The 250,427-nt window shown below is 45.1% G+C and overlaps 3 protein-coding genes and 1 long non-coding RNA gene across 7 annotated transcripts; 2 read left to right on the forward strand and 2 right to left on the reverse strand.

Annotated features, from left to right (window-relative positions):
• Positions 1–12,194: 12,194 nt before the first annotated feature.
• On the reverse strand, positions 12,195–40,645 carry ube2m (ubiquitin conjugating enzyme E2 M). Its single transcript, XM_052042922.1, is given in 8 exon segments — positions 12,195–14,732; positions 14,735–14,831; positions 16,646–16,662; positions 16,665–16,708; positions 26,108–26,211; positions 30,942–30,980; positions 35,536–35,630; positions 40,457–40,645. Coding segments are annotated over 8 exon segments (546 nt in total). The 5' UTR covers positions 40,566–40,645; the 3' UTR covers positions 12,195–14,691.
• A 6,434-nt stretch (positions 40,646–47,079) lies between these two features.
• On the reverse strand, positions 47,080–167,258 carry LOC127585451 (transcription intermediary factor 1-beta-like). 4 transcript variants are annotated; one of them, XM_052042901.1, is made up of 20 exons: positions 166,867–167,258; positions 118,464–118,570; positions 104,877–105,024; positions 91,554–91,683; positions 81,110–81,226; positions 79,789–79,903; positions 73,630–73,776; positions 72,823–72,940; positions 71,831–72,351; positions 66,670–67,020; positions 62,239–62,406; positions 60,375–60,566; positions 59,344–59,416; positions 58,112–58,160; positions 56,994–57,180; positions 52,665–52,996; positions 50,717–50,840; positions 49,945–50,022; positions 49,260–49,394; positions 47,080–47,645 (listed from the first exon to the last, which is right to left on the reverse strand). In XM_052042901.1, exons 1-20 carry the CDS (start codon positions 167,138–167,140, stop codon positions 47,415–47,417), a joined length of 3,597 nt encoding a protein of 1,198 aa, XP_051898861.1. In that variant the 5' UTR covers positions 167,141–167,258; the 3' UTR covers positions 47,080–47,414. The 4 variants fall into 4 exon arrangements, with proteins under 4 accessions (XP_051898861.1, XP_051898859.1, XP_051898862.1 ...); XM_052042899.1 differs by having other exon boundaries at positions 118,455–118,570; XM_052042902.1 differs by lacking the exon at positions 62,239–62,406 and having other exon boundaries at positions 118,455–118,570.
• A 109-nt stretch (positions 167,259–167,367) lies between these two features.
• LOC127585458 (uncharacterized) lies at positions 167,368–189,534 on the forward strand. Its single transcript, XR_007958508.1, has 3 exons — positions 167,368–167,705; positions 175,395–175,473; positions 189,132–189,534. It is a non-coding gene; the product is annotated as an uncharacterized LOC127585458 (long non-coding RNA).
• Positions 189,535–227,453: 37,919 nt separating this feature from the next.
• LOC127585400 (G1/S-specific cyclin-D1-like) lies at positions 227,454–239,957 on the forward strand. Its single transcript, XM_052042824.1, has 5 exons — positions 227,454–227,660; positions 233,058–233,273; positions 237,050–237,209; positions 238,037–238,185; positions 239,269–239,957. The coding sequence occupies exons 1-5, from the start codon at positions 227,454–227,456 to the stop codon at positions 239,413–239,415; spliced, it is 879 nt and encodes a 292-aa protein (XP_051898784.1). The 3' UTR covers positions 239,416–239,957.
• Positions 239,958–250,427: the final 10,470 nt, after the last annotated feature.

Consider the following 250,427-nt stretch of genomic DNA (forward strand, 5'->3'; position numbering starts at 1 on the left):
TTTCATTCCCATCCCCTACCTGGTTCCATCACCCACACACACCTGCTGGTTCTTCTATTCCCTTCCCCAATTGGCTCCATCTACCCCTCATTCCTCCCTCATGTGGTCCCACTTATTCCCTTCCTTACTTATTAGGTTCCAGCATCTGCAACCTTTTGCATCTCCACTCATCAACTTCTAACCTTTGCCTCGACCTCCACCTTCCCCTCCCCCGGCCACCATGTTCTCCCTCTTTTCTCTCTCCTTACCTGCCTCTACCCATCACCACCAGGCACTGTCTGACTCCACCCCACCCACTCACTGCTGCATCTGCCCATCACACCCCCTTACCTGGCTTTCATTTATTGCCTGCCAGCCTATGCCTCACCCCTCCCTCTCTCCTCTTTATACCGGATGTCTCTCCTCTACACTCTCAGTCCTGATGCAGGGTCTCAACCCAAAATGGCATCTATCCCTTTGCCTCCACAGATGCTGCCTAGCCCACTGAATTCCTCCAGCAGTTTGTTTTTTGCTTGTAGGGAAAAATTGGAGCTGGCCTGGACTATTCAGAATCAGGATCAACTTTATTATTATCTGTTGTGAAACTTGTTTTGTGGCAGCAGTAAAATTACTATAAATTGCAAAATAAATAAATTGTGCAAAGAAAAAAGGAACAACAAGGTCGTGTTCATGGACCATTCAGTAATCTGATGGCGGAGGGGAAGAAGCTGTTCCTGAATTGATGTGTGTCTGTCTTTAGGCTCCTGTACCTCCTCCCTGATGGTAGTAACGAGAAGAGGGCATGTCCTGAATGGTGAGGGCCTTTAGTGATGGATGCCGCATTCTTGAGGCACCACTTCTAGAAGATGTCCTTCTGGTGGGAAGAGTAGTGTCCTTGATGGAGCTGGTTCACATTTGCTTGATAAGCCATCCAGCCCATGGAGTCTTTGTTGGTCGTCAGATTGATCCCATCCCCTCACTAATTTCATGTTACCCATTCTCTGTCACCTGCTCATCAACTCTCCCCGATCCTTTTAGCATCCACCTGCACTAGGGACAATGGACCAGTTAACATTCCATTTGGAGCACCCAGGGGAAACCCATGTGGACACAGGGAGAAAGTACACACTCTACACAAGCAGCAACTGAGATCAAGATCGAATCCAGAACACGGGATCTGTGAGAACTGATCTACCAGCAGTGCCACTCTGTTGCCCATTCAATAAGATCATGGCTGATCTTCAACCTCAGCCCAACTTTCCCATGCTAACCCTATGTCTATTGATTCCTCAGTTTCCAAAGATTTGGCCTGATGCCCACAAATCCTGATTCACCTGCAGCTGAAAAATCTATCTCAGCCTTAAATACTAGTGAAAATTCCTAATACGGACACAAGAGAGATTGTAGATGCTGGAAATCTGGACCAACACACAAGATATTGGAGGAACTCAACGGGTCAGGCAGCATCTATGGAGGGAAATGAACAGTTGACATTTATCAGGACTGGAAAGAAAGAGGGGAGACAGCTAGAATAAAGGAGGTGGAGCAAGAGCTGGCAGGTGATAGGTGGATCCAGGTGAAAGGGGGATGATGGGCCAGTGGGGGACGGTGAGGAGTGGGATTGATGTTAGAAGCTTGGAGGTGATGGGTGGAAGTGACAAAAGGCTGAAGAAGATGGAATCTGAAAGGAGAGGACAGTGGACGATGGAACAAAGGGAAGGTGAGATGGGGAACCAGAGGGAAGAAGGTATGGGTGATAGGGCCAGTGGGATAAGGGAAAACAAAGAGTGGCGACAGCAGGGAGAGGTTACCAGAAGTTGGAGAAATCAATGTTCATGCCATCAGGTTGGACACTACCAAGGCGGAATATAAGGAGCCATTCCTCGAATCTGCGTTTAGCCTCAACTTGGCAGGACAGGAGGCTGTGGATAGACTTTTTTTTAAGAACAGTGCAACACGGTACGGGCCTTTCAGCCCATGATGTTTTGCTGACCTATATAAACCTTATCGATATTCAATCTATCCCCCTCTCTACTTCACCTCCCAAAACCCTCTATTTTTCTTTCATCCATGTGCCTATCCAAGAGTCTCTTAAATGACCCTATCACATCAGCGTCTACCACCATCGCCGGCAGTGCATTCCAGGCACCCACCACTCTCTTGTGTAAAAAAAAACCTACCTCTGACATCTCCCCTGAACTTTCCTCCACGCACTTTAAAACGGGTGACCTCTAGTATTGCCCATTTCACCCTGGCTGTCCACTCTGTCTATGCCTCTCATCATCTTATAGAGCTCTCTCATTGCCTCTTACTCTCCATTGCTCCAAATACAAAAGCCTGAACTCGCTCAAACCTCTCCTCATAAGACGTGTTCTCCAATCCAGGCAGCATCCTTGTAAATCTCCTCCGCACCCTCTCCAAAGCTTCCACATCAGTTCCTCCTCACTGTTCCTCCATCCTGCCATTAACCAAGTACTCTGCCTTCAAGTTCCATAGAACGTAGAACACTACAGCACAGTACAGGTCCTTTGGCCCACAATGTTGTGCCAACACTTTATCCTGCTCTAAGATCTACCTAACCCTTCCCTCCCACACAGACACATGAATGATAGAAAAATAGGGGGGGTATCTAAGAGTCTCTTAAATGTCCCGAATGTACTGTATCTGCCCCCACAACCTCTGCCGGCAGTGCATTCCACACACCCACCACTCTCCGTATAAAAAAACTTACCCCTGACATCACCCTTATATCTTCCTCCAGTCACCTTAAAATTATGTCCCCTCGTATTAGCCATTGTTGCACTGTGAAAAAGTCTCTGACTGTCCACTCGATCTATGCCTCTTATCATCTTGTACACCTCTATCAAGTCACATCTCGTCTCCTTCTCTCCAAGAGAAAAGCCCCAGCTCACTCAACCTATCCTCATAAGAACGTGCTCTCCGATCCAGGCAACATCCTGGTAAATCTTCTCTGCACCCTCTCTAAAGCTTCCACATCCTTCCTATAATGAGGCGACCAGAACTGTACAACAATACTCCAAGTGTGGTCTGACCAGAGTTCTATAGAGCTGCAACATCATCTCGCGGCTCTTGAACTCAATACTCCGACTAATGAAGGCCAACACTCCATACGCCTTCTTTACGATCCTATTGACCTGCATGGCAACCTTGAGGGATCTATAGAAGTGGACCCCAAGATCCCTCTGTTTCTCCACACTGCTAAGAGTCCTGCCATTTACCTTGTAGTCTGCATTCAAATTCGATCTCCCGAGTGTATCACTTCACACTTTTCCGGGTGAAATCCATCTGCCACTTCTCAGCCCAGCTCTGCATTCTATCAATATCCTGTTGTAATCGACAGCAACCTCCTACACTATCCACAACACCAACAACCTTCGTGTCATCAGCAAACTTATGAACCCATCCTTTCACATCCTCATCCAAGTCATTTATAAATATCACAAAGAGCAGGGGTCCGGGAAACAGATCCCTGTGGAACACCACTGGTCATCGACCTCCAGGCAGACCACGCTCCACCTACAACCACCCTCTGTCTTCTATGGGTGAGCCAATTCTGAATCCACACAGCCAAGTTTCCCTGGATCCCATGCCTCCTGACTTCCTGAATGAGCCTTCCATGAGGAACCTTATCAAACGCCTTACTATAATCCATGCACACCACATCCACCGCTCTACCTTCATCAATCTGTTTTGTCTCATCCTCAAAGAATTCAATCGGAGTCGTGTGGTACGACCCGCCCCTCACAAAGCCATGCTGACTGTCCCTAATCAGCCTATGCTTCTCCAAATGCCCACAAATCCTGTCTCTGAGAATCCTCTCCAGTAATTTGCCCACCAGTGAAGTAAGACTCACTGGTCTGTAATTCCCAGGGTTATCCCTACTCCCTTTCTTAAACAAAGAACAACATTTGCCACCCTCCAATAGTCTGGCACTACTCCTGTGGCCAGTGAGGACGCAAAGATCGTCGCCAAAGGTGCAGCAATCTCTTTCCTTGCTTCCTGATAACAACCTTGGATATATCCCGTCCAGCCCTGGTGACTTATCTATCCTAACGTTTTTCAGAAGTTCCAGCACATCCTCTTTCCTCACATCACCCTGCCCTGGCGTATCAGCCTGTCGTACGCCATCCTCACAAACAAAGTCTCTCTCACTGGTGAATACCGAAGCAAAGTATTCATTAAGGACCTCCCCTACCTCTTCCGACTCCAGGCACATGTTTCTTCTTTTATCATTGATCAGTCCTACCCTCACTCTTGTCATCCTCCTATTCTTCACATTTGTGTAGAAAGTCTTGGGGTTTTCCTTGACCCTACTCGCCGAGGACCTCTCATGCCCCCTTCTAGCTCTCCCAAGTCCATTCTTAAGCTCCCTCCTGGCTACCTTGTAACTCTCCAGAGCCCTGTCTGATCCATGCTTTCTTTCTTTTCAATCTTTTTATTAATTTTCAAATTAGTGCAAAATAATATATAACATGAGTAATTATACACATGGTGCAAAGAGATCAGGATAGCAATCATGACAGTTAATATATAATCACAAGGAGTAAAAAAAGTAATCTAGACCTCCTGCTCGCTTATTAAGTGAACATAATACGAAAGGAAAAATTGAAAAGAGATTAATTATATGAGAAAAGAACCCCCAAGTCAAAAAAAATAGATAGTAAACCAAAAGAAACCAAAAACTTGAAAAAAACTGGACTGATATTTCTTCAATTAAAAAAACATTCTTATGGTGTCAACTCGCTCCTCTGTATTCAAGGGTTATTGAAAGGGATCTGAGAAAGGTCAGCTTATATCATATGGAAGTATTGAATAAATGGACTCCAAACTTCCTCAAATTTAAGCGAAGGGTCAACGGTAGCACTCCTAATTTTTTCTAAGTTTAAATATGCTATAGTTTGAGAAAACCACTGAAAAGTGGTGGGAGGCATTGGATCCTTCCATTTGAACAAAATGGATCGCTTGGCCATTAAGGTGACAAAGGCGATCATACAACGAGCAGAAGCAGATAAATGGCGAGATTCCATCATTGGTAACCCAAAATTGCAGTAATAGGATGAGGTTGTAAATCAATATTCGATACAGATGAAATAATGTTAAAAATGTCTTTCCAATATTTTTCCAAAAGGGGACAGGACCAAAACTAATGTGTCAGGGAAGCCACCTTCAAATTACATCTGTCACGTAAAGGATTTATACGATGATAAAAATGGGCTAACTTGTCCTTGGACATATGGGTCCTGTGAACCACCTTAAACTGTATCAAAGAGTGCCTGGCACACATTGAAGATGTATTAACTAATTGAAGAATTTTCTTCCATGTCTCTGTAGGTAAAAGTATCTGGAGTTCTCTTTCCCATTCATTCTTAATTTTATCAAGTTCCTCTGGACGTATTTTCATAATCTGATCATAAATTATTGCTATCAGGCCCTTCGGAGGAAGAAATAAAGAAAGTAATTTCTTAGAACCATAGAACAATACTGCACAATACAGGCCCTTCGGCCCACCATGTTGTGCCGCCCTTCAAACCACACCTATGACTATATAACCCCTTCCTCCCACATATCCCTCCAACTTAAATTCCTCCATATGCTTATCTAACAATCTCTTGAACTTGTCCAATGTATCGGCCTCCACCACCATCCAAGACAGCGCATTCCATGCACCAAACACTCTCTGGGTGAAAAACCTCCCTCTGACATCACCCTTGAACTTCCCACCCAATACCTTAAAGCCACGTCCTCTTGTTTTGAGCATTGGCGCCCTGGGAAAGAGGCACTGGCTGTCCACTCTATCTATTCCTCTCAATATCTTGTATACCTCCATCATGTCTCCCCTCATCCTCCTTCTCTCCAATGAGAACAGCCCCAGCTCCTTTAGTCTCTCCTCATAATCCATACTCTCCAATCCAGGCAGCATCCTGGTAAATCTCCTCTGCACCCTTTCCAACACCTCCACATCCTTCATATAATGTGACCAGAACTGGACACAGTACTCCAAGTGTGGCCTAACCAGAGTTTTGTAAAGCTGCATCATCACTTTGCGGCTCTTAAACTCGATCCCCCGACTTATGAAAGCTAACATCCCATAAGCTTTCTTAACTACCCTATCCACCTGCGAGGCAACTTTCAGTGATCTGTGGATATGAACCCCCAGATCCCTCTGCTCCTCTACACTGTCCAGAATCCTGCCATTTACCTTGTACTCCGCCTTGGAGTTTGTCCTTCCAAAGTGTACCACCTCACACTTCTCTGGATTGAACGCCATCTGCCACTTGTCAGCCCAGCTCTGCATCCTATCAATATCCCTCTGCAAGCTTCTACAGCCCTCCACACTATCCACAACACCACCGATCTTTGTGGCATCTGCAAACTTGCTAACCCACCCTTCCACCCCCTCATCTAAGTCATTAATAAATATCACAAAAAGCAGAGGTCCCAGAACCGATCCCTGCGGGACACCACTAGTCACAGCCCTCCAATCCGAATGCACTCCCTCCACCACAACCCTCTGTTTTCTACAGGCTAGCCAATTTTGAATCCACACGGCCAAGCTTCCCAGGATCCCTTGGCCTCTGACCTTCTGAAGAAGCCTACCATGCTGAACCTTGTCAAACGCCTTACTAAAATCCATGTAGACCACATCCACTGCACTACCCTCATCAATCTTCCTGGTCACCTCCTCAAAGAACCCTATCAGGCTTGTGAGGCAAGGTCTTCCCTTCACAAAACCTTCACAAAATTCTTCAATGAATTCAGGTAAGACATCCGGTCCTGATGGTATACAGTTGAGTTTTTTAAAATCCTTTTCTGCCCTTCACTCTCCCTGGTTAGCTATTTTTAAAAAAAACGCCCTATCAGTGGGTAAATTACCACAATCCTTTTATGAAGCCACTATTTCTTTAATTCTTAAAAAGGGTAAAGATCCCACTGAATGTGATTCTTATGGACCCATTTCTTTATTGAATGTGGATTCTAAAATTTTTTCCAAAATATTGACTTCTAGACTGGAAAAGGTACTTCCACAAATTATTTCTGATGACCAGACGGGATTCATTAAGAATCATTATTTGCATTTTAATATTAGGAGGTTAATGAATATTATATATACCCCTTCATCTGTAATTCCAGAATGTGTTATTTCGCTAGGTGCTGAGAAGGCGTTCGATAGAGTCGAATGGGAATATTTATTTAACATGCTTGAGAAATTTAATTTTAGCTCAGGTTTCATATCCATGATCAAATTGATTTACCACACACCCATGGCTTCAATACTTACTAATAATCAGAGATCCCCCTTGTTCAGGGCTTTTTGAGGCACTAGACAGGGTTGCCCTCACATCTAACAACTCCATCCCATCTATCCCCTTTACACTACGGAGGTGCCAATCAATATTAGGGAAGTTGAAATCACCCATGACAACAACCCTGTTATTTTTGCACCTCTCCAAAATCTGCCTCTTGATCTGCTCCTCACTGTCTCTGCTGCTACTGGGGGGGGGGGGGGGGGGGGGGGGGGGGGGGGGGAGGGTTCTGTAGAATACTCCCAATATCACTCCCTTCCTGTTTCTGACTTCCACCCACACTGACTCAGTAGATGATCCCAACAGGACATCCTCCTTTTCTACAGTTGTGACACTGTTCCTGATCAGCAAAGCCACTCCCCCACCTCTTTTACTTCCGTCCCTGTCCCTTTTGAAACATACTAAACACCAGGAATATCCAGCAGCCGTTCCTGCCCTTGAGACAGCCAATTCTCTGTAATGGCCACCACATCATAGTTCCACATACGTACCCATGCTCCAAGTTCATCAACCTTGTTCCTGATACTTCTTGCATTGAAGTAGACACACTTCAAGCCCACCCAACTGACTGCAATTTTGCCCTTTCAACTGCCTATCCTGCCTCACAGTCTTTCTACACTCTGCATCTACTTGTGCCACAAAATGAACCAACCTCTGACCTGTCACTCTGGTTCCCATTCCCCTGCCAAATTAATTTAAAACCTTCCCCAACAGTTCCAGCAAACCTGCCCACAAGAATATTGGTCCCCCTCTGGTTCAGGTGTAACCCATCCCTTTTGTACAGGTCGTATCTTCCCGAGAAGAGATCCCAATGATCAATACTCTGAAACCCATGCCCCTGCACCAATTCCTCAGCCACGCATTCATCTACCAAATCATCCTATTCTTACCATCACTGCATGTTTGCATGGACAGCAATCCAGAGATTATGACCCTTGAGGTCCTGCTTTTCAGCTTCCTACCTAACTCCCTATTTTTCCTCTTCAGGACCCTCACCTCTTTTCCTACCTATGTCATTGGTACCAATATGTACCACGACCTATAGCTGTTCTCCCTCCCCCTTCAGAATGCTGTGAACCCGATCCGAGATGTCCCTGACCCTGGCACCGGGGAGGCAACATACCATCTGTGGAGTCTCTTCATGTCTACGGAATCTCCTGTCCGACCCCCTTACTACGGAATCCCCCTAATGCTAACCGCTCTCCTCTTCTGCCCCCTTCCTTCTGTACCACACAACCAGGCTCAGTGCCAGAGACCCTGGTCACTGCTGCTTTTCCCTGGTAGGTCCCCCCACCCACCCACCCACCCACCCACCCAACGGTATCTGAAGCCGTATATCTGTTATTGAGGAAAAATGGCCACAGGGGTACTCTGTACTACCTGCCTATTCTCTGTCCTTCTCCTGACAGTCACCCAGCTACCCGCCTCCTGCAGCTTCGGAGTGACTGCATCCCTGTAGCTCTTGTCTAAATACTGCTCGTTATCCCGTAGGAGCCGAAGGTCATCCGCTGCAGCTCCAGTTCCCTGACACGGTCTGTAAGGAGCTGCAGCTGGAGGCACCTCATGCAGATATAGTTATCAGGGAGACTGAATGTCTCCCAGAACTCCCACATCTCACAAGCTGAACACACAACTGACCCTGGAGCTATTCTCACTACTCTGCACTAAAGGGAACACCAAATCAAAGAAAGGAAGAAACTTACCAGAGACTTACCTTCGCCTCTTCTCACCGAAGCCTCAGCTCCCCACTCTAACAATTGCCCACTCACACCATGGCCGCTCTGCTTATACTTGCCTTACCTTTATTTGCTGCTGTTAATAAGCCAATCAGCAGGTAACAATTTGCAACTGTGCTCAATTTAGACTCTTGCAAGGTGAAACTCACAAGCTCAGGCACAGAGACTCACCTCTCTTCAAAGGTCCTGCTACAAATCTCGCTCCAACTCCTGACTCTGCAAGATGAAACTCACTTTCGATCTTCCAAAGTGTATCACTTCACACTTCTCCACCCAGCTCTGCATCCTGTCTATATTCTGTTGCAAGCTATGACAACCTTCTGCATTATCTACTACACCATCAACCTTTATGTCATCTGCAAACTTGCCAACCCACCCTTCCACTTCTTCATCCAAGTCATTTATGAAGATCACAAAGAGCAGGGGGTCCATCACTCCCTGCCTTCTGTGGCCAACGCCAATTCCAAATCCACACAGCCAATTTTCCAGGGATCCCATACCTTGTGACTTTCTGGATGAGCCCATCATGGGGAACCTTGTTGGTGTTGGTGTGGAATAGGAAGTGGAATTAAAATGGCTGGCCGCTGCAAGATCCTGGCTGTTATGGTAGACAGATCGAAGGTGCTCAGCGAAGCAATTCCCCAATCTGCGTTGGGTCTCCCCAATGTAAAGGAGGCCACACCAGATGCAATAAATTACACTGATGGATTCACAGGTGAAGGGACTACCTCACCTGGAATATCTGTTTAGGGGCCTGGAGGTGGTGTAGGGGCAGGTGTAACACTCAACGTGATTGCAGGGATAAGTGCCTGGAGTGGGATTGGTGTCATGGAGAGAGCAATCCCTATAGAAAATGGAGAGGGGAGGGCAAGATGTGCCTGGTGGTGGGATCCTGTTGGAGATGTGGACGTTTCAGAGAATGATATGTTAGATGCGTAGGCTCATCGTGTGGTAGGTGAGCACAAGGGTGACCCGATCCGGTTGTGTCTGGAGATGAGGGCAGATGTATGGGAAATAGAAGAGATGAGGGTGAGGGTTGCATTTTGGGGGGGGGGGGGGTGGGGTGGTTGGGGAAAGAAGCCTATTTCTGAAAGGAGAACATCTCAGATATCCTGGGATGGAAAGCCTCAAAACGAGAACAGATGCGGCAGAGACAGAGGGAATTGTGTCCTTGCAAGTGACAGGGTGAGAAAGAGCTGTAGCTGAGGTAACTGTGGGAGTCAGTAGGTTTGTTCACCACCCTCCCAGAAAGAAACTCCACCTTGTTAACATCTTACATGGGTAAACCCTTATTCTGAAATTATGCTCCCTCCTGCACCTCCCCAAGGGAAAATGTCCTCCGGAATTTCATCTGTCTCCGTCTGCTCTCCTCTCGTTCTTCTAAACTCCAGTGGAGTAGAGCCCACCCTAATCAACCGCTCTCAAAAGACATGATAAAATGAATTGTTTTCTTAATTGGGGACCTTTATTACATGTCCTGCTGATGGACTGGGGCCGTCTCCTCCCAGTTTTCAAAGATAATTACGCATACACAAAGGCCACATCCAGCCTTCCACAAAACCTTGGAGTTCCTCCTCTAATGCCTCAGTCATGGGTTTTATTTCAGTCCTCCTTCTACCATGTGGAATGATGATGGTAATAGTTGAGCAGTCTGAAAGCAAATCTGTTGCCTCAGACCGCAAACTTCTCCCCACCCCTTCCAGCTGTGCATCCTCAGGGCTCAAAGTCCCTTGTCCCCGTCCTCTCTGTGCTCTACAACAAAAAGTGGCCCTCATTTTTCACACCTACTATCTGGACTCCAGACCCACACAGCAGAGTCTTAAATGCCCTCTGAAATGGGTTATCATGCCAGTTATGTTAAGCACAGTGTTTAAATAACAATCACACCAGACAATCTGCTTGTTATCAGCCTTGGTACTAGATTTCAGCAGAGCAAAATCACTTTGAGCAGTTTCTCCCCACAAGTATTCAGATACTGCTCCCTTGTCGGAAGAACTGTCCCACAGGCTAATCAAACAGCCTGAGTGTTCTCACAGAATATTACCTTAAAGCCAACATTGCAGTCTCCTCCCATCATGGTTCATGAACACAAACACCATGACAGGGTGGTCTGGAACTTTACTGGGACTCATTTCTTCTTATAGATTTTGCTAATTAACTGAATTCAAATTACCCTCTCCCCTCCCCACAAGCCACCAAGTGAAACAATGCTCCTCTCAAATACTTCAACCAATTATTTTAATCTAGACCAATTATTTTACAGAAGTGAACCGAGCAGATACTTGACAATATCCTGATTACTTCTGCATTTCCCTGGGCCTATTATTTCCTTCCTGTAATATGTGGACCAGAATTGTACGCTGTAGTGGCTGTGGCCTTATCTGGATTTTCTGGAGGTCGAGACTGACCTTCTAGATGCTCCAAGCCTCAGTAATGTTTCATAAGCCTTCCTAGCTACCTTGTTCTCTGTGGGGTGTGTGCTGCAAGATGCCTCTGTTCCTCTACACTTCTCATATCTTAACCTTTATTGGTTTTCCTTTGCTTTGTTTCTCTAAACCGCAACCCCCCCCCCCCAAAAAAAAGAACTATTCACTCTCTCCTGCCTACCCAAGCAGTCCATTGATACCTTAATCACAAGAGGAGCTTGAGACCATTTCTCCACTGACACCACCAATACAAACAGGCAACTCTAGCAACCTGAGCTAGTGCCACATTGCAGAACCTGGGTTTTACACCGTGTATTTCCGACCTCTCCCTCCGTGAAATCACTGCATCACTTTCCTTCTTTAAGCCACTCTGCTTTGACCAAGCTTCTGGTTATCTGCTCTAACATCTATGTACATGTATTGTTGCCAAACAATTGTTTGCTGAAGCACTTTGGGTTATTTTCCTACTTGATGCAAGTTAGACAGGGGTGGTGGAGGTTTGGTGACTTCACAAGTCGGAGGTAACAAAGACGGTCTCGACAGATTCGTACCTTAAACAAAGGCAATATTTTAAATACCCCTAACCTTTGTCTGAGAGACGTGGATCAAACTGACAAGCAAAGCAGCACTTTTGTTAACAAGTCGTTCTTTTGTAAATCTACCTTGCATTGGCCTCAAATTGAGAAAAATCCTTAAGAATTGCAACAGTGAACCTGGAATAAGTCAACTGCAAATTTTTTTTTAATTGAAATACAGTACATTCTCCTCAAGCATGAACATATTGTGCCAATGTGCAGGTGGTGTGACTAAAACATACAAGTCAAAGAGGTACAATTCTTACCAAATAAAAAAATCATACATCTGAACTTTTTTTTTGTTTGGAGAACGTGTGTGTTGTTCTCGTATTCAGAAGATAAGCCACACAGAATCCCTCTGTGGCATAGTTGCAACAGAATGTCCTCTCTCCCTCAGTATAAACATATAACCACATGCATTACACATGAAAGGAGAGATGATCACAGGCTTGAACTTCATAAGAAAACCAAGGTTCCTTCAGGAAGAGAGAAGCAATGGGGTGAATTCCTTTGGTGTTGATCAATGGGGATTTTAGATCGGTCCAGATCTCTAACATTCAGATTGAGTGATAACCATCAGATGTTCAACAGAATTAGATTCGTAACCACAGAATTACAAGATCGGTCACATGCACAGCAACAGGCATCAATGTCTTCCTTGACATTTGTCAGCAACACTCAAAATACTGGACAGAAAGGGGTTCTGCTGAGCAATTGAAAGAATGAAGCATTCCTGCAACAGCACACTGAGAAATAGTGCAAAGCCCAAATGCACAAAGTAAATGAAAGCCAAAGAGGAAGATTTGGCATCAAGTGGGTCTCGGGCGAAAGGCAAAAAGAACTCAGGGCTATTGCGATGTGACATGGATTCCAGATTCAGGCAGTACCCAGAATTGGAACCAAGAGTCAGAAATTTTTGATTAAAGCCACACCATGGAAATGTAACAACACAAGTGGAGGGAGACATTGTGCAAAGTATAAAGCTGTTTTAATCTGGCTCCCTGCCTCACGTCACTGTCATACTGTTCCGTGGGAAGCATTGTTCAGCAGATTCCGTGTAAAACTGACGTTGGAACACTCTGCTGTTCCCCGCGAGGTTTTGCTTTTCTTGCTGCAGCACAGTCGCAACTGCACTACTTCAGCATTGCCTTTCACCTGGATATTCAACCTGGTGGCCGAATTACCCCTCCCCTGTGTCCTGTGAGAAGCCTGGCTGATCTCCCTCCTCCTCCACTTGCACCTTAACCCTCCAAACAGAAACCACGGCATTCATTCCAACTGCAGTGACTTTCTTCCCAACTGCTTTCACAGCTGGGCCAGAGCTAAGCGGGATGTCCCTGGTCCAGTTATGGCACTGTGCCAGACAACCTGAGGAGGGGAGCGGGAGGGGGTGGTAAATGGGGGGTAAGAGGCAAGTTGGTCAATGATTAGGTTGAAGTTAAATTGCCAAGCAGAATAATAGGCAGGAGCAATTACATTTAACGGGATAGTTAGATGTAACTGAGATTATTTTTATTACTTTCAAGATAAGACTGTGGTCAGTAAAAATTAAACATCACAGACCGGGCAAGAATCTTTTAAATTAAAACTGAACCATGAGCTCGTTTAAAACAAATCAGATGCACACACCAACATCAGAATAACTCGGTGATATGAAAACAGGTGCATTCACGACCAGCATGACTAAAATATCCAGCTACATCAGCACTCGTTATTAATGAGCAGCCCCTGTTTTGCAATCATGCTGCACAGACATGCACCCTACGGAGAGAGTTGGCTCAACGCTGGTTTTATTTACAGAAGAATGCAATGGCTTGAGCACTGCATGAGCTGCAATGGCAAGACAACACATTGGACCGAGCTAAGCAAGGCTCTCACGTTGGCTGGGAAGAATGGGAGCCCGTAGCCTGTGGTCACATAGATATGGAGAGGAATCTATACCTTAACAACAATGTACTACACAGTCAAGGAAATAACCTACTGCACAAATAAAAATGGGAGGGAACGTTTCATTTTAAAAATAACTATACAACTTAATGAACAGGCAAAACATTCAAAACAGGCTGGACGCAGCATTAGAGTAAATGTCTCTCTCTCTCTCTCCAGATCCATCTGGCACCTTCCTCCTCTGTTAGAGCGAAGCAACGGCATCCTGCTTGTTTCACCTACAGAAAAGTCAGTAGGCAGCAGAGCAATGCAAAGGTAGGGGGGGGGGGGAGAAAAGGGGTGTGAGGAGCGGTGACGGTGGGGGGGGGGGGTCAATGGGGCAAAAGGTATTCTAGAGCCATTTGAGAAACTTTATTAACATAAAGACGGCAGCACTCCTCATGAAATACATTTACAATTAGTTTAATTTGGGGGGGGGGGGGCGGGGGGTGGTGAGGAGTGGGCAGGGAGAGGGGGCCAAAAACTAGTTCGAACTTCCTGGCATGCTCTAGAGCTATGACAACAATCAAGCAGTCCTCTTTTTTTAAAATAAAAATTCCAATTCCATTTCTTCCTGTGACATTATGCTGAGGGGTGCTGAGAAATGCCTCCTCATCCACTCTAGCCCTCCTGGTTTCGGTCGAGTTTATTTTAAAGTTTTTATATGTTTAAGTATGTCAGATTCTCTCCTCTCTCTCTGGCTTCAGTTTGTGTGCTCTGGGCCCTATTTAAGGCATCGTTCGAAGTAAGTGGAACCAATGTAGCGCCCCGCATGGACCGCTGCACATTCTGTTCAAAGAGGCGTCTGTTGTTCTGAAGGACCTCTGCTGCTTCCTTATTCAGGGGGTCCTCAGGGTTAGGTTCCTGAGAGTGAGAGAGAGAGGGAAAGGGAAGAAAAGAGACATTTAAATTTATGCCCACGAAGTGCCAAGGGCATGGAAACAGGGTCTCCCTCCCCCTCTCCTCCCACTCACCTAGCCTGATAGGCCATTCAACAAAATCAGGCATGAAATAACCACAAGAGATGCTGGAAACACTGGTCAGGTCAGGCAGTGGCCACAGAGTTAAATAGCATGGAAATATGCCCTTTGCCCAACTTGTCCATGCTGACCAAGGTTGCTTCCCGAGCTAGTCCTATTTGCCTGGTCTGTGTTCTTTGTTCCATTTCCAGCATCAGTAGTTGTTTACTGATTTTATTTACTGAGATCATCTATGATCTGTGACATTAAAAATCTCCACTCTGCTTCATATCCTTAATATCTTTGGGTAAAAACAGTTTCAAGTTAACAACTAAGCATCTATTGGGACTTGATGCCATCTATTGGCATCTATGAGCTGCACTCATCCAGGCAAGTGGAGTACATTTAATCATACTTCTGACATGCCTTGTAGATGATGGAAAGGCTTGGGAAATCGAGTGAATAACTGTCTGCAAAATAACCAAGCCTCTGACCTGCTCTCGTAGCTAAAGTAAAACATACTGAAGTGTTTCACAGGAGCATCACTGAATAAAAGCTCACACATGACTGTAAAAGTCTACTGGGTTACAGCTGAAACACATTAGCTATTTCAGTTCGAGAGCAGAGGATTTAATATGCAGTAACCAGCAAATCTGAAACAGACGTAAAAGCAAATAGTCACAGCTCGATACAAGTGAGTGCCTTGTATCGGGACAACAACTTGAGAGCTCGGGAAGCTCCATCTACCATTGCAAGCCCTCAGCTAGTGTGATCCTGTTACATGAGCAGCTAAGCTGACATGTGTGGCAAATTTAATACCACAGATTGCAGGGAAAAGAGGGGGCAATAGCTGTGGCCAAGATCAGCAGACTACAGCCAGTGACCAGACTCAACCCCAACTATATGTAACAAATTTGAGTCAGGCCAGGCTTGAAAAGCTGCTGCAAGTGCTGTGGCTTGGGCAAGTCAAACAGACTCAATCCTGTGCTGACCTGAAATGAACTAAAACACTTCAAGCCAGTGTTGTTCCCTACCTGCCTGGGACAGGATTCTTCAGACACAGTGCTCATAGCAGTGGTGGGGCAGGTCAGATACAGAAAGTCTTTGGCCATGGGTTAGGTTATATTGCCCTTGGTTAATTTAGCCCCAAAGTCACTAAGCAGGATCAAAGCTCATGCACACCAAGGGGAATAGCTATCCAATCCATGAAAGCCCAACACCATTCCATTTGCACTCATTTTTTCTTACTTGCTGATTATCTTGTTCAATGCTCATAGTCCCGGAGGTTTGGAGGGAGTTTGGTGCTTTTTCTGCACTGATGGATAAGTCCCAAATCAGACTACAAAGACTTGCTCCAATTCAGTGCTCCATACATGCAATTAATGGGAATATATGGATCATATAAACAGAAGGAGGGCATTCAGCTCTGGTCTGTCCCTCCATTCCATGAGATCATGGCCAATATTTGAGCTTTCTCCATACATCTGCCTTTTCTCCACGTGACTTAATGTCCTTGGTTAACAAAAGACTCTTCAGTTTTGAATTGTACGGGCATCAAGTGCCATTCTCAGGGTGTTCCAGCCCCTAGCGATTTTGATACATGGCCTTGAGACTGCCTAACAAATCTTGTTTGTTACTGATGTAGAACATTCTTTAAAATGATACTTAAAAGTTGCTTCCCACTCTTAAAAATGAGCCTGTGATACTTTGCCCACTTACCAAAAACAGGTATTGCAGCCATAAATTATAGAGTTTATCGTTAATACAGGTTTCCAGTCCTCTCTGTGCAAGAAAACAGGAGAATTAAAGAGTCAGATAGTGTTTACACAATCACACAGCAAGTAACCCATCTCTATTGGACAGAGTAATTCTATTGTAAAGCACCTTACAATTACTGTATAAATGACAACTCTCTCAGCAACATGCAAAACTCACTGTTCAATAGAAGCAAAGTGATACAGCAACTAGCCCTTACCTTGCCAAGTATCAACTTACGTCAGGCGAACAGCACAAACTGATGACTTTGTAGCATTGTCAATTTTGCCATTTAATTTCTCCTGCCCTCCACTCTACCTCAGGCCTTCCTTTTTCTTTCTCCCCCATCTCTGCCCCTTCCCTTTGTCTTCAATGTGAATTCTAATCAACTGTGAAATCTCCAATTACTTCCTGTTTTGATGAAAGATCATAACAATGATACTGTATGGAAACAGGCCACTTGGCCATACTGATTGGTGGGCATCCTTCTGTAATAATCCAATTAGCCCATAGGCTACTATGCTGAGGTGATTAAAGTGCCCATCTGATACTTCTTAAATGTTGTCAGTGACCCAGCTACAACCATTGTGTTCGAGGTACTTACTGTTCTCTGGTTGAAGACTGCCCCCTTATATCCTTTCTGAATTTCTCCACCCTTGCAACCCTAAACCTAATTTTTGATGCTGACTGACCCAATAACAGCCACTCCCAATCTAATCTCCATAGATCCTGTCTACTACTGTTGCAATTCACCTTCCCCCAATGTAGCACTTTCCCCCGTGGTCCAGTCTTATCTTTATCCATAACTATCTGAAAATTTACAGAGAAAAAAATCACTGTTCCCAAAATGCTCTCTCACTGAAACTCCAATCACCCAGCCAAGCTCATTTCCCAATACAAGATCTAGTATGGCTCCTTCCCTGATTGGACTATACATACTGCTTCAAGAAACCCTCCTGGGTGCACCTGACAAATTCTGCCCATCTAAGCCTTGACACCAAGGAAGCCCCAGTCAATATTGGGGAAATCAAAGTCACCGATACAACAACCCTGGGTAAAACTTTCCTGGAGTTTCTATGATCCATACCCCTCAATTTCACATGCCTCAACCATCCCCTCCTAATCTCAAAGGAAAACAGACCTAGCATTAACCTGGTGAGTCTCTGCTGAACTCTCTCAAGCGCCGTCACATCTTTCTTATAATATGGTGAGCAGAACTGCACACAGAATTCCAGCTGAGGTCTGACCAATGTTTTATTACATTGAATACAGGACCGGTGAGATTATGTTCCAACGTCCTGACCAATAAAGACCAATATCCCATATTAACCATGTTATCTACCTGTGCTTCCACCTTCAAGGTTATTTTTGCTGGACTGGCAGCAAGGTCTGAACTGTTGATCTAGAGACACAAATATAAATCCCACTGTGGCAGCTGGAGAATTTAAATTTAAGCAATTAAATAGATCTGCAGTTTAGGAAACAAAAATGTGTCAGTAACAGTAGGCACAAAACAACTGGATTGTTGTAAAAACTCATATGGTTCACTAATGTCCCTTCGTGAATGAAATTTGTCTCCAGACCCATCAATTGGGTTGACTCTTAACTGCCTCCTGAGTTCAAGGTAATTAGGGAAACAGTGACATCTACATCCGGTGAGTGTGTAAATTAAACACTTCTTTTATTGCAGATTTCCAGCATGTTGCATGAGCTTTTACAGATTATGACTTCTAGAATGCAAATCTTAAACACTAAGATCAGGCTTGAGAAAAATTCAGAATTGTACTCGTATGTTTTTATAAAAGAAATTAATGCCTTGAGCTGTGTTTGTAATTGCATATTGCAGCATTTCATAGCAGGCTGTCCCTAGTAACCATCACTCAGTTACAGCTGCCAAATGAAAGGAGCTTGCAAACAGACAGCAGTGATATTGAAGGAGCTGGTTCATAAGTAGCATGGACATCTTGAGAGGCGCAAGTAAGCTCAAGCGAATTATGCAGGCAGAAAATAAATTCAGGCAGAATGGAGAAAATTGAGGCAGTTCTCCAACAAACTCTCACATGCAGACACAAGTTAATGCTCTGCACAGCTTGGCACCAAATGCTAATTCCATGGTGTCCTTCCCCACTGTTCACTGGCTGTGAACCAATGTTCACCAGGCTGCCTTGGCCTAGTGCGTGTCAAAGAATCAACAGGAGCCAAATCTAGACATTACAACCCAGGGCGAGAGAACAAAGTCAGCCCATTTTATGACCTATCCTTACCACTCTAAGCCCAAGGCTCAGTCAATGATGTTTACCAGAATTAGGACTTGTAATTTTCACATTTAATTCTTTACCACTTTATTAAATTGTTTCAAACACCAAAAAGGTAATGCTGTCCAAACAAGTTCATTTTAATAAAGAAGAATGAACTGGCCTTTATACAATGCTTACAAATCTCCCCTCCTGGGGCATTTTAATATTGTTTTATTATTTTTCATTTTACTCACCATTATTATGCCTCACTATAGTTTCAGCACAAGTCCTCAGCTCCATAGAGCCCATATTTCCTTCCATTCGGTCCATTGAGTGTGTGCTGGCTCACAGAGCAATCCCATTCCCCCACCAATTCTGCCTACATTACCTTCAATTCCCCTCAGATTCTATCATTCACTACACTCAAGCAGGGGGCAATTAACTTACCTGCACATCTGTGGGATGTGGGAGGAAATGGGCGCACCCGGAGGAAACACAGGCAGTCACAGAGAGATGGTGTAAACTCCACACGGTGCCAGAGGTCAGGATTGAACACGGGTCTCTGGCGCTGTGAGGCAGTGGCTCTACCTACTGTGCTTCACTATATCATTACTTTGGGCCTTTTGGGTGCATTTGTCCGGGATCCCATTCTGGGAGTTTGGGAATACTCAGTCCCTTCAGCCTATCCCAGCATTTGATTAACTCACTGCTGATGTGTGTTTCTGTTACAACTTTAAATCTTTTGGTCACCTTAATTGTATTCATAGCATATTTATAGAGACAAATGAAAAAAACTAAATTAAATTCACTTCTAACTTTATTAATGTTTTGGCTCTTTCCGAGATGATTGAGATCCCACCCCAGTGACTGGAGCAGACAGTCCTCAGTACTTCATCCTGGGTACAATAGTAAGCTGGTTAAATTACTGGACAGGTCCAGATGCCAGAACTGTATTGATCCAGGGACCAAGAGTTCAAATCCCACCACAGCCAGAAGGGAATTTCAACTCAACTAATATCTCACATCTGGAATAAAGATCAGCCCCATACTCCTCACCCTGCAGCTGTCCCAGTCTTCGGCTTTCAACGTTCTACACGCGCACACAGATCTTACTGTTGTTATCCTCCATTTAAAAATGTGTCATCTATTTTAAAATTTATCCAAATGCATGTTTTTCCAGTAAACACAAGCCAATGGAATTTCCATACATAAAACTCTCCTTTAAAATGAAGCCCTTTTCCCCCCCCGGTGGATAATGAATTCTGACTCAATAACAGGTGTGATCCTATACCACAAGAGGAATGAAACACAAACCCTGTGAAATTTCCACCCACCTTCATCCACAGTCCACCAAAGATGTCTGGTTGAGTTCTAACTGTGCAACTGACGGCGGGCAAAAGTGACCCAAGTTTGAATTGAAATAGAGAGAGTCCAGCTAATCTGCCCATTCCGCTGCCTTGTGTGCTATAACATGCTGTGCACACACACTTCTACACCATTCTATAAGGTGTTTCTATAGCCCTCAAGACTCCAATTCAGCCATTTCATGGAACAAAGAATGCTACAGCACAGTACAGGCCCTTCGGCCCACAATGTTGTGCCGACATTTTATCCTGCCCTAAGATCTATCTAACCCTTCCCTCCCACGTAGCCCTCTATTTTTCTATCATTCATGTGTCTATCTAAGAGTCTCTTAAATGTCCCTAATGTATCTGCCCCCACAACCTCTGCCGGCAGAGCGTTCCATGCACCCACCGTTCTGTGTTAAAAAAACTTATCCCTGACGTCCCCCTTATACCTTCCTCCAATCACCTTAAAATTATGTCCCCTCGTGTTAGCCATTGTCGCCCTGGGAAAAAATCTCTGACTGTCCACTCGGTCTATGCCTCCTATCATCTTGTGCACCTCTATCAAGTCACCTCTCATCCTCCTCCTCTCCAAAGAGGAAAGCCCTAGCTCGCTCAACCTATCAGATAACCGTAGAGTCATAGAGTACTACAGTACAGAAACAGGTGCTTCAGCCCATCTAGTCCATGCTTGACCTGGTCTTCTGCCTCGTCCCATCTACCTGCACCCGGACCATATCCCTCCAAACCCCTCCCATCCATGTACCTATCCAAACTTCTCTTAAATGTTACAATTGAACCTGCATCCACCACTTCCACTGGCAGCTCGTTCCACACTCGCACCACCCTCTGAGTGAAGAAGTTTCCCCTCAGATTCCCCTTATATATTTCACCTTTCACCCTAAACATAGGACCTCTAGTTCTAACCTCACCCAACCTTAGGGGAAAAAGCCTGCATGCATTCACCCTATCTATACCACTCATAATTTTGCATACTTCCGTATGATCTCCCCTCATTCTCCTGTGCTTCAGGGAATAAAGTCCTAAACTAGTCAACCTTTCCCTAAAACGCGCCGTCCAGGCAACATCCTTGTAAATTTCCTCTGCACTCTTTCAAGCTTATTGATAACTTTCCTGTAGGTAGGTGACCAGAACTGCACACAATACTCTAAATTCGGCCTCACCAACGTCTTGTACAACTTCAACATAACATCCCAACTCCTGTACTCAATGCCCTGTTTTATGAAGGCCAAAGTGCCAAAAGCTCTCTTTACGACCCCATCTGTGATGCCACTTTCAAGGAACTGTGGATCTGTATTCCCAGGTTCCTTTGTTCTACTGCACACCTCAGAGCCCTACCATTCATTGTGCAAGTCTTACTCTGGTTTGTCCTCGCAAAGTGCAACACCTCACACTTATCTGCCTTAAATTCCATCTGTCATTTTTCAGTCCATTTTCCTAGCTGGTCAAGATCACCCTGCAAGCTTTGATAGCCTTCCTCGTTGTCCACAACGCCCCCCCCCAAATCTTGGTGTCATCCGCAGATTTGCTGATCCAGTTTACCACGGCGGATAAACAACAACGGACCCAGCACCAATCCCTGCAGCACACCACTAGTCGCAGGCCTCCAGTCAGAGAGACAACCATCCACTACCACTCTCTAGCTTCTCCCGCTAAGCCAATGTTGAATCCAATTGGCTACTTCATCCCAAATACCAAGCGACTTAACCTTCTGGAGCAGCCTCGCATGTGGGACTTTGTCAAAGGCCTTACTAAAGTCCACGCAGACAACGTCTACCACCTTTCCCTCATTGACCTTCTTGGTAACCTCCTCGAAGAACTTTTCAAAATTGATAAGCCATGGCATATCACACACAAAGCAAAGTCGACTATCCCTATTCAGGCCCTGTCTATCCAAATATTTATATATTCTGTCCAATAGAATACCTTCCAATAATTTACCCATGACTGATGTCAGGCTCACCGGCCTCTAATTTCCTGGCTTATTCTTAGAGCCTTTCTTGAACCACAGAACAACATTAGCTATCCTCCAGTCCTCCGGCACCTCACCCGTGGCTAAGGATGTTTTAAATATCTCTGCCAGTGCCCCAGCAATTTCTGCACGACCCTCCCACAAGGTCCAGGGGACACCTTGTCAGGCCCTGGGAATTTATCCACCTTTATTTGCCTCAAGACAGCCAACACCACCTCTGCCATAATCCAGATACGGTCCATGACCTCACTACTCCTTTTTTCCTCAGTTCTATAGTTTCTGTGTCTGTCTCCAGAGTAAATATGGATGCAAACAATTCATTCAAGATATCCCCTATCTCTTTCGACTCCATGCACAGATGACCACACCGATTTTCGAGAGGACCAAGTTTGTCCCTTGCTACCCTTTTGCTCTTAATATAGCTATGGAAACCCTTGGGATTCTCTTCCACCCTGTCTGCCAGAGCAACCTCATTTTCTCTTTTTGCTCTCCCGATTTCTCTCGAGTGTTCTCTTGCATTTCTTATACTCCTCAAGCGCCTCATTTGATCTTAACTGCCGATACCTGATATGTGCCTCCTTTTTCTTTACCAGGCGCTCAACATCCCTCGATAATCAAGGTTCCCTAAACCTGCTAGCCTTGCCTTTTATTCTAACAGGAACATACAGATTCTGTACTCTCAATATTTCACTTTTGAAAGCCTCCCAAACATCTCTTTGCCAGAAAACAACAGATGCCAACCCACACCTGCCAGATTCCTTCTGATGCCACCAAAATTGGCCTGACTCCAATTTAGAATCTCAACCTGAGGACCAGTCCTATTCTTTTCCATAATTATCTTGAAACTAATGGAATTATGATCACTAGATTCAAAGTATTTCCCTACACACACTTTTGTCAGCTGCCCTGTCTTGTTCCCTAAGAGGAGATCCGGTATCGCACTCTCTCTAGTTGGGACCTCCACATATTGAAACTTTCCTGAACACATTCAACAAACCATCCCATCCAATCTCTTTACAGTATGGGAGTCCCAGTCAATATGTGGAAAATTAAAATCACTTACCATCACAACCTTATTTTTCTTGCAACTGTCTGCTATCTCTCTTCAAATTTGTTCCTCTAAATCCTGCTGACTATTTGGAGGTCTGTAAATATAATCCCATTAATGTGGTCATCCCTTTCTTATTACTCAGTTCTACCCATATTGCTTCAGTAGACAGGCCCTCCAGCATGCCCTCTCTGAGCATTGCCATGACATTTCCCCTAATGAGTAATGCCACCCCTCCCCCTTTAATACCTCCCTCTCTATCATGTCTAAAACATCGGATTCTCAGAATAATGAGCTGCTAGTCCTTCCCCTCCTGCAACCAAGTCTCACTAACGGCTACATCATCATAATTCCACGTGCCGATCCATGCTCTAAGTTCATCTGCCTTACCTACAATACTCCCTGAAATAGACGCATCTCAGAACATAAGTCCCACCGTGCTCATCAACCAGTCGATTTCTGTCTTTGCTTGTAGGCTTAACATCTACTTTCCCCACAGCCACTCCACTCGCTGCCCTGCCACTCTGGTTCCCACCCCCCGGCAACTCTAATTTAAATGCCCACCCCACCCCCAAGTTTAGACAAGCAGAACTAGCAAACCTTCCAGCAAGGATATTGGTCCCTCTCCAGTTCAAATGCAAACTGTTCTGTTTGTACAAGCCCCACCTGTCCTGGAAGAGAGCCTAATGATCCAAAAACCTGAAGCCCTCCGTCCCGCACCATCTCATTAGCCACGTGTTAAACTGCACTATCATCCTATTTCTTGCCTCACTAGCACATGCCACAGGTAGCAATCCTGAGATCACCACCCTGGAGGTCCTGTCTTTTAACTTAGCACCTAACTTCCTGAACTCACTTTGCAGGATTTCATCACCCTTCCTGCCTATATCATTGGTACTGACGTGGACCACGGCTTCTGGCTGCTCACCCTCCCCCTTAAGAATTCCATGGACTCGAAACCATTTCTCTCTTTCCACACATACTGCCTGATCTGCTGGGTATTTCCTTTACTTCCTTTATTTACATCTCACAGCTTCAGCAATGTTTACCCCTCTTCTGTTTGCATTCATCTCCTTCCATTCACACCTCCTCCAATTAGACCAGCTGTAATTATCAAGCTTCATCGACCTTGCTCAGCCTGCACCACTTGAACCATTCAGTTTCTCACTGCCTCCACCATATCACAGACACTCCTTTCGTCCTGTCCTCCTGCTTCTCTGCGACGTAAAACATGTTTAATTTCTAATCTTTCCTCGTTCCACTTAAAGATCATCGACCTGCAACATTAGCTCTCTCTCCTCACAGACGCTACCTGACCTGTTGAGTATTTCACACATTTTCTGTTTCTAGTTCAGATTGGCAGCATCTGTAGTTTTTTGGCTTTCCACCTCTGTACCATCATCTGATCAAAAGCCAAATATACTTGGCCCTATATGATGCCTTCCCTTGTCCCTTTCAGAACACCTCAAGGTACTTTACAGCTAATGAAATACTAAAAAGTACAGACACTGTTGCGAAGTTCCATATGAAAGCAAACATGCATAAAGCAATCTCTCATGCAATAAAAACCCTGTAATGGTTCCATATTAATGTTCCTAGGAGTGAACATCACCAACAGCCTGTTCTGGTCAAATCACGTAGATGCCACAGCCAAGAAAGCTCACCGGCACCTCTACTTCCTCAGGAGGCTAAAGAAATTCAGTTTGTCCCCTTTGACCCTCACCAACTTTTATCGATGCACCATAGAAAGCATCCTATCTGGATGTATCACGGCTTGGTACGGCAACTGCTCTGCCCTGGACCGCAAGAAACTGCAGAGAGTTGTGGACACAGCCCAGAGCATCACGGACACCAGCCTCCCCTCCTTGGACTCTGTCTTTACCTCTCGTTATCTTGGTGAAGCAGCCAGCATAATCAAAGATCCCACCCACCTGGGACATTCTCTCTTCTCTCCTCTTCCATCGGGTACATACAGGAGCCTGAGGGCACGTACCGCTGGACTTAAGGTCAGCTTCTACCCCACGGTTCCCTTATACGATAAGATGGACTATGACCTCACGATTTACCTTGTTGTGACCTCGCACCTTATCGCACTGCACTTTCTCTGTAGCTGTGACACTTTATTCTGTACTGTTATTGCTTTTACCTGTACTACATCAATGCACTCTGTACTAACTCAATGTAACTGCACTGTGTTATGAATTGACCTGTACGACCGGTACGCAAGACAAGTTTTTCACTGTACCTCTGTACAAGTGACAATAATAAACCAATACCATATTAAATCACACAGATTGAAAGGCAAATGACCAGGTCACCATGGATAATTCAAGTTCTTCTTCAAAATAGTACCATGGGATCATTTACATTCACCCAAGAGAGTAGACGGCCTTCAATTAACACTTCAACTAAAATCAGCTCTTGCAAAAGTGCAGCAATCGGAGATACAGCACAGAGAAAGGTCCTTCAGCTCACACCAACCATCAATAACCCAGAGGAAACTATGCAGTAGCAGAGAACATGCAAACTCCACGTATGCAGGTCAGGAGTGAGCCCAAGTCTTTGGCATTGAGAGGCAACAGTCCTACTAGCTGCACCACTGTACTGCTTTCTCCGATCTGGAATGGAACGTCCACCTCAAGTCCTTCTGACTCAGAGGCCAGAGTGCTGCTCAGCCACCCATGGCTGAGACTCAGCCGAAAGGATGGCAAGCTTGCAGCTGAGGGATACAACAGTTATCAATCACTACAAGATAAGACAAGACAATGAAACAATCAAAATTCCAACCTGATCTCAGCTTACCTGAGGATGTTTAGACAAACGTTGCCTTCTAAGTCGATATTTGGATGATATACCATGGTTTCACATTTCACCTTCGGAGGATCATGAGGATACCCTTGTCCAACCTAAAAACAAACAGATATGCACACACAAGAGTCTCCAAACTGTTATCCAACATGGTTTCACATTTCACCTTCAGAGGATCATGAGGATACCCTTGTCCAACCTAAAAACAAACAGATATGCACACACAAGAGTCTCCAAACTGTTATCCAACATATCCAGGAACAGTGAGAACTCATCATTTCGATGCTAAAGGTCAAAATCGCACAATTACCCAAAGACAATGGAAGGAGATTATCAGCCTGCATTTAAAAGGTAGAGAGGCTGACTTTAAGCACACTTTGAACAAAACGGTACTCTCAAAACTCAGCTAAGAGCAAAGGAACACCAAATACTAAGAGCAAAGGGAGATTCTCGAAAGCTGGCCTCAATCATAGCCAACATATCAATGCAGTTTGAAAACTCAATTACATAGCTAAAGTTTTGCAGCCATGTGTTCTCACATGTTACTTCCTCATGTGACAAATACAGTGATGCACTATTGTCCTTGAAGAAGACAGCCTCCTTCTGTGCAATTTCAATTTAAAATATCTCCTACAGTTCTTTCCTCTTCCTTATCCCAGATTTGCATCGAACGATGCTAGCCAACATTCCAGCTGCTCAAGTTGCCTCCCTAAACTCCCTGCCTTATAGAGTCATCTAGTCCTACAGCACAAAATCAGGCACCTTCTGCCCAATTCATCCATGTCAATCATGATGCCTATCTATGTTAATCCCATTTGCCTGCTTTAGGCCCATATCCCTCTCGTTTCCTATCTAAGCACCCAACCAAACACCTTTTAAATGCTGTAACTGTATCTACTCCGCCACATCCTCTGGCTGCCTGTCCCAGATATTCACCACCCTCCGTGAAAAAAAACTTACCCCTCAGATCTCCTTTAAATTTCTCCCTTCTCATCTTAAACCTGTACCCTCTAGTTTTAGACTCCTGTGCATGGGGAAGAGACACTATCAATTTAATTGATGCCTCTCATTACCTTCTAAACTTCCACGAGGTCACCTCTCAGCTTCCTATGTTTCAGCAAGAATAAACCAAGCCTATCCAATCTCTCCTTTAACTACAGCCCTCTGTTCCATGCAACATCCTGATGAATCTCTTCTGCACTCTCTCTATTGCTATCACATCCTTCCTGTGGTGTGGAAACAAAAACTGTACACTGTTCTTTAAGTGCACTCTAACCAATGTTTGCTTCTTCTCATTACCTCTCTTACTGCAAGTTAGTCATTTAAACCTACTCCTTTCACTGGGTTTTTGATTACCTTTCCTAATATCTTATGTAGTCAGCCTCAAATTCAAGCTATTGACATGCCTGTCAAGTACCTTGCGTGTTTTGTTTTATATATTATCTTTTAAGACATATAATAATGTGAGTTAGGATATTTAAAATCTATTAATTGCTGTTTGTTGCAACTTAAATTTTAACCGAAACTTGGTTTACTTTTGAACTATCTCAGCTGGGACTTCAAAGAACTTTTATAAATGGGTCCTGTGCCTTTGGCTGGAGGAAAGAAAGGAGGAAACCATCAACGACTGATTTACACTTATCCTACATTAATCCCATTTTATTTTATTCTTCCCACATTCTCCCAGATCCTGCAACTTACCTACACAGTAGGAGCAATTTAAAGCAGCTAATTAACACACCAACCCACACATCTTTGGGATGTGGAAAGAAACGGGGGCACCCAGGGAAAACTCACACAGTCAGAGGGAGAACGTGCAAACTCCACACAGACAGCACCAGAGGTCAGGATTGAACCTGGGTCATCGGAGCTGCAAGGCAGAGGGTCTACTAGCTGCATCATTATATAGCTGAGTTATACCAAGAAACTAATTATAGCATATGTGCCAATGATGTTGCTATAAATCAAGCTTGTGTGGATTATAAATACCAGCAAAGACCAATCTGTACTATAAAATTCTGGGCGTGAAAAGTGGGGAACCTCAAGATATCACGCAGTTATAGAAGTATACAAAATTATGAGGGGCACAGATAGAGTGGATAGTGAGAAACCTTTCCCAAGAATGGAGATGTCCAAAACCAGAGGGCATAAGTTTAAGGTGAGGAGTAAGAGGGTTAGTGGGTTGTGAGCAAAATTTTTGCACACAGAGAGTGGATGCAAGCTGCAATGTGCTGCCTGAGGCGGTGATGGAGGCAGGTACTCTCACATTTTAGAAGTATCTAGATGAGCACTTGAATCACCAGGACATACAAGGCAATGGACCAAGTGCTGGTAAATGGGATTAGTGTAAATGGCTACTCAATGGTTGGCATGGCCATGGTGGCCCAAATGGCTTGTTTCTGTGCTGTATGATGCTATGAGGAACTGCAGAGATACAAATCAAAGTCAGGATGGTGTGCGACTTGGAGGTGATGCTGCTTCCACAGTAATGATATGTCATGCCCAGGAAAGGGGAGTTGCTGTTGAACTGAGTTTCAGCAATAACTTCTCCATCATATGCCAACTGTGCGATGAAAGCAGAGGTGAGATTGACAGAAAAAACACTCAGAAGTGGGACATGGTTCAACATAGCACTAACAATCCACCTGGTTCATAAACACAGACCGACCAAACCAACGAGATACCGACACACTTCTTGGAGCTGGCGGTGACGTAGCCCGACTGCTTGGCAGTGATGGAGACGAGGGTAAACTGCAAAGCAAGTTGGGTGCCAAACTGGATAGATAACAAGTTCCAGGCAGATTTGCCAGAATGGCAATGTACATGTAGTGGGTCCAGGACTAGAGGGCACAGCCTCAGAATGAAAGGACATCCCTTTAGAACAGAGATGAGGAGGAATTTCTTTAACCAGAAGGTGGTGAATCTGTGGAGGCCAAGTCACTGGGTATGAAAGGTTGACGGGTTCTTAATTAGTAAGGATGTCAAAGGTTAAGGGCAGAAGGCAGGAGAATGGGGTTGAGAGGAAATAATAAATCAGCCACGATCGAATGCCACAGCAGTCTCAATAGGCTGAATGGTCTAATTCTGCTTCTGTGGTCTTATGGTCTTACATAGAATGCTGGTTTATGGTGGGACTGGAAAATATGGGATCTTCCTCCTTGGCGTAGCAGACACTAAGGTGAGATTTGGCAGAGATACTCAGAAACATAAATGTATGAATGGTTTGGATAAAACAAGCAAATGAGGTGAAAGGTAGACAAACAGAATTATTATACAGCAGGCTAATATGGTCTACAAAGGGCAGTGAAGCAGATTCAATAGGAATCTTCTAAGGGGAAAGGGATAAATTACTACAAAAGAAGAATGTTTATTGCCATGGGGACACAACGGGAGAGTGCATTTAACTGTAACTAAAAATTTCCTCCAAGAGCTGGCACAAGTACACTGAGCTATTTGCCTCCTGTGCTCTATCCTTCTTGGTGTTACATCCGAAAACTCTTGACAAACATCTCAATCACACAAAGTCGCAGCATCAATGTTTACCAACATCTGAGATAGAAGGTAAGCTGTTTACAAGCATCTTTAGCTTCAACAAGCTGCTGAATGAGCTGTGGATTTCCTCCCTCACCAAGCAGCAAAACACTTTGAACTTCCCATACCCACATGATCAAGAATTAAGAGTAAGATTACAAACCTTACAGGTTATAACAAGTTTATTAAGTTCAAATTTACTGTTATAGGCATATGGACATACATACCCAAGGTATAAATGGCATGAAAATTAACTTTTTGCAGCAGCAGCACGGTGCATTACAAACATAAATTACATAAACAAATCAATTATACATAACTTGCACGTCACAATAAACAAACATAAAAGTTGTAAACTCCAGGAAGCTATCAACAGGCTGGTTGGGTAGCAGGCCGGTACAATAAATGGTAAGATACTAAAGAGTACAGAGGAACAGAAGGAGAGGATGTTCACAGATCATAAAGGCAGCCGGACAGGTAGGCTCATGTTCAAGGCATACAGGGCTCTTGCCTTTATTAGCCAAGACACAGATTATGGATAGAACACTATAAAACATGAGATAGCTACACCAAAGTAGTGCATACAGACCGTGCCATCACATTACCGGAAGGTTTTAACATCACCCCAGAGCGAGAGAAGATTTGGAAGGAGAATTATGTTTGAGGGGAGATTAATGGCGCTAGAATTGTTTCTCTTAGAAAAGATGAGGGGTGATTTATTGAAGTGTGAAAAATTATGAAAGGCCTAGATAAAATGAGCATAGGCCTACAACTAAGAAATATAGATTTAAGGATACTGCTAATGAACGGAGGAGAATTATCGACAAAAAGAGTGGTAAGGGTCTGCAATTCACTGCCTAAAAGGGTGGAAACCTGCATCACATTTAACTACCTTGATGAACTACAGTCAGATGGCTAAAGATCAAGGGATGAAGAGTGGGATTATATTGAACTGGTCGTTTGGCTGACATCGACACAATGAGCAAAAGGCCCAATTCTTTACTGTAAAGGGGAGGGGTGTCGTGCATTGAAAGCAAGGGTCAGGAACAAACGATACTGTGCTGAAATCACACTTGCATCCTGAGCTTTGCTGGATCAGTCGATAGTAATCAGGCAAGGGCACAGTTCCCCGGTTTCCTATGGGTCAAGGTATGAATACCACGGCAGCTTTCAGAACAGGGAAACCAGACCCAGCACACAGCAGGAGCTGACAGCCACTACAATGTCAATGCTAGTTTTTGTACACAATGTAAACATACCAAAATATCATTGATTACTAAGGTTAGGGCTCACTTACCTTAAAACTAAACACAAATTTGCCTCCTTTATAGAATCCCTAAAAGCAAAGAGGAGAAAATATTTAAGCCAGAAATTACTAATTTCATTCATAAGCAGAGAGTTGTGGACACAGCCCAGCGCATCATGGACACCAGCCTCCCCTCCTTGGACTCTGTCTTTACCTCTCGTTGTCTTGATGTAGCAGCCAGCGTAATCAAAGACACCACCCACCCGGGATATCCTCTCTTCTCTCCTCTTCCATCGGGTAGAAGATACAGGAGCCTGAGGGTACGTACCACCAGACTTAAGGACAGCTTCAACCCCACTGTGACCAGACTATTGAACGGTTCCCTTATACAATGAGATGGACTATGACCTCACGATCTACCTTGTCGTGACCTTGCACCTTATCGCACTGCACTTTCTCTGTAGCTGTGACACTTTGTACTGTTATTGTTTTTACCTGTACTACATCAATGCACTCTGTACTGACTCAATGTAACTGCACTGTGTAATGAATTGACCTGTACGATCGGTTTGTAAGACAAGCTTTTCACTGTACCTTGGTGCAGGTGACAATAATAAACCAATATCAATAAGCATCATGCCTTGCAAATAAACCAGATTATTAAGGGTCATAATAAATTCTATGCTAATCACATGGACCGTCAATGAAGTGAACATTTTTGCATTCACTCTTAACACTCAGCAGGCCACACCTCTCCCTTCTCCAAAGACGCAGAATCCAAAACATCTTTTACATTCACCATTGGACAAAGTAGCAGTGATCCACTTGTCACAGGAAAACACTGGCACTCCAGGGAAGAATTGGTTTACCAGGGACGTCTCAATGTATGAAGCATGCTTCTCTTTGGCATGTGGTATTGAAAATTACTAGCTGTATTTTGCCGGAATTCTATTTTGGGTTCAACTTTTTATATACACACACACATAAACACAAGTTGTGCTATTTATTAGAAAACGAAATCAGGAATGAATAAGATTCCTTTAGACAAAATTAAAAATGCTTGGGAACATGATTTGCAGATTTCAATTTCTGAGAAAGCTTGGAATCAAATTTTTAAATTGGTTAATAATTCATCATTATGTGTGCGTCACTCCCTCCTTCAATTTAAAGTGGTCCATAGGCCTATCAAGTGCAGAAGTGGGAAAGTGTGTATGGATCCGGAGGAAGAGTGGAGGTACTTAATGAATACTTTACGTCAGTATTCACTACGGAAAAAGATCTGGGTGATCGTAGTGAGGACTTGCAGCCGGCTGAAAAGCTTGAGCGTGTAGATATTAAGAAAGAGGAGGTGCTGAAACTTTTGGAAAGCATCAAGTTGGATAAGTCGCCGGGACTGGATGAGATGTACCCCAGGCTGCTGTGGGAGGTGAGGGAGGAGATTGTGGAGCCTCTGACGATGATCTCTGCATCATCGATGGAGACGGGAGAGGTTCCGGAAGATTGGAGGGTTGCGGATGTTGTTCCCTTATTCATGAAAGGGAGTAGAGATAGCCCAGGAAATTATAGACCGGTGAGTCTTACTTCAGTGGTTGGTAAGCTGATGGAGAAGATCCCGAGAGGCAGGATTTATGAACATTTGGAGAGGTATAATATGATTAGGAATAGTCAGCATGGCTTTGTCAAGGGGAGGTCCTGCCTTACCAGCCTGATTGAATTTTTTGAGGATGTGACTAAACACATCGATGAAGGGAGAGCAGTAGATGTAGTGTATATGGATTTCAGCAAGGCATTTGATAAGGTACCCCACGCAAGGCTTATTGAGAAAGTAAGGAGGCATGAGATCCAAGGGGGTCATTGCATTGTGGATCCAGAACTGGCTGGCCCACAGAAGGCAAAGAGTGGTTGTTGAAGGGTCATGTTCTGCATGGAGGTCAGTGACCAGTGGCGTACCTCAGGGACCCTTACTCTTTGTGATTTTTATAAATGACCTGGATCAGGATTAGTAAGTTTGCGGATCTCACAAAGATTGGGGGTGTTGTGCATAGTATGGAGGGCTGTCAAAGATTACGGTGGGACATAGATAGGATGCAAAGCTGGGCTGAGAAGTGGCAGATGGAATTCAACCAAAGATAAGTGTGAAGTGGTTCATTTTGGTAGGTCAAATATGATGGCAGAACATAGTATTAATGGTAAGACTCTTGGCAGTGTGGAGGATCAGAGGGATCTTGGGGTCCGAGTCCATAGGACGCTCAAAGCAGCTGCACAGGTTGACTCTGTGGTTAAGAAGGCATATGGTGTATTGTCCTTCATCAATCGTGGAATAGGATTTAGGAGCCGGGAGATATTGTTGCAGCTTTTTAGGACCATGGTCAGACCCCACTTGAGTACTGTGCTCAGTTCTGATCACCTCACTACAGAATGGATGTGGAAGCCAAAGAAAGGGTACAGAGGAGATTTACAAGGATGCTGCCTGGATTGCCTTATGAAAGCAGGTTGAAGGAACTCGGCCTTTTCTCCTTGGAGAGACGGAGGATGAGGGGGGACCTGATAGAGGTATATAAGATGATGAGAGGCATTGATTGGGTAGATAGTCAGCGGCTTTTCCCCAGGGCTGAAATAGTGGCCACAAGAGGACATATGTTTAAGGTGCTGGGGAGTAAGTATAGAGGAGATGTCAGGGGTAAGTTTTTTTTTTACTCAGAGAGTGGTGATTGTGTGGAATAGGCTGCCAGCAATGGTGGTGGAGGTGGATACGATAGGGTCTTTTAAGAGACTTTTGGATAGGTACATGGAGCTGAGAAAGATAGAGGGCTATGGGTAAGCCAAGTAATTTCTAAGGTAGGGACATGTTCAGCCCAGCTTTGTGGGCCGAAGGGCCTGAATTGGGCTGTAGGTTTTCTATGTTCTAATACCTCATGTCAACAGAACCACAGAACACTGCAGTACAGAAAACAGGCCATTTGGGCCTTCTCGTCTGTGCCGAAACTTTATTCCGCTAGTCCCATTGATCTGAACCCAGTCCATAACCCTCCAGACCTCTCCCATCCATGTATGTATCCAATTTATTCTTAAAACTTCAGAGTGAGCCCGCATTTACCACATCAGATGGCAGCCCGTTCCACACTCCCACGACTCTCCGAGTAAAGAAGTTCCCCCAAATATTCCCCCTAAACCTTTCCCCTTTCACCCTAAAGCCATGTCCTCTCGTACTTATCTCTCCTAATCTAGGTGGAAAGAGCCTGCTTGCATTTACTCTGCCTATACCCTGCATAATTTTGTAAACCTTGATCAAATCTCCCCTCATTCTTCTACGCTCCAAGGAACAAAGTCTTAACCTGTTCAATCTTTCCCTGTAACTCAACTCCTGAAGACCCGGCAACATTCTAGTAAATCTCCTCTGCACTCTTTCAATCTTACTGATATCCTTCCTATAGTTAGGTGACCAGAACTGCACACAATACTCCAAATTTGGCCTCACCAATGTCTTATACAACCTCATCATAACATTCCAACTCCTATACTCAATACTTTGATTTATGAATGCCAGGATGTCAAAAGCCTTCTTTACAACCCTGTCTACCTGTGACGCCACTTTCAGGGAATTATGTATCTGAACTTCCAGATCTCTTTGTTACACAACACTCCTCAGTGCCCTACCATTTACTGTGTATGTCCTACCTCGATTTGTCCTTCCAAAATGCAACACCTCACACTTGTCTGCATTAAATTCCATCTGCCATTTCTGGCCTATTTTTCCATTTGGTCCAGACCCCTCTGCAAACTTTGAAAGCCTTCCTCGCTGTCCACGACACCTCCAATCTTAGTGTCATCAGCAAACTTGCTGATCCAATTTACCACATTGTCATCTAGATCATTGGTATAGACAACAAACAACAATGGTCCCAGCACCGATCCCAGAGGCACACCACTCATCACAGGCCTCCAGTCTGAGAAACAATCATCCACTACCACTCTGTCTTCTCCCACACAGCCAATTTCAAATGAAGTAATGCAGTGGTTGAAGACTATTTGTTTACTTGTTCATAGGGTTTGAATCTCACCGGCGGCAAGGTCAGAACTTAATGCCAATCCTTAATCACCCTTGAGGAGGTGGTGGTGAGCTGCCTTCTCATAGTACTCTAGTCCATGTGATGAAGTGTTGATACAGTGTTGCTTGGTGATGATTTAGTCTCAATAACGACAAAGGAACAGCAATGAATTCCCAACTCAGGATCATCTGCGATTTTGGGGTGGGGGGGGGCGCAGGTGGAAGAGGAGGGAACCTGCAAATGGTGGTGGTTCCCATCCATCTGCTGACCTTGTCTTTCTTGGTGGTACATAGATTTACAGATGCCGTAAAGGTAGCAGCAGCAAGTTACTGCAGTGAATCTTGTAGTTTGGACACTCTGCTGCCGCAGTGCATCAGCTGTCAAGGGAGTGACAATCAAGCTGACTTTACTGCCCTGAATGGTGTCAAGCCTCAATATCAGCTGTGATCATTTGGTGCAATCCTCTGATACATCAAGCCATACCATGAGAGATTAAACTAATATACCCTTCCTCTGATCACCCCTGCTTCATCCCACCAAACTCCTCTGTAACAGTCCCACACACAGGCCGAGAACAAGATCTGCTCATCACTCACCTCATCTGGGCAGATAATAAGTTTGAAGTTGAGGAGGTCGTCGGGATCCGGGAAAACTATCTCACAGGTTTTAGGTAAATTCAATTCATTTATATCTGAAGGAAACAAAAAGGCAGTAAGGACCTTAATATGAACAACGGGGGGGGGTAGAAGGAGCTAGTGGGTTTAGACACGGGAAATGTAATATCAAAACATAGAAATTTACTGATCTTTTGAGTCTAATTCCACATCCCATCTTTTGGTCTAATGACCTTGTAGTTACAGAAATATATAGGTAATTTTTAAAGGCGGTGTGTTCCGGAACACCACAACCCTACACTCCTGTGAAACATTAGGAATGTAACAATTCTCCATTAGCCTTCAGAAGGCGCTGTCATCAAAGGGTCTTGACCCGAAACATCAACTGTCCATTTCCCTCTACAGATGCTGCCTGACCCGCTGAGTTCCTCCAGTGGATTTTTCTGCTCCAGATTCTAGCTACTACAGTCTGTTGTGTCTCCACTGTCATTGAAGAGTTAGCAATACACAGGGCTTGGTGATGAAGAACCAGTTTTGAAACTTATTATATAAATGAGCACTCTTTCTGCAACCACACTTAGCATACAAATTCCATACTTCACATCACATGGAGGTGTAATCCTCCCTTGTTTCTTATTTTGTGTTAATGCAGCTTAAAATACTGGAAGAAAAATACCCAGATGTAATCAGACATGGGAATCCTCTGTGAAATCATCACCCAACATTATATTTTACTGAAGGAAGCAGATGGGAAACTGGGCGATTGTGATACCCTGCCAGAAATGTTATTCTGTGCTGGTTGCATGACTGGATAATCAACATGGCCCAGTGAAAGGTCTGTAACTGTTCGATAATTTAAGACTGCCCTCAAGTGGTTTGTACGAACATTTGGATGTTGAGCAGAGGCTGACAGGGCCTGAATTACCCACACAGGAACAGCAGAGCATCTCTTTTTAAAGTTCCCTTACAAAATGCTTGAAAAGCGATCATTTAAAGGGGCGCAATGCAAAAACAAGAGAATGGGAACAAATGGACTGAAATATATTCTCACTCAGTCATGAGTGATCAGTGAATTAAAAACCTTCTGCCCAAGGCACTGGTCACACACCACGGTGACTGCGAGCTCCACCTCCAAACGCAAGGTGGTCTGACTAAAACAACGGATGTTTTACTCTCCCCATGCAGAGTACAGCCAAGCTGTGTACTAAAACACCTGCAGCATCACTTATTGGATGAGTTATTCCATCAATGAGCGTGACTCTGAGGATATCAGCCTCCACGTACGGGGATAGACCCCAACTCCTGGTTTTGGAGACATACGAAGATCCGAAACGTTGACAATTCCTTTCCTCCCACAGATGCCGGTCTTCCCGCTGACTTCCTCCAGCAGACTGTTTGTTGCTCAACTCTCAGTTTAACCTGCCATGTGTAATAATACACAAGGTACAGTGCTGGTTCCTGCTGATATGAGACTACAGCATTTCTGCAACAATGTGTGCAGCTTGGCTATACGTTGTTTAGTGGGACGAATAAAACAGGAACTGTGAGTTTGTATCACACCATGGATCTTAATTCAGTTCTAATGAATTTAGAATTAAAAGTTTGATCTTGATAAAAGTGACAATGAAACTGTCCAACTCTATCTGCTCTCAGGTAGAGATACAACTGTGTGGAAGAGTACAGGAGTTGTCCTGATCTGTTGAAAGGTCCAGACCTGCAATGTTAACCATTTCTCTTTCCACAGATGCTGCCCGCCTGTGAATATTTCCAGTATTTTTATTACAGGAGATGTCCCAGTGTCTTGGCTGATGTTTATGCCTCGACCAACATCAATTAAACAGATAATGTGATAAAGATCACAGTGCAGTTCATGGGAGCTTTCACTACTCAAATTCAGTGCCATGATTACTATGACCTTGACTACATCCCCATAAAATCACTTAAGCTGCAGATCATTTTGAGTCATACTGACAGGACATGAAAGATGTCACAAAACCACAAGTCAACTAGTTTCCTAATGTCTCTTAGGGAAAGAAAACCTGCCATCCTTAACTCATCTAACCCATGTGACTCTAGTCTCATGCTAAGTTGACATGTTTGAGGTTTATCTCTCCATTCTAGCAAATGCCTTGTGTTTCCTGCTTTCCTCCATCCCAATGGCTATTGTGCATTGTGATTTTTCAGAACCAGTCATAATAAACTTAGTACACTGGGAAATGGACAACAATTGCTGGCCTTGACAGCAAAGCCCACTTCACAATAACAACTTTCTCGATATATTGTGGAGAACTGGCATAGGATGGATCCAGATGTCTGACCCTTCAAATGGATATGACAAAACCACAAACTGTTTCAGTTTTACCCAGTAACCAATTCATTACATGCCCAAAGTCATTGCTATTGCTCCATGCTGGGTTTGTGAAATTTTGGGCTCTCTCCATTGAATTTAAGATGTATTTAGATTATTGATTCCAGGACCTATGCCTGGAGAATGCACTGAGTGCTCGAAGTTGCTTTGTTGAGTTACTTCATGTCATGTTGCAGGCAACTTGAGATGAATTAAGTGCACTAATTGAATAAATCCATTGTTCCCAGAACACACAGTAACACAAAAACAATGCCATGCACTGGCAGCTTAGTCGAGATATATGAACCAATGAGGGGGGGGGGAGGGGGGGAGGGTGGGTGGGGTAGACGGGGGGAGGGAGGGGGGAGGGTGGGTGGGGGGGAGACGGGGTAGGGAGGGGGGAGGGTGGGTGGGGGGGAGACGGGGTAGGGAGGGGGGGGGAGACGGGGTAGGGAGGGTGGGGGAGACGGGGTAGGGAGGGGGGAGGGTGGGTGGGGGGAGACGGGGTAGGGAGGGGGGAGGGTGGGTGGGGGGAGACGGGGTAGGGAGGGGGGAGGGTGGGTGGGGGGAGACGGGGTAGGGAGGGGGGAGGGTGGGTGGGGGGAGACGGGGAGGGAGGGGGGAGGGTGGGTGGGGGAGACGGGGGAGGGAGGGGGGAGCCGGGGAGGGAGGGTGGGTGGGGGAGACAGGGGGAGGGAGGGGGAGACGGGGGGGAGGGAGAGGGAGGGCGGGAGGGGGAGACGGGGGGAGGGCGGGAGGGGGAGACGGGGGGAGGGAGGGGGGGGGAGGGGGGGGAGGGAGGGTGGGGGAGGGGGGGGAGACGGGGGAGGGAGGGGGGGTGGGGGAGACGGGGGAGGGAGAGTGGGGAGGGAGGGGGAGGGAGGGGGAGGGGGGGTGGGGGAGACGGGGAGGGAGGGGGGGTGGGGGAGGGGGAGGGCGGGAGGGGGAGACGGGGGGAGGGCGGGGGAGACGGGGGGAGGGAGGGGGAGGGCGGGAGGGGGAGACGGGGGGAGGGAGGGGGAGGGCGGGAGGGGGAGACGGGGGGAGGGAGGGGGAGGGCGGGAGGGGGAGACGGGGGGAGGGAGAGGGAGGGCGGGAGGGGGAGACGGGGGAGGGCGGGAGGGGGAGACGGGGGGAGGGCGGGGGGGGTGGGGGAGACGGGGGAGGGAGGGGGGAGGGCGGGTGGGGGAGACGGGGGAGGGAGGGGGGAGCCGGGGAGGGAGGGTGGGTGGGGGAGACGGGGGAGGGAGGGGGAGGGCGGGAGGGAGGGGGGAGCCGGGGAGGGAGGGCGGGAGGGGGAGACGGGGGGAGGGAGGGGGAGGGCGGGAGGGGGAGACGGGGGGAGGGAGGGGGAGGGCGGGAGGGGGAGACGGGGGGAGGGAGGGGGAAGGCGGGGGGGGAGACGGGGGGAGGGCGGGAGGGGGAGATGGGGGGAGGGAGGGAGGGAGGGGGGAGGGCGGGTGGGGGAGACGGGGGGAGGGGAGACGGGGGGAGGGAGGGGGGAGGGGAGACGGGGGGAGGGGAGACGGGGGGAGGGCGGGTGGGGGGGAGGGCGAGACTGGGGAGGGGGGGAGGGCGTGTGGGGGAGACAGGGGAGGGGGAGGGCGTGTGGGGGAGACAGGGGAGGGGGGAGGGCGGGAGGGGGAGACTGGGGAGGGAGGGGGAGGGTGGGAGGGGGAGACGGGGGAGGGGGAGACGGGGGAGGGCGGGAGGGGGAGACGGGGGCGAGGGCGGGGGGAGGGCGGGAGGGGGAGACGGGGGCGAGGGCGGGGGGAGGGTGGGTGGGGGAGACGGGGGGGAGGGAGGGGGGGAGACGGGGGGGAGGGAGGGAGGGGGAGGGAGGGGGGAGGGCGGGTGGGAGAGACGGGGGGAAGGAGGGGGAGGGCGGGGGGGAGGGCGGAGGGCGGGTGGGGGAGACGGGGGAGGGAGGGCGGGTGGGGGAGACGGGGGAGGGCGGGTGGGGGAGAGGGACGGGGGGAGACGGGGGAGAGGGACGGGGGGAGACTGGGGAGGGCGGGAGGGCGAGACTGGGGAGGGGGGGAGGGCGGGAGGGCGAGACTGGGGAGGGGGGGAGGGCGTGTGGGGGAGACAGGTGAGGGGGAGACAGGGGGGAGGAGACGGGGGGAGGGAGGGGGGAGGGCGGGTGGGGGAGACGGGGGGGAGGGAGGGGGGAGGGCGGGTGGGGGAGACGGGGGGGAGGGAGGGGGGAGGGCGGGTGGGGGAGATGGGGGGGAGGGAGGGGGGAGGGCGGGTGGGGGAGACGGGGGGGAGGGAGGGGGGAGGGCGGGTGGGGGAGATGGGGGGGAGGGCGGGGGGAGGGAGACGGGGGGAGGGAGGGGGGGTTGTGGGGGGATGAATCCTCCCCCTCCGTCCCCACCCTGGGGGAGGCTGTGGATGGTGGGGATGGGAGGGGTTGGGTGGGGAGCGGAGGGGAGGGGTTGGGTGGGGAGGGGAGGTTTTCCCCGGGACCGCCCCCCCACTGGAGCTGCCGCCGCCCCAGCGCCGTCACTCGAGGCCGAGGCTGCCGGCGCGGCCTCCCCGGGCCTCGGCCTTTACCTTTCTGGATGCGGAGCTGCGCGGCCGACGCCTTCTTGGTGCCGCTCTTGGCGGCTCCGGCGGCGTCTTCTTCCTTCTTCTGCTGCTTGAGCGAGAAGAGCTTGATCATGGTGCGGGGCAGCGGGGCCGGGAACCGGGAGCCGAGAGTCGGAGCCGCCGCTCGGGCCGGGGGACATGCGCAGAGCAGCATGGGAGCGGGGTCAGGGGTCAGGCACGGGTGGGGGAGGGGCCTGGGTTCTGGGGCTGGGGGTCCGGTGTCTGGGACGGGCTGGGGCTGGGGGTCCGGTGTCTGGGACGGGCTGGGGCTGGGGGTCTGTTTGGGTGACTGAGTGTCTGGGTTAGAAATCAAACTCTCAGGCAGCCCCTGTCCAAGTTTGTCTCGCCGGAGGCTGGGAGCACCCTTGGGAGCCGGCGACCCGGGTTCAATTCCCGCCGCTGTCTGTAAGGAGTTTGTACGTTCTCCCCGTGTCTGCGCGGGTTTCCTCCGGGGGGGCTCCGGTTTCCTCCCACATTCCAAAGACATACGGGTTAGGAAGTTGTGGGCATGCTATGTTGGCACCGGAAGCGCGGCGACACTTGCGGGCTGCCCCCAGAACACTACGCAAAAAATGCATTTCACTGTGTGTTTCGATGTACATGTGACTAATAAAGATCATATGTGTCTGTGATATGGGAGCCACACGGGTTTCAGAGCCGCGCTGGAAGTTGGAGACAGTTGGCTTGGGCCAGACATGAGGTCTGGGTGGGGCACTCGAGGAACCTTGAATATGATCTGGGGAAGTCAGAGGATGGGCAGTTGTTCAGAATAGGAGGACACAGACAGTGGAGAGGCAGATGGCGTATTGGAGCCACAGGGTATGGGAAACAGTAGGAATTTTGAGTACAGCACAGAAACAGGCCCTTCGGCCCACCACATCCATGCCGACGTTTTTGCCCATCTACACTAATCCCATTTGCTTCCAACCTTCTACGCCTTGCCTATTTAAGTCCCAGTCTAAGTAGTCTTATCAACCTTGTGATTGTATGTTTCCACCACCTCCCATGGTTGCGTGTTCCAGATATCAACCACTCTCTGTGTGAGAAACCTTCCCCTCAAATTCCCTTGAATGCTCCTTCCTCTCACCTGAAATCTATGCCCTCTTCTACTTGATACCCCTACAATGGCAAAAAAATTCTGACTAACCTGTCTATGTTACTTCTAATTTTACATACTATCAGATCACCCCTCAGCTTCCTTTGCTCCAGGGAAAACAAACCCAGCCCGTCTAATCTCTCCTCATAGCGAAAGTCCTCCAATCGAGGCAACATCCTGGAGAGTCTTCTCTGCACGCTCCAGCGCACATTCTTCTCATAGTGTGACAACCAGAACTGCACACAATATCCAAGTGCAGACTAACCAGTATTTTGTACAACTGTGTCCCAATTTTTATATTCTATGCCATGATCTTTAAGGCCAAAATGCCATTTGCCTTCTTCTACCTACCTGTGTTATCACTTTCCAGGAACTCTGGACTCGACCTCTTTCAGCTTAGGTGCGACCTGTCCTTCTTGTACAGGTTCCACTTGCCCCAGAAATGATCCCAATGATTCAAGTGCCTAAAGCCTGCCCTCTTAGCCACATACTCATCTGTCCTAGTCTCAGTAGCACAATATGGAAGACGCACTTGGGCCAGTTCAAGTTCCTAGGTGTACGCATCACCAATAGCTTGACCAGGTCCAACCACAAAGACGCCATGTCCACAAAAGCACACCAGCATCTCTACTTCCTCGGAAGGCTAAGGAAATTCATCTTGTCCCCATTTGACCCTCACCAATTTTTTTGATGCACCATAGAAAGCATCCTATCCAGATGCATCGCAGCTTGGTATAGCAACTGCTCTGCCCCAGACCTCAAGAAACTGCAGAGTTGTGTACACAGCTCAGCACATCACGGAAACCAGCCTCCCCTCCAAAGACACTATCTATACTTCTCGCCGCCTTGGAAAAGCAGCCAACATAATCAAAGACTCCCCCTTACCTGGCATTCTCTCTTCTCCCCACCACCACCACCCCCCCCCCCCAATATTCCAATTGGTAATTAGGCAGAAGATACAAAGCCTGAAGGCACATATCACAAGGCTCAAGGACAGCTTCTATCTCACTGTTAAAAGACTATTGAACGGACCTCTTGTACGATAAGGTGGACACTTGACCTTACTATTTACCTCGTTATGGCCTTGCACATTGTCTACTTGCACCGCACTTTCTCTGTAACTGTAACAATTATTCTGCATTCTGTAATTGCTTTTCCCTTGTACTACCTAAATGTACTGATGTTGTGAAATGATCTGTAATGGATTGCACGTAAAACAGTTTTTCACTGTACCTCGGTACAGACAATCATAAACCAATACCAACTGAAATACAGGAGACACCAAGTTTGGGGGAAGGACAAAGTGGTAGATACATTCTTAGAATATGGGAGACACAACTGAACAGTAGAATATATTCAGAATAGGGTAGGCGCACTCAGAACATGAAAAAAAAGCACTGAGGAAAAGGGAGACACATTTGAAAGTGTTTGATAGCCTCTTGGTAGATGAGAGACACATTATACTCATTGTATAAAGGGCCCCCTCACAGGGGTGAGAGGCAATTCGATGCATCTCCTCTTCCCAGTTTTCACTAGGAGTGTAGAGAACACATCTACCAATTCCCTCCCAGTCATGTTCACATTTTGGTTTTGGGAGGCACACCCAGGTTTGGGAGAATGCTTGGGATATGGAAAACCAGGAGGTTAGGGTGAGTAGAAGCCTCAGGGTAGCGAATTGCATTGTGAGGCAACATGTGCATTTGTCCATCTCAGACATCTCAGCTCTGTACATCAACTATAAATGCTCCCAAAGAGTCAGCATTAGAATCCCTGCTGTATGTTGTATACTTTAATTATGTTGCTATTTCAGGACACACTTTGAAATCTGCAGAAGGCACAAAACTTGGAAAAATAGTGAACCGTGATGAGGATAGCAAAAGAACAGGTCGATGCAATGAACTGACATGCGGCCAGTGAAATTTAATACAGGAAAATGCAGTGTTTCATTTTGGTAGGATCACCAAGGAGAGGCACTACAGTAGCACAACTTGCGGAGTTCCTCTAGCATTGTGTGTTGTACCGGTGTCCTAGGTTTGATCCTGACCTCCAGTGCCGTGTGGTTTGCACATTCTCCGTGACTGCGAGTGTTTCCTCCTATATCCCAAAAACGTGTGAATGGTAGAGTAATTGGTCACTGTAAATTGCCCCCGGTGTGAAGGTGAGGGGAAGAGTCTAGGGGAATTGATGGAAACATGGGGAAAATAAAATAGGATCAGTGTAGGATTGATGTAAATAGTTGCTTGATGGTTGGCACAGTGTCATTGGCTAATGGAGCTATTTTCATGCTGTATGAATCTCAGTCCTATTCCAAAGGGAATAACAAAAAACAAGATCTCACAATATATCTGCAGAGTTAAGTGAAAGTGCCAGAGCATGTTGAGAAAGTAGTTCAAAATGCACACAGTATCTTAGGCTGTGTACATAGAGGCATAGATACAAAGGCAAAGAAGTCATGATGTTTAAAAAAAACTGGATCAGCCTCAACTGATTGTGTCTATTTCTCAGAACAACTCTTTAGGAAAGATGTGAAGACCTTAGTGAGGATACAGAAAAGAGAATAATTCCAGGAATGAAAAAATGTAGATTGGCTGAGGGTGTTCTCCTTGGAAATGGGGACAAAGATTGGGAGAGAGTTAATGGAAATATGTAAAATGAAAAGTCTGGACAAAGTAGGTAAACATGAACTATTCCCACCCGTAACAGGGTCAAGATTCCACAAGATAGAATGAAAGTCATTGGCAAAAGAACCAAAAGTTGCACATTTAGTGATTAGGATTGTTTTTATTATTATTCATTTAGTGTGTGGGCATTTTTCGCCCACCTCTCTCTGCCCCTCTGCGGGATGACATTTTAAATTCAGCTACAGGGTCTGGAATGGCATATTGGCAAGGAGGGCAAGTTCCCTCCCCAAATGACATCAATGAACCACGTGTGTTTTTAATGACAATCCATTACATTTTGTGCTCATCATTATCAAGGTTTTTTTTGATGTTTTAATACCAGAATATCAATTTGAATTTCAATTCTACAGCTGCAGTAGTGGGATTTGAACACAGGTTTGAGGATTGGAAAGATGGCGGAGGCAAATTCACTCACAGCATTCAAAAAGGAACTGGATAGGTACAGGAAAGGGCGTAAAATCGCAGGTCCAGGAGAAGGCAGGAAGTAGGACGCTGGATTGGTCAAACATTGACCCAGCACAGACACTTTGGGACTGAACCTTTTCTGTGATTTTTTAGGATATTTTGGTGCCATTACTAATGAGGAAATACTATTGACATAAGATTTGGTAGCCATGTTTCATTCCATGGTTTCTCTCTACTTCTGTGGTTTCCTCCTGCTTTGCATGTTGTATGAAAAGGCAATCACCACTATTACATGTTTATCAAATGATCACAAATTTATAGCCTTCTGACAATTAATAAAGCTTTGGTTTAGTTATCAATTTCAGTGCGTTTATTGCTCACCACATTCTCCCCAACAACTACATACACAACTTGCAAATGCCGATACTTACAGTCATAGTCATCCAGCACAGAAACAGGTCCTTCAGCTCAGCCGACCTCACCCACCATCAAGCAGCCATTTACACTGATACCATTTTATTCTCCTCACATTCCCATTAACTCCTCTCAGATTCTACCCTTCACAGAAACAATTAAGGGCAATTTACAGCGGCCAATTAACTTACTGGCCCACACATCTTTAGAATGTAGGAGGAAACCGGAGCACCTCGAGGAAACCCACACTGTCACAGGGAGAACATGCAGACTCCACAGAGAGAGCACCCGAGGTCAGGATGGAACCCAAGTTGCTGGAGCTGTGAGATGGCAGCTCTACTAGAGTGGGAAATTATCTGGGAAATCATCACAAAAGAGTTGAGTGTTATTTGGAAACGAATACAAAGATTCAAAGGAGGTGGACCCGATAAACATGCCAAGTTTCATGAAGTAAGAATCTGGTCCAAATGAACCGAGCTGAAAAGTAAGTAAGTAGATCGACAAATCATCAGTAGGAAATCCTCAAACAAGAGGTGGAGAGGGAGTCCATAATAAATGTTATCAGGCCACAGGAGTTTCTTTGCAGAAGCATTCTACAAATACACATGTTAAAATTAAGTTGAAACTTAAAAAAAATATTGAGAAAAGTAGTAGATAAGCTTCCAATTCATCCAGAGCCTCAAGATTTCCCAAACTGCTTCACAGCCCATGAAAGTGCAGCCACTGATGTGATATCAGAAACACGGAGAAAATGTGTGCGCAGTTAACATCTCTAAACAGCAAAGTAACAAGATAACCTCTGACAAGGATGCCTTAGGGTTTGGGTTAGGGTTAACATTTAAGAGGTTATTAATCTCTTTGTTTTCCTGTATTGCCTTTCTTTCCACCATTTCCTCCCCCTGTAGTTCATCAGCTGGGACTCAATGTGTCATGCACCTGCTTCTGAGCCACGAGGTCAAATGTTAAAATACAACTCCAGACTTGAGCATGAAAATCTCAGCCTGTAACTTTCCATCTCAAGTGGTTTTGGTCAAACCTGGTGAATTGTTAAAGGCTGACAATTACATTGTATTTTCCCCAAACATTTTGGAAGTCTTGCAAGATTTCCACGGGGTTACCTGTTGAATTACTACAATCCCAAAGCTTGTTTGGCCTTTTGCACAAATGTCAATAAAACAGGTATTCCATAAGTATGATTACACTTGCTTTTTATACATCTTGTTTTAACAGAGATCCTGTCTGCCTATACAGCAGGTCTTAAAATCTGATCTGACTGAAGTACGTTAAAGTACCAGCATATTGTCCCTTTGTTCTGGCCTATATTCCCCTCTCAAAAACCCAAAACACTTACCTGATTATTAATCACATTGCAGTCTGAGTAATCATGGCTGCCAAGTGAGATTTCCTTTCTAAACTTAAAATATTGGATAAAAATCTACCAAATAGATGGGTAGACAAGAGGATGCTGTTTGAGGAAAGGTTTGCAATTTCAATGTGAGAAGCAGTGAGGTTGGGCTGAGAATTCTTTTTCTCCCCTGAAGTGAGGGATCTGGAAAGAACTACAGCAATCTCTTAGCATTCTTATTGAAGATAACAAAAGAAACTGTTGAGTGGTTTAATGTACTCCTAGGGTCAGGTGGGCAGATGTTCCAAGATCAGTCTAATCTTTAACACTCCTGTGCCAACCCTCAATGTCAGGATTCCTGGGAGTACCCAACTTCAGCACAGTACAAAAAGCAGGCAGGTTATCGTGGAATCCCACTCCACAACACGGAGCACAAACAGCAGTTAGAATCAGAGAGATTAACAGGAGGCCGAGAATGGACGGCCTCACTTCAGCAAAGAAAAGTTCAGCAATCCCAATATTGGTGGACGTCTTAGTTTTATTACTGAGTGATGTAGGATTACCCCTCAGAGAAAATGAGTTTATTTGCTCTTTTGTTTTACTATGATCCAGTATGAATTTCAACATGAAATACAGACAATGTATATTACACATTATTGAATTCTTTAATACATACAGTTTACACATTAAAAAAACAACTCTGGTGCTGGCCTCTGCAGATAAACCCAGGATCAAAACAAAATATTTCTGTGCTACTTCTCCAGCTGGATTTAAACTCAGCACTGGAGGTTTTCAAAACTGGGAAAGTCCTTTACATGGACTTTCCTGGGCCTAGGTTTGTACATAAGTCTCTTCAGCACCACTGAGCAGTCAAAGACTGCTGATGCTCGCCTTATCCCAACAAGATCGTTCTGAGGGACAGCTCTCAAGTCTGTTGTCAACCAACCAAAGTCACCAGCTCAACGTTCCCATTCGAGGCTGTTAGTCGCTATCAAGCCGGCGCCTCTTAGCCTGCATGGGGCTACTGTCAGCATCGTCTGAGGGACAGGTGGGGTCCCTCCAGTCAGTTTGGTCACAGTGTTTGCTGTCTGACTCCATCGCCTGCTGCTTTGTTGGGGTGCCGGCGAAAGTTTTGCCGCTGAAGATGTCTGCCAATTTTTCTTCGAAGAATGACTCGAGCATCAGTACAGACTCAGCCACCTCCTTTTTCTCCTTCAAAAGAATCCAGTTTTCCTTTGTTAGATCAGTTAAATTACAAAAGAAACAGATGAGCATAAAGTATCATAAACAATTCCCCATTTGACAAAAATTTCATAGGTAGTCCAATAGGCATTAATAAGTGCATTCGTTTAATACCCATTAAATATCCCGAGACACTTCACATGGCATCAGACAAAATGACACCAAATCACATAAGGAGATATGCAAGAGGTAACCAAGAGTCTAATCACAAAGGTACTTTTTGCGGAGTTTGAGAGTAGGACGTTAGGGAAGGAATTGCAGTGGTTTGAAGAAGCAGACTGCACCAATGTCAGTGTAGAGGGGCGATTACAATTCCTTTTATACGAATAAGGATGAGTAGCCGAGGGGGTTAATTTCTGAATGAATAAAGACAGTGAAAGCACGCGTTCACTGCCTTTGGATTCGTTAGCAGTCAGTCTTGGAGAGTCTGTACGTAAACGAACAGTGTAGCAAGCAGAAATAAGTAGGGGACAATGTAAACTCTCTCCTAGACCATCCGGTAAGTTTGGACTGTTGCACACCACAGAACGAATATAAAACAAGGAACAAGGAGTGTGACAGGAATTAGTGGCATGACAGTAGGTAATGAAGATTACCCCCCCACCCAACCCAACTCCCATTGACAACAAACGTAGCACACGCCGCTGAGGTCTCTCTGTGAGAATGCAGAAGTAGAGACGGTTAGTTTGTTCCGGTATAGCGCTCAATCCTGGCAGTACAACATCTTCCCTTCTCACATTATAGATCCTGGTGGGAGTAGGGCCAACAAACCACAGAAGTCAATAGTGACTGATCACGAATCCACTTTTATCTGATTGGCTCTGTGGAGAATGTCTGCACCATGCCTCTGATTATGTATGAAAATGCCATTCACTGATTGCAAGTGCAAGAGTGATCGAAATAAGTACATTTCACCACAATAGGTAGAATGAATAAAATGAAGGATGTGCAAATGGAGCAGTGCAGTGACCTCAGTCAACGAAAGATCTAGAGAGATCGAGGGATACAGAATGTGGAAGGATTTAAAAATGAGCATGAAAATTTTGAAACTCAAGATGCTGTTGGACTAGGAGTCAATGCATAATTAGGGTGGAGCTGAGCCATCGAGGAAAGTTCACAGGCTTCGCTGAGGTGTTGGAGTGTCTTTGGCCATTAGAACGAGCCTCAATCCTCTGCACCGAGGAAGGATTTAGAATGAGTAAACATATTTCCACAAGTATTAATGCAGTAGGAAAAATCTGCAGAGAATAACCATAGTGATAAACAATTGAGAGACATACAGAATGCACCAAGATTGGCACATAAAAAATGTCTTTTGTGAATTTGCGTGAAGAAATGTTCCTGAACCGTCTTCAAATTAGTCTAAAGTCATGACAAAATGCAGCAAATGGAAAGTAATGTGGCATCTGAAACACTGGAACTAAGCTTCTTCAGCTCAGATTACTTCTACATGTCAAGTGCAGAAATGTTCCCCGATCACTAATTGTACTTCAAATTAGAAAATGGCTTTATTTCAGAGAAAGGAATGGAACTTTAAGAAGCTGTTGAAGGGGGATTGCTTCAGAACGTGTTGTCCTTGCTTACCTGACTCAGTTTGCTGAATGCCTTAAACATCAATCGGGCCTCGAGCACGAACTCATCGGGTGAGGAGTAATGGGCCGCGCTGGTCCTCTCCAGTTTTGCTCTTATGGAAGACAAATCTAATTGCTGACTTTTCAACTGCGAAAGAGATGACAAAAACAAAATTAGTGTTTAATCCAAAATAGGCAGAGGGTGGAGCAATGACCTTGCAAAGTGGAGAATTGATGAGAGAGTTGGGAGAATTTGGATGATGCTCTGAATTTCAAAATGGAAAAACCTGAAAGGAAACATTTGCACTCATACAGAAAAATTAACAGGTTGCTTTCATGTAAGACTTTTCACTTCAATATCCCAGAGCTCTCTGCAGCTACTTAAATATTTATAAAAATTGTGATGTAGAAATTGACGCACAGCAAAGGTTGCAAAAACAGCAGAGTTAAGTAATGAGATAAGTATCAGTCAGACTAGTGGGAGACCTTAGTTATCCTTTCCAATATGGTGGTATGGTATTCTGTATGGGCAGACAGATTTGCAAATTAACATCTCATGATATAACCAGCGCCACTCCATCAATACGAGGCCCAGGAATATGTGCTCAAGACTTAGGAGTACTCAGAGACACTGATGCAGTATTAAAGACATATTTTTGAAAGACAACTGAATCTATGAAGATCTAATCTTCACTCACCTGGGAGGATCCACTAGGGTTATGGAGGGCCTGGCTCATCTTATGAGACAGAAGCAACAGCAGCAAGCGTTCGCACTTCTGTAAAAACACGTCACAATGAGACAAAAAAATTGCCACTTTACACCTACTGTATATCGTGTCTATAAACAGTAACCAAAACACGGAGTATGGACCCGATCACCAGGGCTGCTTTTATGTTTTGCAACCGTCCCTTGATCAACACCCCTACTTTGAAGGGTGCAATGCCATAGATATTGGGTCAAGAGACCACAGGGTGTGTTATTCCTGGTCAATGAATGCTGATGGGCTGATTACTGACTTCAAGCAAACTTCCATTCTTCTTACAACTGCCATCCAAAGGCAGGCAAACATAAAAGGAGCAGGAACTTCAGCTGCTGACCCCCTGTTCCTGCCGTTAAACAACATTCAGGCGTACGTCACTGAGACGGTGTTCTGTACTTGTCAGCACAGCAAGGGCCAGCCAGCAGTTTAACAACAGCAAGCATGACAGACAAGTCGAGCCTGAGCTCAGCCAATGTTTTTCAGTGGGGTGACTCAAGGTCAGGGTCAGCTGCGTGGAACCTGGATGATTTTCCCTTCTCTTTGCCAAGGGCCACTCAGAATTACTTGTGACATCATTTAGCTGGAGGCAGCCAGCTCAGCACATTCTGGTCCAGGTAAACTTGTAGTATGGTCCAATTTACCAATAAACTTGCAAATCACATAGGGGTTCCAATTCACATGAATATTAATTCCCAGTTTTAATACAAACCCTCTGATCGAGAGCACCAAGGCCTTCCTTTGCAGCATTTCTGCTGTCTGCTATTGTCAGTGAGCTTTCACTCTGAACCTCAGATGTCGCCAAGTCCACACATAAGGAACACGCCCATTCAACACTGCAGAAAAAGAAATAAAACCAGTCTCCAACAATGATTTCTTAAAACCCAAGTAGTTATACACAGTATTGAGACATGATATTTAATGGCAGAAGCAACATACTGGATATTACGCACACGGTTCTGGTCTCCACGTTACATAAAACTCACAGAAGCATTGGGGAAGGGTAAACTTATTTACAAGGGTGATAACGGAGATCAAGCTATCAGCAAAGATTCAGTTATTCAGAACCACTGATGGAATGAAGTGAAAGGGCATTGGGAGGAGGCTTGTGTGCAGCAAAAAAACACATTTGGCAATGACATTATACTGAACTTACAGCACAGGCCACTTGGCCTGTCCCATCCATGTCACACACAAGCCTCCTGCCACGTCCCTTCACATCGTCCCATCAATATCTCATGCTCCTTTCTCTCTTATCTCTTTACCTAACTTCCTCCTGGATGCATTCACACTTTTCATCTCAACCACTGCTGCCAGTGAGTTCCACATTTTAATCATTATCTGAGTAAAGATGATTTTCCTATCCAATATTTCCTGATAGTTTCAGCTTCTTATCATCCTTGCAAATAAATGTTCACTTTCCCCAATGCTTCTAGATGCACTTTGCAATATGGCAACCAGAGCAGTAACAATGTCCAGAATTAGGCTCCTGTCTTTAAATATCATGTGCAGCTTAAACAATACCATGATATACAACAGACTGTGTTCTGCAACAAAATTTAAATGATAATCAAATAAAATTGCAGACCTTGGAAATTGGAAATAAAAAAAGAACTTGCTGAAAAAACTTAACAGGTCAGATAGCATCTGTGGAGAGTGAAACAGTCATTCAGGTTGAGGTCCCTTCATCAGGTCTCTCAGCTTTTCTTTTTATTTCAAACTTACTAAGTTAACACCAGTTGAGATCAGAAGATAGGCTCAACATTGATAAAAGTTTTTCTCAGTTATGTAATATTGCCTCACGTCAGTCCCTAGTTTCCTAAACAGAGGCAGCAGTTAAGAGTCGACCAAACTGGCGAGTCTCACACGTGAGAGTGGAAAGAGTGCAGAAAAGATTTACGAGGATGCTGCCAGGATTAGGGGGCCTGAGTTACTGGGAGAGTTTGGCCAGGCTAGGTCTTTATTCCTTGGGACGTAGGAGAATGAGGGGTGACCTTATAGAAATGTTTAAAATTATGAGAGGCATAGATAAGGTGGACGGTAACAGTCTTTTCCCCCAGGGCATGGGGGGGGGGGGGGGTCCCCAAAACTATGGGGGCATAGGTTTAGGGTGAGAGGGGAAAGATTTAAAATGGACCTAAGGGGCAACTTTTTCCACACAAAGAGGGTGGTGATAATATGGAGTGAGCTGCCAGAGGAAGTGGTTGAGGCAGCTACGATTAGTATCATTTAAGTAGTATTTGGACAGGTACATGGAGGGGTGGCGTTGGAGGGATATGGGCTGAATGTAGGAAACTGGGACTAGCTAGGTGGTCACTGTGGTCGGCATGGACTGGTTGGGCCAAAGGGCCTGTATCTGTGCTGTAGTGCTCTATGACTCTAATAATCCAGTTATTTCATGGTTACCATTACTGAGTCAAGCTTTTCTTTTTTTAATTCAGATTTTAATTAATTAGTTGAATTTAAATTGCCAAGTTATTCCAGTGGGATTTGAACTCATCTATGGTCTAGAATTCTGACTGCTGGTTCAGTAACTCAAGCAATGTATCCCCAGTGTACAAGAGACATACAGCTTGGCCTCAATGCTGCCTTAACTAACTTGGAACATCGGAGGAGCTGCTCACTGCTTACTATTTTGACTTGTTTTGTCTTGGACTTACCTGGGCACACTGAGTAAAGCTGGGACATGGCAGCCAATGTGAAACACCTTCAGGCAACGGCTACAACATGGCAGCTCGCCTCCTTTCCCACAAACGACGCAGACCACCTCATCCAACTCCTCGCCCTTCTCGCTGATACCGCACAGTGGGGACGCTTTGAGGTCTGGTATACTCCCAGGTGATTTTTCACTGGGGGAAGGCGTTGGGCTCAGGGCGTGATGGGAACGCTTGCTTGCTACCTCAGTTCTCTCATTAAAGACAAATTCAATTTCAGTCACTGATGCGGGAGACACGGAGTTTGGTGGTGTCAAGGTGCTCTCCAGAGTTGGTGCCTGCAGGTTAGAAACAGAGTTATCATTTCTTGTGGTGGGGGGAGTCTAGGACATTGGGGTAAGTCCATGCCAACCAAGATGCCCATCTAAGCTGGTCCTATTTGCCCATGTTTGGCCCACACCCCTCTAAACTTTTCCTATTCATGTACTTATCCAAATGTATTTTAAATGTTGTTAATATACCTGTCTCGACCTCTTCCTCTGGCAGCTCGTTCCATATACTCACCACCCTCTGCGTGAAGTACTTTTCCCTCAGGTCACTTTTAAATCTTTCCCCTCTCCCTTTAAACCTATGCCCTCTAGTTATTGGTTCCCTTTCCCGGGGAAAATGATACTGCATTCACCCTACCTATGCCTTTCATGATTTTATACACCCCTATGTCACCCCTCCAGTCTCCAGTTTTAGGAAGAGAATCCATCGACAGTTGGGAAAAAAAAGTATCTGTATTCCAATAGTACCTTTCAGAATAAAGGACCTTTGCAAACGTTTTACAGTTAAAGAGATCACTTTGAAATATGGAGCAAGAAACAAACTACTGGAGGAACTCAGCAGGTCAATCAGCACCTGTGGAGAGAGAGCGGAATTGTTGATGTTTCGAGTCAAGACCCTGCATCAGGACTGAGAGTGGAGAAGGAAGATAGCTGGTATAAAGAGAGGGGAAGAGGTGAGACAGGGAGCAGTAGGTGATAAGTGGACTAAAGAGGCTGAGGATTGATGGGCAGAGGAGTTAGGAAGGGGAAGGGGTGTGGTTGGGAGACAGAAGCAGGTGGGTGACAGGTAGAAGCAGACCAGGAGAAGAAAGGGCAGATGGAGCCAGGTGTGGGGAGGGGAGGTGAAGGTGGACACAGGACTGGAGAATAATAAGTGGGATCACAAAGGCTACAAGTGCTCGAATCTGAAAAGTAAGGAAGGAGATAACAGGAACCATTACGGGAGAGATGAAGGGCAGATGGGCTTGTGTCTCAGTATTGAGATATAATCTGTGATAATGCAAGACAGATGTTACCAAACCTTTTATGCTGAAAGATTACTTAATTGTAACCACCTCCCCTCCCATTTGCTATTCTCATTATGAGTTATCATTGAACCCTCTTCTTACACACCCTTCCGGAGGATAAGGATGCACCTCCTCCCAATAGCATCCTTCACCTAGTTTGAAAACACAGGAGCTAATTTGTGCAAGTAAGCTTCCAAAAACAATGTGACATCAGCAACAACTTTTGAGAAAAACGGAAAATACTGGAAACACTCTGCAGGTCAGGCAGCATCCATGGCAAGAGAAACAGGGTTAACGCTTCAGGTTAGGGACCCCTTGTCAGATCTTAGAATTAGAACTTTACAGATGCTGGTTGGAAAATAGACATCAGTGAAGCCAATTTTGAATCAGATTAAGATTATTCACTTTATGTAAGAATATATTTTATAAAGTCATAGAGTCATAACAGCACGGAAACAGGCCCTTCAGCCCAACTGGTCCATGGCAACCAAGGTCCTCATCTAAGCCAGTCCCATTTGTCTGCATTTGGCCCATTTACTTTCCTATCCATGTAGCTGTCCAAATACCTTTGGAATATTGTTAACGGACCTGCCTCAACCACTTCCTCTGGCAGCTTGTTCCATATACTCACCACCCTCTGGGTGGAAAAAGTTGCCCCTCAGATTCCTATTAAATCTCTTCCCTCTCCCCTTAACCCTATGCCCTCTAGTTTTTTTTACTCCCCAACCCTGGGTAAAAGACTGCTTTCACTCTCTCTGCCCCTCATAATTTTATACACCTCTATAAGATCACCCCTCATTCTCCTACACTCCTATGAAAAAAGTCCCAACCCCCTCAACTTCTCTCCATAACTCTGTCCCTCAAGTCCTGGCAACATCCTCGTAAATCTCCTCTGCATTCTTTCCAGCTTAATGGCATCTTTCCTATAGCAGCGTGACCAAAACTGAACACAATATTCCAAATGCGGCCTCACCAAAGTCTTGTAAAAAGTGAAGAAAGAATTTGGTTTAAGTGATTAAAATGAGATTATGTTATTTGAAACAGAGAAGGTTATGAGATGTAAAACAGCTTTTCAGAGTAATGGAAGATTTTGTTAGCATTGATAAAGGTGCGTCAGATAACAAGGATAATTGTCAATATAGTGAATGATGACGACGACTTGGAAAGCACCGAAGAGAAAAAAAAGTTTTGTATGTCAATAGCACCTTACACGTTCTTTTCAGGACATCCCAAGGCACTTTTTTAGCCAATGATGGACTGAATGCAGCCATGGTTATAATGTAGTAAACCCAGCATCTAGTTTGCAGAGACCAAGCAGTGCCGAAGAGGAAAATGATAGCGTCCATCTGGTTTGGTGATGTTGAGTGATTGGTAAATAGTGGCCAAGACACCAGAGAGACTTCCGGAATCTTCTATGTTCACCTGAGGGAAGGGACAGCAGCTTGGTTTTATATCTAATCTGAAAGACTGGCTAATAATGCAGACTGAATAGAAAATTTCCAGAGAAATGGAGCAGGAAAAGGAAAACGATAATGGACTATGAGCAAGGAAGTGGAATTAATTTAAAGAACTGGTTCAGGTATAATGGACCAACTGGCTCCTATCTTTGCTTCAATATTCAGTAATCAGTGAAAACATCAATAATATTAGATGATAAGCATAGTGGAAAGATATGCATAATTCCATTCAATAAGCCGCCAATAAATGCAGGTGAGCGGGACAGTACGTAAAGACTTGAATGAAGCTACACCATTTCTGGAGAAACTTGGGCTAGGGAACTTAGAAGAGCACAGGGCCAGCAGAGTTACTGAAATGGTCAGGCTGGTGGTGCCAACGTACGAGAACATTTCCTCATCCATTTATTCGTTACAATGTGCTAACATCATGGGTGCCTCCAATACCTCTTGGGCAGGAAAGTAAACGTCATTAGGGACATTTAAGAGACTCTTAGATAGGCACATGGATGATAGAAAAATGGAGGGGTATGTGGGAGGGAACAGTTAGATTCATTTTAGAGTAGGTTAAAAGGTCGGCACAACATCGTGGGCCGAGGGGCCTGTACCGTACTGTAATGTTCTATTACCTCAAGAGAACTGAAAGAGGGATGTAGCAAGAAAGTGAGTTGTTGGATTCTACTAGCATTTCTGTAATTCTTTTGTAGATCCGCACTGGATTTCTGTTGTTCCTTCGTATTTAGCACGTCAGGGGTGCAAATTATGTCACATCACTTAAAGTGGAAAAAGATTATGATACACCTTCCCAATGGCAGCACAGGTTTATAGGTTGATAAAGGCGGCATATGACATACCTGCCTTTATTAGTCGAGGCATTGAGTTCAAGAGTCAGGAAGTTACGTTATAGGTTTTTAAAACTCTGGTTAGGCTGCATCTGGAGTATTGCATTCAATTCTGCTCACCCCATTATAGGAAGGATATACAGGCTTTGGAGACGGTGCAGAAGAGGTTTACCATATGGGCTATAAGGAGAGGTTGGATAAGCTTAGGCTGTTTTCCCTGGAGCGGAGGAGGCTGAAGGGACACCTGATAAAAGTTAATAAGATGATGAGTTAGAGTAGACAGCTGGTATCTTTGTCCCAGGGTCAAAATGTCTAACAGTAAAGGGCATGGTTTTAAGGTAAGTGGGGGAAAGTTCAAAAGAGATGTGCGGGGCATTTTACACAGAGAGTGGTTGATGCCTGGAATGCGATGCCAGGGGTGGTAGTGGAGGCAAATACGACACAGGTGTTTAAGAGGCTCTTAGATAGGCATGAATGTGCAGAGAATGAAAGGATATGGACATTGTGTAGGCAGGAAGGATTAGATCAGTTAGGTATTTCATTACTAGTTTTATTAGTTTGGCACAACATTGTGGGCCGAAGGGTCTGTTCCTGTGCTGTACTGTTCTATGTTCTAACTGCCAAAACATTTTCAGATAAGCTGAAGGGGATGGAACATCTTGGCTTAAAATCCAAGGAAGTTTATAAACAAGTCCATAAATACCGTGAAGGACGGATTCAAAGGCAAGCCTTCTCCTTCGATGATGATCAGGCTGAACTCATCCTGTCCACTGCCTGGTAACAGTTTGAATGTTGGAAGCTCTGTGTCAGTGGACAAATCTATTTGCAATCGCTCTAACCGCACATAAGGAACCTTCATGTTCAATTTAGGTTTAATGTTAGAGTCCGAACTAAAATGAGAAAAAGCACACAGGATCATACATCATCAATTGTTTAAAACCATGTGATAAAAATAAAAACGGCAGACACTGGAAATCTGAAATAAGAACAGAAAATGCTGGAAACACTCAGCAGGTTGAGTAACGTATGTAAAAAGAGAAGCAGACTTAATGTTCTAACAAAGGTTCTCAACCTGAAACATTAGTTTTCTTTCTCTTTCCATGCTGCCAACATTTGGGTGTTCCCAGCATTTTCTATTTCTATTTTATATTGGAACTGAGAAACAGAAGCTCCTACATGAGGAAGTTGATGCAATGTTTATTCACTGGGTGATCAGCAAATTGCTGATCATTCACCTTTGGGAATACGGAGGGTTAGCATGATGGCCTTTCTCTTTGGGACTGGCTGATGCAGTCTGTGTGCTATCCTTGGTATCTCAGTGATGGCAACATGTTGTTGTAAACATTCCCATTTTGAGTACATGTGCCAACAGATGTTAGGCAAAAGGGACTTGGGAATGGAATTGGAGGTGAAGTACAAGGAACTGTGTATCTGGTCTAGGCAAGTGAATAGCAGCAAGGGCTTTCGTGTGATGAATCCTCCTGCAGGACGTATAACAAATGACCGATGCTCGACACAGGCAGTCATTTTAGATGGAAGCCATTCAGCTCACTATGTCTGTGCCAGCACTTAGAACAGTCCCATCAATCTCAACCACCCAAATATTTCCCTATAACCTATTTTCGCACACATGCTCATCAACATTCTCCCAGCAAACATTTACACTGATTTACAGTGATCAGTTAATCTAACAGCCAGCATGTCTTTGGGATGTGGGAAAAAATCCTTGCAAAGGATTATTTGTGCTTCTATCCACCAATGGACCATCCTGTATAATTTGAAATTTATAAGGTAACCAGATGATGAAATGCAGAGGCTTACCTGTCACCAGCGTGCTTTAAGGTACACTGCAAAGGAATGCATCCGGACTCTGAGGTAAATGCAAACACAAATAAATAAGTAATACAGATAGAATTATATTTGACATTGCCACAAAGACTGTAGCAAGTTTACATATTCACTTTTTAAAAAGAATTTCAGAAACATTTAAGGAAGCAAAGTCACTAGCAGGCGGCTGTCCACAGTTAAGATGCTACGTCATGAAGGACTACAGGAAATAGCCACACAATCTAATTGAAAGTGAACTTTTATATCCAGCAGACTAAAGTACAGCAACACTAAATCTATGCATAGACCAAATTAAATCACAGTTGGAAGTACTATGTTCAGTTCTGGGCACTACAATACTGGATGGATAAACTGGCCATGAAAATTCAGTGTGCATCTATTAGAATGGCACCTCAACTCCAAGGGTTAAATTAGAAGATACACAATGGCGTGGAATGTAGAAGCTTAAAGGTATTGTGATTGAGGTTTTCAAGATATCAAGTGGAAGTGGTGAAGTAGATAAAGAGAAGACATTTTCAATGGCTACGGGGTCCAGGACTTCATTAAAAATTGTGACCAGCTCTTTCAGGAGTGAAATACTTCCATTTCCCACCGAGTCTGCGCTGACCATCAAGCATCCATTTTTACACTAATCTTACCCTAACCTAGTTTATTCTTCTGACAAATCCGATATTAGTTCTTGTTAATTTGAGGCATGAGGGGACATGGAAAAAAGGAGGGTTCGTGGAGCTGGATCGTGGATTAGATCTTAGTGAAGAGCAAAACAAGTTCAAGGAGGGGAGTGTGCTGTAGTACTCTATGACCTACACAACTCATTTACTATTCCCGAAACATATCCAGAATGAAGAACCCAACCAAGGATTCTAGTGATTTCCTGAACTCCTCTCTGAAAAACACCAGATTAGACAGCGATAATTCGAACATTCAAACAGGACTTGTCAGTATCTTGGTTTCCATCTGTCAGATTTCAGGCATATTTGCCTGATCTCATCAGCCTATGAGGTAATGCTTTCATACCACCATGGTGTTTTAGACAATGGAGTCATCTAGGTCAGGCATATTGTGCAAAACATCACCACTGAATTAGCAGTTGGTGATGTGAACGAAATAGCTGTGATCAGGATTTGCTACTGACTGCTCATGGAAGGGACTTGTGATCCTAGAAATTTTATTCACAGCAAGTACTTCATGTTAATACCAATTACCTGAAGCTTCCTGCAATTCTTTGATGCTATTTCTCTGTCCCTCCTGCTCAGTGGTGGTACTGGCATTTGACAGCTGTTAACAAGACAGAAAATAAAGCAGTCATTTCCCCGTTGATAATTTATTGTAACCTACAAAGCATGAAGTCACAACATCTCCGCAAACGGTTGTTAAGAGATAGATTTGGGAGGTTCAAATTGGGTATGGTTTCATGCTACGTGCAAGGGGATGCAAACAAATAAAATGTTCATCTAAGGAAAGGACAAGATACTAAAAACGCCCCAGTTTGAGAGCACAGGAATTATATTCCGACAGGGCGTAATCAAATTACATACCAGCAGCCAGAATCATCCCTCATCCCCCATTCTCACCCACCTAGAGCTCCCACTCTAGTCCATTATGTCAAGCAACCCCTATAGTCAAACAGGGCTACTCCACGTCCCCTGCACTCCCTGGACTCCCAAGCATAACAGCCTCTGCCTTCTCACCTCACCCCTGTATAAATAGGAGCTCTCCCATAGCACCTCTGGTGAGAAACATACCCCCACCACTTTATGTGGTGCAGGACCCCACCCACTGTCTTGGCCCAGTGAGCTGGATCCTTCCTAACCGACTGTGAGGGAATGGAACCATTCTTGCTTCATCCCGGGAGAAAAAAAAGGATTCTTCCCAATAATCTACTCTCAAAACACAGCGACCACTCTCTGCTCTAACTCCAGGAACGTGGATTCTGCTGCCTCCTCTCAGGGACTGGACCAGCCTACATTTCTGGGTTCTTATGATCTCTAACCATCTGAAGACAAACAAAATGGAGATGGTGGCCTTAAACCAGGGGATGCTTTTTGTTTCAGGACAATGAAATGATTGTGGTATAATGGAGTAGCAGAGTTGGAATGTAGGTAGCATCTAATATTGGTTCCTCAATTCACAAAAACTGGGATAAAAGTTGATTAAACTGAAGATGGAATCGGGGATGACTTGCCCCACGACAGGAACAAGACATGAATTTGACGTTGCTTGTTTTTTTGCTAACCTTGAAGGGCACACCCCTCCTTGGTTCTGAAAATGCAGGAGGAACGTGACAGGTAGGCTGCCCTTTAACAAATCCTTCCGCTCCCGAATCAGACCAGGGCAATGCTCCATCGGAGGTCAGAATCAGAGAATATAGTAAGCTATCATCTCTACCAACCTGTTGTGGTACTAGAGAGGGACCCGGATAGGCATACTGTAACACAAGACAGCATTTGGTAATGAGATAAGCAAAAGGATAAACTTTTCAGAAAAGGGATTAATTGAATTACATGAAGGTTACAGAAGAAAACAATTTCATATCACTCCCTCTGCTCAATAACAGAAGTAAAAAAAGTACTTCTCCAGCTACAGGGATGCCTACACCACAACCTGAACTATTACTTCCAGCTGGCCTCAAGTCATCACTGCTGCTAAGTATCTCAGTGGAATCCCACCTAGCTTTCCCTGATCATTCCCATAGGACCCTATCTGACACCCACAACAAAACCCCACCATTCTAGACATTTTGTATCTTCACAGAACGTGGGCTTTACTGGTAAGACCACGTTGGCCATCTATCCTTTGCACCAACTTCCCAGCTGCATTGTTTAGGACAACCGCACTGAGGCATCTAGAGTCAAAAACATGTGAGGACGGCAGATTTCCTTCTCTGCAGGACATCTCTGAATCAGGTGGGTTTTTATAATACTTCATAAGACACCAGAAGTTTCAAAGTCATCACTACAGATATTACCCTTTTGAAATAAAAGTTACATGAAATTAAACAACTGAAATTAAATTTACCAGCTGCCGCGAAAGGATCTGAACTCCTGTCTCTGGATCGATTGTCTGCATCACCAGCCCGCTAATATGATCACAGTGCCTAATCCTCCTTCACCCACGCCCACACAGCGAGATCACCATATTTACAGTTAGTTTCATTCCCATGCCACAAGACGACAGGTTTGAAGAGCTGAGAACTGAAGCCTTCCAAATGACTTGCTTCAAAATCAGCTCATATCCTGAAGCTAATGCTAGTATACATACACAATTCATTATATGGGAGTATGGCAAAGTGAAAGTTACTTTCACCCTGCACAGTTTCCCATTGGGAATGAAACAGCAGAAATGCTCTTTGACAGCAGAATTCAGTGAAAAAGATGCCAAGCAATCAAGATAATGCGGTAAGCTGAGAACACAGTTGTTGATTAACCACATTTTTTGTGAATTTTGAAGACAAGGTGAAGATTAATAGTAATGTCCTAGCTCATCTTATGTTCTTTTTTGTTTTCTAATATACTCCTAAAAAGCTTTACTTTCAATTCAGTTGGTGGGGGAGACTGCTCCAGCTCTAAGGAGCTTTAGGTGGAGGAGAATATTTGCAAGGGTATCAGAAAAGTTGCACAGAATATTAACCAGACTGGCAGAATTAACGGGGCGTAGCAGGAGAAACATGCTTTTGTCAATAATGATTTAGTGTGGACGTGCTTTTGTTGTATTGCAAAGCTGGAAGCTGAAGGATCACACACTCTGATAAAACAAGTACAAGCTGAGTGAAGTGGCTGTGCATCAGGTGTTACATCCTCGTAAGATGCAAGTATGAAAATACTTAAATTTTACGTTGCACGTTGAAGTTATGTTTCATCAAGAGTTTATGGTACTTCAGATGCTGCTACTTACTAACCTAAAAAGACACTGGAATCATGGCTTCAGCTTAGTCTTGAACACTATTACAGCTTACTAACAACTAGCAATCTCTGTTGCATTAAAATCCTAGGGAGAAGAGAGGTGGGAAACCCTGCAACGGTCAGCCCTGGTGAAACAAGCCAGCCGCACCGCACTTGCACCCAATTTTTGGTTTTGGAACCCTATCAGTCGGTAATTACCTGTTTCTGTGCAAAATCGTGGGCATTGGCCGGGCCATCTCTGTGGGGCAGTATGACTCGGGGATACGAGGTTGCCTGCTGCACCAACATCTTGAGTTGGTCAACCGGGCTGTTGCCAAGGCGATGGCTTGATGTTGGAGACCGATGGCAATTTGCACCAACCTGAGTCTGGAGGATAGAAAATCGAGATAAATGTTTTAATGAGGTGGCGCACAAGCTCGGTGAAGCTGTGTGGTACGAACGTGGTTTGGGGAATGGGACTGGTGGAGGAGGAGGATGGATGTCTGGGGACAAGGTTTCCCTCCTTCATCGCAGCTGGATTTCTTTCTGGATCATCGGTTTGTTAGCAAAATAACTTTGTGGCCTTTTTTTCCCCAGAAACAACATACTTCCCTGATAAATTCTTATTATTTGAAAGAAACTTCGGTGATTCCTACCGTTTAGATTAACATCTCGTTGTAGGAAATAAAGAATCAGAGCAGGATATGTAATCCAGCCTTAGAATAAGCACAATGCTGCCCCTTTCTGGAGTAGTTATTTATAGCTGGGCAGACATGCCAGGATTGAAAGCAGGAACAGAAAATACTGGAGACCTCAGCAGGTAAGGCAACATCTGTGGGCAGACAGGTAGAGCTAATGCTCCAGGTTGAAGATCCTTCATCAGAACTGGAAACGTGAGGAAACAAATGTGTTTTAAAGCTGTAGAGAGGGAAGGGTGGAAAGAACAAAGGGAACGTCTGTGAGAGGGTGGAGACCAAGGTTGTAGGTGACACTTATTATTTTTAGTGCTTTCTAGTTAATCATAGCTGTCCTGTCTGGAGGAGTGTAACTAGAGGGAGATGCATTTCAGGTAACAAGCCTTTCCTCTTTGTATCAAAACTGGCCATTTCTGTTATCCATTTGTAACATTAACTACCCTCTCTTCACAGATGTTATCTCATCTGTTGAGTTGATCCAGCATTTAATTCCAAGATTTCTGGTAACTGCTGTGTTCCATTTCTCACAGTTTCAATTATTATTTTACCCTCTCCAAATGTCCTTATCCACCTCTCTGTTTATACTCCTCCAGACAGATCAGCTATGATTAACCAGATGGCAGCAAAAGCGATAGTCACCTGGACGACCTTGGTCTCCAACTGGTCACATACATTCCCTCTATTCTTTCCATCCTTCCCCCCTGCCTGATGTTAAAACATGCTTTATTTATTACTTTTTCAGTTCTGATGAAGGCTCATTGACCTGAAAAGTCAACAGTCTCACTCTCCACATACGACACCTGACCTGCTGAGTATTTTCAAGCTTTTTATGTTTTTGCATCAGATTTCCAACGGCTGCACCTTTTTGAATTACTGCATGAAAGATTATGGGCAAGACCAGATAGCTCCATCAAAAAGGCACAATCTGCAATACTTTGAGAAAGACTGTAATTCAAAGTACCACCAAGAGTCCAAATCTACAAAGCAGTAAGTCAAGTAGTTTTGTTGGAAAGGGTGCAGAGGAGATTTACCCAGGATGCTGCCTGGTTTAGAGAGACTGCATTATGAGGAGAGACTAAGGGAGCTAGGGCTTTACTCTTTAGAGAGGAGGAGGATGAGAGGAGACACGATAGAAGTATACAAAATATTAAGAGGAATAGATAGAGTAGACATAGACGGCCAGCGCCTCTTTCCCAGGGCACCAATGCCCAATACGAGAGGGCATGGCTTTAAAATAATGTGTGGGAAGTTCAAAGGAGATATCAGAGGGAGATTTTTTTACCCAGAGAGTGGTTGGGGTATGGAACACCCTGCCTGGGGCGGTGGTGGAGGCAGGTACATTGGTCAAGTTCAAGAGATTGCTGGATAAGCATATGGAGGAATTTAATATAGAGGGATATGTGGGGGGAAGGGGTTAGGTGGTCTTTGGCAAGGTTTAAATGTTGGCAAAACATTGTGGGCCGAAGGGCCTGTTTTGTGCTGTATTTTCTATGGTTTGGAGTCCTGCATCATGATTCAGTCAGGGCATTGAGTTCAAGAGTTGGGATGTTATGTTGCAGTCGTACAAGTTGTTTCCTATTATAGGAAATACATCACTAAGATGGAAAGAGTGCAAAGAAGATTTACGAGAATGTTGCCAGGATTCGAGGCCTGAGTTACAGGGAATGGATCGGCAGGCTTGGACTTTGTTCCTTGGTGCGTAGGAGATAGACGTGACCTTATAGAGGTGTATAACCTAATGAGGGGCATAGACAGGGTGAATGCACAGTCTTTTTCCCAATCATAAGCTAGAGGGCACAGGTTTAAAGTGAGAGGGGAAAGATTGAAAAGGGACCTGAGGACCAACTTCTTCATGCAGAGAGGGTGGTGCATATATGCAACGAGCTGCCAGAGGAAGTGATTGAGGCAGCTACGATAACAACATTTAAAAGACATTTGTATAAGTACATGAATAGGAAAGGTTTAGAGGGATATAGGCCAAATGCAGGCAAATGGGGCTAGCTTAGATGGGCATCTTGGCTGGCATGGATGAGTTGGGACAAAGGGCCTGTTTGCTGTATTGCTCTATGACTCTGCTTTACTTGGTGACCAAAATAATACTTGAAAAAGGACGCAATCCCAAATCTGGGACAACAGCCATATGTACCAAGATTTGGTAGGGGGAGGGGTGATGGAGGCGAGAGGCTGTATTTCCTGGCCGAGATTTTGGGTTCATCACTGTTGTATGCTGAGTTAACAGTCACAGCAAGGCAAAGGGTCATGAGCAAAATCAACCAAGGTTTCTGCTCCTGCATCAGCATTTGACAATCTGTGGCAAATGTGTTCAGGGCTTCATGGCTGAGGCAACATCAGACTCAACAGTACCCCAGTCAGGATTGAAAAGCTGCAGGTCAACGTTACAAATCTACGTGGCCATGAGAAACAATAGACTCACAGAGTCATAGACTCTCTATGGCAACGTAGATTCATAAACTCACTTGATGTGGATTGGGTCATGGGAGGGGTTGCTGGAGTATCTGAATCTGGTATGTACTCCTGAAGGAAGAAGTAGGGAAAGCATCATGTGGGTAACGTCAATCAGCAGATGAACAGCCTAATGCTCAGTGTTGCACACAGAGTTATAACGTGCAGGAGGTGCTATGGTGAGGTACAGCTTTCAGCAAGCACTAGCAAAGAGATGAAACTCTTATTTTTCTCTCCTTCCAAAGAGCTGCTCACATTACCTTCTTCATATTATAAGGATAGTGTGTCCTTAAGACATGGTATACCAAAGCGAATGTATCCACAAAAACTTGATTTTCCTGGATAGAAAAGGTCTAGGTAATTTAAAGAGAAAGGGGCAGTCAGAGACCTCTTTTCCAACATGGAGGCCACAGAGTGCCACATGCCTATCTGGGTCAGCCAGAGGAAAGCAAAAAGACAAAATTAAAGCCTTGGAAACTCTATTTGTGGACACAATGGCTTGATGAGTAAAAACACAGTTGGTGCAAGTCACACACAATCTCTTCATAGCAGCATAAAGCTGCTGTTACACTTGATTAACAATCAGGTAGTAGTCCCAAAGCTGTTAAACTCTGCACATTTACAGTTCTCAAGTTTTCCAGCTTCAGCTCCAAAAATCACCAGCTGGAGTTCCACTGAACTGTTCCTCAGTGACAGTTGGTGACCCCATCTCTGTAACAGCTTCCAGCTCCACTATCCTCCTCTTTGGGTCTCTGATTCTGGGTCTCTTCACTTTAATCAACATCCCAGTGACTGTCCTTTCAGCTGCTTTGACACAAGGAAATTCCGTCACAACAGTTTCTATCACTCTACTCCTTTAAGCATCTGGTTTAAACTTCTCTCTTTGACAAATCCTTTGGTCATTTGTTCCGATAGCACACTGTAGCTTGATGTCAAATTGCATGTTTGGTAATACATTAGACCATTTTATAATGTTCAAGGCTGTATGTAAAAACAAACTGTTGTCATTGTGGCAGTGCTACCTCAGTGACTATTCTTGAGTAAGAAAACATATTATCATTTCTCAAGCTGGTGGCGGAATCAGCATAATTTCTAACCACAGCTTCAATCGATAGAAAGCTACGAAAAGAACTGTGAACAACAATTAACAAGAAAGCCGAGAAAAAACAAGGAGTAAGAATGTTGTCTGTAACATTTTAGTAAAATAGAGAGGTAACCATGTGGCATTTACATACAAAGTCTGCTTTAAGATCTGCTATGTGCTCTTTCAAACTTGTCTTAAGTCTAGACAGCAAGTTAGCAAACCCCAAGGTGATGTCTGGCTTTCTGCTTCCAATCAATAAAGGTAATAGAGGGAGCTTTGGGAGCTAAGGCAAAAGGCCTGAGCACAACGTTAAAATATATTGCTCGAATGCAATTTTACTGATAGAAACAGGCCCCCAAATATTGCATAAAGACAATACAACTGAATTAAATCATGCAACATACTTACACTCTGACTGGCAGCAGAAATGCTGGCGTGCACTTGCTGGGGCGTGGCAGTTGTTAGCAACTGTCTACTGGTAGTAGTATTTGATCTGAGTGCTTGCTGCACCGGAGGAGATGGTCGACTTACGGGAACATTTGACAGCCCAGTGGACGTAGATATTTGCTGCACCGGTGGGGATTGAACATTACCAGCTGCGTTAGGCCCATAGGACAGTTGCTGCCGCTGTGTTGGGGAAGGCAATTTGCTAATGGCAGTAGGTTGATGGACGGACATTTGCTGGTACAGTGTAGCTGTCTGCCCTCCATTGATCGATTGCTTGGCAGCTCCCTGAGTATGTCCCTGAGGCTGGCGGACCTACAAAACAGGAAATGAACTGTGGCAATGATAAAAGCATATACTAGAAGACAAAAATAAACAGATATCATTCAAAATAAACTCTCCATCATCTGAGTTTTCCGACTTCTAGAATAGTATGAGGGATGATGGATGGAGGGATTTAAGTGGAGGGACTGGAAAAGATAGGGCTCCAGATACTTTTACCCACAGATACATGGAAGAAAATTCTTCAATTAGTTAATACATCTTCAATGCCTGCCAGACACTCTTTGATACAATTTAAGGTGGTCCACAGTACCCATATGTCAAAGGACAAGTTAGCCCGTTTTTAATCACCATATAAATCCTGTATGTGATAGATGTAATTCGGAGGTGGCTTCCCTGACACGTTTTGGTCCTGTCCTCTTTTGGAAAAATATTGGAAGGACATTTTTAACGTTATTTCAACTGTATTGAATATTGATTTACAACCTCACCCAATCACTGCAACTTTTGGGCTACCAATGATGGAATCTGGCCACTTATCTGTTGCTGCTTGTCGTATGATTGCCTTTGTTACATTAATGGCCAAGCGATCCATTTTGTTTAAATGGAAGGATCCAACACCTCTCACCACTTTTCAATGGTTTTCTCAAACTATATCATGTTTAAACTTAGAAAAAAATTAGGAGTGGTACCGTTGATCTCCTTCGCTTAAATTTGAGGAAGTTTGGAGTCCATTCATTCAATATTTTCATATGATATAGATCCCTTTTCAATAATCTTTGAATTTAGAGGAGCAGAGTTGACGACATAATAATGCTCTTTGTTCATTGAGAAATATCAGTCTAGTTTTTTTGTTCTTTTGAAATTTTTTTTTAAGTTTGTTTAGTTTTATTACTTACAAATATTTTTTGATTTGTGTCTTTTTTTATATAATAGATCTTTTTCTTTCTCTTTTTGATTTTTTTTTTGTAATATATTCATTTACCAAGAAACCGTGGGGCCTAGAAGATATTTTTTTCATTTTTTATGACTATATATGTCATGATTGTCCTCCTGATCTCTTTGTATTACGTGTATAATTACCGATGTTATATGTATTAATCCGTATTAATTTGAAAATTAATAAGAAGATTGAAAAAGAAAGGAAAAGATAGGGCTTTTTTTCTTGGTTTAGGGGGTTTGTCAGAGAAATTCTAAATCATGATCAGTTTAAATAGATGGGTCAGTAATCGGAGAGCACAGGTAGAAGGTGAGTAGCAAAAGAAACAGTGGCAATACAATGTCTTGTTTTTACACAGATGGCCAATCTGGAATGCACTGCCTGAAATTATATGTAAGAAGATTCAATTAAGAAGAATTGATTAAACATTTGATAATAAAAATCTGAGACAATGAGGAGTAAGCAGGAGTCAGATTAATTACTAAGGATCTGGCACAGGCTACACCTCAGAGCAAAACAGCAAGGATTTTATCTGCTCATGGACAAAGTTAAAAAGTGAATTGAGTAAATTTTCTGCTAGGTTATTTAAACTAATCTTATACACGTTCAGAGGGCAAATAGGTCATTTAACCTTTAAACCTATTCTGCCATTTAATTAGCTAATGGCTGATTTCTGACCTAGGGAATATTGCTTACTTCCTATGGTTAATAAAATTAAATGGCTTAGATTTTGTTCAAATTCTAACTACCCAATTTGCTGAGTTACGTCAATACATAGCCAGAACTTTTAGGAATGCCACATGGTTTGATGGGGACAATGAGGAAAGTTAAACCCTCTTTCCAAATCCTTCTCTCCCAGAAGGAGATTTTCCTTGCTCTCATAAAAGGTACCAACACAGCTTTTTCTCGTGACCACCCTTTACTTTTTCGGAGTCTGGGGTGGGCTTGGTCCAACAGTAAAACACTAGTGGGCTAAACAGACGCCACTATCACCCAAGCACAATTCTGTCAGAAAGTTAGCTTTCAGATCAAAACAAGGGAATGCATGTAGTTTGGTATGGAAAACGACTGACAACTTAAAAGAGAATCAAATACAACTTAGACCAGCAAGACTAAAGAAAATCATGAGGCACGGTAGCGTAGCGGTTAGCGCGACGCTATTACAGCGCCAGCGATCGGGGTTCAATTCCCGTCGCTGTCTGTAAGGAGTTTGTACGTTCTCCCGTGTCTGCGTGGGTTTCCTCCGGGTGCTCCGGTTTCCTCCCACATTGCAAAGACGTACGGGTAGGTTAATTCGGGTTTAAAATGGGTGGCGCGGACTCGTTGGGCCGGAAGGGGCTGTTACCACGCTGTAAATAAAATTTAAAAAAAATTTTTAATTTCAAAAAATATTTGGAAGAATGTAATCAAAATATCAGAAAGGGGAAAGGTTATAGGTAGCAAAAAAAAGGGCACTTTTTAAAATACATTTTGAAAATAAGTCAATGAAAGGGTTATTCATAGCTGCTACAAAGGCTAATTTTCATGGCATTTATACCCTAGGTATATATGCCCATGACAATAATCTTGAACTTGAATGGCGGGATATGGATCACGTACAGGCAAATGGGATTAGTTTCATCTGGCACTGTGGTTGGCACAGACATTGTGGGCCGAAGGGCCTGTTGCTGTGCTGTACTGTTCTATGTTCTAAAAATATGGTGTGGAACTTTGATAGGAATTAATGCAGAAAAGTAATGAAAACGTAAAAGAAAATGCTGGACACACTCAGCAGAAGGGGCAGGATCTATGGAAAGAGAAACAGAGCTAATATTTCAGGTTGAAGACCCTTTATCAGAACAGATGAAGTTACCAATTCTGATCAAGATTCTTCCACCCAATATTTTAACTGTGTTTCTCTTTCCACAGATACTGATACAAGATATAAGATGTAGGATTTCTTTATTAGTCACATGTACATCGAAACACACAGCGAAATGCATCTTTACGTAGAATGTTCCGGGGGCAGCCCGCAAGTGTCGCCACACTTCCGGCGCCAACATTGCGTGCCCACAACTTCCTAACCTGTATATCTTTGTAATGTGGGAGGAAACCGGAGCACCCAGAGGAAACCCATGCAGTCACGGGGAGAACATACAAACTCCTTACAGACATAGGCCGGAATTGAACCCGGGTCGCTGGCACTGTAATAGTATTACACTAACCGTTGCACTACTGTGCCTGCCTGTAACAATTTCAGATTTCCAGCATCTACATTTTCAATTACTTGGTAAAAAGAACAGAATTCAGTGGGTAAGTCACTGCATCGTAAATTATTGGGGAATAGCAGAGAGGAACGGACCTTATGTTGCTGGCTGTGATTAAATGTGTAAATTATGCTGAAGGTCTGGACAGTAGTCAGTGTTCTGAAATTTGTTCATGAAAGGAAAGGCAATGACTCTGACTCTCCAGGGCCAAGTGCTGGAAGGTGGGATTAATACGATGGGTCCCCGCAAATCAGCATGGACCCGGTGGGCAGAAAGGCCTACTTCCATGCCGTATGATTCTATAAACTAGTCATCAGTTAATCCCATATCAAGTGCAGGTAAACACTGGGTACCCAGAATCCAGGATGAATGGTGGACACAGAGATGAGTAAATTAGTATAAGTCAGGAAGCATAGTTGTACAGGATAGCACGTATAGATTTGTTAAAGGTTTATGCGATAAAGGTTTTTTTTTTGCTTAATTTGATGCAAGATTTTCAGACAGCAGTCAAACAGTGGACCAGTCAGAGTATTTGGATACATACAAAAATAGCATAACAGAAATATTCTTCCACTGACAGAAAAACTAAACGTTAGATTTAATGAAGTTGCTTGAATTGCAGAAGGCCTTCAAGTGGTGCACCCTAGACATCTGTGCTTAGTGCATTATTGTTATATACACATGGTTGGACAGTGGTAAAAAGAAAAATGATGTCCACATTCACCAATACAAAGGGCTTGAGAGACAACTGAACAGATTGTAGAGAACCTCAGGCAGTAGATGGGCAAGCAGAATGGGAAAACAGGTAGCATTTAATGCAGCCAAGTTTTATTCTTCATTCCAGAAAAGGAATGGGAGTGTACTGAATGGAAAGATGCCAAAGGATAAAGACAGAAAAAAAGAGGCTCAATTAGATAATTTCTTACTATTGAGACAAAGGCACAATGAAGAAACAGCAGTTTGGATTCTTGTAAATAAGGTCTGAAAGGACAGAGACAATGAAAGGCTTGCCACAAAGTACTGTATTATAGGGAAGGAACAGGAGTAGAGCATTAGAGGAAAAACTACACTATTTAGCCTCTCAGTTCCATTCTGCCACTAAATGGCTTAATGGCTGATCTGTGATATTACTTCACATTATCATTGCCCAATATTCTTTAATATCCTTGTTTAACAAAATCTATCAATCTTGGACAAGTTTATCAATTGACCCAACATCAAATACTCCAACATTTACGGTGGCCAATTAACCTACCAACCTGCACATGTTTGGGATTTGGAAGCATCCAGGGAAACTCAAGCAGGATGGAGAATATGCAAGATCCACACAGACAGCACCGGAGGTCAGGACTGAAATCGGATTCTCTTCTAAGAGAAGACAAATATCAAAGATCCTAACAAAGTGATTTGCAAAAATAAAATTAATCTTATTTAGAGAGATGAATTTTTGCTTCCCCTCTCCTGAAGGTGCCCAAACTTGCTTCACAGGAAGTGCTTTGAGAAATAAAGTCATCACAGCATGAAAGATAGTACATAAAATTAAGTCACATACCAACCATAATCCCATTAAATGGTAAAGAACAAGGGGCTCACTGTGACACTACACTGTCAAAAGGGGTATGGGAGAGGAAAGAAATAATTTAAGTTACAGACTTACTTGTACCCCATTCATCTGTGGCAGTAATAGCACCTGACCCATGAGTTGTTGCTGCTGTTGCTGCATCTGCACAATGTTCCCTTGTTGAACCACTTGCACCTGCATCTGCTGAAGGTACCTCCCATTAGCACTTGGCATTGTGGTTGTTGGCTTCACAAGCTGCACCGCTTGCTGCATCCGCGAGTGCCCGCTCACTGGTGGCCAGGGGGGAGCTGAGTGAGGCTGACGGATGAGAACCTGCTGTGTGTTCTGCTGTGGAGGGAGCTGGCGTGGGGGTGGGAGCTGTGTCTGTTGGTAACTAGGTGGCGGAAGGCGATGGGAAGACTGCATAGGTACGTGGCTTCGCCAGGAGTTTCCTTGTGTCGCAATCATTCGATTGTTCGGCTGGTGTTGGGAAACAGGCTGGAGCTGAGGGATGGTCTGGTGCTGTGGGACAGGCTGAGGACAGTGGCTGGACACAGACGGATGCTGAACGGGAACATGTGTTGACAACGTTGGGGGAACTTCAATCACAACATTGCCTGTTGGGAAAGAAACCATTTGTGAAAACGTGTTTATCTTTTTAGACAGGACTAGACAGGAAGAGAAATTAACAGCCTGGGGTCCAGGTAGCTGAAAGCACAATCACCAAGGGGGGTGTGGCGTGGGGGGAATTAAAAAGAATGATATGCAAGAAACCAAAATTGGAAGAGGTTTGTTGGACTGTAAGAAGCTACATAGATTAAGACAGACAAGACCATGGAGGAATTTAAAAAACAGAAATGAGAACTTCAAAAATCAATGGGTTGTTGACGATGAGATAGATTATAGATCAATGAGTACAGGTGTGATGAGAGAAGGGGACTTGAGTACAGGCAGCCCAGTGTTAGACGAATACGAGTTATGAAAGGCCAGCCAGAGAGCATCGAATGGTCAAGTGTGAAGGTAACAAATTACAGCATTAGTCTGGGAAGCAAAAGTCTTCTGCTGTGAACAGGTTTTGAAGTACTCACCAAAATTAGCTGCATTCTTAGTCCAGAAAGCAGAGTCCCACAGAAAAGTAATAATGTCGTTCTTCAACTCCTCTGTATTAACCTTTGATTGTAATCCTCTTTGTAACTGATAGAAGATCTGTAAAAGCAAGAGATCCGTAAAAGCAAGAGATCCTCTAAGCAAGAACGCACAGGGCACAGAAAATTAATCCTTTTATCTGCAGTGTCTGACTGAGTTTTGTTTCATAGAAAGGTTTACTGAAGTTTGATTGCTCTAATTTACAGACCAAAATAATGTACAAACAACAGTGAGTTGATGTTGCAAGGAAAGCCAGTAGCCTCACAGATGTCACAGGGCAGATAGCTCTCACAATTTGCATCGAACAATATGATGTGATTTTAAGGAACTTCAATGTAACCCTAAGTTTAGCTGAACTTTCCACAAACTGACCGCATCACCTAAAAGTCAGCATCAAGCCCCATGCTAGGATCAGATTCTGAATTAAACATTCGGATTTATTAAATTCTTAAGTAAGGTGCATATGGAGGGTATAATTTTGTGCAAGGTGACAACAGTTGTCACATTTCCCAAAATCAAAAATCCTGATCATAATGAACACAGTTAGTCTCTTCAGCAGAATCCCTTAAGTGACACAATCCAACCAGGGAAGCATTTCAATCCTACGTACTCTGTCTGCATATTGACATTGATTCTGGATCAGCCTTGCCCAGCATGCTTACAAACAGATTTTCTGTTACAGCAACCTGTGTTGATAAAACAAAGGGTTAAACACGATAAGCAGAATTGCCGGTTAATTCTTTCAATACCAATTTTTTGCAGAGCAGCAGGGCTGTGCTGTTATCAGTGCTGACGGCCCAAGAAGCAAACTTTAAGACATGGTCCATTTGCCGGTACAGTTTGGACATGGACAGGTGTTGCTGCTCCAGCTTCAGCTGTTGCTCCTCTGCCAGTCTCTGTCAGGAATCAAAGTAAAAGACATAAACCTCAGAAATTATCTGGTTGTCTGTCACTTGCCAAGATGGACATGAGATCTGATACCTGTTACTGCTCTCCCAGGAAAAGAATCCTCAAGTAACATGCACATATATCATTTGCACAGAGGAGGGAATTAATGGCACAAACATTATTTTAGAATAGGTGGATGGTGAAGCACTGGGCAGTGAAATTCTATGGTTCACAGTATTTAGCCCACAGGTTAACACAGTGATTCAGATTTTAAGATAGGCAAAATAAGACAAAAGTTAAACTAACCAGAATTTAAGTAAAACGTGAAAGCTGAATATGGAGCTTTTGACCCCTTTTCCATACTTCCACTCCCACCATTAATAGCACTTCAGCCTTCCAAGCCAACTCTTGACTAAAGGGCTAGGCAATGCACATTGGCAGGCTCTTCCACTGTGGGGCAATAAATTCCTACATGCAGTTGGGTGTCCTAACTTAGCCACGTAACTACTTTTTAGTGAGAGGCACAAACAAATTAAGTATAGGAACCACAGTCGAGCTTTACACTCCCATGAACGGGTACAAAGTTCAAATGTGGAACTTCCTATGCTGCTGTGGCATCAAATAGCACAGGCAAGGGTTTAACCTCTTGGCCCACTACTATGATAGGCCATACTTTTCTAGCTCAGCAATTGGAAAAGCTTTCAAGAGGCAGTGACTCAATTTTAAAGGCAAGGCCACCATTTTATTTTTAATTCATCCATAACTGCCTTTCAACTGACTGAGGCGCAAAGGTACCTGAGAGGACACCACAAGTAGTGTGGTGACATAATGGATAAAAACTATGCAAGGTTGTCATATTTTCTTCCATTAAAGGAATTGGTGAAGGTGTGGGCATTTGGTCATCGAATGATATAGCACAGAAACAGGCCCTTTGGCCTACCGCATTTATGCCATGCCATTTCCTAAGAGGAGGTCGAGTGTAGCCCCTTTTCTAGTTGGGGCATCTGCATATTGCTTCAGAAAACTTTCCTGGACACACTTAACAAATTCAGTCCCATCCAATCCCAAAGCACGATGTCTGTCCCACTCAATCTGAGGGAAGTTAAAAATCATCTAATTATTACACTATTATTCCAACATCTATCTGTGATTTTACAACATATATGCTCCTCCAATTCCCACTGTTCTATCCATATCACCTCGCTGGACACTGCCCCTCGGATATCCTCTGTAAGTACTGTCGTGTATCCCTAATCAACAGTACAACCCCTCACCCCCGCCCTCTTACCTCCACCGAGCTGGAAGATCGGTATCCTGGAACACTGTCTGTCCCTCAACCATGTTTCCATAATAGCTATAATATCACAATCCCATGTGCTGGTCCATAACTCATCTGCTGACATGTGAGGTTTTTGCATTAAAGTAAATGCACTTTAACCTATCAGACCATCCATGCTCCCTGAGCAGCCTAAGGGACATGCTTGCTTTAACCTCTAGATTTCCTTCATCTTTCTCATCTACACCATTACCTTGGGTCCTAATCCTTGCCAGACTAGTTAAAGCCCTCCTGAGTAGCACTAGCAAAGCTCCCGCGAAGATATTAATCCCTCTCCAGTTCAGCTGCAACCTACCCCTTTTGTACAGGTCACCTCTGCTCCAGAAGAGATTCTAATGGTACAAGCAGCTGAAGCCCTCCCACCGGCACCAACTCATCAGCCACACATTCATTTGCCTTATCCTCCTACTTGTATGTTCGATTTGGTGTGCAGTGTGGCATCTGGCATTTCATGCTCACCATCTGAAGCAATATGCAGATGCCCCAACTGGAAAAGGCCAGAGTAGTTAGAATGGGTCCAGGGTCAGTGATGTGTTCATCGCGAGATGCAGGAGTTCTGGGAGACCTCTAATCTCCCTGATAGCTACATCTGTACGAGGTGCATCCAGCTGCAGCTCCTTACAGACTGAGTTAGGGAACTGGAGTTGCAGCTGGTTGACCTACAGCTCTTACGGGAGAGCGAGGAGTTCATAGATAAGAGCTACAGGGAGGCAGTCACTCTACAGCTGCAAAAGGCAGGTGTAACTGCCAGGAGAAGGAAGGAGAACAGGCAGGTAGTGCAGAGTACCCCTGTGACCATTCCCCTCAATAACAGGTATACTGCTTTGGATGCTGTTTGGGGGGTGGGGGGCGGGGGGTACGACCTACCAGGAGAAAGCCGCAGTGACCAGGTCTCTGGCACTGAGCCTGGTCGTGTGGCACAGAAGGAGGGGGGGGGGGTGGTGGGAAGAAGAGGAGAGTTGTAATGATAGGGGGTTCCAAGTAATGGGGTCAGACAGGAGATTCTGTGGACGGGAAAGAGATTCCTGGATGGTATGTTGTCTCCCAGGTGCTAGGGTCAGGATGTCCCTGATCAGGTTCACAGCATTCTGAAGGGGGAGGGTGAACAGCCAGAAGTCGTGGTACATATTGGTATCAATGACATAGGCAGTTAAAGAGATGAGGTCCTGAACAGGGAATAAAGGGAGCTTGGTAGGATGCTGAAAAGCAGGAACAAGGGTAGTAATCTCTGGATTGCTGCCTGTGCCACGCGCCAGTGATGGTAAGAATAGTTAGATTTGGCAGGTGAATGCGTGGCTGAGGAGTTGGTGCAGGGGGCAGGGTTTCAGATTTGTTGATCATTGGGATCTCTTCTGCGGGAAGGTACGACCTGTACAAAAGAGACGGGTTACGCCTGAACCGGAGGGGGACCGATATTCTTGCAGGCAGGTTTGCTAGAACTGTCGGAGAGGGTTTAAACTAGTTTGGCAGAGGGATGGGAACCCAAGTGATAGGTCAGCAGAGGTCAGTGCATTTAGTGCACAAGTAGATGCAGAGAGTGTAGAAAGACTGTGAGGAAGGATAGGCAGTTGAAAGGGCAAAATTGCAGTCAGATGGATGGGCTGAAGTGTGTCTACTTTAATGCGAGAAGTATCAGGAACAAGGGTGATGAACTTAGAGCATGGTTAAGTACATGGAACTAAGACATGGTGGCCATTACAGAGACTTGACAATGGCTGCTGGATATTCTGGGGTTTAGGTGTCTCAAAAGGGACAGGGGTGGAGGTAAAAGAGGTGGAGGAGTGGCTTTGCTGATCAGGTACAGTGTCACATCTGTAGAAAGGGAGGATGTCCAGGAGGATTTGTCTACTGAGTCCTACTGTGTGGGTGGAAGTCAGAAGCGGGAAGGGTGCTATTGGGCGTATTCTACAGCCCCCCAGTAGCAGCAGAGACCCTGAGGAGCAGATCGGGAGACAGATTTTGGAGAGGTGCAAAAATAACATGGTTGTTGTCATGGGTGATTTCAACTTCCTGAATATTGATTGGCACCTCCTTAGTGTAAAGGGGACAGATGGGGCAGAGTTTGTTATGTGTGGCCAGGAAGGATCCCTGTCACAGTAGGTGGACAGGTCGACTAGAGAGGCCATTCAGGACCTGGTACTAGGCAATGAGCCTGATCAGGTTTAAGATCTCTCGGTGGGAGAGATCCTAAACCTTGGAGAGGCATAGGAGCAGACAATATGGGAAAGTATTTAATTGGGTGAGCGGAAATCATGATGCTATTAGGCGGGAACTTGGGAGTGTAAATTGGGAACAGATGTTCTTGGGGAAGTGCACAGTGGAAATATGGAGGTTGGTTAGGGAGTACTTGCATGGGGTTCTGGATAGGTTTATCCCATTCAGGCAGGGTAAGGATGGTCGAGTGAAGGAACCATGGTTGACAAGAGAAGTAGAATTTCTTGTCAAGAGGAAGAAAGAAGCTTACCTAAGATTTAGAAAGCATGGATCAGACAGGGCTCTGGAGAGATACAAGGTAGCCAGGAGGGAGCTTAAGAATGGACATAGGAGAGCTAGAAGGAGGCATGAGAAGGCCGTGGCAATTAGGATTAAGGAAAACCCCAAGGCATTCTACACATATGTGAAGAATAGGAGGATGACTAGAGTGAGGGAAGGACCAATTAGGGATAAAAGAGGAATTAAGTGCCTGGAGACAGAAGAGGTAGGGGAGGTCCTTAATGAGTATTTTGCTTCAGTGTTCACCAGTGAGAGAGACTTTGACGTTTGTGAGGATGGCTAGGGCATGTTGACGTGAGGAAAGAGTATGTACTGGAACTATTGAAAAACATTAGTATAGATAAGTCACCGGGGCCGGGCGGGATATATCCAAGGTTATTACGGGAAGTGAGGTAAGAGATTGCTGAGTCTTAGGCGATGATCTTTGCGCCCTCACTGGGCGCAGAGTAGTGCCAGATGATTGGAGGGTGGCAAATGTTGTTCATTTGTTTAAGAAAGGGAGTAAGGATAACCCTGGGAATTGCAGACCAGTGAGTCTCACTTCAGTGGTGGGCAAATTACTGGAGAAGATTCATAGAGATATGAAGTGTGGGCATTTGGAGAAGCATAGGCTGACTAGGGACAGTCAGCATGACTTTGAGAGGGGCAGGTCGTGCCTCACAAGCCTGATTGAATTCTTTGAGGATGTGACAAAGCACATTGATGACGGTAGAGCAGTGGATGTGGTGTACATGGATTATAGTAAGGCATTTGATAAGATTCCTCATGGAAGGCATGGGAGCCAGGGAAACATGGCTGTGTGGATTCAGAATTGGCTCACCCATAGAATAGGTGGTTGCTTGGATGTCGGTGACCAGTGGTGTTCCACAGGGATGTGTTCTGGGATCCCTGCTCTTTGTGATTTTTATAAATGACTTGAATGAGTATGTGGAAGGGTAGGTTCGTAAGTTTGCTGATTACACGAAGGTCGGTGGTGTTGTGGATAGTGTAGAAGGTTGCTGTAGGTTACAACAGGACATTGATAGGATGCAGAGCTGGGCTGAGAAGTGGCAGATGGAGGTCACTTCCAGTACAAACTCCACTGGAGGTCAGTATCGAACCCATGTCTCTGGCACTGTGAGGCAGCAGCTCTACAAGCTGTGTCATCGTGCCACCATTCGGTCTCAGAATCTCACAGTGCATATTTCAACCTGCAGATCTGAGTCTGGAGAGCAAGTGTTAACAGGTTATTCAGGTTCTGCCTTTAAACTCGACTTCAGGAGGTCGAGTTTGAAGGCAGAATACAAGGTTAATGGCGGGACTCTTAGCAGTGTGGAGGAACGGAGAGATCTTGGGGTCCACGTCCATAGATCCCTCAAGGTTGCGCAGGTCGATAGAGTGATTAAGAAGGCGTAGGGTGTGTTGGCCTTCATTAATCGGGGTACTGAGTTCAAGGGCCGCGAGGTAATGTTACAGCTCCATAGAACTCTGGTTAGGCCACACTTGGAGTATCGTGTTCGGTTCTGGTCACCTCATTATGGGAAGGATGTGGAAGCTGTAGAGAGGGTACAGAGGAGATTTACCAGGGTGCTGTCTTAGGAGGACAGGTTGAGTGAGCTGGGGCTTTTATCTTTGGCGAGGAGGAGGAAGAAAGGTGACCTAACAGAGGTGTACAAGATGATGATAGGCATAGGTCAGGTGGACAGTCAGAGACTTTTTCCCAGGGTGAAAATGGCTAACACTAGGGGGCATAATTTTAGGGTGATTGGAGGAAGGGTACGAGAGGGTGTCAGAGGTTAGTTTTTTTTTACGCAAAGAGTGGTGGGTGCGTGGAATGCACTGCCGGCAGAGGTTGTGGGGGCAGATACATTAGGGTTATTTAAAAGACTCTTAGACAGCCACATTAATGATAGAAAAATGGAGGGCTATGTGCAAGGGAATGGTTAGATAGATATTACAGTAGGATGAAACGTCGGCACAACATTGTGGGCCGAAGGGCCTGTACTGTGCTGCAATGTTCTATATATTACTTATACCGACTTTTTAAAGTGCAGAATTTATGTAAATAAACGCATTAAAATGGCTCACAAGCCACACCAAATGTGAACGTTTCAGGATTTTTCTCAGACCAAGCCTCTGGATTTCTCATCCAAACTGCTTTAGCATTAACACCAATGGCATAAACATCACCAATTCAGAGAAGTGTGATTACCTCCACTCTCTGGATAAGCGTCTTGCCCCGTTTATTTAGCTCTCTCATTATCTGTAGGATGGCCATCTTGATCTCCACCTGGACCTTCTTCTGCATGTCCTGAACATCTCTTAACCTGATGGATGAAATTAGAACTTTGATCCAATTGTAATGAGAACACACCTGCAACAAATAGTTGCCCTCTCCCCTGGATATTTTGGGCATTTGTAAGTAATTGATCCATAATGCACGATGGAAGGTCTGGGGAAACAGCCCAGCTAACCCCAATATATTATTTTTGAGGTATTCAAGAGTTGTAAGTTTATACAATCACAGGGAAATGTTTTCTTCCCTCCTTGAACACCTTTTGAACTCAACACAGCACGATGCTTGATTAACCAGTTACCTCCCTGAAAAGATATCACCTTTGAACCGATTTTAAAACCCCACAGCATTAAAATCCAAGATGAAGTCTTCACTCTGCTCAACAAATACAACAGACCTTGCTTAGTTGTAGTGGGTAATTTTTAAATCCAAAAAATTAACTGAGAAATCAGACAAAATATTCAGGAGGCATAGAGTAATACAGCACAGAAATAGGCCCTTCAGCCTAAAGAGTCCACGTTGACAATCAACCATCCATTTACACTAATCCAATTTGTTATTCTCCCCAAATTCTCATCAACTCCCCCCAGATTCTACGACTCACCTAGGGGCAATTTACAGGTGCCAATTAACCAACCAATCACATGTCTTTGGGATATGGGGGAAAAAGCAGAGCACTTGAGGAAATCCATGCAGTCACTGGGAGAATGTACAAACTCCACTGGAGGTCAGTATCGAACCCATGTCTCTGGCACTGCGAGGCAGCAGCTCTACAAGCTGTGTCATCGTGCCACCATTCGGTCTCAGAATCTCACAGTGCATATTTCAACCTGCAGATCTGAGTCTGGAGAGCAAGTGTTAACAGGTTATTCAGGTACTTTTGTAGCAAGGGCAACATATCACAGCCTCATTTGTTACCTGCACTTTTTGGCAGAGACACACTATAAATCAGTCAGCAATGTGCAGTTCTGCTTTACATTTCCATTGTCTCATTGAGGTTGAACCAACTGCAACTCCCAGCTGCGAACAGTGATCAGCAGACACTAATGGGCTGCCTGACCCCTTTAGTTTACTATTTTGTTTTGCTCTCAGCCAAGTAAGTAAAAGGGCTAAGCTTTTACCCACTCAGGGGTATAACATCTGATGGCAGTTGTAACCAGGCCTGGCAGCTTCTTCATTGGAGTTATTCAATTTGAGTAGAACGGTCTGCATCTCTAGATGAGGCCAGGAAACGCACCTAGTACGGACTTGTTTGGTGGTCACTTGCAGCTGGTTTTTCTTCTCTGTCAGCTTTTTTACCAAGTTTTCCAGAGTCATCTTCTGGTTTTTAATAGCTTCCTCAAGAAACTGGTACCTGTAATGCAATAAACGATTCAATGCAGATGCAATTTTTCTTTACACTCCTCAGAACATAATCTAAGGCTGTGCAGCCATATATTGTTCATGAAGGACAAATCCCACTGAAATGAAATTGTCGACCCTCAGTTTTTATTCAAGTCTATACCTGCACAAAAACAATCTTCTTATCAATCAGTGCTATTTGAAATCTGTGAAGAATATTACCCCAGAATGCATTGTTGCCATTGCTTAGAACTGGCATATAAGCAAATGTAAGATAGCAAAACATCTCAAGGCACTTCAGAGCAGCATTTTAATATACCCAGAAGTAAAGACTGATGGTAATCCAAGCTCAGTACAGAATTAGGTGTATTAGGTGTCAAATTGGGTCAATGATTCATTGAAGAATAAATTTCAATGCAACAAACACTCCTGAACTGTAACGCCAAGAGTCCAAACTGTATATTCAAGGAAGAACATGCGTAGGCTCAAAGTGTGTATGGAACAAGAAACAAGATATAACTAGTCAAAAGGAGTGCTGAGACTTTGCAATTTACTTTCTGGTGACCCAGGCAGAAATTATGTCAATGTCAAGATCAGATTAGGTAAGTGGGAGAAGCAACCACCGAAGGAACCTTGGCAGATGATGTGTTTAGAACTACCTGCTCACACTTACTAGTTAGATGAATAGAACTGCCTTCATGCATCACACTTATGAGTTTCTACTTGCAAGGCAGATCTGGGAGGATGGTCACCAACACATCTGGGATCCTACCTCTCCTAATGGATATACAAGGATTGATGTGTGCAGTTGCGTTTGAAATCTTGGTAGTGGATTTAAGAACATAAATGATTTATACGGTTAGGTGAGGAGTTCCAGAATTTTGACACAGTAATGAAAAGTAACAGTGGGGCAGATTTTCATCAGATTTAATGCTGGGTTTCAGTTGGTTATCACTTCAGAAGTCCAAGTTTCCAGCAATGGCATCAGCCAAAATCAGCAGCAATATCTTCAGCAAAAAAAAAACAAGCCACTGGAAGAACTCAGCAGGTCAAGAAGCATCGATGGAGGCAAAGAGATGATCGATGTTTCAGGTCGAGACCCTGCATCAGGACTGAGAGCGTGGAGGGAAGATAGCTGGTATAAAGAGGCGAGAGGGAGGGGTGAGACTGAGACTGGTGATAGATGGAACCAGGTGAAGTGGGGGACGATGGGAAGATGGATCCCGGTGGAGGAGGGGAAGAGGGAGTTTTGAGACAGAGGCTGGTTGGTGATGGGGGAAACAGAAAAGGAAAAACCATTTGCAGATGGAGTCAAGTGGAGAGAGAGAATGGAAAAGGTCAAGACAGAGACAGGAAGATGATGTGGAACCAGATAAGGGAGGGATGACGGGGAGATGGAACCATTCTGGTGTATTTCTCAGTCAATAGGGCAATATGATTTTCTGCAATCCTCCCAGCTCTCAGGCTTCGAAATCTGCTCACTCAGTCTTTGCCAATTCAAACCTGGTACAAGCAGAGCAGCTCTCCAGAGAAAGGTAAGTAGTTAAGTGTATTTAATTTATTTTAGTTAGTTTCAATTATTTTAATTGATTTTTAGTGTGTGGGTGTAATTTTAGTGTTTAAAATGCAAAGATAATTTTCTTACACAATTTCCTTGCACTTTCCTGCATCAGTCAGGGCATTGAGTACAGGAGGAGGCAAAAAACAGGAAATTATAGGCCAGTTACCCTGACTTCAGTGGCTGGTAAGACATTTGAGTCCATTATTAAGGATGAGGTTTTGGGGTACTTGGAAGCTCGTGATAAAATAGGCCGAGTCAGCACGGTTTCCTTAAGGGGAGATCTTGCCTGACAAATGTGTTGGAATTCTTTGAGGAAGTAACAGGCAGGATAGACAAAGGAGAGTCAGTGGATGTTGTTTATTTGGATTTTTTAGAAGGCCTGTGACAAGGTGCCACACATGAGGCTGCTAAACAAGACAGGAGCCCATGGTATTACAAGAAAGGTACTAGCATGGATAGAAGATTGGCAGAAGGCAAAGACTGGGAATAAAGGGGGCCTTTTCTGGTTGGCTGCTGGTGACTAGTGGTGTTCCACAGGGTTCGGTGTTGGGTCCGTTACTTTTCACGTTATACGTTAATGATCTGGATGACGGAGTTGAGGGCTTTGTAGCCAAATTTGCAGGTGATACAAAGATAGGTGGAGGGGCAGGTAATGTTGAGGAAGCAGGGACTCTGCAGAAGGACTTGCACAGGTTGGGAGGATGGGCCAAGAAGCGGCAGATGGAATACAGCGTAGGGAAGTGTACAGCCATGCACTTAGGTAGAAGGAATATAGGCATAGACTACTTTCTAAACGGGGAGCAAATTCATAAATTGGAGGTGCAAAGGGACTTGGGAGTCCTAGTGCAGAATTCCCTGAAGGTTAACTTGCAGGTTGAGTCGGTAGCAAGGAAGGCAAATGCAATGTTCGCATTCATTTCGAGACGACGAGAACATAAAAGCAAGGATGTAATGCTGACCCTTTATAAGACATTAGTCAGATCACATTTGGAGTATTGTGAGCAGTTCTGGGGCCCCATAGGTAGGGATGAGCTGGCCTTGGAGAGGGTCCAGAGGTGGTTTACGGGAATGATCCCAGAATGAAAGGGTAATATACGAGGAGTATTTGATGGCTCTCAGCCCGTACTCACTGGAGTTTAGAAGGACGAGGGCAGATCTCATTGAAACCTACCGATATTGCAAGGCCTGGATAGAGTGGACGTGGAGAGGATGTTTCTAGTTGTGGGAGAGTCGAGGACCAGCCTCAGAGGGCACAGCCTCAGAACAGATATCCCTTTAGAACAGAGGAATTTCTTTAGCCAGAGGGTGGTGAATCTGTGGAATTCATTGCCACAGACGGCTGCGGAGGCCAAGTCATTGGGTATATTTGAAGTCGAGGTTGATCGGTTCTTGTATAGTAAGGGCGTCAAAGATGTGAAATAACTAGTGAAGAGGAAGAAAGAAGCTTACTTAAGGTTTAGGAAGCAAGGGACAGACAGGGCTCTAGAGAGTTACAAGGTAGCCAGGAAGGAGCTAAAGAATGGATTTAGGAGCGCTAGAAGGGGGCATGAGAAGCCCTTGGCGAGTAGGATTAAGGAAAACCCCAAGGCGTTCTACTCGTATATGAAGAACCGGAGGATGACTAGAGTGAAGGTAAGGCCGATTAGGGATAGAGGAGGAAACATGTGCCTGGAGTCGGAGGAAGAAGGCGATGTGTCTTTAATGAATACTTTGCTTAAGTATTCACTTGTGAGAAACACCTTGATGTTAGAACCATAGAAAACTACAGCACAGAAAACAGGCCACTCGGCCCTTCTAGTCTGTGCCGAAACATTATTCTGCTAGTCCCATCTACCTGCCCCCAGCCCATACCCCTCCAGACCTCTCTTGTCCATGTATCTATCCAATTTACTCTTAAAAGTTAAGAGCGAGCCCGCATTTACCACATCAGATGGCAGCCCATTCCACACTCCCACCACTCTTTGAGTGAAGAAGTTCCCTCTAATGTTCCCCCTAAACCTTTCCCCCTTCACCCTAAAGCCACGTCCTCTCGTACTTATCTCCCCTAATCTAGGTGGAAAGAGCCTACTTGCATTAACCCTGTCTATGCCCCTCGTCATTTTATAAACCTCTATCATATCTCCCCTCATCCTCCTCCGCTCCAAGGAATAAAGTCCTAACATGCTCAATCTTTCCTTATAACTCAACTCCCGAAGACCCGGCAACATTCTTGTAAATCTCCTTTGCACTCTTTCAATCTTACCGACATCCTTCCTGTAGTTCGGCGACCAGAACTGCACACAATATTCTAAATTTGGTCTCACCAATGACTTATACAACCTCACCAAAACATTCCAACTCCCATACTCAATACTTTGATTTATAAATGCCAGGATGCCAAAAGCCATTTTTTACAACCCTGTCTACCTGTGACTCTTTCAAGGAATTATGTATCTGAACTCCCAGATCCCTTTGTTCCTCCGCACTCCTCAGTGCCCTACCATTTACTGTGTACGTCCTACCTCGATTTGTCCTTCCAAAATGCAACACCTCACACTTGTCTGCATTAAATTCCATCTGCCATTTTCTGGACCATTTTTCCATTTGGTCCAGATCCCTCTGCGAGCTTTGAAAGCTTTCCTCACCGTCCACTACGCCTCCAATCTTAGTATCATCCGCAAACTTACTAATCCAATTTACCACATTATCGTCTAGATCATTGATATATACAACAAACAGCAATGGCCCCAACACAAATCCCTGAGGCACACCACTAGTCATAGGCCTCCAATCTGAGAAACAACCATCCACAACCACTCTCTGTCTTCTCCCACTCAGCCAATTTTGAATCCAGTTTACAACCTTTCCATGGATACCCATTGACTGAACCTTCTGAACTAATCTCCCGTGTGGGACCTTGTCAAGGGCCTTACTAAAGTCCACGTAGCCAACATCCGCAGCCTTACCTTCGTCTACTTTCTTAGTGACCTCCTCAAAAGACTCCACAAGATTCGTTAAACACGATCTACCATGCACAAGGCCATGCTGACTATCCTTAATCAACCCTTGGCTGTCCAAATACTTATATGTCCTATCTCTCAGAACACCTTCCAATAATTTACCCACTACTGATGTCAGGCTCACTGGCCTGTAATTACCTGGTTTACTCTTCGAGCCTTTCTTAAACAATGGAACAACATGCCAGTCCTCTGGCACCGCACCCGTGGCTAGGGACATTTTAAATATATCTGCCAGGGCCCCTGCAATTTCTACACTAGTCTCTCTCAAGGTCCGAGGAAATATCTTGTCAGGCCCTGGGGATTTATCTACCTTTATTCGCTGTAAAACATCAAGTACCTCCTCCTTTTTAATCTCTATATGTTCCATGACACTAGTCCTTGTTTCCCTTCCTTCCATTTCCACGATGCCAGTTTCCTGAGTAAATACTGATACAAAAAAACTGTTTAAGACCTCCCCCATCTCCTGAGGCTCCACGCATATGCGACCACTCTGATCTTCTCGGGGACCAATTCTGTCTCTTACTATCCTTTTGCTCTTAATATACCTGTAGAAACCCTTTGGGTTTACCTTCACATTATCTGCCAAAGCAGCCTCATGTCTTCTTTTTGCCTTCCTGATTTCCTTTTTTAGTATTTTCTTACATTTCCTATACTCTTCAAGTACCTCATCTGTTCCTAGTTGCCTATACCTGCTATACACCTCTCTCTTTTTCTTAACCAGCTCACCAATATCCCTTGAAAACCAAGGTTCCCTATGCTTGTTACCCTTGCCTTTAATCCTGACAGGAACATACAAACTCTACACTCTCAAAATTTTGTCTCTGAAGGCTTTCCATTTACTGAGCACATCCTTGCCGGAAAATAACTTATCCCAATCCACCCTACCTAGATCCTTTCTCATTTCCACAGAATTGGCCTTTCTCCAATTTAGAACCTCCACTCGAGGACCAGACCTATCCTTATCCACAATTATCTTGAAACTAATTGCATTATGGTCACTGGACCCAAAATGCTCACCTACACATACTTCTGTCACCTGACCTGCCCGGTTCCCTAATAGGAGATCAAGTATTGCATTCTCTCTCGTCGGTACCTCTACATATTGACTTAGAAAACTTCCCTGAACACGTTTGACAAATTCCAAGCCATCCAATCCTTTCGCAGTGTGGGAGTCCCAGTCAATATGTGGAAAGTTAAAATCCCCTACTATTACAACTTTCTGTTTCTTACATCGGTCTGCTATCTCTCTACAGATTTGTTCCTCCAATTCTCTCCGACTATTGGGCGGTCTATAATACAACCCTATTAGTATGGCCACACCTTTCCTGTTCCTCAGCTCCACCCATATGGCCTCTGTAGACGAGCCCTCCGGGCTGTCCTGTCTACGCACAGCCGTGATCCGTTCCCTGACCGGTAATGCCACTCCTCCCCCTTTCATCCCTCCCCCTCTATCACGTCTGAAACAACGGAAGCCCGGAACATTAAGCTGCCAGTCCTGCCCCTCCTGCAACCATGTCTCACTAATAGCAATAACATCGTAATCCCACGTGCCAATCCTCGCCCTAAGCTCATCTGCCTTACCTACAATACTCCTTGCATTGAAATAGATGCACCTGAGAACATTACTATCATGTACAAACCTTTGATTTCTGTCCATACCCGCAGACCTCGCACAATCATTTTCCTCCTCACTTTCTTCTGTAACGCTCTGGTTCCCCTCCCCCTGCAAATCTAGTTTAAATCCACCAGAGCAGCACTAGCAAACCAACCCGCAAGTGTGTTAGTCCCCTTCCAGTTCAGGTGTAAACCATCCCTTCGGAACATATCCCACCTTCCCTGGAACAAAGCCCAATTATCCAGAAACCTGAAGCCCTCCCTCCTGCACCAACTCCTTAGCCACGTATTTAGCTGCATGATCCTCCTATTTCTAGCCTCACTAGCACGTGTCACAGGTAGCAATCCTGAGATTGCAACCTTGGAGGTCCTGTCCTTCAACTTTGCACCTAATTCCCTAAACTCTCTTTGCAGGACCTCTTCCTTCTTCCTATCCACGTCATTGGTCCCAACATGGACCACGACACCTGGCTGCTCACCCTCCCTCCTGAGAATACCAAGAACTCGATCTGAGATATCACGGACCCTGGCACCAGGGAGGCGACAGACCATCCGGGATTCTCGATCTCTCCCACAGAATCCCCTATCACTACTGCTCTCCTCTTTACCCTCCCTCCTATCTGAGATGAGGGTCCTGCCTCGGTGCCAGAGACTTGACCACTACAACTTGTCCCTGGTAGGTCGTCCCCACCAGCGGTATCCAGAACGGTATAGTTATTGTTGATGGGAACGGCCACAGGGGTGCTCTGCTCCTTCTGTCTAATGCCCTTCCCTTTCCTAACAGTCACCCAACTACCTGCCTCCTGACTTTTAGGTGTAACTATCTCCTTGAAACTCCTATGTTTGTGAGGACAGTGTAAAACAGGCTGATAAGCTAGAACATGTCAGTGTTAAGAATGAGGACGTGCTGGAACTTTTGAAAAACATTAGGATAGACGAGTCCCTGGGGCTGGATGGGATATATCCTAGGATACCATGGGAAGCAAGGAAAGAGATTTCTGAGTCCTTGGGGATGATCTTTGTGTCCTCACTGGCCACAGGAGCACCACCAGATAATTGGAGGGTGGCAAGTGTTATTCCTTCGTTCAAGAAAGGGAGTAGGGATAACCCTGAGAATTATAGACCAGCAATTCTTACTTCAGTGTGGGTACATTACTGGAAAAATTCTTAGGGACAGGATTTATGAGCATTTGGAGAAGCAGATTCTGATTAGGCATAGTCAGCATGGCTTTGTGAGGGGCAGGTCATGCCTCACGAAGCCTGATTTAATTCTTTGAGGATGTGACAAAACACATTGATGAGGGTAGAACAGTGAATGTGGTGCATATGGACTTTAGTAAGGCGTTTGATAAGGTTCCCCATCATAGGCTCATTCAGAAGGTCGGGAGACATGGGATCCAGGAAAACTTGGCTGTGTGGATTCGGAATTGGCTTGCCCATAGAAGGCAGGAGGTGGTTGTAAATGGAGTGTATTCTGCCAGGAGGTCAGTGACTAGAGGTGTTCGGCAGGGATCTGTTCTGGGACCCCTGCTCTTTGAGATTTTATAAATTACTTGGATGAAGAAGTGGAAGGGTGGGTTAGTAAGTTTGCAGATGACATGAAGGTTGGTGGTGTTGTGGATAGTGTAGAAGGTTGTAAGGGTTACAACGCAACAATGATAGGATGCAAAGCCGGGCTAAGAAGTGGCAGACAGAGTTCAACCCAGAAAAGTGTGAAGTGATTTACTTTGGAAAGTCAAATTTGAAGACAGGATACAGGGTTAATGACAGGATTCTTAGCAGTGTGGAGGAACAGAGGGATCTTGGGGTTCAAGTCCATAGATTCCTCAAAGTTGCCGCTATTATAATTATTTATGACCATGAATCTACTGGCTAGTTGTGAAAATAGAATTGGTTCACTGATGCCCTTAAGGGAAGGAAATCTGCCATCATTGCTTAGTCTGCCTATATGTAGCCCCTGACCCATCAATGTGGTTTACTCCTAACTGCCTGCTCGGTTCTAGGGTAATGAAGGATGGACAATAAATGCTGGCATTTCCAGTGACATACAGATCTAGTGAGCAAATATATAGAACACTACAAAATAATGTTTTTTATTTGTTGTTTCACTTGAACTGTTATTTGGACAGAAACTTCTACCGGTGTCACTTTTCCCAATTTGTCTGAAGTTATCTAACCGAACAGACCAAATAAAGCAGGATTACACCTACCCCCCACCCACCCAAACTGGATAATTCAGTACCATATCACATCCAATGGAAGCAGTGTACTATTGCTTCGATTTGTGAATGCACGAAACAGTTCAAAAACTGTTTACACAGGTTGAAAATAGGCTTAACAATGGAACAGTGATGAGTTAGGAAAAAAACACTGAAGACTTCTGTTCAAGAAAAGCAGTTAATCGTGTAATAGCTGAAACAGTTTCAAGCCCTCGCAGTGAATGTTTAAGTGATATAAAACAAGGCAATATTGTGATACTAACTTGTTGATGAGATAAAGCTCTGGAATTAGACAATACATAGAAATATTATCTTTACAAGCTTTACCCATCTTCATTTTAAAGACTGAAATATGAATAAGTGCAAGGGCAACGCAAGTAGGAATAGATAATTGTAGACGTGTGCTGTATTCAGGTATCCCAATGGCTGAAGTGGAAAGGATTTGAGGAAGATTAATTGACTTGTCAAAGCACCTTCTTCTGGTGAAACAGCTATCAGTTAAACAGGTTTGATTAGAGACATGCGCCGGAAAGACGCAAGACTACCATTTTCTCTCTATTCAGATCTTCAAAACAATGCAAGAGCCTGAAACTGTCTCAGGTAGTACACCATTAAATACTCCCTAATTGAAGTTTTCAGCATTTTCCCAAGCTATCACTATTCTATTAAGCTGATTTTCAATCCAGGTAAACAATTTTTGAACTGCTTTGTGAGTTATTTCTCTCAAAAAAGGACCTTCAGAACAATGGAAGGTATAGCTAAAGCTTCAGTAAGGAACTTGACCCACAAGCATAGGTATAAAATTCACATTGACGTGGAGAGAAATTACAACAAAATCTTCCTTTCTCTCAGGACTCTGTATACGAAGCACAACCAGAGACAAACTAGCTGATTCCACATCAACAGCTTAAATCAGATCTACATTATATTGCAAAGGAAAAGCAGGTTATTAGCCTAATTGATACTAGGCTAGCGTTCAGGGTTCACCGTATATAATCGTTCTCCCACACCTTCATATGATCATCACTCAGCCAGCAGCTCAGCAAAACTTGTAATAATTTTACATTCTAATTTAGAAACTATTGTGTCCAAGGCTTTACCGCTGTAGTGAGAGGAATACCCGAGTGGTAGCAATGGAGTATCAACTGAGAGGATATTTTTCTTTAATTCTAATTACAATATACCTTTACACATGGAATAGTGGCTCTATTGCCACTATTGAAAGTGCTGGATATTAGTTTAGGAGTAAGGGGGAACCACAGGGAGGAACGACTGCTTTGAAGTCAGGAGACCTGGAAGTATGAGTTTCCTAAGCAGCATGGAATGTGCACTCCCAAATTCCAGAGAGTTCCAAAGTGATTAGGAAATCTAAATTTGGGCATCATTAAAACAAACAGAGTTTAGAGAAGTGAAAACAGAAGCTGGTTTCAGATAGTGATACCTGTGCAATAATCTTGGAAAGAAGAACAGCTAAAGCACTATGACAAAAAATGACCCAAATGGAGACACAAGAGATTGCAGATGCTGTAATCTATGCTATAGCAAAAAAAACAACCAAACTGATCGCAGAACTCAGCGGTTCAGGTAGCATCTGTGGAGACAGAGGGATGGTCAATGTTTTGAGTTGAGACCATCATCAGGGTCTCCACAGGAAACGTCAACCATCCCTCTGTCTCCAGAAACGAGCCAGACCCACTGACCCAACTCATATCTCATATCCAATGCGTTTATTTTCCTTTCATAACAAGGAGTTTATTTTCACAAATTAATTTTGATGCCGAATGTGTTTGTTCAGCTGGAAGAAAAATCTAATTGAGTATGTATCACAAATATTAAGAACAATCCTCAAGTATGCAATATGTGCATGCTGCAATCAAGGGCTGCAGCAGAAGACAAACACAAGAAGCACAAGGAAAAAGAGTGTTTGTTAATTAGAACAGGTTTTACCTATGATCTTTGTGGGTAAGCAGCTGGCAGTCTCGGCAGGTTAGTGTGTCGCACGTCTCACAAAACAGTTTCAGGGTCTCCTGTCTGTGAATGGAGCAGAAGATTGGTCGCTCACAGTTTGTCCTCCCATCTACCAGATGAATGAAAACAAGAGACAATCAGAACATGGAGAAAAAAAAATTCTATCCCACGTGTACAAAACATTAAGAGGAATAGATAGAGTGGACAGCCAGCGCCTCTTTCCCATGGCACCAATGCTCAATACAAGAGGGCATGGCTTTAAAGTAATGGGTGGGAAGTTCAAGGGAGATATCAGTGGAAGGTTTTTTACCCAGATAGTGTTTGGGGCATGGAATGCGCTGCCTGGGGTGGTGGAGGAGGCAGGTACATTGGTCAGATTCAAGAGATTGCTAAATAAGCATATGGAGGAATTTAAAATAGAGGGATATGTGGGAGGACGGGGTTAGTCTTAGGCGAGGTTTAAAGGTCGGCACAACATGGTGGGCCAAAGGGCCTGTATTACGCTATACTGTTCTATGTTCTATTACTAGAAGTGTAGAACTTCAGGAATAAAAGCAAGCTTTTTCCTTTCCCCACCAAATTAAGATTTAAAAATCATAAATTCTTCATTCATGGTTCTTTCTGCAAATGGGCAGTTAATAAAAACAGAAAATGCTGGAAATGGTTAGGCAGCATTGGAGGAGAGTGCCATTGAGTTAACTCTTTCAGGGTGACGAACTTTCATCTAATCTTTCAAATTTTCTACAGTTTTATCAATATCTCAAAAAAATGCCAATTCCCATTTGCCTTTCTAATTATTTGCTGTATCTGTGTGGTATCTTTGTTTTTCATGTGGGAGGACACCCAGATCCCTCTGTACCACATCAGGGAAGTTTACAGTCTCCAGATTGATTCGTGGAACAAGGAAGCTACCCGGAGGAGAGATTAAGAAAGATAACCTCACTGGACTTTAGAGATTGAGATGATGTCATCAATGTATGCATGATCCTGAGAAGCATTGGTAAGAGAAACATCAAGACTTGCTTCCTTTGGTGGGAATGTCTAGAACAAAGGACCATAGCCTCAGGATAAGGGGTCAGCCACCAAGGAATACGAGAATGATTTTTTAACCCTCAATGTCTCTTTCGATTCCTCCCAGTTTCTACAAATCAAAAGCATAGCCATGGGCACTCACATGGGCCCCAGCTACAACTCTCTTTTTGTTGGCTGAGTGGAACAATTCTTGTCCCAAACCTACTCTGGCACTATTCCTCAACTTTCTCCGTTACATCAACGACTGCTTCAGTGCTGCTTCCTTCACCCATGTGGAACTCCTCAGTTTTATCACCTTTGCTACTAACGTCCAGCCCGTTCTCATTTCCTTAAACCACTTCTGACACCTCTCCCCCTTTTCGGGATCTCTCCATCTCCATTGCAGGAGATAAACTATCCACTGATATCTACTATAAACTAACTGACTCCCACAGCTACCTCGATTACAGCTCCTCCCACCCTGTCTTCTGTAAGGATACTATCCCGTTCTCTCAGTTTCTCCGTCTCTGCCACAACTGTTCTCAAGATGAGGCTTTCCATTCCAGTACTTCTAAGTTGCCCTTTTTCAGGAAACATGGCTTCACCTCTACCACAGTTGAGAGAGCTCTCATCTGCAGATCCTCCATTCCCAAACATCTGCTCTCACCTCCCCACCACCCACCCCCCCCCCCCCACCCCCAACGACAAAACAGCAATAGAGTTTCCCTGGTCCTTACCTTTTACCCCACTGGCTTCACATCCAGCATATCATCCTTTGCCATTTCCACCAGCTGCAAAGATCCCAACACTGGTCATATCTACCCCTTCATCCCACTTTCTGCTTTCTACGACCACCCTGACTCGCTGCTCATCCCTCCCCGTCCCCTGGCGCTCTCTTCTGCAACCATACAGGTACGACACTTGTCCCTACGCCACTATCCAAGGCCCTAAACAGCCCTTCCAGGTGAGGCAGAGATTCACGTGCACCTCCTCCAACCTTATCTATTGCATTCGGTGCTCCTGAAGTAGTCTCCTCTACATCAGTGGGACCAAGCATGAACAAGATAACTGTTTTGTGCTCCTACATTCTGTCCACAACAGCCATCTTGAGCTTCTAGTTGCTTGTCATTTCAAATAACTCCCCATTGCCACACTGACCTGTCTGCCCTCCATCTTGTTCATTCAAACGGGAAGAACATCTCATATTCGACTTTGGTAGCCCACAACCTAATGGCATGAACATTGAATTTTCCAATTTCAGGAATCACACACCTTGGGTGTTCCTTTCCAACTCCTACAGGTCCACCAAGGTTCTTTGTCCCTTTGTTCATCTTTCCTGTTCCCCTCTCTCTCTGTTATCTTCCTTCCTTCCCTCCCTCCCCCCAAACTTGGTTCTATCTTCCCATCATCTCTCCCTTATCTGGTTCCATTTATCACTTTCCAGCCTACCTTCCCCCTCCCCTCCCTCCTACCTGGCTCCATCTGCCCACTGCCCCACACCTCATCTGATTTCACCTATCACCTACCAGCCACCCCACCCCTCCCCCTTTAACCTATCAGGATATATTCCAAATATTGAACAGGTAAAAACATAAGTGGAAAGTGATTGGTGTACATGTAAAAATGACATGCATTGGACAGGAAATAAATTTTTACGAATAAATGGCCGGATTACAGGTTGTGCTTCAGGTATACAAAGTCTTGTTAAAACACAGAAATTTTGGAGAATATATTGGGGGAAGTGAAATGTACATTTACCACAATGATACGAGAACCTACAGTACAACACAGGAACAGGCCCTTCAGCCCACCATTTCTGTGCCAATCATGATGGCAATCTAAACTAATCCCATCTGCCTGCACGTGGGCTCTATCCTTCTATTCCCTGCCTGTCACGAGTCTCTCTCAATGCCTCTAAATGTTGCTATTGTATCTGCTTCCACCACCTCCCCTGGCAGCGTGTTCCAGTTACCTATTACTCTCTGTGTAAAAATACTTGCCTCACAAATCTCCTTTACGCTTTCCTCCTCTCACCAGAAAGCTATGCCCTCTAGTATTTGATACTTCCACTCTGAGGAAAAAGTCCCTTAACATCTACCCAGGGAACTACACGCCAGTCAGCCTGACATCAGTAGTGGGGAAGGTACTGGAGGGAATTCTGAGGGACAAGATCTACCAGCATTTGGATCAAGAAAGTCTGATTAGGAGGAGTCTGCATGGCTTTGTGCATGGAAAGTCATGCTCGACGAACCTTTCAGATTTTTTTTTGAAGAGGTAACCTAAAAAGTAGATAAGGGTAGGGTAATGGATGTTGTCGATTTGGACTTTAGCAAAGCCTTTGACAAGGTTCCACATAGTAGGCCGCTCTGGAAGGTTGGGTCCGATAGATTCCAGGGAGAGCTAGTTAGGTGGATTCAAGATTGGCTCGGAGGTAGGAAACAGAGGGTGGTGGTGGTTGAAGGTTGTTTCTCGGAATGGAGGCCGGTGACTAGTAGTGTGCTGCAGGCGTCGGTGTTGGGACCCTTGTTATCTGTTATTTATATAAATTATTTGGATGCTAATCCACAAGGCTTGATCAGTAAGTTTGCAGATGACACGAAATTAGGCGCTGTCGATAGTGAAGAAGGTTATCGAAGATTACAGGGGGATCTTGATCAGTCAGGAAGTGGGCCGAGGGGTGCCAAATGGATTTCAACGCAGATAAGCGTGAAGTGATGCGTTTTGGAAAGGCAAAGCAGCAGAGAACTTATACTATGAATGGTACGGCACTATGGGGTGTAATGGGACCCAGGAGTACAAAGAAACATAGAAAACATACAGCACAATTCAGGCCCTTCGACCCACAAAGTTGTGCCGAACATGTCCCTACCTTACAGACACATAGCCCTCTATTTTTCTCAGCTCCATGTACCTATCCAAAAGTCTCTTAAAAGACCCGATCGTATCCTCCTCCACCACCGTTGCCGGCAGCCCATTCCACGCACTCACCACTCTCTGAGTAAAAAAAAACTTACCCCTGACGTCTCCCCTATACCTACTCCCCAGCACCTTAAACCCCTGTCCTGCTGTGGCAACCATTTCAGCCCTAAGAAAAAGCCTCTGATTATCTACCGGATCAATGCCTCTCATCATTTTCTCTACCTCTATCAGGTCCCCCTCTCATCCTCCGCCGCTCCAAGGAGAAAAGGCCAAGTTCCCTCAACCTGCTTTCATAAGGCATGCTCCGCAATCCAGGCAGCATCCTTGTAAATCTCCTCTGCGCCCTTTCTATGGCCTCCACATCCTTCCTGTAGTGAGGCAACCAGAACTGAGCACAGTATTCCAAGTGGGGTCTGACCAGGGTCGTATATAGCTGCAGCATTACCTCTCAGCTCCTAAATTCAATTCCACAGTTGATGAAGGACAATACACCATATGCCTTCTTAACCACAGAGTCAACCTGTGCAGCTGCTTTGAGCGTCCTATGGACTCGGATCCTCCACACTGCCTAGAGTCCTACCATTAGTACTATACTCTGCCATCATATTTGACCTACCAAAATGAACCACTTCACACTTATCTGGGTTGAATTCCATCTGCCACTTCTCAGCCCAGCTTTGCATCCTATCTATGTCCCGCTGTAACCTCCAACAGCCCTCCACACTATCTACAACACCTCCAACCTTTGTGTCATCCGCAAACTTACTAACCCATCCATCCACTTCCTCATCCAGGTCGTTTATAAAAATGACAAAGAGTAAGGGTCCCAGAACAGATCCCTGAGGTACACCACTGGTCACCGATCTCCGTGCAGAATACGACCCTTCAACAACCATTCTTTGCCTTCTGTGGGCCAGCCAGTTCCGGATCCACAATGCAACGTCCCCAATGTACAAGTGCATAGTTTGTTCAAAGTGGCGTCACAGGTAGACAGGGTGGTGAAAAAGGCATTTAACACACTGGCCTTCATCCGTCAGGGCATTGAGTATAGGAATTGGGACATTAGGAATTGCAGTTGTATAAGTCATTGGTGAGGGTGCACTTGGAGAACAGTTTTGGTCAACGTTATGGGAAAGATGTATTTAAACTGGAAAGAGTGCAGAAAAGATTTACGAAGATGTTGCCAGGACTACAGGGCCTGAGTTATAGGGAGAGGTTGGCCAGGCTAGGTCTTTATTCCTCGTAACGTAGGAAAATGAGGGGCAACGTTACAGAAATGCTTAAAATTATGAGAGGCATAGATAAGGTGGATGGTAACAGTCTTTTCCCCAGGGTAGGGAAATCCAAAACTAGGGGGTAGAGATTTAGGGTGAGAAGGGAAAGATTTTAACAGGGACCTGAGGGGCAACTTTTTCCACACAGAGGGTGGTGAGTATATGGAACGAGCTGCCAGAGGAAGTGGTTGAGGCAGGTACAATAGTATCATTTAAGCAGCACTTGGATAGGTATGCGGAGGGACAGGCTTGGAGGGATATGGGCCAAACACAGGAAATTGGGACTAGCTGGGTGGGCACCGTAGTCAGCATGGATTCGTTGGGCTGAAGGACCTGTATCTGTGACTCGACCCTATCTATGCCTCAAGAGATACCTCAAGGCACCACCTCTTGAAGATATCCTCGACGGTGGGAAGGGTTCATAGAATCATAGAACAGTATAGCACAATACAGGCCCTTCGGCCCACAATGTTATGCTGACCTTTAAACCTCACCTAAGACTATCTAACCCCTTCCTCCCACATATCCTTCTATTTTAAATTCCTCCATATGCTTATCTAGCAATCTCTTGAATTTGGCCAATGTACCTGCCTCCACCACCACCCCAGGCAGCGCATTCCATGCCCCAACCACTCTCTAGGTAAAAAAACCTCCCTCTGATATCTCCCTTGAACTTCCCACCCATTACTTTAAAGCCGTGCCCGTGTTGGAGCTGGCTGAGTCTACAACCCTCTGCAGTCTCTCATGATCCTGTGCATTGGAGCCTCCATACCAGACGGTGATGCAATCAGTCAGAATGCTCTCCACCGTACATCTATAGGTAAGAGTTTTTGGTGACATACCAAATCTCCTCAAACTCCTAATGAAGTAGAACCGCTAGCGTGCCTTCTTCATGACTGCATCAATGTGTTGGGCCCAGGACAGATCCTCGGAGATGTTGACACCCAGAACTTAATGCTCCTCACCCTTTTCAACGCTGACCCCGCAGTGAGGACAGGTACACATGCTCCTGTCTACATCAACTGTGCTGAGGGAAAAGGGTTGAGTGCTTCAAGTTCCCAGGAGTGAACATTACCAATAGCCTGTCTCGGTCCAACCATGTAGATGCCACGGCCAAGAAAGCTCACCAACGCCTCTACTTCCTCAGGAGGCTGAAGAAATTGGCATGTCCCCTTTGACACTCACCAATTTTTAATCAATGCACCACAGAAAGCATCCTCTCTGGATGCATTATGGCTTGGTATGGCAACTGCTCCGCCCACGACTGCAAGAAAATGCAGAGAGTTGTGGACACAGCTCAGCACATCACGGAAACCAGCCTCCCCTCCACGGACTGTCTGTACTTCTTGCTGCTTCAGTAAAAGCCGTCAGCATAATTAAAGACCCCACCCCTAGACATCCTCTCTTCTCCCCTCTCCCATCAGGCAGAAGATACAAAAGCCTGAAAGCATGTACCACCAGGCTCAAGGATAGTTTCTATCCTGCTGTTAAAAAGAGTATTGAACGGTCCTCTAGTACGATAAGATGAACCCTTGACCTTACAATCTACCCCTTATGACCTTGCACCTTATTGTCTACCTGCACTGCACTTTCTCTGTAGCTGTTACACTTTATTCTGCATTCTGTATTGTTTTACCTTGTACTACCTCAATGCACTGTGTAATGAATTAATCTGTATGAAAGGTACCTCGGTACAAGTGACAATAATGAACCAATTCCAACTTCCTGAAGTCCACAATCAATTCTTTGGTCTTGCTGACATTGAGTGCGAGGTTGTTGTTATGACACCACTCAACCAGCGGATCTAATCTCACTCCTGTACGGCTCCTCATTACCATCTGAGGTTTTACTAACAACAGTGGTGTCACCTGTGAATTTATAAATGGCATTTGAGCTGTGCTGAGACACACATTAATGAGTGTCAAGAGAGTAGGAGCAGTGGGCTAAGCACGCATCCTCGAGGTGTGCCTGTGTTGAATGTCATCACTGATCCACACTGACTGTGGTCTTCCAATAAGGAAATCAAAGATCCGATTTCAGAGGGAGAAACAGAGGCCCAGGTTTAGAAGCTTGGTGATCAATACGGAGGGGATGACAGTATTGAACGCCAAGCTGGAATTGATAAACAGCAGCCTGACGTATGTTTTGCTGTTGTCTAGGTGCTCCAAAGGCGAGTGAAGAGCCAGTGAGATTGCGTCTGCTGTAGACCTGTTGTGGCGGTAGGCAAATTGCAGCGGGTCCAGGTCCTCGCTCAGGCAGGAGTTAATTCCAGCCATAACCAACCTCTCAAATTACTTCATCACAGTAGATGTGAGTGCTACCAGTTGACAGTCCTTGAGGCAGCTCACCCTGCTCTTCTTGGGCACCGGTATGATTGCTGCCCTTTTGAAGCAGATGGGAACCTCAGGCCACAGCAGTAAGAGGCTGAAGATGTCCTTGAACACTCATCCAGTTGGTCGGCACAGATTTTCAGTCCCCAGCCAGGTACACCATCAGGGCCTCATGCCTCGCGAGGGTTCACCCTCTTGAAGGACATTCTGACATCAGCCTCTGAGACAGAGATCACAGGGTTGCCGGATGCTGTTGGGATTCGCACAGGTGTAGTGTTATTCGCCCTTTCAAAGTGTATGTAATATATATTGAGCTCATCAAGGAGTGAAGCATCACAGCAATTTATACTGTTAGGTTTCGCTCATAGGAAATAATGGCATGCAAACCCTGCCACACCTGTCGTGCATCCGATTGTGTCTCTAATTTCACACGGAATTGCCTTTTCACTCTCATGATGACATTCCATAGGTTGTACCTGGACTTCTTGTAGGATTGTGGATTGCTGGTCTTGAACGCCACAGATCTGGCCCTCACCAGACTGCAAATCTTCTGGTTTCATGCAGGGATTCTGGTTTGGGAAACTCATTATGTTCTTGAAGGCACACACTCATCCACGCAGGTCTTGATGAAGTCTGTGACGGCCATGGCATATTCATTCAGATCCGTAGATGAATTCCTGAATATGGTCCCGTCCACTGAATCAAAGCAGTCCTGTAAACGCTCCTCCTCCTCCCTTGACCATGACACACCTATTGGTGCCAAGGCGGCATCCATCATTAAGGACCCTCACCATCTGGGACATGCCCTCTTCTCTTTACTACCTTCGGGAAGGAGGTACAAGAGCCTGAAGACCCGTGCTCAACAATTCAGGAGCAGCTTCTTTCCCTCTGCCATCAGATTTCTGAATGGTGCATGAACACTGCCTTGTTGTTCCTTTTTTTTGCACCATTTATTTTGTTATTTATAGTTTATATTATGTCTTTGCACTGTACTGCTGCTGCAAAACAACAGATTTCACATCATATAAGACAGTGATAATACAGCTGATTCTGATTCATAATTTTATATGTTTCTGACTGGTTGCCCTTCAGCCTCTGACACTCAGAGAAGACAATCAGTTTGTCCAACCTCTCCTTCTAGCTAATACCGTTCAATCCAGGCAACATCTTGGTGAACCTCTTCTGCACCCTCTCCAAATCCTTCCTATACTGCGGCGACCAGAACTGCATACAATACTCCAAATATGCCTTAATCAAAGTTTTATACGGCTGCAACATGATTTGCTAATTTTTATACTCAGTGTCCCGACTGATGAAGACAAGCATGCATATGCCTTCTTTACCACCTTATCTACTTGTGTTGCCACTTTCAGCGATCTATGGACTTGTAGCTAGAATACAAGGTTCAATTAGGAGATGAATGCTCTGAAAATTAGAAGCTAAGTGGTGGTTTAACTGAAGGCTTTAGGAGACTACGAGAAACTACTAAGGTGGATGGAGAGAAACTACTTTTGCTAATTGGGGAATCTAGGCCAAAGGACCAGGGTCCACAGTTAGAGTTAGACATTTAGAACTGATGTTTGGAAGCACTGCTGCAGGCAAAATGTGGTGGAAGTTTGGAGCTTTCTTCCAGAATAGGCAATTGGTATCAGGTCAATTTAAACCCTTAAAACTTTTTTTTAAACACTTTATTTATACAGCAGGGTAACAGGCCCTTCTGGCCCAACGAGCCTGCGCTGCCCAATTACACCCATGTTAACCTACTAACCCATACGTCTTTGGAATGTGGGAGGCAACCTGAGCACCTGGAGGAAACCCACGCAGTCACGGGAGAACATACAAACTCCTTACAGACAGCAGCGGGAATTGAACTCTGATCACCGGCGCTGTAAAAGTGTTATGCTGACTGCTACAATACCGTGCTGCCCCAATTGTTAACTTTAAATACGAATTACTGATTTGCATTAACTACCATCCCCACCACAGTATACACATCCTAATTTCTAAAAGACTGTTTTCCTTTGGGCAGCAGACAATGTTAACCAACTGTGAGAAAGCAAGAAATCACCACAACAAGCAATTTCAATAATATGCTTGTTAGCCAACTGTGGTAGAAACCTGATGGCTTCCGAAATACCAATATGAAAACCCAAGTACCAGATAGTTACAATATCGAAAGACAAATGAAGCCGATAAGAGACACAAGGTGCACGGGTTTAACCCAAAACGTTGACAATTCCTCATCCCCTCCTCCCCCCAAAGATTTTTAAATCTTTGCTGACCACAAGTAAGGTGCCAGGACAGCAATCTTTATTCAAGAAAAGCAGGGAGAGGCCAGGTCATCACAAGCCTGAGAAGTTATTGGGCAAAAATCTGAGAAAGAAGATTACACTTAGAAAGGCAGGGATTAATTAAAGATATAATGGTTTTGTTAGGGGAAGGATCCTGTCTCATCTTGACGAGAGCAACACAGTTGATGTAGTTACATTAACTTCAGTCAGGCCTTTGACAAGGTCCCACATGGAAGACAAGTCCGTAACATAGAGTCCACAGAATCTAAGGCAAGTTGGTAAACTGGATTCAAAATTGACTTGGTAATGGAAGGCAGAGGATGATGGTGGAAGTTTGCTTTCCTGATTAGAAGCCTGTGACCAGTTGTGTACCGCAGGTATTGGTGCTGCAACCCTTACTGTTTGTCATATACGTTAATGATTTGAATATGAATGTTGGAAGTATGATCAGTAGTTCACAGATGGCACGGAAATTGGTGCTGTCGACAATGAGGAGTTTAGTTACAAACTACAGTATGATATTGAACTAAGCAATGTCAGATGGAATTTAATCCTGATAGGTGTGAGGTGATACACTTTGAGAGGACTAACAAGGGTGGGACCCATACAATGAATGGTAGAGCCCAAGGGACTACTGAGAAAGAGTGACTTAGGTGTACAGATCCAAGGATTCCTGAAGGTCGCAGCACGTGTAGATAAGGTGGTGAAGAAAGCATATGGGCAAAGAATATCAGAGCAGGGAGCTTACAGCACAATGGTTTAGGCTACAGCTGCAGTACTGTGTACAGTTCTGATCGCCACACTCTTGGAAGGATGTGACAGCACTGGAGAGGGTGCAGAGGAGATTCACCCAGATGTTGCCGAGGATGTAATGTTTCAGTTATGGAGAGAGTTTGGAAATGCTGAGTTTGTTTTCCTTGGAGTGGAGGCAGCTGAGGGAGGACATGATAGAGGTATACACAATTATGAGGGGCATAGATAGAGTAGATAGGAAATGTTTCCCCATAACAGAGATATATAAAAGTAGAGGACTTGGGTTTAGGGTAAGGGGTAAGAATTTGTAGAGGATCAAAGGAAGAACTTTTACCCACAGGGTGACTGCATTTTGGAATGCACTGCCTGAGTGAGTGACGGTGGAAGGTACTCTCACGACATTTAAGGATCGAGATGAGCACCTGAATGTCCGAGACATAGAGGGCTACACACTACATGCTGGTAAATGGGATTCATATATATTGGTATTCGATGGACAGCATGGGCATGAAGGGACTGTTTCTGTGCTCTATCACTCCTTGAGCTTCCAGGAGACACTTTGATCATCTTTCATTAATTTCTTTTTCTTTATTGTGCATTATCCAGGATCCAAAGAGGAAGATGTTTGAAAAATGCCTTTCATGGTTTCAGAACACCGCCTAAATACTTTATAGGTAATGACATACGTTTTGATCTGTTTCACTGTAGGGAGAAACAGCCAATTGTGCACATCAATATACTACAACCAATGCAGTATTGACCAGATAAATTAGCTTCCTGTTTTGGATGAGAACTAACACTGATTAAAATTTGTGCTCTTTTTGAAAAATGCCACAAGATCTTTTACATTCACCAAAAGGCAAATTAGACCTCACCTTAATGTCTCACCATAAAGATACTTCCTCTGTAACTGCAGCACCTTCTCAGTGCTGTACTGGAATGCCAGCCCAGAAACATCTCGAGTTTCTCAAGGTAGATTTATTCTGGTGTTTTTTTGGGGGGGTGGGTTGGGGAAGAGAGGCATAGCACATCTCCAAATAATAACAAAGGTTGCCTGCTGAGGAATGTTATACACTGAACCTTGACATGTGATTGTATTTAGCAAACATCTAATGATCTCGCTGGAATAGTAACATTTTGATTGAGTGAAGATAATAACCTACATCAAACCCTTGTGTCTTGGCCTTATAGCATGAAGTTCCACTGAGTTACACAGACACAGAGCAATGTTATGATTCAGAAGTGATTCACTCGGGAAAAAGCTTCAGCTGTCTGAAGGTACTTGCATGGGTACTTTACCTGACCTGCATGAACTAACTGAAAAAAAACAAAAAATACCAAACCTACTAAACTTATTTCTTCCCTACTTTGACTTGATCCTGTCCCCCCAGTCCAGCCCCTTCCCACTTACATCCAGACAGTCCTGATGCCCTCTGCCATTTTGACAATTTCCAATTCCCTGGTCCCAACCAGCTCACCTTCACCATGGATGTTCTATCCCACATCAGGAAGTAGCCCTCCGTTTCTTCCTCAGATGGAGGTCCAGCAGACCAATTTGCAAATGTTTGTATAAAACAAGAATTTCTACGATAAGCTTAACCAAGTGCCTTGCTGGACAGTTAAGAATGGCCACAGAGTATTTCACCTTTAACCAAATCTAGCTGCATCGGGACATTGTCATTACTGGAGAGAAAATTCTATTTAAAAAAGCCACCAATTTTAGAGATATGCCTTCCCTCCAGGTTTTGCAAACCTTTCATGCCTGTTGTCAGCGTGTATGAACACATATTGTCTTTAACATTTACTACCAACAGTAATGTTTACTAAAGCATTCCAATAAATAACCTTCATTACAACACTGTAAAGCCTTTTGTGCTTCATTATATAACACTACACAACATACAGGAAAAGATAGAAGCAAGACATCCACCTTCCCAACAGCTCACGTATTAACTGAGAAACAGAACTATTCTTGTAAACATGCTGGAAGCAATCACTGCATCTAGAAAACTTTGTGCTCCGTTGCATCTTATCCAACTCTTGACGAGGGTACATGAAACTGACTCCATCTTTCATCAAAGCAATGCTCCCTGCTTCAGATTACTACAAGATGCTCTTTGCTACAAAGTGGATGGATTAGAATAGATTTGTTGTGGAGATATGCATGTTGAACCAGTTCACATTCCATGTTAAGAGCAGAAAATGGCAACTTATGATTGGAATTGGTTTATTATTGTTACATGTACCGATGTGTAGTGAAAAACTTGTCTTGCATACCATTCATAAGATCAATCCATTACATGGTGTATCGAGGGAGTACAAGGTAAAACAATAACAGAATGCAGAATAAAGTGTAACAGCTACAGAGAAATTGCAGTGCAGGTAGACAATAAGGTGCAAGGTCATAACAAGGTAGATTGTGAGGTCAAGAGTCCATCTTATGTCAGTTGTGGCTTGGTTGATTGTGCTCTCATTGTTGAGACTGAAAGTTGAGTGTTCATATCCAATCCAGAGGGCAAAAAATGGAGTGTCTTCCCTGGTAGGAACTTAAGGATGAGCAAGATCTGATCTGATCAAGGGCTCAACTTATTAAGGTCCATGAGCATGAACAATGGGAATATTAACCCTGCAAGAGTGAGAACTCTCACTTTATCACATCAAAGGCTGGTTTATTTAGGTCACATGGACATGCACAAAAACACACGAAGTATTAAAAGATTCTACCTGTAAGCCCTGGATTCTTCTTGCTCATAGTGTGGTCCTTTGTGAATTTCACCCTCTGGTGAGCCTCTACACAGGCATCACAGAGCCACTCAGCACACTCAACACAGAAGCTGGAGGATACAGCATTGTCTTCACAGCTGGTACATACCTGAAGGATAATGGTACAAAAGTAATCAGTACATGGGTCAACACCACAGGAAAGCTCCTTAAACTCACCACCTCCTCCTCCACACCAGGAATGCATTTGCTGCTGCAACAACTTTTGGATTTGTTGCAGAATTTGGAAGACCCAATACTCAGCTTGCTTACACTGTAAAGTGCACATATAGGAGCTGGAATCATCTTGCAGGTAGTACTGAAAGTCAAAAAGCTGCAGGTGTTAGAAATCTGAAATAAAAAACAAAACAGAAAGATGTGGCAACATTCAGCAAGTCAGGCAGCAACATGGAAAGAAAGAGTTAACGATCAGGTCTGAGACCCTCCGTCGGAACTGGCTCCTTCCATTTTTCTTCAAAGCAAGACTCCCTGCCCCCGATCACCAAAAGCTGCCCTTTGCTACAAAGTGGGTGGATAGGTACAGACAGTGTGGAGATACGTGCGTCGAACAATTCCGACGAAGGTCTTGGACCTGAAACGTAAACTCCGTTTTTCTTTTCACTTATGTTGACTGGTCTGCTGAGTGCTTCCTGCATTTCATGTTTTTATTATAGGTAGCACTATTCTTTATTTAAAAAAATGTTTGGATGCTTTTGGGATTCTTAGTCTCACTAACTGGGTATGGCAGTGATCTGACGAACTGAGCACGGTGCAGCACAATTGCACTTATCAGAAATCTATAACATCTCATATTCCGTCTCGGTAGTGCACAACCCAACCCAAGAGTATGAACAATGATTTTTTCCAGTTTCAGGTAATCTTACCTCCTGTGTCCCACTCTCCTTCCGATCCACTTCCAGTCTCCATTTTTCCTCCTATTCCTATATCCCACCCCACCCCCCATTTTCAATCCCCCTCTCCCTCCAGATTCCTTCCATCCACCCACTTCACCGACCATATCCCCTCCCCTTCTGGTTCCATCTACCCTTCATCTTTCCCTTAATTATCCTCCACTATCACGTTCCCCTGCTTATTAGCCTCCAGCCTCCATCTCCACTTTCACCCTCCCCCTCCCCCCCACATGGCTCTATCTGCCTTGTTCCTCCTTGTCTGCTTCTACCTAACACCCACCTGCCTCTGATCCAAACTCCACCCCTCTTTTTCCCTCACTTGGCCTCTTCTGCTCATCCTCCTTGATCTACCTATCACCAACCGGCCTCTCCCGATCCTCTTGAAACTTCACCGTTCCTCTCCTCTCTCAGTCCTGATACAGGGTCTTAACCTGAAATGTCAACAATTCCCACACCCACTACCCCCCCCCCCCCCACCTACCCAACAGATACTGCTCAACTGGGCAAGTTCCTCCAGTAGTTTGTTTCTTGCTCTATATTCCAGCATCTGCAGTCAGTGTCTCCTTTTCAGAAATCACTAGAATCTAGCTTAACACGAGATGGTTTGCCGCTGCCACAATTCTAGAATACCCTTCAGCAAAGACCATTGATACATAAGCTCCTTCAAATTCAAGAATCTGTGGATTTGTGCCCTGGATAAAATGTCCTCAAGATGCTGGTACAGCACGTTGATCAATAAGTTTGAGGATGACATGAAATTAGCAGGTGTTGTTGATTGCGAAGGCGGCTATCGTAGATTACAGGGGGATCTTCAGTTAGGGAAGAGTTAGCTGAGGAGTGGCACGTGAATTTCAATACAGTTAAGTGTGAGCTGAAACATTTTGGGAAGTCAAACCAACATAGGACTTACACTATGAATGGTAGTGCAATAGGGAATGTAATGGAACAGAGGGACCAAGGAGGTGTGCATAGTTCATTGAGTACATAGTGCATAGTTTGTTGAAAGTGGCATCACAGGTAGACAAGGTGATGAAAAAGGCATTTAGCTGGCCTTCATCAGTCAAGGCACTGAGTATAGGAGTGGGGACATTATATTGCAGTTGTACAAGTCATTGGTGAGGCCAAACTTGGAATACTGTGCACAGTTTTGGTCGCCCTGTTAGAGGAAAGACGTAGTTAAGCTGGAAAGAGTACAGAAGATTTACAAGGATGTTGCCAGGACTACAGGGTCTGAGTTACAGGGAGAGGTTGGCCAGGCGAGGTCTTTATTCCCTGGAGCATAGGAGAATGAGGGGTGATCTTAGAGGTTTATAAAATCATAAGGGGCATAGATAAGGTGCATGATAGCACTCTTTTCCCCAGGGTAGGGGAGTCCAAAACTAGGGAGCACAGATTTAGGGCAAGAGGGGAAAGATTTAAAAGGGACCTGAGGGGCACCTTTTTCACGCAGAGGGTGACGATAATATGGAATGAGCTGCCAGAGGAAGTGGGTGAGGCAGGTACAATTGGGCTGAAGATACAAAAGCCTGAAAGCATGTACCACCAGGCTCAAGGGCAGTTTCTATCCCACTGTTACATGACTATTGAACAGACCTCTCATACAATAAGATGCATTCTTGACTTCATAATATGCCTTGCAACTTATTATCTGTCTGCACTACACTTTCTCTATAATTGTAACACTAAACTTTTCACTTGTACTACCTCGATGTACTGATGTTGTGAAATGATCTGTATGGACTGCATGCAGAACAAAGTTTTTCCACCATACCTCTGTACATGTGACAATAATAAACCAATTAATGTCCATGTTTTCCAGATGGAAGCAGATCCTATCCCTAACAATCTTCTCCAATAATTTCCCTACTGCTGATGCAAGGCTCACCGGCCTATAGTTTCCAGGTTTGTCTCTTTTACCCTTTTTAAACAGAGAAACAATGTTGTGTATTCTCCAGTCCTCTGGGGCCTTGCCTGTGGCCAAAGAGGAAACAAAGATCTGTCAAGGCCCCAGCAAACTCCTCTCTTGTCTCTCTTAATCAACCAGTATAGATCTCATCTGGGGACTTAGCACCTTAATGTTCTTCAAAAGACATAGAACATAGAAAAACTACAGCACAATTCAGGCCCTTCGGGCCACAAAGCTGTGCCGAACATGTCCCTACCCTAGAAATTACTACGCTTACCCATAGCCCTCTATTTTTCTCAGCTCCATGTACCTATCCAAAAGTCTCTTAAAAGACCCTATCGTATCCGCCTCCACCACCGTTGCCGGCAGCCCATTCCATGCACTCATCACTCTCTGAGTAAAAAACTTACCCCTGACATCTCCCCTGTATCTACTCCCCAGCACTTTAAACCTACATCCTCTTGTGGCCACCATTTCAGCCCTGGGGAAAAACCTCTGACTATCTACCCGATCAATACCTCTCATAATCTTATACACCTCTATCAGGTCCCCCCTCATCCTCCGTCGCTCCAAGGAGAAAAGGCCGAGTTCCCTCAACCTGCTTTCGTAAGGCATGCTCTGCATTCCAGGCAGCATCCCAGTAAATCTCTTCTGTACCCTTTCTAAGGCTTCCACATCCTTCCTGTAGTGAGGCGACCAGAATTGAGCACAGTACTCCAAGTGGGGCCTGACCAGGGACCTATAACAGCTGCAACAATACCTCTCAGTTCCTAAATTCAATTCCCAGATTGATGAAGGACAATACACCATACGCCTTCTTAACCAGGGTCAACCTGCGCAGCCGCTTTGAGCGTCCTATGGACCCGGACCCCAAGATCCCTCTGATCCTCCACACTGCCAAGAGTCCTACCATTAAGACTATATTCTACCATCATATTTGACCTACCAAAATGAACCACTTCACACTTATCTGGGTTGAACTGCATCTGCCACTTCTCAGCCCAACTTTGCATCCTATCTATGTCCCGCTGTAACCTTTGACAGCCCTGCATACTATCCACAACACCCCCAACCTTTGTGTCATCCGCAAACTTACTAACCCATCCCTCCACTTCCTCATCCAGGTCGTTTATAAAAAATCACAAAGACTGTGAGTCCCAGAACAGATCCCTGAGGTACACCACTGGTCACCGACCTCCATGCAGAAAACGACCCTTCAACAACTACTCTTTGCCTTCTGTGGGCCAGCCAGTTCTGGATCCACACTGCAATGTCCCCTTGGATCCCATGTCTCCTTACTTTCTCAATAAGCCTTGCGTGGGGTACCTTGTCAAACGCTTTGCTGAAATCCATATACACTACATCTACTGCTCTCCCTTCATCGATGTGTTTAGTCACATCCTCAAAAAATTCAATCAGGCTCGTAAGGCAGGACCTCCCCTTGACAAAGCCATGCTGACTATTCCTAATCATATTATACCTCTCCAAATGTTCATAAATCCTGCCTCTCAGGATCTTCTCCATCAGCTTACCAACCACTGAGGTGAGACTCACTGGTCTATAATTCCCTGGGCTATCCCTACTCCCTTTCTTGAATAAGGGAACAACATCCGCAACCCTCCAATCTTCCGGAACCTCTCCCGTCTCCAACGACGATGCAAAGATCATCGTCAGAGGCTCCGCAATCTCTTCCCTCGCCTCCCACAGCAGCCTGGGGTACATCTCATCCGGTCCCGGCGACTTATCCAACTTGATGCTTTCCAAAAGTTCCAGCACCTCCGCTTTCCTAATATCTACATGCTCAAGCTTTTCAGCCCGCTGCAAGTCCCCACTACAATCCCCCAGATCTTCTTCCGTAGTGAGTACTGACGTAAAGTATTCATTAAGTACCTCCGCCATTTCTTCTGGATCCGTACACACTTTCCCACTGCTGCACTTGATAGGCCCTATTCTTTCTCATCTTATCCTCTTGCTCTTCACATACCTGTAGAATGCCTTGGGGTTTTCCTTAATCCTGCCCGCCAAGGCCTTCTCGTGCCCCCTTCTGGCTCTCCTAATCTCCTTCTTAAGCTCCTTCCTCTTAGCCTTATATTCTTCCAGATCTCTAACATTACCTAGCTCTCTGAACTTTTTGTAAGCTTTTCTTTTCCTTTCGACTAGATTTATTATAGCCTTCGTACACCACGGTTCCTGTATCCTCTCGTGACTCCTGTCTCATTGGAACGTGCCTATGCAGAACTCCACACAAATATCCCCTGAATATTTGCCACATTTCTTCCGTACTTTTCCCTGAGAACATCTGTTCCCAATTTAGTGTTCCAATTTCCTGCCTGAGAGCCTCATAATTCCCTTTACTCCAAGCAAACGGCTTTCTCATCTGTCTGTTCCTATCTCTCTCCAGTGCTAACGTAAAGGAGATAGAATTATGATCACTATCACCAAAATGTTCACCCACTGAGAGATCTGACACCTGACCAGGTTCATTTCCCAATACCAAATCAAGCACAGCCTCTCCTCTTGTAGGCCTATCTACATATTGTGTCAAGAATCCTTCCCGAGCACACTTAAACTCCTCCCCATTGAAACCCCTCACTGTCTGGAGATGCCAATCGATGTTTAGAAAATTAAAATCCCACATCACAACGACTCTGTTATTCTCACACCTTTCTAGGATCTGCTTCCCTAACTGCTCCTCAATATCCCTGTTACTATTGGGCAGCCTATAAAAAAACACCCAGTAAAGTTATTGACCCCTTCCTGTTCCTAACCTCCACCCACAGAGACTCCGTAGACAGTCCCTCCACGACTTCCACCTTTTCTGCAGCTGTGACACTATCTCTGATCAACAGTGCCACTCCCCCACCTCTTTTACCTCCCTCCCTGTCCTTTCTGAAATATCTAAAACCTGGCACTTGAAGCAACCATTCCAGTCCCTGAGCCATTCAAGTCTCCGTAATCGCCACCACGTCATATCTCCAAGTATTGATCCAAGCTCATCCCCCTTGTTCACAATACACACCTTCTTGATATCAACAAGCCCTAGAATATCCTCCACATCCTTCTCCTTTGTGAAGACCGATGTGAAGTACTCATTTTGTATCTCTCCCACTTCCCTGGCTCCTGGCATAAATTACCTCCATCGCCCTTGAGTGGTCCTACTCTCTCTCAAGTTACCCTGTTTTTAAATAAAGTATAAAATACTTTGGGATTTTCTTTAATCCTACTCACCAAGGACATTTTATGGCCCCTTTTTGCCTTTCTGATGCCCCATATAAAAGTTCTTTCCTGCTTTCCTTGCCTGATCTTGCTGGAAATTCCAGTGTAAAGATGACCTTATTCAAGGGCTCTTTCTGATTTCAGCTTCCATGAGGAAACAGATTACAGGAAAATAGGGGAGTGGAACCGATGGGACTGCTCCAGAGCCAGCAATACACTGATGGGCCAAATGGCCTCCCAGTTCACAAGGAAATAGATATGAAAAACATGATCTTTAGGAAACTAAGTTTTTAATTATTTGAGCGCACAGATGTAGCATTTTATGCTTTTACTTTCACAAATCACTTTAAACTGTTTGAGGATGTGAATAAAAGCTAGCACCCTCTTTTTTTTGTGCATCAAACCAAAAAATGTTTAGCTCGTTTCCCATCAACATAGAGCCATACAAAGAACCAATGAGTACGAGAAAGTTTGCTTCCCACAAAAACTGGGGAACTAAACAGACTTTACCTTGGTTAACTGCATCGTAGGAAGGTCACCTTTACACTGGAATTTCCAGCAAGATCAGGCAAAGAAAACTACTCAAGATAAGATCATCAATGAAAAAGTGCAACAACAAAACAATGTCCCAGACAGTAAAGTAACTCCCTGAACTAACAACAGGTTACTCTGACCCAGTCTCCACTGGACCAACTTTATTAAAGCTGCAGGCATTGTGCATTTTGAATATTTTACAGAGCAAGTGGGAGGCAAATAGTTTGTTGAGAATGATTGCATTGAAGAATGACTTCCATCACTTTTTCCTCCAATCTCACTTTAAACTAAGCCATCCTCAACACAATATCAACCAGTTGTCTTGCAACTTAATTTAAAAATTTGCAATCATTCAGATCCTTTCGACTTCAAAATAGCTCTGCTTTATTTAAGTGTAATAATGCCGGAATCAATTTGTGCTTGGTAACTTTTCATCGACAGTGACGAACAATGAACACGACAAACTTCTGCAGGTGCTGGAACTCGGAAATTTAAAAAAATTAAAGGTTGAAAATGCTCAGCAGATTAAAGGTGCTGAGAGATGAAGAGTTAATGCTTCAGATCAATGGTTTGTCATCAGAGATTTCAATGCAAATGCAAGCTTTATTTTTATGTCCTCAGATGCAGCCCAATGACAAAATTATTTGTTATGGCTTCGAAGCAAGGACAGTAAGGGTGGAGAGAGCCAGCCTTGGATGACTATGGAAACGAAAGAAGGCATTAAACTAAAAGCTCATAAAAGTTGCCAAAAGTAGTGGGAAACTGGAAGATTGGGAAAACTTTTAAAAACAAAGAACCACTAAGCAAGCAATAAGGAAAAGGAAGATAGATTATGAAAGTAAAGTGGCACAAAATATAAAAATAGATAATAAAAGTTTTTATAATTATATAAAACAGAAAAGGGTGGCTAAAGTGAACGTAGGTCCCTTGGAAAATGAGAAGAGAGAATTAATATTGGGTAATGTGGATATGGCCATGGCCTCGAACAACTATTTTGTGTCGGTCTTCACAGTGGAGGACACGTCTAACGTGCCAAAGAGAGATGTTATGGATGCAATGGGGGATGAGGACCTCAATACAATCGCTGTCACTAAAGATGTAGTGATGAGCAAACTAGTGGGCCTAAAGGTAGACATGTCCCCTGGTCCTGATGGGATGCACCCCAGGGTTCTGAAAGAAATGGTGGAAGTTAGAGTAGAGGTGTTTGTGATAATTTACTAAAATTCTCTGGACTCCGGGCAGGTCCCGGCAGATTGGAAGACAGCGAATGTCACGGCACTGTTTAAAAAAACGACGTAGGCAAAAGGCAGGTAACTATAGGCCAGTTAACTTAACCTCTGTAGTTGGGAAAATGCTTGAAGCTACAACTAAGGAAGAAATGGCAAGACATCTGGATAGAAGTGGTTCCGTCAGGCAGACACAGCATGGATTCAGGAAGGGCAGGTCCTGTTTGACAAACTTACTGGAGTTCTTTCAGGATATAATGAGCACAGTCGATAGAGGGGAACAGGTGGATTTTGCACATTTGGGATTTCCAGAAGGCGTTCGATAAGGTGCCGCATAAAAGACTCATCCGTAAAGTAAGAATGCATGGAGTTGGGGGTAATGTATTAGCTTGGAAAGAGGATTGGTTAACCAATAGAAGGCCGAGAGTTGGGATAAATAGGTGTTTCTCTGGTTGGCAATCAGTGGTGAGTGGGGTGCCGTAGGTGTTGGCGATGGGCCCGCAATCGTTCACGATATACATTAACCATTTGGAAGAGGGGACCGAGTGTAGTGTATCTAAGTTTGCTGATGACACTAGATTGAGTGGAAAAGCAAATTGTGTACAGGATGCAGAGAGTCTGCAGAGAGATACAGATAGGTTAAGTTAGTGGGCAAGGGTCTGGCAGATGGTGTACAATGTTGGTAAATGTGAGGTCATCCACTTTGGAAGGAAAAATAGCAAATCGGATTATTATTTAAATGGTGAAGGATTGCAGCATGCTGTTGTGCAGAGGCACTTGGGAGTGCTTGTGCATGAATCGCAAAATGTTGGTTTGCAGGTGTAACAGGTTATCGAGAAGGCAAGTGGAATGTTGGTCTTCATTGCTGGAGGGATTGAATTTAAGAGCAGGGAAGTTATGCTGCAACTGTACAGGGTACTGGTGAGGCCACACCTGAAGGACTGCATGCAGTTCTGGTCTCCTTACTTGAGGAAATATATACTGGCTTTGGAGGCGGTGCAGAGGAGGTTCACCAGGTTGATTCCAGAGATGATGGGGTTGGTCTATGAGGAGAGATTGAATCGCCTGGGACTATACTCACTGGAATTCAGAAGAATGAGAGGGGATCATCTAGAAACACATAAAATTATGAAATAGATAGATAAAATAGAGGCAGGAAGGTGAGACTACAGTGGCAGGCTAAAGTTTGGGCACACCTGGTCAAAATTTCTGTTACTGTGAATAGCTGAGCGAGTAAAAGGTGACCTGATTTCCAAAAGGCATAAAGTTAAAGATGACACATTTCTTTAATATTTTAAGCAAGATTACTTTTTTTATTTCCATATTTTACAGTTTCAAAATAACAAAAAAGGAAAAGGGCCCGAAGCAAAAGTTTGGGCAACCTGCACGGTCGGTACTTAGTAACGCCCCCTTTGGCAAGTATCACAGCTTGTAAGTGCTTTCTGTAGCCAGCTAAGAGTCTTTCAATTCTTGTTTGGGGGATTTTCGCCCATTTTTCCTTGCAAAAGGCTTCTAGTTCTGAGAGGTTCTTGGGCCGTCTTGCATGCACAGCTCTTTTGAGGTCTATCCACAGATTTTCGATGATGTTTAGGTCAGGGGACTGTGAGGGCCATGGTAAAACCTTCAGCTTGTGCCTCGAGGTAGTCCATTATGGATTTTGGGGTGTGTTTAGAATCGTTATCCTGTTGCAGAAGCCATCCTCTTTTCACCTTCAGCTTTTTTTTTCCACAGACGGTGTGATGTTTGCTTCCAGAATTTGCTGGTATTTAATTGAACTCATTCTTCTCTCTACCAGTGAAATATTCCCCATGCCACTGGCTGCAACACAAGCCCAAAGCATGATCGATCCACCCCCGTGCTTAACAGTTGGAGAGGTGTCCTTTTCATGAAATTCTGCACCCTTCTTTCTCCAAACATACCTTTGCTCATTGCGGCCAAAAAGTTCTATTTTAAATCCATCAGTCCACAGGACTTGTTTCCAAAATGCATCAGGCTTGTTTAGATGTTCCTTTGCAAACTTCTGATGCTGAATTTCGTGGTGAGGACTCAGGAAAGGTTTTCTTCTGATGACTCTTCCATGAAGGTCAAATTTGTGTTGGTGTCGCTGCACAGTAGAACAGTGCACCACCACTCCAGAGTCTGCTAAATCTTCCTGAAGGTCTTTTGCAGTCAAACAGGGGTTTTGATTTGCCTTTCTAACAATCCTACTAGCAGTTCTCTCGGAAAGTTTCTTGGTCTTCCAGACCTCAACTTGACCTCCACCGTTCCTGTTAACTGCCATTTCTTAATTACATTACGAACTGAGGAAATGGCTACCTGAAAACGCTTTGCTATCTTCTTACAGCCTTCTCCTGCTTTGTGGGCATCATTTATTTTAATTTTCAGAGTGCAAGGCAGCTGCTTAGAGGAGCCCATGGCTGCTGATTGTCGGGACAAGGTTTGAGGAGTCAGGGTATTTATAAAGCTTTGAAATTTGCATCACCTGGCCTTTCCTAACAATGACTGTGAACAAGCCATAGCCCTAGCAAGCTAATGAAGGTCTGAGACCTTGGTAAAAGTTATCTGAGAGCTCAAATCTCTTGGGGTGCCCAAACTTTTGCATGGTGCTCCTTTCCTTTTTTCACTCTAAAATTGTACAGAACAAAAATAATACACTAATCTTGCTTAAAATATTGAAAAGAATGTTTCATCTTTAACTTTATGACTTCTGGAGATCAGTTAATCTTCTACCCACGTAACTATTCACAGTAACAGAAATTTTGACCGGGGTGCCCAAGCTTCTGCATGTCACTGTAGAACTAGGGGACGTAGCCTCAAGATTCAGGGAAATAGATTTGGGACGGAAATGAGGAGAAATTGCTTTTCCCAGAGAATAGCCAATCTGTGGAATTCTCTGCTCAGGGAAGCAGTAAAGGCTACCTCATTAACTATACTTAAGACAGAGTTAGATAATTTTTTTTCATTGTAGGGGAATTAAGGGTTATGGGGAAAAGGCAGGTGGGGGATCTGAGTCCACGGCCAGATCAGCCATGATCTCATCGAATGGCAGAGCAAGCTCGATAGGCCAGATGACCTACTCCTGCTCCTATTTCTTATGTTCTTATTAGACAGTTGAGGCATAAATACTGGTGAATACCAGAAGAACTCCCCAGCCAACCTTCAAAATAAACCTACAAGATCTTTTACCAAATGGATTCAGAGTGCTACGAGACCTTTTATCAGATATGGCCAGAGGACATGCAGTAACTGAGTTGACGACTGCCTTCCAAAAAAAGTACAAGCAAAAAAAACTCAAAACTCCAATCTGCCTTTATTCCACCTTCCCACTAGATAAGGTTCATTCATGTACTCACTTATAGGACGTGGGTATCACTGGCAAGGCCAGCTTATCTGAATTGTCATCAAGAAGACTGTGGTAAGCTGTCTTCTTGAACCAATGTCATCCTTATGGCGTGGGTGCTCCCACGGAGTTGAGAAGAAATTTGCACTGCGGCCTTCCTATCTTGGCTGTCAGTAGTTATCCAGAAGCAACAACACTGCCTTAAACTGCAGACAATTTTGCTCTATCCTTCTCCACCCAGCACAGCACATGATAGCAATGACAACTTTTCTCATTCTAAAAACTGACCTTCTGGAAGTTCCAGATGGGAAACAATCCCAGCACATAGCCTGAAAATACACACAAATCTCAAGTGGCTCACAGAATCCAGGATCTTCCTCAACAATCACCTTCCCGTCACTGTTTCTTCGAGCTTCTCCTTATGTGCCTTTCTTTTGGCTTTTCTTGGTTTCTCTGTCACATTTCATCTCCTTCAGCTGTCTTTCTCCACTGTTTCTCTCTCCTTTATACTGTTCCCTCTCATGTCTTCAGTTTATTTTTCCTGTACTTCTAGATAGGGATAGGGAAGACAGGATTTCCCCAAGATCCTGGGCAATGCCAAAGGCCAACAAGGCACGGGTGTTTTTGGGGTTCTGAAAAGCATTAAAAGCTGTACCTCCGGGTCACAAATAGAAGTTAAGGAGAGGAAATATCTGACTACAAGTGAGAAGCACAGACCAGAGGGTGAAGAACTGGAAAGCATGAAACAAGAAGAGGCCTTTGGAGCACAAAAGAAAAGGGAGAAGAAAAAGGAAAGGAAAGTTGATTATGAAACCACCAATGAGACTCTCAGTACCACAAGCACTGGTAGACACAAACTGACATGCCAAAATTATGTTAGAAACATTGGCGCATCAGTTTCACATTTTAAAACAGAGATCCACGTGAAATACTTTGAAAATAAAGACACTTGGTTTAAAAAGTCCCAATGAGAGAGTCAGGATTGGGAATCTTGTGAAAGTCAATTGATAAATTATCACAAAGTTAAGAGGGAGAATGGAAAGGAAGCTTGCAGACAGGAGCAAGAGGGGACCCAATGTGGTTTGCTTGCAAATCATGAATGTTCCTATTAATTGATGCAAGCAGAAGTATTATCAAGAATTAGGAATAATAAAAATCCTGATTTAATTAATCAAATTAGACTCAAATAGAAATATGCAAATTGCTTATGGCTTTAAACTCATGTCAACTGCATAAACAAATAAAACATGGATAAAGGAATTAAAAAGTAATCACAGGACCTGAAGCAGATCACATACAATCCTCAGGAATCTCTAATTTTGTATTTACGGTACTTATTGACACCCTATACAAAGGAGAGAAAATTTCAAACAGCAGTACAAAAGTGAGACCAAAACATAGGAATATTTAGCATATTAGCTCAGGAGTAGTCAAAATTCTCAAGAACATTTTCTGGGATATCAATGGAATTCAACTAAAGAGTGAAGCCATATACTGATTCAGTGGGGCTTGGGACTAGCTTAAAAGGTTTCTCAAAAACCAATTTGAATAAATATTGACAGGAAACTTGAGATCTTAAAATCAATAATGGATACTGTAATTTTTAACCGAACAATGTCCAGAGAAGTACAAAGCTATAAAAGCAGCCATAAGCAGAACTCCAGATCAGAACGTTTCTCTCCAAGGGAACGATAAAATTACTAGACCTCCAACAGAAACACTTAACATACCTATTATCCTTCACTAAAGGCCAAATATGCATTTTAGTGGTTACTAGTACTGAGCTTTCTAAAGAAAGTAAGTTTATAAATGAATGAAAATTGGTTATGCCACGATGTTCTCTAAATCATTGGGGCCCTGAAAATACACAGGAAAACAATCCAAAAAAGCAGCAAATTCTCCAAGATGTAATGACACTGATATTTTGGACGATTTACTCCAGCAGCAGTAATAGACAATGTAGAATCTGTACTGAAGGAATGAAATGGGCTCAGTTCTCTTCCTTCATGATTTTTCATATATTACTGTTCATGTATGATTTATACACCCTAATGTTGACACATGCAGGAGTTAAGCTAATGAGGAAAGTGAGGATACTCTCTTCAACTAATAACCCGTCACAGTCAGGAGAAGTTCAATGTTGGTCCGATGTGGAATAAAACTTTCTTTTAAACAAAGACCATCTTCAGATATGAAATATCTTGGGTGGGGTTGTGAGATAAAGACACAGGATTGAAGGAGCTTGTAATCGTCACTGTGCCTATCACTCACAGGATCCACGATTGGTTCAATTTCAGTCTGCATCACCCATAGCAACTATTATTCTAAACAGAAGTTAGAATCACAGAACAGCAGAAGTTGTCAGTGTAAAAGCGCATGATAAGAGCAAACCAATGAAATAAATACTACCTGGCTAACCTTCTTATTCGAGCCCGTGTCCAATTCACCAGTATCCCTTAGGAAGTAGTTTTCTATGATATCCTTTATGTAACATTGTTGTCTGCACACAGGGCAGCAAATAAGCCCTAGAAGAGAGAAACAGATTTTCGCATTACACTTTTTAAAAAAATATATAGTTAGTTCAATTGCATAATTTAAGTAGAAGTCTTTCATGACAATTTCTGTTCAGCGCAACAGAAAAATGATATTTCAAACAATTGCAGCCATGCCTCAAGACAACCCAAGGCTATTTATATCTTTTAATATAGAAGTGAGTTTGGTTAGAGGTCAAACAGACTTCTGAAAGAGTCGATAATTTCACTTTCTCAACCAGCGCTCACAACTCGTGGGTCAAGCCAGGGGTCCTAAAACGATGGCATTTTGAATTGGTTTGATGTATCTTAAATAATTACTGTACAATTCCAAGTTTAGACAAATAGGGAAACTGAAGAACAAGACAAGGGGGAAGAATTCTGGATGGTTAATGCTACTGAGTTTGAGAGAGTGAGTATAAGCTGCCAAATTTTAATTGTCTCTCCACTGTGATCATCAGAGCTGAGCTATGGAGACAAATCAATCAGTTGCCAGTAATCTCAAACAAAGCCTAGCTCTACTGATCAAGACAAAGTTCTCCACCAAAGTCTTGGAGAATAACACCTAGTGGATAAAAAAAACTATTATTAGTGACTAAACATCCTTTCAGCTAACATGAATATTTTATTCCTGGTAAATCTAAGTCACAACTGGGTTAATTTCACTTTGTGACAGGAGAGATTTTTTCATGCTCTGGTCATCCCTCTCATTATTTGCTCATCTCTCATCCCACATTACACCATACTCTGGTACATGGGGCATAAGGACAAATTGTGGAAGGAGCCACTGCAAGGTGACCTGATGTAGACCTTATTAGCAACTCTCAGTACTTTCCCAAGATGATTATAGTAAATACCTTGGAGATAAGAGCTCCTGGCATTGGTCACCAATATACAACTGAAGTAATGGCAGTGTCACGTACTAGCAACAAAAGAAACACACCGAGTCATGCATAAGTGTTAAAAACTATTTTATTAATAACTACTTATGATAATAAGAAAAATAAAAGTAAAAATGTTAGAATGTTAGAAGTAAAAATGTTAGATCTTAAACATTAACCCCAAAAACTAAGCTCAAAGTGTGTGTGTGACAAATTTCCAAACTCCAAATCCAGGAATAGTTCTCAAAGTTCAGTTCAGCAAGCCATAAGGTGAAACGTGAACAAAGGCTTCTGCAAAACCACTGCTGAATGTAGAGAATATGTAGAGAGGAAATAGAGAGAAGTTACAAAATCCAAATGTTCCATGATGGAACTCGTATGACACCTCAATCACTGATGATCTCCATTCCTTTGTTCCGAAGTATCTGCCACCTCGAAAGGCATTCGAGACGCGGCTGTCCACACAAATACCTGTTTCCTTCTACAGGTTAATGACAAAGTGGACTCCATTGGATTATTCCAAAAATCCATACGTGGATTATAGGTGACAGGCACAGTTATTGTTTTTCCTCCATCGATAGAGACCAGCAGACAGTTGTCTCTCCCTCTCTCGCTTCTCTGATTGACTCTGACACCTCCATAAACTTCATCACGTCCTTATCTCCTGTCGTCTTCGTCATCACGCCACACACACACACACACTACTGTGCTATGTCTTAAAGGGACATTCACCAATAGTAACTTAATCTGTAACAGCAGCACTATATTCCTTGGTGAATGAAACCCAAAACAAAATCAGAAAAACTTCAACTCCTGCTCTACTACCTACTACTCCATCACAGAGTGACTGTTTCATTCCCTACTGAACAAGATTTGGGACTTTAACAAATAAAGCAAATCTTACATGTGTTCTCAAAAATATGCAATCCTCCCAAACAAAACATTATTTTCCATTGACAAAAATATCCTCAATCCACTGAGATGCACCTGATCTGATTCTAATGCCACTTTACTGCTTCAAGTTGAAGTGGTTCTGGTACATGCAAGAGTGCCCAAGGCTCTGAGAAGCTGTTACTTTGGAGGGCAAATTCTTCAGTACCAATGGAAATGGAAATGAAAACACACCACATGTCCAACTGGAACAGTCATTTCAATGTTGTGAAATTACTATTTTCTGACAAGAGGAAATCTGAATATTATATGTAGTCCAGCAGTTCTGCAGCCTAGTCATGTAATCTGAGGGTTTCTCCCAGATAGAAATGCACCCTGCAATGTCATTTCTTGCAAGAAAAATGACCAATGGAATTTTAGTTTCTTAGCACCTCAGGAAACATTAACTTTTATTAGAGTTTATGAGATACATTAACCCTTATTTCCATTTCCTACAAATTTTGATATTTAACTCTAAATAGCATAAAATGGCAGGTTAGACAAACAAGAGTCAGTGGACCTTATTCACCTGGATTTTCAGAAAGCACTTGACAAGCTACAGAAAACAAGGCTGCTAAACATGATAAGATTCCACGGTGTTAGAGGCAAGGTACTAGCATGGAGAGAAGATTGGCTGACGGGCGGAAGTCTGAGAGTGGGGTCCTCATCAGGATGGCTGCCAGTGACTAGTGGGGTTCTGCAGGGGTCAGTGTTGGGACTGCAACTTTTCACTTTATACATTAATGATCTGCATGAAGGCACTGATGACAGGGAGCCTGCAGAAGGACCTGGACAGGTTGGGAGAGTGGTCAAGGAAGTGGCAGATGGAATTCAGTGTTGGGAAATGTGGGGTTATGCACTTTGGTAGGAAGAATAAAGATGTAGACTATTTTCTAAATGGGGAGAGAATTCAGAAATTGGAGGTGCAAAGAGACCTGGGAGTCCTAGCTCAGGATCCTCTGAAAGTTAACTTGCAGTAAAGAAGGCAAATGTAATGTTAGTATTCATTTTGAAGGACTAGAACATAAAATTATATACTGCTGAAGCTTGATAAGGCGTTGGTCAGACTGCATTTGGCATAGTGAGGAATTCTGGGCTCCATATCTCAGGAAAGATGTGCTGGTCCTGGAGAGGGTCCAGAAGAATGATCCCAGGAATGAAAGGCTTAATGTACGAGGAGCGTCTGATGGCTTTGGGCCTGTACTCGATGGAGTTCAGAAGGATGACGGGTGGGGTGGGGGGGTAGGGGGGGTGGGGTGGGGGGATTGCGCGGTGTGGTCTCACTGAAACCTGCCGGATACTAAAAGGCCTGGATAGAGTGGACATGGAGAGGATGTTTCCATCAGGAGAGTCTAGGATCCAAGGGAACAGCCTCAGAATTAAGTGACGTCCCTTTAGAACTGAGATGAGGAGGAATTCCTTCAGCCAGAGGTTGGTGAATCTATGGAATTCATTGCCACAGACGGCTGTGGAGGCCAAATCATTGGGTGTATTTAAGACAGAGATCGATAGGTTCTTGATTGGTGGGGTTAAGGGTAACGGGGAGAATGTGGGAGAATGGGGTTGGAAAAAAAAAATCAGCCATGATTGAATGGCAGACCAGGCTTGATGGGCCAAATGGCCCAATTCTGCTACTATATCTTATGGTCTTAAATAATAACATATAAAAATAAAGGAAACGTATTTTAAAATATACATTGAATTATTTCTGCATGCTGTGGTCTAATTATTCCCTGTGGTCTAATCCTACTGGAGATTCGTATTTGTTCTTCACTTCATTTCAACAATGCCAGCACGGATCTAGGTGCCAAACTGTGTTCAAAAATGCTGGAGACAGTCTTGTCATTTTACTACATGAAAGAGCTGTATAACCAGGCCACTGCAAAGCAAAAAACTGCAAATGCTGTAATCTGAAATAAATAATGAAAACACTGTCACTATGCCGAAGGGTAAGCAGAATCTGTGGAGAAATAGTGTTAATGTCTCAGGATGATAACCTTTCATCAGAACTGGAAAAAAATTAGAAAACAAGCATGTTTTAAGTTGTACAGATAGGGAAAAGAGGAAGAGAACAAAGGTAATGTCTCACAGGGTGGAGGCAGAAAGAAAATGGATGACACAGATTGATGTTGATCCTACTAATGATTCTAATGTTTATGCGGTAATGAGTTTAAATCTACTGACTTCATTGACTGCTCATCATGCCCTTACAGACTTGTATTTAAAGACTTAATGCTGTGAACTAGCGATTGGCATCAGATCAGTATTCAAGTCACCTGAAAATGTGTGTCTTATAAAGACAGGGTTTATATCCTAGCTAAGATTAGTTTCGGGATTAATCTACATATCCAAATTGGCACCATAGATTGGTTTGCATAATTTATACCCTGCCTGTTTTTCAAGGATGGAACTTATATATTGAGCTAGCAGAGAAGGGTTTTCTAATTAACTTGGATGTGCTGATTGAGTGAGACCAAATAATTCATCGCAATTCCATTAACATCAAAAGTGATATTAAGACCAGAATGATATTGCTCAGTTAATAAAAATTAGCTGCACTGTCATGGCGTTGCTCATGGACGAACATTCTTCTTTGTGTTCGATTTATCTCCTACTCTCTTATCTTTATTTATATTTAACTCTCTTCCCCTGCCTCCCACACTTTTGTTTTATTCTCTTTGCATTCCATTCCACAATTCTCTCTCTCCTTTTTGTGCACGTCATTTCTTAGACAAACAGTCCAACTAAAGCAACAAGTGAACAGAAATTTCCTCCAATTAAATACTGGGAAGAATCTTGTCACAAATTCCATTCCCTGGCTGATTTCATTTGCCTCCAAGACATCAATCCATAAAGCTTTATCACCACCTACAAGCCTCAAGGACTCAAGGACAAGTGTTATAAAATATTCTTTACCTACCTGGATGAATGCAGATCCAATAACACTCAAGAAGCCTGGCACCATCCAGGACAAAGCTGCCTCGTCAAACAACATCTCGTCCCAAATTAAACAGCCATTCCCTCCACCATGGGCACAACATAGCTCCAGAGTACACACTATCCAAAATAGGTATTGCAGCAACATGGTAAGGATTCAAGAACACATATCAAACCTGCAACCTCTATCATTGAGGATAAGGACAATAAGCATTCGTGAACAACACCATCTCCAAGTTCCTCCCTGTTCGCACAACATCCACTTATGAATATGAAGCCATTCATTCACTGTAGCGAGATAAAATCCTGAAAATCCTCAACAGCCATGTGAGAGAATTTTTCACCATTAAAATCCAGCAAGTCATGGAAAAGTGGCCAGCATCGGGTTCTTAAGAATATACAGTGAATACTGGCCTCGTCAGTCAGGCCCATATCCTGTGGATTAATAAACAGCTCAATGTTCCGCTCCTAAAGATTATTTGATCTAACTGCCAGAGACTGGAGCTAGGTACATGTGGCAAAGTGACTCAGAGATGCTTACAAACCTCTACCCAAAGATTTTGTGATAACAATGGCATCAAATGATTTACATGACTACCCACACCCTTCCCACCTCCCACACCCCCCTCCCCCAGGGTATCTTTCTCAAAGGTAGCAATGTGTCAAAGGTAGCAGATAACATTATGCCAGAACATAATCACAAACGACAGAACAGGTTCCCCCCTCCCCCCCCACCCACCAAATAAATATGTAAATGACACTTGCCCACTATCAGGAATACTAATGATTTGCATGTTAGGTCAAGGTTGCCAAATAGGTGAACTCACTCTGGAATAAAAGTTGTCCGGATACAACTAATTCCAGAAGATCAGAGTCGAGTCTAGAAAGGATTGCATCCAAAATAAGTTTGAGATCAGAACTGCGAGTTTAAACTGAGCCATCAGACAACTGTCATTCAATTACCAAATATATATGCATTCATCATTAATCAATTGCTAAAAACAGTATTTACAAGCTGAAACCAAACCTCTCACATCAGCACAGTAGATAAAACTGACAGCGCAAAGAATTAGTGATTGTGGGTCAAACAGACAAAGGCTTCTGCAGGTCTTTAAAGTAATGTTTCTACAAACTTATAACTTACAGGAATGAAAAGGGAGTAAAGCTCCTTATTGCTAAATCACTTTTTTAATCTTCATTTTTGGTATCTGGCTTCTGCTCGCAAGGCCAGCATTTATTACCCATCCTTAATTGCCCTGGAGAAAGTGATGGCGAGTTGCCTTCTTGAAGGGAGAATCCAGGGAGTATTGAGGAGACAGGAAGGTTGCAGAGAGACCTAGATAGTTTAGGAGAATGGGCAAGGAAATGGCAGATGAGATTCAATGTTGAGAAATGTGTAGTTGTACACTTTGGAAACAGAAATAAACGGGCAGATTATTATCTAGGAGAAAATTCAAAGTACAGAAGTACAAAGGGACTTGGGGGTACTCGTGCAGGATACCCTAAAGTTTAACCACCAGGTCGGATTGGCGGTAAGGAAAGTGAATGCTATGTTGGCATTCATTTCGAGAGGTATAGTGTATAAAAGTAAGGAAGTGTTGATGAGGTTCTACGGGGCACTAGTGAGGCCTTATTTGGAATACTGTGTACAGTTTTGGGCCCCATAATCTTAGGAAGAATGTGCTGATGTTGGAGAGGGTTCAGAGGAGATTTACGAGGATGATTCCCAAAATAAAAGGGCTTACATATGATGAGCATTTGTCGACTCTTGGACTGTACTCACTGGAGTACAGAGAATGAGAGGGGACATCGTAGAAACATTTAAAATGTTGAAAGGACTGGACAGAGTAGATGTGGCCAAGCTGTTTCCCTTGGTGGGTGAGTCCAGGACCAGAGGGCACAATCTTAGAATTAGAGGGTACAGGTTTAAAACAGAGATGAGGAGAAATTTCTTTAGCCAGAGGGTGGTGAATTTATGGAATTCCTTGCCACGTACAGCAGTGGAGGCCAGATCATTGGAGGCGTTTGAGGAGGAGATACATAAATATCTAATTAGTCAAGGTAACAAGGGATATGGGGATAAGGCCGGAAATTGGGGTTAGAATAGTTTTATTTTCTGCTTATGGAGCAGACTCCCACCCCCCCCATTTCTCATTTCTTTTTTCTTTTTCCCCTTTTCTTTGGAGCAGACTCGATGGGCCGAATGGCCTACTTCTGCTCCCTTGTCTTGTGATCTGGTGAACCACTGCAGTCCTGCTGGTGAAGGTGCTCCCATAGTGTCGCTGGGCAGGGAGTTCTAGAACTTAAGATTGAACAACCACGAAGGACACGCAATACATACTCCTAAACACCTGATGCCCTTGTCCTTGGTGGAAGGGATTGTGGGCTTGGGAGATGCTGTTGGAGCAGTGTTGTAGATAGCACACACTACAACCGCTGTGTACCAGTGGTGAAGGGAATGAATGTTTAGGAAGTTTAATGGGGGTGCCAATTCAGCAGGTTGCTTTGACATGGATGGCACTGAAGTTCTTGAGATTTGTTGGGATTGCACTCATCCAGTTAAGTGGAGAATATTCCATCAGGATCCTGACATGCATTGCAGATAGTGAAGTCACTCACCACGGGATCTACAGTTTCTAACCTTTTCTTGTATATACCAACAAACAATCTGCTGAAGGAACTCAGCGGGTCAAGCAGATGCTGCTCGACCTGCTGAATTTCTCTAGCAGATTGTTTGTTGCTCCAGATTTCAGCATCTCTGGTCTTGTATGTGGCTAGTCCAGTTAAATTTCTGGTCATTGGTGATCGCCAGGATATTGATGATAGTGGACACAACTAATGAGTTTCAAGGGCAGGTGGTTAGATTCTTTCTTGATGGAGATGGTCACTGTCCAGCACTTTTGTGGCCTGAATGTTATATGCCTGATTGTTGTATTGGTCTTGCTGCATGAAGGCATAGCTGCTTTATTTGGTGAAGAGATGCAACTGGAATTGAAAATTGTGCAATCATCAGCAAGCATCGTCCCTTCTGACCTTCTGATGGAAGGAAGATCATTGATAAGGCAACTGAAGATGGTTGAGTCTCGGACACTCGTTCTGAGAAACTCCTGCAATGATGTCCTGTGTCTGGGATGATTAACCTTCAAGAATCACAATAATCTTTCTTTGTGCAAGGTGTGAGTCTAATCATTGGAGTATTTTTCCTTTGATGCCCATTGATTTCAGTTTTACTCTGATGCCATACCCAATTGGTATAATTGGGCACTGGTCATTAAGCACCATGATAGCTTCCATTATTTTGCTGATGATTGAGAACAGGCTGAATGGGTGGTAATTATCTAGATTGAATTTGTCCTGCTTTTTGTGGTTATGACGTACATGATCAGTTTTTCCACATTGTCAGTGTTGTAACTGTACCGGAACAACTTGGCTAGAGGCATCAATAGTTCTGGAGTGCAAGTCTTTAGTGCAGCTAGGCTATTGTCTGGTCCCACAGCCTTTTCTGCAGCCAAAAGTTCTCAGCCATTTTTTGATAACACATGGAATTAATTAAATAGACTGGAGGCTGGTGCTTATGATGATGGGGCCCTCAGGAGGAAGCCAAGAATTAAAGTAGAAAGATGAAGAAGTCTTCACCATCAGACATCCAGAAGAGCAAAAACAGTGTTAATTAACTGAAGGAACTCAAAACAGAAGTTAAAAAAAAGCAATGAAATATTTTCCTCCCTTTGTCAATGCAGTTTGGATAAATAGATGCAGCTTTGTAATTGTTGCTGATTACAAAATCCAATCCTGGAGTACAAACTAATTGGCTACACACTGTGGCAGCTATTAATTGTCACAAATATTCACACAGGAGGTGGTAATTAACCCAACAGAAGTTTATTACATCTATCTAAGAGCACAGTTCAGTACAATTCACGTTTGCAACCTGTTGTTGGAATATTCAACTAGAGAGGGGAAGGGTGAAAGATTTCTGGATGAGTTTTTTGTGTGTCAAATGCAATGCATTGCTTTAAATACCAAAACAACTTGCATTTATAGAGACAATGCCTCAGCGCACTCGATATTAATCGGAGATAAATGAACAGTGACCTAAAGAAAAATGAGAGGGGAACAAAAATTTCATAAAAAGATATCCTTTTAAGGCCTTCCCTAAAAGCTGAATGCCAGTACTGTACGAGAAAAAGCTCCCATTCCCTTTATCCTATTCCTTCCTCTCAACCTATCTGCAATTTAAAACTAACTTGCTTTTCTCACTTTTCCAGTTCTGATAAGGGGTCTTCAACAGGAAATGCTAACTCTGTTTTACTTTTCACAGGTGCTGACTGACCTGCTGAGTGTTTCCAGCATTTTCTGTTTTATTTCAGATTTCCAGCATCGGCAGTTTTTTTTTATTTTCAGCTTAATCGTGACGTTGCCATGTATTACGATACAGAAGATAAAAGCGCAAGTGAAATTGTGTGAACCCTTTTGCCACACACGCTGGATCTCAGGGTTGAGAATGACCTCTTCTTTCCCTCACCCCCACATCCACATCTTTACTCAATTTCTCCCAAATCCTTCCTCTCTCTTTGGGCCAGCAACCTGTGTATTGCTTAGAACAAACCAAAACAACTGCCAGATTTATTGCCGGTCTGAGTAGTGTGACCAAATAGTCATGAGAGTCCACTTAATTTGACTGTGACCTGCGATGAATGGTTTTCAAGCCTTGCAGTATTTTGCTATGAATACTAACAAGGTATTCCAAAAAAAGATCTTCAACAATTGGGCTACAATTAATGGAGCTCAAGATGTTTATCACAACCTCATTGATTTGTGGTAAATTCTCACGCAGCTATCTCTCACTTTCAAAACGTCATGACTTCCCATGACAAATTGGTAGCATCCCTTGTTAGAGCTGAGCACATTAAAGCAGTGACAACAACCAGCAATGGTGCCATCTCTGTGACAGCCAGATGCTTTTAAGCATTCAACTACTTCAATACAATGGTAAGGAATGTTCATCACATCAATCAGTGACTACAATTCTCTTGGGTCAAATGAAGTGCTCGAATCCTGCCAAAAGATTTACGTGGGACTACACTATGTAGTAACAAATTCAGGCGGTAAGAACACAAATATATGATGGAAAATTTCTTTCAATATCCTGCAAAAAAAAAACTTCATACATTTTGAGATGAAGCACAACTGGCATCAGCACAAAGGAGGAAAGTAACATTTTTATTTCATGTTCCATCTCAGTCTTTATTTATAACAGACAGCAGCTTAAAATGCCAATTCAACCTCAAGAATTCAAACAACTTCAAGTTATAACCTTCTAAGTTGCCTTTATTCTACAAAACTCAATATCTAAAATTTACAATAGCACTTAAGTCCTGGTCTTGTCGATCTACATTGCTCGCTACTCCTTGAATCAACTTAAAGCTGCAAAAATTTGCCACTTTGCTGTGATCTAACTCCACAATGTCCTGCAAGCTGCCACAGTTTCTCTGGTTCTCCTTTGATGCTGCCTATTCCTCCCTCCCCCAGTGACAAACCCTCTATTTACACCAGCCCCAATTTTTTGGATTCCCTCTCCAAACCCATGTCTAACTTGCAAATCCTTTTAAGAGTAATTTCACTGACTAATTCATTAATGTCATTCCCCTCATCTAATGTTTACAGGGTGCTTTTCACATTACAGAATTCAGAAAAGAGCCAGTTAGGAATGACCTTGATCAATTCCATGTAGGATGTCCTTTAGCATTTACAAAAACAAATAAAATGATCCAAACAGGGTGTGGTGAGCAATATAATAAGCTTTTAAAGAATTTTGACTGGATTCGCTTGTTTCTAAATCTATGAACCCAAGAGCAGTGCAATGATATTGTGCTGTAATGTCTGTGATGAACTACATTCTTCCACCAAGTTAGGTGGGAACCTGAACGTGTTGCTTTTAAGTGTTCCTCATTGGAAGTTGACATGCAAAGAGAGATGAATGGAGAAAGGGGTAGCTTATGTCTTACAAACTCGATTGAGTTTTTGAGTTGACAAAAGTGATCGATGAGGGTAGGGCAGTGGATGTTGTCTACGTGGACTTTATTAAGGCATTTGACAAGATCCTTCACGGTAGCCTGATCCAAAAGATTAAGATGCATGGGATCAACAGCAATTTGGTAGTTTGGATTCAGAATTGGCTTGCCCGTAGAAGACAGGATAGTGGTGTTAATCTGACTGGAGGTCCGTGACCAATGGTGTTCCACAGGGATCAGTGCTGGGACCTCTGTTGTTTGAGATATTTGTAAATGATTTGGATGAAAATGTAGATAGGTAGGTTAATAAGTTTGCAGATGACACAAAGATTGGTGGAGTTGTGGATAGTGAAGAAGGTTGTCAAAGGCTACAGCAGAATGTAGATATTGACATTACAGATATAGACAGAGAAATGGCAGATAGAGTTTAATCCAGGCAGGTGCAGGGGGTTGTACTTTGGGAGATCAAATGCAAGGGGAAAGAACACAGATAACGGAAGGACCCTTAACAGTGCTGAAGTACAGAGGGATCTTGTGGTGCAAGTTCATAGCTGCTTGAAAGTGGTGACACAAGTAGATTGGGTGGTAAAGGTGTATGAACATAGAACAGTACAGCACAGCAACAGGAAAAGTGTGGCTATGGGAACTCACATGGGCTAAAACTATGCCTGTCTTTCGTGCAATATGTGGAAGGTTTTGTTTCAGCCCTACTCAGGCCCCCTCCCTCAACCCTTTTACTAATGCATTGACGACTGTGTTGGTGCTGCTTCCTGTACAGACAGAACTCAAAAATGTCATTACTTTTGTTGCCAATTTCCACCCTGTTTTCACTTTCACATGGTCCAGTCTGATTCTTTTCTTGAGATGGTGTCTCTGTCACCATCTCAAGAAACAAACTAGCAACAAACATCTATTACAAGCCTAGAGACTTACACAGCTATCTTAACTATTATTCGTCCAACCCAGCACCATTCTTTCCGTTTCTCCAACTCATTGTATTTGCTCCAATGATGAGACTTTCAACACAGATCCCTCTGATTTGTCTCTCTTCTTAAGAACTGCGAGTTCCCCTCCACCATTGCTAACACCGCCCTTGACCGCATCTCATCTATTTCCCTCACCTGTACTCTCGCCTTCCACCCACTATACTCCAGACTCAACAGATCATCCTTCGCAATTTCTTCCACCTTCAATAAGATCCCACCACCAGATACATCTTCCCTTCCCTTTTCAATAATTCAGAGGGATTATTCAATTTGTAACTCACTGGTCTGCTTTTGTGACCCCACCGATCTCTTCCCATCTTACAGAAGTTTTCCTTGTGACTGCTAAAGATGCAACAGATCCTCTCTCCCCTTCACATCGTCCAGGGACTATCCAAATGCAGCAGTGATTCACTTGCATATTTTCCAATCTGGTGTACTGCATCTGGTGTTCACAATGTGGTCTCCTCTACGCTGGAGAAACCAAATGCAACCCTGCACTTTAATTCTCCATGTCATTCTGACCTGCCTGTGGCCTCCTGCACTATTGTAAAGAGGCCCAACATCACCTTGAGGTTCTGTCTAGGCAGATTGCCACCTTCCAGTGTCAATACTAAGTTCTACAACTTCAAGTAACATGCCTACCTGTATCACAATGTGCCAGGTCCCCCTACTGTGATACTGGCTCAGTTTTTCCTGTCTTCATCAGAACAAACTAACTCACTGGGCATTTGCTGCAACCCTATATTCTGCAACTTTACATTATTTTGTCTGCGTTCTTACTCTCATTTCACAACTTTTATGAACAATCAATCCAACTGTCCCCAATTAATCTACTGAGCAGATGACCTTATCCCCAGGGCAACCCTGTCCTTGTCATATCATTCATTTGTCCATTCCATGCCTACCCCATCCTCCCTGCAACTTGATAATAAAATTTTCTCTCCCCCCCCCCCCGCCAGTTCTGAAGGCTCAATGCAAAACTAACTTTTTTTAAAACTACAGATCCTGCTTGACCCACTGAATGTTTCTAGTGTTTTCTATTTTTATTTCAGATTTTTTTGGATTTCATTTGTTTTCTCACCGGTTAAGATGACTTTCATGAGATGGCAAGAAAAAAGCACCAGTATTTATTGGTCAACCCTAAATGTATAAGAGAATCCCCAAGCCTGATGCTCAAACTATGTTAAAATAGTTACTTTCAAAATGGCCATAGGGAACATCTGGGTACTTCTGGAATAAACATACAAGGCATAAAGATAACCTTTCAGGGTTCAAGCTTTTAGCTTCTCCTGGAAATTCTCTCAATATCAGGTGGAGAGGATTATGCTACGTACCACTGCCTCACCCACGACAGAACTGCCTGCCAATATTCACTTGCCCAGAGACTCACATATTGCTGCAGCTGCTTGGAAAGGTGAATGATTAATTGCCAGTGGTTTAAATGAGCAGAAAGATTAACTAGTAAAAATGTTGTTTCACAATGCATACTATGTTTCAGTCAGCCTAACAGTTGTACGAATGCAGTCATTACACCATTTCTTAAAACCTATCCTGGTTTAATTTATTCTGGTTTGAGTGTGAACTGGTTGCCTTGGCTACAGGACTCATTAAGACAGAATGAGATGCAATTTCTCTGCAGCTGCATGTATCACTAATGTCAGAAGACAGTAAGCTCACAAAAAGAACTGGAAATTATATTTTGGAAATGGTTTAGGCACTTCTGCAACAAGTTAAATGCACCTAAAACAATTTTAAAACTTTCAAGAAAATATATTTCAATAAAAGCCAACATTTAAGATTTCATGCTAAAACCATTGAGTCAACCCTCCTAGCACTTTATTTATTCACCGGACTGTATCTGCTTTGGCAGTCCCTCAGGATCAAAAATGACTTAGTTCTAACTCTGGTTTTGTAGGTTTTGATGTGGCGAATGAAGCCGATGTGGGAACCATAGACTCTTCACTGATGTGGTGGGTGGAGGGTGAAGGGTAGGTGGATGGTTAAGTTTGCGAGGTGGTCTGCTCCTTCTGCCACTTATACAGGGCTCTGTATGCTCTCAAAGCAAGGCCTTGAGGTTCTCAATATCATCCCAAATATTTATTCTCCATCTTGAGCAGTCATGCACCGGAAGTTTCCAGGAGGTAGTAGAGACATTGCAGATTTCAAGAAGCCTTTTAGCACATCTTTGAATCTGTAGGCCTGGTAATCTCTTCCTCTGACAAAGGTCAGGCATGCAAAGAACATGACCCGTCCGATGTAGCCGAATGAGTCCTGGGAGAAGTTGGTTCGCTCAACCTTCCGGTGAATTTGGAGTATTTTACGTTGGTGATATTTTTCCAGTTGCCTTGATATGCCTGAAGGTAGCCTAGGTCTCAGAAGCATGTCGGAGGGCAGGGTGCACTGCTGCCCAATAGCTCATGCATTTGTGCCAAGTCTGAGGTCTTGATTTTTAAATACACTTTTGATAACTGACCAAAGGCTGTGCTAGTGCATTGAAAGTGGTGGCGTATTTCACCCACGTCTGCCTTCATCGAAAGGTGGCTGCCAAGATATGGAACTGGTCCATGTTTCCCAAGCTCTTGCCATGAATCTTTATTGTCAGTCGTGTGGTACAGCAGGGCCAGGCCCAAGATTCCCATTAGTTCTGAACGTTAGCAGAAAATTTGAGGTAAGATACAAAATTGCAGCAAAAATTGAGAAAAGTGTTGGGGCAGTGAAGCAGCTTTGCTTAACACTGGTCTTCACCGTGATTAGCTCTGTCACAGACTGACTGGTTAGTATCATGGTTTGTATGCCATCGTGGAGCAACCATAACATGGCGGAAAATGTGTAAAGCAGCCAAATTTGAGGATGTTCTGCAGTTCCTCCCAAATTATGAAGTCAAAGGCTTTAGGAAGGCCCTATACGATGCCTGGTGCTGCTCCTCACATTTTTCATGTCTGCTGTGCCTCTACGTAGACAGAACCCACAGTGATTTAGGAAGAAGCTCTTCAGCCACTAGAAGTTGGTTGAGGGTGATATTGGCAATGATTTCCCTTGTGTCAAGACAACTGGGAGACCACTCTATAGTTACCACAGATGGACTTTCTTGAAGTGGGTCATGATTACAGCATCTGGGTCCCCAAGATTAGCCCTCTCTTCGCAGATACAGGTGATAAGCATGCGAATTTATGACTAAATTTGTCACCAAGTGCTTTAGGATTTCATCAGGGATACCACCTGCTCCTGAGGACTATTTTTTGAGTTGGCATATGGCCTTCTCAACTTCTTTTGGTCAAGAATGGTGGCAAGGTAGCTCAAATAGACTATTTATGGATGAAGCCTAGGGCATTCACATCAAGACAAAGTCACAGCTGAGATGATTTTAGAACTGTTCCTTCCAGCAGGCATTGATTGAAGAGTTCACTGCCCTTTCTGGCTTCAGTGGGATGGGGCCTTGGAAGATTAGGCTGTAAATGACTTTTGCAGCACTGAAGAACTCATGGCTGTCAGTGAGTTGCTGAGCCTCCTGCACCATCCACCATGTGTTTAGGTCCCAGGTCTTCGGCTGGACCTCTGTCATCAGTTAACTGTAAAGCTGTTTCTTTTATCTCGAGGAGAGGTAGAGCTCATGTTTTACAGTTAACTCAGTCCTCAGTCTCCTGGTCGTTCTCATCAAATCTGTCCTAGATCAGGTTAATAAGGTACAAATTGTCCAATCCCAGTTGATTACCCGACAATGTAATGGGCCAAATTGGCATAATGCAAAAATCAGAACAATGCAGATTTTGAAATGGCATTTTGAATATGATGTTGCTCCTAGAACACTACAACCTGCTTTTGGAAAAAGGGGTTGAGGAGTTTTAAGAGCAATTAAAAGAAGTTTGCAAATTGCTGAAGTGTTGTTCCAGATGATACACACTGCAGCCACACAATGAAACTAAGGAGTAAACATTAGATATACCATTAGGAATAACATATGACTATCATGTTATTTATACACAACTGCACAAGCAAACTGAACTAAAATTATAGTTTCCATTTGGTTCTTGGAACATGAAAGCACAATGTTCAACTGGAAACCAAAACAATTTATACAAATATGTTCTGCAGTTTTAGCTTCAGTTATTTGGGTGATTTTTTTTCTAATTAACCTCAGTTATAGTTCAGTTTGAAAACTACTTATTACAGTAAGGTTTTATTTTATTTTGTTGTTATCCTCTATTTGGCTCTCACTCAGGAGGCTTCAGTGAGTGGAGCCTAAGGTGAGGTGTCTTATTACAGTTAGGGCAGTGGGAATGGCAGTCAGGACAGTGTTATGCTCCTCTTGCAGGATGTGGGAAGTCAGGGAGACCTCCAGTGTCCCTGATGATTACACTTGCGAGAGGTACATCCGGCTGCAGCTCCTGACAGACTGCATTAGGGAACTGGAGTTGGAGCTGGATGAACTTAGGATCATTCGGGAGGCTGAGGGGTTGATAGACAGGAGTTACAGGGAGGGAGTCACACCTAGCTTGCAGGATGCAGGTAGCTGGGTGACCGTCAGGAGACAGAAAGGGGATAGGCAGGCTGTGCAGGGTAGCCTGTGGTCGTTCCCTTCAATAATAAGTATACTGCTTTGGACACTGTTGGGGGGGGGGGGGAGGTGGTGAAAACGACCTACCAGGGGAAAGTCACAGCGGCCAGTCTGAGTCTGGCTCTGTGACTCGGTGGGGGGGGGGGGGGGGGCGGTGTGGAAAGAGGAGTGCAATAGTGATATAGGATTCATTGGGTAGGGAAACAGACAGGAGATTCTGTGGATGAGAACGAGACTCCCAGATGGCATGTTGCCTCCCAGCTTCCAGGCGTCAGAGATGTCTCAGATCGAGTCCACAGCATTCTGAAAGGGGAGGGTGAGCAGCCAGAAGTCGTGGTACATATTGATACCAATGACATAGATAGGATAAGGGAAGAGGTCCTGAAGAGTTAATATAGGAAGTTAGGAAGGAAACTAAAAAGCAGGACCTCAAGGGCAGTAATCTCTGGATTGTAGCTCGTGCCATGCACCAGTCAAGGTAAGAAGGAAGATATGGGAGATGTATGCGTAACTGAAGAGTTCGTGCAGGGCGCAGTGTTTTAGATTCGTGGATCACTGGGATCTCCTCTGGGGAAGGTATGACTGTAGAAAAGGGACGGGTTACACCTGAATCAGAATCAGATTTATTATCGCTGACATATGTCGTGAAATTTGTGTTGCGGCAGCAGAACAGTGCAAGACATAAAAATTACTAAAAGTTACCAAAAAAATAAATAAAATAGTGCAAAAGAGGAATAATGAAGTAGAGTTCACAGGTTCATGGACCGTTCAGAAATTTGACGGCAGAGGGGAAGAAGCTGTTCCTGAAACTTTGAGTGTGGATCTTCAGGTTTCTGTACCTCCTCCCTGATGGTAGTAACGAGAAGAGGGCATGTCCCAGATGGTGAGGGTCCTTAATGATGGATGCCGCCTTCTTGAGGCAGCGCCTCTCGAAGATGTCCTTGATGGTGGGGAGGGATGTGCCCGTGATGGAGTCTACAACCCTCTGCAGCCTCTTTCGATCCTGCACATTAGAGCCTTCGTACCAGGCGGTGATGCAACTAGTCAGAATGCTCTCCACTGTACATCCATAGAAATTTGCAAGCGTCTTTGTAGACATACCAAATCTCCTCAAACTCCGGACAATGTAGAGCCACTGGTGTGCCTTCTTCATGATTGCATCAATGTGTTGGGCCCAGGATCGATCCTCTGAGATGTTGAGACCCAAGAATTTGAGACTGCTCACCCTTTCACCGCTGACCCCTCAATGAGGACTGGTGTTTGCTCTCCCGACTTCCCCTTCCTGAAGTCCACAACTAGTTCCTTGGACTTGCTGACGTTAAGTACGAGGCTGTTGTTGCGACACCACACAACCAGCTGATCTCACTCCTGTATGCCTCCTCTTCGCCATCTGAGATTCTGCCAACAACAGTGGTGTCATCGACGAATTTATAGATGGTGTTTGAACTGTGGCTAGCCACAGTCATGAGTGTAGAGAGAGTACAGCAGTGGACTCAGCACACATCCTTGAGGTGCACCTGTGTTGACTATCAGAGAGGAGGAGGTGTCATTATCAATCCGCACTGACTGTGGACTCCCAATAAGGAAGTCGAAGATCCAGTTGCAGAGGGAGGTACAGATGCCCAGATTCTGAAGCTTGTTGATTAGTATTGAGGGGATGATGGTGTTGAACGCCGAGTTGTAATCGATAAACGGCAGCCTGATGTATGCTTTGCCGTTGTCTAGGTGCTCCAAAGGGAAGAGAAGAGCCAGTGAGATTGCATCCACTGTAGATCTGTTGTGGTGGTAGGCAAATTGCAGCAGGTCCAGGTCCTTGCTCAGACAGGAGTTAATTCTAGCCATGACCAACCTCTCAAAGCGCTTCATCATAGTAGACGGGAATGCTCCTGGGCGACAGTCATTGAGGCAGTTCACCATGCTCTTCTTGGGCAATGGTATGATTGATGCCCTTTTGAAGCAGGTGGGAACCTCCGACTGCAGCAGTGAGAGGTTGAAGATGTCCTTGAACCCTCCAGCCAGTTGGTCGGCACAGATTTTCAGTACCCTGCCAGGTACACCATTGGGGCCTGACACCTTGCGTGAGTTCACCCTCTCGAAGAATGTTCTGACATAGGCCTCCCAGATAGAGATCACAGGTTCGCCAAATGCTGTGGGAATTCGCACAGGTGTAGTGTTATTCTCCCTTTCAAAGTGTGCATAAAAGGTGCTGAGCTCATTGGGAAGTGCAGCATCACTGCAATTTATGCTGTTAGGTTTCACCTTACAGGAAGTAATGGCATGCAAACCCTACCACAGCTGTCATGCATCCGATTATGCCTCTAACGTCACACGGAATTGCCTTTTCACTTGCTCAATGACCTTCCGTAAGTCGCACCTGGACTTCTTGTAGGGTTCTGGATTGCCAGTTTTGAACGCCACAGATCCAGCCCTCAGCAGACTGCGAATCTCCTGGTTCATCCAGGGCTTCTGGTTTGGGAAGACTCAGTATGTTTTTGAAGGCACACACTCAACCACGTAGGTCTTGATGAAGTCAGTGACACCTGTGGCATATTCATTTAGATCCGATGATGAATCCTTGAATATGGTCCAGTCCACCGATTCAAAGCAGTCTCGTAAATGCTCCTCTGCCTCAATAAACCATACCTCATGGTCCTCACCACTGCTGCTGCAGTGTTCAGTCTCTGTCTACATGCTGGGAGTAGAAGTACAGCCAAGTGATCGGACTTGCCAAAGTGCAGGCGTGGGATGGCACGGTAAGCCTTCTTGGTGGTGGTGTAACAATGATCAAGTGTGTTGGCTCCTCTGATTCCACAGGTGACATGCTGGTGGTAGTTTGTCAAGACTTTTTCCAAGCTAGCCTGGGTGAAATCACCCACACTGATCAGGAAAGCATCAGGGTGCTCTGTCTCGTGAATATTGATCTCGGTGAGAGCTTGACATTTGCCAGGGCTGGAATGTACACTGCTACCAGGATGACGGTGGAGAACTCCCTCGGCAAACAAAATGGACTACACTTGACCACCAGATATTCGGGGGAGCAGGACTGTGACAGAACCACGCCTGTGCACCACGATGAGTTAATCGTGAAGCAAATGCCACCGCCTCTGCCTGATGCCACTGTCTATGCAGTGGATGGTGAAGCCCTCGGGTTGGAGTGCTGTGTCCAGAGAGCTGGGGGCGAGCCATGTCTCTGTGAAGCAGAGTACACAACAGTTCTTTATGTCCCTCTGGTGCTGCAGTTTTGCTCTGACGTCTTCAATTTTATTTTCCAGAGTCTGTACCTTAGCCAGGAGGATGGTAGGGAGGGAGGGGGGCAGCCTTAGGGCCCTGCATTTCAATTACCTGAACTCGAGAGGGACCAATGTCCTTGTGGGCAGGTTTGCTGGAGCTGGTGGGGAGGACTTAAGCTGGGTTGGCAGGGGGATGGGAACCAGAGTGTTAGGTCAAATGATGGAGAAGTTGGGAGTAAAGGTGGATGCAATGTGCAGAGAGACTGTGAGGAACGATAGGCAGTGGATAGGGCACAAATACAGTCAGTTGGATAGGGCACAAATACGGTCAGTTGGATGAGTTGAAATGTGTTAACTTTAATGTGAGAAGTGTTAAGAACAAGGGTGATGAACTTAAGAGCATGGATCAGTACATAGAATTATGATGTTGCGGCCATTACAGAGACTTGGCTGTCGCAAGGGCAGGATTGGCTGATTGATGATCCAGGGTTTACATGTTTCAAAAGGAATAGGGAGGGAGGTAAAAGAGGTGGGGGGGGGGGGGGCAGGGGGGAGCAGCAGTGATGCCTCACTCCCCGATGAGCTCAACACCTTTCCTGCATGCTTTGAAAGGGAGAACAATACCACCTGAGCATATCTCCACAGCATCTAGCGACCCTGTGATCTGTCTTGGAGGCTAACGTCAGATCATCCTTCAAGAGGGTGAACCCTCGCAAGGCATCAGGCCATAATGGTGTACCTGACAGGGTCATGAAAATCTGTGCCGACCAACTGGCTGGAGGGTTCAAGGACATCTTCAACCTCTCGCTGCTGCAGTCGGAGGTCCCCACCTGCTTCAAAAGGGCATCAATCATACCATTGCCCAAGAAGAGCATGGTGAACTGCCTCAATGACTATTGCCCGATAGCACTCACATCTACGTGATGAAGCGCTTTGAGAGGTTGGTCATGGCTAGAATTAACTCCTGCCTGAGCAAGGACCTGGACCCGCTGCAATTTGCCTAGTGCCACAACAGGTCTACAGTGGACACAATCTCACTGGCTCTTCAGTAGGCTTTGGAGCACCTAGACAACAGCAAAACATAGATCAGGCTGCTGTTTAATGATTACAGCTCGGTGTTCAACACCATCATCCCCTCAATACTAATCAACAAGCTTCAAACCCTGGGCCTCTGTACCTCCTTCTGCAATTGGATCCTTGACTTCTTGTCGGGAGACCACAGTCAGTGCGGACCTTTAGTAACATCTTCTCCTCACTGACAATCAACACAGGCACACCTCAATGATGCGTGCTTCGCCCACTGCTCTACTATCACTAAACTCATGACCGTGTGGCTAGGCACAGCTCAAATGCCATCTATAAATTCACCGATAACACCACTGTTGTTGGCAGAATCTCAGATGGCAATGAAGAGGCGAACAGGAATGAGATAGATTGGCTGGTTGAGTGGTGTTGCAACAACAACCTCCCACTCAATGTCAGCAAGACGAAGGAATTGATATGGACTTCAGGAAGGGGAAGTTGGGAGAACCCACAGCAGTCCTCATTGAGGTGGAAAGGGTGAGCAGCTTCAAGTTCCTGGGTGTCAATATCTCAAATGATCTATCCTGGGCCAACACACTGATGCAATCACAAAGGCTGCACACCAACAGCTCTACTTTGTTCAGAGTTTGAGGGGATTTGGTATGTCACCAAAGACTCTTGCAAATTTCCACAGATGTACGATGGAAAGCATTCTGACTGGTTACATAACTGCCTGGTATGGAGGCTCCAATGCGCAGGATTGAAAGAAGTTGCAGATGGTTGTAAACTCAGCCAGCTCCATAATGGGCACAACCCTTCCTGCTATCGGGGACATCTTCAAGAGACAATGTCTCAAGGTGGCGGCATCCATCACCAAGGACCCTCATCATCTGGAACATACCCTCCTCTCGTTACTACCATCGGGGAGGAAGTATAGGACCCTGAAGACCCACATTCAACATTTCATGAACAGCTTTTTCCCCCTCTGCCATCAGATTTCTGAATGGTTCATGAACCCATGAACGCTGCCGTGATATTCCTCTTTTGCACTATTTATTTTTGTAACGTATAGTAACTTTTGTGTCTCTATCTTGCACTGTACTGCTGCCACAAACAACAAATTTCACAACATATTTCTGATTACTAATCAGGGTAAGTATCACAGCTGCAGAAAGAGAGAACATCATGGAGGGAACGTCCACTGAGTCAGTGTGGTTGGAAGTCAGAAACAGGAAGGGAGCAATCACTTGGTATTCACATAGGTATTCTATAGGCCCCCCAAATAGCCACCAGGACTCTGAGGAGCAGATGAGTAGGCAGATTTTGGAAAGATGCAAAAAATAACAAGATTGTTGTCATGTACCTCCTTAGTGCAAAAGGTTTAGATGGGGCAGAATTTGTTAGGTGTGTCTAGGAAGGATTCTTGACACAGTATGTGGACAGGCCAACTAGAGGAGAAGCCATACTGGATCAGGTACTAGGCAATGAACCTGGTCAGGCGACATATCTCTCGGTGGGTGAGCATTTCGGAGAAAGTGACCACAACTCTATGACCTTTAGCATAGCCATGGACAAGGATAACAGCAGATGATATGGGAAGGTATTTAATTGGGGTAGGGCTAATTACCACTGTATTAGGCAGGAACTTGGGAGCTTCAGTTGGGAACAGATGTTCTCAGGGAAATGCACAGCAGAAATGTGAAACCTGTTTAGGGACCACTTGCATGGGGTTCTGGATAGGTTTGTCCCACTGAGACAGGGAAAGGATGGTAGGGTAAAGATACCATGGTTGATAAGAGGTGAAACATTTAGCCAAGAGGAAGAAGGAAGCATAGAACCATAGAGCAATACAGCACAATACAGGCCCTTCGGCCCACCATGTTGTGCCGACCTTCAAACTACACCTAAGAGTATCTAACCCCTTCCTCCCACATATCCCTCTATTCCCTCCTGTTTTAAGAAGACCACTATCATCCCGGTACCAAAGAAAAGCAAGGTAACATGCCTCAATGACTCCTGACCAGTGGCTCTGACATCCACCATCATGAAGTGCTTTGAGAGGTTGGTCATGGCACGCATCAACTCCAGCCTACCAGACAACCTGGACCCACTGCAATTCGCCTATTGCTGAAACAGGTCTAGAGCGGATGCCATCTCCCTGGCCCTTCACTCAGCTCTGGAGCATCTGGACAGTAAAGACACTTACGTTAGACTATTGTTTATTGACCACAGCTCTGCCATCAATACAATAATACCAAGCAAGCTTGTCACCAAACTCCGAGACCTAGGACTCAACACCTCCCTCTGTAACTGGATCCCTGACTTTCTAACAAACAGACCGCAATCAGTGAGGATAGGCAGCAATTCCTCCGGCACGATTATTCTCAACACTGGTGCACCTCAAGGCTGCGTCCTCAGCCCTCTACTCTACTCCCTATACATTCATGACTGTGTGGCCAGATTCTGCTCTAACTATCTACAAGTTTGCAGATGATACCACCGTTGTAGGCCGTATCTCAAACAGTGATGAATCGGAGTACAGGAAGGAGATAGAGAGCTTAGTGGAATGGTGTCATGACAACAACCTTTCCCTCAATGTCAACAAAACTAAAGAGCTGGTCATTGACTTCAGGAAAGGGGGCGGTGTACGTACACCTGTCTACGTCAGTGGTGCTGAGGTCGAGAGGGTTGACAGCTTCAAGTTCCTGGGAGTGAACATCACCAACGACCTGTCCTGGACAAACCACGTGGATGCCACGGCCAAGAAAGCTCACCGGCGCCTCTACTTCCTCAGGAGGCTAAAGAAGTTTGGTTTGTCCCCTTTGACTCTCACCAACTTTTACCGATGCACCATAGAAAGCATCCTATCAGGATGTAACGCGGCTTGGTACGGCAACTGCTCTGCCCAAGACCGCAAGAAGCTGCAGAGAGTTGTGGACACAGCCCAGCGCATTACGGACAACAGTCTCCCCTCCTTGGACTCCGTCTTTACCTATCATTGTCTTGGTGTAGCAGCCAGCATAATCAAAGACCCCACCCACCCGGGACATTCTCTCTTCTCTCCCCTTCTGTCGGGTAGAAGATACAGGAGCCTGAGGGCACGTACCACCAGACCTAAGGACAGCTTCTACCCCACAGTGATAACACTATTGAACAGTTCCCTTATACGATGAGATGGACTATGACCTATGACCTCACGATCTACTTTGCTGTGACCTTGCACCTTATGGCACTGTACTCTCTCTGTAGCTGTGACACTTTACTCTGTACTGTTATTGGTTTTTTTTTTACCTGTACTACATCAATGCACTCTGTACTAACTTGATGTAACTGCACCGTGTAATGAATTGACCTGTAAGATCAGTTTGAAAGACAAGTTTTTCCACTGTACCTCGGTACAAGTGACAATAATAAACCAATACCAATCTTAAATTCCTCCATATGCTTATCTAACACACTTAAGGTTTAGGAAGCAAAAATCAGGCAGGGCTCTTGAGAATTATAAGGTAGCCAGAAAGGAGCTTAAGAAGCGACTTAGAAGAGCTAGGAGACACGAGAAGGTCTGGGCGAGTAGAATTAAGGAAAACCACAAGGTGTTCTACACGTACATGAAGAAAAGGAGGATGACTAAAGTGAGGGGAGGTTAAAGGGGGAAACGTGCTTGGAGGTGGAGGAGGTAGGGGAGATCTTTAATGAATACTTTGCTTTGGTGTTCACCAGGGAGAGGGACTTTGATGAATCTGATGTCAGCATAGGACAGGCTAATATGCTGGAGCATGCTGAGGTAAAGAAAGAGGCAGTGTTGGGAGCTTCTGCAAAACATTAGGATAGATAAGACCCCGGGGCTGGATGGGGTATACTGCAGGTTACTCCAGGAAGTGAGGGAAGAGATTGTTGGGGCGTTGAAGAAGATCTTTGCGTCCTCCCTGGACGCAGGAGTGGCACCAGAGGATCGGAGGACGGCAAATGTTGTTCCGTTGTTCAAGAAAGGAAATAGGTACAATCGTGGGAATTATAGACCAGTGAGTCTTACGTCAATGGTGGGTAAACTATTGGAAAGGATTCTCAAGGGCAGGATTTACAAGCATTTGGAGAAGCATAGTCTTTAGGGATAGTTAACATGGTTTTGTGAGGAGCAGGTCACGCCTCATGAGCTTAACTGAGTTTTTCGAGGAGGTGACAAAACAAATTGATGAAGGTAGAGCAGTGGATGTGGTGTATATGGAACTTAGTAAGGCGTTTGACAAGGTTCCCCATGGTAGGCTCTTCAGAAAGTCCGAGGCATGGGATCCATGGATACTTGGGTGCATGGATTTGGACTTGGCTTGCCCACAGAAGGCAGAGGGTGGTAGTAAATGGAGAGTATTCTGCCCAGAGGTCGGTGACTAGTGGCGTACCGCAAAGGTCCGTCCTGGGACCCCTGCTCTTTGTAATTTTTATAAATGACTTGGATGAGGAAGTGGAGGGGTGGGTTAGTAAGGCTGGAGATGACATGAAGTTTGGATGTGCTGTGGATAATGTAGAAGGTTGTCATGGGTTGCAATGGGATATAGACCATATGCAGAGTTGGGCAGAGAAGTGGCAGATGCAGTTCAATTGGGAAAAGTGTGAAGTGACACACTTTGGAAGATCAAACTTGAAGTCGGAGTACAAGGTTAATGGTAGGATTCTTAGTAGTGCGGAGGAACAGAGGGGTCCAAGTCCATAGGTCCCTCAAAGTTTCTGCCCAAGTTAATTGGGTGGCTAAGGTGGTGTATGGTCTGCTGGCCTTCATTAGTCGGGGGAACTGAATTCAAGAGCCGCAAGGTAATGTCGCAGTTCGACAAAACTCTGGTTGGACCACACCTGGAGTATTGTGTTCAGTTCTGGCCACCTCATTATAGGAAGGATGTGGAAGCTTTAGAGAGGGCGCAGAGGAGATTTACCAAGATGCTGCTTTGATTAGAGAACATGTCCTATGAGGAAAGGTTGAGCGAGCTAGGTCTTTACTTTTAGGAGCACCTTTTTCCCAGGGTGGCAATGGCTAACATGGACATCCATTTAAGGTGAGTGGAGGAAAGTTTAGGGGAGATAAAGGTAGGTTTTGTTTTTACACAGAGAGTGGTGGGTACCTGGTACGCACTGTCAGGGTTGGCGGTAGAGGCTGATACAATCGAACACTTAAAAGACTCTTGGATAAGAACATGGATGTAAGAAAAATGGAGGGAAGGGTTAGATTGATCGTGGGGGGTTTATATAGGTTGGCACAACATCATGGGCTGAAGGGTTAGGGTAAGGTTGTGAGTTAGCGGGCAGTGGGAAAATTATCCCTCTAGTGTTCATTGATCTCGTTACTGGAGATTCAGTCTCACTGGACCCTGCCACTTTGATTTGGCCCACGCCTTCATTATCCTGGTCCCGCTCCACTCGCCTTTATTGCGATCTGTGCCTTATTCCAGACGCCATATCTTAATAGGGTGGGATAGGGTTCCCAGGTATTGTAGTCGTGTATGTGAGGTGGGAGTGGGGGTGGGGGGGGGGGGGGGTGGTGGGGTTAACCTGTGTTTGTGGACGGTTTTGGCCTGTGGAAGTGTTGGCAGGGGTTTGTTGGGGAGTTTGATGGGGTTGTGAGACGTTAGGATTAGGTATAGGGCTGGGGGTGGTGGTGAATTTTGGAAATTGTGTTTGTGGAGGCTTTTGGCATGTGGGGGTGTTGGCAAGGGTTAGTCGGGGAGTTTGATGGGGTTGTGGGATGCCTAAGGGTTAGGGTTAACTCTAACCCTATGTGCTACATGCTTCAACACTGAAAAGACTGAAGGTGGCTCTATTCTATGCGAGTCCTGTAAGTGGTCAATTATAGTAAGAAAAGAATCGCTTATTTAATATTGCATCAAATTTCAAGTTATATTTTAAAATTTTGTGGGGCATTCTTAACATGAAGTCGAATGGATTATTACATACTGCAGTTTCCATCAGCAGAAATCCAAAGGTTCCGAGTTGGAATCACAAACCAAGCAGCTTTGCACTGAATGTAATCTGCATAACACTAATTAGAATGGATGACTGGCATAGGTAAATTAACTCAATTAGAATAGCTTATTTCCCTAATTGCACAATAACTCGTACTTTGAGCTGAGGAAAGCTTGGAAAACCACAGGTCATAAGTGATACGATGAGATTTGTTCTATTTCCTAGTTCACATTTGGAAAGTTGGTTTTGTAAATCCAGAAATCATTGCTATAAGGATTCAAATTTCAGAAATATTGATTTAAGCTTTAAAATACGATCCCCTGATCATCATAAACTAGTGTACGAGATACCCAAATGGGGACCAAAGGATCCTCCAAATCCCAAAGGCAAATGAAAAATGAAAAAATGTTTTCAAAAACTGTAGATGCTGGAAATCTGAAACAAAAGCAGAAAACAGACCCAAAATGTTGTCTGCTTCTCTTTCCACAGATGCTGCCTGACTTGCTGAACTTTTCCAGCATCACACCTTTATATTTGAAGGGAATATCGCACGCTTATATTTGAATTGTAGTCTGCAGTGTAACGGAAGAAACATGGCAGTCAATTTGTATATAGGAAGCTCCATAAACTTTGACCAGATCATTTATAAAAATGTCATGTTGACTGAGGAATAAGTATTGGCCAGGACATCGATGGTAATTCATTTGTTCTTTGAAATGGTTCTATGATTATTTTTAACAAGTTCGCCTGACTGGTCCATAGTTTAACTTCCCATTTTAAAATGGGACCTCCAATGGTGCCTACTGGAGTGTCAACCTCTGACTTTCATGCTCAAATTGTCTACAGTAGGACTTGAATCGACAACCTTCTTACTTGGTATTAACAAATGAGCCACAGCTGACACATTTCATTCATTTTGCCAGATAACATCCCACAAAAACTTATTTGTTCATTGCAGTGAAAATAATCCTATAACCACAAAATGATTTCCCTGCCAGCATCACGTGGATAGTAATCAGGACTAGTTAGCTTGGCTCTATCTCTACTTCTAAAACCTACAGAGAAATCACATGTCAATCGCAACATCTCGAGTGAACCAGCAAGCCACATAATAACTTGGGAACTTCCTGCCTTTACTGGAACATTTTTACAGTTTAATTTTCTTTTCACATGACCATCCTCACTTCATCAGTATTTTCCAAAGTTGATGCATCATTCCAAAGTCAACTGGCATTCTATTCCTCTTTAATATCTTACCATTGGGGGTAAGTTGCACTACATGGGTTTCACGTAAAGAAAATCAATCCTCAATCCAAAGTCCTCATGCAGGGTCTTGACCCAAAATGTCAACTATACTTTTGCGTCCACAAATGCTGCCTGACCTGCCAAGTTCCTCCAACAGTTTGTTTTTTCGTTCCAAAGACCTTAATGGCTCAGCAGAAGAGGGTGGGGCACAGCAACAACTTTCTTGATGTCCTAGCCCTGATAAATATTAAGTTTGTTAATTTGCAAAATGTCCAAAATCCTTAGTCTGTCCTGCATCCACCATAGTCGGCACCTCTGAAGAGAATCTTGTCGTCTGTACCAGAAGACACCAGGATTGGTTTGATAAGAATGACCTAGAGATCCAGGAGCTACTAAAGGAATCACATAAGATGATATTGGATAAACAACACAGAAACAGGACATTTGGCCCAACCAGTCCACGCTGGTGTTTATGGTCCAGCTTATCCTCTTCCTGTGCTTGCACATCTGAATTACCTGTTACTTTCTCACTCACATGGTTGTCCAACCTCCGTTTAAATGTTTCAATCATCTGCTGTGGGTAACAAGCTCCAAACTCCCATCACTCTGAGTACACAAGTTTCTTCTGAATTCCCTTCATGGATAATCTTCAAGACCTCTATTCAGCCACACCTCAAAATAAGAAACAGCAGGAGCAGGCCATTCAGCCATATCTGCCCAATAAGATCATGGCTGACCTTTTGCCAAACCACCTTGCTCCATTAATCCCACATCCCTTTAATCATCAAAATATCTAAAAATCTGTCTCAGTTCTCCACGTACGCAGCTACTGAGCCTTCACAGCCCTCCTGGGTAATTAATTTCAAATATTCACCAACTCTACCCTGAGTAGCTGACTTCTTAATTTGAAACTGTGACACCCCAGCCAAGGGAAACATCAGTTCTGCACCAATCCCATCCCTTAAGAATTTACATATTTCAATGAGATTTACCTCTCATTCTTCTAAACTCAAGTCAGTATAGACCATGTCTACTTAATCTCTTACGTGACAAAGATGCCATCTCTGGAACCAATCTGGTAAACTTTTGCTGCATTCCCTCAAAGGCGAGTATATCCTTCCTTTTGGAGGGTGGCCAGATCTGGGCACAACATGCCAGATGCAATCTCACCAAGTCCCCGTATGAGCGGAGCAATAAATCTCTTGTGCTCAACTCCTCTTGCAATCCAATTACTTGCTACACCTACATGTTAATCCTCAGTTGAGTATGGACATAAACATTATGGTCCCTGTGAACATCAACATTCAAGCTCTGAATATTTAAACAAAATACTCTACCTTTGTTTTTTTTCGACTAAAGTGGGTGACCTCACATTTTTACACAATTCATTGGATGAGAAGACCAAGTGTCATGCAAGGATTAAACCTTCTGCCAATAGGAAAGACTAATCCAACAGATTCTAACACAGGATCATCGTCCAACCACCCTCATTGCCGAGTGAGGGCTCAGCTATTGGATGAGGGCAGAATCAGACTCATCCATGATGGATCAATGACTTGTAAAAATGGTACATTTTTGGAAGCCAAAGTGATAAAATTGGTCAAGGAACAAGACTAAATGATTCAACCTGCAAGCTACGGACAAGTGCAAGGTGGCTCCAGGCTTCGCATTCTGTTGCCTCTGCTCTGCTTCTTCCCCCATCTACTTCTAATTCCATATCCAACCTAACACCATCTTCTTTCCTGCCCCCCTTCTGAATGCTCTGCTCTCCACTCCCTCCACACTAACCCCGATGTTATCAAACCAGCCGACAAAGGTGGTGCCGTGGTAGTCTAGCATACTGACCTCTACCTTTCAGAGGCCAGACACCAACTCTTGTACACTTCCCCCAACCTACCCCTGAACCATGACCCCAATAAGGACCACCAGGACATTACCTCCCACACCATCACTGGCCTAATCATCTCGGGAGATCTCCCCCTGACAGCTACCAACATAATAGCCCTACAACCTAGGACTGCCCGCTGCCATCCCCTCCCCAAAATCCACAAGGAGGACTGTCCAGGCAGACCTATTGTCTCCGCATGCTCTTGCCCCGTGGAGCTCGTATCCTCCCACCTAGACAGTATCCAGTCTCCCTGGTCCAATCCCTTCGCACCTACATCCGTGACACATCACACGCTCTCCAACTCTTCCACAGCTAAAGTTCTCCGGCATGCACAACCTCATCTTCACCATGGACGTCCAGTCCCTATATACCTGCATTTCCCATCATGATGGCCTCACCGCCCTCCGCTTCTTGCTTGACCATAGACAGAACCCGTCCCCTTCCACTAACACTCTCCTCCGCCTGGCTGAACTTGTCCTCACCCTTAACAACTTTACTTTTGATTCCTCTCACTTTCTACAGACCAAGGGCGTAGCTATGGGCACTCGCGTGGGCCCCAGCTATGCCTGCCTCTTCATTGGCTATGTTGAACTGTCTCTGTTCCAAGCCTGCTCCGGGCCCATTCCTCAACTCTTTCTCTGCTATATCAATGACTGCATCGGTGCCACCTCTTGTACCTGTGTGGAACTCGACAGTTTCATAAATTTTCCCACTAATTTTCACCCAGCTCTCCAATTCACTTGGACTGTCTCTGACACCTCTGTCTCTCCTTCCTCGATCTTTCTGTCTCCATCTCAGGAGATTCCTTATCCACTGACATCTTCTACAAACCCAATGATGCACACAGCTACGTCGATTACAGTTCCTCCCACCCTGTCCCTTGCAAGGATGCTCTCCTTTTTTCTCAATTTCTCCACCTCTGCTCCCGTGATGGGGCTTTCCACTCCAGGACATCCGAGATGTCCAACTTCTTTTCTAGCCGGGGCTTCCTCCGCCTGTGGTCAAAAGAACTCATACCGGTATCCCTGCCATTTTCCGTACCTCCGCTCTCACCTCTACCCTTCCCAGACCCAAGGATAGGGTCCCCCTTGTCCTCACATTTCATCCCACCAGCCTACGTATCCAACACATCATTCTCTGCCACTTCCGTTATCTCCAACAGGGCTCCACCACAAAGTACATCTTCCCCTCCCCACCCCTTCCTGCTTTTCTGTCTCCGCGACTCACGCGTTCACTCCTCCCTCCTCCCGCTCCAACCCCGGGAACTTTCCACTGCCACCGCCATAGGTGCAACACCTGCCGCTACATCACCTCCATTCAGGGACCTAAACAGTTCTTTCAGGTGAGACAGAGATTTACCTGCACCTCCGTTAATATCATCTACTGCATTCGGTGCGCCAAATGTGGCCTCCTCTACATTGTGAGACCAAACGCAGACTAGGTGACCATTTCGCAAAACACCTGCACTCTGTCCGTAACCGCGACCTGCATCTTCCCATTGCCAGTCACTTCAACGCCCCTTCCCACACTATTGCCAAGATGAAAGTCCTCGGCCTCCTCCACTGCCAGGAGAATTCCAAGCACAAACTGGAGGAACAGCACCTCATTTTCTGTCTAATGGCATGAATATTGAATTCTCCCACGTTAGGTAACCCCCACCCCACTTCCCCACAAGCCTCCCCCCCCCCCCCCCAACCATGCTTCTTCTCTTCTTCCCTTTCCTAATCTTTTTTCCTCTCTCTCCTTACCTTTTACACATCCCCCAAGTGGATCCTCTCTCCCCTCCTCCCCCACACCTGCCTATCACTATCTCTTACTTGCATCTACCTATCACCACCCTGTTCCCACCCCGCCTCCCCTCTTTTGTCTACCTATCACCGCTATGCTTTTCCCTCCAAAATATTGGGCTTCCCCTTTTCCTGTCTTCAGTCCTGAAGGGTCCTCACCCAAAACATTGACCGCCTGCTTTTCTCCACGGATGCTGCCTGGCCTGCTGAGTTCCTCCAGCATCACTGTGTCTTTCATCTAGATTCCAGCATCTGCAGTCCTTTGTTTCTCAAATGCAAGAAACTTTGCATAAAACATCCACACATTTCCAGTCCATTCATGTTTACTTCAGCTGTTCTTTAATTATATGTAAATTTTTAGATAATTTGAAACAGGATTGTTTGATGTGTGCACTTCTCCAACTGAAATGCAAATTTATTCAATGTTTGATTGAAATCTGCTCATATTCAAATATCTAAGGTGGGACACATGCAAATCACAATAAAAGAATGCTTGAAACAAATTTTATCCACGTTTAACATACTTTTTGCCATGGAGAGAGGATGAAAAATGCTTATCAATCATCCTGATGTCTCCAGGTACCCTGGCCAAGATTTGGAATTGAAGCCATTAAACTCTCAAATGCCCAGACTTGAAACTTCTATATTTCATATTCAAAGGGAAAAAGCCAAAATTGGTCCAGCTATTCAATTTCCCACCATCTTTCCCCTCCTTGCAATGTAATTTTAGGTAGCATTTGCCTATTCAAATAATTTCCAAACAAAAAGCAAGAATTTATATTTTCTGAGGTGAATGCAAACAATTATGGGCTGCTTAATGTTTCTTTAATGAACAGACAGATTAGCAGTTTGGCATTTTCTATTGGTTATGGTTATAGAATATGATAACATCCTTTATAAAAATATTCTTTTCTTGTACATCTGAAAATGTGAAGGTTTTCTAAGCTGGATGATCTAGGCTTTTCTGACAACCTTTATACACTGACGACTAGTGGTTTTGTCTTCACAGTCCTAACACCATCCTTCCCCAGGTCCACGTACAAATTGGATTGGGGTTGGGGAGGTGCGGGGGAAGGATTATGTAAATGTGGAACAGGTTTGGATTTCATTGCCTGAGAGTGAAAGAGCCAGAAACCCCAATAAATTACATGGATGAGCTCTTGTTGTGCCTTAATTAAAAAGCCAGAGACCAAGAACTGAGGTGGGATTTATCTGAATATTTCTTTTCTATATTGCATAGGGATACAGCGTCAAAAAGTCTTATTTTATGCAGCAAAATGCTATGGATTCATTATCATATCAATTCGCTTTACTTTTCATTTTAGCTCCAAAAGCATTATAAGCAACTTGCTCTTCTGTACCTGGTACTATCGAAAGGGCACAATATCTTGTGGCAAGTGAAAAAAAACCCAAGAAGGGAATCAGATAATTGTTTGGACTGAGTAAGACCCACACATATTGGAATTTAGCGTCATGATTGACCAACTTTAAAATGTTTGCATGGTCTTAAGGAAGAATGTTCCATAAAGACTATACAAAGTTTGAAAGACCACTGTACTGCTGCTGCAAAAAGCTAATTTTCAATCCATGTATACCCTGTGTATGTATGCCTGTGACAATAAACTTGAACATACTTTCCAGGAAACACAAAAACTGATGACAATATCACTAGCTGAAAATTAATGTTAATTTACTAAAGCAGCCCATGCTTGCTTACCACCTCAGCAATTTACATAGGAGCATGCTCAATTTATCCAAAGGAAAGTTGACTTACCTTCCAGAAACCAATCAAAGATCTCCAGAGTGTTGCTAGATTTTGGAATGCTGAACTGAATGCTCTTTCCATCACATACCAGGCTCCAGTTCAACCAAATCCTTTCCATGCTGCTTCTATACGATGTGAACCCACCTATTACCAAATGCATCCCACTCAAACACCGTACCGTGCTACACAATCTTCACCAAGTTTGATGCATGTAACAAACACCTTCCTTCATACTCCTGAACATCAGGTTCAATGTCTCCTTATATAAAAAAAGACTGGAAACAATCAGCATTAAGGCAGCGTCTGTGAAACAAGAAACGGAGTTAATGTTCAGATTTCTAGAGTATGTAGCTTTTATTTTGATTTTAGTATCTTCCTGCTCCACATTTAAAAAGAAAGATATATATAAAAAAATACATCTGTAGACTTTCATGGGAATGAACACGATGATTCAAAGAGGACTCGTGCCAAGTTGTATCACCAAGGAACACAAAGACATTGGGCATTAAATGGTAATCTTGGAATCATGGAACATCAGCAAGAAGTTCTGGCGTCAAGCAAGAATGAAAGAGAGGCTCCAAAAGTCTCATGGTGAAATAGCCCAAGATCTAGCAGCATGGGATGGTTATAGGAGCATTGGACATGGAAATATTCATAGAGCTTGGGTTCAGGGATCACAAACAGCAATCCTGGAGGGATAAATCGAAAAAGAAGACAGAATCCAGATGCACCAGGAAGCAGTGTGAACGTAATGTGGTTTTTAAAAAGAGAACATGAGCAGGCCATTCAGCCCTTTTAGTCTGTTCTGTCATTCTATCACATCATGCCTGATCTGTACCCCAGTTCCATTTAAACACCTTTATTCCACATTCCTTGCTAATTTTACTCAATAAAAGTCTACATCTCAGGGTGGAAAGTTCTTGTCCAAGTATCACTAACCTTCTACAGGAGAGTTCCAGATTTCTACTCTTGGTGTGATTTCCTTTACTTTCCTTGAGTAACTAACTCTAATTTTAAGACTATAGTCATTTATTTAAGATTTGCCCAGCTTTTGCGAGTTTTTCCCATGTATATCCAATTAGGTCCTGTTAACATTCTAACCTGTCCATGGAATTTAATCCAAACCTCAACACTACTCTGTCCTGTGCTTCACTTGACCCAAAAAACACAAATGAGTATTTTATAAATGTAGTTCCCATTGTAATGTGAAATTGCGCAAGGTATTCCAGTTGGGACAAGACCAACAGAGTACAACCAAAACATAACAAACCTTTGTTTTTCTGTACTCCACATGCTCATCCCACTCCATTAATCTTTTTCATTGCTTTTGGACCTCCAAAGCTACAAGTTTCAATTTCAGTATAACAGTTCCCTCAATCTATGCTGGCCCAACAACCCTTCTTCCTCCTTCCACACCCACACCCTATTCCAACCTTGATTTCAACTCTGCCTGCCAGATTTCCAGACTGTGTTCCTTTCTCTTTTTGTAATTTAGTGGGACAATTTCAGTCCTTACCTTACCAAAACAAAAAGGCATGACCATATTTCAGCCCCAAACAGAGAAATCATCCAACAGGAGAACAGCACATTTGCAGACACCAGAGAGCTTAATTCTGGAAAATAGGAATAGCATCACTTAAATTGAAACAAAGCAAACACTGAAGGTACAAGGCATGAGCCAGCTATGATAGATTGGGAAACTACATTAAAAGCTGACAGTCGATAAATAACAGCTAACATTTAAAGAATTAATATAGCCAAAACAAAAGAAAAGGAAAAATGGACCAATTGTGGTTAACAGCAGTAGTGATAAGATTAGATCAAGAAAAACGCTGCCAAAAAGAGCATTGGGAAAATGTCAACAATAGATCTGGAAAGGGATAACAAAATGAGAGTAATCTATCAAGAAAAAAAAAAGCAGAATGTAAAAGCTTCTAAAAGGTAGGAAAAAGGAAAAAAAAAGCAGCAAAAGTTAAATGGTACCTTACAGATTGCAACAGAAGAAATTATTTTGGGAAATAAGGAAGTGACAGAGAAATAAAACAAAACTTCCATTTTCGCAGAAGACACAAAAACCTCCCACTAGTGGAGAACTGCAGGTCAAGAGAGTTTGAGGAAGTGAAAAAAAACAGCATCAGTAAAATAATAATACTGGAGAAATTAATGGTATTGATAGCTGATAAACCCTGAGAGACATGATGGCCTGCACCTCAAGGTTTTTAAAATGGCAGCTATAGAAATTGTGGATGAACTGACTGTTATCTTCCAAAACTGCAGAGATTCTGGAACGTTTCCCAGAATGTTTGCCTACCTTCTGTGGTAAACATAAACCCACTAATTAAACAAGGGAGTGAGAGAAAATGAGAAACCACAGACCAGTTAGCCAAAATCACAGGTAGGCAAAACGGTAATTAATTGTATAGGGCAGATCCAAAATGCACTTACGGATAGGAAATCACATTTGACAAATCTGTTATTTCAAATGACAAAACGGATAGAAATCAGTGGATATGGTGGACTTGGACTTACAAAAACCTTTTGATAAGCTGCCATAAAAGAAGTTATTAAACAAAATTAAAGCATATAGGATTGGGGTCATTACTCTGGTACATGTAAAGCATTGGTTAATGACAAAAACTGAGCAGAAATAAGCAGCTCATTTTTAGGTAGTGGGGTACCACAGTGATCCATACTGGATCCAGCTGTTCACAATTTACAACAATGATTTGGATAAGGAGAATAAGCATTACATATCCAAGTTTACTGCTAGTACAAAGCTGGATGGCTGAATGAGTTGTGAGAAAAATGCAGAGAGAGGATATAAACAGGCTAAGTGAATGGGTGAGGACATGGTAAATGGAAATATAATGTGTGAAAATATAAAATCATCTAGTCTGTTGAGAAGAATAAAAATGTAGAGTTTTTGTTTAGACCAATGGGAGATTGAAAAACTTTGGTGTTGTTCAAAGGGGCCTGGTTAACATCAGGTACAGCCAGCAATTAGGAAGGTAGACAGTTAACATTAGAAAGTACAGAATTAATGGCAGGACCCTTAACAGTGTTGATATACAGAGGGATCTTGGGGTCCAAGTCCATAGATCCCTGAAAGTGGCCACACAAGTTGGAAGGGTGGTAAAGAAGGTGTAAGACATGCTGGCCTTTATTGGCTGAGGCATTGAGTTCAAGAGCATGAATTTAATGTTGCAGCTTTATAAAATTCTGGTTGGGCCACATCTGTAGAATTGCATTCAATTCTGGTCACCCTATTATAGGAAGGGTGTGGAGGCTTTGGAGAGGGTGCAAAAGAGGTTTACCAGGATGCTGCCTGGATTAGAGGGCATTGCTTTAAGGAGAGGTTGAACAAACTTGGGTTGTTTTCATTGCAGAGGCAGAGGGGAGACCTGATAGAAGTTTATAAGATTATGAGAGGCATAGATAGAGTAAACAGCTGGTATCTTTTTCCCCAGGATCAAAATCTCTAATACTAGAGAGCATGCATTTAAGGCGAGAAGGGGAAAATTCATAGGAGATCTGCGAAGCAAGTTTTTTTTTTAAATACAGAGTGAGAGTGCCTGAAATGTACTGCCAGAGGTGGTGGTGGAGGCAAATATGATAGAGGTATTTAAGAGGCTCTTAGATAGGAACATGAATATTGCAGAGAATGAACAGATATGGACCATGTGCAGGCAGAAGGGATTAGTTTAATTAGGTGTCATTAGCTTAATTAGTTTGGCACAACATCGTGGGCCGAAGGGCCTATTCCTGTGCTGTACTGTTCTATGTTCTAAACGTATGTTTGCCTTTACTGCAGAGGACTTGAGGGCAAGAGTAAAGATATTTTACTGAAATTATGTAGGAGTATGTTGCAAACACACTTGGAGCATTGTGTACAATGATGGATAAGGAAGGATGAATGTATATTACAGGAAATGCAACAAAGGTTCACCAGATTGATCTCTGGGAATGGATGGAATTTCCTCAGAGGAAAGATAAAGCAGACTTGGCCTATACTCTCTTTCATTTAGAAGAGGTGATTTAATTCTTACTGGAATTGGCAGAGATGATATTTTGTCTGCTGGAGTGTCTGGAGGTCATCATCTCAAATTAAGGGATCCACTATTCAGGGCTGAGATCATCCAGATAGTAGTGAACCTTCCAAATTTTTTTTTACTGAAGAGGACTGTGAAGGCTCAGCTACCGAGTATATTCAAGACTGATATTGGAAGATATCAATCTTGAATATACTTGGATTTTAAGGTAGTCAAGGGATATGGAGTTAGTACAAGAAACTGGGGCTGCAGTGAATGACTGATTTGTTTAATAACAGAGAAGGGGCATGAGGGGCTGAATGGTCTGTTCCTGCAATTGAAATTGGTTTATTATTGTCACATGTACCGAGGTACAGTGGAAAAACTTGCCTTGCATAACGTTCATAAAGATCAATTGATTACAACAGTGCATTGAGGTAGTACAAGGTAAAGCAATAACAGAATGCAGAATAAAGTTACAGTTAGAGAAAGTACAGTGCAGATAGGCAATAAGGTGCAAAGTCATAACGAGGTAGATTGTGAGGTCAAGAGTTCATCATACTAGAGGACCATTCAATAGTCTTATAACAGTGGGACAGAAGCTGTCTTTGAGCCTGATGGCACGTGCTTTCAGGCTTTTGTATCTTCTGCCCGATGGGAGAAGTGAGAAAGTCCAGGATGGACTTTGATTATGCTGGCTGCTTTACCGATGCACTGATAAGTACAGACAAAGTCCATGCAGGGGAGGCTGGTTTTCATAAATGTGCTGAGCCATGTCCACAACTCTCTACAGTTTCTTGCGATCACGGGCAGAGCAGTGGCCATACTAAGCCACGATGCATTCAGATAGGATGCTTTCTATGGTGCATCGATAAAAACTGTCAAAGTGTCAAAGGGAATGTGCCTCCTGAGGAAGCAGAGGCACTGGTGAGCTTTCTTGGCCATGGCAGCTACGTGGTTGAACCAGGACAGGCTGTTGGTGATGTTCACTCCAAGGAACTTGAAGCTCTAAATACTCTCGACCACAGCACCGTTGATGTAGACAGGTGCATGTGCACCACCCCTCTTCCTGAAGTCAATGACCAGCTCTTTTGTTTTGCTGACATTGAGGGAAAGGTTCTTGTCATGACACCATGTTATTAAGCTCTCTAGCTCCCTCCTGTACTCTGACTCATCGTTATTTGAGATAGGGCCCACTACAGTGGTTTCATCTGCAAACTTGTCGATGGAATTAGAGCAGAATCTGGCCATGCAGTCATGAGTATATAGGGAGTAGAGTAGGGGGCTGAGGACACAGCCTTGTGGGGCACCAGTGTTGAGAATAATCTTGCAGGAGGTGTTGCTGCCTATCCTTACTGATTGTGGTCTGTTGGTCAGGAAGTCAAGAATCCAGTTGCAGAGGGAGATGAGAGTCCCAGGTCTCGTGGTTTGGTGATGAGTTTGCTTGGAATTATAGTATTGAAGGTGGAGCTGTAGTCAATAAACAGTAGTCTAACGTAGGTGTCTTTACTGTCCAGATGCTCCAGGTATGAGTGTTGGGCCAGGGAGATGCCATCCGCTGTGGACCTGTTTCAGCAGTAGGCAAATTGCAGTGGGTCGGGGTTGTCTGGGAGGCTCGAGTTAATGCATGCCATGACCAGCTTCTCGAAGCACTTCATGATGGTGGATGTCAGAGTACCAGGCAGTAGTCATTAAGGAATGTTACCTTGTTTTTCTTTCTTTCTTTTTCAATCTTTTTATTAGTTTTCAAATTAATACAGATTGATATATAGCATCAATATTTATACATGTAATACAAAGAGATCAGGATAACAATCATAGCATAATCATAAAGAACGATAAAATATAAAAAAAATCTGTAGATCCAACGATCTCTTAGTAAATAAATATAATATAAAAGAAAAGAAAAAGATTTATTATATAAATTTTAAAAACTCAAATCAATAAAAAAAATTATAAACAATATAAACTAAACAAAAAAAACAACAAAAAAAAGCAAAAAAAACTGGGCTAAAATTTCTCAGTTTCAAAGAGCTGACTCAGCTTTTTCCATATGGAAAGCAAGGGAATAGTATGTTTTCGGGATCTATTCATTGATAACTGTTTCTCATCTTTTGAACAATTGTCTAATAAATATAATTTGCAGATTAGAAATTTTTTTAAAAACTACTATACCCTCTTTTCCGACACCTTACAAAATTGAAACTACGGAAAAAATTTTAGGTCTTAATCCTTATCAGAAGGGCTTGACAGCAATAATTTATGATTTAATTATGAAAATACATCTAGAATCATTAGACAAAATTAAGAATGAATGGGCAAGTGAACTCCAGACATCTATACCCATAGAGACTTGGAAGAAAGTTCTACATTTAGTCAATACATCTTCAATGTGTGCCAGACACTCGTTGATACAGTTTACGGAAGTCCACAGGACCCATATGTCCAAAGATAAGTTAGCTCATTTTTATAACCATATAAATCCTATACGTGATAGATGTAAATCGAATGCGGCTTCTTTGACACATATGTTTTGGTCCTGTCCTCCTCTGGAAAAATATTGGAAAGACATTTTTAACATTATTACAAACATATTGAAGACTGATTTACAACCTCACCCTATCACCTTGTTTTTCTTAGGTACCAGGATGATAGTGGTCTTCTTAAAGCAGGTGGGAACCTCAGATTGAAGCAGGGAGAGGTGAAAAATGTCTGAAAATACCCCTGCCAGCTGATTGGCACAGGATTTGAGGACACGGCCAGGGACACCATCCGGGCCAGATGCTTCCCGTGGGTTCACTCTCTGGAAAACTGATCTTATGTCCTCAATGGTGACCATGGGTTCAGGTACATTGGAGGCTGTCGGGGTGGGTGGTGATATTCCAATCCCCTTCTGTTCAAAGCGTGCATAGAATGCATTAAGCTCAAGGGGAAGGGATGCACTGTTGTCGGCAATGCTGCCTAACTTCATTATAGCACGCAAGCCCTGCTGCAAATGACGGCTGGTCCGGGACTCAATTTTGGACTGATATTGTCCCTTGGCATCTCTGATAGCTTTATGGAGGTCACATCTCAATTTCTTGTACAGGTCAGGGTCACCTAATTTGAATGCTGCAGTCACAGACTTCAGTAGGGAGTGGATCTCCCGGTTCATCCTGGTTTCCAGTTTGAGATTACCTGGGTTGTCCTCTTTGGTACACAGAGAATAGATTCCTGCATCTATTTCTGATGTTCTTTATGCTTCGTGTCACATTCTCTGTGCAGAAAACAGTTCCTCAGGAAAATCATTTGCTCCCCAGCACCAGAAGTTTGAGATGTCACTGCACATTCTATTTCCTCCTATCCAAGATTTTGCTTATTTGTGGTTACACTTGTTTAGCACTTCCTTATAATTTGTTTGATGTTAAAGACGTTATAAATCTCATTAATAAGATGTAGTAACTTATATGCTTACACATCAACCTTTGTATTTTTAATTCACTCTTGCTCAAATGCCTAAATTCTGGATAATTTTCTTCTCTCATTAGACAGTATAATCTGTATTACATGGTGTAATTCTACAGTTATCTAGCATTCTTTCCTCTACCCTATCATAAGCACTGCCACAAGAGATCGATAGGATACAAGTTAAACATGTCCAGCATCTCTCTCACTTTGTGCTCACATTATGAAGTTAGCAACATCTGTAGGCTCTGACCTTAAGTGGAAAACATGTAACTATCAATTGTTTCCACAACACCTGCAAATACTCCAATAGCGAAGTAGTTCTTTGGATTTACAACACTTTGTTCAAAAAAATATTGATTCAGAATGATTTAGTCATGGAAGAGGCTCAGGCAGCCTGTTGAATCTAGTACAGTTGTAAATAACAATCCAGCAAGTCCCATCCCTCCAATCTCTCTCCATATCTCTACAATTATTTTCCTTTTATTTACTCATCCTTTTGTTTACTCAAACAAATGCTACAATTGAATCTTCCTCATCTGCTACCCTTTACACTAATTTTATTCTAAGGCCTTCAATCTTGATGGCACATTATGTAGCACCTTATTAAATGCTTCTGGAAGTCCATATACATATGACTTCCAGCACTCCCTCCAATTCCGTTACTTTATCAAAAACCTCGTCATTACAGAGACACAACTTGTCTTTCGCCAATCACTGCTGGCTTTCTTTAAGATTGCAGAATTCCTGAGATACTACCAATGAGAATGGATTACATTCAATTTTATACTTCTCTAAACGTCCCTTCACTTCGAACAACGATGAACACTTCCATTGCCTTGTTCTAGGTACTACTGCATGAAGTCCTCTGCTCATTATCCAATGGCCACACCAGCAACAAACGTTTCTCAACAATCTTTCCTTCAATATCTGCTTCCAACCAAATCATGCTTTTACCTAACACAGCCTGGTCTTAATCTCTGCAACTACCAGGATGACTACCAACCTAATTACACCTCCCAAAATCATACAGAAGCAATACTAAAAAAAAAGGGTAGCTGTTCTATCAAGCTAGATCTTTGGTACAGTCATCCAACTGGTCCCACTTAGTTCCCATAGCCTTTGAGGGAAAACATTTTATATCAAATTTCCTTTTGAAGATTACTACTGATATTGAAAGCAATGAATACCTCCAATAATAACCACACAACCTTCCTTCCTCTGAGAAGATCCACCTCAGCTTCTCCACTCCACTGCCTTGATATCATCCTTTGTTTAATGCCCTGAACTGAATATCTCAATTACCAGCGAACCAAGCATGTTATCTAAAATCTTATAAAAAGCTTTCCCAACTTCAAGACATGTTCATACATAAAGGCCCTCTATCTCTAGGATCTTTTTAAACATTATATGGTGGAACAGTGGAAAGCAGGCAGTTTGTTGGGGTTTAAGGAGCTTTTAAATAGACAGATGACTATGAAGAGAATGGAGGGATATGGATGATACACAGGAAGAGGACATTTAGTATAAATTGGCATCAAGATCGGCACAACATCTTGGGTTGAATGGCCTGTCCAGTGCTGTACTGTTTTATGTATAATTTGTATTTATTTACCCCTCCCATTGCCTCCATCTCCCTTCCAAAAATTGTCACCTTGCTCTTGCCCGCATTTTCTTGTGAATGCTGCTCAGATGATACTATGTACCTGTGATGCTGCTGCCAGTAAGTTTTTCACTGCACATGTGCATATGTGAATATGAAAATAAACTTAAATTTTGACTTTGCATGAAATCATTTGCCATGCATCTGTTCATTGTGCCATTCCCTCTCTGTCTACCAACCTTATCATTTCTGCCACACTATTGTGCATCACAGGAAGCCATTTGGCCCATTGTGTTTGTGCTCTGAAAACTTTGAAATCATTTCCTGTATATCTGATTCCAGGTCAGAAACAGCTCAAAAAAGCCTCAGTTAACTAAAATGAAGGACAGTGAAATACTATCGTCTGATTGCTCAGTCGTCAGATACTTGATGGTATTAACAGAACAGCAAAAGGGCCCAAAAATATTTTTTGTTTTAAGAAAGCAAAACCATGAATTCCATAGTATTTACTTTAAACTGAGCTGAGCTACTACCATATGAACTTGCTCCAACACAGCTGTTGTTAAGCAAGATACTGCCATGAGGCATCTATTAAAAAAGTATTTGCCACATTAGCCAAGTTAAATGCAATTTCACAATTAAGAAATTTGTACTAAATACAACCAATTAAACATGTCAAGTTATTTTCCTTATTCAGAACAACTTGTATTTGGGTGCTTCAGCACAGTAAAAAAAAACAGTCCTTGACATTATACGTCAGCATTGTGATAATCACCACAGATCAACCAATACCCACAACTACTGTGAACGGAGTTGCCGCTCGCCAGGAGGTCTTAACTGAATATTTCTCATCTGTACTTACTGTGAAGGCCATGCAAGCGAAGGAATTAAGGGAAATGCATTGTGATGTCTTGGAACATATCCACATTACAAAAGAGGTGCTGGCGTTCTTAAGGCACATTAGGGTGCATAAATCCCTGGGGCCTGACCACGTGCCTCATCCTAGGATGTTGTGAGAGGTGGGAAAGAAATTGCAAGGTTCCTGGAAGAGATATTTGCATATCTTTAGCCAAGGGAGAGGTACAAGAAGACTGAAGGGTGACTAATATTGTGCCTTTATTTAAGAAGGGCTGCAAGGACAAGCCAGGAAACTACAGGCCAGTAAGCCTAACATCAGTGATGGGAAAGTTACTGGAAGGGATTCTGAGGAACAGGATCTACCAGCATTTGGAAAGGCAAGGACTGATTAGGGCATGGGAAATCGTGCATCACAAATTTGATTAAGTTTTTTTTGAAGAGGTGACAAAGAGGATTGATGAGGGCAGGGTGGTGGATGTTGTCTGCATGGATTTTTAGCGAGGGCTTTGACAAGGTCCCACATGTTAGGCTAGTCCATGTGACTCAGGGTGAGCTAACCAATTGGATATAAAATTAGCTTGGTGGAATAAGTCAGAAGGTGGGAGTGGGGGGTTGTTTATCAGATTGGAGGCCTGTGACCAATGGTGTGCCGTAGAGATTGGTGCTGGGTCCACTGTTGTTTGTCACCTATATTAATGATTTGGATGAAAATGTCAGTGGCATGGTTAGTAAGTTTGAGGATGACACCAAAATTGAAGGTATAGTGGACAGTGAAGTGGCTTATCTAAGTTTACAACACGATCTCGATAAACTGGGGGAGTGGGCCAAAGAATGGCAGATGAAATTTAACTCAGAGAAGTCCAAGGTGTTGCACTTTGGCAAGTTGAACCAGGACAGGACTTGCACAGTAAATGCTAGACCCCTGAAGAGTGTTGTAGAACAAAGGCCTAGGGTACAGGTGCATAGTTTCCTCAGAGTGGAAACACAGGTAGACGGGGCACTGAAGGTGGTGTTTGGCACGCTTGCCTTCAATAGTCAAGGCACTGAGTACAGAGTTGGGACATCATGTTACAGCTGTACAAGTCTTTAGTGAGACCATACTTGGAGTACTGTGCGCAGTTTCTGGTCACCCAGGTACAGGAAGGATGTCATTAAGCTGGAGAGGGTGAAGAAAAGATTTACGAGGAAGGTGAATGGTCACAGTCTTTTCGCCAGGGTACGGGAGTCTAAAACTAGAGGGCATAGGCTTAAATTGAGAGGGGAAAGATTTAAAAGGGACCCGAGGGGAAGCTTTTTACACACAGAGGGTGGTGGGTATATGGAACAAACTGCCAGAAGAAGCTGTACAAGCTGTACCAGAAGACGGGTCCAATTACAATATTTAAAAGACATTTAGACAGGTAAGGTTTAGAGGGATATGGACCAAATGCAGGCAAATGGGACGAGCTCAGGTAGACAATTTGATCAGCATGGATGAATTGGGCCAAAGGGCATGTTTCGGTGCTCTTATGATGCTTCACCGAAGCAATAGCACAAAAAAATCAATTACCAGCCACATAAGGATACATTAGCATAGGTAACCTAAATCTTGGTCCTTGGACTACACAGGATATAGCAGCCCACTTGATAGACACCCCATCCACAACCATCCATGCACAGTAGTAGCAGTGAGTACCATCTACAGAATGCACTGCAGCATCTCACCGAAACTCATTAGACTACACTTTCCAAACCCACGACCTCTACCAGCTTGAACACAAGAGCAGCAAAAGCATGGGAACACCACCACCTGGAAGTTGCCCTCCAAGCCACACACCATCCCGACTTGGAAATATATCACTGTCCTTCACTGTCACTGGGTCAAAATCCTGGAACTGCCTCCCTAACAGCATTGTGGGTGTACCCACACTTCAAGGACTGCAGCGATTCAAGGAGGTAGCTCACCACCACCTCCTCAAGGGCAATTAGGACAGGTAATAAAGCGCTGGCTCAGCCCATGAAGCCCACATCCCTTGGACGAATAAGAAAAAGTGAATATTAAGATGCATCTAAAGGGGGAAAGGGAAGTTGAGAGTCTTTAAGGGGGGAATACCAAGCTTTAGGATTGACAACTTATTAAATTCCAGGATGATCCATTCAGCTATCTCAGAAGGATAAATTGTGAAGGAAATTAGAGAAAATGAGAAGTCAGACCTCAATGCTTCTGACAGCATCCTGGGACATTTCACTATATTAACATTATACAATGCTGGTTATTACTGAAGAATTGTACAAGACAATATTCACTGGTTAATTGTGTGGTTTATTAAGCATTACGATACACAAGAAATTCTATTTCAAACAGCAGCCTTTAATGCTTTGAGATGTACTTCCTGAGAAACTGAAATTGCTTTCACCTGTCATCAGTAAATACCCTATAGAACATCGCTTTGGTGCAATTCCTAACTTCTCTGCTGGCAAGTAATCATTCCTCTATTTCCACTTCACTGAGAAATCTGCTGTCACACAAGATCAATCAGAAAAGCAATTGAAAAAGCACAATGATAAGAACTTTGTCTTGAGCCTGGAGAGGTACACAACCAAATAATAACTTGAATCTGCATACCTCTAGCAGGTTCCACTGAATGGAATTTCTTCAGTCTGTAATTCTCCATGTTATATTGGTCCTATTGCACATTTCTCCTTTCCTCACCCACCCTTCAATTCACTAAGTGTAATTGAGGTAGGAACACATTATTTGACTTTTTACTTTATATAGGTGTGAATTCCAAATGTCCTCTCTGAACATGGTTCAAGTTGAGAAGTTATAACCATTTTGATCAACATATATTCCACAGGCAGTGACTTATGTACTTGGAGTTGATCATCTACCTACACATCTCTCAGAAGTAGCTGGTTAGCAATCAGTTACTGAAGGCTCTGTACAATCAATATCACTCATGCAAGCAGAGTACAATGATGCATAAGGATGTCGTATTAGAACAATGAACAAAAATGTAAGCACACTTAGAGAATTTTTCTCTAAAGTTTGAAACATGGATGGAGAGTTAATATTAAAATTACTTGCATTTCTGACGTGCAAGAGCCTCAATGGGTGATGGAGCTCCCGCAGCCTTCAATGCTTGGCTGCAGAAGCTTGCATTGTTCCTGCATGCTTATCCTGTCCCTCCCCCCACCTACTTTTCAATCCATTGAATGTGACTGAGGCCAGAGCAGCTTTCAATTGAATGACAACGTTGGTCAATTCAGCTGACTTGGCAGTCCTGCAAGCTCTCAGTGTGGCCTAGTCAAGGCAAAAAAAATGTGGTCAAGTCCTACTTCAAGACAAGCACAAAATTTAGATTGTATAGAAGTGAGGGAAAGCAACACTTTCATGGGTGCCATCTTTTGGAGATAGCCATTCTCCCCTCTCAGGTGGGTGCAAGGCACCTCATCACCATTTTCAAAAGCAGGACGGTATGATCACTGTCTGTACCAACACCTACCCTTCACGAGCATCCCTAATTCAGATTACCTCATCAATATCACATAGTTCTTTGAGAGAGATTGCTGTATGCAAATTGACTACCGACATAACACAACATAACAACAGTGACTAGATTTCAAAGATACTCCAGGGGTTGGAAAGCACTTTTGGACATGAAAGTAGATACAAATCCAGAAGTTGTTCTTTTTTTATTCATCCGCTCAATAACTTGATTGAAACGAGTTGATTGAGTTGTCCAAAAACTGCCTAATAAAACATACTCATCCACTGGATTATCCACAAACATGGTCAGTCCTGACAAATTGTCACACTCCATTCCTAGCAGTACAGATTTGGAAGGAATGAAACAAACTGCTTCTGACCAACAAGTCGCACACCATCCTGACATTGCCTAGGTCTAAATCCTAGGACAGAAGCAGGTCAAGACAGCAGCTCACCACCATCTTCTTAAGGACAATTCGGGATAGCCAATAATTGCTGGCCTTGCCAAAAATGTCCAGATCCCAGAAATGAAGGTGAGATCTCTCTCTGACAAATATTGTACTTATTTCACATGGGATTAACTCAAGCAAGAAGAATAATGAACATTAAGTTTTCAAAACAGATCAGCAATCTGCCAAAGTAGCCTAACAAACAATGATGTTATTGGATGACAATTACCCTGTACAGAAACAGGATCAGATTATCATTCTTGTGCAGTTTATTGCAATTAACACTCCTACACCAGAGTTGGGAACTAATCAGTTCATAACAAAACAAGCTCTCTCTATAATTCACTTAGTAACAAAAAAATCATTCCCCCATAGAACCCAACATGTGAACAGTTAACCAAGCACCCAACCCAGCCTTCAGACTTCCTCATTCTATAATCATCAGTCCTATTTCTCTGCTTGCCACCCACCTAGTGCTGAATTTCAGCATTCCACCAAACGAAGATCAGACCTCTGGCATATATTCCCCCTTCCACCAATGCAGGTAACACTATCAACACATTTTCAACCTTCCACTCGAGGAATCGATTGGAGTCGTCACTCCCAAACTCCAGAATCTCCTCACACTGAACTGCACTCACCCTTTTTCTCCATCGTTCGTAAGAATGTCACATCACCAGACTGAACTGACCCCTTATTCTCTGGCCAATTACTCTGACACGCACACTACGCTAACTCCCACCACCAACAATCCTTCACCAGAATGCTCAGCACCAAGCTGCCTCACGTGCCCCCACCAGATCCGCCGCATCCCCTGCTATTCTTCCCCACACATCGTTGCAGTCCCACACAATTTGCTGCATCCCTCCAACTCCCTCACCCATTCCGCCACCCCTAATCCCTCTCGATCCACCCCTCCCGATCCGCCGCCTCCAATCCCACCCCTCCCGATCCCACCCCGCAACCAACACACACCCCTTTCCTTCTACTGATCCGCTGCACCTGCCAGAACTATGTTATAGAATTCATAACAATCAACTCATCTGATTTGACACTCGCTGGTGACTGATGTGGCTCACCTGCCTCACGCCCCTCCCCACAACCTCGCACCCCCACCAGTCCACCCCTCGCCCCCTGCCAGATGTACCACTCACCATATTTGCCCCCCCCCCGACTGCGTTGTTCCCCCCAACATCGCCCCCCCCCCCCCACCCACCCACCCCATCTCCGGCCCAGGCCCCAGCCTTACCTTCAGCCTGTGGGCTGGCGCCCGCACTGAGGCCGCCGTGAAGACAGCCCTTGCAGACCGAATGCAGGCAGGGCAGCAGGCGGGGCTGGCGCTCCCGCAGGCGGCCACGGCACACGCCGCAGCGCTCCAGGCCCGGGCTCGGCTCCACCAGCGTCACTGCGTCAGGATCAGCGTCGGGGCCCGGAGGCGGCGGCCCGTCCGCCCCCCGGCCGGGGCCCGACTCCCTACCGCCTCCGTACGCCAGCATATCCGCGGGCGCGGCTGCAGCGTCCATGCCGCCGCCTCCCCCGTGCTCGGCCCCCGCGCTCTCACCGACGGCCGCTCAGCAGCGCCCTGCTCCATTGTACTCGACAGCCATTGCCCCGCTCGGCAGCGGCGCCTAGTATCGCGAGAGTCGGTGGCTCGGGGAGGAGAGGCGGGGCGGCTAGCCTGCGTGGTGACATCACACGCCACGTCTACGTCTGACTCCAGTTTGTCGCGCAAGTCCTGGCAGGAGTTGGAGCTGCGACGGCGGGAGATTTGGCGCCTTGCGGATCCTTGTCACCGGATGCGATAATTTGCCAGCGTGTTAACTGTTGTGATAGATGGAAAACGGTAGTCAGTGCGCGTAATAAATCATCAGAAACAGCAGACATGACTATTGACCGTAGGGCCCTGGGGAGTGTTGTAGACGAGGGTCCTTGGAGACACGGGGCTGCGGATGATGGACTCTGGAGCAACACACAGTCTGCTGGAGGAGCTCAGTAGGTCGAGCAGCATCTGTCCGAGGAAAACAATTGGGGATGTTTCGGGTCCTGATGCAGGGTTGCGAGATCATGGTGCGGTTGTACAAGAAGCTGGTAAGGCCGCACCTGGAGTATTGTGTTCCTTTTTGGTCGCCCTACAATAGGAAATATGCAGAAAAGATTTACAAGGATGTTCCAGGACTCACGGGACTGAGTTACAGGGAGAGGTTGGACAGGCTGGGACTTTTTTCCTTGGAGCGTAGGAGACTGAGAGGTGATCTTATGGAGGTGTATAAAATCATGAGGGACAGAGATAGGGTGAATGCACTTCCCAGGGTTGAGGAATCATAAGCTAGAGGGCATAGGTTGAAGGTGGGCAGGGAAAGATTTGATAGGAACTTGAGGAGCAACTGTTTTTACACAGAAGGTGGTATGTATGTATAACGAGCTGCCACGGGAAGTGGTTGAGACAGGTTCAATAACAACATTTAAAAAAACACTTGGACAGGTAAGTGGAGAGTAAAGATTTAGAAAGTTCTGGCCAAACACTGGCAAATGGGACTAGCTTGGATGGGCATTGTGGTTGACATGAACCAGTTGGGCCAAAGGGCCTGTTTCCAAGCTGTATGACTCTAGGACCAGATCATCTGCTTTGAGGATGGTGGTTATGTTCTTAATATTGGCCAGGACTCTGGAGAGAACTCTCCTGGAGGCCATCCATGAGAGCAGGTGGGGCCTTGTTTTGGCATTTCACCTGTTAGCCAGCAGCTCCCACAATACAGCACTGGGGTGTCAGCCTGGATTTTATGCTTTCAGAGCTCTGGAGTAGGAATTGAACCAACAAACCATAAGTCAGCAGAGGAGAATGAAGTGATGACATTTTAAAATAGCTTCATTTGCTGTAATCTGCTTTGGAATGTTTGGGAAGAAACATGAAGTAATGGATGTGATTCTCTCTTTCCTCAGCACCTATGCATCTCAATAAAAATGCTGAGCAGTTGAAACAATGATGTATACTTAATCCAATGGATTATCCACAAATGTCAAACGGCAATGGGTTCAAGCCCACCACTGTAAACTGAAAAAAACAATGTAACATTGAGGGATTGCTGCACATCAGAAATTTTATCTTTCAACGGAGGTGTTAAACCCAGTCTGTTGTCTTTGAGTGTGTGGGGAATCCCACTGTGTTAATTTGAAGAGTAGAGCACAATCGCTGCTCTCCTTACCAATCTTAATGCTTCACAAAACATTCTCAAAATAAATTGGTTGGTCAATATTACATCACAGTTTGCATGGAAACCGGCCCTTCAGCCCAACTTGTTCATGCTGACCAAGTTGTCTACCTGAGCTAGTCCCATTTGCCTGTGTTTGGCCCATATCCCCCTAAACCTTTCCTATTCATGTACCTGTCTAAATTTCTTTTAAACTTTGTAATTCTACCCACCTCTACCACTTCCTCTGGTAGCTCGCTCCACATACCCACCAACCTCTGTGTGAAAAAGTTGCCCCCATCTCCTTAAACGTATGCCCCTTAGTATTAGACTCCCCTACCCTGAGAAAAAGACTGTGACCATTCACCCTGTGCCCCTCTTGATTCTATAAACCTCTATAAGGTCACCCTTCAGCCTCCTTTGCTGCAGGGAAAACTACCCCAGCCTGTCGAATCTCTCCTTATAATTCAAGCCCTCCAGTCCTGACAACATCCTTGTAAATCTTTTCTGCACCCTTTCTCACATTCATATTCTGTAGTATGGCAACCAGATTATGGCAGTGACTGTTCTTCAGAAAGTATTGCAGTGTCAGACTGGATTTAATGAAAGATGTGGCGACACAAGAGGCTGCTGATACCGGAATCTGGAGCAACAAATAAATTGCTGGAGGAACTCAGCGGGCTAGGCACCATTTGTGGAGGGAACATAGAACTCAGAACTAGGAACATTACAGCACAGTGCAGGCCCTTTGGCCCACAATGTTGTGCCGACATTTTATCCTGCTCTAAGAACTATCTAACCCTTCCCTCCCACATCGCCCCCTATTTCTCTATCATTCATGTGTCTATCTATGAGTCTCTTAAATGTCCCTAATGTATCTGCCCCCACAACCTCTGCTGGCAGTGTGTTCCACGCACCCATGACTCTCTGTGTAAAAAAAACTTACCCCTCACATCCGCCTTATATCTTCCTTCAATCACCTTAAAATTGTGTCCCCTTGTGTTAGCCATTGTCGCCCTGGAAAAAAGTCTCTAACTGTCAATTCGATCTATGTCTCTTATCGTCTTGTACACCTCTATCAAGTCACCTCTCATCCTCCTTCTCTCCAAAAAGGAAAAGTCCTCGTTCACTCAACCTATCCTGAGAAGACATGCTCTCCAATCCAGGCAGCATCGTGGTAAATCTCCTCTGCACCCTCTCTAAAGCTTCCACATCCTTCCTATAATGAGGCAACCAGAACAGAACACAGTGTGGTCTGACCAGAGTTCTATAGAGCTGCAACATTACCTCCCGGCTCTTGAACTCAGTACCCCAAATAATGAAGCCAAAACACCATACAAGTTCTTAGCAACCCTATCGACCTGTGCGGGAACCTTGAGGGATCCGTGGACATGGACCCCAAGATCCCTCTGTTCCTCCACACTGCTAACAGTCCTGCCATTAACCTTGTATTCTGCCTTCAAATTCAATCTCTAGAAGTGTATCACTTCACGCTTTTCCCAGTGGAACTCCGTCTGCCACTTCTTAGCCCAGCTCTGCATTCTATCAATATCCTGTTGTAATCTACAGCAATCTTCTGCACTATCCACAACACCACCAACCTTTGTGTCATCAGCAAACTTACTAACCCATCCTTCCACATCCAAGTCATTTATAAAAATCACAAAGAGCAGGGGTCCCAGAACAGATTCCTGCAGAACACCACTGGTCACTGACCTCCAGGCAGAATATGTTCCATCTACCACCAGCCTCTGTCTTCTGTGGGTGAGCCAATTCTGAATCCACACAACCATGTTTCCCTGGATCCCATGTCTCCTGACTTTCTGAATGAGCCTTCCATGAGGAACCTTATCAAATGCCTTACTAAAATCTATGTACACCACATCCACAGCTCTACTTTCATCAATGTGCTTTGTCATATCCTCAAAGAATTCAGTCAGGCTCGTAAGGCACAACCTGCCCCTCACAAAGCCATGCTGACTGTCCCTAATCAGCCTATGCTTCTCCAAATGCCCATAAATCCTGTAAGAATCTTCTCCAGTAATTTGCCCACCACTGAAGTAAGACTCACTGGTCTGTAATTCCCAGGGTTATCCCTACTCCCTTTCTTAAACAAAGGAAAAACATTTGCCAGCCTTCAATCATCTGGCACTACTACTGTGGCCAGTGAGGACGCAAAGATTGTCACCAAAGGCGTCGCAATCTCTTCCCCAGCTTCCTGTAATAATCTTGCATATATCCCACCCGGCCTCAGTGACTTATCTATCCTAATGTTTTTCAAATGTTCCAGCACATCCTCTTTCCTCACGTCGACATGCTCTAGCATATCAGTCTGTCGTACACCATCCTCACAAACGTCAAGGCATCTCTCTCTGGTGAATAGTGAAGCAAAGTATTCATTAAGGATCTCCCCTACCTCTTTCGACTCCAGGCACGTTTCCTCTTTTATCTATGATCGGTCCTGCCCTCACTCTAGTCATCCTCTTATTCTTCACATATGTGTAGAATGCCTTGGGGTTTTCCTTGATCCTACTCGCCGAGGTCCTGTCATGTCACCTTCTAGCTCCTAAGTCCATTCTTAAGCTCCGTCCTAGCTACCTCGTAACTCTTCAGAGCCCTGTCTAATCCATGCTTTCTAAACCTCAGGTAAGCTTCTTTCCTCCTCTTGACAAGATATTCTACATCTCTTGTCAACCACAGTTCCTTCACTCTACCATCCTTACCCTGCTTCAGTGGGACAAACCTATCCAGTTTTCAATGCGAGTATTCCTTAACCGACCTCCATATTTCCACTGTGCACTTCCCCAAGAACATCTGTTCCCAATTTACACTCCCAAGTTCCTGCCTAATAGCGTGATAATTCCCCCTCCCCCAGTTAAATACTTTCCCATATCGTCTGCTCCTATCCCTCTCCAAGGCGATGGTAAAGGTCAAGGAGTTCTGGTCACTATCTCCAAAATGCTCTCCCACCGAGAGATCTGAAACCTGATCAGTCTCATTGCATAGTACCATGTCCAGTATGGTCTCTCCTTTAGTCGGCCTGTCCACATACTGTGTCAGGAGTCCTCCCTGTACACACCGAACAAACTCCATCCCATCTGTCCCCTTTACACTAAGGAGGTGCCAATCAATATTAGGGAAGTTGAAATCACCCATGACAACAACCCTGTTTTTTTGCACCTCTCCAAAATCTGCCTCCCGATCTGCTCCTAGGGGTCTCTGCTGCGATTGGGGGTCTGTAGAATACTCCCAAAAGAGTGATCACTCCCTTCCTGTTTCTGACTTCCACCCACACTGACTCAGTGGACGATTCCTCCAGGACATCCTCCCTTTCTACAGCTGTGACACTGTCCCTGATCAGTAAAGCCATTCCCCCACCTCTTTTACCTCCATCCCTGTCCCTTTTGAAACATTTAAACCCCGGAATATCCAGTAGCCATTCCTGCCCTTGCGACAGGCAAGTCTCTGTAATGGCCACGACATCATAGTTCCACGTAATTACCCACGCTCTAAGTTCATCAGCCTTGTTTCTGATACTTCTCGCATTAAAGTAGACACACTTTTCTTTGGAGTGTCGGAGGCTGTGGGGTCAGCCTGATCATATACAAAATTATGAGAGACACAGATAGGGCAGACAGTATTTTTCCCAGGGTGGAAATGTCAAGTACTAGATGATACAGCTTTAAGGTGAGAAGGGGAAAGTTTAAAGGAGATATTCGGATTGGAGGCCTGTGACTAGCAGTGTGCCAAAGGAATTAGCGCTGGGTCCCTGTTGTTTGTCACCTATATTAACGACTTTGATGAGAATGTAGGTGGCATGTTAGTAAGTTTGCAGATGACACCAGAAGTAGCGGTGTGGTGGACAGTGAAGAAGGTTGTCTAAGGTTATAGCAGGATCCAGATCAACTGGGAAAGTGGGAAAAGCAATGGCAAATGGAATATAACTTGGACAAGTGCAAAGTGGTGTTGGTTTATTATTGTCACTTGTATCGAGGTACAGTGAAAAACTTGCCTTGCAAACCGTTTGTACAGATCAATTCATTACACAGTGCAGATACATTGAGTTAGTACAGAGTGCATTGAGGTAGTACAGTGATGTGTTTTGCTAGGTTAAACTAGGGCAGGACTTGCACAGTAAATGGTAGGGCTCTGGACACTGTTGTAGAACAGAGAGACCTAGGGATACAAGCACAATGTTCCCTGAAAGTAGCGATACAGGTAGACAGGGCAGTGAAGAAGGTGTTCGGCATGCTAGCCTTCATCAGACAGGGCATTGAGTACAAGAGTTGGGACATCTTGTTACAACTGTACAAGACGTTGGTGAAACTACACTTGGAGTATTGTGTGCTGTTCTGGTCACCTAGCTATAATTGTGATGGATATTCACAATTCAGGGTCAGGAGGCTTTTTGCTAACCTCCGCTTTTTAGCACAGCTGAAGAAATTGTCTAAGGTTCAAGATGTTTATTGTTAAACTTTAACTAGTACTCTTTACCCATCCTCTTGAGAAACAATGCTGTCCAGGCTCAGGAAGCCTCTCGTTAACTGAGACTGCAACCTACTCAGAAGAAATGACGTTTATGTTAACCTTAGGCTCCCGCCATCTGACCTGATCAATGCGATTGTGAAAACATCACATGCAGATGAGGTCATCACTAAATGACTGGCAAAAACAAAAAAAAAGATATAAATATTGGAAGGCAGGAAGGGTAGGGAGCAGTTACAGAGATGAAGACAGAGTCCACTCCTCAACCTCGACCTGAGGATGATCTTTTCCCAGAGCCTTCTTTCTGCGACAGACAACCTTTCTGCGAACTGTTCATCTGCTAGTCATTGGCACATTTTTCTAGTTTGTAAGAATTGTGCTTGTGTTTCGAAATCCTTTGTAGAATTATAATCTTTGTTAGAATTTACTCCTCAAATCAATGTCCCTCAATTAAAATAAAATAACTGTTTAATCTGTTTTGAACACTGTAAGTATCTCCTCCTTGGTTGGGAGGGGGGACCCACTGCTCAAAATAGTAATTATTGACAGCTAAACTCCTTCAGAAAAGAGAGTAAAGTAGTGAAGTAAATTAATCAACCATAGGGTGATACAATATAATCTCCCTAAAGTGAGGGTAGTGATAGACACTGTAACTAATAAGACTTATGGTCCTGACTTAAGTTTAGGACTCTAGAACAGGTACACTCAATATCTTCACAGGTGAAGAAGGTGTTCGGCATGCTAGCCTTCATCAGACAGGGCTTTGAATACAAGAATCGGGACATTTTGTTGCAACTGAACAAGATGTCGGTGAAACCACATTTGGAGTATTGTGTACTGTTCTGGTCACCTAACTATGGGAAGGATGCAATTAAGTGGAAAGTGTGCTGAAAAGATTCACAAGGATGTTACCAGGACTGGGGGCGCTTGAGTTTTAAGGAGAGACTAGACAGGCTGGAACTGATTTCCCTGGAGTGTCAAAGACTGAGGGGTGACCTTATAAAATCATGACAGGCATAGATAAGGTGAATGGTCATAGTCTTTTTCCAGGTAGGCGTGTCTAAAACTAGACAGCACAGCTTTAAGGCGAGAGGGGAAAGATTTAAAGGGAACCTGAGGGACAAGTTTTTCTACACAGAGGGTGGTGGGTGTATGAAAGAGCTGCCAGAGGAAGTGGTAGAGGCAGGTACGATTACAATGTTCAAATGGCGTTCGGATGGGTATGTGGATAGGAAAGGTCTGGAGAGATATGGATTAAGTGTGGGCAAATGGGACTAGCTGAGGTAGGAAAGTTGGTTGGCATGGTTGAGCTGGGCAGAAGGCCCTGTTTCTGTGCTGTGTAACTCAGGACAAATATTTAAACACCCCTGAGAGATGGAAGGGTGAAAGAGAGAGGATTAAGACTGAGAGGCAAGGGAAGGGTGAAAGGTGGAAGATAGTTGGAGGCAATCACAAGCATCAAGATAATCCCATCTTTATTGACAATATCAGCATCTGTTAAGGCTTGAATGGTGAAGGCTGGTTCTGACCTACAGCTTGTGCACATTGTTTCGTCAGTCCCTGCAACAGAAACCAATCCATTATGTTTGCTTGGCCCACATCAGCTCAGTTTTACATTATTCTGCTAACCTGTGCAAATAATATAATGCACCTGACCCAAGCCCCAAGGGTCCTGAGTGTGTGCATCAGGGTTAGGCAGGGTGTACATCCTGAGAGTACAATCAGGCTCAGACCTGGCCGTGCAGAGTTGAGCCAACCAGGCTAAGGACAACGTGCTTGGTCTAATCACAGTTCCTCTATTCTTGGTGTTTCAACCTCAAACAGATGAAGAGCATGTTTGAGATTGCTATGCTCACGGTCACGTATGGAAATTATAAATCCTTAGGTTTGGGTCAGGTTGGGTTTGGACATGGTGGGATTGGGTTTTAATTTGATACCCAAGCATATCTCAAAGGACTACAAGGGCGGGGGTGTTGGCAGGGACAGTTGTGGGCTGCCTCCAGAACACTCTACGCAAAATATGCTTTCTACTGTGTGTTTTGATGTACATGTGACTAATAAAGATATCTTATGATATTGGCCATATTTTTTCTTGTCTTTTTAGATTCTTTGTCAGGATTTTGGAGATACAAGATACCAGGAGTCTGCTTAGGTGGGATTCCTGGATAAATTCTCTGGAAAAGGTTTGGAGGTGGATTTCCAGACATGGGGGTCTTTAATTATAATAGGAGAACTGTAGCATTTTATTCTGAAAGAGCTATTGAGGCAATGTCATGCTGAATTCTACCAGGTCCATGTAGGCAAGTGATTTGGTTATCCCAGTTAAACATGATAATCTGCAATCCAACTGTTTGGAAATCCCAATGGTTCAGCATCTGGATCACCAGGTAACAGTTTGCTGTTTTCCCTTTTCACACACCAGGGCCCCGTTCCCATGCTCCCTTTAAACTTGGCAGGTTCACTGGAAAAGTTATTATAATACCGTGTAACATCTTAAAAATAATGGAAGTATGTTGGGCCATTAATAGAATAACATCCAATTGTCTAGAATATCTGCCGATCTGGCTCCAAAGATGAGTGTGCCGGATAATTAGAGTTTTCCTGTATGGAGAAAATGCTAGACTAAGACTCCAGGGCATTTGAGGGAATGCTGTATGGTCAAAGAGGTTAAACGAAAGCTTCGAATGATCGCTCAGGTGAAAGAAAAAGACGCCACTGCTTAATCAATGAGCAGGGGTATCCTGGTCAATATTTATCAATAACAATGGGTTACCAGGTCACTGTCATCATACTATTTGTGGGAACGTGCTGTGCAGAAACCAGGTGATGAGTTTCCCATATGACAACAGTGAATGTATCTCCAACATTGTCCATGGGTGTAAAGCACTTGGAACGTTCCAAAAGGGATGTAAAAGGCACGATAGAGGTGCAAGTTCATCTCTTTTATTGCCCCAGTGGGTGCTTGCCTTTATCTTGGTCATCTGTTTGGCCAGCTTCTCCCTCAGTTCCTGTAGAATAGCTGCCTTGCGGGTTCTGATTAAACGCTCGACACCTTCCTCAATGCCTGTGTAACTGTGCACAATGTGTGGAGACTCGATGCCGTAGAGCTGTCACCCAACATTAGGGAAAAAGAAAATGCAAATGGATCACCATAGGGAAAGGACTTCTGTTCCATCACAATCGCATTGATTTGTTTTTGTACAATACCAGGACGGCACAGTGGCACAGGTGGTAGAGCCACTGCCTCACAGCATCAGAGACCCAGGTTCAATCCTGACCAAGGGTGCTATCTGTGTGGAGTTTACACATTCTCCCTGTGACTACATGTGTTTCCCCCAGGGGATCCGGTTTCCTCCCACATCCCAAGGACGTACGTGTTGGGAGGTTAATCGGTCGCTGTAAATTGTCCCGAGAGTGTGGGTGAGTGGTAGAATCTGAGGGGAGTTGATGAGAATGTGGGGAGAATAAAAAATGGGGTTTGTTTCAGACATAGTCCTGCTCCCCTGACCTGGAACATCCGGCAGTCAAGTGTCGTCCTTTTTATCTGCCGAGGGAGTTCTCCGCTGTCATCCTGGTAGCAGTGTATATTCCACTCCTGGCAAACATCAATCTGGCACTGGGGGAGCTGAGCACCATGATCAACAGTCATGAGACAGCGTACCCTGATGCCTTCCCAATCATCACAGGGGACTTCAATCAGGCTAGCTTGAAGAAGTCTCTGACAAACTACCACCAGCATGTCACTTGTGGAATCAGAGGAGCCAACACACTCGATCACTGTTAGACCACCACCAAAAATGCCACTGTGCCATCCCACGCCTGCACTTTGGCAAGTCCGATTACCTGGCTGTACTTCTACTCCAGACATACAGGCAGAGACTGAGGACCGCAGCACCAGTGGTGAGGACCGCGAAGGTCTGGTCAAGGGAGGTGGAGGAGCGTTTACAGGACTGCTTTGAATTAGTGGAGTGGACCATATTCAGGGATTCATCTTCAGATCTGAATATGCCACAGCCGTCACCGACTTCAACAAGACCTACACGGTTGAGTGTGTGCCGTCGCGAACATACGAAGTTTTCCCAAACCAGAAGCCCTGGATGAACCAGGAGATTCACAGTCTGAGGGCTAGATCTGTGGCGTTCAAGACCGGCGATCCAGAACCCTACAAGAAGTCCAGGTATGACCTACGGAAGGCCATAATGTCAGCGAAAAGGTAATTCCACGTGAAGTCAGAGACACAATCGGACACATGACAGCTGTGGCAGGTTTGCATGCCATTACCTCCTATAAGGTGAAACCTAACAGCATAAATGGCAATGACACTTCACTCCCTGATGAGCTCAATGCCTTTTACGCACACTTTTAAAGGGAGAAAAACACTAAACCTGTGCAAGTACGCACAGCATCTGGCGACCCTGTGATCACTGTCTCGGAGACCTGCATCAGAACATCCTTCAAGAGGGTGAACCCTCACAAGGTGTCAGGCCCCGGCGGTGTACCTGGCAGGACACTGAAAATCTGTGCCGACCAACTGGCTGGAGTGTTCAAGGACATCTTCAACCTCAATTCCAGCTTGGCATTCAACATCATCATCCCCTCAGTACTAATCAACAAAGCTCTGTACCTCCCTCTGCAACTGGATCCTCAACTTCCTTGTCAGGAGACCACAGTGAATGCGAATCAGCAATAACATCTCCTCCTCGCTGACAATCAACACAGGCGCACCTAAAGGATGTGTGCTTAGTCCACTGCTCTACTTCCTCTACGCTCATGACTGATTAGCAAGGCACAGCTCAAATGCCATCTATAAATTCGCAATTGACACCACCGTTGTTGGTAGAATCTCAGATGGCGATGAAGAGGCGTACAGGAGTGAGATAGATCAGCTGATTGTGTGGTCTCACAACAACAACCTCTCACTCAACGTCAGCAAGACCAAGGAATTGATTGCGCACTTCAGGAAGGGGAAGTTGGGAGAACACACACCAGTCCTCATTGAGGGGTCCGCGGTGGAAAGGGTGAGCAGCTTCAAGTTTCTCGGCATCAACATCTCAGAGGATCTATCTTGGGCCCAACACATTGATGCGATCATGAAGAAGACATGCCAGTGGCTCTACTTCATTAGGAGTTTAAGGAGATTTGGTATGTCACCAAAGACTCTTGCAAATTTCTACAGATGTACAGTGGAGAGCATTCTGACTGGGTGCATCACTGCCTGGTATGGAGGCTCTAATGCGCAGGATCAAAAGAGGCTGCAGAGGATTGTAGACTCAGCCAGCTCCATCACAGACCCAACTGTCCCCACCATCGAGGTCATCTTCAAGAGGCGGTGCCTCAAGAAGGTGGCATCCATCATTAAGGACCCTCACTATCTGGGACATGCCCTCTTCACGCACACTCAACGATTTAGGAACAGTTTATTCCCCTCCGCCATCAGATTTCTGCATGGTCCATGAAGACTACCTCATAATTCGTCTTTTGCAACATTTATTTATTTTTGTAACTTGTAGTAATTTTTATGTCCTTAGGTCTTGCACTGTACTGCTTCCGCAAAACAACAATTTTCACGACATGTGTCAGTGATAATTAATCCGATTCTGAATTAGTGTAAATGGGTGATTGATGGTCAGTGCGGACTCAGTGGACTGAAGGGCCTGTTTCATGCTGTAGCTTTCTGTGACTCCACAACTTCTGCTTGGTCTGCAAGGGTGGCCGAGCTTCCACTTACCCGTCAGTTCAATTCTCTGTCCCACTCCCACACTGATTTCGACACTGCTCCAATAAACCTCCCCTTCTGATGTTCCAGCCTTTGGCATTCAACATTAAATTAAAATATTTCAGATAATCAGCCATTCCAAGACAAAACTGTTGAAAATCTGAAACTAAAACAGAAAATGCTGAAAATACTCAGCAGGTCAAGCAGCATCAGTGGAGAGAGAAACAGTTTTTCTGTGACCCTTCTTCAGAACGATTGAAGGATCTCACACCCAAAATATTAACTGTTAAGTGCACACATCTTAGGGATGAGGAAGGAAACCAGAGCGCCTGGAGGAAACTCATGTGTCACAGGGAGAATGTGCAAACAGACAGCACCTGGGGTCAGGATTGAACCCTGGTCATGGTGCTGTGAGGTAGCAGCTGTGATACTGTGCTTCCCAGTTGTGTGACACTGCTGTAGGTGCGAGAACTGGCAAGGCATAGCAGGAAACACCTGGGTAAACCCTGGAATGTGTGTTAGGGCAGTGTTACACGACAACGAGCTTTGTTCTTAAAGTCACATCCAAGGAAAAAGTCAATTGGACACTGCTGCGGTTAGGGTGTGGAGCATCTTCCTCCTTCAGCAGCCCCGCTAATCCATACCATTATTTCCATTTCTGTCGTCTGCTTGATGTTGAGGCAGTCATCCTCAAGCTGCTGCTTCCATTCAAAGTCTTCAACCAACTGAAAGTAGAGCAAGCATACAGCAGATCAGTAGAATGCAGCACCCAATCCCAGTGACAGACACATCCACCCTCTCTCCTGCTCCTTCACGCGTTGCTGGGTGAGGGCACTGAGCAGAGAAATATTGGGCACATGGATCACATCGACATCTAGAGAGGCCGCATCCTCAGATTGGAGCCAGAACTGGTGGGGCAGGGTGGGTGCAGTGACATAAAAAGGGGTCAGCTATTTTGCCGTCAGTAAATAGAAGGCTGAGATCGACAAGAGGATCAAGGGTCTGGATCTGGGACACAGTGAACAATGGTGGCAATGATAGGGAATGGAAAAGTAGGTTCAAGGGCTGAAAGGCCTATTCCTGTCTCCAAGCAAAACAGGGGGACATGTTCGGCATCCTATGATTAGAGATACAGGAGAATTGGGGCCCTCTCCTGCTGTCTCCTGAGCACCAACCATACTCACCCACCTAACACACACACACACACACACACACACACACACACTCTCTCTCATCCCTTTCATCCTCCTGCAGATGTGTTGTCTCAGGGAGAGTGGGAATAACATGGAATTTACACAACAGACAGGCCACAGTATTTCGCCATCAATCAGTCAACCCACCTTTCCATTCCACCTACCATGCTCTAATCTAGCTTCAACTTAAACTTACAAAGTTGCTCAGGCAGAATACGAGAAGGGATTTCCTCTCTCTGTGGGTCACGAGGCTGTGGAACTTCCTACACAACACGGCTATGGAGACCATCATTGAATATATTCAAGACAAGGATTACGGGGAATGGGCAGGTACATAGAACATAGCTTGTTATAACACAGTACAGCCCTTCGGCCCAAATGTTGTGCCGCCATTTTAACCTGCTCTAAGATCTATCTAACCCTTCCCACCCACGTAGCCCTCCATTTCTCTGTCATTCATGTGCCTATCTAAGAGTCTCTTAAATTGTCCCTAATGTATCTGCCCCCACAACCTCTGCCGGCAGTGCATTCCACACACCCACCACTCTGTGTAAAAAAAACTTACCCCTGACATCCCCCCCCCATACCTTTCTCCAGTCACCTTATCATTATGCCCCCTCATGTTAGCCATTTATGCCCTGGGACAAAGTCTTTGACTGTCCACTCGATCTATGCCTCTTATCATCCTCAACACCTCTATCAAGTCACCTCTCATCCTCCTTCTCACAAAGAGAAAAGCCCAAGCTCATTCAACCTATCCTCATAAGACATGCTCTCCAATCCAGGCAGCATCCTGGTAAATCTCCTCTGTACCCTCTCCAAAGCTTCTACATCCTTCTTACAATGAGGCGACCAGAACAGAACACAATACTCCAACTGTGGTTCTATAGAGTTCTATAGAGCTGCAACATCATCTCGCGGCTCTTGAACTCAATACCCCGATTAATGAAGGTGCACCATACGCCTTCTTAACAACCCTATCGACCTGTGCGGCAACCTTAAGGGATCTATAGACGTGGACCCCAAGATCCCTCTGTTCCTCCACACTACTAAGAATCCTGCCATTCACCTTGTATTTTGCCTTCAAATTCGATCTCCCGAAGTGTATCACTTCACACTTTTCCGGGTTGAACTTCATCTGCCACTTCTCAGCCCAGCTCTGCATTCTATCAATGTCCTGTTGTAATCTACAGCAACATTCTACACTATCCACAACACCACCAACCTTTGTGTCATCAGTAAACTTACTAACCCATCCTTCCATATCCAAGTCATTTATAAAAATCACAAAGAGCAGGGGTCCCGGAACAGATTCCTGCAGAACATCACTGGTCACCGACCTCCAGGCAGAATACGCTCCGTCTACCACCAACCTCCGTCCTCTACGGGCAAGCCAATTCTGAATCCACACAGCCAAGTTTCCCTGGATCCCATGCCTCCTGACTTTCTGAATGAGCCTTCCATGAGGAACTTTATCAAACGCCTTACTAAAATCCATGTACACCACATCGACTTCTCTACCTCCATCAATGTGCTTTGTCATATCCTCAAAGAATTCAATCAGGCTCGTGAGGCACGACCTGCCCCTCACAAAGCTATGATGACTGTTCCTAATCAGCCTATGCTTCTCCAAATGCCCATAAATCCTGTCTCTAAGAATCTTCTCCAGTAATTCTGCCCACCACTGAAGTAAGACTCACTGGTCTACAATTCCCAGGGTTATCCCTACTCCCTTTCTCAAACAGAGGAACAACATTTGCCACGCTCCAATCATCAGGCACTACCCCTGTGGCCAGTGAGGACGTAAGGATCATCACCGAAGGCGTCGCAATCGCTTCCCTCGCTTCCTGTAATAATCTTGGATATATCCCTTCTGGCCCCAGTGACTTATCTATCCTAATGTTTTTCAAAAGTTCCAGCACATACTCTTTCCTCAAGTCGACATGCCCTAGCGTATCAGCCTGTGGTACGCCATCCTCACAAACAAAATCTCTCTCACTGGTGAGTACTGAAGCAAAGTATTCATTAAGGACCTCCCCTACCTCTACCGACTCCAGACTTACTCTTTTATCCCTGATCTGTCCTACCATCACACTGGTTATCCTCCTATTCTTCACGTATGTGTACAAAGCCTTGGGGTTTCCCTTGATCCTACTCACCAAGGACCTCTCATGCCCCTTTCTAGCTCTCCTAAGTCCATTCTTAAGCACCCTCCTGGCTACCTTGTAACTCTCCAGAGCCCTGTCTGATCCATGCTTTCTAAACCTCAGGTAAGTGTCTTTCTTCCTCTTGACAAGATATTCTATGTCCCTTGTCAACCACGGCTCCTTCACCCTACCATCCTTACTCTGCCTCAATGAGACAAACCTATCCAGAACCCCATGTAAGTTATCCCCAAACAACCTCCACATCCCCTCTGTGCACTTCCCCAAGAACATCTGTTCCCAATTTACACTCCCAAGTTCCTGCCTAATAACATCATAATTCCCTCTCCCCCAGTTAAATACTTTCCCATATCATCTGCTCCTATCCCTCTCCAAGGCTATGGGAAAGGTCAGAGAGTTGTGGTCACTATCTCCAAAATGCTCTCCCACTGAGAGATCTGAAAACTGATCAGGCTCATTGTCTAGTACCAGGTCCAGAATGGCCTCTCCTCTCGTCATCCTGTCCACATACTGTGTCAGGAATCCTTCCTGGACACACCTAACAAACTCTGCCCTGTCTATCCCCTTTACACGAAGGAGGTGCCAGTCAATATTAGGGAAGTTGAAATCATCCATGACAACAACCCTGTTATTTTTGCACCTCTCCAAAATTTGCCTCCTGATCTGCTCCTTGGGATCTCTACTGCTATTGGGGGGGGGGGGGGGGGGGGGGGTCTGTAGAATACCCCCAGTAGAGTGATCGCTCCCTTCCTGTTTCTAACTTCCACCCACACGGACTCAGTAGATGATTCCTCCAAGATGACCTCCCTTTCTACAGCTGCAACACTGTCCCTGATCAGCAAAGCCACGCCCCCACCTCTTTTACCTCCGTCCCGGTCCTTTTTGAAACATCTAAACCCCGGAATATCCAGCAGCCATTCCTGCCCTTGCGACAGCCAAGTCTCTGTAATGGCCACCACGTCATAGTTCCACGTGTTTACCCATGCTCCAAGTTCATCACCTGTGTTCCTGATACTTCTCGCATTAAAGTAGACACACTTCAGCCCATCCAACTGACTGCAATTTTGCCTTTTCAACCTCCTATCCTTCCTCACAGTCTTTCTACATGCTGCATCTACTTGTACACTAAATGCACCAATCTCCGACCTATCACTCTGGTTCCCATCCCCCTGCCAAACTAGTTTAAACCCTCTCCAACAGTTCCAGCTCACCTGCCCGTAAAAATATTGGTCCCCCTCCAGTTCAGGTGTATTGTGCAGGACGTACTTTCCCCAGAAGAGATCCCAATGATCAACAAATCTGTAGCCCTGCCCCCTACACCAACTCCTCAGCCACGCACTCAACTCCGAAATCAACCTACTTTTACCCTCACTGGCACATGGCACAGGCAGCAATCCAGAGATTCCTACCCTTGAAGTCCTGCTTTTCAGCCTCCTACCTAGCTCCCTGTATTCCCGCTTCAGGACCTCTTCCCTTTTCCTACCAATGTCATTGGTACCAATATGTACCACAACCTCTGGCTATTTACCCTCTCCATTCAGAATGCCATGGACCCGATCCGAGACGTCCCTGACCCTGGCACCCGGGAAGCAACATCCCATCCGGGAGTCTCTTTCATGTCCACAGAATCTCCTGTCTGCCCCCCTTACTATGGAATCCCCTATCACTACCGCTCTCCTCTTTTCCCCCCCTTCCCTTCTATGCCACACGACCAGGCTCAGTGCCAGAGATCTGGTCATTGTGGCTTTCTCCTGGTAGGTCGTCCCCCCCCAACATCATCCAAAACGGTCTACCTGTTATTGAGGGGAACGGCCACAGGGGTACTCTGCACTACCTGCCTATTCTCCGTCCTTCTCCTGACAGTCACCCAGCTACCTGCCTCCTGCAGCTACAGGGAGGCAGTCACTCCTCTTATCTATGTACTCCCATAGGAGCCAAAGGTTATCCAGCTGCATCTCCAGTTTCCTAACACGGTCTGTAAGCAGCTGCAGCTGGATGCACCTTGTGCAGATGTGGTTATCAGGGAGACTGGATGTCTCCCAGAACTCCTGCATCTCACAAGATGAGCACACCGCTGACCCTGGAGCCATTCTAACTACTCTGGCCTGGCACTAAAGGGAACACCACAGCAAGAAAAAAAGAATCTTGCCAGAGACTTACCTTCACCTCTTCTCGCCAAAGCCTCAGGCCCCCACTCTAACCATGGTCCACTGACACACGGCCACTCCGCTTATACTTTTACTTGCTGCTGTTAATCAGCCATTCAACTGGCAACAATTTGCAAATGTGCCTCATTTAAACTCTCGCAAGGTGAAACTCACAAGCACATGCACAGAGACTCACCTCTTTTCAAAGATCCCACTCCAAATCTGGCTCCAACTCCCGACTCTGCAATATGAGACTTGGACAAGGTAGGCTGAGTTTTCTCCTGCTCCAGACCCAGGTCAGTTGTCCACTGCAAACACGGACAAGGCCAATTCAGGAAGAAAGAAAGCATGGTGGATCAGGAGGTCCCCCTGGAGAGGTTGTGGTTAGTTGGATGGGCAAGGTGAACTAGGAGCAGGAGGCCACTTGGCCCCTTGCTTGTTCTCCTGTTAGACCACAAGACCATAAGACATAGGAACAGAATTAAGTCATTCAGCCCATCAAGTCTGCTCCAGCATTCGATCATGGCTGATTTAATTTTCCCTCTCAACTTCATTCTCCTGCCTTCTCCCCATAACATTTGATGCCCTTACTAATCAAGAACTTATCAAACTCCGCTTTAAATAGACCCAATGACTTGGCCTCCATTGCCGTCTGTGGCAATGAATTCCACAGATTCACCACCCTCTGGCTAAAGAGATTCCTTCTCATCTCTATTGTAAAGGACTGTCCTTCTATTCTGAGGCTGTGCCCTCTGGTCCTAGACTCTCCCACTACTGGAAACATCCTCTCCACGTCCACTCTATCCAGGCCTTTCAATATTCAGTAGGTTTCAATGAGATCCCCCTTATCCTTCTGAACTCTATCAAGTACAGGCCCAGAGCCATCCAACTGTCCTCATACATTAACCCTTTCACTCCCAGTAAACCTTTTGTAAACCTCCAATGTCAGCACATCCTTCCTTAGATATGGGACCCAAAACTGCTCACAATACTTCAAATGTAGTCTGACCAACACCTTATAAAGCCTCAGCATTACATCTTGCTTTCATATTCTAGTCCTCTCGAAGTGAATGCTAACATTGCATTTGCCTTCCTTACTAACGATTCAACCTGCAAGTTAACCTTTAGGGAATCCTGCACTTGGACTCCCAAGTCCCTTTGCCCCTCCGAATCGCTCCCTGTTTAGAAAATAGTCTGTACCTTTATTCTTTCTACCAAAGTGCATGACCATACATTTCCTACGCTGTACTCCATCTGCCACTTCTTTGCCCATTCTCCTACCCTGTCCAAACTTCTACAGACTCCCTGCTTCCTCACCTCTACCTGCTCCTCCATCTATTTTTGTATCATCCACAAACTTGGCCACAAAACCATCAATTCCGTCCCATTCTGTTCTGCCATTTAATAAGATCATGGCTGATGTGATTATGATGTCAACTCTACATTCCCTTCTACCCCCAGTAACCTTCATCCCCTTATTTTTCAAGAATCTACCTGCGTCAAAAATACTCAAAGACTCTGATATCATTGATTTTTAAGAGAGTTCCAATGACTCACAACCTGGAGAGGTAATAAAATCCACCTCTTCTTTTAAATGGGTGACATCTTATTTTTTAAACACTGAGTCCAAGATCTAGTTCCTCTGAGAACACATCCTCTCCACATATGTCATGCCAAGACCCCTCAAGATCCTATATTTATCAATCCATTCTCCCCTCACCCTCTGACCTTCAGCAGACACAAGCCTGTACAACCTTTCCTAGTCGAACTACCCCAAAAATCTAGAGAACCTTCCTTGAACTACTTTCAATGCATTACCATCCTTCCTTAAGTAAGGAGACCAATACTCTGGACAGTAATGGCTTACAAGTTCTGAAAGTGAAAGCACAGTGGTAGGGTGGTAAATAAGGCATATGGCATGCTTGCCTTCATCAGTTGGGACGTCGAGTATAAGAGTGAGGAAATCATGTCGAAGCTCTATAAAACTTTGGTCAGGCCACACTTGGAGTATTGTGTGCAGTTCTGGTCACCCCATTACAGGAAGGATGTGGAGAAGGTGCAGAAGAGGTTCATCAGGATGTTGCCTGGATTAGAGAGTATTCGCTATAAGGAGAGGTTAGACAAACTTGGATTGTTTTATCTGGAGTGTCGGAGGCTGAGGAATGACCTGACACAAGTGTGCAAAATGATGAGAGGCATAAATAGGGTCTAAAGTGAGAGTCTTTTGCCCAGGTGTAAATGTCAGAGCTTGAAGGTGAGAGAGGGTAAGTTTAAAGGAGATATACAAGGCAAGTTTTTCTTTAAATACAGAGAGTAGTAGGCGCTTGGAACATGCTGCCGGGGGAGGTGGTGGAAGCAAATGCGACAGCAATATTTAAGAGGCATTCAGATAGACACAGGAACATGCAGGGAATGGTGGCATATGGACCATATGCAGGCAGTTGGGATAAGTTTAAATTGTCATCGTGGTTGGCACAAACATAGCGGGCTGAAGCACCTGTTCCTGTGCTCTGTGTTCTAATACTCTATGTAACTGAAGCAGGACTTGCCTTTTATGAATCATGCACAAGGACACCCAGATTCCTCTGCATCTCACAGCTCTGCAATCTCTCACCATCTAGGGAAAATGTTTTATTTATATTTCATGCCAAAATAAACAAAATCACATTTTACCACCTTATGCTCCACTTGCCAGATCTTTGCTCATTCGCTGGACCAATTGATGTCTCTTTACATCCTCTTCCTGTACTTTCCTGTTTGCCTTTGAGCCATCAGCATATTTAGCACTACACCTTTGGTGCCTTCATCCAAGTCACTTATACAAATCGGAAAAGTTGAGGTCCCAGGACCAATCCCTGTGGCACCCCACACATTACCCCTCACCAACCAGAGAAAGACCTGTTTATGCCAAGTCTGTTTCTTGTTAGCCAAGTGATCTTATATCAACACCAGTATGTTACCTCTTACACCATGACCTATTAATTTCTGAAATAACCAATGATGTATTGCTTTGTCAAATGCTTTCTGGAACTCTTAAGTATAATACATCCACTGGTTCCCCTTATCCACAAAACATGTTACTTCTTTAAAGATCCATAATGTTGGTTAAACATGATTTAACTTTCTCAGAATCATGCTGACTTTGCCCGATTACCTCAAATTTTTCTATAATATTTTTAGTAATAATTTTTCACATTTTCACTTTACAGAAGCTAACTGGCCTTCAGTTTCCTGTTTTCTCTCTCCTTCCCTTTGTTGAATAAAGGAGTTACAATCTGATTGATCCTCCCTTAATCAAAGGAATAGACACATAGCGGAGGTGAGAGGAACTAAGAAGTTCCCTGCGTCATTCCAGAGGAATCCTGCAGTACACACAGAGCAGATGTGTAGTCTTCATCATTCACTGCATGTGGCTAGGTTGTGGTGTCTCTGACGTCTGAGTAGAAATGAAATCAGAAAAAGCTGGAAACACACAGGAGGTCAGGCAGCATTTGTGGAGAGAGAAACAGTTAATGCTTCAGGTCTGAGACCCTTCCTCAGAACTGAGAAAAAGAGAAAACAAGTTAATTTTCAGTGGCAGAGATCACAAGCAATTGGGAGCAGGAGTCAGCCACTTGGCCCCTCAAGCCTTATCCCACTATTTAACACGATCATGCCCAAGGCTTCATCCTCTGCTGTGCCAGTTCCCGACAGTAGTGAACTCGCTGAAGTGTCAAATACCCCAGTGATTGAGCTTCTACAGTCCACATGGAGGAGAATTCCAGAGATCACACCCTCTGTGAGGAGGAGAGAGAACAGGTAGAACAAAGACAATATCTTTGATGTGGTGAGGATGGGTCAAATGGGTTAATGGGGTAGTTAGAGGAAGCTGTGGGACATGCCCAGGAGGTCAGGCTGTACGAATGTAGAGAGAAACTGAGATGGATGATGACAGAAATGGCCAGTTTGGGTACAGCAGGTTCTTTACTAATGGGCCAGGCTTTTACTTCCTGCCTCCAGGACCCGACCCACCCTGAACGGTCAGTCACGGGCACACCGATGCCTGCAGTAATAGAATACCATGCCTGGTGTCACCTCTGAAGCACCGATTGCATCAGTATCTCAGCAGAGAATGCTGTAAGAAATCCATACTGTTGGTTTAAGCATCCTTGTGAGTTTTGGGTGCGAGGGAACATCCTGCAGTCAGCTCTGAAGCTGCCCAGTCAAGTCCCTAACATCAGCAAAGTGTTACTTTAAATGATAGGAGCAACAAGTTTGCACAATGTATTTCTAGTTCTAACTGGACTGTTCTACAACAGGCCCAATGAGATTGTTCCACAGTGTAATGTGGAGCTTTGAGCTAAAGTTCACGTTGAAACAGATGGAAATGGGCGCCAGGTAAATGACAACACTTAAATGCTAAGAACTCACCATCAAACACAAAGCCCTCCCTCGGCTGGCAGTGAGAGGGGCCCTCCCTGTGAGATTGGAGTCTCACCCCCAATGCCCTCGAGTCAGCTGTGGTGCAGATGAAACAATTGTCCACCTCTTTGTGGTGTGTGTATTTACTAAGGTATGGAAAAGGATGCAAGGTTCTTGTTCATACTGAGCAGCTGTGTAACACAGGACTGTGACCTACAGGCTGTTCCCAGGGACACACACCGAGTCAAACATCAAGTGCTGCTGGAAGATCGTCAACTCAGTGAAAGACACACATTGATCTGCCCAAAACTTGGTGTTCCAGTACAACGAGATGTCCTCAGGAGAATGCTGCTGACTGGCACATTCCAGGCTGTAGGAGTACATTCTGAGGGACACACTGAAGCACAGTGCAGTCACTGCAAAGGCTGAGGGGAAGGACTGCAAGGGAAGATCCCACTGCCATTAGATACTGAGGAGCTGAGTCCTATGTAACAGCCCCACCAACACTGGATGGACGCATTGTTCAAAGAGGCCACGGGAGTGGCATTGGTGCCTTGTATACAGAATGTGTTAACTTGATGACACTATGAATGTAACTAAAGAACACATCGATTGTTTTGGATTTCCTGTATATATTTTATATGAATAAAGTTTATTTTTTAAATAATAAAAAAAACAGCTGTTGGGAAAAGTCCAAATGTACTGGTGTGGATGGCGCCAGAACTACCTGGTTCAGTTTCCCAATGGGTGTGACTACTGCCAGCGATTGCTAACGATAATTGCTAACTACCACAAGATGATTGCTAACTACCACAAGAACTTAGAGCATGGATAAGTACGTGGAACTATGACGTGGTGGCCATTACAGAGACTTGGCTGTCGCAAGGGCAGGAATGGCTACTGGATATTCCGGGGTTTAGATGTTTCAAAAGGGACAGGGACAGAGGTAAAAGAGGTGGGGGAGTGGCTTTGCTGATCAGGGACAGTGTCACAGCTGCAGAAAGGGAGGACATCCTGGAGGGATCATCCACTGAGTCAGTGTGGGTGGAAGTCAGAAACAGGAAGGGAATGATCACTCTATTGGGAGTATTCTACAGACCCCCAATCGCAGCAGAGATGCTGAGGACCAGATCGGGAGGCAGATTTTGGAGAGGTGCAAAAATAACAGGGTTGTTGTCATGGATGATTTCAACTTCCCTAATATTGATTGGCACCTCCTTCGTGTAAAGGGGATAGACAGGGCAGAGTTTGTTAGGTGTGTCCAGGAATGATTCCTGACACAGTATGTGGACAGGATGACAAGAGGAGAGGCCATACTGGACCTGGTACTGGGCAATGAGCCTGATTAGGTTTCAGATCTCTCAGTGGGAGAGCATTCTGGAGATAGTGACCATAATTCCTTGACATTTGCCACAGCCTCGGAGAGGGATAGGAGTAGACGATATGGGAAAGTATTTAACTGGGGGAGGGGGAATTATGATGCTATTAGGCAAGAACTTGGAAGCTTAAATTGGGAACAGATGTTCTTGGGGAAGTGCACAGCGGAAATGTGGAGGTTGTTTAAGGAGTACTTGCATGGGGTTCTGCATATGTTTGTCCCATTGAGGCAGGGTAAGAATGGTAGGGTGAAGGAAACATGGTTGACAAGAGATGTAGAATATCTTGTCAAGAGGAAGAAAGAAGCTTACCTGAGGTTCAGAAAGCATGGATTAGACAGGGCTCTGGAGAGTTACAAGGTAGCCAGGAAGGAGCTTAAGAATGGACTTAGGAGAGCTAGGAGGGGGCATGAGAGGTCCTTGGTGAGTAGGATCAAGGAAAACTTACACATATGTGAAGAATAGAAGGATGACTAGAGTGAGGGTAGGACTGATCAGGGATAAAAGAGGAAACGGGCCTGGAGTCAGAAGAGGTACGAGAGATCCTTAATGAATACTTTGCTAAAGTATTCACCAGAGAGAGAGCGAGAGCGAGAGAGGCCTTGATGTTTGTGAGGATGGCGTACTACAGGCTGATACGCTAGGGCATGTTGATGTGAGGAAAGAGAATGTGCTGGAACTTTTGAAAAACATTAGCGTAGATAAGTCAGCGGGGCCAGATGGGATATATCCAAGATTATTACAGGAAGCTAGGGAAGAGATTGTTGCGCCTTTGGCAATAATCTTTGCGTCCTCACTGGCCACAGGAGTAGTGCCAGACGGCTGGAGGGTGGTAAGTGTTGTTCCTTTGTTTAAAAAAAGGAGTAGGGGTAACCCTGGGAATTGCAGACCAGGGAGTCTTACTTCAGTGGCGGGCAAAGTACTGGAGAAGATTCTTAGAGACAGGATTTATGGGCATTTGGAGAAGTATAAGCTGTTTAGGGTCAGTCAGCATGGCTTTGTGAGGGGCAGGTCGTGCTTCATGAGCCTGATTGAATTCTTTGAGGATGTGACAAAGCACATTGATGAAGGTAGAGCAGTGGATGTGGTATATACGGACTTTACTAAAGCGTTTGATGAGGGTCCTCATGGAAGGCTCATTCAGAAAGTCGGGAGGCATGGGATCCAGGGAAACTTGGCTGTGTGGATTCAGAATTGGCTTGCCCATAGAAGACAGAGGGTGGTGGTAGATGGAGCATATTCTGCCTGGAGGTCGGTGACCAGTGGTGTTCTGCAGGGATCTGTTCTGGGACCCCTGCTCTTTGTGATTTTTTATAAATGACTTGGATGAGGATGTGGAAGGGTGGGTTAATAAGTTTGCTGATGATACAAAGGTTGGTGGTGTTGTAGATAATGTAGAAGATTGCTGTAGATTACAGCAGGATATTGATAGATTACAGAGCTGGGTTGAGAAGTGGCAGACGGTGTTCAACCCGGAAAAGTGTGAAGTGATACACTTCGGGAGATCGAATTCAAAGGCAGAATACAAGGTTAATGACAGGACTCTTGGGGTCCATGTCCATTGATCCCTCAAGGTCGCCGTGCAGGTCGATAGAGTTGTTAAGAAGGTGTATGGTGCTTTGGCCTTCATTATCTGGGGTACTGAGTTCAAGAGCCGCAAGGTGATGTTGTAGCTCTATAGAACTCTGGTTAGACCACACTTGGAGTATTGTGTTCTGTTCTGGTTGCCTCATTATATAAGGATGTGGAAGCTTTAGAGAGGGTGCAGAGGAGATTTACCAGGATGCTGCCTGGATTGGAGAGCATGTCTTATCAGGATAGGTTGAGTGAGCTAGGGCTTTTCTCTTTGGAGAGAAGGAGGATGAGAGGTGACTTGATGGAGGTGTTGAAGATGATAAGAGGCATAGATCGAGTGGACAGTCAGAGACTTTTTCCCAGAATGAAAATGGCCAACATGAGGGGACATAATTTTAAGGTGATTGGAGAAAGGGGGATGTCAGGGGTAAGTTTTTTTTACACAGTGTGTGGTGGGTGCATGGAACGCACTGCCGGCAGAGGTTGTGGGGGTATATACATTAGGGACATTTAAGAGACTCTTAGATTGACATATGAATGATAGAGAAATGGAGGGCTATGTGGAAGGGAAGGGTTAGATAGATCTTAGAGCAGGCTAAAATGGCGGCACAACATTGTGGGCCGAAGGGCCTGCACTGTGCTGTAATGTTCTATGTTCTAAGATGATTGCTAACTAGATTTACTCCATGTTGAAAAAAATCAAAATTAGGTCACAATACTGACTTTTTCCCCAGCAATAAGCAATCCAGTTTGAAGCCTTGCAGGAGCACCTTCATCAGGAGAGCAGGGAAGTAGGGAGGCAGCTCACTGCCAGCTTCTCAAGGGTATGTGGGGATGGGTATTAGATTCTGGGCTTATCAGAGGCACCACTCAGAGGCGAGCGGTGAAGTCTTTACTCACCAGATATTTGTCCTCAGTCTGTTGAAAGGTGTCGACATCTCGTAGGCCCCTGTGATGGAAGTTCCTGTAGCACCTCCACCAACTAAAGAGCACAACCAGCTGGTCCAATGAGCAATGTAGGACCCAGGGGATGTACAAACCCTTGGGCAGAAAAGGGGTGATCAGCAGGAGGCCCCAGTAGATGAGGATACACAGGAAGTAAGGGATTTGGGTTGGAGATTCGATAAGCTTCTTAAAAGTCCTTTCAGATTTTCTCTTTACATCTGTTAAAAAAAACATTAATTACTTACAGTGTAGGAGGAGGACACTGGGTCCTTGCCTGATTCCAGCACAACAATCCCATCAGACCCAGTCCCTCTGTCCTTTCCCTGTAGCCCGGTTACTTCATTCTCTCTCACATGAGCATCAACTCCCCTTTGAGTCTTTTGCCACGTACCCACTCTTGTACGGAATGGTGAGTGGCTGGTGAGGACACTTTGGTTGATGCTGAGACAGGTGTGAGACAAACTCTGGAGGGGAGGTGAAGGAAGAGGCTCTTGCAACAGTCCAGAAGTATCTGGACAAGTACTCGAACTCCAAATGTGTAGGAGGCAACAGATGAAGGGCTGGTGAATGGGACGAGTATAGATCTATACTTGATGAACGGCACAGACATGGTGGGCTGAAGGGACTGTGACTTTGTTTCACTGTGACCAAAGGTAATGTACAGCAGCCAATAACCTACCAATCTGCATGTGTTTGGGATGTGGGAGGAAATCAAAGCACCCAGTCATAGGGAGAACATGCCAACTCCACATAAACAGCACCCATGGTCAGGATTGAACCCAGTCTCTGGCGCTGTGTGGCAGCAGCTCTACCAGCTGTGTTACTGTGCCACCCAATTACAAAGGCTACTCTGGATATACAAATGCCCCAGGGTAGCCAGATGTTGACTCCCTATTGTCACCCAGCAGAACGGCCCACAGCCTACATTCAGAACCTTCCAGGAGATTGGTTCTCTCAAAGCACGATGGGAAGCCTTGCTTTTCAGTCAATGTCTGGAGCCTCCACACTGCCCAACCCCAGTAACAGGAAGTAGTCCACCACGCTTCCTGTAGTCTCTGGGCAAACAGTCACCTTTCACCTTTGAATCTGCAGGCGGTTGATCCACAGGTTTGTCGCTGGGGGATTTCGGCTTTCTTGGTTGTCATGGTGTAAAGCTGCCTAATCCCACAGGAGAAGATCCCAATCACCGAACTTATACTGTAGATGATCTCCTCATCAAAGATTACCGTCGGCAGATAGAAGAAGATGATCAGCTCCAGGTACGGCTGCAATAAGTCCATTGCTGCCTCTGCATCAACACAATGGAGTTACTGAAGATAAATAACTACACTGCATAGAAAGGACCATTAAACCTCTTAAAGACCCACGTTAACACCTAACACTGCCTTCAACTGTGGTCAGTATTAATCTTTGGTCAGTGATGTTCTCATATTTGGATGATCTTGATAGGTTAACAGGTTTCATATTGCTAATGCGCTGGCTCTTTTTGGATGCAATATTGAAAGCAACCCCTCCCCCCCCTCCACTTCATTCACCCCTGCAGACCAGCTTGAGGGGCCAAGTGGCCTACTCCTGCTCCTATTTTCTTGTGTTGTTGGTTTATGTTCTTTGGTGGAAAAAAAATTCCCTCAACTATTCCCTAATTTTTACAACAAATTAGAAATGTTTTCATCTTCAGGTGGATTCCAGAAAACTAAACATCACTGACGATTGGAGAAGTAACGAACAACAACTTGCAGTTGTACTGCTGTTTTATGTGGAGAAAAACATCCCCAAGACATAGCCTTGGGGACATTATTGACTGAAGAGAATTTAAGCGTAGCCACGCAAGTAGATACAAGTGGAAAAACATCATTTTAAGGGAGGGACAAGATACAGAGACAGATAGGGAGGGGGAGGGGAGAAGAGAAGAGAAACTTCCAGAGCTTTAGCCCCAGGCTGCTGATGGTGGAGTAATTAATGTCAGAGGGAATGGAGTTGGAACTGGAAGTGCAAAGGTGTCTGAGGTTTTACAGTATAGATAGGGCAAAAGGATGGAATAATTCATAACAAGCCCGAGAAATTTTAATCTGTGGTGTGCTTCAGTGTAGGTCAAAGGACAGGATGATGGGTGAACGTGATTGCCAGTGTCTTGTATTGCAGCCAGAGTTTCAGATGACTTCAAGTTTACAGGACATAGAACACAGCCAGCATATGGGAACAACTGGGTGTAGGAAGTAACAAAGGCACAAACTACAGTGACTGCACATCACTGACACCCATGTGGCCTGGTTACCAAGCTGTTCCAACCCCAGAACTTTCTCCACCAGCCATTTTCTCTCCCACTTCTTGTGAATCATCTGTCACACACTGGCCTGTGCACTAAAGTTTCCCTCTTCCTTCTCTCCGGAAATAAAGGCTCAATCTTAGCCACATTGACTATGAACGAATGAGATCTTTGTTGAATTGTGCCTTTTGTTGGGCCTGAATCACAGAGGTCAAAAAGTTTGGACTCAGCAGGAATAACCCCACAAGTCTGGTCATCTCACACTCACCTCACCTCAAGCTCCTGAAAATGAGTCAGATTTTGGGTTTGTGAAAATCCCCGTCTCCAGTGAGAAATACTTTGTCCAGCAACCGTCACAGAAGTTTATAAAGAGACAATGAGCCCACAACAATACTTTCCGATTCATTACAGCTAGACCTTTGTATCCGTGGTGATCTGGATTTTGAATTAAATCGCTGGCTGTTGAGGTCACAGTTGTGTAACAGAACCTTGCACACCCCACCTAGAGTGTCCACCCAGCTCAGATCACATACAACCTATGGTGTCTGATGACTGCACAATGCTCAGTTCCATTCACAGCACAGTCAGACATTGGCTGATAAGTTACCAGTAGCATTTGTACCACACCGGTTCCTGGCAATGGCCACCTCCAGCAGGAAAGTCTAATCACTTGGCATTACTATTGCCAAGTCCCCCACCATCAATATTGTGTGGGAAATATCACTATTAACTAAAAACCTCATGGAGCAGTCACACAAATACCATGGCAGTCAGAGGCTGGGTAACCTGCAGTGAGTGATTCACCTCCTGACACCCAGAACCCTGCCCATCACCTGCAAGGCACAAATCAGGATAGAGATGTAATACTCTCCACTTGTCTGGAAGAGCACAGTTCCAGTAACACCAGGGCAACAAAACATACCCATGTTTGGGACCCCACTGACAGCTACCAGATGGAGAGCAAACTTAAAACCCCCCAGACATACTCAGAGCTTTGTGGCACAGCTTCAATTGCAAATTAATTGATAAGGTAGAGTAATGGCAGATTAGGAAGCAATTCTTATATTAACAGGGTATGGTTACCAATTGGATGGGGGCAGTTTCTGATTTGATGAACATCATTCCTGATTCAATGAGATTTTTTCTGATTGAACAAGTGCAGTTCCTAATTGGATGGAACCAGTTCTTGATCGAATAGGGTGTACTTTCTGATTGGATGGAGGCTGCTTCTGATTCTTTGAAGAGCAGTTCCTGATTGGATGGACAGATCACCTATTGTTGTGGATGAACAGCCAGTTGAAGATGGGAGCAGTAGATGCTAGAAGTCTTTATTCACTCCTAATACAAGCATATATTCAGAGAGATTAAATGGAAAAGTCTCCCTGAGAATCCAAATACATTGTGCTTTATATATTTTGGATATAATAAGGTGTGACAGGTGATTGATTGGGCATCAGGTGTGACGACAACCATTCTTTGGTGAGTCTGGTGTCACATGGATGCTGTTCTCAGCCATCCAATACATTTCACACCTTTTTCACTTTTTCACCTATTCACCTTGCCTTTACTCAAGCAATGTTTCCTGATGGAGTTTTGATGCATCTCTCAAGGTGTGGTCATGGATCCTTGTCAACTCTGCGCTTTGTCTCATCCACCCCAACGTGACCTTATATGCTCCCTGCACATTTGGCCAAGTATCCCAGAATGCATTATGGACATGTCACATCTGTTGTCTGAACAAACATGTATTTGGAATTGGTTTATTATTGTCACTTGTACTGAGGTACAGTGAAAAACTTAGACAGTTCTTCCAGGATGAGGCAGCACTTCACCTGTGAATCCAAGGGTGTCATTTATTGCATCCAGTGCTCCCGATGCAGCCTCCTCTACATCGGTGAGACCTGACGCAGATCGGGTGACCGCTTTGTCAAGCACCTTCGCTCCGTCCGCTGCAAAAGCAAGGAGCTCCCAGTGGCCACCCACTTCAATTCCACATCCCACTCCCATACCAACATGTCTATCCAAGGCATCCTCTACTGCCATGTTGAGGCCAGATGCAGCTTGGAGGAACAGCACCTCATATTCTGCCTTGGTTGTCTCCAACCTGACGGTCTCAACGTTGATTTCTCTAACTTCTGGTAACCCCTCCCCTCTTCTCCGCCACTTTTTATTTCTCTCTCCGTCCCTCCCCCTCCTTTGTCTTCCCTCATTCCTGTGGCCCCATCATCCCTTCTTTCCCCTCCCCCACCCTCATGACCTGCCCATCTATTCCACACCTCCTTCCCTTTACTCCATGGTCCATTGCCCTCTTCTACTGGATTCCTTCTTCTTTAGCCCTTTGCCTCTTCGACCTATCACCTCTCAGCTTCTTACATCTCCCCCCTCCCCCACCACCTACCCCCTCTCACCTGAACTCACCTATCACCTGCCAGCCTGTGCTCCTCCCCCTCCCCTGACCTTCTTATTCTGGCTTCTGCCCTCTTCCTTTCCAGTCCTGATGAAGGGTCTCGACCTGAAACGTCAACTGTTTGCTTCCCTCCGTAGATGCTGCCTGACCTGCTGAGTTCCTGCAGCACTTTGTGTGTGTTGCTACAGTGAAAAACTTGTCTTGCATACCATTCATACAGATCAATTCATTACACATTGCATTGAGGTAGTACAAGGTAAAACAATACAGAACGCAGAGTAAAGTGTCACAGCCACAGAGAAAATGCAGTGTGGGTAGACAATAAGGTGCAAGGTCGTAACGTGGTAGTTTGTGAGGTCAAGAGTCCATCTTATCATACTCAGAACCATTCAATATAATCTTATAAGAGCGGGATAGAAACTGCCCTTGAGCCTGGTGGTACGTGCTTTCAGGCTTTTGTATCCTCTGCCTGATGGGAGTGGGGAGAAGAGAGAGTGTCTCAGGTGGGTGGTGAGTCTGATTATGCTGGCTACTTTACCAAGGCAGCAAGAAGTTTAGACATAAAAGGGAGGCTCGTTTCCCTGATGTGCTGAGCCATGTCCACAACTCTCTGCAGTTTCTTGCAGTCCCAGGCATATGTATTTATGCACATATTGAAGGTTGGGATTTCTGCAGATTCAATTGGTCTCCATAAGTACTGGTTAAGTTTGAGAACCAATTATGTTTTGGTAGGATCCTGTATAAACATCACATAGCTATTGGTTTATTATTGTCACATGCACCAAGGTACAGTGAAAAACGTTTTGTATGCCATCCATATAGATCATTTCACAAAAGTGCATTGAAGTAGTACAAAGGAAATCAATAACAGAATGCAGAATAAAGTGTTACAGTTACAGAGAAAGTTCAGTGCATGTAGACAATAAGGTGCAAGACCATAACCAGGTAAATTGTGAGGTCAAGAGTCCATTTTATCGTATCAGGGGACTGTTCAGTAGTCTCATAACAGCAGGATAGAAGCTGTCCTTGAGCCTGGTGGTATGTGCTTTCAGTCTTTTGTATCTTCTGCCCTATGGGAGGGGGGACAAGAAAGAATGTCCGGGGTGTGTGTAATCTTTGATTATGTTAAACATATAGAACATAGTACATTACAGCTCAGTACAGGCCCTTCAGCCCATGATGTTGTGCTGAGATTTCATCCTGCTCTAAGATCTATCTAACCCTTCCCTCCCATATAGCCTCCATTTTTCTATCATTCATGTGTCTACCTAAGAGTCTCTTAAATGTCCCTAGTGTGTCTGCCTCCATAACCAGTTCCACGCATCCACCGCTCTCTGTGTAAAAAACTTACCTCTGACATCTCTCCTACACCTTCCTCCAATCACCTTAAAATTATGGCCCCTCGTGTTAGCCATTTTTGCCCTGGGAAAAAGTCTGACTGTCCACTCGATCTATGCCTCTTATCACCTTTAACACCTCTATCCAGTCACCTCTCATCCTCCTTCACTCCTTGGCTGCTTTTACGGGACAGCAAGAAGTGTAGACAGAGTCTGATGCGGGGTGGCTGGTTTCTGTGATGTGCTTATCTGTGTCCACAACTCTGCAGTTTCTTGTGGTTTCAGGCAGAGCAGTTGCTGTACCAAGCCGTGATGCATCCAGATAGGATGCTTTCTGTGGTGCATCGATAAAAATCGGTGAGGGTCGAAGGGAACATGCCGAATTTTTTTAGCCTCCTGACGAAGTAGAGGTGCTGTTGCACTTTCTTGGCTGTGGCATCTATGTGGTTGGACCAGGACAGCCTATTGGTGTTGTTTACTCTTAGGAACTTGAAGCTCTCAACCTTCTTGACCTCAGCACCATTGATATAACTAGGAACATGTGCACCCGCCCCCCCTTCCTGAAGTCAATGACCAGCTCTTTTGTTTTGCTGACATTGAGGGAGATGTTGTTGTCATGACAACAAGCCACTAGGCTCTCTATCTCTTTCCTATACTCCTGAAAGCTTGTAGATGGAGTTGGAACAGAATCTGGCCATGCAGTCGTGAGTGTATAGGGAGTAGAGTAAGGAGCTGAGGATGCATCCTTGGGGGAGAGCTGTGTTGAGGATAATCGTGGCAGAGGTGTTGCTGCCTATCCTTACTGATTGCAGTCTGTTGGTCAGGAAGTTAAGGATCCAGTTGCAAAGGGAGGTGTTGAGTCCCAGGTCCAGGACTTTGGAGATGAGTTTGCTTGAAATTATGGTACTGAAGGCGGATCTGTTGTCAATAAATAGTAGGTCTGACATAGGTGTCTTTATTATCCAGATGCTCCAGAGATGAGTGTAGGGCCAGGGAGATGGCATCTGCCATAGACCTGTTTCAGCAGTAGGCAAATTGCAGTGGGTCAAGGTTTTCTGAGAGGCTGGAGCTGATGCATGTCATGAGCAGCCTCTTGAAGCACTTCATGATGGTGGATGTCATGCTAAAGAATAGTGGTCTTTGTTGACTCAAGTGATTTCAATTACCAGTTATGGCTTATAATATCAATGGAGACCTGTGATATTAATCCAGGATACAATGAAAATAGGTTGAAGATTGATTCTTGGATTCTGTTAACTATGACTACTTCTCTCTCTCTGCTCCCTAACATTATGTTTGAAAACAAGGGCAATGCTGTTGAATGGGCTAAAATAATTGCGCAAGTGTCAGGTGAAAATGAACTGGCAGCAAGAGCTCGGACCCAGCGAGGACCTGGGAGTTCAGGGATTTGGAGATCAACCTCCCTGGCGTCTCCCTCTGCTGGCAGTCCGTGGAACTAACACACATGTGGAAATGGATTAACAGTGGCAGCATTTCCTATTCAGATTTCAGATTTCCAGCATCTGCACTTTTTTTGTTTTTCAAGTTTAAAAGCTTTCGGAGGAGGACATGCACTTCCATTAGGAGAGATGCACTTGCCTTGGAGATATTTCAGAGAAGGTTCACTGAGATGAGCAGATCAAGCTGGTTGTCACTGGGCTGATCAGATTGAAACTGATCCTGAGGGGGTTGAATCTGCTCTCTGAGTGTTGCAAATCTTCTGAACTTTTTACCCAGGGAACTACAGAGGCAAAGAACTGAATAAATTCAAGGTCAGATGGATGGGATTTTGGATCATATGGGTTGTGGGGAACTGGCAGGAAAGTGAAGATGGAGCCTGGATTAAATCAGCTGTGATCCCATTGAATGGCGGAGAAGGTGGGGATGGGGATGTGGGGGAAGAGCAGGGGTGGGTGGAGAAGGTAGGGGAAGGGAGGGGGAGGACAATAGGCAGCTCCCACTCCTACAACCCTGTGTCCCACTGTGCGATTGTCAGCCTTTCACTGTGACAGTGCTCAGCTTTCTTAGGTAACGTTCAGAAGCCAATATAACCGATGTAAGCAGAGGTGGGGAGGTCACAGATGTCCAGATGTTTAATAGCCACAGCAATAAATGACAGAGAGATTAGAAAGTCTCTGGTACTTATTTCAGGGTTCATGCTAATGTAACACTAAGCACTTTTGTTTCAATTTATTTCTGGCAGTTTGTGATGATCAAATGGAAAAAAAATATAAGCTTCAGTGCAATTCTCTATCATAGTGATCATATGGAAACTATGAGCATCAGGTCACAATAAAGTACTGATTTGTACTGTAATAACTGTGTATGTGAGAGGGAGAGATTGAGGCAACAAGGAAAATCAGAACAAGGAACCATTCCAATAGGGTATACAGTTCCTCAGTGGCGGGAAATTGTTCCACCATGGAGGGGGTGCAGTTCCTCAGCGGAGGGGGTGCAGTTCCTCAGCGGATGGTAGACAGTTTCAGTTTAAATAAGTTGACCCAGCAACCTGCATGTTCTGAAAGAAATTCCTTCTCTGAAGAGGTCTGAGACACTGATAAATAGAGTGCTTTATAAATTATTGATAATGGTTTGAGCTCTTTGTTACAGAGGCCTGTTCCACCTTATTCAGTAGGAGGATGAGACTGGCTGGAAATGTTTGCCATTGTTCTGAGATACCCTGCGTCCTGGTGCAGCTGGTAGAACAGCTGCCTCACAGATCCAGCAACCCCCAGGTTCAACATTGAGCTCCGGTGCTGTCTGTGTGGAGTTTGCATGTTCTCATGTTCTCTGTGACTGTGTGGATTTCCTCCAGGGCTCATGGAGTCAAAGAGTGGTACAGCACAGAACCAGGCCCTTCAACCCACTACGCCCATGCTGACCTCTTTGCTCATCTACTCTGGTCCCATCTGTCTGCATTAGGAACATATTCTTCTCTGCCTTGCCTATTTAAATGCCCTGTAAACACAATCGTTATGTCTGATTTCTCTGGCAGAACGTTCCAGATATCAATCACTGTGTTAAAAAAAACATTACCCTCAGATTCCCTCTACAACTTCTTCCTCTCACTCTAAACCTCTGCCCTTTTGTTTTTGATACCCCTCCCATGGGAAAGAGATTTTGACCAACTACCCTATCTCTCCCTCTCCTAAATCTTGCACACTTCTGTCAGGTCACCCCTCAGCCTCCTTCGCTCCCGGGAAAACAAGCCCAGCCTGTCCAATCAACCCCATAACTAAAGTCCTCCAGTGAACCTCCTCTGTGCTTTTTGTAGCACAGTCATATCCGCCATTCCCCAACCCATATAGTGGGCCGAGGAATGGCCAATGGAATTTAATTTAGATAACCGCGAGGTGTTGCATTTTGGGAAGACAAATGAGTGTGGGACTTTCATAGTGAATGGCAGGGCCCTGGGCAGTGCTGTGGAACAGAGGGACCTAGGAGTACAGGTACATGGTTCCCTGAAAGTGGTGTCACAGGGAGACAGGGCAGTGAAGAAGGCTTTGGCACACTGGCCTTCATCAGTCAGGGCATTGCATGCAGAAGTTGGGAGGTCACAATGCAGTTGTAGAAAACTTTGGTGAAGCCGCATTTGGAATATTGTGTTCAGTTTTGGTCAGCCTGCAATAAGAACGATGCCATTAAGCTGGAAAGAGTGATGTTGCTGGGACTTGAGGGACTGAGTTTTGGAGAAAAGTTGAACAGGTTGGGACTTTTTTCATTGGAATGTTGGAGAATGAGAGGTGATCTGACAGAGGTGTATAAAATTATGAGGGGCATAGATAAGGTGAATGCAGTCTTTTTCCCAGGGTTGGGGAATCACGAACTAGAGGACATAGATTTAGGGTGAGAGGAAAGATATTTAATAGGAACCTGAGGAGTAATTTTTTCATCCAGAGAGTGGTCCATATATAGAACGAGCTGCCAGAGGAGGTGGGTGAGGCAGGTACATTAACAACATTTAAAAGGTATTTGGACAGGTACATGGATAGGAGAGGTTTAGAGGGATATGGACCAATTACAGGCAAATGGGACTAGGTTAGATGGGAATCTTGGTCGGCATGGACCAGTTGGGCTGAAGGATCTGTTTCCATGCTGTTAGAGTCTATAACTCTATATCCCTCCGATAGTGTGCTCTGGTTTCCTCCCGCATCCCCAAGACATGTGAGTTACAGGGTAAATTACCCCTGGTGTGGAGGGGAGTGCAGAACCCAGGGCAAGGTGATTAGAAAGTGAGGTGATGGGAATGTGAGAATACGTTACAGGGAAAATTCCAAAACTTCCAATTCCAATCATCTGCACCACTGCAGCTCCTGAATGAACCAGCAAGTGGCAGCAAAGCAGCTCGAAGTGATTAACAGAGGTGCAAATATTTAACTCTTTCCTGTCGGGTTTGTTGCCATCCCAAGGGGCCTGACTCTCGCTAGAACTCTAAAACAAGAGGCCCCCAGTGCCACCTTTCCCAATGGGCCTCACCCACACTGACTGCCCATTCACCTGGATAACTGGCATTAGCTGGTTAATCGTCGGAACACAGGCAGGAAGAAAAGACTTTAAGGAAACAGTTACGAGATGACTGACTCCTCCGTCTCAGCAGGTCGAGGGTGACGTGCTTCCACTCCAGTTCTGTGGGACCAGCAGAATCTACCACAGGTGGGGCAGGGTGGGTGTGGGGGGGATGTGGGCATCTGTCTCCTATTGCATGTACTGGAACTTCTTGTTGTCCTCCTGGATTCTCCATCTCGGGTTCCCATGGGTTGGTGAGGAAGTTAGAATTTGTCAGGGAGGCTTTGAGAGCATCTGTAGTCTGTGTCCCCTGTGGTCTCGTTAACCCCTTGTTGTGATAGAGTAGAGGACAGAGTCGGTTTCAGAAGCCTGGCAACAAGCATGTGAATGACATAGCCCGACATTTTAAATGGCACCGACTAATGTTTCCTGGGGCTTTTGAGATTCTTATCCTGCAAGTGTTACTGGGAATGGGACGGGAACTGGGAATGGGAGGGGCATGGAATGGGAGGAGGGGGGTGGGAAAGGGAGGGGTCTGGGGCAACCTGGCATTGAAAGCAGTCAATTAAACACTTCCTGTCACCGTGTAGGTTTCCTCTGGGCGCTCCGGTTTCCTCCCACATCCCGAAGATGTGCAGGTTGGTGGATTAATTGGCCGCTGTAAATTGCCCCCAATGTGAGGGTGAGTGGTAGAATCTGGGGGGGGGGGGGGGGGTGGGGTTGATAGGAATGTGGGGAGAATAAAAAATGGCAGTGTAGGACCGGTGTAGATGGATGGTTGATGTGGACCTGGTGGGCTGAAGTTTGTGCCGTATTGCTCAATGATTCATTGAGAAAGCTCCCACAAAACAGCACTGTGACATTGGACAATGTGATATTGGTTGAACAACAAATACTGGCCCCGGCACCCCCTGCTCGTTCCTGTAATAGAACAAGAGTATTGTTTGCACCCGTCTGAGAGGACAGACACAGCCTCGATTTCACTGGACTACTACACACCAAATTATTTCTTCAAAGTGTTGCAGCACAAAGGGTGGTTCCAGTAAGTGAAACACAAAGGTGAGCTCGCTGAAACAGATAATCCAGAAGGCCAATGAAATGTTGGCCCTTGTTGAGGGGGTATGGAACGTGAAAGCAGAGTTTGGGTGCGAATTTTCAGGGCAAATGATGAGACCCCAAATGGACTGTAGTGTCCGTGCTTGAGGGAGGATGTGCTCGGTTGAAGGCAGTGTGGAGAAGTTCACTGGGTCGCTTCCTGGTTAGAAGTGGTTGGCGTACAAAGCGAGATTGGGCGTGGACTTCTTGGGGTATAGAAGAATGAGAGGTGAACACAAACAGGAGTAGGCCACTCGGCCCCTCAAACCACCCCTACCATTCAATATGATCATGGTTGATTTACCCCAGACTTAGAACATAGAACAGTACAGCACAGTACTGGCCTTTCAGTCCACGACGTTGTACCAACCTACATAAAGTTACTCCATGATCAACCTAACCTTTCCTTCCTACACAGTCCATAACCCTACATTTTTCTTACATCCATGTGCCTATCTAAGAGTCTCTTAAATATCCCTATTGTATCAGCCTCTACCACCACCCCCGGCAGTGCGTTCCAGGCACCCACCACTCTTTGTGTAAAAAACCTACCTCTGACATCTCCCCTAAACTTTCCTTCTCTGACCTTAAACTGATGTCCTCTGATATTGGCCATTGCCACTACCAGACACTTCGCTGTCTGTAAGGAGTTTGTACGTTCTCCCGTGTCTGCATGAGTTTCCTCCGGGTGCTCCGGTTTCCTCCCACATTCTAATGATGTACGGGTAGGTTAATATGGGTTTAAAATGAGTGGCGCGGACTTGTTGGGCCGGAAGGGCCTGTTACCACGCTGTAAATAAAATTTAAAAAATTTTTTAAGAATTTAAATTTAAAAAATTTAATTTAAAATTGCCACCCTGGGGAAAAGGTGCTGGCTGTCCACTCTGTCTATGCCTCTCATAATCTTATACACCTCTATCAAGTCACCTCTCATCCTGCATTGCTCCAAAGAGAAAAGCCCAAGCTTGCTCAACCTATCCTCACAGGACATGTTCTCTAATCCAGGCAGCATCCTGGTAAATCTCCTCTGCACCCTCTGAAGCTTCCACATCCTTATAATGAGGTGACCAGAACGGAACACAATCCTCTCAACTGTGGTCTGACCAGAGTCTTATGGAGCTGCAACATTACCTCGCAGCTCTTGAACTCAATCCCTCGACTAATGAGGGCCAGCACACCATACGCCTTCTTAACAACCCTATCAAATTGCGCGGGAACTTTGAGGGATCAATGTACTTGGACCCCAAGATCCCTCTGTTCCTCTACACTGCTTAGAATCCTGCCATTAACCTTGTACTCCGCCTTCAAGTTTGTTCTTTCAAAGTGTATCACTTCACACTTTTCCAGGTTGAACTCCATCTGCCACTTCTCAGACCAGCTCTGCATCCTATCAATGTCCTTGTGTAACCTACAGCAACCTTCTACACTATCCACAACACCACCAACCTTTGTGTCATCTGCAAACTTACTAAACCACCCCTCCACTTCCTCATCCAAGTCATTTATAAAAATTACAAAGAACAAAGGTCCCAGAACAGATCCCTGTGGAACACCACTAGTCACCGACCTCCACGCAGAATATGCTCCATCTACTACCACCCTCTGCCTTCTGTGGGCAAGCCAATTCCGAATCCATGCAGTGAAGTCTCCATGGATCCTATGCCTCATGATTTTCTGGATGAGCCAACCATGGGGAACCTTGTCAAACACCTTACTAAAATCCATATACACCACATCCACTGCTCTACCTTTGTTTTGTCACCACCTCGAAAAACTCAATTAGGCTCGTGAAGCATGACCTGCACCTCACAAAGCCATGCTGACTATCCCTAATAAGACTATGCTTCTCCAGATGCTCATAAATCCTGTCCCTAAGAATCCTCTCCAATAGCTTGCCCACCACTGATGCAAGACTCACTGACCTATAATTCCAAGGGTTATTCGTATTACCTTTCTTGAACAACAGAACAACATTTGCCACCCTCCAATCCTCCAGCACCACTCCTGTGGCCAGGGAGGACACAAAGATCATCGTCAATGCTCCAGCAATTACTTCCCTCACTTCTCATAGTAACCTGGGGTATATTCATAGAGTACTACAGCACAGAAACAGGCCTTTTAGCCCATCTTGTCCATGCCAGCCTGGTTTTCAGCCTAGTCCCATCCACCTGCACCCAGACCATAGCCCTCCATACCCCTCTCATCCATATATCTATTCAAACTTCTCATAAGATGTTACAATTGAACCCGCATCTACCACTTCTGCTGGCAGCTCGTTCCACACTCGCATCACCCTCTGAGTGAAGAAGTTCCCCCTCAGATTCCCCTTATATATTTCACCTTTCACTCTAAACCTATGTCCTCTAGTCCGCTCGTAACTTTGTATACCTCTGTAAGATCTCCCCTCACTCTCCTGCGCTCCAGGGAATAAAGTCCTAACCTATTCAACCTATCCCTGTAACTCAGGTCCTCAAGTCCCAGCAACAACCATGTAAATTTTCTCTGCACTCTTTCAAGCTTATTGATATCCTTCCTGTAGGTGGGTGACCAGAACTGCACACAATACTCTAAATTCAGCCTCACCGATGTCTTGTACAACTTCAACAATAACATCCCAACTCCTGTACTCAATGCCCTGATTTATGAAGGCCAAAGTGCCAAAAGCTCTCTTTACCTGTGATGCTACTTTCAAGGAATTATGGATCTGTACTCCCAGGTCCCCTTGCTCTACCGCACACCTCACTGCCCTACCATTCACTGTGTAAGTCTCACCCTGCTTTGTCCTCCCAAAGTGCATCACTTCACACTTGTCTGCATTAAATTCCATCTGCATTTTTCAGCCCATTTTCCCAGCTGGTCCAGATCACTTTGCAAGCTTTGATAGCCTTCCTCACTGTCCACCATGCCCCTATTCTTGGTGTCATCTGCAAATTTGCTGATCCAGTTTACCACTATCATCTAAATCATTAATACAGATGATAAACAACAACGGACCCAGCACCGATCCCTGCGGCACACCACTAGTCACAGGCCTCCAGTCAGAGAGACAACCATCTACTGCCACTCTCTGTCTTCTCCCACCAAGCCAATGTTGAATCCAATTGACTACTTCATCCAGAATGCCAAGTGACTTAACCTTCTGGAGCAGCCTCCCATGCGGGACTTTGTCAAAGGCCTCGCTAAAGTCCACGTAGACAATGTCCACTGCCTTCCCTTCATGAACCTTCCTGGTAACCTCCTCGAAGAACTCTATAAGATTGGTTAGACATGACCTGCCAGGCACAAAGCCATGTTGACTATCCCGAATCAGGCCGCCTATCCAAAAACTTATATATCCTGTCCCTCAGAATACCTTCCAATAACTTACCCATGACTGATGTCAGGATCACCGGCCTATAATTTCCCGACTTATTCTTAGAGCCTTTCTTAAACAACGGAACAACATTAGCTATCCTCTAGTCCTCTAACACCTCACCTGTGGCTAAGGACATTTTTAATATTTCTGCCAGGGCCCCTGCAACTTCTGCACTAGCCTCCCACAAGGTCTGAGGGGACACCTTGTCTGGCCTGGGGATTTATCCACCCTAATTCACCTCAAGGCAGCCAGCACCTCCTCTTCTGTAGTCCAGATACAGTCCATGACCTCACTACTCTTTTTCCTCAGTTCTATAGACTCTGTATCTGTCTCCTGAGTGAACACAGATGCAAAACATCCACTTAAAATCTCCCCCATCTGTTTCAGCTCCATGCATAGATAACCACGCTGATCTTCAAGAGGACCAATTTTGTCCCTTGCTACCTTTTTGCTCTTAAGATAGCTAAAGAAATCCTTGGGATTCTCTTTCACCCTGTCTGCCAGAGCAACCTCATGTTCTCTTTTAGCCCTCCTGATTTCTCTCTGAAGTGTTCTCTTGCATTTCTTATACTCCTCAAGCACCTCATTTGATCCTAACTGCCTATACCTGATATGAGCCTCCTTTTTCTTAACCAGGGCCTCAATATCCCTCGATAACCAAGGTTTCCTAAACCTGTTAGCCTTACCTTTTATCCTAACAGGAACATACAGATTCTGTACTCTCAATATTTCACTCTTGAAGGCCTCCCAGATACCAAGCATCTCTTTGCCAGAAAACAACCTGTCCCAATGCACGTCTGCCAGATCCTTTCTGATGACATCAAAATTGGCCTTACTCCAGTTTAGAATCTTAACCCAAGGACCAGTCCTACCATTCTCCATAATTATCTTGAAACTAATGGAATTATGATCACGAGATCCAAAGTGTCCCCCTACACACACTTCTGTCACCTACCCTGTCTCATTCCCTAAGAGGAGATCCAGTATCATGCTCTCTCTAGCTGGGACCTCTACATATTGATTAAGGAAACTTTCCTGAACACATTTGACAAACTTGATCCCATCCAGTCCTTTTACAATATGGGAGTCCCAGTCAATATGTGGAAAGTTAAAATTACCAACTATCACAACTTTATATTCCTGCAACTGCCTGCTATCTCTCTACAAGTTTGTTCCTCTAAATCCCACTGACAACTGGGAGGTCTATAATATAGTCCCATTAACGTGGTCATCCCTTTTTTATTCCTCAGTTCCAACTAAATTGCCTCAGTAGTCGAGCCCTCTAGTATGTCCTCTCTGAGCACTGCCGTGACATTTTCCCTTATCAGTAATGCCACCCCTCCCCCTTTAATACCTCCCCCCATCATGTGTAAAACAACAGAACCCCAGAACACTTGAGCAGCCAGCCCTGCCCCTCCTGCAACCAAGTCCCACTAATGGCCACAACGTCATAATTCCACGTACAGATCCACGCTCTAAGTTCATCTGCCTTACCTACAATACTCCTTGCATTGAAATAGATGCAACTCAGAACATTAGTCCCACCACGCTCAACCTCTGTAGTCTTAACATCTACTTTCCCCACAGCCCCTCCACTTGGTGTCCTGCCACTCTGGTTCCCACCCCCCTGCAACTCTAGTTTAAACCCCCCGAGCAGCACAAGTAAACCTGCCCGTTCAGATTTGGTCCCCCTCCAGTTCAGGTGTAAACTGTCCTGTTTGTATAGATCCCACCTGCCCTGGAAGAGAGCCCAATGATCTAAAAATCTGAAGCCCTCTCTCCTGCACCATCTGCTTAGCCACGTGTTAAACTGCACTATTTTCCTATTTCTTGCCTCACTCGCACGAGGCACGGGTAGCAATCCTGAGATCACCACCCTGGAGGTCCTATCTTTTCCCACCTAACTCCCTGAATTCACTTTGCAGGATCTCATCACTTTCCCTGCCTATGTCATTGCTACCAACGTGTACCCTCCCCCTCAGAATGCTGTGGACTCAATCCGAGACATCTCTGACCCTGTCACCTGAGAGGCAACATACCATCCGAGGGTCTCATTCTTATCCACAGAACCTCCTGTCTGCTCCCCTAACCAATGAATCCCCTATCACTACCGCTTGCCTCTTCTCCCCCCTTCTCTTCTGAGCCAAAGAGTCAGACTCAGTGCTCAAGACCTGACCACTGTGGCTTTCCCTGGTAGGTTGTCTACCCCAACAGTATCTAAGATGATATACTTGTTACTGGGTGGAATAACCACAGGGCTACCCTGCACTGACTGCCTATTGCTTTTTCCTCTCTTGACAGTCACCCAGCTACCTGCCTCCTGCAACTTAGGTTTGACTGCTTCCCTGTAACTCCTGTCTATCAACCCCCCAGTTTCCCAAATGATCTGAAGGTCATCCAGCTCCAGCTCCCTAACATGGTCTGTAGGGAGCTGCAGCCAGATGCACTTCTCACAGGTGTAGTCATCAGGGACACTGGAGGTCTCCCTGACTTACCACATCATACAGGAGGAGCACACCTCTGCACTGGGTGTCATTCCCACTGCTCTGCCTGTGCAATAATAAAGAAAGAAAGAGAACTTAACAGAACCCGGTAGGGTAGCGGTCAGTATAATGCTGTTACAGCGCCAGTGACCCGGGTTCAATTCCGGCTGCTGTCTCCCCATGTCTGCGTGGGTTTCCTCTGGGTGATCCGGTTTCCTCCCACATTCCAAAGACGTACGGGTTAGGAAGTTGTGGGCATGCTATGTTGGCGCCGGAAGCGTGGCGACACTTGCGGGCTGCCCCCAGAACACTCTGTGCAAAAAATGCATTTCACTGTGTGTTTCGATATACATGTGACTAATAAAGATATCTCATCTTATCTCACCTTCGCCTCCACCTCTTCACACCAAAGCCTCAGCTCCCCACCCTTACACTGGCCCACTCACACAACGGCCACTCTGCTTTACCCTACCTGCCTTTTATTGGCTGAGTTACCACACATTTAGTCAATCAGAAACAAGTTTTAAAAAAAGCTGCTGGCTCCTCCCCTCTGCTGCTCAGGCTGCTGGAACTGCAATAAGAGAAGTCCCAATTCTGTCCGGCCCCGGGGACTTAGCTATCCTAATAAGAACATAAGAAATAGGAGCAGGAGTCGGCCATCTGGCCCATCGAGCCTGCTCCACCATTTGATAAGATCACGGCTGATCTGGCCGTGGACTCAGATACACCCACCTGCCTTTTCTCCAGAACCCTTAATTCGCCTACGATGCAAAAATCTATCGAACTGCGTCATAAATATATTTAATGAGGTAGCCTCCACTGCTTCCCTGGGCAGAGAATTCCACAGATTCACTACTCTCTGGGAAAAGCAGTTTTTCCTCATCTCCATCCTAAATCTATTCCCCTAAATCTTGAGGCTATGCTCCTGAGTTCTAGTCTCACCTACCAGTGGAAACAACCTTCCTGCCTCTATCTTATCTATCCCTTTCATAATTTTATGTTTCTATAAGATCTCCTCTCATTCTTCTGAATTCCAGCAAGTATAGTCCCAGGTGACTCAATCTCCTCATAGGCTAACCCCCTCATCTCCGGAATCAACCCATTGAACCTCCTCTGCACTGCCTCCAAAGCCAGTATATCTTTCCTCAAGTAAGGAGACCAGAACTGCATGTAGTCCTTCAGATGCAGCCTCACCAGTACCCTGTACAGTTGCAGCATAACCTCCCTGCTCTTAAATTCAATCCCTCTAGCGATGAAGGCCAACATTCCATTTGCCTTCTTGATAAGCTGCTGCACCTGCAAACCAACCTTCTGCGATTCATGCACAAGCACTCCCAAGTCCCTCTGCACAACAGCATGCTGCAATCTTTCACCATTTAAATAATAACCTGATCTTCTATTTTTCCTTCCAAAGTGATGACCTCGCATTTACCAACATTGCACTCCATCTGCCAGACCCTTGCCCACTCACTTAACCTATCTATATCTCTCTGCAGATTCTCTGGATCCTCTGCACAATTTGCTTTTCCGCTCAATCTAGTGTCATCAGTAAATTTAGATACGCTACACTCGGTCCCCTCTTCCAAATGGTTAATGTCTATCGTGAACAGTTGTGGACCCAGCACTGACCTTCACGGCACCCCACTCACCACTGATTGCCAACCAGAGAAACACCCATTTATCCCAACTCTCAGCTTTCTATTGGTTAACCAATCCTCTATCCATGCTAATACATTGCCCCCAACTCCATGCATCCTTATCTTACAGATAAGTTTTTTATGCGGCACCTTAGCGAACGCCTTCTGGAAATCCAAGTATACAACTTGGATGAGGAAGTGGAAGGGTAGGTTAATAAGTTTGCAGATGACACAAAGGTTGGTGGGGTTGTGGCTAGTGTAGAAGGTTGTTGAGGGTTACAACAGGACATTGATAGGATGCAAAGCTGGGCTGAGGAGTGGCAGATGGAGTTCAACCCGGAAAAGTGTGAAGTGATTCACTCTGGAAGGTCAAATTCGAAGGCAGAATACAGGGTTAATGGCAGGGTTCTTAGCAGTGTGGAGGAACAAAGGGATCTTGGGGTCCAAGTCCATAGATCCCTCAAAGTTTCCGCAGAAGCTTATAGGGTTGTTAAGAAGGTGTAAGGCGTGTTGGCCTTCATTAGTCAGGGGATTAAGTTCAAGAGCTGTGAGGTAATGTTGCAGCTCTATAAAACCCTGGTTAGACTACACTTGGAGTATTGTGTTCAGTTCTGGTTGCCTCACTATAGGAAGGATGTGGAAGCTTTAGAAAGGGTGCAGAGAAGATTTACCAGGATGCCACCTGGATTAGAGAGCACGTCTTGTGAGGATAGGTTGAGTGAGCTAGGGCTTTTCTCTTTGGAGCGGAGGAGGATGAGAGGTGACCTAATAGAGATGTACAAGATGATGAGGCAGAGATCAAGTGGACAGCCGGAGACTTTTTCCCAGGGTGACAATGGCTAACACAAGGGGGCATAATTTTAAGGTGATTGGAGGAAAGTACAGGGGGATATAAGAGGTAAGTTTTTTTTACACAGAGAGTGGTGGGTGCGTGGAACACACTGCCAGGGGTGCTGGTAGAGGCAGATATATTGGGGATATTTAAGAGACTCTTAGATAGGCACATGGATGATAGCAAAACGGAGGGGTATGTGGGGGGAACAGTTAGTTTGATCTTGGAGTAGGTTAAAAGGTCAGCACAACATCATGGACTAAAGGGCCTGTACTGTGCTGTAATGTCCTATGTATTATGTACAACATCCACCTGTTCCCCTCTATCCACTGTGCTCATTATATCCTCAAAGAACTCCAGCAAGTTTGTCAAACAGGACCTGCCCTTCCTGAATCCATGCTGTGTCTGCCTGATGGAACCACTTCTATCCAGATGTCTTTCTATTTCTTCCTCAATGATAGCTTCAAGCATTTTCCCGACTACAGACGTTAGGTAATTGGCCTGTAGTTACCTGCCTTTTGCTACATCTTTTTTTAAACAGTGGTGTGAGATTCACTGTCTTCCAATCCGTCGGGACCCACCCAGAGTCCAGAGAATTTTGATAAATTATCACAAATGCCTCTACTATAACTTCTGCCATTTATTTCAGTACCCTGGGATGCATAGCATCAGGACCAGGGGACATGCCTACTTTTAGGCCCACTAGTTTGCTCATCACTACCTCCTTCGTGATAGCGATTGTATCGAGGTCCTCACCTCCCATTGCATCCATAACATCTCTCTTTGGCACGTTAGACGTGTCCTCCACCGTGGAGACCGACACAAAATAGTCGCTCGAGGCCTCGGCCATTTCCACATTACCCGATATTAATTCTCCTTTCTCATCTTCCAAGGGACCTACGGTCATTTGAGACACCCTTCTCCGCTTTATATAATTATAAAAGCTTTTACTGTCTGTTTTTTATATTCTGTGCTAGTTTATTTTCATAATCTATCTTCCCTTTCCTTATTGCTTGCTTGGTGGTTCTTTGTTGCTTTTTAAAGTTTTCCCAATCTTCCAGTTTCCCACTAATCTTGGTGACTTTATATGCATGAGCTTTTAGCTTGATGCCTTCTTTTATTTCCTCAGTTATCCAAGGCTGGATCTCCCCACCCTTACTGTCCTTGCTTTTGACTGGAATATATTTTTGCTGAACACGGTGAAAAATCTCATTGAAGTCTTCCACTGTTCTTCAACTGTCCCACCATATAGCCTGTGTTTCCAGTCTACATGAACTCTAACTACAAGAGGATCTCTAACTACAAGATCATTAACTTTACCTGTTTCATTGCACAGGACCAGATCTAAGATAGCATTTTCCCTTGCAGGTTCACTAACATGCTGTTCAAGAAAGCTATCACGGATGCATTCTGTGAAGTCCTCCTCAAGACTGCCTCAACCAACTTGATTCGCCCAATCTATGTGGAAGTTAAAGTCCCCCATGACAACTGCCGTCCCATTCTTACATGCATCAAATATTTCTTGGTTTATTGCCTGTGCCACTGTAATGTTATTATTCGGTGGCCTATAGACAACTCCCACCAGTGATTTTCTTCCCTTTACTATTCCTAATCTCTATCCAGATGGACTCAACATTCTGCTCCTTAGATCTTATATCATCTCTCACTATCGCCCTAATCTCATTCTTAATTAAGAGCGCTACCCCACCTCCCTTACCTTCCTGCCTATCCTTCCGTATTACCTGATACCCTTGGATATTTAGTTCCCAATCATCTCCATCCTGTAACCATGTTCCTGTAATGGGCACTAAACTATACCCCTTTGTACTGATTCGTGCCACAAGTTCACTGACCTTGTTTTGAATACTACGGGCATTCAGATAAAGTGCCCTTGCACTCAATGTCCTTTTAGAATCTAGTAACCTTTGTGTCCTTTGCGTTTGACTTTTCTGTACTCCACTCTTACTTTTCTCTTTTCTAACTTTTGCTCTGGTCTCTGCATTGCTTCCCTCTGTCTTTCTGCATGGATTCCCATCCCCCTGCCATATTAGTTTAAACTTTCCCCAACAGCACTCGCAAACAATCCCCCTAGGACATCGATCCCACTCCTGCCCAGGTGTAGACTATCCAGTTTGTACTGGTCCCACCTCCCTCAGAACCGGTTCCAATGCCCCAGGAATCTGAAACCCTCCCTCCTGCACCACTGCTCAAGCCACATGTTCATGCTAACTATGCTGCTATTCCTACTCTGACCAGCACGTGGCACAGGTAGAAATCCTGAGATTATTACCTTTGAGGCCCTACTTTTTAATCTAGCTCCTAGCTCCCTAAATTTGGCTTGTAGGACCTCATCCCATTTTTCTCCTATATCGTTGGTACCTATATGCACCATGACAACTGGCTGTTCACCCTCCCCTTCCAGAATGCCCTGCAGCCACCCTGAGACATACCTGACCCTCACACCTGGGAGGCAACACACCAACTAGGAGTCCCATTTATGGCCTAATGTTTTTCTGAAGCTCAACACTACCTCTTTCTTAACCTCGACATGCTCCAGCACATTAGCCTATTCTACACTGACTTCACATTCATCAAAGGCCCTCTCCCTAGTGAACACCAAAGCAAAGTATTCATTAAGGATCTCTCCTACCTCCTCCACCTCCAGGCACATGTTTCCCCCTTTATCCCTGAGCGGTCCTACCCTCACTCTGGTCATCCTCCTGTTTTTCACGTACGTGTAGAATGCCTTGGGGTTTTCCTCACCAAGGTCTTCTCATGTTCCCTTCTTGCTCTCCTAGGTCCCTTTTTAAGCTCCTTTCTGGCTGCCTTATAATTCTCAAGAGCCCTGCCTGATTTTTGCTTCCTAAACCTTAAGTTTGCTTCCTTCTTCCTCTTGACTAAATGTTTCACCTCTCTTGTCAACCATGGTTCCTTTACCCTGCCGTCCTTTCCCTGTCTCAGTGGGACTAACCCATCCAGAACCCCATGCAAGTTTTCCCTAAACAGCCTCTACATTTCTGCTGTGCATTTCCTTGAGAGCATCTGTTCCCAATTGAAGCTCTCAAGCTCTTGCCTAATATCATTGTAATTATTGGTATTGGTTTATTATTGTCACTTGTACCGAGGTACAGTGAAAAACTTGTCTTGCATATTGATGATACAGATCAATTCATTAATCAGTGCAGATACATTGAGTTAGTACAGAGTGCATAGAGGTAGTACAGTTAAAACAGTAACAGAATACAAGGTAAAGTGTTACAGCTACAGGAAAGTGCATTACAGGTAGACAATAAGGTGCAAGGTCATAACAAGGTAGATTGTGAGGTCAAAAGTCCATCTCAACGTTAGCCCTCCGCCAATTAAAAACTTTCTCACATCGTCTGCTCCTATCCTTATCCATGGCTATGCTAAAGGTTAGGGAGTTGTGGTCACTATCCCCGAAATACTTGCCCACCGAGCGGTCTGTCACCTGGCCAGGTTCATTGCCTAGTGCTAGATCCAGTACGGCCTCTCCCCTAGTTGGCCTGTCCACATACTGTGTCAGGAATCCTTCCTGGACACACGCAACAAACTGCCCCATCTCAACCTTCTGCACTAAGGAGGTGCCAGTCAATATTAGGGAAGTTGAAGTCTCCTATGACAACAACCCTGTTATTTTTGCACCTTTCCAAAATATGCCCATTTATCTGCTCGGTGGCTACTGGGGGGCCTATAGAATACCCCTGATGGAGTGATCGCTCCCTTCCTGTTTCTAACTTCCACCTACACTGACTCAGTAGACAATCCCTCCACAACTTCCTACCTTTCTGCTGTGATACCATCCCTGATTAACAATGTTACCCCCCCCCCCACTGCTTTTACTTCCCCCTCTATCCCTTTTGAAGCATCTAAACCCCGGAACATCAAGCAGCCAATCCTGCCCTTGCGACAGCCAAGTCTCTGTAATGGCCACAACATCATAATTCCATGTACTGATGCATGCTCTGTTCATCACTCTTGTTCTTAACACTTCTTGCATTAAAGTTAACACATTTCAACTCATCCAACTGACTGTATTTGTGCCCTACCCACTGCCTATCATTCCTCACAGTCTCTCTGCACATTGCATCCAGCTTTACTCCCAACTTCTCCATCATCTGACCTAACACTGCGGTTCCCATCCCCCGTCAACCTAGTTTAAATCTTCCCCAACAGCTCTAGCACATCTGCCCACAAGGACATTGGTCCCTCTCGAGTTCAGGTGTAACAAGTCCCTTTTGTACAGGTCATACCTTCCTCAGAAGAGATCCCAGTGATCCACATATCTGAAACCCTGCCCCCGCACCAACTCTTCAGCCACGCATTCGTCTGCCGTATCTTCCTATTCTTATCCTCACTGGCACATGGCACAGGCAGCAATCCAGAGATTACCACCCTTGAGGTCCTGCTTTTTAGCTTCCTTCCTAACTCCCTATATTCCCTCTTCAGGACCTCATCCCTTTTCCTATCTATGTTGTTGGTACCGATCTTCATCTCCTCTTCTGTGCCAGTTCCCCATAGCCCTCAATACTCTGATACTTCAAAAATGTCATAGAGTCAGAGAGTACTACAGCACTGAAGCAGGCCCTTTGGCCCATCTAGTCCATGCCAACCTGATCTTCTACTTCATCCCATCTTCCTGCACCCGGACCATATCCCTCCAAACTCTTCCCATCCATGTACCTATCCAAACCTCTCTTAAATGTTACAATTGAACCCACATCCACCACTTCACTAATATGTCTACCTCCTTTCTAAATACCTCCGACGACCTCGCCTGCACAACCCTCTGGGATAGAGAATTAAGGAGATTCAGCTCCCTCTGCGAGAAGACTGAAACATCTAATTGGATATGAGGATTGACAGGGTGGACTCTGAGTGGATAATTCACCTGGTGGGGTTTCTGGAAATGGGGGAATAGTTTCAGACTAATTGGTTAGATGATAATGAGGAGGAATTTCTTCTGTCTGCAACGCTCTACCCTAGGGAGGTGTCGAGACAGAGTCATTGAATACAAGGGAGACCTGTTACCTCCACAGAGTCAAGAAGTTTGGGGAGAGAGCAGGAGAAGGGATTGGATATTGCCCAATGGTGCAGCAGGCTTGATGGGTTGAATGGCCTACTTCTCCTGATTTCAAAATCAGCAGCTCTGCCAGTGCAGTGTGCTCTCAGTTTGGAAACTCGTGGCCAATTAACCTACCAACCCCCACATCACCCCAAAGATGTGTGTTGATTGCCCACTGTAAATTGCCCCACTTATGAGATACGTTGGTGGGAATGAGAGGAGAACGAAATGGGATTAATGAAAGTGGGTGTTTGATGGTCAGTATGGAATCAGTGGGCTGAAGGGCCTGTTTCTGCGCTGTGTGACGCAATGACTGATGCAAGGTTGACCTCAACCCTGGGAGCTGCAGCAGGTCGAAGGTTACAGGTTGGCCCTCCTGGTTATTGTGTGAGGAGGGCTGATGAGGAACACGCTCCAATTATCCTCACAGAGGCCCTGCTGAACGAGGACCAACCCCTCCCAGCTCTTCCCATTCACACATTACTTCAGGCCAGTGAACTTGAAGGCAGGCTGCAGGCAGGGTCTTCCCCCAGGGAGACAGCCTCTCTGACTGCGACCCAGACAGACAGTCTGTCCCCGGGGAGAGAGCCTGGTTGGGACAGTGACCAGAACAAGCTGGCGGACAGCAGCCAGCAGATTTGGTTCATTTCTCCATTGTGCAGTCCTGACAGGCAGGGGTGGGCGGGACAGCTCGGGTGAGGGCTGTGTGGGAGGGTGAGTGGGGAGAGACATGGACAATTGCTGCACTCTGACAACAGGTGGCTGTATTGTCATCACACAATCGCCTCCCGACCAGATCGTCACCCAGGTCTCGGCTGTCTGATGTGGGCGTCCTTGCGAGGGCACACAGCCGGTGTTTCACTGATTAATTAATCATTGGCAGAAGATCAATTGTTAATGAGATTCAGGAGCCTGCCCAGAGCCTGAGGTTATTGACAGCCTGTTTAACCCAACCTTGCCTCTCCTGCTCTGATATGTTGTGTGTGTGTTTGGTGTGCATGAGTGTGTGCGGGTTTCTGTTATATGTGAGTGTTGTGTCTATGCACATGTCTGTGTGTTTTCTGTTATGTATGTACGCCATGTGTTGCTCAGCTTTAGTATAAACTTAAAACCTGACCCAACCACAGTAAATTCAAACCTGACCCAAGCCTGAGAAATGTTTTTAATACCAAAAAGAATCTAATTCCCCTCGTGTGTGTGTGTGTGTGTGTTTTTGTCCGTGTTTGTGCCTGTCTATGTGTTCCTCTGTGTGTCAATGTATATGACTGTGCATGTGTGTGTTTTTGTGTTCCTGTGTCAAAGTGTATGTCAGTGAGAGTGTCAGTGTGTGTGTGACTGTGTGTCTGTCAATGTGTGTGACTGTCAATGTGTGTTTGTCTGTGTAGGTGTGGATGGCTATAGGGCTGTACTACAGGTAGAGTTGTGTCATGTGGGGGCCGTGAGTACAATAGGGGTGGTTGTGCAACATCAGACATCAACACTGTGGATGTGGGAGTGTGTTGTGGGGCTTGACACTATGGGTATGGGTGTGTGAGTACTGTGTAAGTGTGAGTATTGGGTGTGAGTGTGCATTGAGGACAATTGGTATGGGTGGTGTGGAGATGAGTACTGTGGTCCCACAGGAACCAGTGCTGGGACCCTTGTTTGTAATGTACGTGATTGACTTGGGTGTGGATGTGGGGGGTAAGATCAGCAAGTTCATGGGTGATACAAAGATCAGCAGAGTTGATCGATAATGTAGACGGCAGTCTTAGGCTAGGAGAGACATCAATGTTTTGGTGAAATGGGCTGAAAAAATGGAAGATGGAGTTTAATCCAGACAAATCTGAGATGGTGCATTTTGGGAGCACTGATGAGGCTAGGAGATAAACCATGAATGGCAGGGACTTAGGTAGATTTGAGGAACAGAGGGACGTCAAATGCACAAGTCCATAGATCCTTGACGGTGGTAACACAGGTAGATAACATGTTCAGGAAGGCATACAGAATACTGGCCTTCATTAGGGCATCGAATACAGAAACAATGAGGTTATGTTCCAACTTTATAAAACCTTGGTCACACTTCAGCTGGAGTACTGCATGCAGTTCTAGTCACCAAGGTACAGGAAGGATGTGACAGCGCTGGAGAGGGTGCAGAGGAGATTCACCAGGATGTTGCTTGGGATAGAACGTTTCAATTATGAGGAGTGACTGGAGAGGCTGGGTCTGTTCCCCCTAGAGCAGAGGAGGGTATGAGGGAACATGAATGAGGTATGTAAAATTATGAGGGGTATAGATAGGTAAACTGCAGGAAACTTTCCCTCATATCAGGGGTAGAGGACATGGATTTAGGGTAAGAGAGGGAAGAGGTTCAGAGGAGATCTGAGGGGGGATCTTCTTCACCCAGAGAGTGGAGAGTACCTGGAATGCACTGCCTGAGAGAGTGGTTGAAGCTGGGTCGCTGATGGTATTTAAGAAATATCTAGATGAACTCTTGAATCACTTTGGCATTGAGGGCTATGGACCAAGTGCTGGGAGATGGGATTAAAATGGATGGATGTCCACTGGTCGGTGTGGACAAGTTGGGCCAAATGGCTTGGTTCCATGCTGTACGATTCAATTGATTCTACCATGTGTGGATGTGAGTGTGTGGGTGTGAGTACTGAGGGTGTGTGAGTTAATGTGTCTATCTGTGTGTATCTGTGCATTAGTGTGTGTGTGTTTGTGTGTATCCACCATACTTCTATCTTTTATGTTGAGACGCAGCTGTCTCAGAGTCTGAAACCCCACCTCTAACCTCCCCTCCCCTGAACAAGCTGTCAGCAACATTTTGAATGTGTAAAAGTCCTCTTTACAAACCCATTCCATACAGAGAGGATCTGTCGAGATGTTAACATGAAAGCCCATAGAGGTCATGAATATGCTGAAAAGATGCAGGAAACAAGGCCTTGGGAGTAACCGGCTGGGCAAATCGTTTCTGGATTTCCAGCTAATTGTTTTTGTAACAGAAGTTTTATTGAAAGAGTGTTGAAGCAAAACAGCTGTTATTGACCAGATTGCCTGAGGAGGGAGGGAGGGGGAGTGAGGGAGAGACTATCGTACCAATTGCAGTCCACTTAACAAGTGCAAAACCATCACAGGATGTTGCCCCGTTCAAGAGTAATGACAACATTTAACAGAAGGCTGCAAGGCACATAGAAGCATTGTGGGAAACACTTCCAGCCCTCTCCTCCCCATCTGTAGTAATACTTCAATACAAAACAATTACTGACCATGAACTGAATGTCACAGTCACACAGTGTGGAGACAGATCCTTCAGCCCACTGAATCAGTGCCGACATCAGCCACCAATTTACGCTAATCCTACAGAAACACCATTTTATTTCCCCACATTCCCATCGACTACCCCCCAGATTCTGCACACGAGGGTAAATTGTTGCAGCCAATTAACTCACTAACCCGAGGTGCTTCACAGAAGCATCATTTCAAACCACATAACACAAAGCTTGGTTTCACAAAGTGTCAGAAGCCTGGGGAGGGAATTCAATGGTGTTTTGTCTCAGCAGCTGAGGGACTGCTGCCAGCAAGGTGGAACAAGAGACCAAAGAAGGAGGACTATCACACACAAAATGCTGGAGGAACTCAAGAAATCTTCCCACCATGTCACTTGCAGGATACTATCCCCTTCTCCCAGTTCCTCCACCTCCTGACCTGCTGAGTTCCTCCAAGATCTTGTGTGTGTTGCTCCAGATTCCAGGATCTGCAGAATCTCTTGTGTGTCCAAGGAGGAGGACTGTTGTGGGTCTGGAGAAGGCTGCAGAGCTGGGGAAGGACAAAACTGATTTGAAAACTGGAATAAAGATGTTTGAACTGTGGCACAGAGTGACCGGGAATCAGTGTAGATTAATAAACGCAGAGAGAATTCCATCAAGGTTCCAGCCATCAGGCAGTGGAAGCCTTCTCCCACCCCTCTCCATCTCCCCTCTCAGCTGGACCAGCAGGTGACTGCTGCTCTAGATACCATGTCTGGACACTTGCTATTGAAACCACCCGCTGCTCCATAGCTGCTCAGTCAAGCTGAACTGGTCCCAGAATCTCTGTTCTATCAGAGTTGCTTTGCACATTGATGCTGCTATTTGACCCAGCTTCAATTCTGACCTCAGGCGCTGTCTGTGTGGGATTTGTACGTTCTCCCTGTGACCATGTGGGTTTCCCTTGGGTGCTCTGGTCTCCTCCCACCTCCCAAAGATATACAGTTGGTGGTTTAATTGGTTGCTGTAAATTGCCTCTCGTGTCTAAACGAGTAGTAGAATCTTGGAGGAGTTGATGGGAAAATAACGAATGAGATTAATGTAGGATTAGTATAAATGGTGGTTGATGGTCAGCATGGATTTAGTACGCTGAAGGGCCTGTTTCCATGCTGTATGACTCTTTGACTCAAAGCAGAGGGAGGAATGGTTGCAGGTGGCTTGGTTCGGTAGTACCATGGCTCGAAAACCCTGTCTCTAACACCAACACAATCTCATTTTAACCAAAGTCAAAAAAACTCCAGATGCTGAAAATCTGAAATAAAACAGAAAATGCTGGAAACACTCAGCAGGTCAGGCAGCGTCTGTGGAGAGAGAAACAGTCAACGTTTCAGGTGAAACATTAACTGTTTTTATATCTTTTTCACCAAGTCCTATGATCAGGCAGACCTTCCCATCTTTTAATTTTGTCAGTCCACCTTTCCTAAACAAGCTCAGCTACAATTCTGCTGCCTGTCCTCTCAAAGACCCAGGCCTCAACATGTTTTCACTCCTGATTAAGCTGTGACGCAACTTTAAACTTCTTGTCCTTGTTTTCACACCCCTCTTTTATCTCTGTAATCTCCTTCTGACCAATCTCCTCTGAGGTCTCTGATCCTGGTCTGTTAAACATCACTGGATTCAGTTGCTGCACCTCATCTTCAGCTGGTGAATTCCCTCCTTAAACCCCCACCTTCTCCTTCAATACAGAACCAGCCTTTCTCAGCAAGCTCTCGGTCACCTGACCTAATACCTTCTTACACACCTCAGCATCACGTTTCATGGATTTTTGCAAAATTAAAGTCACTGCATGAACAGAACTCTCTTTTGTACCTTTGATGTGCAAGTATCACTCCTGTCCTATTTGTACCCAGGCCTTGCGCTGAGGGGTGTTGGGTTCATGACCAGAGCCAATTTGGTCATCTCCATTGTATAGTTACCATTCCAAGCAACTGGAATTTATTCTGAGTCAGAATGATTGGGCAAGATTGGACAGCAACTGAACAAAGTTCACACAGAAACTCAGTGTCCAGCACCGTCCTATAATCTCGGAATGGAACTATTTCTACCTAATTGAATTTGTTAAGTAGTATTGTTGGAAACCTTTTAACTGATCAATCCAGCAGTTTAAAGATTCACTCAGTCCAACAATGGTGCCATGAAACTTCAGTGTTACCTTCAACACTGTTAAAACCTACCTGGTCTTTTTCAACGACACCTCCCAAGCTCACAACTCCCACCAAGAAAGACCAGGGAAGAAGATGCTTAGAGACACAAGAGAGACTGAAGATACTGGAAATCTTGGAGCAACACACAAGATGCTACAGGAACTCAGCCGGTCAGGCAGCATCTATGGAGGAAAATAGACAGTTGATGTTTCAGGTCGAGACCCTCCATCAGGACTGCTGAAGGGTCTCGACCTGAAATGTCAACTGTCCACTTTCTTTCATAGATGCTGCCTGACCTGCTGAGTTCCTCCAGCATTTAATGTGTTGCTCCAGAAGCTACTTAGGAACACCACCATCTCCAAGTCCCATTCCATTTGACATGCCATTCCTTCATCGTCGCTGGGTCTAAATCCTGGAACTCCCTCCCCAACAGCACTGTGGGAATACAATACTGTATGGACAGCAGTGGTTCGAGAAGGTGCCACCATTATTACCTCCTTAAGGAGCTGTTGGAGGAGGGCAGCAATGTTCATATCCGAAGGAGTACCTTTAAAGAAAACTAGTGAATTGCAAATGTTTGTAGGTTGTTGAGAACAAAACACGCAAAAGGCAGTGGGAACCACGGACTGACAATAGGCCATCTCTCCCTAGCATTGACAACAATGATCTGGATACCACTAACCACCACTCCCAATCAACAACTGCACTTGCCGATGACATGGGAATCGATAGTGTTGTAGATAGTGAGGAAGGTTATCAAAGCTACATAATATGGATCAGCTGGAAAGCTGAGCAGAGCAATGGTAAATGGAACTAAATCCTGAAAAGTTCATGCATGTTGGGAGGGCAAGGGTAGATGTTCACAGTAAATGGTAGGGCCCTAGAGAGTGTTGATGATCAGATAGACCTTGGGTTCAAGTGCATCGATCCCTAAAAGTGGCAGCACAGGTGGATAGGATGAAGAAGGCGTATGGCATTCTTGCTTTCAGAGGTTGAGGCAGAAATTGTAAGAATTGGGGGCATCTTGTTACAACTTTATAAAACATTGGTTAGGCCACAGCTGGAGTACTGTGTGCAGTTCTGTTCACCACTAGAGGAAGGATGTGTTGTACTGGAGAGAGTGCAGAAGAGATTCACCAGGACATTCCCTGGACTGGAGCATTTCTTCTGGGGAGAGATTGGACAGGCTGGGCTTGTTTCCCTGGAGTGAAGGAGGCTGATAGCAGTATATAGATTTACAAGGGGGTGAGGTAGGATAGATAGCAACAATCATTTCTCCATGGGGTAGGTGCTTAAGACAAGAAGCTTCTAGATGAGTACTTGATTTGTTGAGGCAGGGAAGGTTACAGCCCAATGTGGGTAAATGGATTAGTGTGCAATTACAGTATGGACAGGGTGGGCTGAAGGGCCTGTTTCTGTGCTGCACAACTCTATGACACACGTAATGTCATTAACTTTATACTTCACACATGGGGGAGCAGACAAACATTCACAGTAAGCCACAAGAAGGAAAAGAAACTGCCTTTGACAAGGCAGTGCAGCACTGCAGCACAGAATTTACGTAGCCACTCCAGTGTGACGCTGAGGGAATGCTACAGTGTCAGGTAAGTTGTTAAACTGGGGCCGTCTCTGTAAAATGGACACAGGATACCAGGAGCAGGGACATCCTGGAAGAACTATTTATCACTCAACATCACTAAAACAGATCATCTCATCAGAATCAGATTACTGTTTGTGGGAGCTTGCTGTGCACACTTTGGCTGCTGCATTTCCTACTAATTTTCAAATGTACTTCATTGGCTTTGGAATACCCTAAAGGGAACAAGTATTGTGCTGCAGAATGTAGTAAAACTGAAATAATTGGAAATACTCAGCAGGTCAAGCAGCATCTATGGAGAGAAGCAGGGTTAATACTTCCACTTCATGGACCCTTCACACAACACAGGTCTTCTTCCTTTAAGTCACTATGGTTGGCTCTCAATCAGCTGACCCAGCTCTTGGTCACCTGACCCAGCATCCTAACATAATGCTGGGATTCTTTTTATTTGTTAATGCTCCCGTGAAGCGGTTCTGCTACATTGGAGGTGTTACGTAGAAGCAAGTTGTTGAGAAGTAAACATTGGTCATCTGTGGACTAGTGGTGTATTTATCAGACTCTCTGGGAGGAGTTTACATTTCCAATCAGTTCTGATCCTGGTCAGGTGCTCCTTAATCTCCCCATTGTTGGTGAGAGGCACAAGGTTCGGTGATGACTTCAGGCTGGTGTCAGGGAGAGGTTCAGACTCCCCTTCCTCCACACCAGCACAGAAGGAGAGGAGAGTCTGAACCCTCAGAGGCGAGGGGGTTGAGGGGTGGCTACGGGAGGTCCTGTTTGTGTCTTGACGACTTGTTTTGCTGGCATGGAACCTAAAACTGGGTGATGGGGGTTGGGTGATACAGTGCCATAGTGGGTAGTGCTGATGACTCACAGCTGCAGAGACCCAGGTTCGATCCTGACCTTGGGTGCTGTCTGGGTGGAGTTTACACGTTCTTCCTGTGATGACATGGGTTTCTTCTGGGTGTTCTGGTTTCCTCCAACATCCCAAAGACATGTGGGTTGGTCATTGTAAATTGTCCCCAGGGTGTGGGTGAGGGGTAGAGTCTGTGGGGAGTTGATGAGAATATGGGGAGCATAAAAAATTGGAATTAATGCAGGATTAGTGTAAATGGGCAGTTGAAGGTCAGCATGGACTCTGTGGGCCGAAGGGCCTGTTGCCATGCTGTATGATTATATGACTGCGCAGATCAGTAACCCCATAACAACCTCCTCAGGCATTTCACTGGATGTACTGGAGGTTCCAACACATGACCTCCTGTTAACCGCCCCGACCCCGGTGAAAGAGGGTACTATCCTAGATCCATTATCATTGGTAACCAATTTTGGGTACGGTAGCTGGGGTGGGTAAACTACTGGATGTGTATCGGAGCCCTGGATTAAAGAATGGTCTGGAAGTTTCTGTGATTCTGTGAAGGAACGAGTTGCTTACCAGTGATAGTGAAAGACTGTGACTGTTTGTTCCCAGGTGTCTCGGAAGGTTGATGTGTAAGTCTTGTCCACCTCTGAACCTGACTAATCCAAAGGTGGGCCTCTCTCCAAACTCTTGGTCCCCTCCTCTACCTCCTATCAACTCATTCACTCAATGCACGTCCTCTCACACCTGCACTTACTCCTCATTAAGTAATTCCTTTTTTCCAGTTCCCTCCATAGACTCAAACACTGTGTTGGACAGACCTGTGGGATCCAAGTTCCTGGTCCCTTGACTTCCCCAGTTTAATAGCTGCACCATTGCCTTCAACTTCCTGCTCCTTAAACTGCAGTTTCCACCTAAACTTCTCTAAGTAACTACGTTCCTGAACCACCTCTGACCAAGTGATTGGACATCTGGCCCAATAGCTGCTTATGGTACTTAGTGCCAATGTCTGTCTCTGGCTGAGGGTGAATGTGTGTATACCCAGGGCATATACATGTGTATGTGTCAAATAGTGTGTGTGTGTGTGTGTGTGTGTGTGTGTGTGTGTGTGTGTGTGTGTGTGTGTGTGTGTGTGTGTGTGTGTGTGTGTGTGAGAGAGAGGGAGAGAGAGAGAGAGAGAGAGGGAGAGAGAAAGAAAGAGAGAGAGAGAGAGAGATGGTATTCATTAATGTGAATGTAACAGTGTATTTGTGTGTGTGATTGTATGTATAAGAGAGAGAGAGCTGCTGAGTGTGCATGTGTGCATGGTGCATGTGTATGTGTGCACACTCTGGAGTTTATATCTTCTACGAGTGATGCATGGACCCAGGTTTGGTCATGGACATTAAAGAGAGACAGGAGGCTGTCAGTTCCAGCTAAAGGAGGTTCCCAGGGAGACATCACTTTCAGGAGAGGAAAGTGTTTTCAGAGAGAGAAGAGCCTTCTGAAATGAACTGCCTTAAAATCTGTCACAGGAAAGTTGAGCTAAATGACTGAGGAGCCGATCAACTAGGGCGGAGGTGACACAAAGCAGCCGAGCAGACTGCAGAGTGAAGTGACTGACGTTGGGGCTATTCATCACGGGCATATGTAAAGTTATTTCATTTCATTGGACAGAGGGTGTCAGTGGGCCAGAGGGAGGAGTTACAGCTGGGCAGTGTCTCTCTGGGTATTTAAGTCAGGCAGGGGCTTGGAAGTTTAGAAGCTGAAGTTTCAGGGACATGGAAGGGGAGAAAATGGTGTGGGGGGGTTTTGGCTCAGGGAGGCTTTGCCAAGCTCGGTCAGACCCCAGTCTGCTGCAAGGGCGTGTGCTAGTCACGTTACTGGAGATGGAGATGAGGTACTTGCCTTGCTGGAGAACCATGGCAAAGGTGCAGAAGGAGATCCAACCTCACATGCGGAGCAGGCTGGCTGGGTGGATGCTGGAGGTAAGTGTTTACTGGTCGAGCGGGCCTGAGCCGCAGATAAACGGGGTCAGTCTGGGAGGACAGGTTCCAAAGGGCAGAAAATTGATCTAATTATTGTGTTTAAAGCAATAAAGAAAGATGCTTTATTTAAATAACATTTTCCACTTCATCCTAAGCACTTTATGGCCAATGAAGTGCCTTCAAAGTTCACTCACCGTTATAACAGGGCAGTCAATTTATGCACAGTGAGCTTCCACAAAACAGCAATGTGATAATATGTTTCTGCGATGCTGGTTGTGATATTAAAAATCACCCAGGACAGTGGGAAGAACTCGTCTGCTCCTCAAAGATCTTTTAGAGAGCAGAGGGGGTCAGTCCCACAGGTTGCCTGAGAGATGGCACATCAGACAGTGTGGCACTCCCTTGGTGCTGCATTGGAATTTTTCTGCTGAAGCCTCTGGACCCACCTGACCTAACCTGGGGGAGAGTGTGACACACTGCATGGGAGAATATGGGGACCCAACCTCAAGATTATAGCCTGGCCCCTCAAGAGTGATGCTGGGAAGGATTTTACATCCTGGAAGCCTCTTGTTCTCCCCGAGGCTAGGGAAGGAGTTCGACTAAATATTTCAAAGCTGAATGTTATACATTTTAATTGTGTTGCTGAACTGAAGAGAATAGATCGAGTTAAAATGAACAGCCATGATCTAACTGGATGGGGGGAGCAGGTTGGAGAGGCTAAATGGCCTTCTGCTTTTTCTCTTCTGAAGGGGGTGAAGTGGGTGCAGTTTGACCTGTAGTATGTCAATTGAGAAGGAGGAATTTCACCAACAGCTGACCCTTAAGGTCAAAGAGTAATGCAGCAATGGAAACAGGCCCTTCGGCCCAACTTGTCCATGCTGACCAGCTAGTCCTGTAGGCCTGCATTGGGCGCATATCACTCCAAACCTTTTCTGTACACATACCTGCCCGAATGACTTTTAAACATTATAGTTGTACCTGCCTCTCCAGCTTCATCAGGCAACTCGTTCATGCACCCACCATCCTGTGTGAAAATGTTGCCCCTTGGGTCCCTCTTAAATCTTTTCCCCCTCACCTTAATTAGGATCAGATTTATTATCACTGACGTGAAATTTGTTGTTTTGCAGCAGCAGGTCAATGCAAAGATATAAAATTACTATAAATTACAAAAGTAAATAAATAGTGCAAAAAATGGAATAACGAGGAAGTGTTCATGGGTTCATGTCTACGTTTCAGACTCTGCTACTCTGGGGGATAAAGACTATTACCAGCTTATCTACACCCATCTTGATGTTATTTACCTCGAAAAGGTCACTCCTCAGCCTCCTATGCTCCAGTGAAAAGAGTCCTAGCCTTTGCTTACAAATTAAGCCTTCCAGTCCCAGTAACATCCTTTTGAATCTTTTCTGCACCCTTTTCAGCTAACTGATATCCTTCCTAGAGCTGGGTGATCAGAACAGTACACAATATTCCAGGGAGGTCTCACCAATGTCTTGTACAGCTGCAATATGACGTCCCAGCTCCTGTACTCAATGCACTGACTGATGAAGGCAAGCACGTCAAATGCCTTCTACACCATCCTGACTACCTGTGTCACCACCTTCAGGAACTATGTACCTGTATCCCCAGTGTCTCTCTCGGTTCTACAACACTTTGCAGGGTCCTGCTATTTACTGTGTAAATCCTGTCCTGGTTTAATTTACCAAATATAGGAAACAGAAGCTTATTGTAATCAAGACAAGTCAATATGGTTTTATGGAAGGTATATACTTTTTGACAAACTTGCTGGAGTTCTTTGAGGATGTGACCAGCAAAGTCAATGGAGGGGAACCTGTAGATGTAGTATATTTAGATTTCCAAAAGGCATTTCATAAGGTGCCAAATAAAAAGCTGGTGCAGAAGATAAGAGTTCATGGTAGTGGGGTTAGTACAGACTGAAGGCTGGTTATCACAAAGAAGACAGAGTCGGAATACATGGGCTGGAAGAATGCAATTAGTGGATGTCCTAGCGATGAGGTTTTGGCCCTCAGTTATTTACAATTTACATTAATTACCTGGAGGAGGGGCAAGTGCAAGACATCCAAGTCTGCCAAAGACATGAAAATAGGTGGGAGGGCAGTTGTGATGAAGATATCTGGACTCTGCGACAGACTGCAGATAGTTTGAGTGAGTGGTAAAAACTTGGCGAATGGAGTTAATGTGGGAAATTGTGAAGTCATGCACTTCAGTAAGAGAAATCCGAAGGCAGACTTTTATCTAACTGGAGAAGGATTACAGATGAGCAAAGCGTGGAGGGATTCAGGTGTTCTTGTATACAGATCACAAAAAGTGAGCAGAGCAGGTGTAGCAACTGGTTAGGAAGGCAAGTGTCAGAGTGGCCTTTATTGCAACAGTACTAGAGTTTAGGAATAGGGAAAAACTTACAATTGTACAGGGTGTTGGTGAGGCCACACCTGGAGCGTTGTGCATAGTTTTGGTCCCCTTATTTAAAAAAGGAATATACTGGCATTGGAGGCAGTGCAGGAGAGATTCATCAGGCTAATTCCAGGGGTGAGAGAGTTGTCCTGTCACAAGTGGCAAAAGAAATTAGATCTGGCCTACTCCAGCTCCTTTTTATTGTTCTTATCTACATAATTAAAAGTTCCACATCCTGGAACCTTCAATAAAGCCTTCACATCTTTCCTACATTCTGGTTCCTAGAATTGGATACAATACTCCAGCTGTGTCCAAAACAGTGCTTTATAAAGTTTAACCTCCACTTAATGGTAATGTTGCAGCTCTATAGAACTCTGGCTAGACCACATTTGGAGTATTGTGTTCAGTTCTGGTCGCCTCATTATGGGAAGGATGTAGACACTTTAGAGCAGGTGCAGAGGACATTTACCAGGATGCTGCCTGGACTGGAGAGCATGTCTTATGAGGACAGGTGGAGCAAGCTAGGGCTTTTCTCTCTGGAGCGAAGGAAGATGAGAGGTGATTTGATAGAGGTGTACAAGATGATAAGAGGCACAGATCGAGTGGCCAGTCATAGACATTTTCCCCAGGGCGACAATGGCTAACATGAGGGGGCATAATTTTAAGGTGACTGGAAGAAGATGTAAGGGTGATCTCAGGGGTAAGTTTTTTTTCCCCACACAGAGTGGTGGGTGTGCGGAACGCACTGCCGGCAGAGGTTGTGGGGGCAGATACATTAGGGACATCTAAGAGACTCTTAGATAGACACATGAATGATAGAGAAATGTAGGGCTGTGTGGGAGGGAAGGGTTAGTTAGATCTTAGAGCAGGATAAAATGTCGGCACAACATTGTGCGCCAAAGGGCCTGTACTGTGCTGTAATGTTCTATGTTCCTTACTCTTCTATTCAATCTCGGTGCGAAAAGTCCCCCACATGCTTTTTTACCCACTTTCTCATGCTGCCTGCCACTCAACTAACTAGGCAGCCAGATATCGCAGTTCTTGCTCCATTTTAGAATTGTGCTCTTTGGTTTATTTTACCAGTGGCAGCCAGAATATGTGCAATAAAAATAGATCTCCATAACACTAATCCAGGAAAATTTGTTAAGACATTTAAAAGATAACTACCTTTCGTCTTTGCTGATCAATTTTACAAACGATGGAGGAAGGTAAACCATAAAGAAGGCTGTTTTCAGTAGACAAGTGTCAAATTAGTGATCTCCAGGAATGTGTCCAACCAAAGTTTGCAACAGTTTGGGCGCTGGGGATTGGACAAAATCTGGTCCCATGATGTTCCCCAATATTAGTCAATAGTGCCCTCCGCTGGTTACAGAGCATGGAAACAGACCCTTCAGCCCATCAGACCAGTGCCAAGCATCAAACACACATTTACACTAATCTCCCCACATTCCCATCAATTCCCCCCAGAGTCTACTGCTTGCCCACACATTACGTGCAATTTACAGTGGCCAATTAACCTCCCGACCTGCATGTCCTTGGGATGTGGGAGGAAACCCACATGGTCACAGGGAGAACATGCAAACTCCACACAGACAGCACCTGAGGCCAGGATCGAACCTGGGTCGCTGGTCCTTCCCAATTTCAAACCGTAGGTTTTAGAAAGATGTTTTGAGGGAGAGTCCCAGGTTCATTTGAAGAAGTACTTCCTGGTGGAAACAGAGACAGAGTCTCTGACCTGAAACTTTGACCTGCTGGATGGAATGTCAGGTTTCCTGCATCTGCAGTTTTCTTTTTACTTTCATTTACTTGCCGAAGTATTTGATATTTTTAAGGCAAGTATCACCCTCCTTTCTGGAAACCCCACCCCCACCAGAGACCTGCTCATTCTCTCTTTTCACATACGTTTCCAGTTCCCTTTTGAACACAAGGGAATCAGGCAATTTATACAGATGTTCTCAGTTCTTACAATGAATTTCTCATCCCTCCCTCCCTTGTGTTCATCCCCACAACCACCCTCCCGTCCTCCAGTTCTTAACCATCCCCCAATTTCCAATGTTCCTCCATTGGCAGCCGTGCCTGGGCCCCAAGCTCTCCAACTCCCTGAAAGTGGCTACACAGGTCGATAGGGCAGTAAAGAAGGCACATGGAATGCTTACCTTTATTAGTCGAGGCATTGAGATCAAGAGTCGGGAAGTTTATGCTGCAACTTTATAAAACTCTGGCTTGGCCGCATCTGCAGTATTGCATTCAATTCTGGTTGCCCCATTATAGGAAGGATGTGGAGACTTTGGAGAGGGTGCAGGAGAGGTTCACCAGGAAGCTGCCTGGATTAGAGGTCATGAGCGAAAAGGAGAGGTTGAATAAACTTGGGTTGTTTTCTCTGGAGCAGTGGAGGCTGAGGGGAGATCTGATAGAGGTTTATCAGATTATTAGAGGCATAGAGTAGACAGCTGGTATCTTTTTCCCAGGATTGAAATGTCTAATACCAGAGAGCATGCATTTAAGGTGTGGGGGGTAAGTTCAAAGGAGATGTGCGGGGCAAGTTTTTTTTTGACACAGAGAGCAGTGGGTGCCTGGAATGTGCTGCCCAGGGTGGTGGTGGAGGCAAATGCGATAGGAGTGTTCAAGAAGCTCTTAGATAGGCCCATGAATGCGAGGGAAATGTAAGGATATGGACATTGTGTAGGCAGGAGGGGTTAGTTTAGTTGGGCATTTGATTACTAATTTACTTAGGTCGGCACAACATGGTGGGCCAAAGGGCCTGTGCCGTGCTGTACTGTTTTATGTTCTAACTCCCTCCCCAGACCTCTCGGCCTCTCTCCTCCTCAAAGCCTTTCCTTGAAACAGACGCCTGTCATCAAGTTTTCAGTCGCAACATGGCTTGGTGTCAAACCTTGGTCCAATCAACACCCTGTGAGGAATCTTGAGATGTAATCACCGCTTAAGGAATCATTCCGTGTGCTTGTGTCTCTTGAACGACAGGTTTGTGAGCAGGAGACGTGCGAGAAGGAGGTGTTCCCTCTCTCCATGAATTACTTGGACCGCTTCCTGTCCTTGATGCCGCTGGAAAAATCCAGATTTCAGTTGCTGGGAGCCACTTGCTTGTTCCTGGCCTCGAAACTGCGACAGACCATCCCGCTGTCCGTGGAAACCTTGTGCGCCTACACAGCCTACTCGTCCCGGCCGGAGGAGCTGAGGGTGAGTTCCCTCTCGCTTGAAGTTTGATTTCCACGCGTGGAGCTCAGATTCTGGAGTCACAATCCCGAATTTGTACCGAACCTGACCCCAAAACACCCAACCCGGGGGTCTCCACCAACGGCAATTACTGCTGAACGGTGCTCCTCGCGGTATCTCAGGACTGGGCTCGGCTCCACAACCTCAGGTGGTGTTGGCCGGAGTCGTACTCCGGTGATCTTAGCACAACGTTCTGGGCTGGGTGTGGTCCTGGGGGGAGCGCTGCACCGATACTGCCGCCTGTTGGGCGAGATGTCGAAGGAAAGCTCCATCTGTCACCTTGGTGGGAAGTACAAATCGCAGACACTCCCTGGGAGTCGTGTCCTCCACCGAGATTTAGTCTCACCATTAAATCGGTTTGTCATAGAGCACGGAAACAGGCCCTTCAGCCCATTGAGTCTGTGCTGACCACCAACCGCCCATTTACACAAATCCTACACTGTCTGTGGGAGCTTGCTGTGCAGAATTCAGCTATTGTGTTTCCTATATTAGCATCTGAAAGCATTTCATTGGCTGTAGAATCACGAGACACAAGAGATTCTGCAGACGCTGGAATCTGGAGGAAAACACAGAGCGCTGGAGGAACTCAGCGGGTCAGGCAGCATCTGTGGAGGGAAATAAATAGTCGACGTTTCGGGCCGAGACCCTTCATCAGGACAGGAAAGGAAGCAGGGAGAAGCCAGAAATAAGGGGGAGGGGGAGGAGCACAGGCTGGCAGAGGAAAGGTGAGTGCAGGTGTGAGGGGGCAGGTAGGAGGGAGGGGGCAGGTAGGAGGGAGGGGGTAGGAGGGAGGGGTGAGGGGGAGGGGGTAGGAGGGAGGGGTGAGGGGGAGGGGGCAGGCAGGAGGGAGGGGGAGGGGCAGGCAGGAGGGAGGAGGAAGGGGGCGGGAGGGAGGAGGAAGGGGAGGGAGGGAGGGGAAGGGGCAGGCAGGAGGGAGGAGGAGGGGGCGGGCAGGAGGGAGGGGGAGGGGACGGGCAGGGAGGGAGGGGGAGGAGCAGGATGGAGGGAGGGGGAGGGGCAGGCAGGAGGGAGGAGGAAGGGGGCGGGAGGGAGGAGGAAGGGGAGGGAGGGAGGGGAAGGGGCAGGCAGGAGGGAGGAGGAGGGGGCGGGCAGGAGGGAGGGGGAGGGGACGGGCAGGGAGGGAGGGGGAGGAGCAGGATGGAGGGAGTAGGAGGGGAGGGGGTGGGGGGAGGAGGAGGTGGGAGGGATGGGGCGGAGGTGGGAGGGACAGGGAGGAGGTGGGAGGGGAGGTGGGGGGTGAGGAGGGGGGAGGAGGGGGGAGGGGGGGGGGAGGGGGGTGGGGAGGGGAGAGGGGAGAGGGAGGGGGAGAGGGAGAGGGAGGGGGAGAGGAAGGGGGAGGGAGCAGAGGGGGGTGGGGGGAGGAGAAGGAGGGGGAGGGGGAAGGTGGGAGGGAGGGTGGGGAGGGGGAGGGAGGGGGCAGGTGGGAGGGAGGGGGTTGGGCAGGTAGGAGGGCGGGAGGGGGCAGGAGAGATGGGGAGAGGGAGGGGGCAGATAGGAGGGTTGGGAAGGTAGGAGGGTGGGGGAGGGGGTGAAGATGTAATAAGCTGAGAGGTAGAAGCTTCTACGTTGACTGTTTATTTCCCTCCATGGCTGCTGCCTGACCTGCTGAGTTCCTCCAGCACTTTGGGGATTGCACCTGAATCGCTGTCACTCGGGTTCTGTGACAGACGGGGAGTCTGGGAGAGAACATGCACTTTACACTCGAACTTTCTTGACTTGTCCCAATACACAGGTATTCTCACCAAGAACATAAAACTACCAAAACAATTACTAAAACGAGTTAGCTTGGAGGTTACCGAACAAGGTGACTGGCCAGGAACACAATGTTAGGATAATCCATGTCCCATCTCCTTGTCCCAGATGTAGGGTCTTCCAAGAAAGCTCACCAGTGCCTCTACTTCCACAGGAGGCTAAAGAAATTTGGTTTGCCCCCTTTGACTCTCACTGATTTTTACCGATGCACCATAGAAAGCATCCTATCAGGATGTATCACGGCTTGGTACGGCAACTGCTCTGCCCAGGACCGCAAGAAACCGCAGAGAATTGTGGACACAGCCCAGCGCATTACGGACACCAGTCTCCCCTCCTTGCACTCTGTCTTTACCTATCATTGTCTTGGTGTAGCAGCCAGCGTAATCAAAGACCCCACCCACCCGGGACATTCTCTCTTCTCCTCTTCCATCGGGTAGAAGATACAGGAGCCTGAGGGCACGTACCACCAGACTTAAGGACAGCTTCTACCCCATAGTGATAAGACTATTGAACAGTTCCCTTATACAATGAGATGGACTATGACCTATGACCTCACGATCTACTTTGCTGTGACCTTGCACCTTATGGCACTGTACTCTCTCTGTAGCTGTGACACTTTACTCTGTACTGTTATTGTTTTTTTTACCTGTACTACATCAATGCACTCTGTACTAACCCAATGTAACTGCACTGTGTAATGAATTGACCTGTACGATCGGTTTGTAAGACAAGTTTTTCACTGTACCTCGGTACAAGTGACAATAATAAACCAATACCAATACCAGATGTGGAGGGCTCCCTGTTAGTCTCCATGGAGAAGCTGCTTCAATGTGGACCTCTTCATACCCTCCCTGGGGCGTTGTTTATTCACGATGACTTTAGTCCTTGTTTGATCGTCTTCAATCCGGACGTCACTGATTAGCTGAATTTCAGCACCGGCTTCATGGCCGTTTTGTGACTGATCGGCGCCCGCTGACTTCGTCCGCCGTCCGTCCACTGATGGGATCTCAGATTGTTCCTCAACTCTCCGGTCAGTCCACCGCTCCTCAACCTTGAGGTTTTCCTTCGCAAGCTTCGTGCGGTTTCCCAGATCCAGTCGGTGTGCCCACGAGCCCACATCTGGCAGAGAGGTCCATGGGCCAGATGTGGGTAAATGGGACGGATAGATGAGTACAATGGTCGGCATAGACATGGTTGGCCGAAGGGTCTGTTTCTGTGCTGAGCTCTGACTGGAAATGCCCAGGGCTACAGATACGCAAGATTTTCTCTTTTTAATGCCAGGTTTGCGGGGTCGCCCAGAGCGCTCCCTCTCCCGAGCTGTGCCTGTGGGACGAGAGCTGGAGGCAGCGCTGCGGAGACCCCCTGGGTTTGTGACTCCTTTGAAAAGCCGAATCGATCTGTGGTGTTCCCTCAGCTCCCAATCTCCTGCTCTGAAAGAATTGATTTCTTCAGGGGTTTCTGCACATTCTCCCCAGTTCCTGGGTTATCATTGCTCTTTAGTTATTATCAAACTCCCTCAAATTTTTAAGCGCCTCTCTGAAATCTCCTCCGACCCTACGGTTTCTCAGCTCCAGCTTTGCCGATCTTTAGAACCATTCCAGTAAATCCCGTCCCGTCCATTGCACAGCCCGAAGGCGGGAGCTGAACAAAGTACACTCACACCCAGCCTCAGAAACACACTCACACACACACTTTCTCTCTCTCACACAGACACACACACCCCTCTCTCACACACACCCCTCTCTCACACACACCCCTCTCTCACACACATGCACACTCTCACTCACACACACTCACACACACGCAGTGACCAGGCTCATTCCCCCCTCCCTTTAGGGGTGGCTCCTGTTGACACCCAGTGCCCCGGGGCTGGGCTCCACGGTGCCGAGAGCAGGGGCTAATGCTGGGAGGGGTTGGTTCACCGTGTGCTGGGATTTGCCGCCTCACCGGCCGCCCTCACTCCGCAGACGCTGGAGCTGCTGCTTCTCGAGAAGCTGCGGTGGGACATCGCAGCGCCTACGCCGCAGGACTTCGTGGAGCAGTTACTGGGGGCGCTCGGACCGCCGGCGGCGAGGGAGCGGCTGATCCAAAAACACACCGACACCTTCATCGCGCTCTGCACCACAGGTGGGCGAAAGGCTGTGGCTCCGCACCGTCCGAGGGAGGGTTCGGTGTGGGGGGGGGGGGGGGGTTGGTGTAGGGGGGAGGGGTCGGTTTAGGGGAAGGGGTTGGGTTGGGGGGGGGGGGTTCTCCTGTCAACGACCAGGATAGGGATCCGGCAGAGGGGCTGTTAGAATTGGTGAGGGGTATTTGAATTGGGTTGGGGGTGTTAGAATTGGTGTTGGGTTGATAGGGGGATGGGTATTGGGGTTGAGGGGGTGTCGGGTTGGTGGGGGGGTATTGGGGTTCGAGGGTTGGTGGGGAGGGGTGTTGGTGGAGGGGGGTTGGGGTTGTAGGGGTGGCGGGGGGGTTGAGGTTGGGGGTGTAGGGTTGGTGGGCGAGGGGTGTTGAGGTTGGGGGTGTAGTGTTGGTGGGCGAGGGGTGTTGAGGTTGGGGGTGTAGGGTTGGTGGGGGAGGGGTGTTGAGGTTGGGGGTGTAGGGTTGGTGGGGTAGGGGGGTTGGGGAGGGAGGGTTGTTGTGGCCGAAGGGGTGTAGGGTTGGTGGGGGAGGGGTGTTGGGGCCGGAGTGGTGTAGGGTTGGTGGGGGAGGAGTGTTGGGGTTGAGGGCTGTAGTGATGGTGGGAGAGGGTTGTTGCGGAGAGGTGTTGGGGGTGTAAGGTTGGTGGGGCGGCGGGGTGTTGGGGCGGGAGGGGAGTTGGGGCCGGTGCGGGAGGCGGTGATCTTTCACCAGTGTTGGAAGGGAGGGTTCATCTTTCCCCTGGGTGGGGTCTCCCCGCCGGTTGTGGGCGATTGCGGGGCTCGAACCGCCGGCCGCTTATTTCCACTTCGTTTCAGACGGCGAGTTCGTGTCGTTCCCGCCGTCGGTGATCGGTGCCGCCAGTCTCGCCGCCGCCGTCTGCGGTCTCCGCCTCCGTCTGCCGGGGATTCCCCCGGAGACCCGGTTGTTCACTGACCTCCTCGCCCGCTTCATCCGCTGCGATCCGGTGAGTTGGTACCGCGTCTCAGCCCCGTCCAACCCCGTGTCCCTGCCACTCCCCGGATCACCGCCCCCTCCTCCCATCTCCTCAATGGATGGGATGGTGAAGATCCTGACGGCAGACTTTCAAAGCAAAGCGAGGGAGCTCCCCGGCGGTTCCTGGTCAACGTTTGCCCTCAGCTGCCTCCAGGCTCTGGTCTTGGTGTGTTCTTCAAAAGGCCGGTTTGCCGGGAATTAGGAAAGGTGGCAAGAAGTTTCAAACCAAAGCGTGAAAGCTTGAAACGCCCAGCAGGTCGGGCAGCATGTGTAGAGAGAGAAAAGAATCAACGTTTCAGCTTGGAGACCCTTCACCAGAACTGTCTCAGACCCGAGACGTTGACTGTCTCTCTCCACAGATGTTGCCCGACCTGCTGAGTGTTTCCAGCAGTTTCCGTTTCGATTGCAGATTTCCAGCGCCTGAAGACTTGTTGATTTCCGTTAACATTGAGTTTATTAAAACAGAGAGTGTTTGCCTCAGGTGCAAGGGAAATGGATGAGGCCCCATTTGTAGTGCTGCCTACAGTATTGGGCTCCTTGTAAAGAAAGGATGTTTGTTTCTGGAACAGTTCAGAGAAGATTTACCAGACCAGTAACGAGTGGGTGGTTTGTTTCATGAGGAGAGGTTGGTCTTGTGCCTGCAGGGGGTTAGAAGAGGGAGAATGGACTTGATCGATGCACAGATGGATTAATTAACTCTGCGAATAGCTGCGTGGTGGGTGTGTGGGGAGTGTTTTGTGGGGTGTGTATGGTGGGGTGTGTGTTGGGGGGGCGGGTGGGAATGTTACTTGGAAATTAGAGGACTGGGACGGAAGAGGCCGTTGGGAGAGCTAGCATAGACTCGAAGGGCCAAATGATTTTCCTCTATGTCGCAATGAAACATGAGAAATGTTAGTGGGATCTTGCTGTGCACAGGTTGGCTCCTGCACTTCTGGCGGCGACTAAACTTCACCGTGTTTCTCGTTCACTGTAAAGCACTTTCGTTGACTTTGGCGCTTTGAACGTGCAGTGGATCTTTGGGACGTTCTCCACACTGACTGCCCCCTCTTTTCAGGAGTGTGTGAGGACGTGTCAGGACCAGCTGGAGGTCTCCCTACACACCCGCCTGCGGCAAGCGCCCGCCCAAACTCTACCCCCGCACAAGTCGCAAGAACCGGAACGTTCTCCAACACCCACAGACATCCAGGAAGTTAACTTGTGATGACGGTCGGGAGCGATGGAACAGGGAGAGGAGATTATCCAGCGTCCCGTCTCCTGCACGGCTCGCCCACGCCCGGTGCTGGAACCGCCACCAGGCACCGCCCCGTAGCCCCGCCGCCCCACTTCCCACCTCCACAGCTGCCCCAGAGTCCCCACCAATTCAGAACATCTCATCTTGTCCGGGGATCTGGGAACGGGACGGGAAAATGGCCCTGAACCATTGGATAGGGCAGAGTAGCCCCCTCCTGCTGCTATCTCCGTGTTTAATTCTCGGTCCAGTGAACATGGGTCACGTTTGTCCAGTGGCCGCGTTACCCCTCTGACCCTTGAACTGGCTGAAGTAGGCGGGCCTTGGATCAGGAAACCAGGGTAATGATTTGTGCCTTGTCAATCAATCATCCCTTGTGCTCACCATTCATTGGCTCTCTCAACTGCATTATTATTTAACTATTTATTTTAATTGTTTTAATTTAAGTCTGTATTTAAGTTAATGTTTAAATTAATGTTAATTATTTTCAACGTTGAAATAAAGTTCACACTGACTCACCTGGTCAAACTCACCGATCCCATCTGGATTTAACCAGTCAAGCTCCCTGAAGAGTTAAACTGGCTTCTTCTCCCATCCTACACAACCCTAGGAAGCTATTTGACTCTGGAGGGCAGCACAGCAGAGCCCCACTTCTTCATGATGTGCAATCCCCAGCAGGGAATCAGAGGGTTGTGACCAGGGAGGGATTCTTTCATTCCCCTCAACACCTGGAAGGATACAGAGGCCAATCAGTCCAACAAAACAAGAGTCCAATCAGATAAATCATTGGTCAGGCCACAGCCGGAGTACTGTGTGCTGTTCCGGTCACCACACTATGGGAAGGCTGGGATTGCATTGGAGATTACCCAGGATTGTGCTGGGATGGAACAGCTCAGTTAACAGGAGATACTTGAGAGGCTGAGATTGTTTTCCTCGGAGTGGGTGTGGGTTGGAATGAGGCACTGAATGAACATGGTGTAAACATTCATGGCATTATTTCAGAGGTTCAGAGTGCTTCCACTGTCCTGGGCAATATTTAAGCCTCAACCTACATCCAATCATGATTTGCCAGTCATTTTCATATTGTGGGATCTTGCCGTGTCCACATTGGATACCATGTTTCCTACAACTGACTACACTTCAAAGCAACAGCGTTGGCTGCTGTAGGTCAGAGGCATCCTTGGGCTCTGGACCTGACTGCACAGACTGCCTTCATTCAGAATGTCCCAACATCAAGTTCAAAGGATGTCTGGGAACTGGCCAATAAATTTTGGCTTTGCTGGCTATAGTAATGGCAATGGGATTCTCTCATGCTGTTAGATGTTCCTACACATTGTTCGAGTAAAAACCACACTCACTTCTCCTTCCACCCTCTGTGTTGGCTGCACCGAGCTTCAGCATGCACTCCTGCACATTGGAATGTGTCGGTTGGTGGTGGTTGTTGGCAGACATCTCCTTACACCGGCAGATCACCAGGTTTCAGGTAGACCAAGGTGCGTCTTTCACTGAGTTGATGACTTCCAGCGGCACTGGATGTTTGTCTTGAGACATGTCCCTGGGATCAGCTTGTGGATCACAGAGTCCTCTGTTATGCAGCTGCTTGGGACAAACCTTTTCCAGACCTTTGCCATACACAGTCCACCAAGAGGTGGATGATTGTCTCATCCTCATCACAGCCGCCTCAAGGGCAGAGTGAGGCGGGAGTGATCTCCAACCGCACAGGATCTGATGGGGAGCACCCTTCCCACTGCCAGCCAAATGGTGTTTGTCTGAGAGTTCTGGCTCGGCCCTGAGAATATTTCATTCAGATTCAAGACATTTGAAACATTGGTTTCTGGCTGATTCATATCCTGTCCACACTTGCAAGACCTATGTACTGCGATTCACAATCCTGAGCAAAGAAATCTTTCCTTCACATTGTTGATAGCCGATTCTACTCCTGGACAAAGGTGCCAGGCAAAGCGAGGCCAAGCACCTCCCTCTGACATTCAGTGGTATAACTGTCACCAGGTCCCTTACCATCAATATCATGGGGATCACCAGTGACCAGAAACTAAATGGACCAGACACAAAGAGCAGGTCAGAGGCTGATCTGACTCCCCAAAGCCACTGCACAATCTACAAGGCACATGGGATCACCACATCAGAACAGTAGGCCACTCAGCCCTGAGATTGACTCACCTCCCACCTCCCAAATCCACCAGCACCAGAAAGGCTGAAGGGAACCAGGAGAATAAGACCATCATACCTTCCCGATTTGGAAACATTGCCATTCCCTCCCTGTCCTGGAACTTCTGTGGGACACTGTGGGATGACGTTCCCCAGAAGGACTGGAGCAGCTCAAGCTGACAGCTTAACATCTTCTCAAGGATAATTAGGGATGGACATAAACGCTGGCCTCAATGAAAATTGTAAAATCTCTGCACCCAGAGAAAACAACCTCTCTGGTTATCTTTCCACTACACTCTCAGTCCTGATGCAGGGTCTTGACCTGAAACATCGACCATCCCTTTGCCTCCACAGATGCTGCTCGACCCACTGAGTTCCTCCAGTGGTTTGGGTTTGCTCCAGATTCCAGCATCTTCAGTCTTTTGTGCCTCCAACCTCTCAATTAGCCGGTCAAGTCCTCTAAAATGGTTATACATTCCAGTGAGATGGCCTCCAAAGAATATGGGCTCATTACACTCGATCTATTAGGGCAGGATACTCATCCTCGGAGTCGGTCAGCCGAATCCCTGTTGTACCTTTCTAAGGTATCTGCATTACTCCTCAAAAAAAAGGAGGCCAAAATTAGTCTCCAGGTCTGATCCCATCGACAGCCTCTAAACCTGTGGCAAGAGTTGCTTTCACTTCCATGCCAACCCCTTGTAACCTTTCAATGTTCATTTTCTGTAATTTGTTTACAGCAGAGGCACAGCTGGTAGAGTTGCTGCTTCAGAGCACCAGAGACCTGGGTTCAATCCTGACCTTGGGTGCTGTCTGTGTGGAGTTCTCCCTATGGTTTCCCCTGGGAGCTCCGGTTTCCTCCCACATCCAAAGACATGTGGATTAGTAGCTTAACTGGCCGCTGTAAATTGCCCCTAGTGTGTAAGTAAGTGGTAGAATCTAGGAGGGATGAATAGGAATGTGGGGTGAATAGTTTACAAGGAAAATTAGTGGGGAATGGGATTCCTCTGTGACCCAGCATAGTGGCAATGGCTGAATGGTCTCCTTATATTCCATAAGGAAGTACGTTGAAACCACAAAATGTTTTTGAAACCTCAACATTTCCACAGCTCATGAATGAGTACTTAAAGAAAACACAGAGAACATGCAACTCACTACCACGAGGATAAAAGACACACCTCATAGATCTGTTCATGACAACAGCAAACCCAAATCTATATAGGTAATTAAATTCTTTTGAAACGTAGTTACTGTTGTAATGCAGGCAAGTACATGTCACAACAAAGTTCGAGGAATGACATCTCATTTCTGGACAAATTACATCAGAGAACATAGAACATTACAGCACAGTACAGGCCTTTCGGCCCATGATGTTGTGCCGGCATTTTATCCTGCTCTAAGATCTATCTAACACTTCCCTCCCACATAGCTCTCCATTTCTCTATCATTCATGTGGCTATCTAAGAGTCTCTTAAATGTCTCCAATGTATCTGCCTCCACCACCTCTGCCGGAAGTGCGTCCACGCACCCACCACTCTGTGTAAAAAAAACTTACCTTTGACATTCCCCTATACCTTCCTCCAATCACTTTAAAATGATGCCCCCTTGTGTTAGCCATTTTCGCCCTGGGAAAAAATCTGACTGTCCCACTCGATCTATGCCTCTTATCCTCTTGTACACCTCTATCAAGTCACCTCTCATCCTCCTCTCCAAAGAGAAAAGCCCGAGCTCACTCAACCTATCCTCATAGGACATGCTCTCCAATCCAGGCACCATCCTGGTAAATCTCCTGTGCACCCTCTCTAAAGCTGCCACATCCTTCCTATAATGAGGTGACCAGAACTGAACACAGTACTCCGTGTGGTCTAACCAGAGATCACAAGATCACAAGACAAGGGAGCAGAAGCAGGCCATTTGGCCCATCGAGTCTGCTCCAAGGAAAGGGAAATAGAAATGAGAAATGGGGAATGGGGGAAGAAGAAGAAGAAAAAAAACTATTCTAATCCCAATTACCGGCCTTATCCCCATATCCCTAGATATCTAAATAGTCAGGATATCAATCTATCTCCCCCTTGAACGCCCCCACTGATCTGGCCTCCACTGCTGTACGTGGCAAGGAGTTCCACAAATTCACCACCCTCTGGCTAAAGAAATTTTCCCTCATCTCTATTTTGAAACTGTACCCTCTAATTCTAAGATTGTGCCCTCTGGTCCTGGACTCACCCACCAAGGAAAACAGCTTGGCCACATCTACCCTGTCCTTTCCTATCAATATTTTAAATGTCGCTATGAGGTCCCCTCTCATTCTTCTGTACTCCAGTGAGCACAGTCCAAGAGCCGACAAACGCTCCTCATACGTAAGCCCTTTCATTCCTGGAATCATCCTCGTAAATCTCCTCTGAACCCTCTCCAACGTCAACACATCCTTCCTAAGATGTGGGGCCCAAAACGGTGCACAATATTCCAAATGAGGCCTCACTAGTGCCCCGTAGAGCCTCATCAACACTTCCTTACTTTTATACACTATACCTCTCGAAATGAATGCCAACATAGCATTCGCTTTCTTTACCACCGATCCGACCTGGTGGTTAGCCTTTAAGGTATCCTGCACGAGTACCCACAAGTCCCTTTGTACTTCCGTGCTTTGGATTTTCTCTCCTCCTAGATAATAATCTGCCCGCTTATTTCTGCTTCCAAAGTGTACAACTGCACATTTCCCTACATTGAATCTCATCTGCCATTTCCTTGCCCATTCTCCTAAACTGTCTAGGTCCCTCTGCAACCTTCCTATCTCTTCAATACTCCCTACTCCTCCCCCTATCTTGGTGTCATCCGCAAACTTAGCCACAAAACCATTTATTCTATCATCCAAATCATTAATGTACAAGGTAAAAAGGAGCGGTCCCAACACCGACCCCTGCGGCACACCACTAGTAACCGGTAACCGACCAGAACGAGATCCTTTTATTTCCACTCTTTGCTTCCTGTCAACCAGCCAATGCTCCACCCATTCTGTTATCCTACCCGTAATTCCATGACCTCTCATCTTATTAATCAGTCTCTTGTGAGGCACCTTATCAAAGGCCTTTTGAAAGTCTAAATATACAACATCTATCCGCCTCTCCCTTATCCACCTTACCTGTGATTTCTTCAAAAAACTCCAATAGGTTGGTCAGGCAGGATATTCCCTTCACAAAACCATGTTGGCTAGGACCTATCCTGCCCTGCGCCTCTAGGTATTCCGTAACCCCGTCTTTGAGGATAGATTCCAATAACTTTCCCACCACTGATGTCAGACTAATAGGTCTGTAATTTCCTTTATGCTGCCTCCCACCTTTATAGAGCTGCAACATTACCTTGTGGGTCTTGAACTCAATACCCCAATTAATGAAGGCCAACAAACCATACGCCTTCTTAACAACTCCATCAACCTGTGTGGCAACTTTGAGGGATCTATGGACATAGACCCCAAGATCCCTCTGTTCCTCCACACTTTTCCGGTTTGAACTCCATCTGCCACTTCTCAGCCCAACAATGCATCCTATCAAAGTCCTGTTGTAATCTACAGCAACCTTCTATGCTATCCACACCACCACCAACCTTCATGTCATCTGCAAACTAACTAACCATTTCTTCCACATCATCATCATCCAAGTCATTTATAAAAAGAGCAGGGGTCCCAGAACAGATCCCTGTGGAACACCACTGGTCACTGACCTCCAGGCAGAATACACTCCATCTACAACCACTCTTGGTCTCCTTTGCGCGAGCTAATTCTGAATCCACACAGCCAGGTTTCCCTGGATCCCATGCCTCCTGACTTTCTGAATGAGCCTTCCATGAGGAACCTTATCATACGCCTTACTAAAATCCATGTACACCACATCCACTGCTCTACCTTCATCAATGTGCTTTGTCACATCTTCAAAGAATTCAATCAGGCTCGTGAAACATGATCTATCCCTCAAAGCCATGCTGACTGTCCCTAATCAGCCTATGCTTCTCCAAATGCCCATAAATCCTGTCTCTAAGAACCTTCACCAGTAATTTGCCCATCACTGAAGTAAGACTCACTGATCTATAATTCCCTGGGTTATCCCTACTTCCTTTCTTAAAAGAAGGAACAAAATTTGCCACCCTCCAATCATCTGGCATGACTCCTGTGGCCAGTGAGGATGCAAATATCATCACCTAAGGCACAGCAATCTCTTCCCTAGCTTCCCGTAACAACCTTGGAAATATCCCATCCGGCCCTGGTGACTTATCCATCCTAATGTTTTTCAAAAGTTCCAGCACATCCTCTTTCCTCACGTCGACATGCCTCATGTATCAGCCTGTTGTATGCCATCCTCACAAACATCAAGGTCTCTCTCACTGGTGAAAACTCAAGCAAAGTATTCATTAAGGACCTCCCCTACCTCTTCCGACTCCAGGCACACGTTTCCTCTTTTATCCCTGATCAGTCCTACCCTCACTCTAGTCATCCTCCTCCTATTCTTCACATACGTGTAGAACACCTTGGGTTTTTCCTTAATCCTACTCGCCAAGGCCTTCCCATGCCCCCTTTGAGCTCTCCTAAGTCCATTCGTAAGCTCCCTCCTGGTAACCTTGTAACTCTCCAGAGCCCTCTCTGATCCATGATTTCTAGACCTTGGTAAGCTTCTTTCTTCCTCTTGACAAGATATTCTACATCTCTTGTCAACCACGGTTCTTTCACTTACCATCCTTACCCTGCCTCAATGGGACAAACTGATCCAGAACCCCATGCAAGTACTCCCTAAACAACCTTCACATTTCCACTGTGCACTTCCCCAAGAATGTCTGTTCCAAATTTACACTCCCAAGTTCCTGCCTAATAGCATCATAATTCCCCCTCCCCCAATTAAATTCTTTCCCCATTTCATCTGCTCCTATCCCTCTCCAAGGCTATGGTAAAGGTCAAGGATTTATGGTCACTATCTCCAAAATGCTCTCCCACTGAGAGATCTGAAACCTGATCAGTCTCACTGCCTAGTAGCAGGTCCAGAACAGCCTCTCCTCTAGTTGGCCTGTCCACATATTGTGTCAGGAATCCTTCCTGTACACACCTAACAAACTCTGCCCCACTATCCCCTTTACACTAAGGAGGTGACAATCAATATTACGGAACATGAAATCAACTGTGACAACAATCCTGTTATTTTTGCACCTCTCCAAAATCTGCCTCCCGATCTGCTCCTCACTCTTTCTGCTGCTATTGGTGGGTCTGTAGAATACCCCCAGTAGAGTGATCACTCCCTTCCTGTCTCTGACTTCCACCCACACTGACTCAGTAGATGATCCCTCCAGGACATCCTCCCTCACTACAGCTATGACACTGTCCCTGATCAGCAAAACCACTCTGCCACCTCTTTTACCTCCGTCCCTGTCCCTTTCGAAACATCTAAACCCCAGAGTATCCAGCAGCCATTCCTGCCCTTGCGACAGCCAAGTCTCTGTAATGGCCACCACGTCATAGTTCCATGCTCTAAGTTCATCACCCTTGTTCTGATGCTTCTTGCATTAGACACATTTCTGCCCCATCCAACTGACTGCAATTTTGCCCTTTCAACTGCCTATCCTTCCTCACAGTCTTTCTACATGCTGCATCTACTTTTACACTAAATGCAACATCCTCTATCTACCACTCAGGTTCCCATCCCCTGCCAAACTAGTTTAAACCCTCCCCAACAGTTCTAGCAAACCTGCCTGCAAGAATACTTGTCCCCCTCCAGTTCAGATGTAATCCCTCCCTTCTGTACAGGATCCCTCCCTTTTGTACAGGTCGTACCTTCCCCAGAAGAGATCTCAATGATCAACAAATCTGAAACCCCTTGCGCCAATTCCTCAGCCACTCATTCATCTGCCAAATCATCCTATTCTTACCCTCACTGGCGTGTGGCAAAGGCAGCAATCCAGAGATTCCTACCCTTGAGGTCCTGCTTTTCAGCTTCCTACCTAGCTCCCTATATTCCCTCTTCAAGACCTCATCTCTTTTCCTACTTATGTCATTGGTACCAATGTGTACCACGACCTCTGGCTGTTTGCCCTCCCCCTTCACAATGCTGTGGACCCAATTCGAGACGTCCCTGACCCTGGCATCAGGGAGGCAACATACCATCCTGGAGTCTCTTTCACATCCACAAAATCACCTGTCTGCCCCCCCTTACCATGGAATCCCCTATCACTTCCGCTCTCCTCTTCTCCCCCTTCCCTTCTGTGCCACACGACCAGGCTCAGTGCCAGAGACCTGGTCACTGTGGCTTTCCCCTGGTGGATCGTCCCCTCGAGAATATCCAAAGTGGTATACCTGTTATTGAGGGGAACGGCCACGGGGTACTCTGCACTACCTGCCTATTCTCCGTCCTTCTCCTGTCACCCAGCTACCTGCCTCCTGCAGCTTCAGAGTGACTGCCTCCCTGTAGCTCTTGTCTATGTACTTCTTGGTGTCCCACAGGAGCCGAAGGTCATCCAGCTGCAGCTCCAGTTCCCTGACGTGGTCTTGTAAGGAGCTGCAGCTGGATGCACCTCGTGCAGATGTAGTTATCAGGGAGACTCACAAGAACACATTACTGACCCCGGAGCCATTCTAACTACTCTGGCCTGGCACTAAAGGGAACACCAAAGAAAGAAAGAAAGAAACTTACCAGAGACTTACCTTCGCCTCTTCTTCCAGAAGCCTCTTGAGCCAAAGCCTCAGTCCCCCCACTCTAACACTGATCCACTGACACAATGGCTATTCTGCTTATACTTACCTTCCTTTTATTCACTGCTGTTAATTAGCCAATCAACTAGTAACAATTTGCAAATGTGCCTCTTTTAGACTCGTGCAAGGTGAAACTCACAAGCACACATACAGCAACTCACCTCTTTTCAAAGCTCCCGCTCCAACTCCTCCTGACTCTGCAAGGTGAAACTCAGCTAGCCAGCCTTTCCTGTTTGTGAAAGAATTTGCCAGCTCTGAGACAAGGTAACATTAACTCAGTTTTTCTCTCTCCATAGATGCTGCCTGATCTGCTCAGCAGTCTCTTTTACAGTAAAATTCCGATAATCTAGCACACTTTGGTGGTGCCAGATTATCAAGTTTTCTGGACTATTGGATGTTATCCTCACACACAAATATGTTTTTAATTCTTTTTTTTTGGATGTTACACAGTATTATAATAAATATCCCAGTGACCCAGGTAAGTTTAAAAGTATGGGAAATGGGAGCTGGGCCTGTGGAAGGAGTTTAGGAATTGGGGTCTTGGTGAGTCAGAAGGGAGGCGGTGAGCCAATGCAACCATGATTTCCATATGGTTGGATTGCAGATTATCCCTGTTTTCCTGCATTTCAGATTTCCATCAGTTCCTGGCTTCTACATATCACTGTCCCAGTGATGTTTTAAGTTTTTGGATAAGAACGTAAGTGGCATGATTGGTAAATGTGCAGATGACACCAAAACTGGTGGCGTGGTGGACAGTGAATAATTGTCTAAGGTTACAACAGGATCCAGATCAACTGGGAAAAGGAATAGCAGGATGGAATTTAATTTGGACAAGTGCCAGATGATGTATTTTGGGAACTTAAACAAGTTGGGACTTGCACAATAAATGGTAGGGCCCTGGGAAATGTTGTAGAACAGACAGACCTTCGGGTACAAGTGCATAGGTCCTTGAAAGAGGCGACACAGACAGGGTGGTAAAGGTGGTGTATGGCATGCTGGCCTTCATCGTACGGGATATTGAATGTAAGCTTTGGGACATCATGTTACAGCTATACATGGAGTTGGTGAGATTGCACTTTGAATACTGTGTGTAGTTCTGGTCTCACACTATAGGAAGGATGTGAATCAGGTGGAGATGGTGCAGAAAAGATTCACAAGGATGTTGCTGGGACTGGAGGGCCTGAGCTACGAGGCAAGGCTGGGACTGTTTCCCCTGGAGCGAAGGTGGTTTACAAAACCATGAGAGGCAGGTAGTCAGTCTTTTTTCCGGGATAGGGGAGTCTAAAACTGGAGGGCACAGGTTAAAGGTGAGAGGGGAAAGATTTAAAGGGGGCTTGAGGGGTAAGTTTTTCATGCAGAGGGTGGAGGATACATGGAATGAATTGGTGGAGGAAGTGATAGAGGTGGGTACAATTACAATGTTTAAAAGCCATTTGGACTGGTATGTGGATGGGAAAGGATTAGAGCGATATGGGCCAAATACAGGCAAATGGGACTGGTTCAGGTAGGCATCTTAGTCGGCATGGATGAGTTGGGCTGAATGGCCTGTTTCTATGCTGCTTCACACTATAGTGCACAGAGGGAGCAAAATCTTCCCACAAAATTGGCGCAGCCCCCTGACTGACAATATGGTGGCGATTGTGGGTGTTCAGTAAACTGCAGACTTCAGCTCACCAGAAGCTCTGGTGATTGAGGAGGGAACTCCAGGGGATGGATTACTGGGTTACTGGACCACTGCTGTTGTAATTGTTCTTCTTGCTGAAGAGCTCTGTTACAATGAAAGACACATGGTCCTAGATAGGAGGCTCCTGTGCCATGGATCTTGTTGAGAGTGGCAGAACCTGGCCTTTCAGTTTTATTAAAGTTAATCATTTGGCTGCTCTGGACACTGGAGTATTCCACCCTTCCAAATCACTCGTCTGTGGGTTTTTTTTTGGCTTTTTTTGGGGGAGCTGAGCATCACCGGCAAGGCCAGCATTTATTGCCCATGGCCTACTCGACCTTGAGAAGGTGGTGGTGAGCTCATCCTGGAACTGTAGCTGTTCTTCTGGTGAAGGTAGTTCCACGATGCTGGAGGGTGGAGAGTCCCAATAAT

This window comes from Pristis pectinata, chromosome 33 (genome assembly GCF_009764475.1).
Source record: "Pristis pectinata isolate sPriPec2 chromosome 33, sPriPec2.1.pri, whole genome shotgun sequence".
NCBI classification, from domain to species: Eukaryota; Metazoa; Chordata; class Chondrichthyes; order Rhinopristiformes; family Pristidae; genus Pristis; species Pristis pectinata.

Coding starts and splice junctions, on each gene's coding strand:
- LOC127585451 (XM_052042899.1), bottom strand. CDS start 167,140: ATGGACGCTGCAGCCGCGCCCGCGGATATGCTGGCGTACGGAGGCGGT. Junction 72,352..72,822: donor TAAGAATGCAGCTAATTTTG/GTGAGTACTTCA, acceptor CTTTCCCAACAG/GCAATGTTGTGATTGAAGTT. Junction 67,021..71,830: donor CACAGATGAATGGGGTACAA/GTAAGTCTGTAA, acceptor CCTGTTTTGTAG/GTCCGCCAGCCTCAGGGACA.
- LOC127585400 (XM_052042824.1), top strand. CDS start 227,454: ATGGAAGGGGAGAAAATGGTGTGGGGGGGTTTTGGCTCAGGGAGGCTT. Junction 237,210..238,036: donor CATCGCGCTCTGCACCACAG/GTGGGCGAAAGG, acceptor ACTTCGTTTCAG/ACGGCGAGTTCGTGTCGTTC. Junction 238,186..239,268: donor GCTTCATCCGCTGCGATCCG/GTGAGTTGGTAC, acceptor CCCTCTTTTCAG/GAGTGTGTGAGGACGTGTCA.